Raw genomic sequence first — 288,358 nt, 5'->3', positions numbered from 1 at the left:
TTAATTGCACTGGCACCCGCAGCAGTACTAACAAGGAAACATGTTGCAGTGAGTGCTCATGTTAAGGTTGCCGCTTCAAAGGGAACAATGTTTTTGTACTCTGAAGATAGATTTAACCTTGTAGTTATTACCGTGATTAGAAGTTAGACCACTACAAGTTTCAAAAGAGCAAGAAAATTTGTCAACACTTCTAAACGCACACGGTACGATGATATGCAGGGCTGGACGGCGAATCGTACTTGGAAGACCACTCTCTCGCTTGAGCATGCTAAACATGAAACAGGACAGAATCTTTACAACTATGCAAACACATCGCTTATTACTCACCCTGCAATCAGATATTCACCCTTACTTGAACCCCATTCTTGACTCTGTCACTATAACGACATGCGTGAAAGTGCCCAAGACACTCATTGCCTTTCCTTCGGCGCGTTCGCATCAGGCTTTAACTTGACCAACTCAAGCATGGGCTTCCATTTAAGGCATATCTTTAATTGGGAGGGTAAGAGATACAAATTAGTTTAAGATGCTTAAAGTAACCGGACTCCACCTTCTCTAAATTCAGTGACTAGGTTGAAATCCCAGAGTAGAAATCTGCAGCTATAGCATCTCCTTTATCATGGAAGCAGATCTGAGACATCTGGTTAAACAGTACCACTGAATAAAATTTCTCCTTGCAAGCAGTAGAGCACAGTGAAGCTTTAAATAATGGGAAAAAGATTGACTGTTCAAGAACACGTGACACTACATGGCTTGTGCCTAAAAATGATAAGTGCGCAATAGACCACGCTATACACAGGAGCTATGTAAACGTACAGAGGAGCAACAAAGCACGCAAAATATCACCTAGCGCAGGCAGCGCTTTTTACAAAAGACCTGCATCGGCAGACAGAACAAAAGCAATGCATGAATGGTGACTACCTCACCATATCGAGCACTACAATCGAAAACATGTGCCAGAGCCACGAAAAACATTGTGCCGTTGTGCACAAAAGATGCAGACCGCGAGAAGCACAGTACAAGAAAGAACAAGACGAGTATGAGAAGGCTGAACTGAAACACGGGACAAAGGGAGACAGACAAGAACGTCGCTTGTCTGTCGCCATTTTTTTCGGGTTGCAGTTCAGCTGTTCAATCTAGTTTTAGCTATGCACCAATTGACTCAGTTTATTACTCTTCCGAGAAGAAACACCACCGACATGCCTTGAACGGTACTGCCGAAACCACTGGGCGTTTGTGTTGTGCATCAGCCCCTGCGGCCCATGCTAAGCCCTTATTACCGGCATAAAAAAGAAGCAAGTACAAAAATAAACCACCGACATACCTTGAAAACCATGTGCGTGCTGACGACCGGACACCACTGCTGACATGGCCAGAATAAGAAATGAAGTGTCACAGCATCAGGCACCGCAACCTAAAAGTGATTCGTTGTGAGAACGGAAAGGTTGGCTCTATCTTGCTATATTCTGCAGCCCTTCAGGGAGCACAGCATAGAGCAGCACGGCTCAGCCACAGAACACCTGCTCAGCGCCAGAACTGGAACACAAGCTCCCACATGCCCGCATGTGCTTGCTTGCTGCGTCATTGCAATGGCTGTGCTTATGGTGGCGTATGACAGGCACGCGACCGTTAGAATAATTCATAATTGGACAATAATGCTGCATAAAATCTCTTTGAATCATTGAACTTTTCTGACGTCTTTAAACACCATTCTTCATTTAGTTCAAAATTTGTGGCGTCCTTGCGGCTCCTTGCTTTCGACGCACGTGGCCTCCAAGATGGAGTGTCAAGTGTCAGAGGCCACGCAATCACTTCCACACGGGAGGTTTGCCACTGTTTAAAAAAGTTTGGTGGTGCTCAACAAAAGTAGAGTGCCTTGGTATAATTTGCATGCAGTTCTTTCTATTATATATATATATATATATATATATATATATATATATATATATATATATATATATATATATATATATATATATATATCATTTCTTTCCCAAACATACTGTACCATGTTTTTTCAATTACTTTTCTAATGTCAGAAAAAAATGGGACGTCTATGGACATCCATTACATGTTCACTGATGATACCGCCCGATCGTCGCACCAAACTATGGGCTCCAACTGCGCAGCATCGTCCACGTCAAAATCATAGAAGTTCACGGAGACAATGCGAAAGCTATCGGGGGCCTACAATGCACGTCTAAAGTACAAACTTTATGGACGTTCCATGGACATCTAAAGCTTTGTGGAATGTACGTCTGAAGTACTGTTTTTACAGACATTCCATGGACATTCAATATTTTGTCTGCCGTATGAAAAAACTAAATGGATGTTCAATGAACATCCAAAACTTTGATGCCATGTACGTCCCTCGGATATATGGGCATTTTAAAGGATGCCCTCAGGACATTCCTATCTTTGCTGGATGTTTGGATCAATCCGGCAAATCTATTGGATGATTGTGGCTATCTGGGTAGGCATTCGTCTTTCGGTGCGTGGTTTAACTCAGTTAAAAAAAGTTCGCGCAGACTTGCCGTAAACGCCACCCCTAGGTCTGTGCTGACACAGGTTGGGGCGCCATGACGTTGTACGGTGTTCCGTACGAAAAACTGTGCAACCTCAGAAGCTGTGCCTTTAGGGAGAGCCTTTGTTTCAGCAGGTCGAGGTGAATTTATAGGAAACACCGGAGTCCAAGGTGGTGGCACTGGCACTTTTGGTAGACATGACCCGGCTCACCACAGTGGTAATGGAGCGTTCGTCGATCGGGCATGCGCAAATGTTCGTTTTACGCACGGCTGGTCGAGCCTCTCCGAAATAAAGAACCGCCTGCGCTGACCGAAGCATGACATACGGGGTGACGGAAAGTAGTGGCGCTGGTGCACTGATAGGATGCCCGAATGCGTCAGCGTATGTCGCACGCTGGTATTTGCTCACGGTAGGAGGTGTCGCCGGCGTCGGGATGGTGCCTCTTACAAGGCCAGCGTAAGTTGTGCGTCGAGCTTCACTTTAAGTTGTGAATGCCTGTAGGGTTAGAGCGGCCTCAAGTGGTGCTTCGTAACGTGGTGCGCCGAGCGCACGTTGCACTCCGTCATGCACGACGCTAGCTATGAAGTTGGCTGAAGATTTCTGCACCTAATACAGCTGTCACAGCTCGTCGCATTCGAATAATCTCGCAAAGCGACTCGAGCTCAGTCGTGCAAGCTCTTAGGCCACTGGTAGCAGAGGAAATATTCACTCGCCGAGCGTACTGGTGCGAGCGCTGGCACAAGACCTTCTCTAGTACGATGGCTCCAGTGAGAAACTCCGTAAGCGTTTTCGACAGAATACGAACCAGTCAACCAAAAAGCTGCTTTTTCACGCTTCGCATCAAGTGACGCAGCTTCTTGTCTTCCGGCATGGTACCATATCGTCCATGTACATAACCACAATATCATTAGGTTTCTGAAGGTCAAACTGGAGGGTCCTACCTGCTTGTTGCCGGTGATCAGAGCTGGCGTAAGTGTCCAATAGGCTACGACAAAACGCACGCCATGGTGTCAGTACGTCTTCGCCATTCTGGAAGCGCGTGCGAGCACCGTCCAAAAGGCAGAAGTAGACGTTTCCGCGCTTCGCTTCGTCGTGCCATTCATTGAACGCCGTCACGCGCTCGAAGTCCGCCAGCCATTTCTCTACATATGCAAGAAGTTCGCAATCACATGGACTTAGCGCGCGCAATTTTTGCAGCCCGTAATTAGGAGGTACGGTAGCAGCCGTCGCTGGGTTAGTCGTGGTAGTACCGGATGTAGCATCCATACCTGCCGACATTATCTTTCTTCTCCCAGAGAGAGAGAGAAGGGAAGAAGGAAAGGCAGGGAGGTTAACCAGACTGAGTCCAGTTTGCTACCCTACACGTAGGGAGGGGAATGGGGAGTGCAAGAGAGAGAGAGAGAGAACTTAGGTGTCAGACGTCTATATATAGTAGGGCACTCAAGTGTGTTGCCCTCAGGTAGTGAAAAAGCGCTCGTTCTTCTCCCAGGTAAAGCTCAGTTTGAGCCTTCTTCTCCCAGGTAAAGCCCAGTTTGAGCCTTCTTCTCCCAGGTAAAGGCTCAACTTAGGAGCCGATCCCTGGTTTCTCCGGCTGGTGTGGTGTACTGTCAGTCTAGCGTTCCTGCTGCTGAGAGGAGTCTGATGCATAGGTCGAGAATACCCCACATCTCCGCCAGAAAAATGCCACGTTCAATAGACAGGAGACTTCTAAAAGAGGCCGCTAAATTTGTAGTCGCCAAAGGGGCAGCGCAGCACCAACGAAAGACCAAAGCGCGAGCTCGTGAGCCTGCGCGTCCTCGTCGTTTTCTGCGAGAAAATGGCCCAAGCGCGTGGCAATATTAACGTTGGATGTTATTAATGAGAACGCTGAAGTGACGATTTGTTTGTAAGAATACCGCTATTTATTTTATTAACACGCAAAAGAACTATATGTATCTTCATTGTGAATGAAATATTGCCAAAAACAAATTTATAGTACATATTCTTCACGTTTCTATGCAATGGCATGCATAAATTCAGGTGAATGAATTTTTTAAATGTGAATTTAACGCAGTGTGGTATTCAAACTTAAACTACTCGCATTCATCTAGTTTAAGAGTCCTTGAATGTAGTTCCTTGGGCTATTAAGATCATCATTTCCCCTTTCAAAGGAAACAAAATATGTGTCCTTGTTCTTTAAAACGTGCTCTAATTCACTACATTTAGATGGCACGGTCAGAAAGACATGCCATTTTTATATTTTAAAGGGCATTCGTACTTACAGAACACGGTAAAGTTGTAAAGATTCGGGTATTGCAAATTATGTTACGTTAATTAGAGGTTACGTATCGGCGTATTATAAGGAGGATTCGCAATACGCCGAGATTCTGTTGTTCCTAACGAAAATAATGCCCTGATATTGAGATAAACTGGTTTCCCAAACTAGCAAAGGATGTTTTACTTATGTAGTTGTTTACAGACACAAGAGAAGGGGCGACATGGCGGCTATGTAGCTCTTTATAAAGTACCGAACACGCATCGCTTTTGTTGGTTTATATATTTATTAAAAACAGTACAAAGCAAAGTGCTCGATTAGCCTCAACAAATGCAATCTCTATTTTTCGTACATGTCACATCATTAGGAGCCCACAAGTGCAGCTAGCGATGTGATGGCGTGCTCACAAGGTCACTAAAATAGTCGTCATTAATGTACTAGCGGTGTACTCGGCACGGAGGTACACTACATGAGCTACAGTGAATGGTACGTGGTCATAAGGTTCTACATTCGTACATACGTTAAACAAATTTATGTGTTATCAAGATTCACAGGCCAACGGGGCTGCACATGTCGCCGGTGGCGAGTGCGAGATTGTCGAGCATGTTATCATAAACCTATTGAGGTTTTCCCGATCGGATATTCACTGGTCTTGCTTTAAGATGCGATATAATGGTGGACAATGTGGAGACTATTTTTTTTTTATTTAGCTTCCATTGCTTAGTGAATTTTAATAGAAGCATTGCTTTCATTTCACGATGCTAAAAATCATTTTTTAATCGTAATTTTATATCCTAATATTTGCAGGTACTCACTCTAGCATCAGCCGTCGCCTACACTCTCAGAACATCTGTCTACTGCGATGAAGCACATTGCGTTTGCGTCGACGCTATCGTAGACCTCGTCATGTGCATCACACTTGTAAGTTAAGCACCCATTTCGGGCTTTAGTAGCTACCTCTTTTTCTTCAGTTATCAAATGTGGTTCAAAGCTGTCGGTAGGTGTTGCGCCGCTGTCCCAAAAATGTGGGATGCGAGTAATGACAACCAGTTACATTGTTCCTACAATATGCTTCTTTTGAGGAAGTATTGTTCAGTGGAGGTAGGCGTGGGATGGAATTAAATATATTTCATAAGGAATAACTGCTGCTTGGCTCTAAGATCGATCAGAGAAACAATATCCGGTGGTTGACCAGCTGTAGATACATTGGTAGCAAAAGGAGAGAAGGTCAGTAAAGGGACAAGCATAAGGAAACCTTCGACACATTGTATGTATGGTTCCTTTTGCACAAAGCTTATTGAGAATATTTCATAACCATCATAATCAGCCTATTTTGTGCCCACTACAGGAAAAAGGCCTCTCCCTGACGTAGTAGGGACCAGGACGAATTTTTCTTCAACTTTGAGGCTTTTCTTTCGAGGAACCCGTATGGGTTTCCTTTGTAGCAATTGCTACGAACGGGTGGATGTCTAATTTTCCCTTTATTCAAGGCCTCTCCCTGCAATCTCCAGTTATCCCTGTCCTGCGCCAACCGCGTCCAACTAGCTCTTGCGAACTTAAGTGAGGCCATTTTCTTGCACTGGCCTTTATTCAGCTCCAAACGCGGACAATTAGACTGGGGAGAATATTTTGTAATACGGTGGTAATGATAATGGGACATGTAAATGTGTATTTTAGGTAGATGTGATGTGTCTGTATACTCTATATTATTGGGGTATGTCAATAAGATACTGTTCATAAATTTAGACATATTTCCATAAGTGTTTCAACTATTCAAACTGCAACTTTTCTCACCATATTAGCTTATTTGCAATTCACTTGTGACAGAACCAATGGGCACGCGAGGAATCAAGGAAGAAAGCGGCAGATGCTGCGCTCAGAAAAATGTTACGTTAAAGCTTTCAGTTTCATTTATAAAACTGGTCAAGTCGAAGACAACAGGAAACTATTAACAGCAGTAGGTTATGAAAGCCGCTACTCTGTACTGCATCATGCATGCCACATCCTCAGATTTCAGTGCCCTGTGTGCTGTACTATTGCACATAACTTTTGTTACAGATATTTTTAGACTACAATGGCTAAATTTAAATTCCTGAAACAGTCTTATTGGTTTTCTAGTATACGATTGTCTTCCATAATATAGGTCTCTCATGGCCTTCAATTTTCTGAACACGTGAAAATCAATTTCATCATAAAAATGATAAAACAGGTTCACTTCTTTGCTTGTGTCTTCCTCCATGTAGTAACAATCATAATCTGATAAATGCGCTTGAGCAGAGCTACGTCGAACGGTGATTGCGACTGTCATCCTTGTGCATTTTTAAAGTTATGCTTCTGCTGTGCGTTTAGACATACAGAGGCCTGTTTGGTGTTTTTGTTGAATGTGCGCGATAGGTAACTTCATTTAGGTATGTCATGGTTATATCATTCAAATTAGGCTTCCTGTCCTGTCCTTTTTCCTCATTGTGCCCAGCTCCCTACTTGTGCTGCTGTATTGTCACACGACATAGCCCCAAGTAGTCGCTCTAATTCAAGATTAACATATCGTAGTAACCGTCAAATTATTACGCTTGCATTAGCCGAGTGTTATTTAAAGACGTGTTGTTCGTCACCATTTAGGCTAACAGCAAGTGATATCTAGTGTACCTGTGCAATGACCAAAACGCCGTTTCAAAATGTTTGTGACTATATCACGATGTGTCTTGTATATCTTGTATTAGCCGCTAAAAATAAGTATTTTTTGCCGGGACAAAAAAGGCAGTTAACAGTAAATCTGGTTACATGAATTCTAAGCTCCCATCTGCGTACATCCACCGAATAACACTCACCAATACTACACTTCTTTTATGGGTCTTTACGTGCCAAAACCACTTTCCCATTATTATGCACGCAGTAGTGGGGTACTCCGGACCACCTGAGGTTCTTTAACATGCACCTAAATCTAAGTACACCGGTGTTTTCGCATTTCACCCGCATCGAAAGGCGGCTGCCATGGCCAGGATTCGAGCCAGCGACCTCGTGCTTAGCAGCCCAACTCCATAGCCACGAAGAAACCACGGCGGGTAATACTACACTTGCGGCTAAACTTCACGCACCCGTCAGTACAGCGTTCTAATGCCCAGGTTTTGTTCCTTTGCGACCGTATTTTATGTGTCCTTTTTTTTCCTATTAAGTTGTTATCTTTTGTTGCACCGAGTGTTTATTATTAGAGATACCAGATGTGCGACTTCTTGCGAAGCTATTATTAATTCCGAAATAATGGAAAATATACAATACCATTGCAATACAGAACTGTGGTGTTCTCGTGTGGGCACGCATGCTTGCGCTAAGTTACACAGAGGAAATGTGTCAGGCAAACACTACCCGCGCATTGTGACCGCAAGTAGGGCAGTACGCAAAATTTTGTTTTGTCCCAATGGGTCCCATTGGTCTTATTCCGTGTGAAAGTGAACAGAATCAAATCTTTCCGGCTTCATTTTGGTTCTAAATACCATTACTGAGCAAGAAGGTGCAAAAGAAGATCTAGGTCATGCATTAAAGTACAAGTAATCAACCCTTGAGAATACGTCGCAGGGTAATGTCCTGCTGTCTTTGGTTCGGTCGAGCAAGATTTCTATTGCAGGACATCTTTATTGATGGACAATAGTCGTAAATAACAAACGCGAAATCATTCTGGTAGTCGTAGGTCAAACAATCTGCAACAACCAACCCCAGTAAAGTGATAACAATGCTGGTTCCATGTAGTTATTATTAACAAAGCGCACTTGTTTATCTATTACCAGTGACATTCGCTACACCGGCTAATAATTGTTAAGCGTTTTCATTCTGCGCAACGCGCCTTTCTGTTTGCAAACTTTCTCCAATATTATCGCGGGTTCTATCCTTTGTCGGTTGTAAACGAGCTTCATGTAATCACTTTTTCTGCATGACATCAATTGCGTGGTACGTTCTGTAAGGCATACGTCAACGAGCGACTTCGCTGGAACATTCAACGAGTCATGTGTATTGGAGTTTGTCCTCCATCAGATTTAATGGTACATTGCATCTCCCGCCGTGGTAGCTCGCTGGCTATGGTGTTAGGCTGCTCAGCAAAAGGTCGCGGGATCGAATCCCGCCCAAGGCGGCCGCATTTCGATGGGGGCGAAATGCGAAAACACCCGTGTACTTAGATTTAGGTGCACGTTAAAGAATCCCAGGTGGTCGAAATTTCCGGAGTCCTCCACTATTGCGGGCTTCAAAATCAGAAAGTGGTTTTGGCACGTAAAACCCCCTAATTTTTTTACACTGCATCTCGAGATACCCGGCACAGTTCCCCAACCACAGGACACTACACGCGATTCAATGCAAGCGAGCACCGCTAATCCAACTGCTTTTATGAAACAGCTTGCTGTTGTTGCTCAGAAGGCTAGATAGAACAACGGCAAAGGGATTGAGTCAGCAACTTGTGGAGCATTTTTTGGCACACCCTGTACAATAGCGGACAAAATAATCTGGAATCTGCGAGCACGTGCCGAACTGCATTCTTGCGACCTTTAAAGAAACAAGCGCCTTCTTTAGTGACATGGCATTGCGCATGCGCAGCCTTTCATGCTGGTTTGCCTGCCATTAGGCCCATTTCTTGCCAGCATGCCGTCTTGCCGTTGGTATTGCGCTGATTGCAGGAGATTACGCTAGGAGGAGCGGTGTTGTGCTCGGGCACCAGGGTGGGCAGTGCATTGTTGCACACCCCAATCTGCCGAAACAGACCCTCCCAGCGTAATCTTCTGGAATCACCGCAATTCCAATAGCAGGCTGGCAAGAAATGGGCCTAAGGGCAGGCAAACCAGCATAAAAGGCTGCGCATGCGCAATGCCATCTCTTGAAGAAGGCGCTTCTTTCGTTAAAGGGCCCAAGAATGCAGTTCAGCACGTGCTTGCGGATCGCGTAATATGTTGTACGTGACTGTAAAGTGTCAAGGACTGTGCAAGCAGTTAAAGAAAGTACAACATCTTGTTTGGCATACATGATCATGTGTCCATAATGTTTTCTTCATGTTTTTTTTTAATGTTTTGCCACCACACCCATCTTTTCTTGTTTTGTTTTTGTTCATGTAAGAGCTTGCCATTGCTATTGCCTGTGCTTTCTATTTTTCGGTTGCAGTACCATGGCTTTGCTTGTCCCCATAAAGAAAAAGAAAGAAAAATAAAGTGGGAAGCCCGCACCACCAACTAGGTATGGCAGGCGTAAGGCAATCAAAATAAATGAATAGGGGAAGGCTATGCCTTCCCAAAGGAAATTTATAGAAAAGCCAATTATTAAAAGAATAATACGGAGGCAAGCCTGTAGATATTTAGAAGAAAATATTTAGTACGATGAAGAAGAGAAGTAGTCAGGCGCATGTTGGAAATTGTGCTCCTGATGAGAATCCAACAAACCCCCCCAACCACCCACCCACCGCTCCGGCTGCCATGCGCAGCACGGGCGAGATTTATTGAATACAGCGAATAAGCTTCAGCATGTCGACTGCCCAGTTGGCCCAGTTGTCGATGTGGCATGGCGGTGATGCTGCAGGTAGTAGCGGTTGGTACTCGGGGAGGCCGGAGTCAAACAGGTGTGCATCTGGAGTCAGCAAGATGGCCACACGATGGGGCAGGAGCAGTAGGTCTCGCAGATGGCAGAACAGGAACATCAGGCACCCAGAAATGCAAAGGCCGTCGCCTGGGGTTCAGGTATGTTGGTGAGGACAGCAGGGGACGAACAGCCCAGACGTCCAGGAATGAAGGCCAGGCAGGTGGAGCTGATGCCATATTCTGCACATGTGGCTAATGATAGAGAGTGAGACAGGGGAAAGGGCATACAAGGAACCAGAGATGATTATGTAGGCAGGGAAAGGACAAGGCGGTGCCACGAAATGTTGAAATAAAAGTATACAAAAAGAATGATGACGCATGTAGCTAGAGCCAGCTGGCACGGGGAAGCCCCGCCAATAGTAGGCTTAAGGAGTGCATTTGGCAGAAGCAAACATGCAAAAGCAACATGATTGAAAAGAAGAAATAGAGTGAAGAAATGAAGTAGTGGAGTTATGAACCGTCAGGAGTACGAGGAGGAGGAGGAGAGGAAGGGGAAACCGAAAGAACTGCTAGGCGCGCGAGACGCAGAAGTAAAGCTCGTGAGCGTCGAGAGAGTAATAAGCCAGCATAAGTGGCTGGAGTCAACGAGTCCACGTGAGCGTCGTCGCACAATGCCCGAACGATGTGCGCAGTGTTCGGGCAGGAGGTAAAGTAATGGGATACGTCGGCGCACACAGCGCCACACGTACACACGTTGGAAGCGTGGAGATTGAATCGATATAGGTACGAGACGAAATGACCATGGCCAGTAAATAAATGGCTCAGAAGTTTATTTGGTGGAAACCAACGAGGTATATCGGCTATATCCGGAACCCAGGGGTATAGTGGAGTGTCAGTACCCTCGCGGTGCCAGTAGGAATTCCATTGGGACCACGCGATGCGGCGAAAGCGCGCGCGCACCGTATTAATGGACGCCGCCGCAACGCGGAGGAGTCCCGTGCGAGCCACTGACGTTGCAGCGGTATCTGCCAACTCGTTGCCTACGACGCCCCTGTGTCCAGGGACATGGTGCAGGTATGTCCGCCGGCCCTGACGATCGAGCAAGGTGAGGGTCTGTTTGCATGCCCATATGCAAGTGTTGGTGTCTCGAAGATGCGCTAGGGCGGACAATAAGGAGAGGCAGTCGGTATAAAGATGGACTGGAGCGCAGGTTGGTAATGAGACTATGTACGCTAGCGCCTCGGCTAAGGCGACAGCCTCAACGCTATACGCACATGTTGCGTTGATGACTCTGAATTTACGGACGGCTGACAAGCGACCGGTCGGGTTAAATACAACAAATGCCGCCCCCGCCGAAATACTCGTGTACGCGCCATCAGTATAGACGTAGAAAGCAGAGCGGGTGGCGATGCGAGCAGCTCCTGCGGGGGAGAGCCGCGTGAACATGAAACGGCAAACGTCGCGCGGATGGTGGGTCCAACGAGTAAACGAAGAGTCGACCTCGCTAGGGTGAAACGTGACACACCCATAATGCGTGACCTGGCGGCGCGTGAATAAAGAGAACTCCGCGTTAAGGCGTTCTAGGTCAATTGTAAGAGGCGGACAGCGGGCTAATATCTGTAGGGCGGAGGTCCTGGTGGTATGGTAGGCGCCGGTTAATGCAATTAACAACGAGCGTTGCACCGATAGGACACGCGTTTGCAGATGTGTTGTCGGGAAAGGCGGCCACCATACAGGGGACGCGTATGCAATCGCAGGCAGCAGAACCTGTCTATATAAACGGTGTAAAAGTACAGGGCGCAGCATAAAATGCATGCGAACAAAAGTTAGTAATCGAGTAACCAATATCTCGGCTTTTGTCTTAAGAAAATCAACGTGGGCGTGAAAGTTTAGTTTGTTATCAAAGACCACGCCGAGGAGTTTAATGTGGTCCTGATGTTTTAGAAAAGCGCCATCCAATCGGATAGACGGACGGCGCTTTGATGTACCAATGTGCCCGTTGTTGAAGAAGACAAAGAAAGATTTTGACTCGCTAATTTTGACCTTGTTTTGCCGGGCCCAATCGCAAATCAAGGTTAAGACAGATTCCGCTAAAGCCTGCAATTGCAAGCGCGACGAGCCAGAGAGCAATACAACTGTATCATCAGCGTAAGCCTGTATGTGGACGCCCTGTGGTAACGGGAGACTGAGTAGTGAATGAATTATTAAGTTCCAGAGTAGAGGGCTTAGTGGCGAACCCTGTGGACTGCCGATGGAAGGGCGAGCCGTTATGTCCCCAGTCTTACAGCGGAGTACGACCGTCCGATCCGTAAGAAAGGACTGGAGGAGGCGATATAGGTTCGTTGGGCAACGGTGCTTACGAAGAAAAAACAATACGCCATCATGCCATACACTGTCAAAGGCGCCTGTAAAATCCAAGGAAATCAGTACTGCAGGCGTCTTGGCGGCCTTTAGGGTACTAAGTCGGTGCTTGAGGGCGTATAGGGCCAGCGGGGCACTTCGGGCATGAGTGAAGCCAAACTGGTTTTCGTGAATGAGGTTGCAAGAATGAAGAAAATAATAAAGGCGAGAATAAAGAAGACGTTCCAGTACTTTACCGAATAATGAATTCATTACGAGTGGACGATAGGATGACGGAAGACGGGCGGGGCGGCCAGGCTTAAGAATAAAAATAATTCGGCCTTTGTTCCAGTGAGAGGGAAAGTGCCCCAGTCGAAGAGCGGCGTTGAAGATGTGGAAAAAGAAGGAAGGATGTATCCGAAAGAGATTGTGGACAAACATGCCCGTCAGCCCATCTAGCCCCGGCGCCGCGCGCATGTTGCCTAGAAGAAGGGAGTGCTCAATCTCTGGGAGTGTAAAAGGGTGATCGTTGGGCACCTCGGGATAAGGAGATCCCGTGATCGCGCGAATGCGGCTATGGTATGCGCTGTCCGCTGCTAAATCATCAACAGCAACATGCGTACTGAGTAAAAGGGTAGCTGACGCTTGGACCGAGGTGGTAAGGGCGCCGTCTGAGGTCTCAAGCGGGGGAATGCAAGTTGTAGGGCGGAGCTTCGCAAACGCCGACTGGAAAGGCCGGCCGAAGAGGGTGCGCGATGTGATGTCCGAGCACAGGGCGCGATCGGCGGCAGCCCTTGCGGAACGAAGGCTGCGCTTATACGCCGCGAACGCCTGTGCGTACTGTGAACGAAACACCTCGCGCAAGGCGGGGTCACGTACGCGCTGATATCTCCTGCGCATCGCGCGCACCCGCGACCGTTCGGCAGTCAACTGAGGCGTCCACCACGTCTTGGCACCCCCACTATGTGGCCGTGGCCTGCGCGCATACCGCTGGCATAAGGTGGTGTATGTGCTATAAAAACGCTCAATCGCGGCATCGAGCGCCCAAGCTGACGAAAAGCGGTAGCCACATATGCGATGGAACCAAGACTCGCGGCTAAGAAGCTCCAAGATCTGCGCCCGAGCGTAGTTAGTGAGGCGCTTCTCAGGCGCACACGCGGCAGCGGTGAACGTGAACTCAATGTAGCGGTGGTCGGATAGTGTGTCCGTGTCCAAGACGGACCAGCTGTACCCACCGCCCACCAGCGAGACAGACGCCAAGGTCACGTCTATCCAGGAACGGGCATAGGGCGTCTCAAAAGTCGGGAGTGTGCCGGGAAGATTTAGAATGTGCAGGTGGTTGGCGCACGCAAATTGAGCAAGTTGCGCGCCACGCTCATCTCCTGCGACTGGTCCCCATAACGCGTGCTTCGCATTGAAATCGCCACCTAAGACAAAACTATAGGATTGATATTTCACGAATATTTGGTTTAGTTCATCTAGTACGGGCTCAAGGGGACGATGAGGCGGCGCATATACAGCAACGACAATAAAAGAAACTCCCACACCCTCGCAGTGTATAGCCACAACCAGTTGTGATACGTAGATTGGGAAGAACTGGAGTCGCGAATCGCGTGCCAGCAGGACCACACGGGGATGGTCGTTGGCATGAAAAGTGTAGAGAGTGTGGGACACATTGGTTACTCTGTTGCCGTGCGTGTGAGGGTCCGAGATCAAAGCAAACGTGATGTCATGCTCGAGCATGCGGTGAATTAATAACTTGTTGGCGTCGCAGCTGCTGGCAAGGTTAGCTTGGATGAATTTGAATGGCTGCAAATCAGCCATGTTCAATAAAAGTATTGCGGAGCAAGAGCCCCAGTGTAGCCTGACGGAAGCAAGGTCTGAGATACGGTAAGTGCAAACCGCAAAGCGTGCGTGCAACCAGAGGCCTGCGCACGCCAAAGACTCCAGGACATGGTTTCCCAATGGCACAATTCAGAGGCAGACGCCAAACACACAACAGGTCCCCGCCCATCTCCGCAATAATACCCGCGCAAGCGGACACATGGAGAACAGGAATAAAGGATAAGATAAAGAGGCTCCCAAAAAACAGTGAATATGGAGAATGAAAAGCAAAACAAAAAACGAAGAAGGTAGTCGAAAGCCACATGGCGATCCCACGCCAGCCCGCGACGCCGAAGGCCGCACGCTCGAAGAGGGCGCACAGCAGCAAACGCCGTAGGCGAGTGCGAGCGACAGGGGACCGCCAAGCAGTGACGCAAAGATGGATATAGCGCGCTCAGCCATAGTCGGTACGAGCCCTCAAACGGCCTATCCTGTCCTGAAGAAGCGGGCAGGCCTGAGAGCCTGTAGGGTGAGCGCTCGGTCTGCCTCCACGCTTGCACTCGCTGCAGCAGACGGCCGCATCCCCCAAGCGAACGGTGCACCGCTCGCCGAGGTGCGGCCCCGCGCAGCGCGTGCACACCGCGCGCTCAGGCTGTGAACGTATGGGACACGGGCGCCGGGGGTGACCATAAGTGGAGCAAAAAGTGCACGTAGGCACGTGGAGGTCTTCCACCACGGTCGCTGAGGTCCACCCCACAGCGACACGCCCGCGGCTCATAGGCGTCCGAAACGTCGGAGGATCGACTGCAATTACATGGGAGAAATTTCCCGAACGCTCCCGGAACGAGACGCGCACCTCACATGACGAAGGGTCAAGCTTCAGTTCTGTGTTGCGCAGGTTGATCTGATCAATGAGCGCATGAGCCGGAATGTCAGGGTCGACCCCCGTAAATTTGACCTGAGGTTTACGACGATTTATCAGGCGAACAGACATAGCTATCTTGGTTGTGATGTTACTTTCGATAGCCTGTTGTAGACGTTGCATGGTATCGAGGTCGTCTGATAAAACCGTGACACCGCGAGGTGTTCGACGGAGCGTTAAATCAGTTAACTTCGCCTGGATAGGGTCAATGTTGCTCTTAAGGAGACGGAATACGTCCTGCGCAGCAGTAGGCGATGGAACCAGCGGGGTTAAAAACATTATGTGAGCATGCTCACGTTTGGGCGCCGGAGCCTGCGAAGGAGCCAGTGCAGAAGCGATCGCCTGAGCAGGCGCCAGCCCCGCATGGACGAGGCCTGAAGCACCGGCAGCTGGCGTCATGGTACTAGGCGGCACCCCGGTCCGAGCAACGGCCGCATAAGTCAACCCCGGAGGTACCAAGGAGGCTGCCTCCTGGCGCAGCACCGGGCCGGCACCGCGCATACGTCCCAACAGGTCGCCGAGCTCATCAGCGCGGCCACACTGCCGCGCCGCCACCGCTCTCAAATCAGCACATTCCTGCATCAGCTGCCTCAGCAGCCCCAGGATTTGCGACCTGTGGCAGTTGGTCACCTTGCAATTACTGTCGAACAGGACGTCTGTAATTTCCTGCTGGAAGCCCAGCGCGCGGTGGTAGGCAGCAGTGAGCGCAGCATCGACGGAGCCACGCTCCGAACCAGGCGCCGCCGCGCCGAGTGACCCATCAGATCCAGCTGCAGGACCGCGCCCCACTGCCGCAGGAGCACCTGCTTCCTGCGAGCTGATTTGGATATCTGCGATTAAGTGATCGCCGTCAACATCAAAGACAGAACCATCCGATCGCGTCGAGTCTCCTGTAGAGGATGCATTACTGCCGTTGCCAGGCGGTACGCCCGCGGCAGGCACCTTCGTATCAGCCATACCCTGCTAGTGGGTATGAGCCATGATCCGAAGGGCCCGATCCGCTAGCCGCTACGAAGGGCGAAAAAATCTAAATAAAGGGCTCTCTCGCCCAGCTGTCGTGCCTAGCGAAGGCACGAGGCCTTTAAGCAGTGCCTGAATAGCGAAAACGGCAAAAAGAAGCGAAGGAACCGACCTTTCAGCGGGATTTCCGAGGAGCGATGCAGCCAGCGGAATGGCAGTGTCACGAGAAGCACAATGCCTAATGTCGCTTCTGTCACAACGACGCCCGAGTGGCAGTGGAACTCGACCGTGCGGTCGCCGAGGAAAGTCTCTCTTGCCTAGGTGTACATTCAAATGACTTGATAGAGCTGTCATTGACAATCTAATCACAATACATTGAATATCGAGCATATGAAAATTAAGGGAGTTGTAGGAACGCCTGTAAACATGTGTGATAAAATTTCACTTTTGTACCAATCAACTGATCATTCTTGACAAGCTGTTGGCAATTCTGTTAGCAACTTCCGTTTGGTTTCTGGGCCCAAATCGAAATTCATAATAGGTCAAGTTCGTTTTCTGCTTGTAGAACTCTTCAAACTTAGCAATTAAGACGTCTACGTTATTTTTGTCCTCTTCTGCCTCAAACGTAGAGGTGCTGCGTAAATGTCCTTGCCTGTTCACAAATAATCACCAGCAACTTGGCTGCTTGCACTTCTTTTGCTTGTTTTGTGAACTGGGTAGCAGTGGAAAATAGCGTGAAATCACTCTTCTCAGTTTTGCCAGGTGTTGCTCGATGGGTCGAGGTGGTTTGGTGGCGGCAAAATTGTTGACAGCAAAATGGCTGGCCGCGTGCCCATTTCCGGTAGGCACCACTCTCACCATGTAAGCGGCCCGTAGTCAGGTGATGAACGACCTTTATTGCGGTTGAAACGAAGTAGATGTAGAAAAGAATGGTGGCGCAACAAATCATGTGCTTTTAACGAAATGGCCGGCAGCGTCAGAGTAACTCATACATGCTACATCTTCCCTTTCTGAGGGAAGCAAATAATTACAATTGCCTTTCTGGTTGTGGGTAGCGGCAGGGCTCCCGGCATGGCCCTGTGCTTCTGCGTAGCTCTTGAGCGGGCTGGGTGTTGTCTAGTCGCTCGTACCCGGCACGAGGACACTCTTCGGCATGTGTAGGTGCGTCGCGCAGATGCTCGCGAGTGCGTCTAGTTTCCTGGCCCTCTTGAGTCTTCGCCACCACGGATCGCGGCGTGAAAAGCAGGCCTCAGAGAGACCGTAGATGTCCAGTACTTTTCGTGGGTATCGTATTCGGTCACTCTCTGGCAAGGTGACAGGGGAGGGAGGTTCCTGGAGTGGTGATTGTAGTAGATCCTCTGTCATTTTCGGATTTCCTGGAGATGGTTATGGACGGCTCGGTTGGGCAGAATCTCCGGCACCAGGTTGCTTGCAGGTACGGGCAGCAGGGTCCTTGTCTGCCTTCCCATCAATTTCTGCACAGGGGACTTCAAAACAGCATCTCGCGAAGTATTACGCCATTCAAGCAGAGCCATGTGTAAGTCACGCGATCTAACAGATCCACGGAAAACACGGGGAAGGCAGGAGATGGAAATTCAAGACGATGAGCAAAACGAGAACGAGGTGAAAGCAGGAGCCAACATTTCGAGCAGATTGCTCGAAACGTTGGCTCCTTCTTTCACCTTGTTCTCGCTTTGCTCAGCGTTCAAGAGATAACTTCTTTAGTAGTTTTATTACTTCTTACGTGGCCCTCGCCGTCATACCATTTGAGCATAAATGATATGGGCTTGACATTAGGTGGGTAATGCCGAGCCCTTATAAAAGTCTTTGAATTCCGTGTCGTTGAGTGGCGGCCCGTCATCGCTGCAACGTTTGAGCGGTAATCCATGAACCAAAAAAATCTCAGCGCACCAAGACTTCTGCTGCTTAGCAGCGGTATGGCAAAATTTCTTTATTTCAGAAAAGAAGGAATAGAAGTCGACAATAATGGCAAACTGTCAGCCCCCGTAAAAGAATAGGTCAATTCCTACAGCTTCCCAGGGCAAGTTTCGAGCCTCATTGCTCAAAAGGGGAACCTTTACGTTTCGTGGCTGATGCTTTTGGCACATTATGCAGTTTCGGCAAATTGCTCCATGTCGCTTGCCATGCAGGGCCAGAACATGACGCTTCGTGCCCGCGCCTTCATCTTATCGGTTCTGGGAAGTGCGACGTGCAAAAGAGCAAATATTTCGGCTTTCACTTGGTACGATCACCTTGTTGCTTGCTGCGAAACAGAAGACCGTCTTGTGCGTGTATCTCCTCCTGATAAGACCAGTAGGGGCAGATGGCTTCTGGAATCTCGTGCTTATTGTCAGGCCAACTGGCCAGCGCATATTTCCGCAACTTGGAGAGAACGGTATCTTTGTTTCTTGCTGCGAGAAAACTTTTTAGACAAGGTCCCAAGGCTGAAATAAATTCCAGCCCATTGACTTGAAACTGCTCAGATTCCTCGCGCATGCTCACTTTGTTCGGAAAACGCGACAAACCATCCGTAAGAAAAAGTTCTTTGCCTGGCTTATACACCAGTTTGATCAGATAGCGCTGCAAGCTCAGCCTCATAGGCTGCAAGCGGAGGGGCCATTGATGCAGCGGCTTGTTAAGTATCTGTACCAAATGCCTGTGCTCGGTCTCTACAATCACTTTTGCCTGACCAAAAACGTAGTCATGAAACTTCGTGCGACAATGCACTATCGCCAGCATTTCCTTCTCGATTTGTGCATAGTTTTGTTCCGCCTCTGTGAGCGACTGGGACGAAAAAGCGATGGGGCGGCCGTCTTGCATCAGAACGACGCCGACTACTAATTGACTTGAGTTGACCGTGAAAATGAAAGGCTTTTTAGGGTTGAAGAAAGCCAAAACGGGTGCTTTAGGATTGACGCAAGGTGTCAAAACTCTTTTGTGGCGCCTCCGTTCAAACCCATGCGTTATCTTTGCGCAACAGTGTTCAAAACGGCGCAGTTACCACTGACATCTTGGAAATGAATGACTCCATGAAATACATCTTACCAATAAATGCTTGCAGTTTTACTTGTTCGTCGGTTCAGGCATTCCAGGTTTGTCTTGTTCTCTCTCAGAATCCTGGCGTAGGCCCTCTGTAGTGAGAATGTGTCCCAGATACCGGACATCCGGCTGCTGAAACACACTATTCTTGGGGTTAAGTACGTGGTTGTGCTGCTGACAACGGGACAGCATAAGTTTTAAGCTGCAGCCATGTTCGTCTTTAGTTCTGCCCCATACTAATACGTCGTCCATCACAACCGCCACACAGAACAAGCCTTCGAAAACATGGTGCATTGCTGCTTAGAAAATTTCTAGGACCGAAGCTATTCCAAACGGCATGCGAAGAAACCGATAGCGACCATACCGAGTGCTCATTGTGCAAAAAATGGAGCTCGACTCGCTAAGGTGAATTTGCCAAAGCCCTGAAGCTGCATCGAGCGTGGAAAGGAATTGTGCCCCAGCAAGCCTAGGAGTGACATCCTCTATCGTTGGCGTGGGATAGTTCTCACGGAGTATGGCTTGATTGAGCTATGTTGGATCCAGGCAAATTAGAACTTTGTCTCCTTTAACAACGGTAACTGTGTGGCTGGATCAGTCTGTATGCTCAGTTACCTTTGTTATGACGCACTTATCCTCCATACGCTGAAGGTGCGCTCTAGTGTTGTCCTCCAGGGCCACGGGGGCTCTCTGAGCCAGTAGGATGACACCCATGGCGCCGTGCTTGAGTGCTATTTCGTACTCGTAGCCCTTGAGCTCACCAAGTCCTGTAAAGACCTCTGCAAAAGGTTGTGCTGGCGGGTAAAGTTGATCGACCTCTATGTGCTGTACCCGGCAGATAAATCCAAGGCGTTCAGCCACTCTTAGATGCCCTTAGCGCCACCCGGCAAGCCTGCCCTGCGTTGATCCGGTAGGTTTGCAACGTCCCTCCTTGAAATGACGCAGCAGTTCGCCCCCGAGTCTAATTTGCATGTCATTGGTCAGCCTTCGATGTCCACCATCGGGCTCCAATGGTCCGTGTTGACCGTGCTCACCGTTAATGTTTGCAGAAAAAAGTCATCGTTGTCCGCACATAGTTCCCGCAGTTCTTTCTTCTTGTGGGGAAAGCTTCACGAAGGCGGTGCCGATTTGAATGCTCGGGCGAAATGGTTAAACCGTCCGGGCTTATTGCATGTTCTAGAATTGGCGGGGCCTCTTTCGCCGCGGTGTGGGCAATACCCGCAGCTGCCGCAGGCATCGCCTGTCTCTGCGACTGCGTTAACTGCCGTGTCTTGCGCTGTCCCCGCGCCTTCCCCGATTTCACGAAACTGCTCTTTCCCTTGCTCTTGCGAGCGACAAATATCTATAGTTTCCTTCTACGAAGGGTTTTCCGCAATGAGTTTCTGCTGCAGGCTCTTGTATCGAATCCCCAGAATAATGCGACTGTGCTGCATCCGCTCTTCCATTACCCAAAATACACAGTTTGTGGCCAACTTTCGTACTGCCATCAGCCACTCATTGAAAGGTATGCCTTCCCTTTGGTTTTTGGACCCAAATCGAAATTCATGATAGGTTAAGTTCGCTTGCGGCTTGTAGAACTCTTTAAACTTAGCAATTAAGACGTCTAGGTTATTTTTGTCCTCTTCTGCCTCCCGCGTAAAGGTGTTGTTTACCGTCCTTGCTCTCTTCGCCAATAATCACTAGCAACGTGGCTGCTTGCACTTCTTTTGTTTGTTTTGTCCACTGGGTAGCAGTGCGAATCAGCGTGAACCCACTCTTCCAAGTTTTCCATCCAAACCAGGCGTTGCCCGGTGTGTCCAGGTGCTTTGGTGGCGGCAAAATCGTTGACGGCAAAATGGCTGGCTGCATCCCCATTTCGGGTCGGCACCGCTACCACCATGTAAGCGGGCCGGTAGTCGGATGATGGACGACTGTTATTGTGGTTGAAACGAAGTAGATATAGAAAAGAGTGGTGACGTAACAGGTCACGTGCTTTTAACTAAATGGCCGGCGACGTCACAGTGACTCAGCCATGCTACAGCAATGACTACATTTTTTGTACGTTGAAAGTTCACAAAGTTGCCAAGTTCCAAAGTGCATATATGCCTCAAAGAACTTCACAGCTTTATAGGTCTTGCTTCATACTTTCGCCACTTGATTTGGCATTTATGCCCGTTGTTGTTCGTGTTGAATTGGAAGCTTTCTGGCAATACCGATGTTAAGACTTAGTACTCAGCATGAAACAATGCTTTAAAACCATTCCACTGTGTCATTTTGATGTGACTTCTCTATGGGAAGTACAGTGTTCACCCAGTAACCGCACACACAAGCCATGCAAAGTTCATACCTCAATCACTTGATCAAAAGAACTGCTTCCGCCTCCAGCTTTTTCTAACACTTCTTTTTTTTTCTAAGGCCTCACCAAAGACTGTGGTTGCTAACATGACGGAAAATGTTCGCTGTCAGATGAACTGAAGTGTTGATCTTTGACAGCATAAGTAAAAGACAGCGCACTAGCTTGAAATTGCTACAGTGGTGTAGTCTTAACTGCTTGACTAGCCATTATAGCCGATTTTCCTGGAAACCGTACCAATAGTCAGAGTGATGCTGCTGACATCATGTGCCTACGTCACATCTAGGTGATTATGTACTTAAAAAACGAGCAGTAAATAGATTGTTCAGTTTCACATGTCGCCCCGTCGTCTAGTTTAATTCGTCACTTTCACGCAGCGTAGCTCGCGTAGTCTGCGTGTTTTACTGCATATCATGGTAACTGCAAATAAAGACGGGTATGGTTTATTCGCGGTCGGTATTATATGCAGTAAACAACAACTAGGCCAAACTGACGTTCTTCTGAGTATTTTATATTTCTGGCGTCATTCCCTGCTAGACAAAGCACAGTTTGCAATGAACGCTTCACCAGCGATGGACGCTATTTCAGTGGCAGCGTGTTAAAATGCTGCAAACTTATGCGAAAAATAATTGCGGTTTTTGTTTTCTGCTGCTCGTAGCACCACCTGATTCCTGCATAAAAGCTGTCACGACGGCTTCCTGTCTGACTTACAAAGTTGAAATAGCTGAGCCTCAAAATCGGGTGAGCTACGCCATCCAATTTCGCTCAACAAGCCAATCAGTGCGTGCCTGACGGCAAATTATCAGCGAGGCGATTGTATCGTCTAAGTGGATCGCTTCAGAATACGGCCTCAGTTCTCATTTGATTCCGTTTCGCATCGTTGCTTATTTACTAAGCATGTTTACTTTGCCTGATTAGCACATAAAAATGTTATCACCGTCTAACGCACACCTCGTTATTAGAGAAGCTTGCCGGTACGAGTGCTGCTTTCGCTGCCTGTAGAAAGTCTGCGTGAACAGCGCAGATAACGGCGCCAAGTGCGTTTAGCTCAATAAGGGGGAGTAACAGATGCAGTATTGCTGCGAAATCTTAGTGAAAACAAATGAGAGGTACGCGCAAAATGTTCTTCAGCAAACTATTCATGCACATGCGCTTGGACTTAGTAGCGTCGATGTAGTTTCTTCCATAATATTGTCACCACTATTCGTTGGACAGTACAAGCTTCATCAGAAGCACTATAAGATGCCCAGTTATTTTATGGCACAGTAAAGTTGCAGGTACAGTTGTGTTGTCGGTTGCAGTCGGCAGAAGGTTCTGGTTTTTAAAGTGAAATTTTATTTGCGCAGGTAAAATCAGTGGTGACACGGCTACAAAAGCAGGGGCTGACATATCAGAATATAGCAGGTTGGTGTAAGGTAAACGATGTCTGAAAAGCCGGAGCTCGTGCTAGCGCCTAGAACAACCATCGGCTTCTAGGTGGTGTTAGTAAGATGTATGTAGCGATACTCTCGACCACTAATTGTGCAATGATGGTACATGCAGACAAAATATCTGTACTATATCGGCATCGGTACTCAGTCTTGCTCATGTTTCTAGCTATAAGGGCCGGGACAGTTAACAACCACTATTTCCCTATTCCCTAGAATTTCTAGAAGGGTGTACATGTGTGAGCACAATTCATTGTCAGAAATGATCACTCAATGGCTAGTGTCTCTGGGCTCCCATGTCAGCTGTAGTATCTATCATTGCCGAACCCACATCAGAAGGAAGACAGCCACAGGCAAGATCAAGTAATCTATTCTGTGAGAGAGTTTTTTTTTTTTTTCTTCTCAGACGTAAACACCGGAAAGCTCTCTTATAAAGCTAGGAAACATAACTACATATTTTTCTTTTCCAACTGCCTGCTCTATGAGCTCGCATGAAGCTCAATTTTCTTTTATTTTTTTTACATTGTATAAACCACAAAGTGTGAGGAACAATTGTTTATTTTGCTAGGATTGCCCAAATTTATCAGTAGATTGCCAGCAGCGATGCAAAACAGCGAGAAGGGTAGTTCCCAAGCGTGTAAATTTGTTATAGAGAGGTAACTCTGGTAAGCCGCCTACTACATGTAATTTCCTTCTAACCTTCCAAATACAGTATTAAAAAGCTTGCACATTTTGTTTGCACATACAGATTTTATGGCGGAAGAGCCACGAGTCACGAATTCAATTTTAAATTATAGAGACTGTGCACTGTGCTTACTTAGTAGCTCTGGGTTTCCTAGGACTGGTACATGCTTTGCTGGCTGAATAAAGCTAGTGAGTGTACATGGCAACGTATGGTGCAGCACTGTTTGGGACAGCTGACCGCTCCGCTCAGTGTGGGCTTGACTTTCTTCACAGATCGTAACTGCACTAAAGTTTCTCTATATCAGTGGCTAATGTTTAAGGCAGCGGGGCACACAGTGCAACAGTGATCTCTTGTTTTGGACTTTGCACCAGCAAGCCTAAATTCTCATTCCCATATAAGCGGACTTGTACATAAGAAATTACATGTAATTCATTATTGTAATTGTCACGGCTTGTTACCTGTTTACCGTTGGCGCGAAGTCGTCGACGGGATATACAAGCCGGTTGGTCGTTCCGTACTCAAGAGAACACAGCGAAGGAGTCAGAGTAAGGAGAAAGAGACAAAAAATATTTATTGGCTGACAATGACACAATGTTAGAAAAAAAACAAAATACACAAGAGCACTAACACATGTGAACTTAATGTAGATCAATAATGAATACAGAAGAAATGCAACGAATAATTAACAGTGGATATAAAAACTGACGCTACACAAGTATACACTTAACGGTTGTCCACTAAACAGAGTTCAAAAGAACACAAATGGTTGCATACGCATGGCTGGTCAGCAGCAGCAAGTCCATCAAGCTTGGAGTCGACGGCAGAGCTTTCCCAAAGAACACTGGCAAGCCGATCTCGTGGCGGTGGATGTGACTGCTGGGCCGGGTTTCCCGGGAGTCTAGGTTTGACGTCTTCCCTCGACCAGGTTGACCTAACTTGAGGGGAACTAGCGTGAGCTTCGTAGCAGACGCTGGTTTGTCGTCTCTTACACCAACAGCTAACTTGCAATTCAGAGGCACCAAGGCGGACCAGGCGATACTGGATGCCCCTAGCTCCTTGACGTTTCTCAGCAGACTGTAGGCTCAGATTCTATACTCCAGACTCTAGACTGCAAAGCTCGGATTAAAACCTGCGCTTAAATAACATCTCCTCTCTTTGGTGCCCTGTGTGGGAGGACGGCAGATATTGGTGACGATCCAATCAAGTTCACCCAATTGTATACTGGTTCCTCCCAAGGCCTTGGCCACACCCCTTTAAATTAGGGGCGAAGGAACGGGTGCTTCCCTCCTGCTCATAGCGTTCGAGCACTCGTATTGCACCACCCACGCACACGCTTGAGTCCGTGCCGGGCCTCCATCGTCCGTTCATAAGCATGGGAGAAACCACGGCAGCTGGCAAATACTGCGCTGTCGGCACACACACAGTGGCAGCAATTCGTGGACAAGGCACAGCACAGAGATACCACATACACTGTCAGCACTTGGTGGAAACATAGGGTGCTATAACGTAAAACTCTTCCAAACTTTTCTATTCGAATTCTGCTGTCAGCCCTCCACAGTTAGTCAAAAACTTTTTTCGACCACCCCCACTTCACCTGTCTCTCACGCGACGTCACGAAAACCGCTATAGCTCCTCATCTGATATGATGTGTACACACTGATTATGCATGGTTTGACAGAGAATAGAAAAAAGTTATTCCTGATTCGACGCCTTTTCGCCATTAGCCTCCGGCTATTGGTCAAATGTTTTCGGACTGCACCCACTTCACCTGCCTGTCACGCGACGTCGCAACACCAGGAAAACTCACCACGTCAAACTGATGTGTACGCATTAAAGATGCATTAATATGCCGAACAAAATTGAATTTTCTTCTGAATAGCTGCAGGCTGCCCCATTCCGAAAGGAATAAAAGATGGCTGCCGCCGATCGCTCAGGCACTGGCTCCTCGCACCTGCCGGAGAGCATGGGTGTATTTGCGCATAATAAAGCTTCTTGCGTGGCCGTGTAAGGTTTTCGAGCACTTTCGGCACGTTTACCAGCGCATTCTGCCAACTCTTCTTTGCTGAATGTCCATTTTAGCGTCATTCTTAAGCTTCCGTTGCATGCCGCCGCGATTTTCGACTAGCCACAGCAAGCTAAATAAGGGAAAGCCCAACAATCGCAGACCCCGGCCCCACCCTCTTCATAAGGTTATCGATTTTCTGTGCACTGGCTCTGCCCCATCAAATCCCTCTCTACTTGAGCGTTCTCCTCGCCTCTTGTCAGCCAATTAGATACGACAAGCTGCTCCTTGTAGGCAATGTTATTCGTTTTTGAAGCAAACAAAAGCGACCTCCTATGAACGAGGAGAGCGTTTTATTGGTGTGTTCAGACAACCCTGCGGGTGACCGCCCGGTGCTTGCGTCGGTGGTTACGCAAATTTGACGTCAGGAGATTGGAATAGAATCACATTGGAATATTTTTACGTTATAGGCCCAATGATCGCACAGACGCACCATACTTCTTAGTATTCGCACCCCGCCCCCTTTATAGTAAGCTTCTCAATGCACGCGCGGGGCTGAGAATACACAGGGGCTCCTACAAAAAGCTGTCGGGTCCTCACGGTCTCGCTGACGAAGAAAAAGACAAAAATCCATAAACCTGCTTTCGACCCATTTCGGCCGCTTTACTGAGTGGCCGGTAATAACTGTCTTGCTCTTCGGTTCCTATTAGTACGTCCCTTTTGGACCCGTTGATCGGTGCTTCGCCGAATCAAATTATGCCGCATCGTGACAGTAATCTATTAAGCAGTTTGGTAATATGAAAATTTAACGAATGAATTTTTGCTCTGTAACCCTCCTTGTAATTCAATTATTTTTTTCAGTAAGTGTTTACATGTAATTTGTCACTTTATTGGCGAGACAAGCTGTAGCATTTGCCGCAGTTTTGGAGGCCTCAGTTTACCGGGTACTACAGTAGAACATCCGAGATCTTGGATGGTAGCGCGAATGGACACGGACACAGACTAGAAGCAAACAGGACGAGTGCTTCTAGTCTGTGTCCATGTCCCTTAACGGTAGAGTCAAGGACCATTTTACAGTACAAACACGGCCAACTCTGGGCCGTCCGGCAAGCCGAAGATGCCGCTCGAGTCCAAGAACTTCGAGCCGTCACCTGAGGCCACCACATCAAGAACTGCCGGACTATTCTTTACTAAAGTTTCTTCTTCTTCTTCTTCTTCTTCTTCTTCTACCCTTTTGCAGAACATCCAAGATTGTGCCACGCAGTAGGTAGTTCAGAGGTAACTCCCGAGCGCAGTATTTGTTTACTTAAGTTAATGATCCACCAGATATTGGCCGGGGAATTAAACTGGTGCTGGTATGTGTCGGCAGCGACGGCTACTTGACCCGCCATGGTTGCTCAGTGGCTATGTGTTTGACTGCTGAGAACGAGGACGCGGAATTGAATCCCGGCCACTGCGGCCGCATCTCGATGGGGGCGAAATGCGAAGACGCCCGTGTATTTAAATTTAGGCGCATGTTAACGAAGCCCATGTGGTCCAAATTACCGGAGTCCCCCACTACGGCGTGCCTTATAATGAGATCGTGGCTTTGGCATGTTAAACTCCGTAATTTTAATTTAGTGATGGTCGTTTGGGACGTTAACGCCAGGATGTCACCTACGGACGATTTTTATATGTTTTCATTGGCCGAACCATGAGCGTCTTCAAGCCCTAGCAACAGTAAAGCACTGCGCTTCACAGAGGACCCAGATGCTGATTAATCCCAATCTTGTGCGCAAGGTGTGCGTACGCTACTACACTGCCTTGCTCCCCAAAGCCCACATAGAGCATGTTTTCAGTGTTACTACTGATGCCCTAAGGACAAAAAATATAGGGAATATGACTGCTGAAGTTTTTCAAAAGCAATTGTTAGTAAAGATAAGCGATGTATGAAGGGCTGCAGAGGACGCAATAAATGTGCCATTGCATTGGATTGCAGACAACTTTATTTATGCCTGCCGTTGGGCGCTCGCGCGCCCCGACGAGGGCCTACGTCATCCTCGAAGTTGCCGTTACTCGCCACGGGTCTTCGCTCGCCATTGCCGGCTCGCTGGGTCCGTGCCTTTCGAGCGCCTCGAGGACCTGCTGGACGGCCCAGAGCTGATCGTCTCGGTCGTAGCTCTTCGCGGCTGCCTCGAACCGCGGTGAGAGTGTTCTTGATTTTGCGTCTTCTGGATATTTAACGCAGTACCACAAGATGTGCGTGTAGTCTGCGGTTTCCCTCCGGCAGACTCTGCACATATCTGTCGGATATGTCTCGAGGTACATGCGATTCATCAGTCTCGGGCTCGGTAGCGATCCGGTCTGGAGCTGTCTCAGTACTACTGCCTCCGCTCGACTCAGTCTCGGGTGCGGGGGTGGGAGAGTCCTGCGAGCCAGGCGGTAGGCCTTCGTGATTTCATTGCAATCCGTCATGCGGTCCTTCGTTCCGAACCACGTCGGACGGTCTGTCGCCGGGGCGTGGTTGGTTAGCGCTCGCGCCACTGCGTGTGCCGCCTCATTATGGTTCTCATTGCGTTCCGACGCGTCACCCGCATGCGCCGGGAACCACTTGAGTCGTACTCTTCGTTCTTATAGTCTGACCGCTCGCAGTACGCGCTCAGCCTCCCTGCAGATTTGGCCTTTGGCGAAGTTTCGCACCGCCTGTCTTGAGTCACTCAGCACCGTGTGGCAGTCTGCGTCGGCGATGGCCAGGGCGATGGCTACCTCCTCCGCTTGTTCCGCTCCGGCGCTTGTCACGCTCACTGCCTTCCTCGTGGCGCCGGTTGACGCCTCTATGACGACCGCTGCGAAGGCGTTCCATTGGTATTCGGCCGCGTCCACGTACCGTGCGTGTTTGTCGTTGGCATGCTGGTCGATGAGAGCCTTGGCCCTCGCCGCTCTTCTTCCCTTGTTGAATTCGGGATTCATGTTCTTCGGTATGGGGTCGATTCTGGTCTGGCGTCGGACCTCTTCGGTGGGGGGAGCTTCATCTCCACCTCGTTCGAGCTTCTAATTCCCAGATCGTCCATTATCTTCCTCCCGGCTTTGGTCATGGACCGCCGCTCCAGTTGAGAGGGCCGTTGCGCTTCGGCTATTTCTTCGAGCGTATTGTGTATCCCGAGTTGTAACAAGCGGGTCGTGCTTGTGGACTCGAACAGGCCCAGCGCCGTCTTGTACACTCTTCTGATGAGCACGTTGATTTTGTTTCGTTCGCGTTGCAGCCATCTGTGGTAGGATGCAACGTACGCGACGTGGCTGATGACGAAGGATTGGACGAGCCTAATTAGGCTCTCCTCTCTCATGCCAGCCTTTCAGGAAGTGACTCATTTGAGGAGTCGAATCGCTTTGGCTGCTTTTGCCTTGGGACGGGTGATGGCTTCGCCGTTCCTTCCGTGCTTTTCGATTACCATGCCTAGGATCCTAATTTTGCCGACCTCGGGGATCACGTTGCCGGATTTGGTGACGATTCTGATTTATTCGTTTTCGCGTTGTCTGGTCTTGCCTGTGCTATTTTTGGTAGGTGAGAGTATGAGAAGCTCCGATTTGCTCGGCGAACATCTCAGTCCGGTGCCTTCTAGCTGGTCTTCTACTGCGTCGACGGCGGCTTGCAGCGCGCCCTCGATGTGGGCGTCGCTGCCACCGGTCACGCATTTCGTGATATCATCCGCGCAGATGGTGTGCCTGACGTCTTCGATGTGCCCGAGCTTTTCGGCGACTCTGATCATTACCAGGTTGAACAGCATCGGCGAAATGACCGATCCCTGCGGTGTGCCGGTGCTCCCGAGCTTCTTCACTTGCGTCTGTAGGTCGCCTGCTCGTAGCTCGACGGTCCTGTCCGTGAGGAAGTCCTTGGTGTAGTTGTAGGATCTTTCGCCCATGTTGAGCTTGGAGACTTGGGACAGAATAGCCGAGTGTTTCACCTTATCGAAGGTGCTCTGCAGGTCGAGCCCCATGATTGTATGTTGTCGCGGGCGCTGCCTCCATCATCGATGATTTGGTATTTGAGCTGCAGCATCGCGTCCAGCGTGCTGAGGTGCTGTCTGAAGCCGATCAAAATGGCCGGGTACAGCCCTTCTCGTTCCAGGTAGTCTTGCCACCTGTTGAGCAGGACGTGCTCCAGCACCTTGCCCACGCAGGACGTGAGCGAGATGGGCCGGAGGTTATCCGTGTCCGGCGGCTTCCCCGGCTTGGGGATCAGGATGGTCTTGGCTGTCTTCCACAGCTTTGGCAGCGCGCCCGCTCTCCAGCACTTGTAGTATTTTGCGAGCTTTTCAATCAAGCCGGCATCGAGGTTCTTAAGCGCCTTGTTCATGACGAGGTCCGGGCCGGCTGCCGACTGGCTGTTGAGGTCGTGCAGGGTCGCGCGTACCTCTTCGACGTCGATGTCACGATCGAGCTTCGCGTTAGGCAGGCCGCTGTACGGCGCGTGTTGTTCGGTAGGTGTAGTCGGCAGGTATTTGTCGTTAATGCGCCTGGTGACTTCGTCGACGCCGTGTGCTGAGGCCGCCGGATGTATGAGCCTGGCGAGTCTGTCCCTTTGGTGCGACTTGGTCTTGGTTTCGTCGAACAGGTGCCGCAGCAGGTTCCACGTCTTGCCGCTGTGCATCTGCCCGTCTGCCGCGTTGCAGATCTCATTCCGCTGTTGCGTGCGGAGAGCGCGGCAGTGATCCTCGGTCGCTCGGTTCAGCTCCACCACCTTCTTTCTCAGTCTGCGGTTTAGCCGTTGTTTCTTCCAGCGATTGAGTATCGACTGTTTGGCTTCGATGGGATGAGCAAGCCGGCTGCCTACTTTGTCGATCTCCGCGCCCGTTTTAATTTCTTTAGTCGCGTCGCGTACTCTCTCGGTGATTCCGGCCGTCCACGAGTCGATGTCTTCGATCTCGTCGTCACCGTCGCTCTTCTGGCTTCTGGCGTCCCGAAAGGCATCCAAGTCTATCCATCTGTGTGTTTTGATGCTGGTGTCGTTGTGCTCCGGTATGCCGCTTTCCACGATGGTGTGGTCGCTGCCTAGGTCGGTCCCCGTGTTTCTCCAAGTAATCGCGCCCCGGATGTCGTTCTTGACGAACGTGAGGTCCGGAGTGGTGTCCCGGGACACGGAGTTACCAATTCTCGTCGCATGTGTCGGGTCCGTGATGAGGGTGAAGTCGAGTTCCGTGGCGTCTCGGTACAGGTCGCGGCCCTTTGCTGTGTACTTGTTGTAGCCCCAGGCAGAGTCCATCGCGTTTAAGTCTCCGCACGCGATCAGCGTGTTGCAGCCCGCTGTGGTGCAGGCTCTGTGCAGTAATGTCTTCCACCTCTTTTCTGTGAGATGGGTTGCTGTAGACGTTGAGCAGAAATATGCTTCCTTTTCTCTTCTTGCCCGGGATGATTTCGGTGAGTGTGTGCTCGATCTTGATATTGCTTTGCAGCTCATGTTCGACGAACGTGAGTACCTTCCTGACCAGGGTGCACAGGCCTCTGCTCTCAGGCGGTCCCTTGTGCACTCTGTAGCCGGGGAGGGACGGTGCGTCGGTTAGTGTTTCTTGTAGTAGTATAACGTCTGGCTTGCGCGCGGCATGTACGATGTGCTGTTGGATGACGGCCTTCTTCCTTCCGAAGCCGCGACATTTCCACTGCCACGCGGGGACACCTGCTGCTGCTGGTGTTGCGTTGGCGGCCATGATTGCGTAGGCGTGTACCCGGCCCCCTGGTTGGGTGGATGCTGCACGAAGAGGGGCGCAAACGTCGGGTGGCTTACCATCGACTGTAGGGTCCTTTCGATGCAGGCGAATCTGTTCCTATTCTCGGCTTGGCAGGTCTCCATTGTTTGTTTCAGTGCTGTCACTGCTGCGATGTTTGTCGTGGTTAGCTGTTCGAGTTTGCTGAATGTCCCTTGAATTTCGCTTCGAGGCTGTCGATGCGATCGTTTTCTGTTTGCGTGCGCGTGGCCTCGACGGCTCGCTTCTTCGGTGCCGCTTCCTCTATGGCTTTCTCCTGGATGTTCATTTTCGTTTCCTCGGTCTGGCTTGTGCTTGGCGTGGGTCTCTGTAGAGGCTCGTTGCTGCATATCAGCAACTGACGGATCTCAGCGATCTCTTTCTTGAGGTTGTTACTGGTCGCTCGCAACGCCAAGTTTTCTTGTCTTCGCATCTCATTTGCCTCCCGCACCGTATTCATATCTTCTTTCTTCGTGGTTTCGGTGATTTTCTGCGCGTTCCTTATATTATTTCGCTGCGTTGACCCAGCTGACTCGCTCACGTGATGGTGATGTTTTCCTGCTGAGGCTTCTCTTGCAGCAGCTGCTGTCTCTGGATTTGGACGCGCGGTTTTCCGATGGGGTCCTTGACTTTCGCGCATCTGGTGGCTTGTCGAGTGGCGGGAAATCGCTCTCCGACAGCAGCTGGCGTTCGGCATGTCGGCGCTCCCATTGTCACTTGCGCACTACGTAAGGGATCTTGTATTTCGCCTTGCACGTTCGGTCTCCGGTCGGGTGTTCGTCTCCACATAACTTACATTTTGGGGTACAGCGATGGTCTTTTGTAGGGTTCGCGAGTCCGCAGGCCAGGGACGTCTTGATTGTGGGGGTCGGGCACACGTCCTTGCGGTGTCCCACTCGGCCGCACTGCTGGCAGACGTCGATCTGTTTCTTGTAGAGGGGGCAAGGTATCAGGACGACTCCGTATCGGACGAAGTTCGGTACCTCGGGTCCCTGGAACACCACAATCGCAGTGGTCCTTTTTCGGCCACTGCTAGCGGGTTTCTCCCGTTGACGATGTTTCTATCTAACTCTTCGGCGCTTGCGTCGATGGGGATGCCTCTGATGACGCCCTTTACCGTGTCGTGAGGTGCCGTGCGATATGCGCTGACCTCGTAGGGTTTGCCTTGAATAGATATTTCCAGGATTTTAGCGTACCTGGCCGCGTTGTCTTCGTTCGGTGTACTTACGACCATGATGTTCTGTTGCGTGTTGGGAAGATGGTGTCCGCGGCGCTTTCCTCGCTCGTGATCTTGGCCGCAGCGAGTATGGCCGCAGCGACGGTGGTGGTGCCGGTCTTGACAATGTCCAGTCCCCCTCTGGGTCTGACAACTATCTTGCTTTCTTCTAGTGGCATGGCTGGCGCGCCTGCTGCCTTGATGGCCGAGGCTCTGACGTTCTTGTAAAATTTCTACCTCGTGCTTGTTTGACTCCCGCCGGGTCCGTCGGCCTTGCCGCTGGCGGGGGTCCGCTGGCGCAGCCTCGACATGCGTTCCCCCGCGAGCGTCCATCCGGCGTCGCTGTGGTATTCCTCGGGTGAAATCTCTTTTCCTTGAACTTGAACGCACATGTAATTGTCCACGATCATTGTTGTTTGAGAGGGCGCCTCCATCTTGGAGCTGACAAACGGCAGCCGCCGGGATGTACGGCAGGCCGCTGTCGGTGCGACGGTGCTGCGCCGAGTGTCCGCGGAACACGTCTAAGCCTAGCAATCCTTCGCATGGCGGCAGTAGTAGTAGTCACAAAATGTGGCAAAGAAAAACGCACCCCTAGGGTCAGCTGGTATCGGTCGATGCCGCTCGCCTTCACGGACACATTAGTGCAAGCAAAACTTTGGTTCGAGGTAATTACTACTGCGTAATTGGCTAGCAATCACGGAGCCGACCTCTGACTAGGGACGAGCGCTTCTTCTTCGTCGTCCTAAATGTGCCAGGCCAGCTTGTTTTAAATAGGGTATCTGAGCAATCTCATCAAATTTCAGGCAATAATAGCGGCCAAATAATCGATCACTTTTGAGTAATTTCTCAATTACTTCCATGCGCTAGTAATTCTAAACCGTAACCAATTACATTGCTTTGTGAGGTAATTGCAATCGCTGACATTTTTTTCTGTAACGTGTACAAGTCTGCATGTAAGCCTATGACTTAAAGGGGTACTGAAACATTTATTACTGAAACACAATATTATTGCACTGCCTGCAGAAGGGAAGTTACAATTTTGTGTCAAAAATAGTTAAAAAATCACTTGCTCTCACTTCGCATACCTCGTTATGCATTGTCGTCGCAAGCAGCTGCACCCTCGACAGCTGTTGGCTGATTTCGTAATCATGAGAGCATTCTCAGTAATACAATTGTTGCTTATTTGAGTTAAATAAGTGAAAAATATATATGCCTCCAATTGCCAAAAGACAGAAAAGCCAGGTCACCTTTGCACAGTCAATCTACACATGACAGTTGAATCTTTCTATAGCTGCTGCAGCAGGCAGTTGAAATTAAAAGCGTAGCATAGATACCAAAGCCGCCATAAGGAGCCTCGCCACCGCGACGTTCAACCTTTGCGCGCACAATTGCTCTCTTGCATCACCTTGCTGTCTCCGCCGCATAGCTTCCAGCAAACTAGTGTAAATGAAATGATAGGGCAAGCCGCTTATCGATCCGATAACCATTTCTAACTTCACTTGTGCTTGAAGGACACGAAAACATTTTGCGGCACGAGATCCATGCGGTGACGTAACCTATTAATGGCGTCATTCTATGAATAGTCATAAATGTGCTTCAGGGACTCTTTGAACACGATAAGATAACTGGTTTGTGGACAATGTTATCAACGTACAAGCCAGGTATTATTACATTGCTTGCAGCAGGAAACCTGCAATCTCGCATGAGCGCTTTCTCTGTCCCGCAGCTTTGGAAGCCCTTGCTTTGTTTCAATTCCATTGAGGTAGTTGACAATTTTTGCTTACATGAGTCTTCTGTCGCCTTGCGGCCTTCTGCAGAACTGATTTGCCATATTGTACGTGCCTGAACTTCAAGTTGTCAATTCATTCGGCCGTACTCTATAATTTGCTAGCCCCTTCCTTGGTTCAGATGGTAGAGTGACCACCCCAGGAAAGCGTTGGATCCAAGTTCGAACCTAGGACCAGAATGTATTCTTTAACTACGAAGCATTCTTTTTAGAGAAAACTACGAGTTTCCTCTTGCGCTAGATGTTAGTCGACTGCATGGCAATTCCTCCGTTTGATGAATTGCGTGCTAGTACAAGCTCAGGCATATGTGCACAGCCTTCCAGATCATCAATAAACAAACTTTCAATGTAAGTCCCTTTAAAATGTATGAGTCGGCCCTGCTTCAAATGTTATGAAGATGTTTAAATGAACAGATACAATGGATTAAGTTATCACGACTAAAAACAGGATCTCTGCGTTGTTGTCCCTGGCGATCCCTCGGGACAAAGGATACACAGGAAAAGGGCGTGCAGCTATGTAGCGCTATTCACGCTTTGTTGCTTTCTGAGGGCGAGCACGAAAGTAACTAAAGCAGCGTCACCTGAAACTAGTGGTCAAGCAATTATGTTAGTACCTTCGGCTGTTCGACCACCCCGAGCTGACAAGTGGACCGTCGTGGAGAGCCCACTAATTAATGGAAAAGACCAACATCCTGGACTTCCGTGGAAATTCCGTCGACTTGAGGTTCCCAAATTGAAACGTGGTTGCCAGCGTGCAGAGGCGATTGCGCAACGTTGGAGGCGGAGTCCGGCGGAATGATGCCACATCGTGGGCGGGATTTAGCAAAAAGCTCGGTTATTGTGATTGTTCAAAAAGAATAGTGAATGCCCTCGACAAGCGAAAGGGGGAAATGAAACGGATAAAAAGCGGAGCTGGAGTGTTGTGGGAGAGGCGCGGACATGAAAAGACAAAAGCCGTTCTTGTGATTCATGTAAATTTGTATATAAACTCTTGCTTCTCACCTCTTGGGCGCCACTCTGGACCTCACTTTCTCCTGACATCTGGCACGGCACCAATCATGGTACCTTTGTGGCGGCTCGGACTTCCCGACTTCTCAACAGTGTACAACAGTGACATCGTCCCGATTCTTCAAAATCATACTTCCTCCAACAATCTCCTCATTTTGTAGATTTTTCTCATGTACCAAAAACTTCGTCCTTTTTTCTTTGGAGACTTACGCACTGAAAGGCTAGCTCTCTGTAAGACCATGATTTTAACAGTTGAGCAGGCCCTACAAATTCTTATTTGAAGAGACAAAGCTTCCCAAACTTCAAAGGTCCATGAAATGGATTTTGTCCTACCTAAGAGTGTTGCCTACACATAGAGAGTATATCGCCTGGAGTGCTTTCTCAAAAACATTTTGTGGCAAGGTATTATAATAAAACGGCTGCGAAACGCTTTGGCCTCCCCTCAAGCCACTGCATTCCCCGCCAGTTTTGTACCTTGAGACCAACGCAATGTCCCGCCTCGTTAGACACGTCAGGTGGTTGATTTGAACTTTGTCCCCGCATCTCTCTCTCACACGCATTTGATCTCGTTAGTGGGAAGATAGCGGCCTAACAAGTTTTCATAGATGCATTCACGTTTCCCCATAGCGTGCAGTCGCTGCAGCTTACTCCCTGCACACGTCTGTAATGCATGAAGATGAGCATAGCACAGTTCTGCTACCATTCATGTTTCCGCTACCAAAAAGTATATTACTCTGTGTATTTTTAAAGGGCGAACCCCTTCACAACCCATAAGCTGCTGTCACCATAGTACTATTGTTAACATTTGTGGCATTCTTTGTCCTCCTCACGTGCTGCTTCACACTTCTATAACACAGCAAACGTTTTTAAAGAAACTCGTTACTTTCATCCTTCCATCGCATGCAGGCGCAAGCACACATGTACAGACAGCCGCAGATTTAGCAGATGATTTGGATCCCCAGGCGGAAGTGTGCCATTGGTCTCAAGCAACATCTACATGTCTAACTTATTTATTTTTATTTATTTTTACTATATATTGTTACGGTGAAGAGAAGGAAGAAGTTGAATTGGACTAGAGGAAGACGAAGTCGGGCAGTTGCCTGAACGCCATATACCTCTGTTGTAAATATACATTAATTTATACTCGTGGGCCTGCTTTCTTCCTGCAACATTTTGGTGGAAGGTGTGAGGTACAATCACGGAACTTCGCAGCGGACGTCATCTCCCTGCCGCCACAATGGCAAATCAACCGACAAAAGCGACAGCGCCTCAGCAGGCAGTGCCAACGCTCATCCTCACTCATCCGCGGGACCCAGGGACATTTTGTGGCACGGACAACGCCGACGTCGAGGACTGACTTACGATGTACGAACGAGTGTGCGACAACAGGTGGGATCCAACAATGATGCTAGCAGACGTGACATTTTATCTAAGAGGAACTGCAAAGCAATGCTACGACAGACAAGAAGCTGACCTAACGAGCTGGGATGTCTGCAAGGAAAAAATGCGAGACCTGTTTCGCAGACCTGTCGCTCGTCAGCTAGCAGCAAAAAAAGAACTTTCGTGCTGCGCTCAGACGTCCATAGAATCCTATGTCATGTACATACAGGATATGCAGGCCCTCTGTCGCAAGGCTGATAACAACGTGACCGAGGCACACAAGATTGGTCACATACTGAAAGGTATTGCAGACGATGCCTTCTGTCTCCTGATGTGCAAGGATTGTGCCACTGTGGATGCAATTATAAAGGAGTGCCGGCGCTTAGAACAAGCGAAGGGCCGCCGCCTCGCTCAAACTTTCGACCGAGTGCCCAATACCGCCGTGGCATCGTCTTCCGAAGACCCACCGCGGTTCGTTCAGCCCACAGGACTGGAAGATATCACGCGCATCGTTCTTCGTGAGCTTGAGGTCATGGCTCTGGCTCCAGTTCGTTCCGACTGTCGGCAAACCGTGCCCGCTATCTCCCTTTTACAAGCGGTCGTTCGGGAGGAAATAGCAAGTTTGGGCATTCCATCTCTCTGCTCGGTCCGCCATACAAACGCCTACCAGATTTCTCTGGCCGCTCGCTCCCAGACGCAAAGCTTTCAGCGACTCCGTCGCAACCCAGACAACTGGCGCACAGCGGATGATAAACCCATCTGTTTTAATTGCTCCGGTATTGGACACATCGCCCGTCATTGCCGCAATCACTGGTCGACGCCTCCTCGGTGGTCGCCTCCGAGTGACTACCGCCAAGTACCAGTCAATCGTACTTTCTCGCACTACACGCCGACTAGGAGCATCAACGCCGACAGTGCTCCACCAAGATCCAGCCGCTCCCTGTCTCCGCAAGATCGTAGGTCCTGTTCGCCTCTCGTTCACCGCTCTTCGTCCCCTTCTGCAACCGATCGCTTCGCTTCGGAAAACTAGGCGGTGCAGCTCCCGGAGGTGAAGCTGCAACTCCGACCTGGCCCACAAATCCTCTGTTGACCCTGCCTACATGTGGAAACCTAGTGGACATTGAATATGATGGCCTTCCTGTTAGATCTCTCGTTGAAAGAGGAGCGCAGCTTTCAGTTATGAGCGCTGCTCTCCGCCGAAGGCTCAGAAAGGTTGTGACACCCACTGTGCGAGTCACCGATGGGAGTACTTCACCTGTCCTTGGAATGTGCACAGCACGTGTGACCATTGGGGGCCATTATACCGTTGTTGTATTTATCGTCCTTGAACACTGTCCACACGACCTAATCCTTGGCCTCAACTTCCTTTCGAAACACTATGCCGAAATTAACCGCTCCGCAGGTGTTGTAACGTTGGATCTGACGCTTCCTGCCGACACAACAACTTGTGCTTCACACCGCTTATGTTCTTCTGAGTTTGCAAGGCTGTCTCCAAAAGCGGCTACAAATGTCCTCCTGACGCCCTGTCCTCCCGTTCCTGATGGCGAAGATGTCGTGTCGCCGCTTACTGACGTGGTTTTGTGGCACAATATTGCCCTGCCGAGCACCTTAATCCGGATCCGCGAAAACTGCCCTCGCATACCCATCCTCAATTTTGGATTTCATCCTGCAGCACGGCGCCCCTCGCCAGTTGCTGACGGATCGCGACCGCTACTTCCTATCGAAGGTCGCCGATGATCTGCTCCGCTCCTGTTCTACAGAACACCAGATTGCTACCACGTACCACCCTCAAACGAACGCCCTAACCGATCGACTCAACCGCACGCTAACTGAAATGCTGGCCATGTACGTTTCCGACGATCACTGCGACTGGGACGCCACTTTACCATACATCACTTCCGCATACAACTCGTCCCGTCATGACACTGCCGGATTTTCACTATTTTACCTGTTGTAAGGCCGCTACCCCACCTTGCCCTTCGACACGTTGCTACCTTCCGCAGTACAATCACCCAGCACTGGTTACGCTCGCGATGCTATTGATTTAGCCGCCCAGGCCCGCGAAGTCACCCATCATCGCCTCACAGTCTCGCAAGCTGCTCAAATCGACGCTACGACCTTCCGCACCGAGACTCCCATTTTTCACCTGGTTCCCTTGTCCTTCTCTGGACGCCTTCACGTCGCGTCGGCTTGTCGGAAAAACTACTTTCGCATTATTCTGGTCTGTACCAGATCTTACGCCAACTGTCCGACGTGACATACGAATCGCCCCAGTCGGTCAGCCTTCAATGCCTCCCAACGTCACTAGCGATGTTGTTCACGTCGGCAGGCTCAAGCCCTATGTCCCCCCATTAAGTGAGGCTCTATAACTTGCACCGGCACGGAGCTCCTCTGCCGGAGGGTGATGTTGTGGTGAAGAGAAGGAAGAAGTTGAATTGGACTAGAGGAAGACGAAGTCTGGCAGTTGCCTGAACGCCATATACCTCTGTTGTAAATATGCATTATTTTATACTCGTCGGCCTGCTTTCTTCCTGCAACAATATTTTTTGTATTTATTTCTACAATTGAGAAACTGTGTATGTGCAAGTATGCTATTAAATATACGCTTAGTGGGGCTGCTTGTTTAAAGCATTACTGATAATGTCGTGTGGGGAGGCAACCTGATTACTCACTTGAGTGACATCACTCACCCGTTCTACTTAAAACGAGCAATGGCTCCTGAAAATACAGGAAGAGGTGATGCTGTGATCTCTAACAATGCAAATTTTCAAAACCCAATAATAAGTTATCCACTTTAGCCAGAGCGGTATATGCGTCTCTTAATCTGAATGAATCAAAAAAGGAGATAATACTTTAGCAGTGGGTCCTTCTTTAAATAAATTTATATCAATAATTGTCATTAAATCGATAATGGCCAAGAATCTAGGACATGCTCCTTCCCCAAAGTTCACCTCTATCGCTCCCTTAAAAAAATAAGGGGAGAGGCAATGTTGGCGAGCAGGCACCATCACATCTGCAATTCAGACACCTCAAAAACTATTGTGAGGGTTACTGTATTCCTTTACCTAAGGCATGCCCGAATGCGCTGTTGGGAGGATAACATATCTTTTCGTTGGGAATAAATTGAAAGTAGACAATGAACAGCTCCATACTTCAAGGTTTCACAATCCTTGCACAAAAGGAAGAATAATCGCAGATGTATGTCCATTTGAGCAACTTGCACATCAAGGACATCGATGCTAATAAAAGTGTTATCACATCCTCTGGAAGTCCTAGGGAGCATCTCTTGCAACTGTTTGAAATCTACCCAAGACTGCAAATGATTTGCTCTATCTAGTGCAATACATCCGCTATACCTTATCCTTTTCATATGCTTCAAGCTATCCTAACTTTGTACACATACCTGTGTTTTGCCTTAAAGCCTTTAAGATCAGAGAAACCTTAGCTATTTCCTTGCCAATACTTTCTTCAACGCTATCTATGATTTTATGAATAGAATTCTGGCAGATTCAGCGTAAAGTGGTGCTTCTTACGGGGCAACAGCAGCAGAGGTCTCAACACCATTCTCGCATGACCCTGGGAGGGTTGGCAATGATGGGCTGAGGCCCCCTAGATTAGCACCGACAGAGTTCCCCTGCAGGCTCATGGACGCCGAAGCCATCGCTGATGAGACGGTAGTTGCGCGTGGAGGCTAGTAGTGCAATTTTAGTCAAAACTAAAATTGATTTCGGCCAAAAGGCCTACATTTGATGTGTGCAATACGTTCGTCGAGGGCCTCCTAGCTGACCATCAAACTGAAGCTTTTTATATAGGACGTGAGAAACGAGCCAAGATAAATGGTCACATAAGTCTCTTCGAGTGAGGCATATGCAAGGTCACTTTTATTCTATCTCTTCAAAATTGCATTTCAAAGTACATTCAGAGATTCTAAGGCAAATTGCATTGCTCATTCTTTAATTTAAATGCGATACCGTGCTCGCCACCACATGCTGTCTGCCTTCAGCACGGTCAAGTGCCCCTTAACAAACTTGTTGTCAAATACTAAGAGGCTGCAAAGATGGCGTAGCTGCAAAAGAAAAAAGTGTGCACGCTCTAGGAGAAAGGACTGACTGTGATTGGCAGGCATGTAAGAAAGCAACGCAGACATGAGATATAAGTGAACCAGTAGGCAACAGCAATACTTTGAAGCCAATGCTTCATCTTGTCTCTCGTCGTCCTTTTGTTTGTGCTGATTCATTCGAAGTAACTGGCTCTAGCCTGTTGAAAGATCTACCAAGCACTGTCTGCACATTCATGCTACAACTGGACTTGAGGTGGCATGGTTGCTTCGCTTAAACTGGCAAAACAGCTTTTTACATAACTAGGCAATGCTGCAACAGGAAAATTTGGCCTAGTTGGTGAATGTTCATTGCACACAAGACCACACTAAATGATACAAGATTTAAATAAGGTATACACTCTTACTAAGAGGATTCTACTTAAATTGAGGGTGATGCAACGAGTTATGGAAAGAAGAATGATAGGTGTAACGTTAAGGAATAAGATAAGAGCAGATTGGGTGAGGAAACAAACGCGAGTTAATGACATCCTAGTTGAAATGAAGGAAAATAAATTGGCAATGGGCAGGACATGTAATGAGGAGGGAAGATAACCGATGGTCATTAAGGGTTACGAAATGGATTCCAAGGGAAGGGAAGCGTAGCAGGGGACGGCAGAAAGTGAGGTGGGCGGATGAGATTAAGAAGTTTGCAGGGACAACATGGCCACAATTGGTACACGACCGGGGTAGTTGGAGAAGTATGGGAGAGGCCTTTGCCCTGCAGTGGGCGTAACCATGCTGATGATGATAATACACGCAAGCACTAAGTCATAAATACAATCTTACTATGAAAGAACAAGAAGATATGTACAGAGAACAAATTTAGAAACAGAACCGGTGATAAGAAAAATTGTATCTGCATGATGGCCACTTCCTGGTAGGTCAAAGAAGAGAGGCAATAACTTTCAACTTCAAAAGTAGAAAACCCACACATGCTGTTAAGAACTAGTAGTAGCATTAACTTTATTTACCTTGGTGGTTTTGGGCCGTGGGAGGATCCCTCACTCCAGGGCTCCACTAGTCTCTGCGTTTCGCTGGGCTTGATTGAGAGGAGCTCTCTGGCACTCTAGATCTTCGCTAGCGAGCCAAAGCTCCCATTGCCTATTTACTTGGCACTTTCATCATAAGGGGCGAAGTGGAATTTGGAGGCCGAAGTTTGCACGTCAACGTTAGGCGGGCAAGAGGTGGCCGCTCCCCGTACCAAGGACATGGTACTTCACAGACTGCAGGATGTATCTTACTGAGTCTTTGGAGGTGTGGATGCGTGGATATGTGTTAGTCTGTAGACGCTGCCAATCCCTGGCCTATTCATCCGTAAGCTCAGGGTGTGGGCAGCTGTATTTTTATTTCTATTTTCTTTTGTTTTTGATGACATTGTGGAGGTGGACGAGGGCTCCTCAAAAAGGCTGGCTGATGCCTGTATGCTTATCCTTCGAGCGATTCGGGCCACCTTTGAGCCCAAAGTGCGTCAGGCACGAACTTATCGTATGGTGCAATGCTAGGGCGGTGCCTAGCATTCTGTGAATCAATCCCAGGCAACCCTGATCATGAGAAGGAAATTCACGGAAGAATAAAATTGGTTGGAGCGCATACGAGAGACGTTGTCAGCTCCTCACTGGAAGCTTACCATTTTCATTAAAAAGCAAGCTGTACAATCTGTGCATTCTACCGGTGCAGACATATGGCGCAGAAACTTAGAGACTGACAAAGACGCTTGAGAACAAGTTAAAGACCACGCATAGAGAGATGGAACAAAGAATGCTAGCCATAACGTTAAGAGACAAAAACACAGCGGTTTCGATCAGACAGCAAACAGGGATTGCCGATATTATAATTGCAATTAAGAGAAAGAAATAGAGCTGGGCAGGTCATGTAAGGCACAGGTAAGATAGCCGGTGGACCATTAGAGTTTCAGAATGGGTGCCAACTCACGAGTACTACTTGGAATCGGTTCGCGCAGGAGAGCGATAATTGGAGATCGCAGGGAGAGGCCTTCGTCCTGCAGTGGACACAAAGTAGGCTGATTATTATTATTATTATTATAACGTATTTCAACTTCAGCGATCTCGTTCAACTTCATCAAGCAGCAAGCTTGATATAGCTATTAAAAATATGGCTGCAAGTTTCTACTAGCAATATTTCGTGCAAACCCGGAGGCTCCTTGCTCGGTGCACAGCTGACTTCGTGTGACAGTGACTCCGTGTCTCGATTAGGTTGCTGACCCTTAATTTTTTTGCCCGAGTATTTACCGTGTTATTGTTGTTGCATATAGTGACATTTACGTCCTTTTGAGCACGTAGTGACAGTTCTCTCTCTCCTTTTACTCACAGATTCTTCTGTTCACGTTGTCGCTGTACAGATTTCTGTGTGCTCAGTACACTTCTGGATTTGTGTTTATTATCCTTGTCGTGATTTGCCTAGCAACTGCTACTGAATTCCTGGCAATGAAGCTGCGAGTGTTCCAGGTACGGTGATTCAATGTTCTTGATTTTATTTGTTACTAGCGCATTTCATCACCGGAGCTTTCAAATATTTCGTCGCAACATTGGGAGCGAGAATTTTCCACCTAGAAAAGTTGCAAGCGCTATATATATTGTGCGCGGAAGAGTGTTATTGACATAAAATTCTTGAAAATGCGGGAAAGAAAAACAAGGGCTTTTATTCGACCTTCTTGGTGCGACATAGCATAAGTTAAGCACGAAAGACAGAGCATGCAACATGTGCACTAACTTCAACAAATGATTTCTTTGTAACAGGAGCGCTAGTATACCAGGCGTTTCACCGTAAGCTTTCAAATTCTTTTGTTAATATTGCCAGTAGGAGAAGACACAATTCTAGTCCATGAGCAGGTCTGCTCGAAGAGGCAGCATCACTTGCACAAAAAAGTTGTTAACTTTTACAAATTCTAGCTAGGCAGTCTCGATCAGAAGCGCATCCACTTGGACCTAATTCTTAGGAGGACACCACTTTCGACATATTACTTTCCATACATTGCGGAGAAATACACTGGCATTCGATTTATTTTTCTGCTTCAATATAACCCATGTTTGCTTAAGGAAGTAAGTGGAATGATAGTGCATTTGTCCCGCAAGTCTGACAGCGCATATCTCGTAAATAGTGTCGCCCACAAACTTATTTTCAAGTGAATATGCCTTGCAGTCTCTCCCGCTTTGTAAATTGCAATACGTGCCACAACATAATTAGTCGTAAACGTAGTGAATGTTTGCTAATTATTGGATTATGCATTTTAACTTCTTTTACAAGTAATGTCCGCCTCCTCGAGTGGACTGTCAATCAATCAATTTTATTATTACATAAAAATATTATACAGAGAGAAGTATACAGAAGGAGGTCCCATAGTTAAAACTGAATTGGGACCTCCTGTTTATAGTTAACATAAAAGTTGATTTAGCAAGCAACAACAGGTCAATTGGTACAATTCCAGTAATAATAAATAATGACATACAAATCTAAGTAGATGAAGTAATTAATAGACAATATGATGGCAGTAAGCAATATTTCGCAACTAGATAAAACGAAAGTAAAAGAGGAAGAAAGAGAAAAAAAATTAAAGAAAAAGAAATTAATAACTTGGAGTACATAACAATGGCAGGTCTAAAACTAAAATCGGATTATACAATGCATAGTGTCAATTACATATCACATAACAGAAAATGTTTCAGTTCATCATAAAATCGATGGCGTTTCAGGAGTTTCATTATAAATGGTCATGTATTCCATGATGATATGGCTACAAAGTTAATTGTCTGTTTCCCATAATTAGTGTGCACTTTGGGCAGAATGAAGTTATTATGCAGCGCAAAACGAGTTGAGTTAGTGTTTGTTAGAGATGATATAGGAATTAGCGATAATGATATTTTGTCATTTATTATTTTGAAAAGAAGAGTGGCAAGGCTGTACTTGACAAGGGCTGCAACGTCTAGAATGTTATTTGCTTGTAGTAACTGTTTAGCATTGGCGGCGAGTGGATTCGACGTGATTATTCTAATTGCCTGGTTTTGGATGGTTTGTATCTGTTTTAGGTGAGTAGTGTACGTGTTACTCCAGGAGGTTATGCAGTAGGTAATGTGAGAGTGTGCAAACGCGAAATAGAGTGAGAGCAACAGAGGTCGTGAAAAAAATGGACGCGCCCTCATGAGAATGCGTATTGCATGTGATAACTGCTTCTTAATATGTGTTATATGGCGATGAAATTTTAGGTTACAGTCAATAATAACACCTAAGTACGTGCATTCTTCACTTGCTTGTAATAAACGGTCACCAATGGAAATGGGCGGAATGCATAGTGATGATTTATTCTATGATGAGAATAAAATAAATGTAGTTTTAGTAGGATTAATGGCAAGTCTATTCATTTTGCACCATTGTAACAAGTTTTAAAGATCACTATTAAGCTTGGTTATTACCGTTGATAGACACTCGCCAAAATTAGTAATTGTTGTATCATCGGCATATAGTATACATTTAGAAGATGTGAGGCAGTCAGGTAGATCATTAATATAAAGTAAAAAGAGTAACGGGCCCAAAATGGATCCTTGTGGAACACCTAAATTAGTCATTTTACGTTTAGAATGAGCATCGGAAACACTAACAACCTCGTATCTGTCTCGTAAGTAGCTGGGTAATAGTAGTAAAAGAGGACCTGTGATACCAATTGAATCTAGTTTAAGATAAAGAATTTCGTGGTCAATGCTGTCAAATTAGTATACCTTAGTAAACTCATTGAGAAATTATTTGTTAAACGTCATAATAACTACTTAACAAAGTTTAAATTGCTAAAGAACAATCAATTTGGTTTCCGCCCAGGAAGTTCCACGAATCTAGCTGTTCTATCTCTAACTGATTACATAAAAAAATGTATTGATTCGGGAAACTTAGTCGGATCTGCATTTTTAGACTTCAGTAAAGCTTATGACACGGTTAACCATCAAGTCCTGTTTAATAAACTTGACTCTTATGGTATAACCGGTCCTGCGCTAACATTCTTAAAAAACTATTTACTTCACCGGCCATACACAGTACATGCAGCAAATACTTTCTCAGTAACAAAATGTGTTAACCAAGGTGTACCACAGGGATCAGTTCTGGGCCCTTTGCTTTTCCTTTTATATATTAATGATCGTCCGGATTCTCTTAACTCCACCAACTACGTTCATTGCATTTTATACGCAGATGACAACCATATCTTCATCTGACAAATCTGTTACTACTCTTACTTCTAAATTAAATATTGCATTAAGTAACATTATAAAATGGTGTAGCAACAATTACTTAGTTCTTAATCCTTTAAAAACTAAATTTATGTTATTCAAAAGTGCTCAAAGGGCCTTAACTTCTATTCCTGAAGTAAAGCTTGGAATTCATTCAATTCCCGTTAGCACCGATGTCACTTTTCTTGGCATACATCTTGACCCTAAACTTACATTTCGCTCTCACTTCCAACATCTCAAGCACAAGACTGCGTTTGGTATATGTGCATTAATCAAAGCTCGCCCTTTTTTTCTCGTGAGGCTCTGCTAGCGTTGTATTATGCATTCATTCATAGTCACATTAATTACGGCATTGTTTCATGGGGCAACACGTACGCTTGTCACTTATCAATTCAACATATCCAAAATCAGTCAATACGCATTATCACTTCTAGCTCCATGCAATCCAATGCCTCTTTGTTACTTCGCGGGTATAATATCTTGCCTATTAATAATTTGTTCCAGTTTAACATACTCGTCTTACTCCACAAGTTACTTCATAATAACCTTACGTTTACCTTCATTGCAACTGACCTTTTGCAGAATAAAAATATGACCAGATTTGCGGCTAACAACAATTTCTTGCTACCCATGGTTCATACGAATTACGGCAAAAAAAAGCATCTTCCTTCGCTGCAATTTCTCTTTTGAATGAATTACGATCAACCATAAAATTCTGTACTTCTCTTGCAATTTTGAAAAATCACCTTAAGCATCATTTCCTGCGATAACTTAACTACGATCTGGCGGTGTACCTTCGACTTTTATATCCCATGTCATTTCTTGTATTTCATCCATGCTTTCTTCCGACTTTCTTGTATAACGTGCTTTTTCGTGTTTGATTGTAAATGACATGCCTAATGATGTATTTAATTTGTAGATGTTTATAATACGCTAATTTGCCGGCTATTTATATGACCATCAATGTTATTATTAACCGAGGGTCCCACTACAGTTCTTTCACTTTGGGACCATCGTATGTATATTTGTCATGTAATTACTTCTTTATTTGGGAACCAATAAATCTGAATCTGAAAAAAATGCCTTTGAAAAGTCTACAATTAAGGATGCTGCTAATTTACCGTTGTCAATGGCTTTCTTTAATTGATCAGTAAGAGATGCAAGTGCTAGGTCAGTAAAATAACCGGATCTAATTCCAAATTGGTCATGTGAAGGAATATTAAATTTGGTTATGTATTTGATCAATCGCTTTTCGATTATATTCTCGATGACCTTGCTAAAGAAAGGGTAAAACACAGATTGGCCTGTAGTTAGATAGTGATGAGCGAGATAGTGATAACCCTACCACATTTAAGCTCGCGAGGATATGTGGCTGTTTTAAATATAGGGTAATAATTTTAGACATTACAAATGATAATGATTTAGAAATTGTTTTAACATGACCAGAATGAATGTTGTCCAGTCCATCACTAGTTATTTTTAAATTGTTCATTACGGAAACCACCTCATCAGGAGTGGTTGGAAACATATAAAATGAAGGTGGAAGGCGCTTTGATGCGTATAAGTTGTGTTGAGTTTGAGTGGAGTTATTAGCAAAAAAGAAATTACTGAAAGCATCTGCAATCTTAAGAGGTTCGAAATAAGTATTACCATCGTGGGATATTTTAGTTATGCTATCCGCTCCTTGTTTCCTATTCAAAAACGAGTTCACTATTTGCCATTTTTTCTTTACGTCCGAACCACATCTAAGTATTTTTTCTTCATAATATTTGGTTTTAGCTTTTTTTAAGCCGTGAAGAAAGTGTGTTGCAAATTTCTTTGTACCGCGCATATAGGTTTAAATTGAATGGTTGCATTTTAGTTTTTTATATAGGTTTTCTTGTGTGCGCATGGCCTTCAGCAAACTATCGGTGACCCAGGGATTTTGAGGTGAAGCCACTTTCTTTCTGCATTTACTTATCTGAGAGTAGGTAGGATAGCATGATATCAACTTTGTTATAAATCGCGAGAAGGCTACCTGCGGATCATTTGTGTCAAGAGCGAAAGACCAGTCAGTGTGAGATACTGCTGCTGAGAACAAGTTTTTATCAAAACCAAGTTTGCTGTAAGAGTTCTATAGGAACAATGTGCAGATGTAGTGCACAGAAAAAGGGGAAAATGGTCAGTAATGTCACTTTCAAGTACTCCTGCATCAGGTGGATTCAAAAGATTAGACAATGCATGATCGATTAGAGTGTTATAATCCCCAAGAACTGAACGAGTAGGGATATAAATCAGACATTCGTAGCCAATACTTTCGAAACAAGAATAATTGACAGAGCTCGGGGATGACTCCATTAAATTTATGTTCATATCACCCATAATTATGACATTTTTGTCTCAGCGGATAACTTTGCCATTATTTTTTCGAGAGAAATACAAAAGTCTGGAATTGAAGAGGAAGGTGAACGGTAAACGCAACCAAAGATGAAGTTTTGATCATCGGTGTTAAGAAAGTTAGGATCGAATTCCAACCATACTGATTCGCAGTTTTGAATATTTAACGTGAGGTCGAGTCTTCTTTTGTACGGGATTCCGGACAAGATATAGACAGCCGCACCGCCGTAGTTGCTGGACTGTCTGTGTGTATACTCTGATTTATAAGAAGGGAAACAGTACAAGTTTTTAGTATCTTCGCTAAGCCAGGTCTCTGATACTGCGATGATTGAAAACGTGAAAGAAAGTGTTGAAAGCAGATTCTGGAAGTCATCGAGATGTTTACGGAGGCTGCGCGCATTGAAATGAATAAGAGAGCGATTACTATTCTGAAGGAAGTAATTTAACTCGCTCGTTGTGTAATATGACGCCATGATGGAAGATAAGGGGTTAAGGGAGGCATAAATTTTATGCCGATTAGTTAATGGCCATTAGGTCTGAATCATCAGCAATGCGGTACACTCCGGTTCTCTCGGCTTTTCTAGCCTTGATTTGGCAGTTGCTGAACCCGAGAAATTGCCATTTGGATTGTTTTTTCAAAGCCCGCGCCTTTGAAAAGAGCGCTTTATTTCGTGCTGTCAAGTGCTCATTGACGTAGACCGCACTGTCAACAGAAGCTTTCACCCCGATGTCACTTAGGTGAAGCTTAGCCTTATGTGCCTTGCTGACAAATTCATCCTTCTTTGTGCGGCAACAGAATCTAGCCACGATGTTTTTCTTGTCTTGCACTTTTGTAGGGACCCGATAAGTGACATCGATGTCAGCAGCCATTACCGGGCACCAAATTTTAGTGCCAATGATTTGCATGACTGCGATGCAGTCTTCCCCTTGGGTGCAGGGGACGCCCCTGACCTCAACATTGTTCATTCTACAGTATTGTTGCATCTCAGCCACCCATTCAGACAGTGCTTTCTTCTCTGAGATGAGCTTTTTATTGTCAGCTGTAAGCTTGAGTTTTTCGTCCCGCATTTTTTCAACGATGTTATTAAAGACACCGATACTTGCTTCCAGGCTTTTAACCTGCTTTTTTTGTTCAACAGCATCAAGCCCAGTGGACTGCAACTTTAACAGAAATTTACCGAGAATGTCGTCAGTGAATTGGGTGCATTCAGTTCCCAGTTTAGTCTCAATTGCTTCAATCCTCTTGGCAAGCTCTGAATTTGTCGGCATTTTGGTTTCGCAACATAGCACTAACCGAACAGCTTCACACACAAGAGCACAAAAGGAAAAAAAAATAAATGTGGCAGCAGCGATAGCGAACAGGTCGCACACAAAAATTAGGCAAGATTCAACACAACTAACCTGAACATTCAGAGAAAAATACGTCAGGCAGTGCTTGCTACGCCATCGCTGCCACCAGTGAAGCCTCGGTGATGGTCCTGCTTCTTATGAGTGGTGCTCAACGAAGCCGACGACACCTGTTGGGCTTGCAGGAAGCTGTCGTCCACGGATGCGAGTGCTTGATTTCCACGTGCGGTGCGAAGGTTGATAGGAAGCTGTCCAAGATAATCGCACATTCAGAGAAAAATATGTGAGGCAGTGCTCGCTGCACCGTCGCTGCCACCAGTGAAGCCTCGGTGATGGTCCTGCTTCTTATGAGCGGTGCTCAACGAAGCCGACGACACCTGTTGGCCTTGCAGGAAGCTGTCGTCCACGGATGCGAGTGCTTGATTTCCACGTGCGGTGCGAAGGTTGATAGGAAGCTGTCCAAGATAATCGCACATTCAGAGAAAAATATGTGAGGCAGTGCTTGCTGCACCGTCGCTGCCACCAGTGAAGCCTCGGTGATGGTCCTGCTTCTTATGAGCGGTGCTCAACGAAGCCGACGACACCTGTTGGGCTTGCAGGAAGCTGTCGTCCACGGATGCGAGTGCTTGATTTCCACGTGCGGTGCGAAGGTTGATAGGAAGCTGGCCAAGATAACCGCACATTCAGAGAAAAATACGTGAGGCAGTGCTTGCTTCGCCGTCGCTGCCACCAATGAAGCCTCGGTGATGGTCCTGCTTCTTATGAGCGGTGCTCAACGAAGCCGACACCTGTTGGGCTCGCAGGAAGCTGTCGTCCACGGATCCGAGTGCTTGATTTCCACGTGCGGTGCGAAGGTTGATAGAAAGCTGGCCAAGATAACTGCACATTCAGAGAAAAATACGTCAGGCAGTGCTTGCTACGCCATCGCTGCCACCAGTGAAGCCTCGGTGATGGTCCTGCTTCTTATGAGCGGTGCTCAACGAAGCCGACGACACCTGTTGGGCTTGCAGGAAGCTGTCGTCCACGGATGCGAGTGCTTGATTTCCACGTGCGGTGCGAAGGTTGATAGGAAGCTGTCCAAGATAATCGCACATTCAGAGAAAAATATGTGAGGCAGTGCTTGCTGCGCCGTCGCTGCCACCAGTGAAGCCTCGGCGTTGGTCGTGCTTTTTATGAGCGGTGCTCAACGAAGCCGACGACACCTGTTGGGCTTGCAGGAAGCTGTCGTCCACGGATGCGAGTGCTTGATTTCCACGTGCGGTGCGAAGGTTGATAGAAAGCTGGCCAAGATAACTGCACATTCAGAGAAAAATACGTGAGGCAGTGCTTGCTTCGCCGTCGCTGCCACCAGTGAAGCCTCGGTGATGGTCCTGCTTCTTATGAGCGGTGCTCAACGAAGCCGACACCTGTTGGGCTCGCAGGAAGCTGTCGTCCACGGATCCGAGTGCTTGATTTCCACGTGCGGTGCGAAGCTTGATAGGAAGCTGGCCAAGATAACCGCACATTCAGAGAAAAATACGTCAGGCAGTGCTTGCTGCGCCGTCGCTGCCACCAGTGAAGCCTCGGCGTTGGTGCTGCTTTTTATGAGCGGTGCTCAACGAAGCCGACGACACATGTTGGGCTTGCAGGAAGCTGTCGTCCACGGATGCGAGTGCTTGATTTCCACGTGCGGTGCGAAGGTTGATAGAAAGCTGGCCAAGATAACTGCACATTCAGAAAAAAATACGTGAGGCAGTGCTTGCTTCGCCGTCGCTGCCACCAGTGAAGCCTCGGTGATGGTCCTGCTTCTTATGAGCGGTGCTCAACGAAGCCGACACCTGTTGGGCTCGCAGGAAGCTGTCGTCCACGGATCCGAGTGCTTGATTTCCACGTGCGGTGCGAAGCTTGATAGGAAGCTGGCCAAGATAACCGCACATTCAGAGAAAAATACGTCAGGCAGTGCTTGCTGCGCTGTCGCTGCCACCAGTGAAGCCTCGGCGTTGGTGCTGCTTTTTATGAGCGGTGCTCAACGAAGCCGACGACACATGTTGGGCTTGCAGGAAGCTGTCGTCCACGGATGCGAGTGCTTGATTTCCACGTGCGGTGCGAAGGTTGATAGAAAGCTGGCCAAGATAACTGCACATTCAGAGAAAAATACGTGAGGCAGTGCTTGCTTCGCCGTCGCTGCCACCAGTGAAGCCTCGGTGATGGTCCTGCTTCTTATGAGCGGTGCTCAACGAAGCCGACACCTGTTGGGCTCGCAGGAAGCTGTCGTCCACGGATCCGAGTGCTTGATTTCCACGTGCGGTGCGAAGCTTGATAGGAAGCTGGCCAAGATAACCGCACATTCAGAGAAAAATACGTCAGGCAGTGCTTGCTGCGCCGTCGCTGCCACCACTGAAGCCTCGGCGTTGGTCCTGCTTTTTATGAGCGGTGCTCAACGAAGCCGACGACACATGTTGGGCTTGCAGGAAGCTGTCGTCCACGGATGCGAGTGCTTGATTTCCACGTGCGGTGCGAAGGTTGATAGAAAGCTGGCCAAGATAACTGCACATTCAGAGAAAAATACGTGAGGCAGTGCTTGCTTCGCCGTCGCTGCCACCAGTGAAGCCTCGGTGATGGTCCTGCTTCTTATGAGCTGTGCTCAACGAAGCCGACACCTGTTGGGCTCGCAGGAAGCTGTCGTCCACGGATCCGAGTGCCTGATTTCCACGTGCGGTGCGAAGGTTGATAGGAAGCTGGCCAAGATAACCGCACATTCAGAGAAAAATACGTCAGGCAGTGCTTGCTGCGCCGTCGCTGCCACCAGTGAAGCCTCAGCGTTGGTCCTGCTTTTTATGAGCGGTGCTCAACGAAGCCGACGACACCTGTTGTGCTTGCAGGAAGCTGTCGTCCACGGATCCGAGTGCTTGATTTCCACGTGTGGTGCGAAGCTTGATAGGAAGCTGGCCAAGATAACCGCACATTCAGAGAAAAATACGTCAGGCAGTGCTTGCTGCGCCGTCGCTGCCACCAGTGAAGCCTCGGCGTTGGTGCTGCTTTTTATGAGCGGTGCTCAACGAAGCCGACGACACATGTTGGGCTTGCAGGAAGCTGTCGTCCACGGATGCGAGTGCTTGATTTCCACGTGCGGTGCGAAGGTTGATAGAAAGCTGGCCAAGATAACCGCACATTCAGAGAAAAATACGTGAGGCAGTGCTTGCTGCGCCGTCGCTGCCACCAGTGAAGCCTCGGCGTTGGTGCTGCTTTTTATGAGCGGTGCTCAACGAAGCCGACGACACATGTTGGGCTTGCAGGAAGCTGTCGTCCACGGATGCGAGTGCCTGATTTCCACGTGCGGTGCGAAGGTTGATAGGAAGCTGGCCAAGATAACCGCACATTCAGAGAAAAATACGTCAGGCAGTGCTTGCTGCGCCGTCGCTGCCACCAGTGAAGCCTCGGCGTTGGTGCTGCTTTTTATGAGCGGTGCTCAACGAAGCCGACGACACATGTTGGGCTTGCAGGAAGCTGTCGTCCACGGATGCGAGTGCCTGATTTCCACGTGCGGTGCGAAGGTTGATAGGAAGCTGGCCAAGATAACCGCACATTCAGAGAAAAATACGTCAGGCAGTGCTTGCTGCGCCGTCGCTGCCACCAGTGAAGCCTCGGTGATGGTCCTGCTTCTTATGAGCGGTGCTCAACGAAGCCGACACCTGTTGGGCTCGCAGGAAGCTGTCGTCCACGGATCCGAGTGCCTGATTTCCACGTGCGGTGCGAAGGTTGATAGGAAGCTGGCCAAGATAACCGCACATTCAGAGAAAAATACGTCAGGCAGTGCTTGCTGCGCCGTCGCTGCCACCAGTGAAGCCTCGGCGTTGGTGCTGCTTTTTATGAGCGGTGCTCAACGAAGCCGACGACACATGTTGGGCTTGCAGGAAGCTGTCGTCCACGGATGCGAGTGCTTGATTTCCACGTGCGGTGCGAAGGTTGATAGAAAGCTGGCCAAGATAACTGCACATTCAGAGAAAAATACGTGAGGCAGTGCTTGCTTCGCCGTCGCTGCCACCAGTGAAGCCTCGGTGATGGTCCTGCTTCTTATGAGCGGTGCTCAACGAAGCCGACACCTGTTGGGCTCGCAGGAAGCTGTCGTCCACGGATCCGAGTGCTTGATTTCCACGTGCGGTGCGAAGGTTGATAGAAAGCTGGCCAAGATAACTGCACATTCAGAGAAAAATACGTGAGGCAGTGCTTGCTTCGCCGTCGCTGCCACCAGTGAAGCCTCGGTGATGGTCCTGCTTCTTATGAGCGGTGCTCAACGAAGCCGACACCTGTTGGGCTCGCAGGAAGCTGTCGTCCACGGATCCGAGTGCTTGATTTCCACGTGCGGTGCGAAGCTTGATAGGAAGCTGGCCAAGATAACCGCACATTCAGAGAAAAATACGTCAGGCAGTGCTTGCTGCGCCGTCGCTGCCACCAGTGAAGCCTCGGCGTTGGTGCTGCTTTTTATGAGCGGTGCTCAACGAAGCCGACGACACATGTTGGGCTTGCAGGAAGCTGTCGTCCACGGATGCGAGTGCTTGATTTCCACGTGCGGTGCGAAGGTTGATAGAAAGCTGGCCAAGATAACTGCACATTCAGAAAAAAATACGTGAGGCAGTGCTTGCTTCGCCGTCGCTGCCACCAGTGAAGCCTCGGTGATGGTCCTGCTTCTTATGAGCGGTGCTCAACGAAGCCGACACCTGTTGGGCTCGCAGGAAGCTGTCGTCCACGGATCCGAGTGCTTGATTTCCACGTGCGGTGCGAAGCTTGATAGGAAGCTGGCCAAGATAACCGCACATTCAGAGAAAAATACGTCAGGCAGTGCTTGCTGCGCTGTCGCTGCCACCAGTGAAGCCTCGGCGTTGGTGCTGCTTTTTATGAGCGGTGCTCAACGAAGCCGACGACACATGTTGGGCTTGCAGGAAGCTGTCGTCCACGGATGCGAGTGCTTGATTTCCACGTGCGGTGCGAAGGTTGATAGAAAGCTGGCCAAGATAACTGCACATTCAGAGAAAAATACGTGAGGCAGTGCTTGCTTCGCCGTCGCTGCCACCAGTGAAGCCTCGGTGATGGTCCTGCTTCTTATGAGCGGTGCTCAACGAAGCCGACACCTGTTGGGCTCGCAGGAAGCTGTCGTCCACGGATCCGAGTGCTTGATTTCCACGTGCGGTGCGAAGCTTGATAGGAAGCTGGCCAAGATAACCGCACATTCAGAGAAAAATACGTCAGGCAGTGCTTGCTGCGCCGTCGCTGCCACCACTGAGGCCTCGGCGTTGGTCCTGCTTTTTATGAGCGGTGCTCAACGAAGCCGACGACACATGTTGGGCTTGCAGGAAGCTGTCGTCCACGGATGCGAGTGCTTGATTTCCACGTGCGGTGCGAAGGTTGATAGAAAGCTGGCCAAGATAACTGCACATTCAGAGAAAAATACGTGAGGCAGTGCTTGCTTCGCCGTCGCTGCCACCAGTGAAGCCTCGGTGATGGTCCTGCTTCTTATGAGCTGTGCTCAACGAAGCCGACACCTGTTGGGCTCGCAGGAAGCTGTCGTCCACGGATCCGAGTGCCTGATTTCCACGTGCGGTGCGAAGGTTGATAGGAAGCTGGCCAAGATAACCGCACATTCAGAGAAAAATACGTCAGGCAGTGCTTGCTGCGCCGTCGCTGCCACCAGTGAAGCCTCAGCGTTGGTCCTGCTTTTTATGAGCGGTGCTCAACGAAGCCGACGACACCTGTTGTGCTTGCAGGAAGCTGTCGTCCACGGATCCGAGTGCTTGATTTCCACGTGTGGTGCGAAGCTTGATAGGAAGCTGGCCAAGATAACCGCACATTCAGAGAAAAATACGTCAGGCAGTGCTTGCTGCGCCGTCGCTGCCACCAGTGAAGCCTCGGCGTTGGTGCTGCTTTTTATGAGCGGTGCTCAACGAAGCCGACGACACATGTTGGGCTTGCAGGAAGCTGTCGTCCACGGATGCGAGTGCTTGATTTCCACGTGCGGTGCGAAGGTTGATAGAAAGCTGGCCAAGATAACCGCACATTCAGAGAAAAATACGTGAGGCAGTGCTTGCTGCGCCGTCGCTGCCACCAGTGAAGCCTCGGCGTTGGTGCTGCTTTTTATGAGCGGTGCTCAACGAAGCCGACGACACATGTTGGGCTTGCAGGAAGCTGTCGTCCACGGATGCGAGTGCCTGATTTCCACGTGCGGTGCGAAGGTTGATAGGAAGCTGGCCAAGATAACCGCACATTCAGAGAAAAATACGTCAGGCAGTGCTTGCTGCGCCGTCGCTGCCACCAGTGAAGCCTCGGCGTTGGTGCTGCTTTTTATGAGCGGTGCTCAACGAAGCCGACGACACATGTTGGGCTTGCAGGAAGCTGTCGTCCACGGATGCGAGTGCCTGATTTCCACGTGCGGTGCGAAGGTTGATAGGAAGCTGGCCAAGATAACCGCACATTCAGAGAAAAATACGTCAGGCAGTGCTTGCTGCGCCGTCGCTGCCACCAGTGAAGCCTCGGTGATGGTCCTGCTTCTTATGAGCGGTGCTCAACGAAGCCGACACCTGTTGGGCTCGCAGGAAGCTGTCGTCCACGGATCCGAGTGCCTGATTTCCACGTGCGGTGCGAAGGTTGATAGGAAGCTGGCCAAGATAACCGCACATTCAGAGAAAAATACGTCAGGCAGTGCTTGCTGCGCCGTCGCTGCCACCAGTGAAGCCTCGGCGTTGGTGCTGCTTTTTATGAGCGGTGCTCAACGAAGCCGACGACACATGTTGGGCTTGCAGGAAGCTGTCGTCCACGGATGCGAGTGCATGATTTCCACGTGCGGTGCGAAGGTTGATAGAAAGCTGGCCAAGATAACTGCACATTCAGAGAAAAATACGTGAGGCAGTGCTTGCTTCGCCGTCGCTGCCACCAGTGAAGCCTCGGTGATGGTCCTGCTTCTTATGAGCGGTGCTCAACGAAGCCGACACCTGTTGGGCTCGCAGGAAGCTGTCGTCCACGGATGCGAGTGCTTGATTTCCACGTGCGGTGCGAAGGTTGATAGAAAGCTGGCCAAGATAACTGCACATTCAGAGAAAAATACGTGAGGCAGTGCTTGCTGCGCCGTCGCTGCCACCAGTAAAGCCTCAGCGTTGGTCCTGCTTTTTATGAGCGGTGCTCAACGAAGCCGACGACACCTGTTGGGCTTGCAGGAAGCTGTCGTCCACGGATGCGAGTGCCTGATTTCCACGTGCGGTGCGAAGCTTGATAGGAAGCTGGCCAAGATAACCGCACATTCAAAGAAAAATACGTCAGGCAGTGCTTGCTGCGCCGTCGCTGCCACCAGTGAAGCCTCGGCGTTGGTGCTGCTTTTTATGAGCGGTGCTCAACGAAGCCGACGACACATGTTGGGCTTGCAGGAAGCTGTCGTCCACGGATGCGAGTGCTTGATTTCCACGTGCGGTGCGAAGGTTGATAGAAAGCTGGCCAAGATAACTGCACATTCAGAGAAAAATACGTGAGGCAGTGCTTGCTTCGCCGTCGCTGCCACCAGTGAAGCCTCGGTGATGGTCCTGCTTCTTATGAGCGGTGCTCAACGAAGCCGACACCTGTTGGGCTCGCAGGAAGCTGTCGTCCACGGATCCGAGTGCTTGATTTCCACGTGCGGTGCGAAGCTTGATAGGAAGCTGGCCAAGATAACCGCACATTCAGAGAAAAATACGTCAGGCAGTGCTTGCTGCGCCGTCGCTGCCACCAGTGAAGCCTCGGCGTTGGTCCTGCTTTTTATGAGCGGTGCTCAACGAAGCCGACGACACATGTTGGGCTTGCAGGAAGCTGTCGTCCACGGATGCGAGTGCTTGATTTCCACGTGCGGTGCGAAGGTTGATAGAAAGCTGGCCAAGATAACTGCACATTCAGAGAAAAATACGTGAGGCAGTGCTTGCTTCGCCGTCGCTGCCACCAGTGAAGCCTCGGTGATGGTCCTGCTTCTTATGAGCGGTGCTCAACGAAGCCGACACCTGTTGGGCTCGCAAGAAGCTGTCGTCCACGGATCCGAGTGCCTGATTTCCACGTGCGGTTCGAAGGTTGATAGGAAGCTGGCCAAGATAACCGCACATTCAGAGAAAAATACGTCAGGCAGTGCTTGCTGCGCCGTCGCTGCCACCAGTGAAGCCTCAGCGTTGGTCCTGCTTTTTATGAGCGGTGCTCAACGAAGCCGACGACACCTGTTGGGCTTGCAGGAAGCTGTCGTCCACGGATCCGAGTGCTTGATTTCCACGTGTGGTGCGAAGGTTGATAGGAAGCTGGCCAAGATAACTGCACATTCAGAGAAAAATACGTAAGGCAGTGCTTGCTGCGCCGTCGCTGCCACCAGCTCATAGCCTACAATTGTGCTAGCTGCCACGGCCAATTTCAAGGATATTTTCAGTGTTCACTGAAACACCCTGTATATAAACACACGCGTTACTTTGTGGTCACATTTAATAAATACTAACTCCTGTTTCGGCGCCTTATGCGCTCACACAAAGCTTTGCTATATCCAGATTTGAACTCATTGGATGAACTGTACATTTTTTTGTTCTATAAACTAATAATTTCGCAGCGTTACTTGTTAAGAGGGAAAATGTAAACAAGCCGATCCCTTGAACGTTGCAGTCGATGCCAGCTAAGGTGCAATTAGCCGGCAGTATGAAATGGTGCATATCAAAAAGAGTTATGTAACGGACTAGGTGACTAACGCGGCAGTGATGATGACAATTAATATTAGCTTTATTGGCATCCTCTTCAAAACGTGATGGTGGCGTTCCCTGGCCTCCTAGAAGTCTAAATACGTATTAAATTTATCGCTGTTAATCATTCCATCCATATCTCCTTGATGAAATTCTTCAGGACAATCGTCAGCACACGCGACACGTTGCAGCTTCACTTTAGTGTCTTTACTTTAGTGACCCGGAAAATTATTAACATAAAATACACCCGATCTCTTCTTGACTGAGAGTGCAGACTATGTAGTTGACATTCTTTGGCACAGTGAGGCGAGTTTTTCTGTCGACGTTGTATGCCTATTTTACTTGATTCTGCAAAGCAATCCGTTTGTCACCGTCACTGCATGCTTCGAAGCAGTTGGCATTATGTCCTTACACAACGGAGCTAGTGCCTCGTTGGAAGACTTTTTGACGCTTCAGAAACTTGTCGGAATAGCACTTTTATTAGTTTCGACAAGCCCCTCCTTTTGCAAGGACTGTTGCAACGCCTGTTTCTCGAACCTCGACCGGTGTTACTATCGGGAAGCGTGGCGTTGTCGGCGGGCAGCGGACGTCCGGTAGACCGTGGCGACCAAGCCAGGATGAGATAAATTCTAGTGTGAAACTTGCACTGTTTCTTCAATGGCTGGTAAAGGATAAGAATGAGATAATGAATGAAGGGAAAAAGTGCATTGGCGGGGCCCCTTAAATAGGCCCACAAAAATTGTAGGCGGTATCTCGCTCATGTCAACGTCACGTGACAGGCACTGAGTCTGGCTGAGGATTTGCGGCTGCTCCCACTTTCACAGGTGACTTTTCACCAGCTTGCCTCCGCTGGTGGTAACCCGCGGGTCCGGGATCGTAGGTGGCAGATCCTTTCTTTTAGGCGACGTTAGTTTGCGGAAAGCGTTCTTGCCTAGAGTTTGACAGTTCGTGGAAAAGGTTCTCCCCTTGGTCGCACACACAGAGGCCTGTCACTACAGCGAGACGCCTGCCACACCGGCAACCACACGAGACAACCATAGCAAATTACGAATCCATCTTCCGTTTCGGTTGAGTAGCGTCTTTCGAGCATCCTTTTTGCCCGGGGCCTTACACGTCAACCGTAACACCATCTCCGGCGGGGGAGGTAGATACCGACGCGCAGGGGCCGGCAGCCACTGGGCGAGTGATTGGCGTTTCAGCAACACAATATCCCTCAGGGGTGGCGAACCCTTCGTTCGTAGTCGGTAGATTCCTGGGAGTCGTTCATCAGTCCTCATGGCGCTGTTGTGCCTGTTCTCCCTGGTCCGGTCCTGTGAAACTGGACTTGCAAACCGGCCTCGCCACTTTTCGTCTCCAGTTTGGGCAAGCAATCACTCCAGAGCAGTGCCGGGCTGGCAACTACAATGTAAGCGAGCACATGACCACCCCCCTCACCCAAGGTGCACCAGGCTTTACAAAAAAAAAAGCAAGACGGCTACTGCTTTCCCATCCCTTTTGCGCGTCCTCCCCCTGAGCTCCTAAAAACAGCCATTTCTTGAAAGCGTTAAGACGTGGTTATCAAACTCAGCTAACAATCAACTACAACTTCGTGATAATAAAGAAAAACGTATGAAAAAAAATACAAATTTGAAAATACTACAGAAACCAGAGCGAGCATGAGGCTTCCGCTACTCTAGGGGCAACGACTCAGACTGTCGGCATTGCCATTAAATTTACCCGTCTTGTAGCGAATATCGAAGGTGTACTGTTGAACAGCCAAACTCTAGCGCAAAAGACGGCCGTTTTTCGTAGACATGGACTGCTGCCATGTGAAGGGAGAGTAGTCAGTCTCTATGGTGAACCTTGAACCAGCGATATAGCAAGCTAGCTTTTGCACCGCCCATACCACGCAGGCGCATTCCTTTTCTGATGCTCTGTATGCTTCCTCATGAACTGAAAGCTTTTTACTGGCGTAGAGTACGGGGTGTTGCATTTCATTATCTCTCTTTTGACAAAGCACCACCCCCATACCCCTGTCGCTGGCATCACACTGAAGAATGAATGGCTTAGAGTAGTCGGGCAAGTTCAACACTGGTTGACTCGTTAGTGTGTTTTTCAGCATCCTAAAAGCCTTTTCTTTTGCGTCATCCCAATTTACCGTTTGCGGTTATGCTTTTCTGAGTGCATCTGTTGAGGAACTTTCAACCTCGGAATAACGCGGATATATCTTTGGTAATAATCTGCCAAACCAAGTAAGGACTTGATGTCCCGCTTGGTGCGTGGTTGCGGGAAGTTGCCTATTGAGGTCAGTTTAAAATGGGGTTGCCCTACTCCGTGACCTAGATAAGCTACCTCCGCGTGCCCTAATTGGCATCTGGGAGCCTTGACAGTTAAGTTGGCCTCTCGTAGATGACACAACATATGTTGCATATGTGTTGCATATGGTCCGCCCATGATGAAGAAAAGATTGCTATGTCATCGAGATACGCAAGTGCAAAGTCCTCTCTTCCCCGTAGCATCTGGTCCATAAGGCTAGAGAAACAATAGGGGACATTCTTCAATCCAAAGCTCAGTACTTCCGTCTGAAAGGCTCCCATCGGGGAAATAAACGCCGCAACTCTGCTTGCCAACTCGGTCAACGGAACCTACCAGGACCATCTGACTAAATCGAGTGTAGAGAGAGAGAAACAACTTTATTTAGTCGCCTGCTGAGCGACACCATGCCTAAATGGCGCCGCGACGCAGGCCCTGACGTCTTCTCAGCGAGTGGTCTCTACTCAACTCCAGCGTGTGTTACTCCAGCGGTCAGTCACCCTGAGAGGCAACGTTCCCTCGGTTTCGCTCGGCCTTTGTCTTTCAAGAGCCGCCAAGACCTGCTGGATGACCCAGGTTTGGATATCGTGGTCGTAGCATTCCGCCGTAGCCGGGAGTCACGGCGGAATCGTTGTCCTTGTCGAAGCTTCGTAGGGGAACTTGGCACAATCCCATAGGATGTGCGTCAGGGTGGCCGTCTCCCGCTGGCACACGCGGCACATATTTACGTATACGTATACGTATAACGTATACTTTCGGGTAGAGATGATTCATTAACACTGGTGTGGGTAAGGAACCAGTCTGTAATTGTCTGAACAGCACCGCCTCCACTCGGCTCAGCCCCGGGTGCGTGGGTGGGAAAGTCCTTCTAGCAAGGCGGTGAAACTGTGTAAGTTCGTTCAACGTCGTCATGCGGTCCTTGCCACTACACCACGTTGGACGGTCGTTTGCAGCGTCGCGGTTGGTTAGCCCTCGCGCCACTGCATGTGCCTGTTCGTTGTGGTTATCTAGCTTCTTCGACGCACCGTTTCCGCGTGCGCCGGGAACCACTTAAATTACCATACCTATTCTCTCGTTGCAGCAAAGTCGAGAACAAAACGCGCACAGCCTCACCACACATTTTGCCCTTGGCATAATTTCGTACTGCACTTCGCGAATCACAAAACACCGTTTGGCACCCGGGGTCGGCAATGGTCAGGGCAATGGCCGCCTCCTCCGCCTGACACGCCTCTCGGACCCGTAAGCTCGCCGCTGCCCTCGTCGCGCCGGACGACGCGTCGATGACGGCAGCTACGAATGCCATGCTGTCTAGCTCGTATTCTGCCGCATCCACAAACCTTGCGTGCTCGTCCTTGGCGTGAAAATCGATGAGGGCCTTGGCCCTCGCCGCTTTTCTCTCCTTGTAGCGTAGAGATGAAATTAGCACTGCTCAGTCTCTCAAGCCTTTCCTCGATATGCGGTGTTAGGTAGGTCTGGTCCTTCGGGATTTAGTTGAGCCGGCGGTAGTCGATACATGGTCGCGGCTCCTTTCCTGACACCTCAACGAAGATAAGACGCGACGCATAATCACTCTCTGCCGGCTCGATTACACGTAGCTCTAACATCGTGTTTACTTCAGTGGTCATGACTTGACGTTGATGAGGTGAAACGCAATAAGCTTTCGAACGAACTGGGTACGATGAGGTTAACTCGATATCCAAACAATCGCAGGGGTCCTGCCAGGTGTGTCTGAATATATGTCTAATTTAAAGCACGAGTTGCCTCAGTTCACCCTTTGATTAGGATTCAACTCTGCCTGCTCTACTATAGCTTGTCAATGGTCTCGTGAATGCCTTTGCCCCCGTAACTGATGGTAACTCCGAAACGAAAAGTCAACAGGCCTCTCCTCAGGCTGGTTAAGGAATATGTTCACAATGACCTCCCTCTGCCGGAGGGTTTAAGTAGATTGCTGTGGTACACTTGAAGTGTCCTTCGTTTTCGCGGTACCGTGATTACGTAGTTTCTTTTTCAATTAGGGTTTCAGGATCATTACCTTTTCCTCAACTTCAAGGCGTCGCGTTCGAGCCGTCCTGTGATAGCAATGCTTGACATTGCTTTGTGCCTTACGCATTTCCTGCCCCGCTAATTCTTCAGAACTGTGCAGTCGGTGTAACAGCTCTAGCACGTATGCCACAATCTAAGGTTCGTCCGCCCGGCCTTCCTATGCTTCTCGAACAATGCGAAGAGAGGACTGAAGGCAGCGACCGTAAACGAGCTCTGAAGGTGGAAAGCTTGTTGGCTCGTGCGGTGCAGTTCGAAGCGCGAACACTGCTGCAGGCAAGCAAACCTCCCAATCGGTTTTGTGCTCATAACAAAAGGCTCGAAAAAAGCCGTTTCATGACCGAGTGTACTTTCTCTACCGCGTTTGCCTGCGGGTGGTACACTGAGCTACAAAAGATTTTAATACCGCACGTTTTCAGAAACATCGAGGTCAGTGCGCTCGTAAAGACGTCTCCTTGATCTGACTGGATTTCTGCGGGAAACCCCACTCGCGAGAAAATAGACCAAAGCGGGTTGACGATCTCCACCGAGCTTAGTTCTTAGAAGGACATCGCCTCTGGGAATTTTTTTTCAGGGAATACAATGAGAAGTGAGAGTGAGTACAGTGAGAATATTCCGATAGCCAGACTGTGTTGCAGGAAGTGGTCCGACTGCGTCTATTATGAGCAGGCGAAACGGCTCCTAGATAATGGGAACAAGTTTCATTGGCGCTTTAGCCTTATCTCCGGGCTTGCCTATGCGTTGACTTGTGTCGCAGCTTCTCACGAATGCTTCCACTTCCGGAAAGCAGCCGGGATAGTAAAATTTCTGCAGTAAGTGGTCCTATTTTCTCAATGCCCAGATACCCTGTCCAAAAGCCCCCGTGGACCAGGTGCGGGAGCTGCTCACGATAAGGCTGCGGCACCACGAGTTGGTCGAATTGCTCTCTCTTTCGATTGGCTTACTTCCTATAGAGGACGCCTGCCCTCTTGAGGAACTTTACGTTCTATTTGGCCACACCTTCTTTCGCGTCCGGCCTTAAGTTACGCAGGGTAGAATCTTTTTCCTGTTCAGCAGTCAATGTGGCAGAGCTTACATTCAACAACTTGCTTCTCCATTTTGCCTCCCGAGATATTTCAGGCTCCGGTGCATTCCTGACCTCTTCATTAGCTAGTGTACTTTCCGCAATATCCCCTAGAGGGCTGTCCTGTTTGGTGCTGGTTGATGAATCCTCCGTCAAACCTGTTTCCTCCACCACTGGACATTCGCATACGGCCTTGGCCGCGAGCTCCCGTTCCTTGGAAGGACTTAGGGCTTGCCCTACTCCTTCACTAAACAAAATTCCCCTGAGTCGCAGTGAATCCTCAGATTTGTTATAAAACAATTAGGAATACTGTGGCGGGAGATGTGCCGAGACGGCGGCTTCAGTGTCCAGTAGTGCAAAAGGGCCTTCGATAGGAATCTTTGCCACAGGGAAAAAAACACTGCAGGCCTCTACGGCTTGCCTTACCCAAGCTCATTCTCCCGTGAACTGGCCTTCCTACACGTACTACGGGTGCACCACGTCCATTGTGGCGGCCGAGTCGCGAGTCACCCAACACGGCTTGCCGTTTACCACGAAGTCTCCAATGTACCGTTCAAGCTATTTCAGGTTTTCCTCGTCATTAGTTAGTGACATCAAAACTAGTTTGGGATTTTCGCACCCCATGGAGACATGCCCTGTTTGCTGGCTACTGAACTACTGGTTTCTTTGCCTCGAAAGCTTGTTTCTTTTGCCTTTCTGGCCTCTGTTCGGGTGATTCCTTGTTTATCTTGCTGTTATAATCACTAACTTTCACCGAATGTGACCTTTCCTTGGATTTATGCTGACTTGACTTTGACCATCGCTCTGGCTTGTCGGGTCTGTGTATTCATCTTCTTCTTAGGAGCTTCGTTGCCTTCGAACGGACGGCGAGTTACGTACTCCTCAGCGAGATGGGCCGCTATCGTGATAGCGTCCACGCCTAGCCTATCCTAAACCCAATACTTCATGCTTTTTGGCAGCCGGCGGCAGAACTGTTTTAAAGCAACGCACTGCATTGTCTTTTCGGCGTCGCCGAGTGCACCCTCTTCTCTGAGCCATTCCTTCAGGTTTACCTCCAGGTGTATGGGAAATCTGAGTATTACTCACTTTTAGTCTTCCCGACCTCCTTGAATTTTCGCCTGAATGCTTCTGTTGATAATCTATACTTTTTAAGAAGATTAGCTTTGACATTATCGACGCCCTGGGCTTCTTCTTTCCCCATGCGGCAATGATATCAGCTACCTCACGTGGCAGCAACGTAAGCAAGCGTTGCGGCCACGTGTTGCTCACGAATTTTGCATTCTCTGACGTGCGCTCAAACTGTACCAGAAAAATACCTATGTCCCCTCCTACTACGGAGGGTGCCATCAAGTCTGTCTTCCTGTGCTCTCTTTCTCGTGCCTCTGTGCTAGATCTCTCAGTAGTTTCAGTCTTCAGAAACTCAATATCTGAGCACCTCATTTCGAGATCGCGCCCTTTTTTGACCTGACATGCTGCCCACTCGCGCAATTCTTTTTCTTCTAGGCGCTTACGCTCTTCCTTTTCTTCTAGGCGCTTACACTCTTCCTTTTCTTCTAGGCGCTTACGCTCTTCCTTTTCTTCTAGGCGCTTACGCTCTTCCTCCCTATCCGCAATGCCCTCTAGGCATTCCTTCAATTCATCGTCGTCTGCCCCGCTTGCTTCGATCGCCTCAATAATCTTCGGCTTTCTCTTTGATTCGGCAATTTCAAGGCCAAAATCCCTGGCCAAGTTAAAAAAATTGCGGCTTCCTTAGCGCCTTCAAGTTCATGGCTGCCCTTATTGCTGCTAACTCTTCATCCTGTAACACCCTCGACGTACTCAAAATGTCCGTCCAGGGTTAAAGGAAAATCACTGCTCTGTATGTCCCCCAAAAATACATAAATCCAAGTGATATCTTAGTGAAGAAAAGCCGTGCACTCTCCATATGCAGTCAGGAATCCAGACACCTTCCTTCCGAACGTTGTCACCAGTACGAAAATCAGACGATCTCTTAGATGTCGTCCAAAGTTGGGATCTCCAGGGTAGCGTATCCCTCCGCTGCTAAGCAGTTGTTGCGACGCCTATTGTTGCGGCGTTACTATTGGGAAGAGTGGCGTTGTCGGCGGGCTGTGGGCATCCGGTAGACCGTGGTGACCAGGCAAGGACGAGATGATTTCTAGTGCGAAACTTGCACTGTTTTTTTCAATGGTTGGTGAAGGATAAGAATAAGATAATGAACGAAGTGAAAAAGTACATTGGTGGTGCCCCTTAAATAGGCCCACAAAAATTGTAGGCGGGATCTTGTTCATGTCAACATCACGTGACAGGCACTAAGTCTGGTTGAGGATTTGCAGCTGCTCCCACTTTCCCAGGTGATGTTGCATGTCCCCGTCGTTGCTTCGCGGCTGCTCCCACTTTCCCATGTAACTTTTCACGAGCTTGCCTCCACTGGTGGCAACCCTCGGGTCCGGGATTCTAGGCCGCTCATCCTTTCTTCTAGGCGACGTTAGTTCGCGGAAAGCGTTCTCCCCTAGAGATGGACAGTTCGTGGAAAGGGTTGTCGCCTAGGTTCCGCAAACAAACAGGCCTGTCACTACAGCGGGACGCCTGCCAGACCGGCAACCACTTGAGACAACCATAGCAAATTAGGAATCCATCTTCCGTTTCGGTTGAGCAGGGTGTTACACGTCAACCGTAACAGGGCGTAACACCGCTTTTGAAGGACATATGTTTAGCTGGAATCAATCGCAGGATTGATGAGGCGTCTAAGTTTCATGGGTTTAAACATATAGACGTTTGTAGATTTACGCTCATTTTTCTTATAGCTTTGAGCAGACAAAGTGCCTGAACGTCTTGCGAGGGCATCTTGACCATATTTCACAGCATGGCAACGACTCTCTTTTGGTCACGAACTTCCACTCGAGAACAGTCTGCGATTAGAGTTGAGCGCTTTTACCGAAGGACGTGCCTGCCGGCACCATATTCCTCGGGCCAAAAGGGGTTGTAGGCATCGACTCTTACACCCGCAGATTTCAAAACGGCGCATTGGTATCCTTTCGCTGGAGTCGACTCTTCTAAAGCTGCTTATTCCCGGAATGTAAGTTGCATTTCATAATCAGGCTTAGGACAGCAGGCTTACCTGACTCGCTAGTAGCGTCGGTAGCGGAGACCCTCTTATGGAAGGTAAAAGGGTCAAGGCGCGCCGGAAGGGTGAGGACAACCACAAAGACCGTAAGGCCTGAAGTAGTGCCATATTGACACGCGCTTTTTTGCCTTTCTCTGTTGACCACTGTTCACCGGCTAAACATGTTAAACGTTATCGTTCAGCTCAAGACGCGCCTGCATGATTTGCAGCTTAAGCGAATGTTAGCGTTCGTTCTACCTGTTGTGTATGTCCTCCCTAAACCATGTATTATCAGATGGCGTGCACAACACTAATTGTGTAGTAGTCTCTTGAAACCACACGGACACTAGTGATTGCAGTAGAATCTTCGGCGAGTTATGAGTAAAAACCGTCGCGCTTGATCCGCTGATCAGATTTTCGACAATAGCCGAGTTTGTTCTCCGCTAGCGTTGTGCTATTAGTGTAAGCCGTTTTTCTGGGCACAGATTCGCCCCATAGAGGGCCAGTTTCGCCATTCGACAGCAGCCTCAAGGCTTACCCATGTCCTCTCGATCCTCTGCCTTAACATGAAACAAAAAAATAGAAAGAAACCAAATTGTCATTATGAAGCAGCGCAAAAAAAGACCACGAGTGAGCAGCTCTGTTCACTTCAGAAAATGCAACTAATGGATAGGAACAAAACGAAGTGTCGGAATTCCGGAGAGCCAGATCAATAATGATGGCGAAGCACCAATAAGGATTTCCCGAATAGCGCAAACGTTCAGTGAAATCCTCCACCTAATTCGAAAATGTCGGGAAACAAACTCATGTGTTAAAGAACGCGCACGATTAAGCTACACGCACTTGCACTTCTAGTCCCTGTTCTTCGGTTGTGCTAATTCGTCCTCGCTCTGCTATCTACCTGGTTAGCTGCGTTGCCAGAGCCTTACAAAATCAGGATTTGTTTTGCGTACCGAGATAAGCGTTTCTCCAACGGCGAAGCTCTCCTATTGAGAAACCAGCTTGTGTTTCCTGCGTTCTGAACTCGGGTCGATGACAATTTTTTTTCGTGAAACTTCCTCGATGTTGTAGATTTCCTCAAAATGTTATGCCATTTTTTTACTTTTTAAGCGAAGCTTTCCTTGCCTCTTCCCTCGAGTTTTCTACTGCTGCTGCTGCTGTCTGGCACGCTGCGTCAGGGGGTGGTTGAGCATGGGTACAATGTACATAGTATATAAGGACGAAGACTTGTCTGTGAGACGTTTGCAGCGAGAACTTCGCGGGCGTCGCCCCAGTGCCCTCTTGACAATTGCAATTACGAGTTAGCCTTCGCGAAAGCATTGGTTAAGTGACAGTGCTTATTTTGTGCTCACGATGCTAGTCAAATTCACTGCCTCATATATATACAACCAAATGGAAAACGAACGCAAATTGCGATGTAAATGCACCCCACAAGCAGAGCTTACCGTGGCAAGCTAAGACGTGGAACACCAGTTATCTTCCATATGTTAGTTTGCTGGCACGTTAACAATGTCACGGATTAAATAATGTAAATTGTCGAAGCAGCACAAAAATTAGGGACAGAAAAACGGAGACGTGCTATCGCGCTCCATATGGGCTTCAAGGGAGCCGCGGCCCCAGCTAAGCTCTCGAGAAAAGGGATTCGCCACTCCAGAAATGCGCATAGCCCTGTGCACAACACTGTCTGGTTTCTTCGCGGTGTGATAACACCGTCACCTGCACAGCAGCCCTGAAGGCAGCCTTTAGCGTAGCGCTCTTCGTCATGGCACACACTGCCCTAGCTTCGTAACTAGTGTCGCTTTTACATTTATTTCATATTGTTCGACATTGGAGCAATAGCTGCTCCTTGGTGCAGTGTATTATCGCTACTTGAATAACGCAGACGACGCAGAGCCGCTGGCATGCACATTGCTTAAACGGCGACCCGAATTCCACTTTATTCTAGAGGGCGTTGCTTCAGCCACGGCTCACGTATTGCAGCTCATGTTCAACGCTATAGTGGGTCCCCCTTTTTACAGCGTAAGCCGTCATGGGCTCATTCCAATATCCGTTTCGGTTGGTGATGTTGTCCACCACCGCCGCCGGTGTTCGTCGCAGTTATCACCAGGCTCCGGACCACTATGCAGGATTGGCCAAGAAATGGATGGATTGTCTTGAGTAAGAAAAAAGAATAAGATGTATAAAAAATGCAAGAATGAAAAAGACGTATGGCATAAAGGGGGTGCGAGTAAATCATAACAATAATAGTAAACATTACTGTCGTATTGTGCCACTTGCCACGCTACGTGAGATGCGCGCCGCGTGGCATCGATACGTGCGCACATTGCATTGCCGTTGCATATATTGCACCAGGTGACACACCATGTAGCCGTTGCATAGGTAAGCGTACAAGGTAGCTTGTGTTTCCTATCAAGTATGTGCCTCCTACCAACTATGAGGGATTGGCCAATAAATGGATTGTTTACCTTGAGGAAGAAGAAGAGGCTTAAGCAGGTGTATGCAAGAATGCTATAGTGAAAAACATTGTGGTCACCGCCTCGTTTCAAAGGGCATGCTGTGGAGAGAGCTGCGCAAGCCGCAGGTCGCTGTCGACGCGCGGCAGACAGTTCAGTTCGTGTTAGTGAAAACGACTCAAAGATACTTCGCCGCAAAACATTCTCGTGCGTCCTGCCAGAAATTGAGCTCATATGAAGCCGCTCCTTAAGCTTACGCTGTGCCTATGCTGCGTGTGCCGCGCAGGCCTGCGGCTTTTTGCTTCTTGCGCTGCTTCACCGATTGCGCATGTGTCGCTATGTCCCAGTTCTCTATCCTTCTTAATCCTTTTCTTCTTTGCGATGTTTGGCCGCTCTTAATGTCTTAAAAGCTATAACCCAAAGAGAGAGAGAGAGAGAGAAACATTTATTATACGAAACAGTGTCCCGAGCTAGGCCCGCTATCACCCTAAGGTGGGAAGGCTCCTTATTCCAGGAACCCGCTGTCTTCGACTGCCCTCTTGGCCCTGGCGACGAGTTGTCGTTGGTCTTCCAGGTTCACAAGGGTTAGCTTGGCCTCCGTCGTTTCGAATAGGTGCTTTGCTTCTTGTGCTTGTTATGCGTCCGTTTCGTGTTGCATTTCGCTGCCTTCCTGCCACGGGCATTCCAGGAGCCAGTGTGGCAGAATGTCGGGTACGTTGCAGAGTGGGCAGAGGTAGCCGTGGAGCGCCGGGTAGAGGCAACGCCTTATCGTTCCGTGAGTGTACGTGTTATTTTGCAGGCATCTAAGGATCAGGCTTTCTTCTCTGCCGAGTTTAGGGTGTGGTAGAGGGTACACCGACGCTGTTGCCTGTAATGTTGCAATATGGCCGAATAGTTAGTGAGTACGGCCACCGCCTTTTCTGTCGTGGGTTGGAGAACGCATGGGTAGAGGGGAACCCGGCTGACATGTTCGCGGGCAGTGGCGTGGGCCGCTTCGTTCCCCTCTAGTCCCTCGTGTCCGGGTACCCACGTTACGCAGGTGTACGGGACCGGAGTGCTTCGTCTTGAGTGCATCGGCCGAGATGCGGCCCCTCAAGAAGTTTCCATAGGTGGCCAGAGTTTCGGTGAATATAACCCCTTCATCTGTGCATGTGGTGGTGGCGAGAGCGATTGCTACTTCTTCAGCCGTTTCCGGGTTGCGTGCCTTGATGATTACCGATTCTAGCTCGCAGCCTCGGGAGTCTACGACGCTGAGAGCGTACGCGTTTCGATGCGGATACTTGGCCGCGTCGGTGTAGTGGGCATTCTGGTCGTGCTTGAAACTTCGTTTGATGGCGTTGGCTCTAGCCATTCATCTACTCGTGTGGTATATGGGCTGCATGTTGCGCGGGGCACGTGCGACACAAATGCACTCTCGAACGTGTGGTGGGATTCGCTCTTGTCCGTGTCTGAGACGTACGCCTCGCTGTAGTTCAGGTTTCTGAGTACTGATCTCCCTGTGGGCGTGAGCTGGGTCTTTCCAATTGGCTGTCCTTGTGCGCTTCTGCGAGCTCTTGCCACGTGTTGTGAACGCCCATCTTAAGGAGACGTGAAGTAGGGGCCATGGCGGGGAGTCCCAGGGCGACTTTGATTGCCTTCCTTATCATGATGTTGAGGTTTTCCAATTCAGCGTTCTTCAAAGCCAGGTACGGCGTGCCGTATATGATGCGGCTGGTGAGCAGTGCTTGTTTTATTTTAGGGCGTCTTGCTCCTGGAGCCCGCTTCTTTGGCTTGAGATCCTCTTGACGAGGTGTGGTAGTTGCGAAAAGGTGCGTTCTAGGCTCGGTAAGCTGGCGGCTCCCGATCCGTCCTTGTGCATGTGGAGCCCAAGCATTCGCATGCTCTCGACTTTCGGGATTGTTGTCCCTTTGAGGGCGACACTAGGGTCGGGCTCTTCGTAATTGGGAGGCCAGCCTCCCATTCCTGCCTTTAGGACAAGGTGCTCAGACTTATCTGGGGCGCAGCGGAGGCCGTAGTCTCAGAGATAGCTTTCGATCGTGTTTACGGCTTCTTGCAAGCTACATTCTTGTCTTCCAGCCTTCGTAGCTCTGGTCCACAGCGTGATGTCATCAGCAAACATCGCGTGACGCAGATCCGGTATGGTGTCGAGGAGTGGAAGTAGCTTCATGATAACTACGTTAAAGAGTAGCGGTGAAATGACCGATCCTGGCGGGGTGCCTATGTTTCGAAGTAGTAAGCTTTCACTGCGGATGTTGCAGATTCCGACTGTTGCCGTGTGGTCCGTCAGAACGTTTCTGACGTATGCGTAGGTTCTAGTGCCGCAGCCGGTGCCTTCAAGATTGTTGAGGATCACGTCGTGGCTAACCTTATCAAATGCTCCCTTGGCATCTACTGCCACTATGGAGTATTTGGTTCGATCGTTTAGGCGACCTAGAAGGCTTTCCTTTAGTTGTAAGATTACGTCCTGCGTTGAGAGTGCTGCCTGAAGTCGAACACGGTGTCTGGTAGTGGGCCGCTGTCTTCCAGGCACTGGGTAATGCGGTCGTGCACCATATGTTCGAAAAGCTTTCCCGCGCACGACGCGAAGCAGATCGGGTGTCGGTTCTTCAAGCTCAGAGCTTTGTTGGGCTTGGGGATCATGGTGATGTCCGAGTGCTTCCATACAACAGGCAATTATCCACTCTCCGAGCACTCGTTGTAGTAACGGAGGAGAGCCTTCGTGGCCTGCTGCGGTAGGTTGCGTAGGTGTTAACGATCCGCTCTGGACCAGGGCTCATATTTCTATCTTATTTTGTTATAGCGCAAGCTTGACAAGGACAACAGAAGGCACATCTGGCACACACAGCGCTTCGGTTGTCCTTGTCAAGCTTGCGCTATAACAAAATAAGATATGCTATACCAAGAAGCCCCTATTGCTATCTTCATTGTATGTCTAGTTAGCCTGGATAGGGCTAAATGGATTTCGGACTGCATAAAAGGTCGTTCGAGTTCTGGGTTCGGTTTTCCACAGTATTCTTTGTTGCGAGTTGACGCGGGAGTCTCCGCATAGTTTCTTTTGTATTTATCACAGGAGATGTTCTTCTGATCCGCTTGGTTGTGGATAGGACTGTGGCGATGTTACTTCTGTTTCGTTTTGGTCGGTTAAGTGGCCAGAAGTGCATGTAGGAGGTGTGAGGTCCTCTTCGTGCTCAGAGTTCTCTGTAGTTTGTCACAGAAAGCGTGCCAGTTCTGCTTGACAAGGTGGTCCGAATAGTCTTGAGGTGGTCCTGCTTGGTAAGGAGAGCGATACGTGTCTTTACCTTTCTTTTAAGCTTTTGTCGCTTCAATCTCTTCAGGAGGACACTTTTGGCCTCCCAAATATAGAGGAGGTGCGCGCCGACCGCGGGTGTACCCGCATCGAGTTGTATGATCTTGGTAGGACGTTCTGCAGTGTCTAATACATTTTTGAGCCACTCGTCAAAGTCAGTTATGTTTGCTTCGGAATATAGCCTATCACTAAAGGGTTTACATTCGGGTAGCCGTGCAATTACGGTCTTGGTCGTTCTACGGGTGTGTGCTACATCTAATTGGAGGATAGGGTGATCGCTACCTAAGGTTTCCTTGAGTCGACTCCACTCTGCCGAATGGACGTCCGCAGTAACGGTAAGATCGGGGTTTGTGTCCCTGCAGACTCTCTTTCCTATTCTCATGGCCTGGAGAGGATCATTCCCGGCGGCGAGTCTGTGTTACTGCGCGGCATCGTACACTCGAGCACCTTCTTTGTCGCGGTATAATAGCCCCATGCCGTGTGCGAGGTATTGAAGTCTTCCACTATGACGAGTTGGTGTCGATTCGTGGATTTCCTGACTTCTCGTACAAAGTGATCGAAGTCCGGTAGCTGGTCGTGAGGTGGTATGTACACGCTGGACGCGAATAGGCTTTTCTGCGTCTTTCGTTCCGGTAAAACATCGATTAAGGTGTGTTCTGTCTGGGTGTTCTCTACGTCGTGTTTTCGGGTTGTGAGAGTTTTCTTCACCAGTATTCCAGTTCGTCGGGTTTGTGCATATGTGGCTTATCCTTGCAGTCGGACGTTCTGCGTGTTAGTTTCCTATAGTGTTATGACGTTGGGTTGATTCAGCTTCACGAATTCTTGTAGGTTGGCGTGTCGAGGGTGGTATGATCGACAGTTCCAATGTCATATGCGTATAGTTGAATGCTGGTGCTTTGCCTTGTGGTTAGGGGTCACCATCGTCGTAGGATTCGAATTCGCGTCGGCGAACGCGAGTGGGCGAGACCGAGTGGGAGTCGCGGTGGCTGTTCGTCCGTGCCTTCTTCCAAGTCGTGGGGTGCGAATTGTCGAGCTGTGCTTTAGTGATGTAGTTGTTCTTTACATGCGCGATAAAATTGCTGAGCTGTGGTGCGATCCCATCAATTTTGGCGTTTAACGTGGCGATCTTGTTTTCGAAGGTAGCAGCTGTTTTTTCGACTGCTGATTGGACAACTTTTTTCCATTGTGGCATGAATGTTCTTCATAAAGGCTTCTTGAAATATCAGGCACCTTGCATCTACCATGGCTTCAACCTCGGCCTTGGTCAAGGTCGTTCCCGACTGTCTGTTTATGTTTTCGATCTTCTGGCATTTTTCATGCAGCTTGTCTGTGAGTTCTTGTTGTTCTTTGCATTTTTGAAGCAGTTTTTCGGTGAGCTCTTGGTGTTTCTGTTGACTGCGGAGTAGCTTGTCTATGAGGTTTTGCTGGCTTTGCAATTGGCTGTGCGATTCTGCGGTTTGCTCTGTTGGTTCTGCTGTTTGTTTTCTAGGACCCGTATGACTGCGGCTTCGGCCGATGCATCCAAGCTGCTCGTACCCCCCCCCCCCCCCGCCCCTCCCGAGTCGTTCGAGCTGCTTACCGAGTCGGCGTAGCTCTCGCGCTTGACTGAGCGAGAGCGAGAGCGGGAAGGAGAGCACGAAGCACTGCGCAGTATTAGCTTGGACCTGCTGCGTCTGGAGGAGCTGCTCGCACTGACACTGCTCGAGCTGATGGCTGAGGTGCCCAGCTCTTGGAACTCTTCACTGCTGGAGTTCCAGCGGTTGTCTCTTTCTTGTACTCTGTTAAGGCACTGTTGCCGTATATCGTAGGATGGAGGTCTTGGCTTCAGTCTCTTGCTCCTCACTGTACTTGCAGTTTTGTGCGCTTGTCCGCAGGGCTTGCAGGTCGGTTCGCAGTCATGGTCTTGTGGTTGTCCAGTCTTGCCCATTTGTAGCAAAAATCTGGGATCGGTTTTGGACAGGCGTCTTGGCGGTGTCCCGTGTTGCCACAGGTGTGGCAGTACTGGACTGACTTGCGATATCGTCTGCAGCGGAAGTCTACGCCCTGGAAGATATTGTAGCAGAGAACGTGCGGTCCTTCGGAGAATACGACTTCCAGGGTTCATTTACCCAACATTCGGGCGTAAAGGCCGGTGTATCGTGCCGGTGCTCGGATTCCTGCCATAAGTTCTGGAGTACTTGTTCCTGGTATGGGGCTATTGATGACGCCTCGGGAGACGTCGTCCGGTGTTCGTGTGTTGCCTTTGACGTTGTGGTAAGCGCTTCTGTTGAGGCTGACCAGCATTCTGGCGTCTTCCTTGTCCGCCGTGCTTGCGATGATTAAATTTTCGATTCTCTGTACTTGTACGCGTACTTTGTCATTGAAGTCCAGCTGCCATCGTCCATTCGCTCAACCGATGGCATGCGCGACTGCGACGATATTCCATTTGGCGAGGTCGGGACCTGCTTGCGGGCGGTAGATGATCTTGAAGTCGTCAAGTGGCAGGGGCGGCATCCTGGGTCTGTGTTGTTGCTGTGAAAGTGCTGGGCTGGACGTTTGCTCATCGGTTGGTTTTCTTGCCGGCGTCTTTAAATTCGAAGTGCCCTTCTTGGCTGTCTTGTTTCTTGTGATCCACGCGCTTTCCGCTTCGAACGATCGGCCGCTTTCTGCGTCGTAGTTCCAGGTCTCTTTCCCGGTGTTTTCTTCAGTCTTAAAAAGAAAAAGACTAAGCCACTGAGAGGACATCAGAATGACGACTGCAACTCAGTGTTCCCAATCGGTGCCCAAGCTTCTGAGCCGTTAAACCTTCGGAGGCGAAGACACGCAATTCGCACGAAGCTCTGCTCCTTTGTTGATGTTACAACAAGCAGACGAAAGCAAAGCCGCGTCACAAACGTACAGCGCTCAGCGACTGAAATGCGATACTCGGAGTGCGCGGCTCCTGCTGCTTGCTTTTATTGCTCCACCGGTGAGCGCCGAGAGAGCGAGAGGGAGAGAGAAAAAACATTTATTCGGACCATCGAGGTGGTTGCTCTTGAGGTCGAGTGGGTGCTGTCCTCATTCCAGGACTCCACTGGCCATGGCTGCTCGACGTTCTTGCTGGACGAGAGCTTCTTGTCCTGCCAGGGTATCTCCGGTCAGCTGTACCTCCCACCGCTCAAATGTCGTGCTAGCCGTCTAAGTGTTGAGGTTTGCCCCAGCACCCCCACGAGATGTGAAAGAGTGTAGGGCGTGTGTCGCTACACCAGAGGTAGATGCCGCGATATGTATGTGGGAACATTGTACTGTATCTGTGTAGGTTTGGAAATGTGTTCGTCTGAATATGTCTGAGAGCTACTGCTTCTTCAGTGCTGAGCTTTCTGTGAGGGGGACAATAAAACCTGTGGTTGAGTCACTGGATCTCGAGTCGGTCGCAGTAATTGGAGGGCAGGGGCACGAAGGTAAAGGGTGGGGATTGATGAGACGATTCGTCTTACCCCGCTCGGTTGATTAGCGCTCGAGCAAGGGATTATTGCAGCCTCGGGCCTAGAATCTGAGCCCCCAGCAGCGGTGTTCGTCCGTTGGTAAAGTTACGCCACGCCTGTTGCGAGTCGGTAACGACATAAACTTCCCTGCCTACCCTGTCTTCTTGCTTTATTACCAGCGCCACGGCTATGGTCTCAGCCGCAGCTGGGGTCTCTGCCCTTACGGAGGCCGCGAGGGTCAAGGACTTGTCTCTCCCGTTCACGGCGGCTACCGCGAAGAGGCCTCCTACAGTGTACGCCGCCACGTCCACCTACGTTACGTACGGGTCACCCTTGAATTGTCGGCGCTGTCGACGCGAGCCTTGCGTCGTCCTTCATGGAGTTCATGACTCATGTGCTTCGGTATCGGGTTCGCCTTGATCTTGCCTCTGACCTCAAGCGGGAGTGATCGCTGCCCATCGAGGGCACGGAGCTCCGTTGCCGTTCCGGTCCGGTCCGGTAGTGGATGGCTCGGCGCGCCGCCCTGTTCCGTAGTCTGGCCTTTTGCGAAGCTATAACCACGTACGGCAGCTTAGCGAAGGTGTTGTGGATCCCGAGGGCCGGTAACTTCTCGTTTGAGGTGGTGACAGGGAGACCCAGGGCCGTTTTGTACACGCCTCTGATGATGGCGTCGATTTGTTCTTGGTCGCGTTTGTTTCGCGAATGGTAGGGATACGGCATGCTATACGTTATTCTGCTGATCACCAGAGCCTGGACGAGGCGAAGCGTGTCCTCTTCTCGCATGCCCTCGCGGCTTCTTGTAATTCGTTTAATAATCCTCGAGATCTGGTTGGTGGCAGACCTTAGGGTTGGGATGCTGTGGGGGAGGCTTCTAGGTTGCTCTGGATCCAAAAACCCAGAATCCTAGTCTTATTGCCTTCCGTGATCTTCTGACCCTCAAGATAGAGGTCGATGGGGCCGGGGGACTTGCAGATTCCTCCTCCGTGCACCCGGATCTCCTCGCACTTCTCGGGCGCTGGTAAGCAATAGAAACGCGATACTTCGAGCGGGTGGCTGCCGGCGCTTGTTGCGCCTACTGCAGGTGCTGGAGACACCGAGCTGCTGCATCGTGGCATACGATAAAAGCAACTGACATTCGGGCGCATTTTGACTGCGTTTCATGTCACGACAACAATCTCTCGGCGCGAAACTCTGGAGCAAGGGCCGCGTACCGGAAGAGTGGAAACACGCGGAAATCATGACCATTCCCAAACCAGGCAAGAAGCCCGCGATCGACGCCCTGCGTCCCATCTCGATGACTTCCGGCCTCGGCAAGATTTGCGGCAGCGAGCGCATACCACTCGCTGCCGCAAATCTCTCCACAGCCATCGCGGCCTCTTGAAGGGTCGCTCTCTTTTCGCGCTAGGGAGCCCTTGGTGGCCTAGAGCGTGATGGTGTCTGCATTCAGGGCGTAACCTAGGTCCGGGATCTTCCGCAGTTCTTTAGTCAGCGCTAGCATCGCGACGTTGAAGAGAATCGGGGAGACTATCGCCCTTGCGGTGCTCCTTTGTTTCGCACGTCAGTCGTATCCGATCGAGTCTGGCCTATTCCGTAGGTTGCCGTCCGGCCCGTCAGGAACGATTTAACGTAATAAAAGATGCGCTCCCCACAAGTGATGTCGTTTAGTCCCTTGAGAATGGCCTCGTGAGAGATGTTATCGAAGGCCCCTTTCAGGCCGAGTGCGAGCAGGAGGTGTTCTCCTCCCTTTGGAATGCCCTTGAGAAGTTCTTCCCTTAGGATTAGGAACGCATCTTGCGTAGAAAGTTCCATCCTGAAGCCAAGCATGATGTGCGGGAAGAGGTCACCGTCCTCTCTGTAATGTTGGAGGCGGGTTTCGATGACCCTCTCGTACAGCTTGCCGAGGCGCGAAGTCAGCGAGATGGGACGCAGGGCGTCGATTGCGGGCTTCTTGCCGGGTTTGGGAATGGTCACAATTTCCGCATGTTTCCACTCTTTCGGTACGTGGCCTTTGCTCCAGAGTTTCACGCCGAGACATTGTTGTCGTGGCATGAAACGCAGTCACAATGCGTCACAATGTCAGTCGCTTTTATCGTACGCCACGATGCATCAGCTCGGTGTCTCCAGCACTTGCAGTTGGCGCAACAAGCTCCGGCAGCCATCTGCTCGAATTATTGCGTTTCTATTGCTTGCCACTGTGCAGGCTCCCCAGAAATTAAACGGAGCAGTCGAGCGGTGGCTGAACTGGATCCCCCTGTACTAGGGGCGGCAGTGCGCAATACAAAGCATGCGCAAAAGGAATCCGTCGTAGTCGTGCAATGCGCTTTTTACGGTTGCCTCATGTACATACTGCTCAGGCGAAGGAAACCTTATGGACGCCGCTAGGGGAGCTCTTTGCGCTTGCAGCAATCACTTATCGTTTGCAAGCAGCTCTTGCCAATGGCATTACCTTCCTGCATGCGTGCTGCAGTGTAACTGGCCGATGTTTGTATTTAGGACGAATTAATGGCGCTGTCAGCTTCTTTTTTTTGCACAAATCTATTGTGGCACTTCTTAAATTAAGCGTCCTAATTTGCCGCAGGCTTTGGTAGTCTATCGCGCTCAGAAATCGCCAAAGCGTGGCATGACCACTAAGTTTGTTCTCGGCGACTTGGAGACAAAGGCGATCCTCGAGTAACAATGCTCGGCCAGTGACGCTAATCGCGCGTGCAGGAGGCAAACAATTTTGGCAATTGCTGCATCATCGAGAAATGGTTGCTACAAGTGTCAAAACTTCACACAGCGTAGAGTGTTGGTAGCACAGCACTTGCGACGGAGCCGTAGCTGAGGCAATGGTCAAATTTGTATCGAATGGCGGCCACTGTTTAGTTTTGCGCAAGCTCTTTAGCACGTTCAGTCGACGATAGCGCACGGAGATGTGGTTCAGCCGCCGCCCGTGTGCACGGTTTACTTTCTGGGGCACCTGTACGTACCTTTCCTTATACAGACAGCGCCATATCCAGGCTGGTATTGCATATGGTATTCGGCAGCGCAAAAGATATATAATCATCTGCAGCTACATCGAACAGCGCGACTTTCGGCAGCACCTACAGCGCCCGGGGGCGGTCATATATCCGCGCCGCCGCCGCCGACGCCACACGAAGGCATGGCGCCGCACCAAACTCGTCCCGCTCTAGATGCCTATAAAAGAAACGCCACCACTAGACATGGCAGCGGTGGCGGACACATTGAAAAAAATTACTTCAAGGTATGATATCGCATTTTTCTGCTATTAGAGCTCAGCTGTTAGGCACCCGTACCTGCGGCGAGCGTCGGCGTCCCTCGTAACCGAGCCAACAAGCGCACCGAAGGGTGGAAGAGTGGACGCGGAGCACAGCGGGGGAGGAAAGCCGGCGATAGCGAAGAGAGCGCGAGGAGGACAACGTATGAGGAAGGTACGGCGAAAACGTGAAAAGATAAGCGTATTGCCGTGCAAGACGGGACTCTGGGCGACGATGGCAACGTGATGACACCAGAGTAGCGCGAGTCGTCTATTCACCGATGACTACACCAATACTGTATATGGAAACAAAGCGCTGCATGAGCGGAGGTACGGCGGCTTCTATGAATCGCGCCCACGCGCTGCCTCTCGCGATCGCCCGATAAGCGAGGCCGTTGTGCCATACTTTTCTCCGTTTGCAACGCGCCAGCTAATATGTTGCGAAATAAAAAGAAACATATACACCTCCATTAAAATTTGGCATTACGGAGTATCCTAATCTTTGATGCATTTTTTTTTCTCAAATATAAACACCGTGCATATTTGTACAAGTGGACAGCTGACGCAGGGCGTGCAGACGCAAAGCCGCACAGAAGATCCGCAGCATCAAGACGGCATCACGCAAGCGGGCGCCCAGAAAATCGACAAAACCAAACTTGTGTCGCTTTTTCTCCTCTGTACTACGTAGACAAACACCAGTGCTGCACGCAAGGTAACGTTTGCCATCACATCCCGGCTTTCGTAGGCCGTCAAGATCACCGCGAAATATCGTCAATGATGGTAAACAGCACGAGAAGCTTCGCTTACATCGATTCGCACAGTGTGTGTGATCTGCATAATATTTCTGTCAAATTTCGCTGGTCACTTTTATTCACACGCACTTTCTTTCAGGATCTTCAGATTGCTGCCGGATTTTCATCAATCGCGACCACACTGCACATCACTGCGTTCTTATTGTGTGCATCAACGGGAAATATGGTAATCTACGCTTTGAGAGACACCGTGGTCGTTTGTCCGTCATTGCCCAAGGCAAGTATGTCACGCTTGAATGTCTAATACGAGAAAGGTGTTTTTCAACCTACTAAAGGACCACTCACTGATGTACTTAAACACCTTATTACCTGTACACGCCATGCCTAAGGCGACATAGGGCAAAGGTTTGGTGAGCTAACAATAATGCTGATTTGAAAGCGCAAACACACACAACGAAGAGGAAAGAGATAAATGAGCGTTCTTCTTCTTGCATGTGTTTCCGCTCGAAAACAATCATGAATCCATGCCAACTGGATCCGTTGTCCACACTCCTGCAACGAAAGTGTATTTGTACGTCTCAAATAACCGAGCGTTTGGAGGTGCTTTGTTCCCTCTTGTATATATATATATATATATATATATATATATATATATATATATATATATATATATATATATATATATATATATATATATATATATATATATATATATATATATATATATATATGTGTGTATGTGTGTGTGTGTGTGTGTGTGTGTGTGTGTGTGTGTGTGTAGCGTTCCTAACTAGAACGGCAACAGAAATGACATAATCTAAGTGAGACGGGTGCCGTCCGCCATTTTATTCCCACTTCTTCCTTCTCACTTCTCCACTAGCCCCATAGAGTTTCTCACTACATTACCTAGAGGGAAATCTGGCGCTGCTGCGCTGTGGTATGCATGGGAATGCCGGTATATTGTGGATTCGGATTGGCATCGTTCTCGTAGAGACAGGGCACCTTGAAGACGCGCTTGGCAAGTACCGTTCAGTCTGTCACAACGATTCATTTTCTACTAGAACAGCATGTGAAAAGCTGTTTTAGCTTTATTATTACTCGAAAATATGTTTTGTTTAACTATGAGAACTTGTTATTGTGTGTACGACTACATGTTACGTAAAAAGCATCAGCGGGCCGCTATAGTTGGAGGACAGACGACAAGGTTCGCGCTCGCTTTGAAACAGTTGGTCATCGGTTCTTGCGTTTCTTCGCTTGGCCTTGCATCGTGGGTGAATAAAGATGTCATATGCGTGAATGGAAACATTTTATGAAGATTTTACTTTGGGAACGCTTTATTTGCGTAGCCATATCCACGTTTTAGACGAAGCCTCTTACAACACCAGCCAACACGAGCATCGCAGACACATGTACCGTCATTCCCATGATGGCACGGTGCCCCCTTAAGAAACTCCCATAGACGGTGGCGCCAGATTACCCTCGAGGTGTTATAGTGAGAAACTGTATGCCTAGCCTATTCCTTCGTCTTCTGTCATGCGTCTAGCGCAGACCGCTTCACTCTTCCGGATTTCTTTTAATTACACCTCCTGGGGTAATACTTGAATATGTTTCCAATAGCGGCTCACTCTGTTTGGTCCGAGGCTCCGGCGTACCAGACATTCTTCAATATTCCATGCTGGCACGCAGTCTTAATAACTTGAAATGGTCCACCAAATTTTGAATTTGAAGGCACAGCTCCTTTCCTTACAAGGACATAGTCTCCAGGCTGTATGTCAGGTATCTCGCTACTGTGCCTTTTATCAAAGTGTCGCTTCATGCGGCGCTTGTAGACCTCTTGCTCTTTGACAGTGTTCCTTACTTCAGCGAGTTCGACGTTCTCTAGGAGACCTAGCTCACGATCTGCAGGAATTATGGGCGCTGTACCCGAAGTTACAAAATGAGGGCCTCGAGACAGCACTTCCAGCCACCGGCAAAGTCTGGATACAGCTTCAGATACTGTTTGTTGTCTCGTATGGCACGTTCCGCTAGGCTGTTTGCTGCCGGGTGGTATGGAGAAGATTACTTTATCATTATGCCGTGCTCCTGTGTCCACTTTGATAATTTGGCACTCCGGAAAGCCGGCCCGTTGTCGCAGACGAGCGTTTTTGTGTGTTTAAAACATTCAGCTTTGAGGAGATCTATTACGCTGTTTGCGTCTTCTTTGCCAGCTTTAGCCGCAATTGTCTTTGTACACTCATCTATAGTGAGCAAGAAAGCTTGCGTTCGCTTGACTCCTTCCCCCTTCTTTTTGAGCTCCGCGAAGTCCAAATGAATTACTTCGAACGGGACGCTTGAATATTCAGGGTTTGTCATAACGTCTGTCGATAGCTTGAATTTAACTTTGTTCACCTGGCAGAGGTGGCATGCGCGGATGTAATGGCTGATGTCGTTTTTCATGCCCGGCCATGTGAATCTCATGAGCAATTTCTTATAAGTGCGCCAGAAGCCATCATGTCCACACGATCCAGGGGTGTCGTGGTATAGATGAAGAATCCTTGCAATCATAGTTGGTGGCACGTGATACCTTCCATTGATAAACTGGAGCTCTTTTGTACCTTCCCATAGCTTAATATGATTGATTGTCTGGATTATTGCTTGATTCCTGTACAAGTAATCTTGATAGTGCGTGAGCGTCAGTCAGGAGTGGGCCTGGACGGTGCGAAATTACGAAATAAAATTGTTGCAGATAGTTCACCCATCTAGCAATGCGGCCTCTTGGCTGGGCCATGCTCAGAAGTTGAGTCAGTGTTTGATGGTCCGTGAAAAGTATGAATTGGGCACCTTCCAGGTAAGTATGAAAGTACTGCACAGCTTTTAAGACGGCCAGAGCTTCCTTTTCTGTGGTAGAGTAATTGATTTCGGCGGGTTTCAGGGTATAGCTGTAGTACCCCACAACGTAGTGTTTGGTCTGATCAGCTTTTTTGGATGGCTTCTGGTATAGAACTGCACCGGTAGCATAATGTGATGTGTCCGTGTTCAGCACGAAAGGCAGAGAAAAATCCGGTATTCGCAAGATGAGCTCTGACGATATTAGTTTTGTAAGCTCACGATAGACAGCTTCGCACTTCTCGCCCCAATGAAAAGGCACGTCTTTCTGGGATAAACGTGTGAGGCACCTTGTTCTCAGTGCATAGTCTTTGATAAACGCCTGGAAGTGTCCTGCAAGGCCAAGAAAAACGCGCAGGGAGTGCACATCATAAGGCTTTACCAGCTTGGAGATTCTCTCTACCGATTCTTGCTTAGTGCTTTGTGTCTGTCCATCAAACACCCTGCCAAGAAATACTACGGTATCTTGAAAGAACGCACTTTTCTTGAAGTTGACTGAGTTGGGCAAGTCTGAGGGCATGAAGAACTTTTGAAAGATGACTACGGTGTTCTTTCTTTGTCTTTGAGTAAATGATGATGTCGTCGATGTACACATTGCAATATATGCCCAGGTAAGGTTTCAGAATGTCCGTCATAATCTTTTGAAACCACGCAGGGGAATTTTTCCAACCAAATGGTAGGCGGTTGTACTCAAAGAAGTCAAATGGGGTTATGGACGCGGTGTACTTCTTCGTTTCTTCACTTAGTGGAATCTGCCAAAAGCCCTTGCAGAGATCTATTCGCGAAAAAAAATTGCAACCACCAGTTTCGTCAGTGATGTCGTCGATTCTCGGCATTGGATAAGGTATCAATTCAGTTTGACGATTGAGAGCCCGGTGGTCTGTGCAGAGGCGGAATGTCCCGTCTTCTTTAGGTGCAATAGTTATAGGAGAAGCAAATGGGGATACAGAAGGCCGAATGATAACTGCGTCTAACATTTCTTGCAACTCCTTCTTCAGCCACACCTTTTTATCTCTGGACATATTATAGGGGGTTCTACGAACCACTGTTTTATCTGCGGGCTCGAAAGGAACATGTGATTTCATTGCTGGAGGGTAGCTTCCCATGCATACAAGCTCTGGGTACTTAGTCTTGATGTCTTCCTGGTGAAAAATTAGCCTTCATAGACTAGGTTCTTCACCAGGATCTTCTGTTCTTATCATGTCTTCGGCCATTACCTTGTCATCCCAATAGAGGTTTATCTTAAGTTTTCTCATGTCTGGACGGGACAAAAGAAAATCGTAGGTGACATTGGCAATTGCCAATACGTCACTGGTAATAGCATTTCCTTGAAATTCAATAGCCAGGGTTACCCATTCGCTATGCATGGTCACTGACCCATCGTAGGCTTGGACACGCAATGTTCTGCCAGCGTGCAGGCGACCAGCTTCCACTTGAGTCTTGTTGATAATTGAAAATGAAGCTCCACTGTCAACGAGAACCTTCACTTCAATGCCATCTACCTCAATGGGGGTGTACAATAAGCTTGACGACACCAAATGCACTGTCTCACTGAAGCTTTTTTTCTGGGGCTTGTGATGCATGGTAGACAGATTATGTGGAAGTAGGTTGCCATGAACTGCGGTAATTGGTTCTTCACCATCCTCCCAGTCATTATTTACGCTTCCCAGAGATTTGTTTATGAAGCTGTGTTCACATTCAGTTGACGGCAACGACTCTAGATGCTCACTCAGCTTACGAGAATCAAGTTGCTCAAGCAGAGAGCCACCTGTATAATTGAACCGCAGTGCCGCATCCCATCTGTCTACTGCGTTGCCTTCGAAAGCCGCTAAAAAGTTGCTTTTCCACAGTTCGCAACATGTTGTTCCGTGATCCATGAGTTGCACGTCATAACATTTTCTGGTTATACCGCCCAAATAGCGGCGCATATTCAAAATCTTTGTGTCGTCGGAGTGCCACATATTCTTGTCACAGGCGTACTCGAAAAACAACAGCCAGTAGTGTGCACTTTGCGAGTTTCCTTCAAAAACATCGGTTTCAACAATGCCTCGTGCTGACTGCTCTTGACTAAGCGCTTGGGCGAAAGTTCTCATTATTTCGATCTGTTGTATAATGTTCCTTTGCAGTTCCATAAGACTCAAGTCTACGCTCACCTTCCCGGCAGGCGTTTCCTCTTTGAGGGTGCCACGTCGTATGGGTTACAGAACGAGTTCGCTCAGTGTCTGCAGTTGTAGATTCACTGTCACCGATCCTGTTTGCACGAGGGCTTGGCGGCTGATTGCAGCTAGTTGCAGCACCACGTTGATCAGCGCGGTACAACTAACTTCAAGAGGAAGGTCCGTCGCTGGCTCACCGTGCACTTGGTATCGGTTGAACACAACAGATTCCGATGACGCCTGGTCGACGAAAAACGTCACCCGCATGGCTGGTCTTCGAAAACTGTCGGCTGCGCCAAAATATAGCGTTCCTAACTAGAACGGCAACAGAAATGACATAATCTAAGTGAGACGGGTGTCGTCCGCCATTTTATTCCCACTTCTTTCTTCTCACTTCTCCCCTAGCCCATTTTTTCGTCTTCTCTCATGCGTCCAGCGCAGACCGCTTCAATATAGAGTCATATCATAAGAAGCCAACAAACACTGGCACCAAGGACAACATAGGGGAAATTAGTTTGTGCTTAATAAATGAAATAAACGATAAATTAACGGAAAAATAAGTGGATGAAAAAAGATCTTGCCGCAGGTAGGAACCGAACCCACAACCTTCGCATTTCGCGTGCGATGCTCTACCAATTGAGCTACCGCGGCGCTGTTCCCACATCCACTTTCTTCGGTATTCATGTGTCCTAGTAGATCCCTGGGAGTGTTAGCCAGCGCCATATATATATAGATATGTGTGTGCGTGCGTGTGTGCGTGTGTGTGTGTGTGTGTGTGTGTGTGCGTGTGTGCGTGTGTGCGTGTGTGTGTGTGCGTGTGTGTGTGTGTGTGTGTGTGTGTGTGTGTGTGTGTGTGTGTGTGTGTGTGTGTGTGTGTGTGTGTGTGTGTGTGTGTGTGTGTGTGTGTGTGTGTGTGTGTGTGTGTGTGTGTGTGTGTGTGTGTGTGTGTGTGTGTGTGTGTGTGTGTGTGTGTGTGTGTGTGTGTGCGTGCGCGCGCGTGTGTGCGTGTGTGTGCTTCTGACCATGCTGAGATTACAACCCCAGTGAAAGATATGTTATAGCGTGGCATCTTAAGTCGCTCGTTCAGTCGTAGGTCGTCCCCAGTAGTTCCAGTGAGATAGAAGGACGGCGCTATGCGATTTTGTGTAGACTATCGCCACCTGAACAGCATTACCAAGCCCCATGTGTACCCTCCTCCCCGTCTCGATGACACCTAAAATTGGCTTGATGGGACCACATGTTTCATTACACTCGACCTCCTCTCCGGCTATAGCAATGTTGCACTGCGCTGGCTCCAAACAAAAAAAGAACGGCATGAAAAGCAAACTCACCCGGTGGGCCCTGAAACTTCAAGACTGCAGCTTCACGATCGTTCATCAAATTGGTTCTTGTAACCAAGACGCAGACTACCTTTCACGCAACCCTATCGTTGCAAATTACTCTGCGCCGGCTTTTGTCGTACTCGATCTCCGAGCTGCACAATCAAAGGATGCCGTAAGGATACTTCTCTTCTCTTGTGTCCTGTCTGCACGCCTCACCTTTATTGAATAATGATATCGTATTCTGCTGCTTCGTCCGGCGCCACTCTGGTGATACCAGTACACCTAAGCGACGCCTGGAGATACTTTCATCAGCTTATACGTACAGTCCGAGATGGTATCTTTTATCGTCGACGTACAGGAACTCAGTCGTATCTACCTGGGGTTCCTGTGGGCATGCGTCCATCCATGCTTTTTATGTGCCATGACGCCCCTTCTGCTGGCCACCTGGCTCAGCAGAAAACTCTGGCTCGCATTAAGGAAAACTTTTGGTGGTTTGGCATACACGTCGATGGCTACCTGCACGTGTCATCCTGCACAATTTGTCAAGTTCGTAAGGTCGTCACCGACCCACAACCTGTGCCCTTACAACCAATCGCCCCACCCAACGAACCGTTCAATATCATGGAAAAGGATCACATGGGCCCGTTTCCTCGCAGCAACCATGGCCCAAATTTCGTATTGTGGCCACGGACTGCCGGACGAAGTGGGTAGAACTCCAAGCAGTTCGTGATTCTGCAGCCGCTCATATCAAGACCTTTATTAAATAGTGACTCATATTGCGGCATGGCACGCCGAAGTTGCTCATTTCAGGCAGTTGCACGGTATTTATGTCACATGCCTTTAAAACATTCTCGCCTAAACATGGAATACAACACGATGCAGCCTCCACTCAATAGTCACAAACAAATGGACCGGCTGAGCGCACCAACCGCGCAGTCAAAGACGCTTCCTACGTCTGTCCCACACACGACGACTGGTATGACTACGTCACTGCTACGATTTTCGCTCTAAACACCTTCCAACATCAAGTCACGGGAGGACGCCAACGTTACCGCTTGAAATCCTTCTTAGTTTCGACACGTTTCTGGAAGAACGCCCCGCAAAAGTTGACTCTGGTGAGACCCGACACCATGCTTTCCTCCGAGCTCAGCTATCACTACTGCACCACCTAAGCGCAGTTCAATACAACTTCTCAGCTACGTCCTGATCGCTCTTTCCAATTTGGTGATTCACTCACGGTTCAATGGGCACTGCGTTTGCCTCGGCGCTGGGAAAAGTTCTTACCTCGGTTTTCTGGCCCTTTCCATGTTGTGGAACCTCTAGGTCCAGTGGCGTTATGTTTGGCCGCGATTCCCAAACTTGATGAGAATCGTCGCAAGCGCATTTTTCCTACTCATGCTAGCGAGGTGAATCTTTACGTCCCTCGTGAAACCTGTCCTGATCTCCTGTCTTACCCCTGTGCGAACTCGAGGGGACAGGGGGTGGTGAGTGCAACAGTAACGAAGAATGCCGCAAGTCAAAGAAAAGGAAGAGAAGGGCAAGCAGAAGTACTGCGTAGCAGTGGGTCCGGGGGTAGTTAGTTTTCGGAACAGCTAAGATTTGGGTGTGTCTTGTGCCGCATGGAAACCGCTCAAGGCGCCGGACTCCCGTTTCAATATATAAAGGCCAAGAGACATTCGCGCTTGACGCAGACTAGAATATACAAAATAATTCAGTTATCAAGGCTGTTGAAAACATTTTTCTTTTGAACATCATTCATTATCCTCTTACTTATGTGCACTACAGTAGACATGCACTGGAGTTACCGAGGCAGCGACTGGTTTGGCATCACGTAGTCGGTGTGCCATCCCCAATGAGCCGCAATTCTACTGCGCCTATGTACTATAGCGTTCAGTATACGAGTTGCAACATGCCAGCTGTCGACATATTGTTCTCCGGATCGAGCTGCAGGCACTAATCTTAGACGGGTCAACAAAAGGATGGCAAAGGTTCGATATATATAATGTTTCAGCAATGCCCATCAACGCCTGTTCTTTCTCTAAAAAAATTTTACACACACGCACATTCACGCCTACACATTTATGCATGCAGGAATATTTATGCTCAACGAAACTAATTTTTTAAAAGATCCGCAGTGGCACACAGTGCAATTGTGTCTCATCAGCTGGATTAGTTGAAGAGAGTGACAATGCGCAATAGATAAATTACACAGTGGAGTTAAAAAATTAATGGAATATTGTTCACTAACTGCAAATTATTAATAAAGAGCAAGTCGGAAAATGCGAAATCGCAGACAAGAGGTATCAAAGTAATATTCATTTATATAAACTATATGCTTAGCACCAGTTTTGACAACACGTCCTCAAAAGTTGCGCGAAAGGTACTGTTGTTTCAGGTAATGCGCACAGTGCAATATAGATTCATGATATCTCTTATCTGGAGCATAAGTGCAGTTAACTGCAGATTTTGAGGTTGTATTTTTATAAACTACTGCTAAGCACAGGCGTGCCGCACCTGCTACTGACCCATAGTTTTGGTATTGCGGGCGAAACTGTATAGAATTCTTGGTGCAAGCATGCTTTAAGTTAGAGGTTGTATCCATTTCGAATGTTTCCTTGTGAAACATTTGCCAATGATTACCAACTGCCATTTCATTACACGCTTCTCATTAAAAATTTAAAATTAGCTAATGTTGCTTATTTCGTCTAGTAAAATATCCAGGGAGTGCTTACATGTCCACCCCTGCTATAAATTACCACCTTTCTTGCAGGAAGAAAGTATTGTATTGTATTGTATTGGGTTTTATGGCACATAAGCAACTAAAGCTATCATGCGCCAAACACATGGTATAATTCATTTCAAAAATTGGGTATCCTCAGCGAAGGTCCTTGTCCGGACAAGGACTCTGAGAAGCCCAACAAACCAAATGAAGACCTCAGCCTTCTTCTCAGGACTGAGAAAATGGGTGAGGTGCATCATAAGATGCGTGAGAAAACTGGGAAATAATTTTTAGAATTAGTAGTTCTGTGATATAATATATTTTGTTTAGGATCGCTTCGTCTTTCAAAAAACTAAAAACAGATGAAGTTCCTACAAGTGGGTTATGTCCTAAAAGTAGACTGTGATGGAAGGGAATGCGCTCATTGTAAAATACAGTAAAATATTTTTTTCCTTCACCGTTCGAGTTGTGTGCACGAGAATAAAATGTGATTTACAGTGAGTTCACTCCACATTTCTCACATAAGGGTTTGCCTTGTTTTGTAAGTAGAAAGTTATGTGTTAGGTGTGTGTGTCCGATGCGCAGGCGGCATAAGATTACTTCTATAAAACCTTCCTTATGCCTGCATGATCTCCATTCTTCTAGAATAGGTTTTACTAAATGTAGTTTGTTATTTTCTTCGCGATTCCATGTACACTGCCATTTTTCTTTAAGCTTGTTTTTTACTAACTTCATGCAATCTGCATAGGGTATATTTACAGTACTGACATCCTTATGGCAGGCTTGAGCGGCGCACGCGTCAGCTCTCTCGTTGCCTCTAATTCCCTGATGGCTTGGTATCCAACAGAGCTTAATTTCGTGCCCTTGTGTTTGAGCAGTTATTATGTTATGAATTATATTTCCTATTAAAGGCTCCCTTACGTTTCTGGCTTTCAGTGCTGTGATTGCACTCAGCGAGTCCATGTAGATAATGCTATTTTGAATGTTCATCTCGACTATTTTTGATACAGCCACCGAAATGGCATGACATTCGGCTGGGGATATTGACGCGCACAGAGGCAACCTGACTACCTTTTCCCATTTATCTTGCACTACAGCACTTCCGACGTAAAGTGATGTTTTAGAACCGTCAGTATAAAATGCTGTGTGCTCATTGTGCTTTTTGTCTAGCGCCAAAAATTCTTTTATTATATGTTGACGTGGAGTTTGCTTTTTATGAAATTGTGTCATTGTGTAGTCACCTACACTAGGAAAGGTGTAACAAGGTGGCAGTGGTTCGGGCCTCGGGGCAACATCAAGCAGTGTGTCTAGAATACCTAATTCCTGGCAAATTTCTTCAAATTGGAGAATAAGGGGTCTCGTCACATTCGGTTTGTTGTTAAAAAGCTGCTTAGACGGGCACTTCGTAGCTATGGAGTAGCAGAGATGTTTTGGTAGCGAACGGGTTTTTAGTACATATGCACATGTGAGCATGGCTCTTCTATCTGCGAGGGCTGGTTCGTTACATTCGACATATAGGCTGTTTATGGGTGATGTCCTGTATGCCCCACTTGCAAGGCGCAGACCTGAGTTATGAACTGGATCTAATTGCTTCAGGTAGGACGGTCGAGCTGAGTTGTATACTATGCACCCATAATCGAGGCAAGAGCGAACTATACTGCGGTAGCTGTCTAAAAGGCAGGTCCTATCAGCCCCCCAGCGTTTATGTGAAAGCATATTTAATATGTTTAATGATTGGGAGGTTTTCTTCTTCAGGTTCTTTATGTGTGGCAAGAAGGTCAGTTTTCTGTCAAAAGTTCTGCCCAGAAATTCGTGTTCGCTTTTTACCAGCAATTCCGCTTCGTTCAGGGATAGTATAGGATCTGTCTGTAGGCCACGTTTGAGTGAGAAAAGGATGGCCACTGTTTTCTGTGGGGAGAACCGGAAACCATTTCGGTCAGCCCACGTTGAAAGTTTATTTATTGTTAACTGCACTTGTCTTTCGCATGTTGCTATGTTTGAGGACGTGCAAGCTATCTGAAGATTGTCGACATAGATTGAATACATAATTGACCTTGGAATTGTTTTACTGATTGAATTCATTTTAACAACAAAGAGGGTCGTGCTTAAAAACTCCCTTGGGGCACTCTATTTTCTTGAATGAAAGTTCTCGACAGGGTTGAACCGAGGCGTACATGGAATGAACGGTTTGACAGGAAGTCTCTTAGGCAGTTCAGCATCCTGCCACGAATGCCAAGTTCAGCCAAATCATGAAGAATTCCGTACCTCCAGGTTGTGTCATAAGCTTTCTCTAAATCGAAAAAAATAGCAAGACATTGTTGTTTGTGTATAAAGGCTTCATGGACAGTATTTTCAAGATGAACGAGGTGGTCTGTTGTGGAGCATGCCTTTTTGAAACCGCACTGATGGACATCGAGAGTCTCACGGGCTTCTAGCACGAATGTTAATCTCATATTCACGATACTTTCAAAGGATTTTGCGAGGCAGCTGGTGAGCGCTATGGGCCTGTAACTACTGGGAGATGTTGGTGGTATTTCGGGCTTTAAAAATGGAACGATGATGGCCTTCTTCCAGGCTTCGGGTAGTTTACCCGATACCCAAACCTTATTAAAAAAACTTAAGAGTGCCTTCACGGCAGGTTCAGAGAGGTGGGACAGCATTTGATAGTGTATTCCGTCACGGCCGAGTGCAGTCCGTTTACCAGCGGACAAGACTGTGTTGATTTCTTGAACTGTGAATAATTTATTATATGGTTCATTTGTATATCCACTTGTAGGGAGTCTTCTTTTCTCGGATGTGTTTTTGTACGTAAGAAATGATTCTGCGTAGTTTGATGAGCTGGTAACTGCCGAAAAATATTCACCTAATATTCACCAGGGGCTGTTAGAAGGGGATGTGTGAAAGGGGAGTATTTACCATCTAGCTTTCGTACCTTCTCCCACATTATTTTTGATGTGGTTGAGCTATTTATGGAAGTCACGTAATTTTGCCACGAAGTCTTTTCGGTTCCACGGCGGATATATCGGGCTTGTGCTCTTGCCTTTTTGAAGATTTTTCTGCGTGGAGTACCTTCGAAAGTTTCCCCATGCTTTGTTTTGTTTCTTTTTTGCTAATCTACATTCTTTTGTATACCAGGTTTTGTGGTTTTGTTTCACCACTCCAGAAGATTGAGGTATGGCCAGGAGCGCGGCAGAAATAATGTAGTTTGTGACAATTTCATTACGTTCATCTATACCTAAATTATGTGGATCTATTTTTTCTAAGCTGGCATTTTCTTGAACAGCGCCCAGTCGGCTAAATGGAGCTTCCAATGGCGTGGTTTTGTAGGAATGATTTGCGGAGATGATATTAGGTTGATAAGAACAGGTAAATGATCGCTACCATACGGGTTGTCCAAGACATCCCGTTTAAAAGCATTAAAAACAGAAGGCGATGTAAGAGACAAATCTATGCAGCTCCATTTTCCGGAGCTTGGAGAGCAGTATGTGTGTTTGCCCCTGTTGAGCAGGCATATATAATTGGAGAGAATAAAGTCTTCTAAAATACGGCCTCTAGTGTCCGTTTGTTCGCTTCGCCACAAATTGGAGTGAGCATTAAAATCGCCGACTAACAGATACGGCTCTGGTAATTGTTTTAAAAGGTCTTCTGAGTCATGGAGTGTTACTGTCAGGTGTGGTTGGATATATACGGAGCATACTGTAATTGTTTTAAAGTGTACTACAGATACTGCAACGGCTTCAAATGTAGTCTGAAGCTTGACTTCACGAGTAGCCTCACTACCTTGAACAACTATGGCAATACCTCCGGAGAGCCTATTTGCTTGCTCTCGGTCGTGGCGAAAGACTTTATATTTACTTAAAATATTTCTATGTTTTGATCCCAAGTTTGTCTCCTGGAGACACAAAACAACCGGGGAATATACAGCAAGAATATCTTTTGTGTCACCGTTGTTTTTAAATATTCCTCGACAGTTCCAGTGAATTAGGAACGCCATATCTAATGACTTAGACGGATGTGTTTCAAAACCTATGCTCCCGGTTTTGTGGGGCCCGTTATTGGAGTTTTTCCTCCCTTTTTGTAATCAAGGGCGTTGCGCCGCCGCTGCTGCGGAGACGAGCTACTGCTTATATCCATCGCCTCCAGCGAGGTGATGGGTTTCCGCGGGGAACCCGGAGGGGTACGGATTTTTGGCTTCTGCCGATGTAGGGAAGCCCTGCGGCCTACCGGCTCAGGGTCCAGCGAGCCTTTTTTGCTTGATAGTATGGCAGCCTTGGCTGCACCTGTCATAGTTGTGGATGGCCCTGCCTAGGCAGTGGCCTGAAGTTGGAGTGGTGTGTCTCCCCTCCCACTAACTTTGGTTGTGCCAGAGGCCGCCGTCAGGTGCACCTCCGGGATGTCAATGGTGCCGACACCTGAGTGCCGTTCAGGTGGGGGAGGGGGCAGGCACACATTAACAATGGTGTACTGTGTGCCCACTGTCACCAGAAGCCGCTTGGCCCCCCGGCGCACGGCGTCAACACATGACCTGGATGTCTCTTGAGTGAACTTTTTCCTTGTCTCAGGGTAAGATATGTGTGGACGTTACTTTTTCAACTGTTAGCAATGTTTACAAATGTCACTTGGGTTTTTTTAACAGTAGCCAAAGCCACAAAGCGTGTTCATCAATTGTTGCTTACGGGACTTGCTGACAGTTTTCTCTTTGTCACGTTCCTTACACGCCAGTTTGACAATGTTAGACAAAGGTTGCCGTGTGGCGTATAGGTGATACAAGTTTTTCTATAAGATGATTGGCCTTCCCAAAAACTGAAGCCTTTACGTATTGTTTGGTTTCAGTGCATTGTACCAGAAGACGAAGAAGCCAAGTCTCCGGTGGGCGTGTTTTTCGTCGTCAGTATGTACAGGTAACTCAGTTCCTTCGATTCTATCAGCCCCAATTTTTTCTCAATACCACTTTATTTATTACAGAAAACATTCCTCTTAACATATGCCAGATACACTGGATCAGAGAGTTTCAGGAGTTTGCATGGTAAAGTGTACGCGAGTATGAAAAGTAATGTGAAATGTAACGGAGTGCGTAGCACGAGCCGGATTTCTAGATCCCAGCTAAAGTATGTGACATGATACGGTATGAAATATGATGGCAAATACAGTGTACATATCATGCCCCGCTGACCAGCCCTCGTCACTAATCAGAGCAAACTTGAATAGCTGATTGTTGGGCTAGTTGGTTTTCTATAATTGAACTAGTAACTTAGCGCGATAAAAAAAACCACAAGGACAAGAAAGGTTGCTTGTCTTTGTCCACCTTTCTTGTCCCTGTGGATTTAACCGCGCTAAGTTACAAGTTGAGAACCAACTTGACCAACTTTGGTTCACTCTGCCGGAAGAGTTTCGTTTGTAGAAAGTTGCACAGAGGCGCACTTGCATTCTCTTTTCTGCGCTGAAGAGCAACAAAAGAGGGGCGTGACAAGAACAAGCCCATGAGCTATGCAGCACACACAACAAGCCATGCAGCATAAATATAAGATGGTATTTCGCGAGTGGATTCTCAGTGAGTAATGATTGCAGGTTATTAGGCGGCAGAACTGTAATCTTATTGCTTAACACAGCTGGTATTATCGTTCTAGATTCTTCATTCATATTACCCGCGCAATATAAATTTTCAACAAAGAGAAACGCTGTTTCAACATATTGTTACGGAAGGGTTAAAGAAGAGAGAGAAGAAGAAGAAGATCGCGAGACGCTGGCTGCTGCGTGTTGTTACTAGTCAGCCATTTTAACCCAATTGACTCTCCTTGACATTGTCAATACAGTCTTATACTCTAAACATCCCCGTAAGATATTGGTGGGAGGTGCAGGATACCACGGCTGGAAACGGAGCTCCGCAGTGGACGTCGCATCATCGTCCTCGCCATGAATGACGGTGAGCACTCGGCATCAACGTCGTTGTCGTTTCCAACGTCACCTTCGCACGCTACATCGCTGTCCCCTTCGGTTGTAGTTGTGCAACCCAAGGATCCCCGAACTTTCTTTGGGACTGATGGCGCCAACGTTGTAGAGTGGGTGACTATGTACGAACGTGTGAGTGGAATCAACAGATCTGACCCTACGCTTATGCTTCTAGCTAACTTGACGTTCTACCTAAGAGGCACGGCAAAGGTGTGGTTCGAAAACCATGAAGGGAAGCTGACCAGCTGGGACCAATGCAAAGAGAAGTTAACAGAGTTGTTTGGCAAACCAGCCGGCCTTAAAATTGCCGCAAAGCAGGAATTGGCCTGTCGTGCCCAATACCCCATAGAGTCCATTGTTTCGTATATCCAGGACGTGCTCGCGCTTTGTCGTAAAGCCGAGCACGACATGACAGAAACTGAGTAGGTAGGGCATGTGCACAAGGGAATTGCTGACGACACCGTTAATCTGCTCGTGTGCAAAAGCTGCTCTGCAGTTGACGCTATTATCAAATAGTGCCGACAATTCGAGCAGACCAAAAGCCGACGCCTCCTGCGCCCATTCACCAGACTTCCCAATACTGCCGCTACTTCGACGTGTGAAGATCAGCTCGCACAGTAGCATGCGTCGCCATCAGAGGACGTGGTGCGAATTGTTCGAAGGGAACTGGACGCGATGGCACCCGCATCTTTCTTTTCGCGTTGCCCTGATGTTACCCCTTTTTCAGTTCTGCTCATGCAAGCCATGGTTGGACAGGAACTTGAAAACTTTGACCTACATTCTGTCTGTGCTGTCACCAACCCCAGAGCCAACGAACGCCTTCCTACAATTTTCACTCCACCCCGACGCTTCGCTCCGCGTTATAGCTACCTGATTGAGGGGAGAACCGCGGATGACCAGCCGATATGTTTCACCTGTCGCCGCATCGGTCATGTCGCCAGATAGCGTCGCTACTCGTGGCCCTCAACACCTCACACGCCGACCAACCTGAGACGTTTTAATGGAAATGCCGGCAAACTTTCGCCCCCCGCCGAGTCTAACAGCGCCGAGAACTCTGCTAGGAACACCGGGTACAGTCGCTCACCATCGCCGCGAAGACACCAGTTTCGTTCACCGCAAACACGTCACCCATCTTCCGGTTCGCCGCAGCCACGTCGCCTTTCGTCCACTGTGGCTTTTGGCCGCACCGTTTCGGCAAACTAAGAAATGCAGCCCTCGGAAGTGGTGCTGCATTGCCCACTACTGCAGCAAATCCTCTGTCTGTGCCCACAAAGAGAAGTGTAATTGACGTCCAAATGGACGGCGTGCCTGTCCAATCACTCGTCGGCACTGGAGCCCACGTATCTGTGATGAGTACAAGCCTGCATAGACGTTTCAAGAAGGTGCTCACCCCAGCAACTACCCGAGTGCTTCGTGTGGGCGACGGCGGCGTGCTGGTTATACATGGAATGCGTACTGCGCGTATAAGTATAGCCGGCCGCCCAAGTTATGTTCTCTTTGCGGTGATCGACAACTACCATCACGACATTATCCTTGGAATGGACTTTTTGTTCCATCATTCCACTCTCATCGACTGCGCAACCGGCGTTCTTCAGTTGACACTGCCTCAAGTCGTCGATGCTCCAAGCATCGCTCCACCACACTTCTGTTTGCTTCAAGATGCGTATTTGTCACCTGAGGCAGTGAGTTACATCGCTTTGACTGCACAGCCACAGATTCCCGACGGCGAATATGTCCTTCGCCCCATCATCGACGTGCATTTGAACCAGAATGTTGCTCTTCCGCATACGCTGGTGACGATTACTAATAACAACGTCGTTCTTCCGCTTCTGAATATCAGCCTGTGCCATCAATTGCTTCCAGCCGACATGTTCTAGGCCAGCGTTTCTAATACTTCTGAATTTTACGTCGAAAGTCTGAATGCCGAGAGCGGTTTCTTAGCACCAATAGAATCTCACAGCTCTGCTTCCCTAACGGATGACTTCGCGAAGATGATTGCGCCTGACCTGACTTCTGCACAGGCCACAGACATTCGTCTCCTCCTCGAATCGTACCGTGATATCTTTTATTTCGGCGACAGGCCTTTAGGTCAAACATCTGGTGGTCACCACCGTATCAGCACTGGAGACGCAAATCCTATTCGTCGGCGTCCCTATTGTGTATAGCACGCTGAACGTAGAGTCATCCAATCAGAAGTAGACAAAATGCTCCGCGAAAGGTCCATAAAACCATCAGCCAGTCCTTGGGCTTCGCCTGTGGTCCTTGTGATAAAAATATGGCACCTGGCGTTTCTGCGTCAATTACCGCCATTTAAGCAAGATCACCCGAAAAGGCGTCTACCCACTACCACGCATCGAAGACGCCTTGGACTCCTTGCACGCAACTAAGCACTTTTCCTCCATCGATCTTCGATCCGGCTACTGGCACATTTCAGTTGATGAAACGGCCCGTGAGAAGACGGCCTTCATCACGCCGGATGGCTTAAATCAGTTCAATCTCATGCCCGTTGCAATCCTGCGACATTTCAACGTATGATGGACTCTCTTCTGCGACGCTACAAATGGACCACCTGTCTCTGTTACCTTGACGACGTTATTGTTTTTTCCCCCACGTTAGGCAGCCGCCTTACGCGACTCGCTGCCATTCTTGCTGTCTTCCGAAAACCCGGCCTCCAACTGAATTCCATGAAGTGTCAATTCGGGCACCGTCAGATTACCGTGTTGGGACACCTCGTTGACGCATCCGGTTTCCAACCAGATCCAGAAAAAGTTCGCGCCGTACGCAGTTTCCCTGTGCCACGTTCTGCTTCTGACGTGCGCTGCTTCGACGGCCTGTGTTCGTACATTCGCCGTTTCGACAAAAACTTCGCCGACGTTACTCGGCCTTTGCCTTATCTTCTAAAGAAGAACACGCCGTTCTCATAGGGCGCTGAGCAAGCTCACGCGTTCGCCGCTCTGATTGCGTTTCTGACTACCCCTCCCATACTTGCCCACTTTGATCCATCTTCACCGACCTAAGTCCACACTGACGCAAGCTGCCATGACATTAGCGCTGTTCTCGCCCAACAGCAGAATGGTACCGAGTGCGTGATATCTTATGCCGGCGCTGTCGCCAAAGTTGCGGCCATATTTGTGCGGCTGCACGTTTTCGTCGTTATAGACCACCACGCCCTCTGCTGACTGTCTTCCCTCCGGGACCCCAAAGGACGGCTTGGTCGCTGGGCACTGCGGCTCCAGGAATTTTCATTTGTTGCCGACTATAAGTCTGGACGTCTGCACAAGGACGCTGACTGCCTCTCGCTTTGCCCCGTGGATCCGCTGATCCTGTTGCGTGTGATCCGGTGACCTGCGTGATGGCGTTGAGTGACATGACCGACATGCGTGCTGAACAACAACGCGACGCAATCTTGCAGTCCATCATCGCCGGAGAGCAATCTGGCCGCACCGACGTCGTACGTATTTGTAGTGCACTTTATTCCTAACAGGAAATATTATTGACGTTGCCACGACGCAAGCGATTGCAATTCAGCTATAGCTTGAGCAGGTGGCCTTGATTTCTCTGCGGCAGCAGCTGCGGGCAACCCATTCAATTGTTTCCTCCCATTAGCTCGCTGGATAATATAGTGCCTAAAACGTTACTACATGAAAATGTCACGTAACAACAAAAACAGTGGAATCCAAAGTGAAAGGAACAAGGACTGAAGTGTGCACGCAACACTCCCACGCACGTGTTGTTCCACTCATGCATGTTGTCCACTACAGTGGTCATTTTAGTACATGCGTTCCGCAGAAAGAACCTGGTTTCACTCAACCACAATATCTACAGGGCTTGCCTCCAAAGACTTCTATCCCATGTAGGCAATTATATGTATGAAACCACAGCGTAACGTGAGGTAAAGTGTGCGGACGCGCATGACTTAGCCGCCGGAACAACAAGGCGCTATCTTTGAAGCAGAGCTGGGGGTACAACGGTGGTTGCTGCTGGCACTTTTCAAGGCAGCTATAGGAACCTACATTGTCCACTGGAGTTGGCGCTATGCACGAGAGCTCTCGGAAGCAAAAAACTTGCTTCAAATCTAGCAGAAGTTTGTTCACTGTAGTGGTTAGCGTGTAATGAAGGTCAACTACGCGGACGCACAAGAATAACAGGACGAAAACACAGCGCTGACTAAAAAAAAAAGAAGACGCAAGCTAGAGCTTCGCAAAAAAATGGCACTGCGAAGTATTCAGCGCTCAAAGCAAATGCCGGCCTCCGGTATGTTTCTCGGCATCATCTCAGTCAGACTCTGCCTACTGGCTGAACTGCGGTGCGATGAAGAATGACCGAGACGCAACCAAGCGTGACCGCTACGCAACCCGTATTCATTGTTATCTGCTGTGTGCGGGCTGTTTCCTTGCTAATACTCGATCTCATCACACGGACGACTGGCGACGTAACTTAGCTTTTGCTAACGAGATCGCTATTCTCCTCGGGGGCCACCACTGGTGAAATCAGCGCTACTATCGCTATGACGTAGAAAGTGGCATCACGTGACTCGCCTTCGCACCTTGGCCGCAGCCAACGCAGCTCCCTGGAAGTGCGATAGAAGCTTTCATTGTGGGGTTGTAGATAGCGTGTTTCATTCCCAAGGGAGCAATTTAGTCGCCCACTTGGTTTACTGCATGGTGTCCCTGGGCCGGATGTATTCGACTGAGCCCGGTGTGAATTTTCAAGCGTACACCAAAACGAAGCTGCAGCGAGGTGCTGAGCTATTAAAGTCACTGCAAGCAAAAAATTATGGCGATCGTAAGAGTCGAGAAAACTATGCATACAAGGCTTGTTGATTGCTCGCTTATGTGACATGACTCGAATGGTCCCTTGCATGCGGGACACGCTGGAAGCTCGGATGGAGGGGAAAAATACATAAGCGGTTGATGTGGCACGCATTTTGAAGGAGCGGTGATAAATCATCGCGCCGCGATAATTCATGCGAAAATGGCAAGCGGGACTCCTCGCGACAAATGATGTGATAGTAGTGTTATTGCGGCAAACGTGCATACAACTGTTTTTATGAAAGAACATGCGAACTCAAAAACAATATGAAAGCATGAGGTGGCTTGCTCGCTAAATATCTTTGCTGCCCTAAACACCAGACCGCAGTGTATGAAGGCGAAACACTTTGCTTTTCGTTTGAGAGCTTTGACTGTCGTCAGCTTTCGCTGCCATTACATCATCACATAGCGGAATGGTTGTCAATTTTTTCGCTGTTTCTGGATGGCGGTAGTTACCGGCATCTCCTAGAGTGTGGAGGCCACTTTTCTCATCGATTCGGTGCCCGCGCGATTAACTCAAAATCAATTCAGTTCTGACCACCTGTTGCAGCAGGCAGGGAGTAGTTTACTGTTTTAATTATAATATTTTATTTTATTTATAATACGCAACAGAGTTTTTATGCCACGATCTATTCAATTATCACGCGCATCCCTGTTGCTTCTTTAGTTCAACCATCTTTGTTTAGACTGATCCAGGGGCCAGTGAAGGGATTCATTTCATGGTCGGCTGTCTGTATGCTCGTGGAAGGAGTTGTGGCCGGAGAAAACGTCAATTGCGTTTAACTTTCCCTTTTGCTTCATAATTTCCTCAAGTGACGGCTTGCCGTGACGCTGGCAGATTCTCGGAACCATATATCTTCCTGGTGTTAACAGCGCAAAACGTAGACGAGACACGAGACGAGAGGACGACACCACAAGCGCTGACATTCAACAACCTGAATGTCAACCTGAATGATGAACCTCATGAACAACCTGAATGTCAGCGCTTGTGGTGTCGTCCTCTCGTCTCGTGTCTCATCTGCGTTTTGCGCTGTTAGCACCAGGATGAAAAACCAACAAGCCCAAGCTGATATTCTAGCATATATCCTCGATACGGGTTAGATAAGGTGGAAAATAAAATATTTCGAAACAGCGTCCATCATCAGACCCTGCAATAACAGTTCAACCCATCAGCAATGTGACTGTCACCCGCTCCCTCGCCTGATTTTTCCCTTATTGTACAGCACTTTTCGTGCGAAATTGGCAACTGGAAACAAGAGTCGCAAGGAGATGAGAAATTAAGCGATGTACTAAGGGAGAAAGCCAAGGCAACAGCCGAGCAGGGAGGAAAAAGGAAAATTGTTTGGGAAAAGATTTATGAATCAACATCGTTTGTTTAAAAAGGAAGCAGAGAAAACGCCGGCGGAAGTGGAGAATAATTCCGTGTGTTTTGAATGACGCTTCTACAGTTATCAATTGAGCCGCGACACGTAGCCACTTCCCTGTTGTGCTAAGGGGGGCGTTTTTCTAACCTTCCACGGTGGGCGCAGTACGTCTAGAACCGCAGCGTCCTGCGCTCTACGCGCTTGTCCGGGACTGGTGACCACGCATCGTTACGCAACTTCTCAAATAACAACACGAGTCGGTTTTGCTACTTGATAAAGAAACAAACGAGGGACCCAAAAGAAATGTGCTTGTTCCGCAGATATACATTTCTCTACAATCCTTCCAGAGCTAATTGAAAAAACGCTACAAGAAATCTCTATTTTGCGCTTTCGCTTGTTAACTTCTTCTTGGCAAGGTACTTCCTGCGCACCTTTCATGCGCGAGTCCATTGATGTGGTTCTTTGTTTGTCAAGTAAAGAATAAGTATATGTCGCAGGTATACCTGTGAGGTACACGTTATTTCAATTTTCTTTTGCGGCTTTGCGCGTCTTGATGGTAAATGGTGGGTATTATTCAAATTTGTACTAGTAAAAGTACCCTCCCCCTCATTTGCATAGAAAAGTTACCTTGGGCTGCCCCCCCCCCCCTGAAAAAATATCCTGCGTACGTGCCTGCTTGCCAATCGGAACACACTGGCGCGTATAACCAATAACAATAAAAGCCACTGCTGCGGACATGGACGCTTACCTTCAGTTGCCTAAGCACTCCACTGCATGGCAAAACTTAAAAATTCCACGCAAATCCTGTGGTGTGCGGGACCACGAGGCCTTCCAGTTAACGTTAGGACAGCCAAACGAGGCGTTGACCAGTTTTGCTATGACTGACGGCCACGATTGTGCAATGGCCACCGTTTTCACTGGCCTGCAGCACTAGACTGCAGTTTTATTTTTAGAGCACAGCTTTCAGGCGTCCATTCCTTCGTTCGGCGTCGGCGTCCCTCAGCGTAACCGAGTGAACAAGCGCAGCGAAGGATGAAAAAGCGAAAGCGGAGGGCAGTGGTGGATGAAAGACGGCGAGAGCGAAGAGAGCTGGCGGAGGAAAGCGGAGGAGTAGCGTACAGCGGAAGCATGAAGAGGAAAGCGGAGGAGTAGAGCATGGCGAAAGGGTGACGAGGAAAGCGGAGTGCCGCACGAGACGTGCTCCATGGTGGCGGCCATGCATGCGTTGAGGGCGTCCGCAGATACCATATATGGAAACAAAGCGCTGGCGTGGGCTGCCGACCCACTGCGCTACTTCTCCTGCGCCGCCACCGCTAGAAAATGAACCACGCGTTGCCATGTTCACGCTTTCTTTCTGGACAGTGAGCGATGCAACCGGTCGAAACCTGGCGCTGCTGCTAAACGAGATTCAGCGCCGCCGGCGTGAGGACCCTGTCATTCAGAACAAAATCATTTATCCCAATATATCGCGAATTCAAAACACCTTAACAGCTGCGCTCAAAATTAGCATCAGGGAGAACCGTAATATTCGGTGAATATTATTTTAAAAATCTGTCGTGGCACATTCTATTAATGGACTCTGCAGTTTTTGGTCAAATACTACCAACCTATTCGACTTTCGACACCAATCTGGAATATAGAAGCCTATCTGGGCTCCAAAAGAGTAATCGTAAATACTTTTTTTTCTTTCGAAGCACTGTATTTACTCGTTTCTTAGGCGGTTAATAAAGGCTTGACATTAGGCGGAAAGATCAGGTAAATATATGAACGACCCCTCGATTTTTGTTTGTGGCTATTCTCAGTTCTTTAGGAGTGACCTTTAGCTGAATACCGATATTAGTAATAGTAATATCAGTAATATGCGGATAGTTTAAGTGACTTAAAGTCATTTAAACTAGTCGCACTCTGGCACAGAGATGTCCTTGCAGAAGCGCTGCGGGGTAGGGGGAGGGTGTCTGGAAATGTCCACCTAGTGGACACGTTATTTCGTCTTCTGAGAAAGTCATGATTCGCTGCGCTGTGGTACGCGTGAGAAAGAGACAGGCGCCTCCAGCCAATCAGCACTTCAGCAGCAGACGAAATTGACATTTACAGACTACCCACCCCGCATCCTGTTGTCCTGTTTAAATGTCAACCTAAATCTTATAACGGTTGTTGTTGGTGTCATTGTATCTATCAAAGGAAATTTTGCTCTTTCACAACAGGAGCTTGAGGACTCTAATCATTTCGAAGACGGTGGATCTAAGCGAAATACCTAAACTCAGTAAAAGCATGATCTGCACGCCTGCTATTAAAGAAGCTTACCGCTGGTCGGTAAAAGGGTAAGAAACTGCCTTTTTTGTGTCGTTTCCCTTGATATAGGAGCAGCGGGCATAACCGCCATTAGAAAAATGTTGTACGTGGCATCATTGGCCAACCAGTCTCTCGGATAGCGGCATTATTTTAACTATGTTAACATCGGCAGGGGTTATCACCAAGTTAAGCATTGAGGAAGTCGAAAAAGGCCTTGTGCTTTCTTACATTAACAAATTGGCCTTACCAAATTCGGGTCTCTCGTGTATGTCGTAGAGCAGTATTTCTGGACGAGTCAAGTTTAGGATAAAACTTTAAAATATTATCTGTAGGATTTTAAATATAGAAGAATTCCCTGTGCATAATATGTCATCAAATTCTTTTCTAATAGGTGCATATTTCAGTCTGTCATGCATCCTGTGTTCAAAGACGTAATATCGGTAAATGAGTACAAGTACAATGACCTGCTACCGCAACGTGGCACTTGTATTTCCTCCAAGTGACGCGCAGCGGATTTCCCCTACTGTCATCAATCAACGCTTACGCACGTTCGATGGGCACATGTCCCACAATGCCTTTTCTTTAAGCATGCGGCACGCAGTATCTTCCAATTTTGCCGCCCGCATTCATGTGCCGGTGTTACGAGATGATATAAGGCCATGGCACTTCTCATTTTGTGCCAGTTGGCAGCATCAGGGGTTTCACAAGAAGACGACCAAACACTGAATGATGAAATAACTAGAGGACAAAAATACACAATTCATGGAACAGGAATACCACAAGTCCTAAAAGCCTTGGAGATGAAATTGCACACTGTTCCACCTATGGCACTTGCATTCCATCAAAAATTCTTGCAGAGTGCGCTTAAAACGCGGAAATGCTCCACGTTCCGATATTTATAATCTGTGTTGCCACAGCTGCCCACTGTTGACTTTTTTTGTTTCATTTCTTCAACCGAAAAGCCGACGTCGTCAATGCCGTTCTTTTCAGGTCCTGTTTCCCTTCCCCCCTAGCGTAATATAGCGAAGCACACCCTTTTCTGGTTAACAACACTGCTTTCTCAGATTATTTTCTCATCTCTTTCGTTGTGGCATTGTTACCACCACAAATAGTAAACGTCGGCTCCAGTAAGCGCGTCATTAGCATATTTTCACAGCCTCTTATCAGCCTGTCAGTCACTGCTGGAGGAAGGCCTCTCCCAGCGATTGAGTCCTAACGGGGTTTCGAAAATAAATCTCTGCTCACCTTTGACGCAGGGGACGCACCAAGAAGGAGAGCAGTTTCATCCATTCGGTCTGCGGGGCAGTGTGGCTGGACGCCTTCTGGGTGGTGATCACTCACCTGGGCTACTACGCGTGCCTCACGGCAAGGAGCGTCGTTTTAGAGTAAGGACCGTACAGACGGACGCTTACTCTTATTTGGGGAAAACAAATGGAAACTTCGCCCGCAAGGCAACAGGAGGGCATAATCCTCCTGACTACGGCGTTTACCTAGCTGGAGCCACAGAAGTCGCAGTTTACAAGTATCGATATAATCAAATCATCCAAATCATCATCATCACCATAAATCAAATCAAAATCACTTTATTTCTGGGCACTTCCGTGGAGGCAGAGACCAAAGGCTAAAACAGCCTGACTGGGCGCCTGCCCCCTTTCAGATTATACAGCATTTAAGCGCGCAATAACGTATAGACTGAGGTGCGCATTATATGAAAATTGCACTTCCACTCAATTTACAGCCGAAGAAGGAAAGAAAGTGAGTTCTAATAAATCAGATAAGTATGAGATGCATACATATGCACACAGATTCCGCAGATAGATATACATATACAAGAAGGTCACACAGGATTCATCTGTTAGATAGCTAGTAGGTCTTTTTATCATGTTACAGATATGTAGAGAGCCATTATGTACCAGTACACTGTGCGTACAAAGGAGAAAAAACTAAAATTCAGAAATGCTATGAATAAAGTAGAAACTAATGTAAAACAGTCTACAGTACACATGCTGTTGTGACAAGAAACGTTTTGTACATTCTTTTAAGTTTACCAGGGCTATCTGTCCAAATTATATTGACTTTCTGTTTATAAGGAATCCCTGTAGCTTGATATGTCAACGATTGTTTCCCGTAATTTGCCCTAATCTAAGGAAGCCTCCTCCTATGCTGCTTAAACCCGTACTGTGTTCAACTACCATAGCAATGTCCTTATACATGTTTGTGGCGAGTATATGTTGCACTAATTTATAAAGATAAACTTGATTAGCCATAAGCATTTGTGTTTCACAAATAACTCCCAGGTACGTAAGTCACGGATATCTCCTGCATAATTTTAAAAATACGTAGCACGCGCTTTTGTAGTACCGTTATTCTATTATAGTTGCGCTGTGTAGTGGTACCCCATACTAGCGAACAGTAGGCAATCTTAGAATATAGTAAATTGTAACAAAGAGCTTTTTTTAGCCGAAGAGGTATTAATGAAGAGATGTTTCTAATGCATCATATTGATCGAGCTATACCAACTACCAAATGGTCCACATGACATGACCATGCCAAAGACTCTTCGAACAAACGCATGGGAATTTTCGCTCAAGTGTTTGCTAAATACTCTCGGCTTCATACGTTATATGTATGGCATGTTGGTCGCATTTATTTGGAGGAGAAAAAATGATGTATTTGGTTTTAGAGGAGTTTAATTCTAGACAGTTATCAGTTAGCCATTCGGATAGGTATTGTAGATAATGATTAGTATTTTCTTGAAGTTCACGTTTCGTCCGTGAAGTAAAAAAATACGTTTGTATCGTCCGCAAACATTACTATATCAAGGGTGTTGTCAATCTGAGTTATGTCATCGATGTATAACAAAAACAGAGTAAGACCTAATACTGATCTTTGGGGTACTCCATTTGTTACATTTAGCGATGCAGTGGAATAATTATGACCAATACAAGAAATACTACTATACCACAGAAATCATCAAAACTATTCGAAGCACAATTTAAAACACAATGCAAAGTATCAGCTGTTTGCAACAGATCAAGTAAATAAATTATTAAAGCACTTCAAGAAGACAGAAAGAACGCATTCTGTTACAAGCATACGTTACACGTTTTAGAATGCAATATTGATCAACACTAACATCGAACAATTTAGAACTCCTTTAACATTCATTAAACATATCGTGATCCGAAAAAAGAAACATGTTTTGTATTGCGTATTTAAATTTGCGAATTGTTCTACAAGTTTTAGCTTAGTCTCCCATATTAGTGCATGAACACATACTTTCATATCCGGTAGTTCTCGTGTCATAGTTTGTCCTTGAATTCTTCCTTACTATTGAAGTGTCACGTGAGCTGTATTCTGCGTGTTTACTCAGCGAGCGATCTGAAAATTCTTCGAAGCTGTGGAGACCTTTTTAAATAGCCATATGCAGATCTTTCTTCTGTAACACTTTGTGATATTAAGAATGTTGAAACGCATCAATAATATAGAAGATCCATGTATTGTTTGAAGAGTTAAATAACCGAACAGCTCACCAGGGGGGAGGGGGTCGCAATACTGCCAGTTTATCCACATAATTTATATTACCATTTCCCCATAGTATAAGGCAGTAGCTAAGACGCGTGTGTACAAACGAAAAGTACAGTCGCCTGAGAAACCTACCTGGCACAGAGTATCGGATCCGTTGTAATAAGCCAACAGAACGGTCAACCTTAGTGCGTAGATCATTTATGTGCTTTGTCCAGATTAGGTTTTTATGAAATGAAACGCCCCGAAGCGAATGGTTTGATACATGTTGAAGTTGTGATTGACAATAGAAAAATATGGTTCGTAATTTATCTCCTTATTCTTGGATTAAAAAACCGTAAACTTAGTTATTTTTTCGTGTTTAAGTGAAGCCTCTTTAGATATAGCCACTTGCTAATATTCCTTATCAGTGATTTGCGGTAACTTCTAGTTCCTTATGGCATCCTCCGGAAAACAAAAGACATTAATATCATCAACGTACATTATTATTTCATCAATTAGCGGGAATATTATTGCTGTTGTCTCCGTGATTAGGTTCTGGTTTCGGTCTTCGGATGCGGATGGGTGCAGCCACATAGCGGGAGTGTCTGAAACTACACGCGAATGTTCCACAGTTTGTCAATGGGTGGCGCAAGGTGCCCGTCAGGCCCTAGAGGGGCTAGACGAGGTACCCGCTAGGCTGAATAATGAACTCGGGCCAAAAAGTAAGGAAGATCTCAAGAAAGCAGGGACAATAACTTTGAAAGATAGACGAATACCAGACAGTTGGCGACAAAGTAGATTGAATTTATTTATAAAGGTAAGGGAGAGAAAGATAGAATTCACTCGTACAGGCCGTTGACCATTACATCGGTAATATACAGGTTCGCAATGCAGGCAATCAAATTAAAGCTTCAAGTATGGGCAGAGAATAATGGCATTTTGGGAGAACTTCAGAATGGCTTCAGAATAGGTAGGCGTTTAGTTGATAACTTATTTGCTCTTACTCAGCGCATTGAAATATCAAAAGTAGAAAGCACACCGTTATATGTGGCCTTTTTAGGCATTACAGGAGGCTATGACAACGTAGACAACCCCATTTTCTGGAATATTCTGGAAGGGGAAGGCTTAGGTGATGATTGTCTACAGCTTTTGAGAGAGATTTACCTAGAAAATACCATTTGCGTTGAATGGGAAGGGATGAGGAGCGAGGAGAAAGTTCATATCAACAAGGGACTTAGGCAGGGGTGCCCTTTATCCCCACTGCTGTTTATGATGTACATTGTGAGGATGCAGGGGGCGCTAGAAGGAAGTAATATCGGGTTTAATCTCTCATACAAACAGGCGGGTGCAGTAGTAGAGCAGCAGCTCGCAGGTTTATTTTATGCGGAAGACATTGTGTTGCTAGCTAATAAGCAAAGTGATTTGCAACGTCTGGCTAAACTCTGTGGACAAGAAGGCAACAATTTAGGTTTGAAATTTAGCGTTGGAAAATCAGGTGTTATGGTATTGTGTAAAAACAGTGAACAGACAGTGGAGATACAGCACCAAGAAATACCTCGGGTAACAGAATATAAATACCTTGATATATGGTTTAAGGAAGGCAATAGATATATGGAAATACAGGAAAAAGCAATAACAGTAAAGGGGAAGAGAAATGCAGCATTAATGAAGCACAGAGCGCTATGGCGATCCTCCGAGGTATGTGTAAAGGTGTAATGGTTCCAGGACCTAATTTTGGAAATGCGGTTGTTTGCTTTAAATCAGGGTTACAATCAGGACTCGACGGGAACCAAAGGTCAGTGGGTCGCCTCGCATTGGGCGTACACGGGAAGACTACAAATGAAGCTGTGCAGGGTGATAGGGGCTGGACTAGTTTTTAAGTAAGCAAAGCTCGCAGTAAAATTGAGTATGAAGAATGGCTGAGGCATATGGAAGAAAGTAAATGGGCTGGGAGAGTGTTCAGGCATTTGTACAGGAAAAACATTGATTCACAGTTGAGGAAAAGAACTAGGAAGCTTACCAGCAAGTATGCGGCTTGTAGGGTGAGCAACACAGCAACGAAGAAGGTGAAGCGGAAAGTCAGAGAGGCTGAAATAATCCCATGGGTGGCGGCAATGGAAAAGAAACCTGCAAAGAGTAACTACTTAAGAGGAAAAAACGAAATCAGGAAAGAAACAATTTATGATAACTAGAAGGGAAGCTCATTACTTTTCGAAGCGAGATCTGGATGCCTTAGAACATGCACCTATAAAGCGAGATATAGGACTGAAGAAGAAGCATGTGCTTGCTGCGGTAAAGCTAGGGAAACGATGGAGCATGTTTTATTAGAATGTGAAGACATCTGCCCAGCGGTCGATTTAGGCACCACTGGCCTCCTTGAAGCCCTTAGATTCAGCAGGAGCAGTGGAAAAGCAAGCATGCCCGGAATAGGCATTAGTAAGAGGCAATTGGAGGATTGGTGGACGAAAAGTAGGGAAACGACAAAATACGGAGCCCTACAAAAGCACATTTTGATATAGCGGATCAGAAAATTTGGGTGTGGTAGTTCATAGGGTTTTTATTCTTTTTTTATGGTTTACCCTAGGTAGGACATTAGGCACTAGAATAGCAAGAGCTTGGTGGCGCAGCCCACTGCCCCGTTCCAAAGGGGACGCTCATAACATCCATCCATCCATCCAGCCCCTGGTGCGAGAAAGTCACGCGGACAATGTTTTCGCGCCAAGCAAGTGATACTGAGTGGTCGCCATCTCTGGCAAGGCTGCCTGCATTATATTGTTACGGGGTGTTACGAGTATAGAAAGACTATATTTACAATATATTCACAGTATGAGTCAGACTAGTTAAGATGGCTGACCATCAACAACACGAAGCAGCCAGCGTCTTCGATCTTCTTCTGCATCTCTCTTCTCTCATCCTTCCATAACAGGAGCCCCGGGTGTCGAAGCGCCGTCTCGGCGCATGGCAGGCGAAGAATTGCGAGCGAAGCATGGCTTCAGCCGCGAAATGTGCACGACGTCGCCAGGTGTCTGACTTGAGGATGAGTGAAAGTGTAGCGGCAAAATCGGCGAAAGTGCGTCACAAGCTCGGGTGCGGGGAACATGCCTCAAGTACCCCCAAAAAGTCACCAAGTGAATTACAATGATGTTGGGAGTCAGAGAAATCGTCCCGAACTTGTCCCAGTAAGATTCAGTACACGGGAAACTAAATGCATCACACGGCCGAGGTCATAATCATCATCACCCTGGTTACGCTCACTGCAGGGCAAAAGCCTCTCCCATACTTCTCCAACTACTCCTGTCATGTAACAATTGTGGCCATGTTGTCCCTGCAAACTTCTTAATCTCATCCGCCCACCTAACTTTCTGCCGCCCCCTGCTACACTTCCCTTCCCTTGGAATCTATCCGTAACCCTTAATGACCATTGGTTATCTTCCCTCCTAATTACATGTTCTGCCCATGCCCATTTCTTTTTCTTGATATCAACTAAGATGTCATTAACTCGCGTTTGTTCCCTCACCCTATCTGCTCTTTTCTTATTCCTTAACGTTATACCCATCATTCGTCTTTGCATAACTCGTTGCGTGGTCCTCAATTTACGCAGAACCCTTTCCGTAAGCCTCCAGTTTTCTGCCCCGTAGGTGAGTACTGCTAAGACACAGCTGTTATACACTTTTCTCTTGAGAATAATGGCAACCTACTGTTCATGATCTGAGTATGCCTGCCGAACGCACCCCAGCCCATTCTTATTCTTCTGATTATTTCAGTCTCGTGATCCGGATCCGCGGTCACTACCTGCCCTAAGTAAACGTATTCCCTTAGCACTTCCAGTGCCTCGCTACATATCGTAAACTGTTGTTCTCTTCCGAGACTGTTAAACATTACTTTAGCTATCTGCAATATTTTTACATAGGGCTCGTCTACACCCTGACTCCGTAATGCATCCATGAATGCTGAGGTTTCGACTGAATCAAACGCTTTCTCGTAATCAATGAAAGCTATATATAAGGGTTGGTTATATTCCGCACATTTCTCTATCACCTGATTGATAGTGTGAATATAGTCTGTTGTTGAGTAGCCTTTACGGAATCCTGCCTGGTCCATTGGTTGACAGAAGTCTAAGGTGTTGCTGATTCTATTCGCGATTGCCTTAGTAAATATTTTGTAGGCAACGGACAATAAGCTGATTGGTCTATGGTTTTTCAAGTCTTTGGCGTCCCGTTTCTTATGGATTAGGATTATGTTAGCGTTCTTCCAAGATTCCGGTACGCGCGAGGTCATGAGGCATTGCGTATACAGGGTGGCCAGTTTCTCTAGAACAATCTGCTCACCATCCTTCAACAAATCTGCTGTTACCTGATCCTCCCCAGTTGCCTTCCCCCTTTACATAGCTCCCAAGGCGTTCTTTACCTCTTCCGGTGTTACTTGGGGGATTTCGAATTCCTCTAGACTATTCTCTACTTGATTATCGTCGTGGGTGCCACTGGTACTGTATAAATCTCTATAGAACTCCTCAGGCACTTGAAGTATCTCATCCGTATTTGTAATGATATTGCCGGCTTTGTCTTTTAACGCATACATCTGATTCTTGCCTATTCCTAGTTTCTTTTTCACTGCTTTTATACCGCCTCCGTTCCTGAGAGTATGTTCACTTCTATCCATATTATACTTATGTCAGCTGTCTTACGATTGTTGATTAACTTAGAAAATTCTTGCAGTTCTATTTTAGCTGTAGGGTTCGAGGCTTTCATACTTTGGCGTTTCTTCTTCAGATCTTTCGTCTCCTGCGATAGCTTACTGGTATCCTGTCTAACGTAGTTGCCACCGACTTTTATCGCACCATCCTTAATAATGCCCATAATATTGTCATTCATTGCTTCAACACTAAGGTCCCCTTCCTGAGTTAAAGCCGTATACCTGATCGGTAACTTGATCTGGAATTTCTCTATTTTTCCTCTTACCGCTAGTTCATTGATCGGCTTCTTATTTACCAGTTTCTTCCGTTCCCTAGTCAAGTCTAGGCTAATTCGAGTTCTTACCATCCTATGGTCAGATCAGCGCATCTTATCGAGCACGTTCACATCTTGTATGATGCCAGGGTTAGCGCAGAGTATAAGGTCTATTTCATTTCTAGTCTCCCCATTCGGGCTCCTCCACGTCCACTTTCTGCTATCCCGCTTGCAGAAGAAGGTATTCATTATCCACATATTATTTTGTTCTGCAAATTCTACTAATAACTCTCCCCTGCTATTCCTAGAGTCTATGCCATATTGCCCCACTGAATTGTCTCCAGCCCGCTTCTTGCCTACCCTGGCATTGAAGTCGCCCATGAGTATAGTGTATTTTGTTTTGACTTTACTCATCGCCGATTCCACATCTTCATAGAAGCTTTCGACTTCCTGGTAATCATGATTGGATGTAGGGGCGTAGACCCTACATCTAGGTCTACGCTGAGGTGCTTTACGTTAAATGCGTCACAAGCTCCGGTGGGGCTAACATGCGTCAAATATCCCAAAAAGCATTGAAATTAATTACAATCATGTTGGGAGTCCGAGAAATCCTCACGAACGTGTCCCAGTAAGATTAAGTACGCGGGAAACTAAATGCGTCACGCGGCCGTGGTGCTTTACGTTAAATGCGTCAGAAGCTCGGGTGCGGCGAAAATGCCTCAAATATCCCGAATATTAACGAAATGAATTACAATCATGTTGGGAGCCAGAGAAATCCTCACGAACTTGTCCCAGTAAGATTCAGTACACGGGAAACTAAATGCGTCACACGGCCGACCTGCTTTACGCTAACTGCGTCACAAAGCCAGGTGCGGCGTGCATGCCTCAAAAGTATCCCAAAAGATAACTAAATAATTACGATAATGTTGCGGCTAACAGAAAGCGTGATGAACTTGTTCCAGTACACGTAAGATTCAGTGCACGCGAGACTAACAGCGTCACACGGCGGAACTGCTTTGTGCTAACTGCGTGACAAAGCCGGGTACGGCGAGCATGCCCCAGAACTTTCCCGAAAAGTAACACAATTAATTACCATAACGTTATGGCTCAGAGAAAGCGTGACGAACTTGTTCAAGTAAGATTCAGCGCACGCGAAACTAACTGCGTCGCACGGCCGAGCAGCTTTACGCTAACTGCTTCACAAAGCCGGATGCGGTGACCGTGCCCGAAAACTACCTAAATAAGTTACAATAATGTTGAAGCCCATAGAACGTGTCACAAACATCTCGCAGTACGAGTCATTACCTCAATTTAACTGCGCCAGGCTGGCCGAGCTGTTTTTCGTTAACTGCGTCAAAAGTCTCGGTTCCGTGCCGCATAAGCCTAAATTGCTAGAAACACGTCCCAAACTGTGAAACAAAATTTCTAATCTTGGCGTATTTTAGTAGCGCAATGGTGACGTGTAGAAGAGCAGGATGAGCGCAAGGATACGCGAGAGCCTAACAAAGCGAGCTTCATCCAAGAAAAAAGAAAAGGGAGAAAGATAAACGGGTCGCCGTATAGGCGAACGGGACATGCGCAGCCGGCCTTGTTCGCTTCGGTGGCGTGTCTGACTCATGACCCATGAATCTGGAGCGTCTGGCGTGCCGTAAGCTTGTTGGTAGGTAAGACAAGAAATATAAGTCCCAATGTATTAGTTCATTTATACGGAAAACATTGTAGTTCTACTGGGAAAGAAATAAAAAAAATAAAACATTGGCTTTATTTCATTTCACATTCTTCTTTTCCGATGCTCGCGTCAGCTGGCGAATGGGGCGAACACTAAGCGAAAGTGTTGCCTGTTTTTAGTTCTCCCGGAGTGTCTCCTTTTGTTGAATGTCTTTCTCTAGGGTTTTGCCGGTGTAATATTCACCGTCATTACTACGTGACATCTGGTGGAGGTGCTGGGTAGAACTCGTGCCCACAAAAGCCAGTTACACTCAAAGCAGATAGCGGCGAAGACGGCCGGCGACAGTCGAAATATGATTCAAGGATGTCGGCTTTTTTACATGAGTCATCGAAGTTTCCAGAGTAATCACTGGTGTCCCCGTGTTTTCCAGAAAGCACTACGCAAATCCATTCACGTACTCAATCAGATTACACAAGCTGTGGGGATATCAGACAACGTATAGAACTTTTGATAACATTCCTGTAAATTCCAATCATACATGCGCGTCTTGCGCTTAGCAATCATTTTAAGTTGTTTGTGGGCGAAACGCAGTCCCCGTGAAAATGGTAAACAAGTACAAGTGCCAATATGGGCGGTGTGGCATCAACAAAAAGCGATATCACGAGCGCACGTGTGCACATATGTCACAGTCTTTAATGTAGGTTGCGAGGATTCCTCCAGAGTCCTCCTACGGCATGTCTCATAACCGGATGAATGTTTTGACAAGTTGAACCCCAGAAATTAATTTAATAATGTCACTGATTACGCCTTGGCCATCTCAAAGACTATATTTTCCTTTTGCAGTGTTTTTAGTAGCAGCGCAATAGCGTCCGCCAGTGCAACTGCTTTTATTTCAGCTCACTTTACCTTTATTGTCAAATTTTTGAAGATCTTTTGTGCTGAGAGCCACAATCTGCAGTTTTACGATAGCCAGGAACAATATCAATGACAGCTTTGTAGCACTCATGGCACTTGACTAATATGAATGATAAGCCATTCCACTCTGTGAAAGTGGATGACCTGAAAAGCTGTGTTGTACACGACAAAGAGGTGAGACAGGATTTCATGCAAAGGTATGAACACATTTATTGTTTTGATCGGTGGTCGTCGTAACGAAAAGTTTCCACACACATTTATTTTTGTACACCCATGAGCAAAAGTATACGGACCACAGCGTCGCCCCAAAAAAAAACAAAAAAAAAACACGGGATTTCTTCGTAATTATTACGCCTGAGGGGAAACTGACGAGTGCACTAGAAACATTGTAATGCGAAGTTTGGACTGCAGCCTTTGACTGCAAGTTGTATTCACAAACAGAGGAGAAAATGAGTTTTAGCGTGCAATCCCTCGACCGTATACGTTTTCTCATGGGTGTACATACGCGTTCATTCGTGTTATACTTTCGTGATACACATTCATGTTTTCATTCCGCGATATATTGAGGCAAAGAATTTGAGATCGATATAACCACACCGGCTGGCAGAGGGCCAGTGCCATCACCACCTTCGCAGAGGTATGGGCAGTGTGTGAACGCGGGCATGATGAGCAGCAACGAAGCCACGTTCGTGTTGTCCACTTCTCTTCTCTTCCCTTGTGTCCTGTCTGCACGCCTCACCGTTTTTTGCATAACGAAGCCACCTGCGGGAGACGGCGACGATGAACGCGCGAGCAGTGATACGAGCCATGGCTAATGATGATAGTTTTTTGTTTCACAGAGTTCATGACCCATAAACAGCTTCGCAGTAATACACGATAGTTTGTTAATCGTAGCCACAGTATTATACATTATAAGGACAGCTCCGAACTTTTTAACAACATAAAAATTGAGGTCACGCCCCTTGAATGCCCATATATATAATCGTAATATAAGTGTAACTTGGAAGGAACGGACCTGTAAAATATTTTTAAATAAAGATACTGCCTAATAAAGTGCGTTCTTAAAGACGATTTGATAATGTTCGAAACATGTGTTTACGGGTATACTGCATAAATTTTGCGACCGCAAAGCTATCGTAGTCTGAGGCGGCTCGCGTGGTTTGGTGTTCATTGCCGACGATAATGAGAGCAAACTATATAATATTATAAATCAACTGTTAAAGCACTGGCTGGATTTATTGCAAAGCGGGGTCCGATACACTTTCGTACCCAAGAATTGACCAAGCTGCTGCGGAGACTAATTTGGTGAGCACAAGTGCCGCGCTGACGGGCCGCTGATTGCACAGCCAAAACGAGAAGTCTTTCGCAGGAGCCTCATCGCTGGCACGGGGAGCCTGCCGTCCATGGCGCTGCTGTTCGTGGCCACCTGTGTCGGAGAGGCTTCGCTCACGTGCTGCATGAACCACCTGTGCTCTGCGTTCAGTGAGCGCTTTCAGCTGCTCATGCAGGGAGCCGTCTTCGCCAGGGTAACCGTTCACTTCTTGCGCACGCTGGCGACCTCGCATTCTGGAAGAACACGACGTCACCTGTTCGCGTCGACGCCGCACCTTCCTCATTTATGCTGTTATTGAACAATGTGTAGCATGTGAATTCGTCCTGGAGTGGAAATATATATGCTCACTAACATTATCATTATTATTATTACTAGTAGTAGTATAGTAGTAATAGATATTTAGGTCAAATATTATTATTGTTATTATTCTTGTTTTGTATATTGCTTTTCAATGTATGCGTGAGCCAGCATTCAAAGCTTACGATTGGTCATGTTCACATTAGATAAATTAGTTTTTATTTATTTAGGTATTTATTTATTTACTTAATTAAAATATCCTCACAGGCCTCGTATGAGAGATTGAGTAAGGGGTCGTCACAAAAGGACTAAAAGAGTATATAGAATGGGCATATAACAAAACATGATATATATATATATTAATAATAGACAGCATAAAAATGGATACACAAAATTTTGTACAAACATTAAAGCATTGCGCAAATACAATAGGATGCGGTAATGTACATATTAGAGAAAAGACGAAATGTGCAGTTCTTTCAGCAAACAATGTAAAAAAATAGCCACTCTAATTTTTCATAGGGCCGAAAATAAAAGAATAATCAGTAAAATAATGAGCTCATAAAAATGAGAGTACACAGAACCCATATAACTGGAAAACAAGAGAAAATGCATCATGCATTTTGTTTAAGTTAGGCAGTATATGAACTTATGAGCTAACGTAATTTATTGAGATTTGCTTCGGAGAGGATGAAATCAAGAAGAGCGTTCCGAATGACACGAGGAAGCGCCGACGCATGCATATGCATGAACGCACGTGAAGCTGAGGTGATTATATAATCTGCGGCATCTAGAAGATACGACTTCAAGCCGTAAACATTTCCTAGCCTTGTGAAATAATGATATGACTGCAAAATCACGTCGAGTACCTAGGGACGGAACTGAAATATCAAGTTTTATTTGTGATATGCTTGAATTGTAAGTATAGTTACGTGAAATAGACCTAGAGGCCCTATTTTGAACTGTCTAATAAGCTGATCAGGTTGTTATGATGGGGTGCCCAGATTGGAGTGTCAAATTCGAGCTGGGGGTGAACAAACGTCTGATAAGCTGGCTTGCGGTTGTTTGGAGGGCGAATTACGCAAGTTTCGGCGCAAGCACCCCAGCGATTTTGAAGCATTAACACATATTGTAGTAACGTGAGGGATCCAGGAAAGGCTTGGTGCGAGAATAATGCCTAAGTATTTGTATGAAGAAGTTGGGAAAATGGGGTTATTTATATCATATGGGAAATTAGAGATTTAGTCTTTACGAGTGAAGAACATTACTTTGCATTTAGATAAATTCAGAGTCATTAACCAAGTATTACACCAATCCAAAATAAGCTGAAGGTCGTTTTAAAGAATTAGGTGGTCATTGTGATTGTCATGCGGGCTCGTTATACGGCGGTAAATAATGCAGTCGTCGGCGAACATTCGCACTCGAGATGCTAAGGTATAGGGATGATCGTGAATGCAATCGTTAATGAATCTTTAAAATCGTAGCGGACCAAGAACGCTATCTTGTGGCACGCCAAAAGTGTCATAGGAAAGGGGCGAAGAAAGCCAAGTCAGTGTCAGTGAATAATCTTAGTGCGTGTAACTTTTACATCAGGCGCCAGTGTGCTACGCGATCAAACGCCTTGGAAACGTCGAGGAGTATGCTATCAATCTGTACGTTATGGTCTATATCTAAATGAAGATCAGTTGTGAATTCAAAAAGCTGTGTCTCACATGACGAACCCCTTCTCAACCCATGCTGATTAGTGAAAAAAATGTTGTATGATTTCAGATGGTTCTACGTGTGAGAAGCAATTATATGCTCGAGCATTTATATGCTGTCGCCGTTTTTGCATATCGGATCTACTTTCGCAATGTTTCAATCTGACGAGAGTGCTCCTGAAATTAGTGACTGTCTGAGGATGGGATATCATATTTTGCTAGAAGCTACAACGGTGTTCTGTAGTATTTTGGAATCAATTGCATCGACGCCACAAGAATTAGATAACTTAAGATTATTTAGAAGAGATACAATGCCGTGGACAGTAATGTCGATGGGCGTCATGTACTCATAGTTCAAATCAGGAACATCACGTAGGGTGGAATGATTTTCGGTACTAAATATTGATGAGAAATATGTGTTGAAGCATGAAGGACACTGATTGTCTGGAAGGGACACGTGGTCGCTATCATGTAAAGAAATGTGAGTAGTGTCGCGGTTCGGAGAGGTAATTTGCCAAAACTTTTTAGCGATGAATTTGAGAAGGGATGGAAGGTCATGTGAAAAATATTTATCTTTACCAGCGCATAAAGTTGAGCTGTAGTTTTTTAAACACTGATTGTATTCTTCCCAAGCCGATGGGGTCTCCAATCGTTTAGCATTCCTGTATAAGCTTTTCATTTTGTTTCGAAGTCGCCGAAGGAAACGGGTGAACCAACGGTTCGATTTACAATTGGGTATTTTGATTACTGAGATGTGCTGGTTTACTCATGAACGTAATTTGTTTCGAAAGTGTACCCAGTTTTCCTCGACCTTTCTACTGTAAAGGGAAGGAAGAAACAGATCGTTGAAAAAAATTCTATCGCAGCATTATTAGTAGTATAGTCACCCTTGTTATAGTTTCGAAATTTCTTTTTATTATACCTGTATATGGTAACCGAACATTAAGGGTCAATTGGAATAGATTATTGTCGCTAAAACCATCCAATTATGTTATTTGCTGAACTGCTTCCGGGTAGGTTGTCAATACTAAATCCTAGATCTTGGGACCGCGCGTGGGTTGGCTGATCGTGTGAGTGAACTTGAAATGTAGGGTTAAAAGAATGAATTCTAATGACACAGGTTAGCTTTGCCCAGTCGATGTGCGGAAAACTAAAATTCCTTAAAAGTTAAATTATATCTGCTGTGCAGCCCTTAATAGCAGTAGCAATACTGTCGCGAAGGTCGGTGACAAAGGTTTGGTTTGAATCAGGAGGACGGTAACAGGCATCAATGAGTACTTTCGTAGAACTTGTTACACAGGCGGCCCAAACGACGTTGAGATTTAAGTATGAATTAACGTAACAAGCTGTAATGACTTTTTTAACCGCAAGGATGACGCCACCCGCTCGCCTGTCAAAGCGGTCATGCCGGCATATATTGTAAGTGCTGGCGATGGAAAACATTGTATTATCAGAAATATCTGGATGCCGTCAAGTTCAGGTGAGAATGGCGTCTTGGCGGAACCAAGAAACCTTTTCATGCTTTGCTGTTAGGCTTCGCAAATGATACTGGTGTCCTAATGTGATCTTGACGGCCATCAGTGCACGTGCGCCTCTCGTACTATTCCACTGCACAACAGTTTGCGTGGCACTGTCATATGTCATTGTACCCATGTGCAGCCTATCCAAAGATTACCTATACTGTTTTTTTCCTGCCTTAGCAAACTCTATCAGTTCTCTTCTGGTTTGGCGAGTGGTAAACGAGAAGTCTTCACGTATGGAAAATTAAGCTCACGTGCAGCGGCAAGAACCTGTCCTTCTTCTTTAAAAATGGAAACTGCTATAAGAAGCCGGTGCTTGTCTGCACTGTATTTGCCTAGTCGATGTACACGTTCACACTGTGCACCAGTTGTGTTTATTTCCAGCTTTTCTGCGCAAAACATTATTATTTTAACCTCTGATGCTGTCCAGTCTTCTGATGAGCCATCTTGAATACCAAAGAAAAGCAAGTTAGATCGTCGCAGCCTGTTCTCCATGTCGTCGTACCTAGAGGTGATTGTCACGAGCTAATTAGAAACGCCATGCTGAACATCGGCTCCCATGGCTGAATCGGCCGAGCGCTCGGACGGAGCGCTTACTTCTAATGGCGTTACCCTTGCGTTAAGAAGTTCGATTTCGCTCATAGCAAAATGTTGCTATTGCTGGTAATTATACAACAAAATTTACCGCGCCATCGTTGCGGAAGGCAGAAGGAATTGCACTAAAAGGAAGCGTATCCTTTTCTTTAGAAAGCAAGCAACACTTAGGCGTAACAGCAAAAAATAATAAGCGCAATAATCGTTCGTTGCTAAGACCACAGACGAGGGTCATGCGATGATAAACCCGCGGCGCTAAACCGTGTATTGTTAGTGTGGTGGGCATCCGCTTTAATCAGCAAGCGAGCTCTTTGTTCTTTTAAATTTAGTCACTACTCTTATCGCAGACTTAAATGTCAAAGCGTCTCGCGTATAGTAATGGTATATTGAATCCATTATGGCTTGTTCCGGCAACCGAGGGCTTACATTTTTAATGAAGGAATAAATGGATTGAGCAAACTGCCACGCATTTGTTACCCATTGGCACATCTGACACAGGCGCCAGGTGCACTTCCACTAAAGTATCTATGAATAAATGTAGCACAGCCTAATTCGTTACAGTGAGAAGGCATCAGCCCATGTGCAGCCCTCCATCAGCTGCGGGGGCACGAGACCGATCGTTACGCCGAGCCAAATGCACATGCGTGAGCACTGCCCGGCTCGGCAGACTCTTCCGTCTCTGCGGTTATAGAGTGGTAGGTGGATTGAGTTGCGTCAAATGGTCGTTTGAAAAGGGGGCCTTACGGTTGTTAAGCCAGCCGGATGGCTCACTTCTGTATCCAAGGACAGCATCCGCGACACGCATGCGAAATAATTTAAATAGAATCAGGTTATTGCCACAGTGCGCCTCTTGTGAAATACGGCGTCCACGACTAGACCGAAACTACAGGAGTCATTGAAAGACACGATAGGAGGGCCCTTGCTTTTGCAGACGGCCACCGGGGCAGTTCGAAGCCATCGTTGTGCGAGGCGGCTTGCCTGGTTTGCTGTTCGTCGCCGATGGTAACGAGAGAACGAACTTTATGTTCATTTAGGCACAGCATAATTGGCCACACCCTGACGCTCTGACGAAAGTAGCCAATTTATGACTAGCGGTATTTTCATCGGATATGTCGGCGGCTTCTCCGGCGAACAAGGACTAGCTAAGGAAACCAACGAACTAACGAAGCCTAGAGCTTCGACTAACGGCTCTTAGTGCTCGGCAGACCATGGGCGAAATAGTATTTAGGAAACTTTGCAGCTTTGATATGATTTACCTGCAAGAAAGGGTATTTGTGCACAGATGTATCTGTTGTAGCGACAGTCATTCTTTATGTGTGATCAGTACGCGAAACTTTCACAAACGGCGCACCGTTCTCTCAATTCTGCTGCAGCCGCCGGTGGCACCGGTGGCGCCTTCAGGCCCAGCTCGCTGCCCGTTTGCCTCGCTGCCCTGTAGCTCGCTTGCCCTAGGTCCTACATTAGAGCGCAGCTCTTAGGCACCCGTTCCTGCGTTGAGCGCCGGCGGCCACCCTCTCCATAACGTAGCGAACGAGCATAGCGAAGGATGAAAGAGCGAATGCGGAGAGCAGCGGCGGATGAAAGACGGGGAGAGCGAAGACAGCGCGAGAAGTGGAGGCTGAGGATACAGCGGAAGTATGAGGAGGAAAGTTGAGGAAAGCATCCATGAAATACCAACAGATGGCGCTCACGTCCGCACCGTGATAGGCAGCCTCCATGTACCGCGTTTTTCGGGTGGTAACATCTCTGATGAAATCGCCGCAGGCCACAGCCAAATCTGGCCGAAGAACCGCCGAGAGGTAAAAGCGGCCGATAAATTTGGCGGGCAGCCATCTTGATTTTCTGCGAAGGTTCAGGAGTGCTTAAACCACTTCTGCGTCCTTTTTCATGCAGAACTCCCGCTAATTTGCCCACTCGGAAACGTTCTGAGCTGGTACTGCTGTTACCGGAGTCCGATTTTCAGCGCGTGGCTCCAATTTACCTTCAAAACGGCGACGATGGAAGGTAGGAAGGCTGCGTTCTCGGCGAAATCTGGCCGCAGCTCATTTGTTCGGCAGCCACATAGGTATTCAATGGGATCGGCAGAGTCCATTTAGCTTTCATGTCGTTGCTACTGCTAACAGTGACAGTCCCACACACACAATGCAAACTAATGCGAAGCCTCAGAGAGTGTGTCCCGTGATCTAGCCCCTTCAGCTCTTTTTGCATGCGCTTAGCACCTAATCGCCAGCAGCAGACAGTCCTGCGGAGCGCAAACCACGCACTCTAGCGTTCACGCTAAAACGTGAATGGCCCTTACGTCGCATTTGCTTTTACCTAGCGCGATGAGCAAGCAAAACCGACCATAAAAGAAACCTTTCACCGCTGTCTGGACCCAATTGCTCAGTTTCACGATAGCTAGCTCATGCTGTCTATTTAAGCGGACATGATGAGATGCAGTTTCCGAAGTCTATGTTTTGTTTCTGCTCCACAGTGGCATGAAATTGAGCACAGGAAAGAAGAAAAAAGATATCCGTGCTATACAGTGTCTTAAATCTTAAACGTACATGTTACTGGGCTAATAGGTTACTTAATGTTGTAAAAGGGCACAAAGAAACGGTGGGTGACCCTAATCTTTGACTTTGGTGTCTCTTAGTAACACTCGCACCTCGGCGTTGCTGTTATATGCATTAGTGTGTGGTAATCAGTTATGTTTAATTATTCCAGACACTTCAGTAACTCAACTTGTAACTAAACTTATGCTCTGATATAGTATCTATAATGAAGCTCATGAATTTTGTACTGCACTATTTCTTTTCTGTTTTTGTGATTGATTTAGAATTTTGTCTCAGCTAATTAAGTCTAATTATTCCAGACACTTCAGTAACTCAACTTCTAACTATATAAACTTATGCTCTGATGATATATCTGTAAAGAAGCCCATGCATTTTGTACTGTACTATCTTTTTTATATTTGTCTAATTTATCTTGAATTTCATCTAAGCTAATTCTATTTACTCCAGGCACTTCAGTAACTCAACTTTCAACTAAACTTATGCTCTGATATCATATCTATAATGAAAGCCGTGAATTTTGCGCTGTACCATTTATTTTTTATTTTTTTTATTTATTTGAAATTTCGTCTCAGGTAATTAAGTCTAATTATTCCAGACACTTCCGTAGCTCAACTTGTAACTATATGAACTTATGTGCTGATATATATATTATTACGATATCATCGAGCGATGCTCAAGGGACGAGCCGCCGCGAGAACGACGACGAAGTGGGTCTGTGCCTTTGGCGCGAGCGAGTGTCGGCCTGGCGATCTGGCTCTAGTGTAAATAGCCTGTATATAGCCTCTTTAATCCGTGTCTTTCCACACGTAACAATATAATGGGACTCATGAATTTTGTGCTCTACTACTTTTCTCTGAATTTCGTCCCCGGTCATCTCAGAAGGTGGTTGAACCGTAAGTGCTGCTCAAGAAATAAGAGTGTCACTCGATGCTCGTGCCACCAATAAAAAGGACACAGGACGTGCGTTAGGTCCTCACGCGCGTGCACCAACCCCATTTGTTTGAACGTTGCCAACGCTCGTGCTTAACTAATTATGCATTAACTGAAGCGAGTGCCGATGGGAATTTGTCACACGCCCATAAAAGTGGGAACTGCCGTTTCTTCGGCCTCAATTACATCACGTTACGTGCGACAGTTTTTTTTAGCAGCAAGATTGAAGTAATGCCGGGAAAATGGTTGCCATAACTGAGGAAGCATTGAAAATGCATAGATCATTGGAATCTACAGCCCTTGAGTCGTGCACATTGTCATAATCTCTCGTCTATGATTCCTGCAGAAAGGCTGGTTTACGATATGAACCCCCACCAACCCCCGCCATGCACAAGAAACAAACAAACCAACATAGGAAGGCTAATTAAAAACGAATTAGAAAGTAGCAAGTTCATACTGTAAAAGACGCCGATTGAAAATGTCTGTCAAACAGAACAAAACGTCATAAAAAATTAGCCAAGCAATCTTCATCCTCCGCACACTGGGCTGCTCAAAGGTCTGTGCATGATGGTTATGTAGCAGCACATTGAATTCCTGTAGCAGTTTCTTGGCCGGCTACACAAGCAGACAAAAAAGTTCCAAGAATAATTTGACATTGTTGCAGTCCATACTGATTTATTTAGGTAGAAATCTGTTACATGTGATGTCAATTATGACATAATAGAGAAAACCTGAGTAACAGTAACTGGACTGAACTTTGGGAAAGTGCACGCGGTAACAAGAGTTGATGACCCTTAATCAAACTTGCTTGTGCCTAATACGACGCTGCACAGGTCTTATTTTACAGAAAACAAAATCGTAGACAGAAAACTTTCACTGTGACTTGCTAACTTTATGTCATGATGCTAACGAATGCTATTTACAAACATTTACCGTTTGCAGTTTCAGAAGCGCATGTTTTATTTTTCTCCACAGTCATGCTTGCTTGGTTGCAACTCCAGCAAGAAACAAAGCGAACACAATCGAATGTGTGCTAAATCTGCCTGCATTTGTGCACCAACCCCCGTTTGTGTGGACGTTGGTAATAACTGCAGCTGACTAGATAACTTGCAATGCAGGAACTGAAGCAAGTGCAGGTGCGTGTTCTTCCCCCCATGCCTGTAATAGAGGAAACACCATGTTTTTTTAGCCCTTGACTGCGATAATGCAAATGTTCTTCGTGTATTCAAGAACCAAAGCATGCATCATTTTATGGCCAGGTGAGCTTATTTTTAAACCAGCAAGATGAAATTCTAGACAAATGGTTCACGTTCTGAGGAATAATTCATAAGTATTTGTCATTTGAAGGTACTTCACTTTACTTGTGCACATCCCCATCTACAGTTGTTGCCGGAAGGGCTGCACACGCGCGTGCGCGCGCACACACACACACACACACACAGAACTGGGCACTTACTGCCCAACAAAAGAATGCAAAACGTGAATGAAATCAAGGGAAATGTGAATATATACAGCGAATAGACACAATTACTGAAAACAAGTAGAAATACATGAAAATATTTGAAACAGACAGTAATTAACAATGAAGGTGCAGCTTCGCACATTATAATTGTGGTCTGTAATCCTTGCAGCAGGAATGCCTTTTTTACCAACTACACCATTAACACAAGATGTGCCGAATAAAGCAAATTAGCAAGGACAGTTATAATTGTATTAGCAAGCAGCATGAAAAGATGTGGAAACGCGTATATACAATTAATGTAACGATATCCTATGTAGAATAAGTACAGCAGATAGGTGTGCAGTGTGTTGCACATTGAAGTCGTCTAACAGGAGGACTCTACTTATGAAGTGACCTGTTTGGCCTACTATTTGGCTTACGGCTTTACATATCAGGCAAAACATGCATATACCATACAGTTGTCCCCCCCCCCAGGTGCCTACTTTACGATGTTTTATTTTATTAACCAATCCCATGCAAAGCAGAAAAAAGAGAAATCAATCCGCTGCATCCAGCAGATAATCTACAGTCTGTATCCACATTATGCCACTTGGTTCAGAATTGAAAACAGCAGGCTACAAGGAGGTCCTTTCTTGATCATTTTGCTTGACCTATGAAATATTTACTCCAGCACACATCTTGCTCGAATGTGCATCAACACACTGCGCCATTTGTAGGCGAAGATGCATTCGCAAGCATGAGCTAACATACTTCTCCAAATAACACTTTTCAACCTTTTCTTTGTGAGAGCTACACACTCCTTCAAGATTAACCTCCACATTTTCAGCCCGCAACCTTGATATGGTCCTGAGCGGAGCCTTGATGTCCAAGATGGTATCATCTGAGACAAATGCCTTGAAATGTTCCTCAAAGTAAACCAGGACAGCCATCACTTCATTGCTGGTCCTGATTAGGTTGCGAGCCCCCTTTACGTACTCCTTTGTGTTGAGGAGTGAATTGTAGCTTTCATTTTCTGCAACTAATACGGTCCTGCATGGCTCACAATTCCCTGTTGCCTTCGTTACAGCCCTGAGAAGAAATCCTCCAAAGTAGGCGAGAATGTCGTGTTCAGTTGATGAAGCTTTCTCAATAACAAGGTCCTCTAGGTGCTCCTCGGCATCCGTAAACTCCACAAGCTGCTTTTGCAGAGTTGGACCAAGAAGGTCGGCGGGGTACAGGCTCTCATCAATGTCGTAGCTTGTTGACTGCCCTATACAAACCAGCTTCAAAGCGCATTTGACATTGTATGCACTTGGTGTGGGCTTTTTCATCCGCAAGATTGAGATGTTTTCCCGGCAGTCTTGGACTAATCGACTGGTGAGGACATACATGTACCCACTGTGGCATAGAAGTTCTTCTGTGAGGCTAATTACAAGAGATGTTGAAATTAGAAGGCCTGCCTGGGACGGCTTCCAGTGCGCTGTTCCCATCTTCACATGTCGCAGCGTATGCTGGGCAAGGTGAAGCATTGTTATCGCCTCTTTATACTTGGTGACATCTATCATGCTTAGAGCAAGCACAGGATGACGTGATGACATTAAACAATACCATGTCCAAAATAGCTCAAAAAACCTAGCCGTTGCTCCGGCTTCGGCTGGAAGTTTTCCTTTCGGGATTATGTAGCGAATTCCAGCAGGGGCTTCACGAAAAAGCGGTACAGCAATGCTAACCTTCATTTTGGTAAGATATCTAGTGCTCACGTGGAAAGCATACAAGCCGTTTGCCATCTTAAGAACATTATCGGAGTCATGCTGGAGTACTTCCTCTACATGTTTGATGTCGACTTTGTTGCCAGGAAGACCCTGCTGGTTCACTGTCTCATTGCTCAAGTAGAAACAGCATACCCGCAGATGCTGAGCGCTAATATTTTTGTAACATGTGCTGGGTCCGCCATAAAATGCCGCAGCCTACCTTCAAGGTGAGGGTGAGGGATACTGCTAACTGTTTCAGAGTATCGATAGCTAGAAAGCCCTAGCAACCACCACACAGCTCGGTTTGCTGACCCCATATCACTTGTTACGGCAAGAACTCTTAGCAATATACTGTGAAGCGTTTCTATGAGGCTGAAAACAACGTCTTTCAGCAATCACCCATCAACATATCTGCCCGTGAAGTATTGTGCAATCATTTGTTTATAGCGCTTGTTTAGACCGCCCACCATCAACACCAAGGCGTGGTTTGCTACATTGTCTGGCGTGTCAGGCAGGGTCGTGCTGCCAAAAAGGTAATCCAGTGAGTGGTCATGCTAGTAGCCTTGAGCGATTGCTATTTCATCCATGAATAGGGCACAATCCTTTTCAATATCCTGCATTGCCTCCGCTTTGCGTTTGAGCACATCGAAAACTTCATGGAGGATACCTGAAAGGAAGTGCATGTATTGTAACCTCCTCATCAAGGTTCTGTTTGAGAGCAGGGGATACGATAATGATTGCACACGTTCATAACCAGCTGCACCATATGCATGCGTGACTTGCAGCGATGTTCTGATTGCTTTTTTATGCCAAATTCATCCATTCCTATTTTTTTTCTGCTTAGCACTTTCTCTTGGTCTTCATTTAGGATTTTCATCTTGGACATGAAGTCAAGTTTTTGGCGCCCAGATTTAACTTGTTGCTTGAGGCTTCGAATGGAGGCATTTACCTGGTTGTGCAGCATTTCCAGCCTCTTGCGCTTCGCGTTCGGTCACTATACTTTTTTAAGCTCTGCAGTGCTATTTCATGTCGATTCTAGCTTTTCATTGGTGTCATTTCCAGTGAAAGTGAACAAGACCAGATTGGTAGTTCCGAGGTTATACCAGGACCCAGCTACTTCTCCTAGTGACAATTCTGAAACGATTGTGCCGATGGGTTCAGAATGGATCTCTGTCCGCTGTAGTGAAGGGAGCATGTTCCGAGATGTGCTACCACTGAGGTTAACTGATGTGTGGCTAGACGACTCTGTGGATACATGGGGGAGTAATAAGGAACACTTCTTTCCATTATCAATGTCAATTGACTGAAACTTGCTACATGTTGCAGCAGCAGTCCTCTGTTGTGAAGGCTCGTCGTCGTCATCACTGTCAACACTGCAGCTGACAACGAAACACCTGGGTAGGCAAGCGTTTGGCTCATACGGTAATGAAGTTGATGAACGTAAACCTGTAAAGCATGGAGAGCTGTTTGTTAAAGAGCTGCCTAGGGTATGGCACACGTTCCGGCTGTCATACTGGCGTGGTGAGTGGATCACATTACTGTCACAGTTCTCGGTAAGCTGATCTTGCACATCTTCAGCTGCCATTACATCAAGGCACAGGCTGTTTGATATGCTACCACACTGGTTTGCAGATCCATCACTAGCTGCCCAGTTGTCGCCGTGTTAGCAGAGGCTGTGTCTTGGAAGAGACACTTTGGTGTCTTGCGGCGTTTCGGCATAGCTGTAAAAAAATGTTTAGAAGCAAGAGTTAACAACCAAAGCAAACACAGGCAGCCCTTGTGCTTTACTTTTACAGGCGATAGCAGGCCATAGGCATATTATATTGACTGATCACAGCGTCACCATCATCTGGATTTCAGTCTGAATGATCGCAGCGTTGCCATCGTTTGTGGCATGAAACACTAGTGACAAGGCAGGCGATGCCACTTGTTTTGTAGAGGACAGTGTTGTGTAACTGCCACTCAGGAGTTGAAATTACTTCGGAACCGTCATGTTTGAGGGGGTGCTGCTTCATGGAATGTATCTTTTAATTCCTCATTTTCTTTTTGTTACTGTTGCATAAGTGAGTCATATCACTGCAGGGTAGGGCCTGAGAGTGTGCATAAGCATTTTTAGGCTGCAGTGAGATTGAATTAAAATTACATAGGGCGCAAGCTTGTGTTTGCCGAAAGTAGTCCTAATTGCCATCTGCCAGAAATGTTCACTTCTGTGGTCTAAACCTGTAGTACATCACTCATTCTCTACCCCCTTCCCCACACACACCATACCTCCCGAAAACCCAAGTCATGCCTCGGGTAAAATTCTACACATAAGATTTCTTTCTTGCGGAGGCTTGCTAAAGCTCAGCCACAATAAGTACCGACAAGCATGAATTTTCGAAAGAACTGAGAACCCCCAATCCTACATTGATACTGTTGCGAATATTTTGCTGAAGCACCGAGCCATTTAAAATTATTACTATATCAAATGCTAATTAGGCTTAAACTCGAGTATGCGTCTGCTATCAGGCAACTAGGCTTAAGTAACCTTGAAGATGCAATAGTCTCTTCAGAATCGCTCAGCTCGCTTTATCGCATCAAACTAACCCCGTACTGCCAATGTTTCGCTGATGAAATCTAATCTTGGCCTACCAAACTTGCTCTTAAGAAGAAAAATTTCACGTCTTTGTCTCTTTCATAAATTTTTTTTCTTGAACCAGTCACTCAAACACAAACTTTTATCACAACCATCATATTGATCACCAGCATAAGGTCGCCATTCCTTCTTGCCATACTAACCTGTTTCACGATTCAGTTATACCTTATACCAAGGACTAGCTCAGAATGGAACCACCTTCCCAGTGCCATCGCCAGTGTTGAAGATGTACAGTCATTCAAGGCCGCAGTTGTTGACCACTTCACAGAATAACCTGCGCAGCTATTTCTGAATAAGTGTTGTATTTTACATGTGCAATAATGTTGCTAACGGTATTGTCATTCAAGGCCTTTAGTATTGACTTGTTAGAATAACCTGCTCTGTTAATCATGTTGTTTTGGTTGTTTTGGTTTGGTTTTTCTTACCTAGCTCTGTTGTCACTCACATTATTGCGCTTGTATAATCAGAACGTACCCCCCCCCCCCTCTGTAAAGCCGCTTGGGCCCTGAGGGTATTGCAATCAATAATATATATATATATATATATATATATATATATATAAAGAACTTGAGTGGTGCTACAAGGTAAACAGAACAAGTATTTAATTTCCACAGTTTCGATCGGTGGACCGATCTTCATCAGGGTTTACAAAAAATGGCAGTTCGGCCCTGGTAGTGAAGACACCAGACCGGGTGCCCGGTCGTTCTTACATACATCAAACCGAGAGGAACAGTTGTGACAGTGATTGATTTTCGGCGCCTTGGCAGATTTACAGCGGCCTTTGGCAGCTATGCAGGGCAAGAGGAAGGCGGAGTCACATGTGTGTAGAGCAAGGAGGTCAGTGAGGAAAAAAAAAGGGAAAAATAAAGAAAAAGGAAAGAAAAAGAAAAAAGCACGCAGGAGGAGGGAAGCGTAAGTCGGAGAGTGAGGGGGGCGGGAAGTAGCGGCAGCTAGGTGAGAGTCCGGGGCGGCTGACGTGCCTCCGGGATATGCCGTGAAAGTGCATGGGAAACGCGAATACACGTGCTGTACTCTAAAATTGAGACGCTGGCTATTCACTGCTTGCTCACCCCTCCGCATGCGCCTCAAGGGCGCGAGCGGAAAACCAATAAATTCAGTTTCCTGGACCCTGCCACTGAAGTGGTCATTCTGAGTGACCTATTGCCCTTCTTGAAATACGCACGTGCTGACTTGAGGGCAGTTGTCTGTTAAACGTTCAAAAATTGGACCACAAGGAGGCTATTTAACTCGGCTCCCTAAATCTAAGCACATGGGCGCACTTGCTTTGCGAATCCCACGCGTATATTCTTTTTTGGAACTCTTTTTCTTTTTTCGCACCGTAGCTGGACCACAGAGTTGCCGGAACGGACCGTGCTTTGTATATGTGTACTGTGACACTGTGTTTCTTTCCACAAGTTGCCGCTCTTCTGTCTTCCTTCTGGGCCCCTTCTCTATTGTGCCCCCCGCCACCCGATTCAATTTGCCCTCTCTCCCGCTACAACGGCAGCCCACGCACTGGTGCTGCGGAGCGACCGTTTTCTCCCTCCTTGCCTCGGGTGCACGGGAACCTAGCTGCCGCTACTTCCCGCCCCCCTCACTCTCCGACTTACGTCTCCCTCCTCCTGTGTGCTTTTTTCTTTTTCTTTCCTTTTTCTTTCTTTTTCCCTTTTTTTTCCTCACTGACCTCCTTGCTCTACATACATGTGACTCCGCCTTCCTCTTGCCCTGCATAGCTGCCAAAGGCCGCTGTAAATCTGCCAAGGCGCCGAAAATCAATCGCTGTCACAACTGTTCCTCTCGGTTTGATGTATGTAAGAACGACCGGGCACCGGGTCTGTTGTCTTCACTACCAGGGCCGAACTGCCATTTTTTGTAAACCCTGATGAAGATCGGTCCACCGATCGAAACTGTCGAAATTAAATACTTGTTCTGTTTACCTTGTAGCACCACTCAAGTTCTTTACGTTTGAAAGGTAGCCTGAAGAATCCCTCTTTGCCTATATATATATATATATATATATATATATATATATATATATATATATTTATGACGAAAGGTAAGCAGTGTCTGGATTGCATGTCTTGTTAGCTTCTTCCAATTATACTTTCTGTTTTGCTCGAAGCTGCAGTCTTCAAAGTGGGCCTGCAAGGCATAGAAATTTATTCAATAATAGCGAGGTATTGTCATTGCTTCGAATGTTATTGCGCATCATGCCACGGAAGGCACGGGTTTGAGCTTGTAGCGTTTGAAGATGTATCAAGTTATGCATCAATTATGCACTTAAGTATCATGAAGTGGGAAGCTGCTTCTTATGAGAATCATTTCTATGCAGGAATGGTAGTGTGTATAACAGCTCTCTACAAGAGCACATGACGTGTTAAATAGTAACTCCAAAATAGGTTAGCTGTCAGGATTGCTCGTAACCATGCTGGCATTAGCAAGCAAATTGAAATTGCTTAACAGTCTTGAAATATACTCACGCGATGTAAGTGCAAATGGATGCACTGCTCAGCATCTACACCCTGCTGTAGCCCCTGCCTATTCCATTCCCCACTGCTTCATCAGAATTTCTTGTTCTTTGCATGGGAGCACAGCCATCTTCAGAATAACAGCAAGCAAGCTACATAACTAAGAAAAGATGTAGCAGCGGCAGCTGCTGCAGGCAGTTACTGAGCTAGGCAGTCCAGCTTACGAAAACATTACGTGCGCGAAATGCAGTTTGCTCTACCACGAATCATAGCACACATTCGCTAGTCAGTCAATTGTTCACGTTCTTGATGCAAGCCCATTTAGCCTTACTAACTGACATTGTGTGTGAGCATGCCGCAAAACTTTATATTGTACGCCAAAAAACACTATCGCCCGCATAAGGATTGGAGCAATACTTACACAGCATACGTATGACGAGGCGGACGGTGTACATCGGTCTCGTTTAATTTGCGGCAGCCAGCGCTTCCTTCGGGTAGGGCTGGCCGGAAAACAAAACACCCGCACGCTGTTGCGGTTGTTGTTAGAGCACTGCGGTACGCAGCAGCCGGTCATGATTCTCGTCGTCGAGGTCGGGGCGAGTAGGATTACCGTCCGCGGCCGTGCGGACGCAACAGCTGACTTCGTTCGCAGTTGCGAGAGCATCCGATGCCTTTCACACCAACCAGATGTCGCTTGTTAGTGAAACATGAAATCAGACTGGCCGCCGGCTTCTTCGGGTCGTTGTAGTGCCTACCGAACCACAGAATAGGGACCATCGAATATAGCTACCGCACTGTAGCGCAACGCCGTGTTAGAGTGAGAATCGAAATGGCGGAGGAGGGGGTTGGCAGTAGCGCCATCCGCGACACTCAGCGGAAATCTGGCGAGCGCTACTCGGGCGCTTACAAAGGCTGGCACCACCTTAAAAACGCGGTACATGGAGGCTGCCTACATTGTGACGACTACGCGTTTTGATACGCCACCCGATATAAATTGTTCATCCTTATCTGTCCATACATCTATCGCGGCAGCGGCTGTGTCCACTGTGCGGTGGCAGGAAAAAAAAGGGAACCAGAAAGATCGCCTTCGAGCAGAGCGTTCGCCGCAAGCATTCCGCGGTAAAGATTACGGTTGCTTAAGCTTCAGTTGTCGGGATGTGGCAACTGCGTGGCTGGCCTACATATAGCGCCACACGTCCTGGCTATGCCAGTCAGTTCGGTTATCGATGCGATGTCTTAATATATCTCGAAATGAATACACCTATATAGCTGCGCTCAAATTTCTCATTACGGAGTACCATAATCGTCGGGGAACTTTTTAACCAATGCTTCACATATGCATCGTAGGCGCTCTGTGCCGTCTCCTTTCTTGTTTCTGTGTGTGTTCGCACCTAGTACCCAAGATAAACTATGCATTTAATTATGATAAGTTAAGATACAGTTGTTACCGCATATTGACAGGTACATTCGGTGCATTTCCATGTGTTGTGCAGTAATAATTCGAGCTTTATATGGCGTGCCGCGAGAAATTCGGTGAAGAGAGATGAGGACGACGAAGCAGACGTTCTGCTTTAAAGAGCGATATTGTATCCTATCATATCGGAGCTGTCCTGCTGGGTGGCCGGCATTTGTTTGCCATGTTTATACCGTGACAATACTGGTGAATCTGCTGGATACCATCCTCTGCATTAATCTCACCTCCAGACACGTCAAGATCCTGCCACCATTTCCACAGTTCCGGAGGAATGCCGGGCACTTCACCACAGCCGCCGCCTGCATGGACTACCTCCTGAATAAGGCCTATTGAACCCGGTAGGAATGCCCACCACAGAAGTACGCCAGACGCAAGAGCGACGCAGTCCAATCCACTTCTATCCGGAGTGTCGTCTACGCGGCATTCGTTCCGAAGTCATTTCCTAGTGGTGTCTTCAAGGATGATTGGTTTGAACATTTCAACCGAGTCGCCGCAGTCAGTGAAGGGGATGACTCTTGGAAACTGCGCTATGTGTACCTTTGAAGATGATGCTCGCACGTGGCTCCAGAATCATGAGGGCTCCATCACTAGCTGGCAGGAATTCCGACGATAGCTCCGTGAGACATACAGCAGACCCGAAAGGATTGAAAAGGCCGAGCTAGTTCTGCAGAGTCAGTTTTAGAAGCTAAATGAAAGTGTGGCCGTGTTTCTCAAGGACATGTCGCCCTTGTTGCTACGTGCTAATCCAGGTATGGCCGACACAAAGAAAGCTCGTCTCCTAATGCGACGGGTGAAAGAACAACTCTTCGCTGGACTCATACGCAACCCTCCAGCTACCGTGCCGAGGCCCATAACTGAAACAACGGCAATGGAGCCAGCGCTGCATCAACGCTGCCAACGCTGCAACCACCAAAGCACCGTCGCCGCCATGTCAAGTACCACCTGCAGTCATGATTTAGCAGCACTCCGAGAGCTTGTGCGAAGCGTAGTGCGCGAAAAGCTGGAAGATGCTCGAAAACTGCTAGTCAGCGGACTGTTACTGCGCTTGGTGACACCATTCCTGACGAAATCAGGACCCTGAACCAACCACTGGCATCAATAAGAGTGGAAGCACCAGTCTTGTCATAAGCCCAAACCTTACGGAGTGCCCAGCCATCTAAGGGACGACGCTTGCCTACCACTGTTTCAGCTCTACCACGTCAATGTTCCGCTACAAACGTAAACACGCATTAGTACGTAGGACAGCGAAAGATCACACGCAAATAACACGTGTGGCGCACCTCGGATAACAGGCCAATGTGCTACCACTGCGGCGAAAAGGGCCATATGTATCGTCAGTGCCCTTATCGGAGGATGGGTCTTCAGGAATTTCACCTAACGGACACCGACCAAGCAGTGGTCAGCACCCACGGGAGATTGAACAATGCGTGGCCTCTCGAACGCCGTGTTCTCCTGCACAATCACGCCAATCACGTTCACCACCACCTGGGCGCATCATTTCGCCTAGCAGTCGGTGAACTTTCATCGGTGAGCTTTGAGGATCTGGGAGAACTGATGTTCGCACCAGATCCTCAAGTCCACGCCCACGTCAGGAAAACTGAGGACAGCGATGATCGTCCTGACAAACATACTCTGACACGACAAGTTAACGACGACGATTTGTCTGCGACGCCATCGTCTGATAACGACACAGGACGTTCCGTCGCTATTAACATAACCGTAGAAAATTACCAGTCACCGTCCTCGGTGATACCCACGCCGACTCCTCCGTTATGAGTGGTGGATTGGTGGCTATTCTCCGAAAGTTTACAACACCGTAGAATGGTCCCCAGCTCCGTACTGCGGGTGGTCAAGTGATTTCCCTATACACCCCCTAGGGGGTGTGTAGACCCCCTCTTTTTGTTTTTGTAGACACCCCCCTTGAAGCTCTAAATTTTACTCATGTCGATTCTTGTATTATACTTCTGGGCAATTTGTTCAAGCGCCAATAAAAGGAGGAGGGAAATGCCTCGTTACCATCTAGAGTGAGACAGAAAGAGAAAATGGGCATCCGTCTATTTTAAGCTAAGTGGCTTTACTTCCAACCAAGGACCAAATTTCTCTGAATATATGAAGCCTCATAGGATGCTTTAGCTACACTTGGCGTCAGGTGAAAAGAAAAAGGAAGGGATGCGGTTCGAGACATGAAACTATAAATGGAGAATGTTTTTAAATACAAACACTGCTATTCAATATTGGAAAACCGCTCAGTTAGCTCAGGACAAAATGCTCACAGAAATTAGCAACCGGCTAGCCGCACTGGAAACCACATAACCGAAAACCAATCCCGACCAGGCGTGACATCGTGGTTCTGAAAGCGGCTAGCCTCGACACTAACAACCGAATGCGCTGGAGCAATCTTCTGTTTCTTGGTTTTGATGACACAGAAAAGGAAACTTGGCAAGAGTCTGAAAAAGAAATCATAAAACTTTGCGCTGACACTTTGAAACTAAAAATGGATAGAAACGCCATTGACCGTGCGCACCGCTTAGGCAAATATGGTAACAAAAAGAAGAGAACAATTATTGCAAAGCTAAATCATTTCAAGACTAAAGAAAACATTCATGCTTGCGGCCGCCAGCTGTCAGAGAAGATTTCGCTCCCTCTACTCGCAACGCGCGCTCCAAATTAATCCAGTTCACACGTCCTCAAAAATGGGTCTTTAAACTTTCCGTTGACAAACTTCACGTAGGCAATAAGTCATATATTTATGACACTGCAACCGGTGCTGTCCTAGAATGCGCAAACCCCCTTGCATTAGTACCTCCCGCTCATTGGTCGCGTGACAAGGCTGATACGTACACCGAATGACACAGACTAAACAAGAAAGGTCGTTCAAGCAACCGTTCATCTTTGTCAGTAGATGTAAACATTGGTTTCACGAACATCACACGTGTAATTCCGAAACGTGAGGAGCTACACGGTTTTATCACAGACATCGACGCAGACCTAATTCTTCTCACCGAGACATGGCTGACTGACAACATAAAAGATTGTGAAGTTTTCCCCTTGAATCAGAATTTCACGCTATACCGTCATTGCCGAAAGGATAGGAGAGGAGGCGGCGTCCTTGTAGCAGTGAATAACAACCTATCGTCCTCACCCATCTGCCATGACTCGAATTTGGAACTAACATGGGTTTGTGTACAGAATTCCTTGGTTAAATCAGTATACGGCATTCTCTATAGACCACCAGACAGTCATCCGCTTTTTTGTGACCCCCTTCGAAGTTCCCTTACAAACATAAAAGATAAATTCCCCGATGCGCCTACTTTTTTTTTTTTTTCTTTTCGGTGATTTCAACTACCCTCACATCAATTGAGCCTGCCTTTCAGTAACTAATCAATCGCCATTGAATGAATCCAAACTCCTAGACTTGGCGCTTGACTTCAACCTCCATCAAACAATAACCAATCCCACTAGAGGAGATAACACAATTGACCTTTTACTCACCATCTGCCCGGATGACATATCAAGTGTGACAATACTGCCCGGAATTAACAACCACCTACTTCTTGATATATCCCTCTCTATACCACTAAAAAGAAGGTCACCTACCAAGAAATTATTCACGGCCTATAATAGAGGAAACTTTGAACTAATCAATGATGAACTCACTCGCTTTCATGAACACTTTGAAAAATACTACGCCACCCATTGTGTGAATGCTAATTGGTAACTCTATAAAAACAGGTTGCTGAGCCTAAAAAACAAGTATATCCCTACAATCATTATAAATACCGACTCAAATAACCTGTGGTTTAACAAACACCTAAAATCACTGCTTAACCGGGAAAAAACGCCTCTAGAGATCCCCCAACAGTAAAAATAGCCCAGAAGCATGGGAGTGACAGCGCCTCTGGGAGACTGAATATATTAAAACATTAAACGAGGCCAAGGACAAATTCTTCTCTGTTGACCTGATTGCAATGCTTCGCTCGAACCCAAACAAATTCTGGTTTGTTATCTCCAGGAAACAACAAACTAATCCCTGCACTATGGAACCTTTACCTAGCGTTTCGGCAAAAGCAATGCCTAATGTGCAAATAAACCCGGATGGCATACCTAATCTAATTCGCTCTCTTAAAATATCATCCTCAGCTGGCTGCGACCAAATTACTTAAAAGCGCTATAACTATCTCTACAAAAATTTTGTACCTTATATTTCATCAATCCTTAAACACAGGAAACGTGCCCGACGATTGAAAAATAGCCAAGGTAGTTCCCATTTTTAAAGCAGGAAGGGGCGATAACCCTACTAGTCACTGTCCGATCTCTCTAAGCAGTGCCCCATCTAAGCTCCTTGAGCACATTATTCCATCTAACCTAATGGTTTACCTAGAATGAATCAATTCTTTTTGCCCTTTACAATGCGGTTTTCGTAAATGTCTGTCTTGCGAAACTTAACTAACCGAATTTACGCACGACCTACCACTACACATGGACGATGACCTTCAAATAGACGTAATATTCCTAGATTTTTCAAAGGCCTTTGATTGCGTTTCTCACAACCACCTCCTTGCAAAATTATCGTCCTTCGGTATCCGCCCCGAGATTATCAAATGGATTGAAAGTTTTTTTTAACAGGACACGTTCAGTTTAACTATGCTAACAATTTTCACTCAACCCTTACCAGTGTAACTTCCGGTGTTCCCAAAGGCGCAGGTTTATCTCCTCTATTGTTTTTGATTTACATAAATGACATTCCCACTAACACATCAACGATGCTGCGGCTTTTCGCAGATCATTGAGTTCTTTATAACCCCCTTCGTACATCTAACGACACAATCGCCCTACAACATGACCTTGACACTATCCCTTCTTGGTGCGAAAAATGGCATATGCCTTTAAACGTCACTAAATGCAAAGTAATATCCTTCACGCACAAACGCACCACCATACACCACAGTTATCGCATTAACTCTGTTCCTATTGACCATACGTGTACTTACAGATATCTAGGAGTGCATATGACGCCATCACTTTCATGGCTCAAACACATTCAAACAATTCGGTGTGAAGCTTCACGCACACTAGGGTATTTGCGACGTAACTTAATGTCCGCATCGTCTGAAACAAAAAAAAACTTGCATATTTAACGTATGTGCGACCCAAACTAGAGTACGCATCATCCATATGGCATCCCTCGCAAGCTTATCTCACCGATCACTGAGAAGCCGTTCAAAACCGCGCTGTGACGCTGCTTCACATTACGTCACAATATTCGAGACATATCAGCGTAACCACCTTAAAACAAACTTTGTCTCTTCCATTACTTGCTTCACGGCGTGTAGCTTCTCGTCTTCACACTTTCTTTTACTTCACCCAATCAGGACACTCCCTCTTAAAACGCCCGTTCAGGAAATCATCCCGTTTATCTCATGCTAGCCCCTTGGCGGCGATAAAGTGCCGGACGACGGCGATGAACAGCTCATTCTTCCCGGTTGCCGTAGCACTTTGGAACGCACTCCCGGATAACATTGTTTCGTGCAGCGACCGCAAAACATTTCGCGACAAACTAAACGATTTTGATAATGCTAACATAAGCACCTAAATACCACACTTGTCGTATTATTATTTATTTATCGCCTCGTTGGTACAGTGTATATGTTCTGTTTTCTTCTTTTTTTGTAATTCTCTCTCCTTTTTTTTTGCCTATTACAATCAATGTGCACTTTCTAGGTTACTTTCTTATTAAGCTGTACAACATTGATGCACGCCCCCCCCCCCCATGTCGTGCCTTCGGACCCTTAAAGTAGAATAAATGAAATGAAATAAAATGGAAACAAGTGATACAACCTAAAGCAAATTTTATAAATAAATTAATTTTTTAAAGAAGAACGTGCTGCCGTGACGCATTCTTTATACGTGCAGAAGCGAACATGGGTGGTGTAGTAACATGTCAAAAACAAATAGGGACGCCTACAAGAATAGACATTTTCCGTTAAAAATTGGAGCGTTGTTTCCGCTTTTCCTGTTGTTCACGATTTCCACTTTTTCGTGCTGCTATATGACAGTCGGGGAAAATGCAAAAGATCTGAAGACAAGCGTCTGAATGGTACAGAGGGCATAACGAAGATGTCCTTCATGTCGACACAAGTAACTTTAGTCACTAGACACAAACTAGCGTATTCTCTCGCTCTCTTCCCCCCATTTAACGGTGATAGCATGTATAGAATTTACGTGAGCCGTGAGAACGGCCCGCCGTACCTTAAGTTCGGCCCCGCTACAAGCGTGGACGCCAGGGATTATATAAAGCACATGACCCGATGATATATAAGGACGACGAAAAGTGATGACCGGTGTCATATATCCGTACACTTATTATAGCCTACGAGAAACGTAAAGAGTGATTGCCTCCGGAACAATTTAAAACCCCGTGAACTTCCTGTGAAGCCTGTGAACTTCCTGAAACTCCGTGAAGCCTGTAGCGTCACCCCACAGGTGACGCCACGTGTTTAAACTACCGGCAGACGTCCCAGAAAACATCCGGTCTTTGATGTTTACCTGTGTTTAGGCTCGATTTACGTGGCCGCGTCTCAGCTTTTCTGGGTAGGCTACCGCAGTTTTCTCGCTAAAATGTTTTCCTGTGGCGGTCCTCTTTCCTGTGCCCACTTTGTAAGTGCTGCATAATTCGTGCACTCCCTAAAGATTGTTTCAAAATCTATCGTCATTGGCGCTGGGAACAAGTTTGAAATGTCCTTATACACTGAAAAATGGTCAGACATTTCAAAACTGAAAACTGAACATTTTCGGTAAAAACTTAATTTCTAAAAAAATAATTGTTTTTTCAGATAAGTAGAAACCACCGCTTCCCAGGTGTATATAAAAGAAAGGGGAAGCATACGTCACGGGGATGAGCATTTGGGTAATAGACGTCTATTTTTTGACTAACGAACTGAAAAAGAAACAGTTTGTATAGTTTATCTGGCCTCCCGGCTTCCACGCCCCTAGCCATTGAGACACCCTCGTTTGATTCGATTCCTGGGAGAACCCCTGGGGCGGTCATCTCGTGACGCCGGCTGGGAGGTGCACTCACCGAGTGCTTATTTGTGGCGGTGCCTTCATCGGATCTTTCGACATGCTACGGGAATGCTCCGGCAAGCTTAGCTTAGGAATTAACTTTCTTAAAGAATACGGGGCCACCATGAATCTTCGAGAGCTGCTTTTCACCATTTAACGTAACGCAACCTCGCAGTACTGCAAATCGCAAAAGATGGCGGTGTGTGTGTCTGACTATTCTGTGACCGTACCGCCATCTTTCAGTGTATTGGTTACCCTAGTGAGCGACAAGTACCGATGGACCCTTGCAGATGCAGAAACCGTGGTGCCCGTCCTCTTCTCTCGTCAAGTTTGTGTCGCCCGCGGCCTCCTGACACTGACCAAACAGCCTGATGAAATCCTGATCACGAACTTTAATCACGATAACAGCACTTCACGAGACACGCCGTTGTCCCTTACATCGAAAGAATCGGTGACCGGGCTACCAGCCTATCACTCGCAGAGCTTTACTCCATCCCGCACGATGACAAACAGCCTACAATTCAACTCGATGGGAATTCCGAACTATCGGCTCAACAGCAGGATAGTATTCGCTCTCTTTTCCTTTCCTTTAGCGACTGCTTTGCCACGGTGTCAAAAACCAAGAAGACACTTGTTGCGAAGCATACGAATACAGCCGAACCCACCGAAAGACCCATCCGACGTCATGTCTAGCGAGTGTCTCGCCAAGAACAAGACGCCATTCGTGAACAAGTCAAGCAAACGCTTGCTGACGACATCATTCAGCCGTCTACAAACCCATGGGCGTCGCCATTGGGGCTAGTGAAAAAGAAAGACGGCACACCGTGCTTATGCATTGATTATCAAAAACTCATTAACATCACAAAGACGTCTATCCACTTGCTTGCATGGACGACTCGCTGGGCCTACTTCCCCACTCCAGATGTTTTTCATCGATGCATCTGTGTAGTGGATATTGGCCAGTCGAGGTGGATGACCGTAACCAGGAAAGACCGCATTTATTCCTCCTGACGAACTCTTTGAATTCAATCTTCTTTCTTTTGGCCTGTGCTCAGCTCCTGCAACTTTTCAAAGAATCATGCACACTGTTTTGTCCGGCCTCCAGTGGCAAACGTGTCTTGTTTATTTGGAGGACGTCGTCATTTTTTTGTGACTTTCGAGCAGCATCTCCAATGACATCGTGCAGTACCTGATGCGCTCAGAATTGTTGGCCTTTCCCTTTCGTCCAAAAAAATGCCACTTTGGTTACGAGGGGCTGAAATTTTTTAGTCATGCCATCAGCCGTGATGCAATTCGTCTAGATCCTGAAAAAGTGCGAGCAGTTGCAGCCTTCCCGACACCTACGAAAAAATGCTAGGTTCACGGTTTTTTATTAGGACTTTGCGCGAACTACCGTCGCTTCGTACCGAACTTTTCCAAAATAGCGGAGCTCTTGCATTATCTCACAAGAGACAATGTTGCTTTTCGTTAGGTACCCAGAACAATATCGCACTTTTTTGCATCCTACAACGACTTCAATTTCCTCAATCCTATATTAAAGTGGAAAGTTGGGCGACTTGGTATACATTCATATAGGTAACAGCGCGAACAAAACGACAACAGAGTGAAAGGAGTCAGGACACACTCACAATTTACTTGCGAGTCAGCGCTCGTCCAGTGCCCTTTCACTCCTCGTCATTTTGATCGCGCTATTAGCATTATGAATCCTCAATCCTAGGTCACTTCGACGAAGATGCCGACACTGAAGCGCACACTGACGTCAGCAGTGTCGGACTCGGAGCTGTCCTTTCGCAGCGGCATGACGGTCTCAAAGAGGGATCATCTACGCTAGTCGTAGCTTGTAATCAGCGGAACAGAACTACTCAACTACAGAAAGAGAATCTCTGTCTGTCGTGTATGCCGTGGCCAAGTTCCGACCATATCTGTACGGCCGACGTTCCAAAGTAGTCAGTCACCACCATTCGTTGTGCTGGCTTGCCTTTCTCAAAGACCCCTCAGGCCGCCTCGCTCGATGGAGTCTTCGCCTTCAGGAGTTCGACGTTACGGTTGCCTATAAGTCGGGTGCAACTACACAGATGCCGACTCTGTGTCCCACGGTCCTGTAGAAACGGCTCCGTCTAAACTAACTGACCAACACAATTTCCTCTACGCCGTCACCACGTCCGATAATCTGGAGCTTCGCCCGCTCATCAACTATCTTGAGGGCCAACTTACTCTGCCACCACAAGATTTCAGACGCATAATTTCGTCGTTTCTTTTGCTGCAACAAGGTCTTGTACGAGCAAAACTTTGTCTCCGGCTCTCCGACCGCTGTTCTGGCGGTGCCATCTGCGATGCGAGAAGATATCCTGCATGCTTGTGACGACGAGCCCTCTTGAGGACATTTGGGGTTCACGCGCACTTTTGCACGTATCCGCCACAATACTGGCATAAACTGTCCCGTGCCGTCAAGCACTACATTAAGACATGCTGTGACTGCAAGCGGCGCAAGACACCGCCCATGAAACCAGCTGGCTTGTTACAACATGTCAAACCACTTAGGGCACTCTTTCAACAAGTGGGAATAGACTTCCTTGGACCATTTCCCACATCTTCGGATGGCAAATGTTGCATAAAAGTAGCAACAGATTATCTCAATCGTTACTTTACAACAAGACCCTTTCAACGAGGCACTGCTACCAACATTTCCAATTTCTTGATCCAGGCTATCGTCCTTCGCCATGGTGCGCCAGCACTGGTTATTCCCGGTAGAGGGACCGCTTTGACAACCCAACTCCTGGAAGAAATTGTGACCCTCAGTGGCACTGTTCACGGTCTGGCAACTGCGTATTATTCACAGATGTACGAAATAATGAAACGGCTCAACAAGACCATAGCCGACATTATTTCTGTAATTCGATGCGGATCACAAAAGCTGGGACAGGGTCCTTCCTTTCTTAACCTTCACCTATAATACCACCGTTCAAGAAACCATGGGATTTACTTCGTTCTGCTTGCTTCACGGCCGCGAGGTTAACCCAATGTTAGAGGTGATGCCTCTACCGGACGCCTTCGCACCTACCACAGTCAGTGCTGCCTAATATGCACAGCATGCCGAGTAAGCTGGTAAGTTAGCTCGCCTGAGCATTTGCTCTCAGCAACACTACGACACTCAGAGGTACAACTTCTGCCACAGAGAAGTCACTTACCGCCCCGGAGACAAAGTATGGATCTCGAGGCCCGTTGGAGAAACTTCCCCGTCGTTATTTTTGGCCATACCGGGTCCTTTAACGCCTCAGTGACGTCAACTACAACGTTGTTCCAAACAGCCCCACGTGATGCTGCCGCCGTACACCACAACCGGACATAGTCCACGTGTCTACGATGAAACCCTACTACGCACGCCGATCACCCTCTCCTACCCTACCTACTTCCGAACCATCGGGGCGATGATATTGAAGGGAGAGAGGGGATAATGATATATAAAGTCAACAGCAAAAGTTCATGGGACGCAGGACCTGCCAAGATGCCGAATTTTTGCAAAGCGTGGTCACACAGCCTCGAATTAAATGTTCCAGCATGTAGCAGCCTTCACCACCTACACAGTGAGTCATTAAATACGTAGGGCCCCCCCCCCAAACAATGAAATCTTCCTTACCTCAGTAAGGAAGCCTTCATTGCGGTGATGCTACCTTATGTCACTCTGAAAGCTTCCTTACTGAGGGGCCCTCGGTGAAGGCTTCCTTGGTGCTTCCTCAGCATAAGGTAGCTCCAAAGCGTCCTTACGCCACGCCTGGCCCTGAACGAGCGCTTCACCTCACTGCTTAACCACGCGACTTTTGCTTGCGCATGCGCGCAGTCACCCACCTGCGGAGAAACGCGAGCACGGTACGTCTTGCCAGGCATGTTCGTTTAAGTCACGCCTGCGGCATGAAAGCGTTGCTAGGCGTTGCACGACGCCGGCGTGCCAGCGTTGATGGAGTACATCAAGTTTTGCACTGTAATGCACTACTTTTTTAACTTTAGTAAACAAAACTAGAAGAAAGCGTCCACGCTTCTCTATATTAGCTCTTCAATTTAAAGAGCGTGCGACGATACAACATTTTTTTATAGAATAATGGTGTTCGCGGAAAGATTTTAAGAGATAATCTCGAACCCAAGCATGCGGCAACCGCTTCTCACGCGAGGACGGGTGAAGGGAGCTTTCAGAGTACACTTGCTTCCTCCATCGGTCCTTCGCTGTATGGAAGCTTCACGTAAGGTTAGGAAGCGCTCGAAGGAAAGGAACCTTTCATTGTTTGGGCCGTAGTGTCATGCATTAACAGAGCAGGAATTCACATTTAAAGGGGAAACCGCATCCCGTAAACTTTTGCTGTTGGCTGTACATTCAGTGCATTTCCATGTGTTATGCGGTTACAGTTTAATTGAACTTGATTTTTTGCGCGCCACAGAGGATTCGGTGAACAGAGATGCGGACGACAAAGAAGATGTTCTGCTCGATCGGGGCTGTTCTGCTGGGTGGCCGGGTGTTGCTTGTCGTGTGAATGCATAGCTGCACACTCATACACAACTGCATAAACATGCACTTGATCCTCGCAACACTGGCGGCAACGGACAGCGAACCAGGCGGGCCGCCTCGCACCATGCCGCTGCAGGCTGCCCGTCTGCGATACCAAATGCAATACTGGGGCCATGTAACGTAAAACTATTCCAATCTGAATATTTTGGATATTCCAGTTTGTTTTTATTCCAATCTCCTGACGAGAAATTTACGTAACCACCGACGCAAGCATCGGGCGGTGACCTGCAGCGTTGCCTGAAGAGCCCAATCAAACGCTCTCCTCGTTCATAGGAGCTCACCTTTGTTTTGTTTTGTTTCAAAACGAATAACATTGCCTACACTGAGCGGTTTTTCTTATCTAATTGGCTGTCAAGAGGCGAGAAGAATGCTCAAGTGGAGAGCGTTCCGATGGAGCCGAGCCTGCGCAATGAAAATAGATAACCGATAACCGTATGAAGAGGGTGGGGACGGCGTCTACGATTGGTCCTCTCACCCTTACTTAGCTTGCGGTGGTTGGTCGAAAATCGCAGCGGCGTGCAACATAGGGTTAAGAATACCACTTAAACGGATCCTCAGCAAGGAAGAGATGGCAAAGCGATGTCGTATACGTGCCGAAAGGGCCCGATAACATTTTATCGCCAGGCAAAAAGGTTTATTAAACGGAAATAAATCGTGCTCACCGACTGGTGCGAGTAGTGAGTGCCTGAGCGATCGGCAGGCAGCCGTCTTCGATTGCTTTCGGAACGGTGCAGTCTCTGGCTAATAAAAAGAAAGAAACTTTTGTTCGGCATAATAATACATCCTTAACGCGTGCACGTCACTGTGACGTGGTTACACGTGAGTGTGACGCGGTAAGTATTCGTGGTTTTGTGACATCGCGTGAATCACAGGCAGAGTTCAGAATACAGGCCCCCAGCCAGTATTCATCCTTCCCCTCTCTTAGCTACAGGCATCAATTGTGGCTTCAATAAACACCAGGGGTTCACGGTTTTGTTGACACTCGATCAAGTCCTTCAGCTCTTTCGACCGAAGCACGACCGACGCGCCAGTCTTACGCTCAAGAAGAAGAGGAACCGTGGGAGAATGACCGAGATGTTAGCTATTCATAAACCGGCTAGCTACTCTTTGTGTAGGTAAGGGGTTGTGGGAATGAAAGATGATAGAAAGCCACAAAACTTAAACAAGGACAGAGAAAATGCCGTCGCATTGATTCTTTCTGCCATTCCGGTGGTTTATTATTGATCGCCGCATCTCAGCCGAGGCCGACTTTCGACATCACCTCATTCTGTTCATTATTAGTTCGCCAAAGGCACAAAAATGTTGCCGAGTTTTGCCGTACTGCCACCGGTGGCAGAACAGCATCTCTACTCTGCTCCTTCATGCACGCGTCAACCTGGCCGCGACGGTAGATCCCGGCCGAGCTCCTGCACGCACAGCTGGCTCGACATGTCGGCCCTGTAGCAGCCCCAGAGGAAGGCTCGCGCACATGCAAATGCCTTCCCTAACGTGATTGCGGTAAATCAAGGCTGAATTTCTATTGTTTCCATTTTGTGCGTAAACGTTTAGCAGGAGCTGAATACGAGAAAACAAAGGGTCTTGTAGAACATGTGCCCTTCCTGCTTTCGTAGCTCATCTTGCTGCAGACGTCATGATGTGTTCATTTACCAATATGAATTTCATCAGTTACCGCGTCACCCGCTTCTCCAGATGCTGCATCATTCGGCGACCACCTGCCGGTTGAATCCTCCGGGCTACATTATGTCTGTGTTCAGCGTGGACTGCACAACGTTGTCTTTCAGCGTCTCACTGATCCCGATGCCGGCAGCTGGTCTGCTCGTCATGCCGCTGATATTCTACATGCTTGTCCGACGGGTCGGCATAGAAGCCGCCATGGCTTGTGCCGTGTGGCTTCTGCTCACCATCGCAGCACTCGGATTCCTCCTCGCAAGACTGCGTGCTGTCGAGGTACGCTTTCTGTAGAACATTTGTCAGCACGAGATCTGATATTAATTTCATTCATTTATTTACATCTTAAAGGCCCGGAGGCGCTAAATAAGGGAGAGCTTTAATCCTTGCGACAATGTTAGCACAAATGTACAGGGCAGTAAAGAAACAACACTAAACAAAAGCAAGCCAGGAGCAATCGCGATAAAAAGGGGAGCATCGTGTTGGGGTAAGGGTAGGTAGGATCGGTAATTAGGCATTGTTGGTATTTAACATTTCGGGGAACGATTTCCGGTTAGTGCATTATACAATATCTTCAGGGAGAGTGCTCCAATGGGTTATTGCGTCAGCGAAGAATGAAGTGTTCATGGCAGATAATCGGGTGATAATGTGTGCTATGCGACGACTGTGGCTTAAGCGGAAGGATGTACGTAAATGTGGAATTAACAGCGAATGTCTGGGGTGTGGTGGTAATAAAAGGTGTGAAGCAAGCAGAGACCACAGATGATCCGGCGGGAAGCAAGTGATTGTAGTTCAAGTGTACCTTTTAGTGCGGTTATGCTGGTTTCTCGAAAGTAAGTGGAAGTTATAAACCAAGCAGCGCGATTTTGTATTGCTTCTATGCCATAGGTGAGATGTGATTCTAAAGGGTGCCAGATGAATTAAGCATTTTCTAACTGCGGACCTACGAATGTTAGATATGCTAGTTTTTTTTTAGTTCTGGTGATTAGGGTTTCATGTTACGTTTTAAATATCCAAGGGTACGTGAAGCAGTAGAATAGATAGGGTCAATATGGGTTGACCATGATAGTGCCAATGTCATGTAAACGCCGAGGTATTTGCAAAGCGGGACATGATTGATACGAACTGAATTAATTGTGTAGGTTTGACTGGTTGAGGTGTGGTTGCGGGTGAATAACACAGCCTTACATTTAGTAAGGTTAAGCGGCATGAACCATTTCTCCCACCATACTGCGATGGAATCGAGATCCTGTTGTAGTGCGGTGATGTCATTCGAGCCTTTAGTAGGCGAATATATGACACAGTCGTCCGCGAAAAGACGTAATTTATTCTTAACGTTAGCAGGTAAGTCAATGACGTAGATAAGAAGTAGGGGCGATAAACCGGCGCCTTGTGACACACCCGATGTTAGGCTGCTGTAGGACGAATTATGGTTATTTGTAGAGGTCCACTGCGTACGCCTGTTTAGATGTGTTCAAGCCAGTAAAGCAAACTACTTGGGATTCCCATAGACGCGAAGTTTTGAAGTAGGTGATTGGGGCAAACGCGGTCGAATGCTTTCTAGTAATCCAAGAAAATTGCATAAATCAATGTCATGGGTGAACTCCGCGAGTTGGGTCTAGCATGAAAATAGCTTTCTGAAGACGTGCTGGTGAGGGTAGAAGAAGTTGATAGATTCCAAGTGAGTCACTAGGCTGGATGAGATTATATGTTCTTGCAGTTTGGAAGGTATGCTGGTCAGAAAGATAGGGCGATAACTTATAGCGCGAGAGCTGTCGCGAATCTTGAAGATTCGTTCAACATGGGCCTTTTTCCAGTCGTCGGGCAAGTTCTCCGTCATTAAGCATTGCGTAAATATTAGGTATATACCTGGCTAGAATGGTTACTGGTGTTAACAAGTATTTTGGCGTTACTGCCATCACAACCCGCTTAGGTGGTTAGTTTCAGAGACTTCAGCCTACATACGCCTACAATGTTGATCTTGATGACTGGTGTTAATTTTACTGAAAGTGGTGGTATTGGTTCAATGGGAATGTCACTTGTGTTGGATAAAACTGAGGTGAAGTAGTCATTAAGAGCTTACGCGCATTTCTCAGAGTTAATGAGATTACCATTCGAATCTGTTAGTTTAATCTGTGTAGCATGTGTCCTTACTGAAAGTAAGCGCCAAATTTATTGGCATTTTATCGTAGAATAGTCAGAATGACATGATTAAATAAGTTATCTTTGGCTATCGTTAGCTCCTCAGTACATTCGTTAGCCCACAGTTCGTATTTTTCCTCGTGTTTCTGAGTTATTTGTAAGTTTGGCTTTTCTGTAAAGCCTTTTCTTTATACTAAGGAGAGCTTTAAGCAGTTTATTAAACCATTGATTGTTCGAATCGGATATTGCGACAACTTTTGGTATGTATTTAACTCCTAAGTTGAGCAACACGTTCTTATAAAACATCCAGTTGCTATCAACAGTTCTTGTTAAGTAAGACTGCTGAAAATCATATAGAACATTTGCCGTTCGTTATTCACGGTGTCAAAATCTGTCCTTTTGTAATCTTTTAATATTTTAGTTGTAGGTTACTTTTTATTGCGCGGTATTGTCATGCAGATATGGATGAGGTTATGATCGCTAAAACCGGGTAATGTGGTAACGCTCTTTAAGCTATCAAGGCAAGATGTGATCATAAGGTCAAGGTTGTTATCCGCTTTTGTAGGACATATCACTTGATGCAGGTTGAAGTCTAGAATAAAATCGGTAAATTGTTTAGCTTCGCATAACGGTCACCTGGGGTGCTATAACGTAAAGCTCTTCCAACTTTTTCCATTCGAATTCTGCAATCAGCCCTGCGCAATTGGTCAAAAACGTTTCGGACCCCCCCCCCCTCTTCACCTGTCAGCCACGCGACGCCACGAAAACCGTGATAGCTTCCCATCTGATATGACGTGTACACGGCGATTATGCGTGATTTGACAGAAGAAAAAAATGTTATTTTTGATTCGACGCCTTTCCGCCATTAGCCCTCGGCTATTGGTCAAAAGTTTTCGAGCTGCACCCACTTCACCTGCCTCTCACACGACGTCACAAAACCGCAAGAACTCACCACGTCAAAGTGACGTGTACGCGTTAAAGATGCATTAATATGCCGAACCAAAACCGAATTTTCTTCGGAATAGCCGCAGGCTGCCCCGTTCCGAAAGGAATAAAAGATGGCTGCCGCCGATCGCTCAGGCACTGGGTAATTGCACCTGCCGAAGAGCATGGGTTTGTTTGCGTGTAATGAAACTTTTTGCGTGGCCCTGTAACGTTTTCAAGCACTTTCGGCACGTTTACGACCTCGTTCTGCCAACTTTTCTTCGCTGAGGATTCCTTTAGCGTCATTTTTAAGCTTCCGTTGCATAGTGCCGCGATGTTTGACCAGCCATCGCAAGCTAAGTAAATGAAAGCGGACCAATCACAGACGCAAGCACCACCCTCTTCATCCGGTTATTGATTTTCAGTGCTGTGGCTTCACCCCATCGAGTCCCTATCCACTTGAGCGTGCTCTTCGCCTCTTCTGAGCCGATCAGATAAGACAAGCCGCTCAGTGTGGGCAATGCTATTTGTTTTTCAAGCAAACGAAAGAGACCTCCTATGAACGAGGAGAGCGTTTGATTGATCTGTTCTGACAAGCCTACAGGTGACCGCCCGATGCTTGCGTCGGCGGTTACACGAATTTGACGTCAGGAGATTGGAATAAAAACATATTGGAATAGTTTTACGCTATACAACCCCTGTTATTTACAGAAAGCAGAGGCCAGTTAATGTTAGCACAATATTAGCACAAGGTTAGCACAATATTATAACACATTGAAAGAAGTATTTTTACTGTTAAGCGAAGAATGCCTAAATACATAATGAAGCTGTCAAACTACACGTGCACCGAACAGCTTGCCTAAACGTATACGCGTGTTTTCTCACTATCTAAAGAAAAAACATTCACTAAATTGGGAACGATTACAATAACGCTACATTAAGACAATGAGTAGAGTGTTCACACTCACCAACATTTCATTACACGAAATAGAATTACATACAAAAAAGGTGAATGCTGGCAATTCACTACGACAAGCTATTGCACGCAGTTTGGGTTTTGCGCTGCAAGTAATGGTGAAGTCATGGAAGTAGTAATCCAGAACACTCCTCAAATGCAAATGGTAAAATAAAACGCTCCTAGATAAGTGAAAACAGATAGCATGCAGCCATGACATACATTCCTGACATTTGATATTTAAATCATAATGTGAAAAGGAAACTATCAATATTCACGAATGCTGTGCTGCATCCTGTGTTCTTAAGACGTTGCCCTTTCCGTAACTTCTTTTCTCTCTTACAGCGAGTGAGCCTGCAAAAGCGTGACGAGCGACTAAAGCGCGTGCTCGAGCTCCTAAACTCCATTCGCACCGTGAAGATGTACGCATGGGAGCGAAACCACGCCAAAGTCCTGCATGCACTCAGGTCGGAGGAGCTGCGCTGCGTTCTCAAGGTAGACATCATCAGCGGAGTACTCGAGGCATTCACTGGCGCTGCTGGTTCCCTGGTAGGTTCAACTGGTTCAGCAGAGGCTGATACATTACAAAACTACAGGAACACTACTGTTTATCCTAGATTTCACTCGAAAGCATTATCATACTCTGCCTTTCAGGTAACCGACTGATATCGGCGTTTCAGGCATTATAGCCAGCTTCCTTTCCAACCACGGGGATTTCTATTACAGAACATAAAAGAGAAGAAAGGACGTTAACCCAGCGCCCGATTTTTATTGGCCATATCATAAGAAGCCAACAAACACTGACACCAAACCACATAGGGGAAATGACTTGTGCCTAATAAATGAAATAAAAAAAACGATAAATAATGGAAATGAAAGTGGATGAAAAAACAACTTGCCGCAGGTGGGGAACGATCCCACAACCTTCGCACTACGCGTGCGATGCTCTACCAGTTGAGCTACCACGGTGCTATTTGCCCATCCTCTTTCATGGACATTTATGCTTAATAGTAGAACCCTGGGAGTGTTAGCCAGCGCCACCACTTACAAACCTTGGGGGCGGATGTGGAACATCCTTTCTGCCACAAACCCCACGAGAACCTTTTTGGGTGAAGGCAACTGGTCAATATACCCACACATGCTATCTTAATGCATCAATGCTGCCGGATTCAAGACCCACGTTGCATAATAAACGAGAAGAAAGTGGGTTAACCAGAGGGCCTATTTTTATTAGTAATATCATAAGAAGCCAATTAACGCTGAAACCAAGGACCTAATAGTGGAAATTATTTGTGCCTAATAAATCAAATAAAGAAACGATAAATAATTGAAATTAATTGAGGCATGCGGAGTGTGCTCTTCCAAAACAAGTGCGGCACAAGTGTAGACAGGTTTCCCGACTTGCTTGTGCTGTAGCTGCACTCCACGGTGCTCCAGTTCGCAAGGAAGATGTTCCTCGAAAACGAAGGAGTGTGCATTGGCTCATGCCTTGCACCTCTACTGAGTGACCTGTTGCTATCCAGCGGTGACCGTGACATTGAAAGGAACCTCCCAACGGCCCACGCCAAAAAGGTGCTCAGGTACGTAGACGATTACGTCACCTTCATTGATGCGACTGAAGACGACCTTGCTTAAATGGTACAAGTCGTCTACAAAAGCTTTGTAGAGAATATCAATGGTATTACGTTCACAAAGGAGCTACCGGAGGACAACACCTTGCGCTTCCTGTACTTTGTCCTGTTGTTCAAGAAAGAACATGTATGCTCGAGGTATGCACCTCGCTAAGCCAAACGCCGCTTGCCTTTTTCGTTGGCTCGCTCAAGGTCAGTGAAGAGGAGAATCGCAAAGGCCGTTTTCCGTAATGCACTGCAAAGATCATGCTTACACGAGATTGAAATAGCCTTTGAAGGCCAGGTGCAGCGGCTTTTGCTGGCTGGTTTTACAGGAGCGTCGTCCTGCTACAGCTAGCGAAAAACATGTTAGAGGAAATCCACCAGAAAAAGAAGATACGCCAAACGGAAATCAATAATTCGAAGACGGCTGCCATTCCCTGTGTGCACGGGGTGTCCCACAGATTGAAAAAGACCGCGGGAAGGGTGGGTGTTTCGGTTGTTTTTGGAGAAAGCTGAACACTTCATGCAGGAGGGTCAACCGAGACACAAAAAATGTTGTGACAAGAAGCATCAGGAGCCCCTCACCAGCTGCATCACAGCAGTCCTTTACGGAATGCCCTTGAAGTGCGGGCGCTCCTACGTAGGACAACGAGCACGCTGCCTCAATGTTCGCCTCCGGGAGCACGCCCCCCCCCCCCCCCCCCAACAACATAAAACAAAATTACAGCAGCAATCTTGATCTGCATTGCAGGTCGTGGGAATGCATCCCCTATTTTAGAAAGGTCACTGTCATTCAAAATCACGCGGACCAGTGCACGCGTGAAATTATTGAAGCATTTGCCATCACCCAACGTGGTCCTTCATGCATTAGTTCACCATCCATCCAGATATCAGACAGGAAAATCGCGTATCTGCAACCTTAACCGATCTACACCCACATGCATTCTGTTTAAGCGATCTCCACCGACATTCTGTTCGTGTTTTCATGCCAATGATGTCTTTACTGTTACTTCTCTGCCTATATATTCTGCGCTCGCGCAATACGCATACTTGTTGCGCCTGTGCCGTGTGCCTCTTTTCTGTATCCCGGTATTGCCACTGTTTGCTAAAGAATGTGTTCTTACGAACAAGTCCGGCTAGATACTATCCTTTGTATCTATATGCGTCACTCCATGAGCGAAAAAAGAAACTCAGTCGTTAGTTCAACGTTCGTAGCATCAATTTCGCACATTTTTGTGTCGTTCTCTTTCCTGCATTGCTGCCTTGGCAATTGAACCTCAGGTGGCAACAATTAATCCGAAGCTTTCCACTCTGGCGTGCTTCATGATGATATCGTGGTTTTGGCTCGTAAAGCCTCAGAAATATATACACCTGGTCTATGGCTCAAGTACAGAGTAGAAAAAAACGCTGTCTATTTCTAAATGCGGTTCATGTAATCTCTGCAATGGTTGCTGGGCATACATACTCGCCCTTCAGCTTTACTACCACACAGGCAGGATGAATAATGTATAGTGTTGGAGCACTCTTATACGCCCGTAAGCGTCATCTTTTGCGTGTGCCCTTTTTGATTTCTTTAAAACCGTTTCAAGGATGAGGGGACGGGGGGGTCCCTTTTTTATGGCTTAGTTATAGCTGTCTCATACTTGCCCGGAATATTGAAATCATTTATTCTGACAATAGGCATGGAAGACAGACTATCGCTGAACAATCCTTAATTTATTGTGTGCCGAAGACGCAAACAAGAAGATAAGCTCAAGAGACCAGAAAGATGCTGTAAAGTGGTTGTCACCAAACTAATTTTGCTTATACTATACGGGATTACAGTCGAATAAGGTTATATTTAAATAATGTGTCATCCTTCTTTGCTTTGGGCTGTAAAAAAGGAAGAAAGAAAATGTCTTTGGTTTTTGCAGAACATATAACTCAATATGAGGCACACGGAATCGGTGTGGCTGTTGTTGTTTGGTCCAGTTTATGCTAGTACTGCCGAGCGCACGAGCATTTCACACGCTGCTCTATCGGCTACTCACCCCAAACGAAGGATTCCGCGAAGAGGGAACACTGCAGGAACGGAAAGAGATGCGCCGTAGAAGAGCCTCCAAGTGCGCGCCCTCGCTCGGAACAAAAGGGAAGACGGTTCGAGCTGAATGGGAAGCGTTCAGGGAGACGGGCCCAAAGAGGAGGAAGGGGGTGTGCTTGAAGCCACTGCTAGACGTCCCCGGGCTACCCAGATGTCCCGCTGACATTCTCAGCCACCACTGTGCTTTGTTTTTGGGCCTCACTTCCAGATGGGGTAGCGCACTCACGAAAATTGGCGACGCGATGCTCGGCCACCCGATTTAAGTGCCACTGTTTGACATCCGCGCGTGCCTTGTCAGAATGCTTTGACAAAACCAAGATATTTTCACGGCCACGTAGCGACCGATGATGAGCTTTTGTGCGCGACCACCATCGAGTCACAGTTACGATGTTCTAGCGACCCGGTTTACAGCTCGCACAACCAAGTTTTCTTGGGACTGGCACGGCAGACCACTGTCGTACACACATGTTATCAATACGCGTAGTCACGGCTTCGTGGGAACATTCATCGAAGCTGACGCAGAGGCTTCCTGAAGGAAATGTTTAACCTGCGGGTTGGGGCGTAGAGAAAACAAAACAACAGGGGCGATTTTTGATTACAAGTGCGAGATGGAGCCTGCCGGAGGACATCAAGGCGGATAAGGGGGGTGTTACGTAGGGGAGAGTGAGATCATACGTGTCTTTCGGGAACCTATCTCCTTGCATGTTGTAGATTGTGCCATTGTTTTCACCAGTCCTGTGTCCATCACGAAAAGTTTGTTGCTATTCGTTGATATGGTGTGAACCCCATGTGTGCATGCGTGGTTGGTTGGTTGGTTTGTGACTCTTTGTGAAAATGAGAGTTTGAAGAATCATATTTGGGTTCTGTGAGGGAGAGCGGTAGTTTGGTCAGACGCCCACGCGTTCGAAAAGAGCATCTCTGTAAAGAACAAAGGCTTCACGCGTCCACTCGAGTCATCGAGGTGCTCCGACTTCGGACCAAAAACATTTTCCCTCCTTAACTAGTTTTGAAGCTAGCAAAGAATAAATATTAGCTCAGTATTACTCAGTATTATATTAGCTGAGTCATGACATCTTCGGTGAGACAGAATTTCAGTAAAATGCTATGAAGATAATAATAATATTAATAATAATAATAATAATAACAATACTTTATTGCGCCAAGTAATAAAATAATGTACAAAAATCCGGCCTGCCAAAGCCTTATTGGGCTTGAGTGGCAGAGCCCGACAGGCAGCAGAACCGCGCAGATATACACACAGGCATAAACGCACATTAAAAATTACGGAACATCAAATTAGTACAGTGCCAAAAAATAGAAACAAAGCCCAAGTTACAGAAATGAAATCACGTCAGAATAAATAGAGAGGAAGAAAAACCAAAATGGCGTGACAATACTCAGATCAGTGCAAAAAATGCTGCAGTAACCAGTGAAACCACAGGATTTACTTGACAAGTGGTGGGGCATATGTGTAAAACGTCGTAAACCCACTAATTAGTGTATCGCAACATCATTTTTTTATATTTAGTTTTTGCTCGGCGAACACTTGGAGGTAACCTGTTAAAGTGAAAGGGAACGTAAAAGTCTCTTACTCGCTTTCAGTATCTTGTAAACCGTCGGGAAATACAAAAAGGTTCCTTCGATCGGAGAGATCGTGTGGGAACATATGGAATATTATAGACACTAAACTAAATTGTTTCAGGACAATCGTTTCCATCAAAAGGCGATCAAAATCAGGTAGCGAAAATGCCTTAAAAACATCAGAATTGGAGTGCAAGCCTAAATCATAGCCAATATTTTTTAACAAAGATCGTAGGAGAGATTTGATCCTGTTTTTCCAACGAAATGCACAGTGACCATAAATCGTTATGCCACGATGCAGTACGCTATAAGCGAGAGCGTTTACAATAACTTTGCCTAATGAAAGCGCCATGTAGTACCTAATGTTGTAAAGCACACAGGAGATGGTTTGGAGCTTTTTACAAACGTGGGATCAGTGATAATTCCAAGAAAGAGCACTGTCAAAGTATACTCCCAGGTATTTCACTGTAGTTTTACAGCTCAGGGGTAGACAATGACATTGAGAGCAATCAGATGCGTGCAAGAACAGCTGATGGTTTAAATCTACCTTCTTCATCGGGCTGTGAAAGCATATTATTTGAGTATTAGAGCTGTTAACTCTGATTAGGTTGCGTGAGAACCAGTCCATAGCAATAGTTGCTGCAGCTTGAAGAGAAGAAAGGGAGTCAGAGTAGTTCGGCGACTGGGATGAGTATCGTAAGCGTATTGATACAGGCCTACAGGCACAGGGTTTGAAAGGTCATTCACGTAGACGTTAAATAACAGCGGACAAACTATGGAACCTTGAGGAACGCCAGCTTTTATTAGCACAGAAGCACTTTTTGTCCGCCAAATCGAGATCTATTGCGTTCTCTGCTGTAAAAAAATTTCCAAAAGCGAAAGACACACTCCACGGAAGCCTAACCTGGACAATTTATAAAATACCGCAGTGTGACAGACGCTGTCAAAAGCCTTGCTGACATCCAGAAACAGTGCACACACCACTTGGTTACATTCAAAAGATCGGTTTAACATGTCCGAAAAGTCCTCCAAACGCATTTTCGTCCCGTTACTTTGTACAAAACCATACTGATGTGGTGACAGGATTTTATGCTTATCTAAGAAACTTGTCCTTGTAAACAGCAGATGTTTTTTCTAATATTTGAGCCAAGCAGGGCAAGACTGAAATAGGACGATAATTCTCATATCTATTATCGGCACCACCTTTATGAATTGGGGTAATAATAGCCGCTTTCCTGTTCACCAGAATCATGCCACTTGAGATAATGCTGTTGAACAGCGACAGAAACACGCCTTTAAGTATGTCGAACAAGGTTCGCAGATCATCAACTGAAATGTCGTCTATTCCCACAGATCTATTGCGTTTGAGACCAAAAATAATTGAACTTAGCTCATCCTCACTTAGCAAAGGTAGGTGTGCAGATACGACTGTGTTGTTCTTAAGAGTACAAAATAAGGGATGCTGTTGCGCACTACCTTAAACTTGCGAGAAAAACTTGTTGAATTCATTAGCTATGATTTCTTCATCAGTGGCAAAATACGACACAAAATCTTTTCCATCATTGCCACGCCTTTTGACACCTCTTAGATTATTAATCAAAGACCACGTTTTTATAGTATTTTAGCCTGCATTCTTAAACTTGTTGCGGAAGTGTACTCGTTTAGCCTGACAAATCATTGCATTTACTATATTTCTTGCAACCTTGAACTTTGACCGTAGCAGGATAGATGCAGGTGCCCTTTTCGACTGGGCCCAGAGCAAATGTTTTTCTTTTATAGCTGATAGTATTTTGGAGGTCATCCAGGAGGTTTCTTTATTGCGCTGCCTCATTTCAACCACGCGAGTAGTCGCTTTCTTAAACTCATGTACTAGTTCAACCAGTTTATCATAAATCTCTATCGGGGACACTTTTTCCAAGAACACTTCCCAATCTTATTCCGATTCCAGTCTGTAGAAGATTTTGGGATCACAGATGGATATTTCTTTTTTGCCGTGATCCGCTGTTGGAGGGTTTGATTTCCGTGCTAAACAGCAACAAACGAAGTAGTGGTCTAACAGTTTTGCTTCCACGATAACAGATTGTAGGGGGAAATTTGTAGCTCTTATATTTATATGGTCGATGCAAGAGACGACCAGTTGGCCCACCAGAAATTTTTCTCGCGTTGCTTTTTGGACAGTTGATTGCAGTCCCCATTTTGATAACAGCTCAAAATAAGCTGCGACCAGAGCCATAGAAAGGCGATAGGTATCTATGTTAATATCGCCTATTACACAGATATATTCTTCATGCAAGTGAGCTGAGAGGGCGATGTCAAGTTCGGCCAAAAAGAGCCTGCCATTGAACCAGGGGGGTCAATATACTGCAAAGAGTATCAAAGAGATAGCTGGCGTGCTCATACGCAATGCTACAACTTCTGCTTGCTGGAAGTCAAAATCTTGCTCTTTAATAGTCCAACTGTCACTCACAAAAACTGTGCGCCGCCTCCTTTTTTTTGCAGGTCGTGTACATGAAATTGCTTGGTAACCCGATATTGCGTAGGGATTGAAAGTATCAGCTGAAATATTAATTTGCGTCAGTACAAATGTCAGACGTAGAACGAAAAGGTGAAGTTAGGGCCATGAATTCATCCCAGTGCTTTCGGTACTGCGGATATTAACGTGCGTTGCGCGAAATGCAAGTTGGTCGTCACTTGTGAAAAATCTTGTTACTTCAGAAAGTTTACACTCAAGGAATTCAAGATTACTCATGCTTAGCAGATCTTATCCAGGTCAGACATCCTCTCAATGCGGATGACAGACTTCACTTCTAATTTCTTGGCCAGAACGCTGCCGTTACGTGTCCAAACAAATTTGTACTGCTTTTCTTTTCCCTTAGCCCTGGCCAGCCGGAAAAGCTCCTTGTTTGTCTTTGTCAAATTTTCATTGAAATACAATCGAGGATGAGACTCATCCGTAGGCAAATCGCGAAGCTTTGTTCGTAGAGCAAGCCATTTTTCTTTAGACGCTACGTCACACATCTGCACAAGGATAGCGGGAGTCGAACTGCCCTTCTTCGGTATTCGATGTATTGAAGCAATTGTATTCACTTCAAACTCTCGAAACGCTAGTTTCTTAGCTAGATCACCCATAGAAGAAACAAAATTTTCATTAAGGTTGGTTCAGAGGCCATGTATTTCGAAGTTGCATCGCCTGCTGTACTGTTCAAGATCATTAACTGCGCACCTTGATTTATCCAGTAGCTCAGTTTGAGCGTCAACAGCCTCAGAAAGTGATTCCATTCGGGCATGTAGCTGAGTTAATTCTGTTTGGTTAGCTTCCAGGCTGGACATAACAGAGTCATATTTATTAGAAAGGAACTCAATTGACGTTTGAATTTCAGTAACAGTTTCAGCCATCTTTTCAACTGTTGCCTTAAATTAAAGTAGTTCCTCCACTTTAGTTGCGAGTGCTTCAACCGTAACTCTCAGTTGGTCGAGGTTGCTGTTAACAGCAGAGAATTTATGCCCAAAAGGAGCATCACTATCGTCTGAGTCGGAATTATTTCTTGTACTGGATTCGCATGATGGACATGTCCAGGTCGCACGCTTAGCAGTCAATTTTTTGAAAATGCATTTTTCGTGATAGTAGAACAGTTCTTTCCAAAGTGGTAATTACTTTTGCAACGAGAACAAGTCAAACACTTCCCGTCCACGGGTTTGGTGCAAGCACAGCATGTACCAGGCATTATTGCAGTTAGCGGCGAACAAAAATGCAATATAACCAGTTACAGCAATTGGCAAATCAAACTGACCTGCCAAGAGCGAAAATCAGGGTTAGACAAAGAAGCGAATTGACGCTGACTGAAGTGGTGCCTGGGTGTTGAACGGTTTATATAGCTGCTGGCAGACACGAATGCAAATTCTTCAACGAATGCAAATTTCCAGATCTCATTTTACCCGAAAGGGATCCGAGTGAACGATTTACTCTCTAGGGTCTCCATTCGTTATTTTTTGCCTCATGTACCTCGTCAGAAGCGCCGCACTCATTATCGTAGAATTTAGACATTGTTATAGATTTTATAGTATTTTGTTCGGTTCCTATATGTACGAATTTATAGGGCGCCAGAAGTCGTACCCTGGGATCTGAAGCATTTGGGCATAAATCGCACGTTTTCCTACCTACTGTTCATAATGTTATTAAGTTGCTGGTAAAGTTTTTCTCTGCAATAGTCAGAGCGCATTACGGTGACATTTTGTGAACTCTCGTAGGCCAATTTATTGGTATGTGAGTGTAATCAAAGCGCTTATTAAATTGTGTAGTTTTTTCGTTTATTGCGCTCGCGCAGTGTATTCGTTTATTTTTGGTCTATGATATGTCTTCCAGCTGCTGAATATCTATAACATTTATGCAAGTTACCAAACTTTCCAATCGGCATTCCCAAAATAAAAATTTAGAATGTGTCTTTACGACAACAGATCGATTCGTTTGTATAGCATTTCTGCATCTCGCCGGCTGCATTCTGACTGGTTCTCTCGTGCTGTCCCTTTGCCTGACATGTAGTGGCAGTGTGGTGAATACAGCCATTGCGTCTGAGGCACACGGGCTGTGGCAGCACAGTTCTCGTCAACGCATGGCAGTGCAACCATAACCTGCATGGTTCCAGACCTTGAAAGAACATTTTTGAAGCGAATCCACAAGCTATATTTAAAACCATCCACGGAGCGGCTTCCGTGAAGCGTCAATTATGTACAACTTTTTATAGAAGCTCTATCCATACATGAAAACTTGCAACGAGTTGTGACAAAAAGTTATCAACGCTTTCACTATCGTAAGTCGCAGAATAATCTCGCTTGCTCTGCACTGTGTCAGTGCTTTGCAATGGCCGCAGCGATTCTGCAGAATTCGCGCGTTGGGCAACCGGCTACCGTTCCTGTGGATAACACTTGATGGATAGCCGGACTATAGACTTGAGCTTTACCAAGAACAATATATTAGGGTGAACGTGCCTTACCAGCATGTAGGTACGCTTTTGCAGCGCTTAGTTCACCTTACCTTGTTATTTTTTATCTGCTTATAAGCCATGGTGAACGCTCCGTTTGCTAGCAGTGACAGCTTTTCCATGCATGAAGTGGAGTATCCGAAACAATGCCGCTTCTAACATTTTCTATGCGGTCTGCGGTCAAGTGAGGATCGAAGAAAGGAAGACAGGAAGCGCCTTCTCCTGTCTTTGTTCCGTCTTAGTGTGCTGTCACTGTTGACGCTTCATCTTTTCAAAGCTATGCACCAAGCAGCCCGACAACGTGTTTTACTGGAAGAAAGCCCAGTCTCCTTTGGATGAAAGCCATTTTAAAGAAATGTTAACGCAGTAAGAACGATACTTCTATGACAGGAAATAATGGCCTTCCGAAATTTTTCTTAGTGATTTCGAGCGACAATTTGCTACGCTTCAAGGGCTGCCTCAAATGTCAAGGATATCACGGCACCAACTTTTTCATTCGTAGAAAGCCCGTACCAGCAGCAAGCACAATATGTTCTGGCGAATGTGCACTATCGCGAGGCAGGCTGTGCGAAAGAGCTCAGCAGCAGCAGCCGGGCAGCTTTTGCGCACAAATAGCTGGACGCGCAAACCTTGCAGTTTGGCCGAAGAGAGAATGCAAGCGCCGCCACCGAGATCTAACGCACAACCACGCAGTCAGCGCCATAACTACCGAACCATCCTGCTGTGCCACCGGTCAGATAATTACGCCTTAATATGAATAGCCAAGCGTGATTGATAAGATTGTAGTCCTGCGACATTTCAGTAATTCAAAAAATATTAACCAATTTGTTTCGCACTTGTCATTTCAGCTCACAATAATCATGTACACCACGCTGTGGCTGCTGCAACCCGCACGGACGCTGAGTGCTTCAGAATCCTTCTCCAGCGTCTACCTTCTCTCCCTCGTTGAAGCGTTCCTGAACAGCCTGCCTCTTCTCATGATCATGACGAACAGGGTGCGTACTGCAAGAAGCGTAATTTTCTGCGTTGCTGCCACACACGATATTACAGATTTTGTAGGCCGTAGTAATACACAGCGAAGAGTTTTCACTGAAATTCCCATGACTGTTTCTCAAAGGTTGATGAGATGAATAGTTCGTCTAAATTAAAAAAAAACGATTAGGCGAGAAGTCGCGAGCATCACATTTATGCACGAAGAAAGGAGCACGCCAACAATTGCCATACGTCAACGATAATTACTGCGCATAACTTATTTCAGTCACTTAGGAAGCTTTGCAGCATTAAATAAAACAAAACGCAATCTAGGAAGAATTGTAAGGTGTTCTAGCTCAAAAATGGAGCTATTTGACCAAATGTAACAAAAAATGTGACCTGCCACGCCAGTGTCAAGGCTACTGCGGTTTGAGCAAGGAATGAGCAAGATTCAAGCTTGAAATTGTGAAGTTGATCGGCGTTTCTTTTATGGCAGCAGCAGAGGGAACAACGGTGCATGTGGGAATCATAACAATAAAGCAGAATAAGAAGAATAAAATAACGCAAACGAAACAAACACTAAAATTGATAAACCAAAGCAAGTTATTTAGCTTGCATATTAAGAAATCAGCAGTATGGAGAGAAAAGAAAGAAAACGACAATCAGATCAGTCATGCGTACTAACAACATATGTTGCAAAAGTAATATTGCGATCTGCAAGTACAAAGTATTAAGCATAAAACCACCTCTAGCAGCAATAATAATTATACAGACTAAATAACGAAGACTGTAAAACATCGATATCATCTGCGATCAGTGTGTTAAGGAGGACAGGCCACGTATAAGCAATCATTTACTTTCCATAATTAGTGCGCGGGTGCATTACGTACCAATATTCTGGAGATCGTGTTTGATAATGGCGTATGTTCTGTTTAAGGTTAGCTATGGAACGGATATAATAATTATTCGATTTACATTACCTAACGTATGCACGCACTAACCTGTAAATGTATAAATTATGCGCTTTGTATATTTTCAGTTCTCGGAAAAGAGGTTCACTTGGGGAGCCCCATGGTACATCACATATCACACGGAGAGTTTTTTTCTGAATGATGAATAATCTACCTATATTTGGGACAGATGTGGTACCACGCTTGAATAACGGGATTACTTTAGCGACTTGCATTTTATGCGGGAAGACTCCGGTATCAAGACATAAATTGTATATGTATACCAGCAATGGGACAACAATGTCTAGGGCATACTTAATTGGCTTTGTCTGCAGATTATCTAAATCCAGGCTACGGCTGTTGCTCAGCTCAGAAAAGAGGCATATTAACTCTGATTCATTGGTCGGGTGCAGGAAGATTGTGTCTGCAACACTTGTTCTTATGAAATTGCAGGCACTCATGCATACGAGAATATTATTATTAGTGACTAGAAAATCATTGAATGCATCAGGTAGTGACTAACCGGTTATTTTAACACCATTACTGACAATGTGCATAAGTGACTGGGAAATAGGTGCATGGTTGAGCAGAAGATTCCGCTCTTTCCACATCCACTGGCTGTCACATTCACAAGAGTTCAACAAGTCAGTACGATAACGGTATTTCGTGTTGCGCAGCTCGTTCGTGAGACGAACGTCTCAATTTTTTTTTTGTCAAGCGCTGTCCACTTTTCACATGCTTTTGTAAAGCATATTAGAAACGACGAACGAAACTTTATCTCTTCTTGCTGGGACGAGTAAAAATTATTTAGTCATAAATAAGAATAAACCCAAACCACTACTTTACCGCCCAGAAAACAATACCGCTGAGTTGCGAAACATAATACCAGGCGTGTACAATATAGACGTATTGGAGACATTCCAAGTATTGGGTGTACATTTTTGCAGTAATTTAACTTGGGATTTTCATATATATACTTTTAAGCCCCTTATCTCTAAAATATGCCGAGTAGGCGGCATGACGCACCAAGTATGCAAGCAATTTCTCCGCTCTCTCTCTCTCTGTCGGTAATTGAGCCTGCGTGAAGCGCTTGAATGAAACCCATGAATGGAGGAGCATTGACACCGTCACCAAAGGGGGGGGGGGACGATGATGTCGCGCGCACTTTTGTCAGGTATAAATGCCACCCACAAAGCACCCGCTATGGCAAGCACCTTTTCTGCGATCTATGACCTATGCGGAGAAGATCCTGAGAATTCGGCTATTGAAGAACAGCCAAGTCGTCGAAACCTCACATAGGCCAGCGGAGTGACAGCGTGGGATTCGACAAAAATGCTCCTTTGACGGAGTGCTCGCTAAATGCCGCTGCGCGTGTCACTCCTGGCATTCTATGAGAGCGAGCCTGCCGAAAAATTACGCGGAAACCTGATGACAGAAATTAGAAGCACCCATGAAGCGAAGAATGGCTGAGATCGTGGGACTGGGAGAAAGATAACCGTGATGCGAATGAGTGCCAAACGCTTTACTAAAGTCCAACAACCGCTAATGAGATTAGGCACAGCCCAGTACGTGGTTCAAATTCTATTGTAGCCCTATTGGTCAGGGTAATGTTAAGGCAGGCCAGCAGTTTCCACGTCCCCTTTTTGTTGTTTACTGAAGCGGATTCAAAGTCTGTCTGGAACCTGTTCCTTTCAGTCTAGGCTGTCATGACTAACCTTATAAAAGAGTAAGACTCCGTACGATGCAACACTAGTCTGAGCCGTAGCCACCAGGTGGTCAAACATTGAGGCTCGGTTGGTAGTATGTCGAAACAGTTGTCCAAAGCTCTCACTTAGGAAAAAGCAGAAGAGTAAGGGGCTGTTTATTTGTGCGTTTTTAATCGGTGTTCTTCTGTAAGCACCGCATTTGAATGTATTGTAATGAAGCAGACGCGCCCCTGTGTATGTGCCGACTGCAGACGAAGACCAAGGACTGTGCCGTGATCGCGAGCGAGCGCGTGCTACGGACAGCACTTGCAGTGCCTATATATACCTAGCGTTCCACAACGTTGAGAACGACAATAAAACTCGCCGCATTTGGTGGAGGTTGCTGCGATCCTTCGCCTCGTCCTGGAACTCCGCACTCGAACCCTACGAACAAGATCGCCCTGCACTATGCCTGATCCCGCCACCTCGTTGCTTGCACCACCGGCTGCCACTGTCATCTGCGCCGCCATCCCTCGTCAACGCGACCCACCCACCTTCAGTGTGACCACCGAACACGACGTGGAACAGTGGCTGCCATAGCACGAACGTGTAAGTGCCCGTTGGATGACCAGTCTAAGCTGGCCCACGTGCTTTCTACATCGCCGACGTAGCCAAACTTTGCTTCTTCAACTACAAATCTGGCTTTACAAGATGGTCCGCGTTTAAGACTCTTTTTGCCGAAGTGTTTGATTGACAGCGTCTACGCCAGCGCGCACAGAAGCCTGGAGAGACATTCCCCATCTACATCGAGGACGTTCTCGATTTGTGCAAGCGCGTAAATCCCAGCATGTCAGAGGATGACAACATCAAGCGTATCCTCAAGAGCATCGAGGATAGCGCATTCCAGATGTTGCTGGCAAAAAGCCCAACTAGCGTATCCGTCCTCATTAACCTCTTCCAGAGCTTTGACGAGCTGCGCCGCCAACGTTCCATCGCCCACCAGAACATTCAGGAAGCCGATTCCGTCTCGAGCATCGCGGTTTCTACCGACATGACCAACGCGATCCTCTCGCAGCATATCAAAGATTTTATTCGTGAAGAGGTGGCCAGGCAGCTTTCGCTGCTGCCTCACAGCGACGCACCTACGGCAGCATTGCCTCCAACGCTGCAGGAAGCCATCCGGACTCAGATATCTGAAGCACTTCCTGCAGCTTCTACAATTCTCCCCCCCCCCCAATAATCCTATGAATGTGCCACTATCCCATACCGACTTTGCCACTCACCCTACATCGCTGCCGCTCAGTTACGCAGCCGTAGTTGCACGCCCACCTGCGCCGACAGCTTCCTTTTCATCACCCATGCATCCGGCTTCGTTTCCAGTTGCCCGAACGCCACCACAATTTTTTCGTCCCACCCAGATGTGGCGCACTCAAGACAACCGGCCTATCTGCTTCGCCGGCGGCATCGTTGCCCATGTGGCGCGCTTTCTTCTTCTTGCTTTCAACTAAGATGCCATTAACTAGCGTTTGTTCCCTCACCAACTCTGCTCTTTTCTTATCTCTTAACGTTACACCTATCATTCTTCTTTCCATAGCTCCTTGCGTCGTCCTCAATTTAAGTAAAACCCTCTTCGTAAGCCTCCAGGTTTCTGCTCCGTACGTGAGTATTGGTAAGAGACAGCTGTTATACACTTTCCTCTTGAGGGATAATGGCAACCTGCTGTTCATGATCTGAGAATGCCTGCCAAACGCACCCCAGCCCATCCTTATTCATCTGATTATTTCAGTGCCATGATCCGGATGCGCGGTCACTGCCTGCTCTAAGTAGATGTATTCCCTTACCACGTCCAGTGCCTCACTGCCTATCGTAAACTGCTGTTCTCTTCCGAGACTGTTAAACATTACTTTAGTTTCCTGCAGATTAATTTTGAGACCCACCCTTCTGCTTTGCCTGTCCAGGTCAGTGAGCATGCATTGCAGTTGGTCCCCTGAGTTACTAAGCAAGGAAATATCATCAGCAAATCGCAAGTTACTAAGGTACTTTCCATTAACTCTTATCCCTAATTCTTCCCAATCCAGGTCTCTGAATACCTCCTGTAAACACGCTGTGAACAGCATTTGAGAGATCATATCTGCCTGACCGACGCCTTTCTTGCAGGATAATCCACCGCAAATCGACCGCGCACCATCCCCAAACCAACGGTCTGACCGAGCCGTTCAATCGCACACTAGGCGACATGTTGCGGATATATATTTCATCCGACCACTCCAACTGGGACACCGTACTCCCCTTTGTTACGTTCGCATACAACGCCACTACGCAAGCGACCACCGGCTTTTCCCCCTTTTTCCTTGTGTATGGTCATGAGCCTTCATGCCCACTGGACACCATACTGCCATACGAACCTGACGCTCAGAGTATACTCCGCTTTCCGAAGTCGCCAAATATGCTGAAGGTTGCCGCCCTGACTAGTGAGACTCAGGAACGTCAAAAGACAAGACATGGCCGTACTCATCAACCACCGCACTACTTTACTCCTGGTTCGCTTGTGTGGCTTTGGATACCAGCCCACATTCCTGGCCTTTCTTCCGAACTCCTGGCGCGTTATCACGGTCCGTAGGCCACTTCACCGGTAAACTACATCGTCGAGCCGCTCACCGCTCACCGTGTCACCAGACCTGCGTCGTCGCGGGCGAGAGAAAGTAAAAGTCAACCGCCTGAAAACATATTACGACACGGTCATCTCCGCGTCTTGAGTCACCAGGATGGCTACGCTTCGCTCCCGGAGCATTGTAATGAAGCAGACGCGCCCGTGTGCATGTACCCACTGAAGAGGAAGACGAAGGGCCGTGCTGTGATCCCGAGCAAACACCGTGCTACTAAAAACTACCCTGTTCCTCGTCGTCTCTCAGGCCACCATCACAGTCCTCTTCACACATTACCGACTGTGACATCATCCCCGTCGGAAAAAGCACCTTATTGGTGCGGCTCATCTGTCCGAGAAAGGTAAGGTTTGAGACGGCTGACGTGGATGATGTCAGAGAGAGGTAAAGGCACCGTGGCATCCAGCGGAGACACTTCATATGTAACAGGGGTCACCTGGCGAAGTATGCGATTAGGGCCATAGTATCGCGAGAGGAATTTCTCCGACAGACCAACCGACTTGGATACCAGACTAGCACAAGAGCACCGGGTTCGTAATGCACGTCGTGATGGCGCTGGTCGTAACGGCACTTCTGGCGTGTCTGTGAAGCAGAAAGACGAATGCGGGCAATCTGGCGTGCTTGGGTCACTGTGGTTATGACACCCCGAGTGTACTCTGTCGGCGAGTCGAGCGTGGTCGAGAGGAGTGTCTCGAAAGGCAATGTTGGCTCACGGCCGAAGAGGAGATAGAAGGGGGAATAGCCAGCTGTGTCGTGGCGCGAGGAATTGTAGGCGAACGTGACAAATGGTAGAGCAATGTCCAAGTCGCGATGATCGGAGGAAACATACATTGCTAGCATGTCAGTTGATGTGCGGTTCAGGCGTTCGCTAAGACCGTTAGTTTGAGGATGGTAAGCGGTAGTAAATTTGTGTTTAGTAGCACATGATCGAAGTAGGTCGTCTATGACTTTGGAAAGAAAGTATCTGCCGCGATCGGTGAGAAGTTGACGAGGTGCACCGTGGTGCAAGATAACGTCGTGAAGCAAGAAATCAGCGACGTCTGTAGCGCAGCTGGTCGGTAGGGCTCTAGTAATGGCATAGCGAGTAGTATAGTCCGTAGCGACAGCAATCCACATATTTCCGTCATTCGATATAGGGAATGGTCCGAGAAGATCAACGCCAACGCGAAAAAAAGGGTCAGCCGGTATATCCAAAGGCTGCAGCAGTCCGGCAGGAGGCACAGCTGGTCTTTTCCGGCGTTGACACGACTCACACGCGGCAACATAGCGCCGAACGGAGTGGTTGAGATGGGGCCAGAAAAACCGTCACCGAATTCGGTCATAAGTCCGCGTAGCGCCAAGGTGTCCAGCGGTGGCAACGTCGTGCAGTTGCTGCAGTACAATCTGTCGCAGATGAGACGGAATGACGGTTAGGAGCTCGGGCCCGTCTGGGTGCATGTTTCGGCGATAAAGGATGCCATTTTGTAGTACGAACATGCGAAGGGATGGGTCAGACGGATCAGAGAGCAGGCGTTCGATAATGGGCCGTAACGACTCATCGCGTCGTTGTTCAGCGCCAATGTCTTGCAAGGCAGAGAGCGAAAGAACGCAGATCGCTGCGACATCCACTAAGCGGTCCGGTACACCGACGGGATGACGAGACAGGCAGTCGGCGTCCTGATGTAGATGACCCGACTTGTAGACCACAGTGTATGTGTATTCCTGCAGCCGTAGGGCCCAGCGACCGAGGCGTCCAGTGGGATCCTTGAGGGAGAAAAGCCAACAAAGGGCGTGGTGGTCGGTTCTAACTGTAAATGGCCGACCATATTTATAGGGTCTGAACTTGCCCACCGCCCAAATGAGGGCGAGACACTCGCGCTCAGTAATCGAGTAATTGCGCTCTGCGGGAGAGAGGAGGCGGCTGGCGTAGGCGATGACGCGGTCGTGCCCACATTGGCGTTGAGCTAAAACTGCGCCGATGCCGTACCCACTAGTGTCAGTGCGGATTTCTGTCGGAGCGGAGGCGTCAAAATGGGCGAAAACAGGAGGTGTGGTGAGCAGCGTGATCAGCTGCGAGAAAGCAGACACTTGTTCAGAGCCCCAACAGAAAGGAACGTCTTTCTTCAGGAGGTCAGTCAGGGGACGGGCAACATGGGCGAAATTTTCCACAAACCTGCGGAAGTATGAGCAAAGGCCAATAAAGCTGCGAACATTTTTGGCACAAGTTGGTACGGAGAAATTCTGCACAGCATGAACTTTAGCGGGGTCGGGGCGAATGCCTGACGAATCGACGAGGTGTCCGAGCATGATTATTTGGCGGTGACCGAAGTGGCACTTGGATGAGTTGAGCTGCAAGCCAGTGGTGCGAAAAACAGAAAGAACACATGAAAGTCTTTCAAGATGAGTCGCAAAAGTTGAAGAGAATACGATGACGTCATCCAAGTAGCACAAACAGATGGACCATTTCAAACCAGGCAAGAGCATGTCCATCATCCGTTCAAAGGTCGCCGGGGCATTGCACAAGCCAAAAGGCATTACCCGGAACTAATATAGGCCGTCTGGTGTGACGAATGTGGTCTTTTCACTGTCCATTTCATCCACGGCAATTTGCCAATATCCAGAGCGAAGGTCTATAGATGAAAAATAAGTGGCACCGTGGAGACAATCCAGAGCATCGTCAATGCGGGGAAGTGGATATACATCTTTCTTGGTGATCGCGTTTAGATGACGATAGTCAACGCAGAATCGCAAGCTGTTATCCTTCTTTTTGACGAGAACAACAGGGAACGCCCACGGGCTGGAAAAGTGTTCAATAATCTCTTCGGCAAGCATCTTGTCAACCTCGCTCTGGATAACGTGTCGCTCAGAAGGCGACACCCGGTATGGGCGTCGGCGAACAGGTGCTGCATCGCCGGTATTTATACGATGCTTCACGACCGTAGTTTGACACAAAGGGCGATCGTTCAGGTCGAAAATGTCGGAGTAGGACTCGAGAAGGCAATGGAGCTCTGCGGCTTGTTGAGTTGAGAGATCCGGTGCAATCATCTTTGTAAAGTCGTCGGTCGGGGCTGATGTAGAAGGCGCAGAATGAGCATTGGTCGAAGACGGCTCAACAGATAGAGCGGAAATGTGGCATTCGTGCGTCGGTGACAATGTGGCAAGAGACATGCCTCGAGGAACTACTTGTGGGCACTGTCCGAAATTTAGGATGGGAAGACATGTCTGATTGTCCGCAACAGAAACGATTGTGTGCGGAAAGGAGACATTGTGAGAAAGCAGGACTGAAGTCGCGGGAGTAAGGACGTAGTCTCCGTCAGGTGCAGGTGGGCAGGCTAAGACAGGGATGCAGGTTGCTGCAAGAGATGGCAGGCGTATAAAATCCGCGGAACAAAGCTGAGTTGGAGCTTGAGCAGGAAGGTCAACGCGAACAGGTAGGGGTAGGTCAAGTTGTACAACGCCGGCGGAACAGTCAATCAGAGCAGAATGGGCGACCAGAAAGTCAAGTCCGAGGATCACATTGTGAGGGCAACGTTCGAGCACACTAGACAAAACGGACGTGTGGCGACCGGCGACACTGACACGAGCAGTACACATTCCAAGCACAACCGGAGTTCCACCATCGGCGACTTGGAGCAGTCGAGTCGGGACAGGAGTCAGTACTTTCTTCAAACGCGTTCGGAGCTCCGCACTCATGATGGAAATTTGGGCTCCAGTGTCGATGAGTTCTGTAACGGGCAAACCATCCACGTCTACGTCCAGAAGGTTCCGATTAGTAGGCAGGGTGAACAGAGGAATTTCAGGCCAGGGTTCTAGAGCAGCGTCACCTCCAGGAGCTGCCCCAGTTAGTTTCTCGTCGAAGAGAGGCAACGGTAAGCTGGAGATGGAGAGCGACGATGCTGGGGCGAACGGGAGCGGCGACTATGTGGTGATGGCGAGCGGCTGGTCACGGTGGCTCGAGCGTTGTCAGGTGCGTCTTCAACCTCGGTGGAGAGGGATGGCGGGCGGGGATTCAGTGGGGAGCGGCGATAGGCGGGAAAGCTTGGTCGAGAGTGGGCTGGCCAGGAGCTTCGACAGTGGCGAGAGATGTGTCCCACACGTCCACAGTAAAAGCAGATGGGTCTATCGTCATGTGTACGCCATTCGTCCGGGTTGCGATAGCCCGGATATAGACCGTATTGGCTCCGGTGAACAGGGGCAGAGGCAGCAGACGAAGCAAAGTCAGGACGGCTAGCGGAGCATATGGACGGAAGACCCACATTGGCCAGTTCTTGGCGAATTACCGACTGAATGAGAGACACAAGCGGCCTGGAATCGTCAAAGCTGTGCGTCACTGGCGTGGCAGGAGACGCTGCTTCGATTTCTCGCCGAACGATACGTACGACGTTCTCGCAGGAGGTGGGCTCACGCGGTGGACAAATGTCTTCGCACGTCGATGAAGCTGCGGTATTGGGTAGCCGCGTAAACTGTTGAACTATGCGGCGACTCTTCGCGTCTTCAAAGCGGCGATATTCGTTAATGATCTCATTGACCGTTGTTACGTTCTTGTAAACAAGCAGGTTAAACGCGTCGTCCACGATGCCTTTTAAAACGTGGCTGACCTTGTCTGCCCCTGCCATATTGTTATCCACTTTGCGGCAAAGGGTGAGGACGTCCTGGATATACGCAACGTAAGATTCAGTGGACGTCTGTACACGGGTCCCAAGGTCCTTCTTCGCAGCACGCTGGCGGCCGACGGCCTCGCCGAACAAATCTCTAAGCTTCTGCTTGCACTGGTCCCAACTCGTAATCTCTTCTTCGTGTGTTTCGAACCAGACCCGTGCCGTTTTCTTCAGGTAGAATATTATATTGGCCAGCATAAGCGTGTTGTCCCACCTGTTGTGTGCGCTGACCCGTTCGTAATTCTGCAACCAGTCATCGACGTCAACGTTGTCGATCCCGGAAAACATGCCAGGGTTGCGAGGCTGGGCCAGGATGACCGTCGGTGGCGACGACGGGGCCGTGGTTGAACTCTCTCCTTCGGATGACATGGTGGCCAGGTTACGTCCGCTGCGGAGCTCCGTCTTGTGCAAGTGATTACCCCGCACGTCCACCAATGATGTTACGGGAAGGACGAAGCGTGCGTCTATTTACAGATGGCTTTTAATGGCTGGGCCAACAAGCGTAGAGCAGCGATAAAAACTACCCTCTTCCTCGTCGTCTCTCAGGCCACCATCATAGTCCTCTTCACACATTACCGACTGTGACTTCGCTACAATCACGCTCCGCACATTGAGACGCCATCCTGATGGCTTAACGCGAAGGAACACCAAGTTAATCATAGTACGGCTTGATGCGATGGTCGTTGGCAAGTGATGGCGCTGTTCTGACGGTGGCGTGACTGGCTCCGCGAGGTGATTAATAGAAGACGTCTTCTCCAGAAAGCGGTAGGGCCCAGGATATTTGCCGACAAGTTTAGTGGAGAGGCCACATGTGGTCGCGGGCCCTCTAAGCCAGACCAAAGAAGCAGGAGAAAAGTGCATGGAGAATGGTCGTCAGGTAGACGGGATTGCTGCTGCCACTGGTCGTCGGTAGACAAAGAGCGGGCAAGCTGGCAGCATTCCTTGGTAGGTCGAGCAGCTCCGAACAGCCTGGTACTTTCGGATGCATCAGTAGAGGGAAAATGTAGTAGTAGCTTGTGGCGCGGTACTGGAGGCATTTGTAACCAATGGAGGAATCTGGTCTCAGTTGGGATGGTCAGACGCGACTCACATTGACAGCATATCACCGAAAGTGGGGTTCAAGTGCTCTGTCATGCCGTTAGTTTGTGCATCGTATGCTGTACTGGTACGGGGGAAGATTCTGCATTTATTGAGCAGGTCTTTCAACGCACAGGAATGGAAGGCACGGCCTCTACCACTCAGGAGTTCGGGAGGGGCACCACTGTGGAGAATGAAATGCCGTAAGATGAGCGATGCAACATCACGGGAGGCGGCAGACGGTGGAGCGTCTGTTTGGGCATTACCGGTCCAGTGATTCAAGGCGACGATAATCCATGATGTGGAGCTGATCGATGCGCGCCGTATATGTCGATGCCAACACGATAAATGGGGTCGACTAGGGCAGCGGTAGGGGCGGTGACGAATAAAATTGCCCGTGAGGTGATTTCTGGCGTTGGTGTTGCGCATAGGAGTGAATTGATTTTCGCACGTGGTTATACGTGGTGCGCCAGTAAAATCGCAGGCGCAGCTGAGTGTAGGTCTTGAAGAGTCTGGCGTGAGCGCACTGTGAGTCAGCGGTGACAAGTGGCGCTTATATGAACAAGAAAACAGCGGGGTACGACAAGCAGCCACTTGTGACCGTCAGAGTCGTAGTTCGGATGGTAAAGAAGGCCACCAGGAATAACGAAGTGGGCAGCCCGGCGGCGAAGAGCCTGGGACGGGGAAGCGGTGGAAGGGTGAGAAATTAGGCTATCCATAGCACTAACCCAAGGATCATTGCTCAGTTCCGAAGCCAATTGTTGCGTACTGCAGATGTGAACTCATGCACGGAAAGGCAAGCACTTTCAGCTGATAACGCTGAGCGTGAAAGCGAGCCGGCATCTGTCTGTTTGCAACCGAAACGGTAGCAAACGTGAATGTCTTACTCATGTGGCTTCATGGCCCACCGGTCAAGGCCGCCGGATGGATCTTTCAAGGTGGACAGCCAACAAAAGTCCTGATGGTCAGTGATGACGTTGAAAGGGTTACCGTGCAAGTAAGGGCGAAATTTTACTAGAGCTCAGATAATGGCGAAACGATCTTTCTGTGTAACCGAGCAATTAAACTCTGCTTTTGTGAGACTTTGGCTCGCGTAGGCGACGATATATTCATCCAGCCCCGATTTCTGTTGCACGAGCACAGCGATGAGTCCAACGCCATTGGCATCAGTATAGATCTAGGAGGGGGCTGCAGGAAAGAAATAGAGTAGGATGGGTGGCGAGCTTAGCAGGCGACGCAGTGTTGTGGAGGCATAGTCCAAGCTGGCGGCCAAGCAAATATATCTGTGTCGCCGCCAAGGAGGTCCGTCAAAGGACTACTTACAAAGGCACAATTTAAAAAGAAAGGCAGAAATGTGAGCGCAGTCCGACGATGCTTCAAAGTTCCGTCAGATTCATTGGTTTTCGAGAGTCGACGATTCAACGAAGTTTGGCTGCATCAGGAAGAATGCCTTCATCTCGCGAAACACCAAGAATGGTGAGCTGTCGGGCACCGAAACGACATTTCTTTTTTTCAAGTTGAGTTGAGTTGTGCTTCAACGAGGCATTGCAAAATGCGCTCGAAATGGCTGACATGCGTTTGAATCAGCGGGAAACACACCTACGTCACTGAGGTACCAGAAACACGTGTTTCATATGAGGCCTCCTAGAATATTCTCCCTCATCCTCTCGAAAGCCGCAGGCGCAAATGCGTATAAAATGCGTCGGGAGTAAGGAGTACTGTTTTCCGCCGATCGGACGGGGCCATAGTAACTTGGCATATCCGGAGCTTAAATCTATGGCATAAAATAGCTTCGCACCCTGCAAACAGTACAGGGCTTCATGGATGCGTGGCAACCGATAAACTTTCTTGCGTGTGATCTTGTTCAGATGTCGGTAGTCCACGCAGAAACAAATCTAACCATGTTCTTTGGTAACAGCATGGCTGGTGACGCCCAAGGAATGTTTGAAAGCTGAAGAAAGGCCGCACTTCACATCTCAGCAACCTGGTCATCAGTCGCACGTCGTTATGAGGCTGAGACACGATAAGGTTGCTGTCGTAGAGGTTGATGGCTTCCTGTGTTCATTTGATGAGAAACGGTCGTTGTACGACCGAAACAAGAAGTATGGCTGTCGAAGGAAGCGCGAAACGTAGGAAGGAGAACTCCGTTCTGAAGAACACGCTTGGTCGTCGTTTCAGTGATGAAAAGCGTCGAGAAGTGGCGGCGCTACGGCGACGTCACAAGCAAGTGCGCCAATGTCCACCGAAGGAGAAGGGGGAGGACCGTCAAAGGTGCAAAGGCTTTCGACAGGCTGAACGCGACCGATGCGTTCGCGATGAAATGAAGTTAAGCGGCAAGCAAATACGTTACTTACAAGCACTTTCATGACTCCAGTGTGAGCAGTGAGGAATCCAGAAGGCAGTACAGAATATCTGCGAGTAAACACATCGGAGGGCGTAAAAAGGACAGACTTCCATCAGAAATAGTGGCACATGACAAAGACACAAGGGTTAAAGAGCACGAAGGAGCGGTGGTGTCGCCAGATACTAGCTGTTTATGACAAAGTGGTCGGGTGCTGACGGCCTGAACATTGCAAAGCACAGAAAGTTTGAGTTAGACGAGACATCAGTCAATCCTGGCGTTGTGCTTGGCAAGGATGTCCAAGCCTAAAATGATATCATCAAAGCATGAGTGGAGCACGACAAAATAAATGGTGCATAAGAGTCCTTGAATAGCGAGTCGAGCAGTACAGACAGCCATAGCGTTAAGTTTTGTACGTTCGCTGTTGGAAGAAACATGTCCGATGAAGGCTTGAGAACTATGCGAAGTAAACGGCACCGTTTCGTGCTCATGAAAAAGACGGTGGCTCCTGTATCGACAAGTGCAAGGATCGACACATCCGCACTCCTTAGGCAGACATTTCAGTCCCGTTGGCTGGAGAGGGACGAGGACTTGTGCTTTGCGACAGGGGCCGAACTACGTGTTCGTGCCTCGGAAACTGCGGCGATAAATTTTCCTGTTTAGTTGACTCGGTACGGCGACCATCGGAGAAAGCGAGCATCAACACAGAGATGGCAATGGACGGGTAGGTACAGGTAGGCGATCAGAGTTAAATGAAGGAGCAGGCGCGCACGGAGGTGCATAAGAAAAATGAGCATTGTAGCGTGGTGCTCGCCGGTCGTTCGACAAAGAAAGCATGCAACGACGGCTGTGGCGCGCGACTGACCAGCACCACCACAAGCAAAACATATCCGACGATCATCTGAGGTGCGCCCCTGCTGAGACCACGCTCCGAGTTGCATATAGAAGGTATGAAGATGCAGCCGTTCTGGTAGAGGCATCTGTGGAGGAGAGAAACGCGGCCATCAAGGCCGGGCAACTGTTTCTGAGTTTGTGAGAGGTGCGGTCGCTGACGGTAGATCACGGGCTCGAGGAATGAGTCAAGAGACTTTATCTTGGATGATGTTGCGGAGCATAGGTGTGAATAGAGGTGGCGGTGGCGGTGGTGGTGGTGAAAGCTTTTATGACAATGACAATGATGACAATGATGTTTATTTGCATCAGTACATCAGTACATGACGCAAGGGGCATGCGGAAAAAGCTGCCACATGGACAGCTTGACGAAGCCGCAGGACCCCGCGTAGGCGTTTGCGTGGCGGTAGCAAACACAAAGGCATCATTGTTTAGAAATGCCACTTGCACAAAATTGAGCATAACAAATTATTGCACAATAAAGTGATGTGTGGACACTGTAGTGGAGATATACATACCAGGTGGTGTCCCTAGTTTTGGACTTTTTGGTAGAAACCGCCGTCCTGGCTCTCTGGACCTAGGCCATTTGGGTTTGACGGTTTGTGCAGCCAAGCAAGCCCGCCTCCGTGTACTTAGATTTAGGTGCACGTTAAAGAACCCCAGGTGGTCGAAATTTCCGGAGACCTCCACTACGGCGCGCCTCATAATTAGAAAGTGGTTTTGGCACGTAAACCCCCTTAATTTAATTAATTTTTATTTAGCTTTGTGTTTCTGAAAAGCCCCGGAGCAGGCGTTCTAATGAATACATTGTTGCGCTAGCGGAAAAATAAAGACTTAGGAGGGAAAGTAAGAAGCGATAGGTCGAGCTCCGAGACCACGCTCTCCGACCAGGTTCAGCGCTTGACCTATCGTTTCTTACTTGCCCTCCTAAGTATTTATTTTCTTGCTAGCGCAACAATGTATTCATTAAATCTCAACCAACTCGCCCAGCAACAAGTTCTACTCAACAGGCGTTCGTTCGCCCTCCCGAGATCTTTAGCGGGCACAGGGCATTGGCGATTACTATCTCTATAAAAATCTAGAATTTCTACGAAGTTGTTGAAATATTGTCGTTCACTCTAGTCCATGGAAGCAACGCGAGCTACCTGGGTGATGAGTGCTCGGCCAGCCGCATTCGCGGCATCATTTCTCCCTAGGCGACCTGGAGCCCAGCGATGTTTTTATGCGGATTTGATTTCTTCATGCTCCAGCGCAATGTTTCTTCCAGAACTGTGACCTACGAGGCTACTACGCAACTACAGACGTCCCGCAACTACGAGGCTGGCCTCGTAGTTGCGGCACGTCCTTCACGAGTCCGTAATGATATGTTCTGAAGAATGGTTGCAAGCAGCCAGGCCCACGGCCACTTTCTCCGCCTCTGTAGGTCCAGGATTTCTGAAGGAGCTCCACCTGTCGTTGTTGGTGAACTACTACAGCCGTGTACCACCCCCTTCGGCTTGGGTCAGCGATGTCAACGTACTATATACCACCCTGTCCGGCATAATGGCGCTCGAGCGCACGCATCCCAGCCGCTCTTCGGCCCTCATGTTCTTCTCTATCTATTTTCGTGTGGAGAAGGTGTACTAATGTGGTGCCGTGCCATATTCCCGGTGCCCGCACCCTCTCCGGTATATGTACGTCGTGTTGTATATGTAGCCTGTCAAGCAGTGCCTGGCCAGAGCATGCTTGGGCTAACCCTGTGTGCTGATTTGTGAGGTGAGCTTCCTTGAGTTCCTGGTAAGTGTTGACTACCCCTAGTGCCATAAGGCGAGTACTCGGAGTAGGTAATGAAAGGTCAAGGGCGCTCTTTATCAGTGTTTGTATGGTGACGTCTAACGTGTCCTTTACGTGCCTGCGCGGAAGAAGGCAGGGCACCGAGTAAAGTATTCTAGTAATGACCAAAGCATGTGCCAATCGTAAGGCATCTTTGCTCCGTTAGCTCCCCTTGTTGGAGACGCGGCGCACCATACGGCCCACCTGGTCTCCATTCTTACGGAGTTTGTCCAGTTTTGTGTCCACCCGAAGTCGCTGATGGATGTATCATCCTAGAATTCGTGTCTGTAGTGCCTCTTTTTTAGGTCCGGCTGAATGGGATAAGAAAATCATGGTGTTATGTTTAGGCGAGGTCCTAATGTGGACAAACTCCGCTTTGGTAGGTGCACATTGAAGGCCACAGGGTGCAGCGTGTGCGTCCACCACGCTAGCCGCTGCAAGCAGGCTTCCCTCCTCCATATGGCCCGAAGTTCCCTCCGTTGCCCAGATTGTGACGTCGTCGGCGTACAACGCGTGCTGCACCCCTCTGATATTCCCCAATTGAGCACTATGTTAACTTTGTTAAATAGCAGGGGCGACTGTACAATGCCTTGTGCGGCGCCCTTTGTGCACATCTGATAGGGTCTATATTCTTCAGTTTGCAAACGAATCAATGGGACTCTGTCCGTAAGCAAGTCTGATGTTTTGAAGGCATTGGGGCTACAGTTTGTGGCACTGAGGTGGCAGAAACACAGACACTGAGGTGGCATGGCACTGTGTTTCACATTGTCAAAAGCTTCTTTGAGATAGCAAGTATTACTGGGTCATTGTGAGGCAGGGCTTGGATTAGAGGGCCTCCCTGCGCAACTGCAATAGGACATGTTGTGGCTATTTGTGTGGTCTGAAGCCAAACATGGTGGCCACGACGGCCTCCTTCATTTTCCAGGTACTCCGGTAGGCGATCCCATACCCCTAGCTCCATGAATCTGCCCGCGCATAAAGACAACGATATAGGCCTGAAATGGTCCGTGTTGATTGGTTTGCCTGATTTTGGAATGAAGGTGACAAAAGCCCGTTTCCCGCTCTATTGGAAGGGGAGTTTCCCCTTGCCAGATGGAGGTGGTGTAATAGCGGAGGTGTATGTATATGGCGACGGCTCCGGCACGCACGAGACCATAGACAGCTTGCTGAAGACGTCTGCGTGAATAAGCTCCTAGGATCAGCAAAAGCAGAGGGCTGTGGTCGTCTGCGATGGCGAGGCTTGATATGGTATTGTCTGGAGCAGGAGAGTGTCTGGCTTGGAAGCGTTGCCTGCGCAACTCGTGGTAACTTTGGCGAAGGTCAATTACTTTCGCGACGGTGCGAGGATTCTTCGATAGCAACATTTACAACGCGCCGCATTCAATACCCTTCATGATACGCTTGATTTTATTTTCTTCGGGAATAGCCGCTTGCACAAGCCGCCGATGTCTTCTATAGAACTTCTCAAAGTTTCACCCACCTGCTGGGATCTTGTGGGCAAGCGATGCTCTTCGTGAAGCTTTCGTACCACTAAGCGACCGAACACTTGGATGAGGCCGGTTTTAAACACGCGCCATGTAGTAAGGTCGGCATCATGGTGAAGAAACCATGTCTTGGTTACATCCAATAGCTAAAGAATAGCGTTCCTCAGCTTGGTATTGTCGTCCCATTTATTATGGGCACTCACTCCCTCGTAGGAGGAGATCCAATCTTCAACCTTTTTGTCGTCTGTGCTGGTGAAGATGGAGAGATCTCACAAGGCACCAGAGTGGGTGAGGCCGCCAGAGGAGCAGCACTTGCGTCGTAAGGCATGAAGCAGGGACTTCGGAGTTTCAGAATTGACGACGACCAGCACATGTACCACTTGAAATGAGCTTTATTGCAGTAGGACGCGGGCGAACGGGTATCAGTCGATGTTCAGCCAAGCACAGCAGCGACGAGCTCACGCATATGGCCATATTACTAAGGCACTGGTCACTCTTCTTCGCTAAACCCCTTACAGTCACCAACATGCACTCTTTTACTGCTTTTAAATATTTTATAAAATGTTTGCCTCCACCCCCTAGAAATTTTTAAAGGTCTACTCTCTGTAAGCCTGTGCTGCTTGAAAAAGTGTACTGATTTAAATGCTTTATTTTCATTTTGAAAGGCAAAACAGTAACCGTTTCCTTATGGGTTGCGCTTGTGAAAGGTTTTCGCGAAACTGTACATTGTCTGTACTATATGTCGGTTGTTCTCATGCGTCGGGGCTGCCACATTGTCGATCTGGTGAAATCCGCAGCTTTCCGCGGCAACTCTCTCCTTATGCAAAGAAAATAAACTGATTTGATTTGATTTGATTTGAAGCGGCGCATGAAAAAACATACTCATACGAGCATAGATTGTTTTCGGTGAACGTTTTCCCGAGCCAACCTCTAATATAATTTTATCGCTGTGTGTAAGAGGCGTTTTTTTTTTTTGCATCCGAAGCTTGTGGAACATTTATTTTTTTCATTTAGTTAAGATATACTACATTCCGAGGACAAAGGAGGGACTCCTACAAGATACTAACATGTTGCGCCGCAAAATGCAAAGGCGTGCGAAAAAAAGAAAGAGTGATAACCTTAGGGAAAACACAACTTTAGTACGATGTTTAAATACAGCATCAATATTGCTGCGTCCAAGCGCGTAAAAAAGACGCGGGGATCAAGAAGAAAAGGAAACATGAGAACAAAGAGTGTGCAGCTGCAATTCCTGCTGTTCGTAGCCTGTTGGTCTTGCTCTCGCATGTCTAAATCAACCCCTTTTCCCCGTGCTGGTAACAAATTGGTGGACGGTGCGGCGTACACCTCGCAACCACGGAGCCTACGCTGCTACAACTTCGCCGAAGCCGTCGTCTCGCCGGACTTCAGCCACCCTCACCTGAAATGTCTGAATACGCCTGCCAGATTCCCGACGGACCTGACGAGGGCTTCCAGGCCAGCACCTGGTGTTTCATGGCAATACTACCGGGTGCCACTCACTTTCGCAGGAAAAGCCGCAGAAGATGTCGACGAGTGTAACATGAACTAGCGAAGGGTGAGCCGGTCTAGCCGTTGGAACTTGACCGCACAATTGTTCAATGTCGTGTTTTCCCTTACCGGCACAGCGCTCGTCTCGTATGAGCATCACGAAGACAAGCTCCCTTCATGGGAGCGTTTCGTTGAGGAGCTCAGAGCGTGTTATGGAAACTCTAGTGCAAGAAAGAAACGCGCTGAACAGACGCTTTCGCAAAGAGCTCAGGTTCCCGGCGAGACCTGTACGACTTATATTGACAAAGTGCTGAGACTGTGTAAAATAGTCAACTCTCATATGTCTGAAGATCACAAAGCTGGACATTTGTTGAAAGGAGTAGCCGAAGACGTCTACAACTTTTTGATCGGCAAGGAAAACTTGGATTCCGTGTCTGACGTCATTCGCCACTGCAGGACCTTTGAGACGCTGAAGATGTGGCGGATAATACCGATGTTTGGGCGCCTGGCTAATGTTAGAACGGTGGCAAGTGTAGACCCGAGCTCGTGTGTTGATCGTCACTTACAGTGCATACATAGGCGAGGGACAAAAAAGGACGCCGAAGACAAGCGCTGTTTTAGCGATGCCCGACGAACTAGAAATATACTGAAGTGTTGACCTTCCATCAACAATACGGCAGATTTTTCGCGAAGAGTTGCTCCATTGGGAAGAGATGCACTATTGCACACCCGGCATCACTAGTGCGTACTCAACACACGAGATGAGAAACATGGCCGTTTCGACCCCATGGCAACCGGCGGTTCACTCAGCGACCATTGAGTATAGGTCTACCCCACAAACCAGAGGGACCATGAGCTATCAAGATCATGACTACGACCAACGCCCTCGCCGCACGCACACCTCCCGGCGGCTGATGCCTAGCCATGAGGAATGTGACCCACCTGCTGGCTGTGCAGTCGACAGCAACATGCGTGACGACATGGAGAAACATAGAAATTTGCGGCATCTGCCAGTCTGTTTCTAATGCGGTGTCGTGGGCCAAATAGCGAGGTTTTGCAATCGTCGCCCAACAACGTGGAATAGTCGATTCGGGTTTTCAACAAGGACCACACTTCCTATGAGGACAGCTCAACAGCCGTACACCACCTCTTGGTTAGCTGGCGTCCCTCCCGGCAACGATTACTGGCAGAGAAGCTTTCGGAGCCGCTCGCCGGAACCTGACAGGAGTTTGATGCCACCGCCATCTTCTCGTGCACCGCGTTTACATCATTCTCCATCGCCAGTGCGCCGCTCCGCCTCTCCTTTACAACCGGAAAACTAGCTAGCGCGGCCCATGGGGGTGAGCTCGCTCGACACGTGCTATCGACAGAAATGTCCCATGCAGTTGCTATTATTAATTACAAAGTGCATGCACTTGTTGATGATGTTTCTACAATGGCTTTAGTGGACACCGCAGCAATTGTATCCGTAATGAGTCTCGGTTTTAAAGGTCGGTTAGGGCGAAAAGTTGTATTTGGGTGGGACCAGGCTGCAACGTTTTGTGGAATGAGCGACGAGTCGTTGCGCCCTGTTTGTGTGTGCACGGATGAAGTATCCTTGGCTGGTGGAGTTTTCCCAGCGGAATTTGCAGTTATTCCCCAATCGACGCACCAAGAGATTTTGGGCATTGACTTTTTGCGACAGTGTGGCGCGACCGTCGATTGTCGCATGGGGGAAGTTTGCGTCGATGGACATGTTTCGTCCGGGCTCTAAGAGGAAACTTTCAGTCAAGGTGAACTTTGTGGCCTGCGTCCACCACTGTGTGCGTGGCGGTTGTATGTCGCGGTGAACTTCCAGACAGTTTCAATGCCTCCGCAGAGCCAATGCATCTAAATTGTGTGAAGAAGAACGTTTTTGTCCCTCATTGTGTGGTATCCATCGGCAAAGGGCGTGCTGGCTTGTGGACGGCCAACTCTTCGGCAGAACCCGTCCTGCTTCCAGACGGCTTGAAACTCGCGTACTTTACAGAGTACAAGTCTTCGTCCGTAGCCGTACTAATAGACCCGCCGTGTGAGGCCTGCTAACCTTGACCACGTCGCTGACAAAAAGCTTCTGTCTATGATGAACAAGTCGGCCAGCACAAGGGAGCGCCATACCTTGGTGGATACGCTTTCTAAGCATCTGTCATCGTTTGACTTTGCGCGGCCAGACAAAGCGCTCTCTATTCCCGAGTCTCGAACACGCCATACAATCGATCAGGAAAAAGCCTTTCAATAGGTGAAGCGCCAATAGTGACGGCACACAAGAAGAAATACAGACAGGACAAGGCGCTACTTGCAACTGTTTATTGAAGTCACAGGTGGCTGATTAAATAGCCATCAGGAGAGGGGAACGAAAAAAGAGGGACACTGAATATGTGAATGCGCACGTGCGAGAACACTGAAGATATATATGAAGGGAATCACGCTTAACCTACATCTAAAACTTATCTAAAAACATGCTTTCATCCGTGTATATATTCAAAGGCGTGGTACTGACACAGTTGTCCCCTCTTTTTTTAATCTTGTTGGCCTCCAACAATTCACGCGCAACAGAATCTTTACTTTTATACATGATTTTCGTATCATGAAGCCTTGCTTTACATACTTGTTCATTCTCATTCCCGCAGACCTTGCAATGAACCGGCAAGTTTGATCCATATCCATTTTTCAATGAAAGCTTATGCTCCCGCAGGCATTCATTAATACATCGGCCAGTTTGGCCGATATACTCTTTTCCACAGTTCAGTGGTATGTGGTATACTACCCCTTCTTCACATTTAACAAAAGGGTTCGTATGTTTAATAGAACACCCTACTTTTTTAGAGTCATCCGGACCAATCAGGCAGCACAAAGTAGCAAGTTTTCGCGGCGCGGCAAAAACCACAGGAATTTTGTATTTCACGGCGACGTGTTTCAGATTATGCTCACTTTATGAGAATATGGTATCACCACCGCTTTAGCTTTCTTTTCGACTATTTGACCTTCTTCACTTCTTTTTCTTTCTTTTTTAAATTTTTTCAATAACGCCTCCGAAACAGCGCGAAACTTGAAAAAGCCTCATCGCGTGTCGCCTAACGAGCGCAAGATAGTCGGGGAACAAGTGAGTGAAGTGATGAAAAATGGGATAATAAAAGAGTCCTCGAGTTCTTGGGCAGCTCTGGTCATACTTGTCCGAAAGATAAGACGGTGACTGGAGATCTTGCGTCTATTATCGAAGATTAAATGCCGTGACTAAGAAGTATGTCTATCCGCTGCCCCGGTGTATGATGCAATTGATTGCCTTCATTAGGCCTCTTATTTTTCAGTGGACCCACGCTCAGGATATTGGCAAATCCCGATACACCCGGCAGACAAGGAGAAAACGGCCTTCATAACCCCGGATGGATTATTCAGATTCAATGTGATGCCATTTGGGTTCTGCAACGCTCCAGCAACCTTTGAAAGGTTCATGGACACCATTTTACGTGGGTTAAAGTGGAACATCTGTATGTGCTACCTTCACGACGTTGTTATATTCGGGTGCACATTCCATGAGCACAATACGCGCCTGGGTATTTTCCTAGACTGCATCAAAAACGCTCACCTGGTTCTGAACTCCAAGAAATGTAACTTTGGTGACCGTCAAACCCTTGTGCTGGGTCATCTTATTGACAAAGCTGGTATCTGGCCTGATCCCCTCAAGACGACAGCTGTTGAGGCATTCAGTGCACCGCTGACAGTGAAGCAACTTCGTAGTTTTCTGGGTCTTTGCTCTTAATTTCGCCGATTCATTCTTGGTTTTGCTGGAGTCACTTATCCTCTGACAAATCTGCTACGTAAAGACGCACGGTTTGAGTGGACACCCGAGTGTGATTCTGCATTTCGTCAGTTGAAGTTCCTGCTGACCTCCCGACCTATCCTTCGCCACTTCAATCCTACTGCGCCGACAGAAATCCACACAGATGCTAGTGGCGTGCGTCTGGGTGCCGCCTTGGTCCAACGCTATGACGACCGTCAGCACATGATTGCTTATGCAAGCCGCTCATTAAGCAAACCTGAACGCAATTGCACGGTGACAGAGCAAGAATGCCTCGCTGGAATCTTTGCGGTTCAGCGATTTCGCTGATACTTGTACGGACGCTCATTCCTAGTCGTCACAGACCACCATTCCCTGTGCTGGCTCGTGAACCTTCGCGACCCTTGTGGTCGCCTTGCGCGCTGGGCTCTGAGGTTGCAGGAATATAACTTCACTGTTTCCTACAAGAGTGGCCGAAAACATGCTGACGCCGACTGCCGTTCCCTTATGCCGCTTACCACGGCGAAATGCGACGCAGACTATTTTGATCATCTCGTCGCTTCTGTGACATCCACTTTTCCAGATATTGATGCGTTCAAAGCAGAACAATGGACAGACACCAAATCGGAGCCACTCTTGACTTCTGCCCATTTAAGTGCAACAAGCAGCTACTGTGTACGTGACGGGTCCTGTACAAAAGGAAGTACTCAAGCACGGGTGCACGCTTCCTTCTAGTGGTGCCGGAGCGTCTCCGGCCAGCAATCCTTCAGGCTATGCACGATGACCCTACCTCCGGTCACTTAGGCACTGTGCGCACCCTTTATCGCATTCAACAACGCCTTTACTGGCCCCGGATGCGACATTGGGTTGAGTTGTACGTCGCCACCTGCATACAGTGCCCACGTCGGAAACGCCCAACCACTGCCCCATCTGGTCTCCTTTAACCTGTGCCGCCTCCCAGCTCACCCTTTCGGCAAGTTGGAATTGATCTGTTAGGCCCCTTTCCTCAGTCATCTAAGGGGAACCGCCGACTATTTCACATGCTATTGCGAGACGGCGGCTATACCATCAGCCACTGGCACCGAAGTGTCGCTCTTCTTACTTCACGTTATTTTCTGCGACATGGACCGCCCGGTGTTACTATAAGCGACCGGGGACGTCAATTCAAGGCGGATATCGTGGAAGAGCTTGTGCGTTTATGTAACTTGCACCTCAGGCACTCGACGCCGACGCCGTATCATCCGCAAACGAACGGCCTCACTGAGCGCACTAATCACCAATAATCACCAATATGCTTTCCATCTATGTTGCGTCCAGTCATAAGAATTAGGATGAAGTTCTACCGTTTATTACTTACGCCTACAACACCGCCAAACACGAGACAATCGGCTACAGCCCCTTCTTCCTTCTATATGATCGGCCGCCCTGTTATACGCTCGACACTGTCCTCCCTTTTTACCACAACGACAATCCCACGGTCGCCGATAAGCTATGCCTCGCTGGAGAGGCTCGGAGACTTGCGCGTCTGCGGACTTTGACATCGCAAGAAAACTCCAAAGCCCGCTACGACGCACGACATCGGCCTGTTACATATCACCCTGGTGATATTGTTTGGCTTTGGACTCCCACAAGGAAGCGCGGTTTGTGCCAAAAGCTGCTGCAAAACTACGATGGACCGTATGTTGTCATCGAAAAAGTCACCGAAGTGAACTATACTCTCGTGCGCCTCACGAACACTGGTAGACGTTCTGCTAGGACACAAGTCGCGCATGTCGCAAGGTTGAAATAATGCATGCCGCGACAAGCAAGTTGACTCGCGCAGTGGGCTTTGTCTGCGAGGAGAGGTATGTTGCGTCCAAGCGCGTAAAAGGGACGCGGGGATCAAGAAGAGAAGGGAAGAGGAGAACGAAGACTGTGCAGCGGCCAGTTCTACTGTTCGTAGCCTGCTGTTCCTGCTCTCGCATGGCTAAATAAACCCCTTTTCCCTGTGCTTGTAACAATATCGCAGATGGTTCAATAAGACACTTTCAAAAATGTTTTCACATTATCAATCATTAGCATATTTTCAAGCAACGCGTTCCAATGGGCCATAGTGCGAGGGAAAAGCGAATGCTGGGCTGCGCTTTTTCGTTGTGTTCTTATCTAGCTCTACATTAGCAGTGGTTGTACCTGTTGTATATGTTTTCGTTGTATCTATTGTATATGTTTTCGTTGAACCCTCAGTAACCAAGCTGCATGCACGACGCGAGTAACGTTTTACATTCGGGAAGGCACGCGAGCACCAGCGCTGAAATGTTCCCTGAGCCACGTGTAAATATCCGTCGCGCTTGATATCAGAATTTCGAACGTTACCGACTCTGCTCGCCGATCTGGCGTGCTTTGGTGTTTTTTGTTTTGATGGGCATTAGTTCAGCCAATAAGAAGTTGAATTCGTAACTCAGCTTTGTTACTACGTCGTTTTCCCTCGTCACTACAACGTGACAATAAGCACTTGAAAGTACATTTCGAAATACCATGAACAGCAACGGAATTTATTTTCTCGCCATTCGCAGATGTCTTTTGCCATGAGTCGTGTGGTAAAGCTGTGCTGCGCTGAAGAATCTGGATTGGAAGAGGAAGCAATGCCCGCCGAAAAATATCCTGAAGCAGGTACTTAGCTGTTTCACTTAAACTTATCTTGGAACTTTCGTGGAATATAGCGAATATGTCACATTTAAACTAAATACTTATGACACCGACCTTCGAATCAAATACTGATAAGCCAGGATTCGCGCAATAAGAGACACAGTTAGCCACATCTAAGAAAGTCTGTTTTTTTTTAAAGCAGGGTATAATAGCTGCGACAAAGTTCGGGTGCACAAAAAAAAAAGTAACAACGCCAACTGTAACAGCAGCATGGCCATATATTTCCTGCACCTTAAAACTCTTCGCCTAGTTCCTCCTTCAAGCGTATGTCTATCATTCAATATCTTTCGCTGGAAAAAGAAGCATAAAGTCGTATTTCGGGACGTTCTGTTGCCTGTAGTGTGACGTCCTGTAGTCGGACGTTCTGTAGTTCTTGATCAATATTTAATTAAAAATTGGCACGGAACTCTTCATGGCTATGTAAATTTGTTAGTGCAAAAATAAGTAAAAAAAATACTCTTCCGCCAGGTATTCCAACTTGCCACCTGGCGATCCCAAACTTAGTACCTTACCAGTGGACCACGCCGATTTCTCTTTTCTTTCATGATATTTATTACAGTAGCATTTAACCGGACGTCAACCAGTTTCGCATAGTCAGAGAATGGAGGGCACAACGAAAGTCACACAGAAAAGGCAGCGTTCACACTGTGCGTGCGAACGTTGGTTCCACGGGACTGGGCATGTATATTTTCCCCATGTCAACAGTAAGAACCTCTGCCCGCGTTCGTGTTTACATTTGTATGTTGACAGCCAAGGTGCGCTTTCGTTCCGCCGCGTCAACTGGTGCCTCTCTAGAAGAGCAAAAGTGTTCTTACCATCGACAAGTAGCATCGTAGAGTGCTAGAAGATCAATTTTGCTTTACCATATCCATATCAGTTTAGAAATTCATAAATAGACAACGATGACCAGGGACACTGTTAGGGTAAATTGCTACTGCTAATTTCTACAGCTGTCCCTCACTCTTTACGCTTTTGAGCGAGCATAGATTTCGTGTCTTCAATACAAAATAGCTACATGAACATTGGCGGATGAGTGCTCATTTGGGCGGCTTACCGGTTTCAACGGCAGCGCTGTGCTAGAATACTGACACCTGAGCGAGACAGTTTTTCACGCAACTTTGTGGAGCAGCCCAAAACTTCTTTACCGCTTCGCAAAAGCTTATGCAATATTTCGGGGAAATTAACTAATGTGTCAGCGTAATGGCACGTGTAATTCCACAGGCCCGTGTGCCACATCTTACCAAATAAAACAACATGGATACGCATACAGATGCTATGATATTGTTTAGTGGCCAATTTTGAGGAGGCCTGTAGGGCGTTGCTGGTGCCTCGTCGTCGCGGCGCAATTACGACAATTGGCCACGTCGACTTTAATACTAGTGTCGGTGTTAACAGCATTGCCGGTATCAGAGAACGCACCATTCAATACCGCGCAGGAGAAAATATCAGTGTACACCGCCGATGCGAAACTGACACAATTTTAAAGCGTCGTGACGGAACGCGCTTCTGTAGGGGGCACCATAACAGTTGTTGCAATATAAAGTGGTACATTTCTAACGCCACGACAGAAAGTGTGTGTCATCGCGACAGAGAGTCGCTGTTCAATGGTTTTTAGAGACATTGTGCTTTATAGAGAAACCAACTACAACTGATACCACATCAAAAATTTAAAAATCACTACCATGTGCATTACTCCTCAATTTGTAATCCTTTAGAGACGCCTTTTAGAGTCTCCCCCTCCTTAAGCTGTTTGAGCTACAAATAATTCCAAATTATTTTTGTAAAATGAGCAGTAAAGCTTGAAATAGGCGCCGTTGGTGTCTGAAAGCATGATAGACTTAAAATTCTTTATATGTTCAGCTTGTGCTTGTTCGTTTTATTATATTTCTTGTCTGGTTTTGATAGCGTGGCCCATTGTCTATATTTTTCTTTTTTATTTGTTTTTAGTTTTTTATTGTGGCGTCCGCAGAGGCTCATTGGTGACTTTTGTAATATACGCTGCTGGTGAATTCTGAAGAAACCTGCCATTGTGCAGACGCCAGGCCCTACTCCGACATCCTTAGTATGCCTTGTGTGCTTCCACTGCAATTTCTGAAATTAAAGAAAAAAGCTGAGCTAGAAGTTTCAGAAGAGTTAACTGCTGGGTTAGTTGGTGATCTTGCATACTGAAAAAATGTTGCGCCAAGAAACAACACACACAAGAAAGACGACGACACCACGGGCGCTACTTCAACTGTTTAATGAGGGTGAAAGCATTCGTCATATATAGCCCTTCACAACACCGCGCATGCGTACAAGGCAACATGGAGTACAAGGTTTTTATCAGAGTAGGCGCGATAGAAACTTCAGCTCAGCATCGTAAAGAAAAACCGACGTATCACTAACACAGTTCGGACCCGCTTTCTTGATGTACAAGGTAAGCAGGGTAAGAAGGCTTCCAATGTTTCACGTGATGTCTGATGATTGCCTCTACCCAAAATCCTCGCATCGCGGAACCGTGGAAAACAATCGGTGCGAGCCCTGCAGTGATCCACAAGTCGCTCACCTTCATTATTCTTAATACCTTTTGCATGTTCCCTAAGGCGGTCGTTGACACAACGCCCCGTCTGTCCAATGTAGGATTTCCCGCAGGACAGAAGAATTTCATATACCACGTTTGTGGCACACTTTACGAAACGCTGGCCATGCTTCTTCTGACAGCCAGGCATTTGGCTTTCGCAAGTTATGCGACGGCTTAGCTGGGCAAGCTTTTGGGGAGCGGAGAACACCACCGGTACATCATACCGGTTAGCCACTTTTTTGAGGCTGTGCGTGACTTTATGGATGTATGGAACCACTATAGGCCACTCTTATTTCTTCGGCTCTACCCTGCTTACCTCATTAAACAGTTGAAGTAGCGCCCGTGGGGTCGTCGTCTTTCTTGTGTGTGTTGTTTTTTGGCGCAAAATCTTTTCAGTATGCTAGAAATTTCAGAAACTGAAATTACGGCATTCAAGTGCCTAATGTCAATTCTTATCATTGAAGCCATCAATGAAAAACTTGAGGTGTTGAAGTTCAAGTTGAAGCATTCAGTCCTTTCTTGGACAAGAATATGAGCAGTCTGCATTAACGCAGGTCACTCTATGTGTCATTCACCTTCTTTAAACCGTCAATAGCAAGCATTCAAATGTGCTTGCACCTATTGACTACCAGTAGCTTCGGCTCCTTTGGAGCCACGTGCATGTGCAGTGGAGTCGAAGCACAGAATTGGAAGCACCTTAAACATACTGGCCTGCTTCACTCTTCAAAAGCTGTCTCCATTATCTGTGACAAAAATACCATAGCAGTTTCTAAATATGTCGTCAGTGATATGAGCTACTGTTCTTGAATATCGTGCGCGCACTTTGTGAGTGTTTCTTTGTTGAAAATCTAAACATGTTTTCGGTATTCCTAAAGCTTTAATAGTTACCTGAAGTTAATTTCACATTAGCTAAAAAATAGTATAGGCTGCATAAATTTAGTGTCAGACAATGAACCCTGAGAAAGCATTCGGGTAGGTATTTGTTATCTTTATGAGTAATCTATAAAGTCGAGGCCCATGACAGTGCTCTGAAATGCCACACGTGGGAGACGACCGACATCATACGCACTCGCGTGCAGTGCTTCACCAATTACTACACCACTTTCATCCATGTTCTTGTGGATTTATGTTTGTGTGCACAAGATAGCCCTGGGAGCACTAGCCAGTGTCTTTCAGAGGCAAAAAGGCCGAAGCACAGCATTCCTTTAACCTCAGGCATCATGTAGTACATGGCTTTAGGAGCAGCTAGCTCGCAACGTGCAAGTGCTTGCTGTGTAATATGCGATGTAAAAACAGGTTACGAGGATATCTGTAACGTATTTTTCCTATGCGTTACATGAGCAAAAAGATCACAAGCCAATCCACTCTGTATAGGTGGATGACCCGCGAGTTGTTTAGGGCATGACATAGACGTGACATGGAATTTTGAGCAAAGGTACGAACTGATTGAATGCCTTGATCGGGGGTCATCGTGGTGAAAGGTACGCACACACATGTATTGTTAATCGCGTGGAGGACGGGCCTACAGCCCCCCGAGGCCGGAGGAAACTAGTCACGTGGACGCCTCGACGAGACCGCCACCATGGGAGAGCGGAAGGAAACTAGACACGCAATCGCGTGGAACTCCGACAAAGAGAGCGCGGTGTGAACGTAGACATGGCCGACGTGGTCGGCCTTTTGGTCTAGGATCCAATCGCAGTGTCCTTACCTTGTGCATAGGACCTGTTTAGGTCCCAGCTGTGACAGGGGTAGAGCAAGGCAGGTTGCCGGTTCCGCAGCCAAGGCTGTTGCCGGTCCCGCAGTTCACATGGTGTTGCGGCTCGAGGTGGCGTTTCGGCCAGGAATCCATCAAGCCCATCGACGAGTACGTCCGGTAGTATGAATGAAGGAAAAAAGGCTCATTTTACGTTATTTACACTGGCTCCCGATACGTAAACCCCCTCCATGTAAGAGCATATTGACACGTGTACTTATCTTTATCGGGCAACCACGTTTCGCCGCCTAACAAATGTAATCGCACAGCATGGGACGCGCCTGCATGTATCCGAAGTTTCTGGAAAGTTATCGATGCTTCTATCCGCTGTCTGTTGTCGTCGAGACTTATGTTATCTGATTTTATCACCTGACGCGAATGGTGTAGAACTTTGTGGAAGGCACGCGGGTCCGAACGATTAGTCTGGAACATTCGACGACTGCTCTATAAAAGCCGACCCGCTTGACCCGCAGATCAGATTTCCGACGATCGCCGACTGTGTTCGCCGCTTTCGTTGTGCTAGAAGTGTAGCCTGTTTTGTGGGCACAAGTTCGCCCAATAAAAGTTAGTTTTCTCGTTCACAGTATTGCTACTGTGTTCTTCTACGTCACCACCACGTGACATCTGGTGGAGGTGCTTTTCGTCCATGTACAGGACGCCGCCGACAAGCCGTGATCCCAGCCCAGACCACAAACAGAACACCATCGTAGTCCCGGACCACCGAGCAAGCCGCCGTCTTCAACAGCTGCCCCCGGAGCACGGACCTCTACCTGAGAAGACCAAGAAGATTGTGGCCAAGGCAACCGCAATGGCAGCCCCAGCGTCCCCCATCGTGCTGCAGCAGCCCAGGGAACCATCAACGTTCCGCGGTTCCACATTTGAGGACCCGGAAACATGGCTGGAAACGTATGAGAGGGTCGCTACGTTTAACAACTGGGCAAGCGACGACAAGCTACGACATGTCTATTTCGCATTGGAGGACGCCGCCAAGACGTGGTTCGAGAATCGAGAAGCCACCTTGACGACGTGGGACCTCTTCCGAAGAGGCTTCCTGCAAACATTTCAAAGCGTCGTGCGCAAAGAGCGAACCCAAGCTCTACTGGAGACAAGAGCGCAGCTGCCGAATGAGACGATAGCGATTTTCACTGAGGAAATGAGCCGTCTGTTCCGCCACGCCGACCCAGAAATGTCAGAGGAGAAGAAAGTACGTCTACTGATGCGTGGTGTAAAGGAGGAACTTTTCGCCGGTATGGTAAGAAGCCCACCGAAGACCGTCGACGAGTTTCTCCGTGAGGCGACGAGCATCGAGAAGACACTGGAATTGCGGAACCGGCAATTTGACCGACGCACCAAGCCAACATGCTACTCCGGAATTCAATCACTGGCCACGGACGATTTATGCGAGACCATCAGGGCAGTCGTGCACGAAGAACTGCGCAAGGTCTTGCCATCGTCGCAGCCTCAAGTGGCCTCGATCGCCGGCATCGTGAAAGAAGAGGTGCACCGATCGCTAGGAGTTCCTGAGGTGCAACCACAATTACCACAGCCCCAGCCAGAAGCGATGACTTACGCCGCCGTCGCACGCCGTCAAGCTCCCCCTCCGCGACAACGCCAGGGCCCTGTAACGCCACAATTCCGTCGTCCACCGCCGCCGCCGCCAGCACGCCCACCCGTCGCCCAGCGCACCTACGCGAGGAAGACGGATATTTGGCGCGCCCCCGATCACCGCCCGCTCTGCTACCACTGCGGCGAAGCCGGCCACGTGTACCGCCGATGCCCATACCGCGACCTGGGATTGCGAGGCTTCGCCGTGAACGCACAGCGCCCGAGGGAAGGTGAACGCCCTCGTGACATCGACGACTACCTCGCCGCTACTCAGTTGAGCCCTCGACGACCGTCCCGTTCGCCGTCACCAGGCCGCTACCTGTCGCCGCAGCGCCGTCCATACACTGGCCCAGCCCGGGGCCGCTCTGCGAGCCCATACCCGGAAAACTAAAAGCAGCAACCGATGGAGGTGCGGTTGCTGTTCGTCGAACTGACGAAGATCCTCCGCCGCCGACGAAGACGACGCAGAGACCATCTCGACGACATAACGACACGCCGCCGTCCCGACGAAGTATGGAAGCCAAAACTACACCGACGAAAGACGACTTGACGACGAGACGTTCCAACTTCAGTTCAACACGACGCAGCCGTGATCCAACGCCAAGACCTAACTGCAATGCCAGACAAAGAACAACCGACCTCGACGTGCTTCTCGACGGCCACGCAGTCACTGCCTTAGTCGACACAGGGGCCGATTACTCCGTAATGAGTGGACACATCGCCGCCCAGTTGAAGAAAGTTAAGACCGCATGGGAAGGCCCTCAGATTCGCACCGCTGGAGGACACCTCATCACGCCGACTGGGATCTGCACGGCAAGAATAACCATTCATGACCGGACTTACCCTGCCACCTTCGTTATCCTCCAACAGTGTTCACGAGACGTCATTCTCGGTATGGACTTCCTGGACCAACACGGCGCAATCATCAACCTGAAGTCGAAGTCAGTAACGCTGTCGGAAGATAAAGCAATGCCGCCGGAGAGCCCTCGTAGCCATCACGCCTTGAGTGTGCTAGAAGATCAAGTGAGCATCCCGCCTCGCTGCAGCATTGTTATTTCGGTCAGCACCGAAACACCCGCTGACGTAGAAGGCGTCATCGAAGGCGACCAACGTCTACTGCTAGACCGTGAAATTTGCGTCGCAAGAGGGATCGCTCGACTGCATGGAGGGAAAACTGAAGTGTTGCTGACAAACTTCAGCCAGGAGTTCAAGCACATCAACAAGGGCACGACGATCGCGTACATCGAGGAAATTCTGGAAACAAGTAATGCGTTTGTCCTCTCGGATTCCGCCGCATCTACCCCGACGACCATGGTTCCCGAACCAGACTACGACATTAATCCAAATCTCCCTATGATTAAGCAACAGCAGCTCAGAAGTCTGCTCCGACGATACAAAGGCTGCTTTTCGACGTCATCGAGGATTCGACAAACACCAGTCTCCAAGCATCGCATAATCACCGAGGAATGCGCTCGACCACTCCATCAGAGCCCTTACCGAGTTTCGGCGCGAGAACGTGAAGCTATAAGAGAACAAGTCGATGAAATGTTGCGCGACGACATCATCCAGCCGTCGAAAAGCCCGTGGGCATCCCCTGTTGTTCTGGTAAAGAAAAAGGACGGAACCCTACGTTTCTGCGTCGATTATCGTCGTCTGAACAAGATCACGAAGAAGGACGTATACCCCCTCCCACGGATAGACGACGCATTGGATCGGCTCTGCAACGCTAAATACTTCTCGTCCATGGACCTCAAGTCTGGCTATTGGCAAATAGAAGTCGACGAAAGAGATCGCGAAAAGACCGCCTTCATCACCCCAGACGGCCTCTACGAGTTCAAGGTTATGCCATTCGGACTGTGCTCGGCGCCTGCAACGTTCCAGCGCGTGATGGACACGGTTTTAGCAGGATTGAAGTGGCAGACCTGTCTCGTTTACTTGGATGACGTCGTCGCCTTCGCCGGAAATTTCGACGTTCACCTTAGGCGGCTGGCAACAGTACTAGAGGCCATCAGGTCATCAGGACTTACTCTGAAGCCGGAAAAGTGCCGCTTCGCTTACGAGGAGCTTCTATTTTTAGGCCACGTCATCGGCAAATCTGGAGTCCGCCCCGACCCGCAGAAGACAGCTGCCATAGCAAAGTTCCCACAGCCCATCGACAAGAAGGCAGTGCGTAGATTTCTTGGCATGTGTGCCTACTACAGGCGATTTGTCAAGAACTTTTCACGCATCGCTGAGCCGCTGACGCAGCTAACTAAATGTGACGTCGAGTTCAAGTGGGAAACGCCGCAGGCCGACGCATTTCAAGAACTCAAACGACGCATGCAGTCGCCGCCTGTACTTGCGCACTTCGACGAGCACGCCGATACCGAAATCCACACTGACGCCAGCAGCCTAGGCCTCGGCGCCGTCCTGGTCCAGAGAAAAGATGGACATGAACACGTGATAGCTTACGCTAGCCGGTCGTTGTCAAAAGCGGAAGGCAATTATTCTACAACCGAAAAGGAATGCCTCGCCATCGTTTGGGCTACAGCGAAATTTCGCCCTTACCTATATGGCAGGCCATTCAAAGTCGTCAGCGACCATCACGCCTTGTGTTGGCTAGCGAATTTAAAGGATCCCTCAGGACGGTTGGCACGGTGGAGCCTGAGACTACAAGAATACATCACTGTAACATACAAGTCCGGACGAAAACACTCAGACGCCGATTGCCTATCACGCGCCCCCATTGACCCGCCGCCGCCAGATGACGAGGATGACGACGCCTTCCTTGGAATAATAAGCGCGGAAGACTTCGCCGAACAACAACGAGCGGACCCGGAACTTAAAGGCCTCGTCGATTATTTGGAAGGGCACACCGACGTTGTTCCCAGGGCATTTAAGCGCGGATTATCTTCCTTCACACTTCAAGACAGTCTACTCGTGAAGAAGAACTTCTCACCAGTCCGCGCCAATTACCTTCTTGTTGTCCCGTCAGGACTTCGTCCAGAAGTATTGCACGCCCTACATGACGATCCGACCGCTGGACACCTCGGATTTTCCCGGACACTATCGAGGATACAAGAAAAGTATTATTGGCCGCGCCTGACCGCCGACGTCACCCGTTATGTTAGAACATGCCGAGACTGTCAGCGACGCAAGACACCGCCGACAAGGCCAGCCGGATTACTACAGCCAATCGAGCCTCCTTGCCGACCATTCCAGCAGATCGGGATGGACTTGTTGGGACCCTTTCCGACGTCAATAACCGGAAATAAGTGGATAGTCGTGGCGACGGACTACCTCACCCGCTTCGCTGAAACAAAAGCACTGCCGAAAGGTAGCGCAGCCGAAGTGGCGAAATTCTTTGTCGAAAACATTCTGCTGCGACATGGCGCCCCAGAAGTCCTCATCACCGACCGAGGAACGGCCTTTACAGCGGAGCTCACCCAAGCCATTCTGAAATACAGTCAGACAAGGCACAGGAGGACAACGGCTTACCACCCGCAGACGAATGGTCTTACGGAGCGGCTGAATAAGACCCTCGCCGACATGCTAGCGATGTACGTGGACGTCGAACACAAGACCTGGGATGCCGTCCTGCCGTATGTAACATTCGCTTATAACACGGCGCTACAAGAAACAACACAGATCACGCCGTTCAAGCTGGTCTACGGCAGGAACCCGACGACGACGCTCGACGCCATGCTGCCTCACGTCACGGACGAGGAGAACCTTGACGTCCGTACCTACCTCCAGTGCGCCGAAGAAGCCCGACAGCTCGCCCGCCTGCGAATCAAGAACCAGCAGAGGACCGACAGCCGACACTACAACCTCCGACGACGCTTCGTGGAGTACCAGCCCGGTGACCGTGTTTGGGTTTGGACCCCTATACGCCGACGAGGACTGAGCGAGAAGCTTTTGCGTCGCTATTTCGGACCGTACAAGATCATCCGACGCATTGGCGCACTGGACTATGAGGTCGTGCCAGACGGTATTTCGCTATCCCAGCGGCGCCGCTCACGACCTGAAATAGTCCACGTTGTGCGACTCAAGCCCTACTACCAGCGTTAACGAACTTTGTGGCTTCGCGTAACTGACCTTTGGACTTTATTTCTTTTTTGTTACTTATGTTTAAGAAGTGTCCTTTTGTGTTTCGCTCTCTTATATTTGTAGCATCGGGACGATGCTTTCTTAAGAGGGGGGTATTGACACGTGTACTTATCTTTATCGGGCAACCACGTTTCGCCGCCTAACAAATGTAATCGCACAGCATGGGACGCGCCTGCATGTATCCGAAGTTTCTGGAAAGTTATCGATGCTTCTATCCGCTGTCTGTTGTCGTCGAGACTTATGTTATCTGATTTTATCACCTGACGCGAATGGTGTAGAATTTTGTGGAAGGCACGCGGGTCCGAACGATTAGTCTGGAACATTCGACGACTGCTCTATAAAAGCCGACCCGCTTGACCCGCAGATCAGATTTCCGACGATCGCCGACTGTGTTCGCCGCTTTCGTTGTGCTAGAAGTGTAGCCTGTTTTGTGGGCACAAGTTCGCCCAATAAAAGTTAGTTTTCTCGTTCACAGTATTGCTACTGTGTTCTTCTACGTCACCACCACGTGACAATATTGGATTTATGAGTTTACAACGGGACATGTGAGCCTTTCACTGGAAGAAAGGTATCCGTTTTTAATACGGTCGTCTTCCCTAGGTAACTAGACTAGGGGGCCAATTACAACCATCGAATCGGTAGCGGAATCCCGCCCATGATGTCGCCTGGTTCAGCTGAACTCCTATGTCGCTCCTTCGTCCCCGCAGATAGCGTAAGCACGTAGCAGTCTGGCAACCCGGTGTCGAAGCCGTTCCCACGGTAGCATTCGACGTTGGCCGTTTTCATCGTTAGTTCAGGTTGTCAAATTTAGTTAGAGGGGTCTTTTGCTTACCCGTGAGCAGTCGGCGTCAGCGCTGCGTCGAGTTCTGGATAAGCACTGATGAGGGGGGGTGGGGGGCTGGTTGCCTCAACGTCTAATTAGGCCCCTTTGCCGTGTTGAGACGTTACAGACCCCTCCACCACCAGGAGATTCGACCTGTACGTGACCAGCTGTCAGGTTGCCCGAAGCATCGAAGTTCCCTGCTGAAGTGATGGCTCAGGTCCGGTCCACTGCTGCGGGGCGTCGCAGTACTCACGTCCTTGCGGCTTTATTCCTAGAAGCACACACACACACACATTCTGGTCGGCGTGCCCAAGCTACACGCTTACCGGACGCTGTGATCCCCACATCGCCATGCGAAGTTGTACCCCCTCTCTCTCTTTTCTTTCGACGTCAGCCCTCGGGAAGGCAAAACTTAGTTGCCTATCTCAATAACATCGATAAAAAGTTGTTTTCAAAAAATACCTTGTGTTAGTTGATTAAAATCCGCGGCTCAGACTGTCTGCATTCGTATTACGGTTCCCTTTCCTATACATAACCTCGATGTTGCATTCCTGCCAAATGAGACTCCATCTGAGTAGTCCCCCGTTTTTTTTTTCGACATTTGCTTCAGCAATGCAAGATGGCAATGGTCGCTCTCGACCTTGAATTTTGTGCCTTGAACGTATATTGCTACTTTTTGAATGGCTCCTACTATGCACAAACACTCTTTCTCCGAGGTGCTAAACACCTCTTCTAGCGGTGTCAGTTTTCGACTGTGGTAAAGCACGGGATGTTCTTCACCGCCTTCGTTAAGTTGGGCGAGGATGACAGCTAGACCGCGGTTGCTGGCGTCACACAAGAGAATTAAGTCTCTGCAAAAGTCTGGTGAGACAAGTACACGTCGTGAAGTTAAAGCTTTCTTTCAAGACAATCCACAAATTCCGAATAACGCTCCCCAAATATTCCACTCTGGCGTGACTCACGCACTAACAATTTCTTTCTCGTCCACAAGGGACCCGCACAAAATAAATAACCAAAAGTTTTGCGTCAATTAAGCGCTTGAAGCTACACGAAGATTCGAGTTTATTTCTTAATACTTCCACGCACGCTCTATGCGATGCTCAAAACGCTGTCGTCTTATGAATTCACGTGCGAGAGGCAACAACGCTTTGCTTCTTTGTGTTCGAGCAAGATACACCTTAAAAGAACAGTACAAACACTTTTTTTTCAAATTGTGTAGTCAAAGAACGGCTCCTCCAAATAACGCGTCTTACTTTCAAAGAAAAATTCTCTCGAACATTTCCCATAAGTGAACTAATACTGAAACGCGCCACTACAGGCTTTTAACAAATAACCTAGGTTTGGCGGTGCAAGCGTATCTCACAAGAAAAGACGAACGACAAATCTAGAAAACAAAATTTGCAAAGTTTATGCGCGCGCAAACCCAATCTTTCAGAATATTGACGAGCATCTAAAATAAACAATCTAATCAAATCTAAAAACTTACAATCGAAATGAGCTCAAGTGTCGGAGATTTCAGAACGTTTAACCACGCTCTAAGAATAAAAAAAACTTTGTTTCTACAAAACCTGTACCGCGCTATTCATTCCAAATAGCCGACGGTTGCGTAATCTGTTTAAGCCGTATTTTCGGCGGGCGTGGTCTAATAGCTCTTCCTGTCAACCTTGTCAAACAGCGAATACAAACGGTACGTAGGCCATTTGTCTCACTGAAGACTCCCGACACTTTACGTATAGGGAACATGCCTTCTAGGCATGGCACAACGAATCCACTTCCTAGTATGATCACTTCGCGTCGCCTTACAGCCGCGATCTTCTGTGTCATACAGGCTACACCTCAAGAAGAACTCAACGAGGGGAACAAAATTGCCGCCTGGCTTTTGTTCTCCTTCGCGCTGAACTTCGCTTTCTTTTCTTCGTTTGGCCGCTGGGACGCACTCTGAGTGGAAACATTACAAAGGAAGAACGCGCCTTTCTAATTCCTTCACTGCGCTCCGCACATGGTTTTGTAGCTTTCGCTTAATTGGGCCACGTTGGCGATTCTGCCACATTTCTGACTCTGCGACGCGTCTTACTCTTAGCACGCTTTGTGGTGCTCTTTTTCAACTGCCTTTTGTATCTTCCCGTTGGCGGCTTCTCAGCCTCATCCCCTTCCTGATTTGCTGTAGGGGAAATCGGAAAGATTTCCTCCTGCAGCTTAACTATGTCTCTGGTGCTAGCTGTTTCATCCTCTTTTTTATATTTGGTTCAGCGTTGTAACTCATCTACTGAGCTAGTTCATGTTCTTTGGACCTCGTCAAAGCCATAGCCTGGGCTTCAGCAAATGTGCAGCCACTTTTATTCAGTCGTGACACGGAGTTGTTCAAGAAAAGGTAAGGGCATTCATACGGTAGCCCACTGCTGCTACTGTCTCGGTATCACCGAAAGGTCCCTCAATCTGCCCACTGAGTCTGAGGCACACTGAGTCTTCGCAGGCCTTGTCCACGTGCATTCGGACACGTGGTCTTCTCTTTTCATATACTTCGGATGGGTGACGTCTACGGCGGCCGCGGAGTCCCTGAGTACCTGACACTTTTTGCCATTTACCATTAGTTCCGTCGTGTACGTCTTCAGGAGATCGATGTTACTCTGATCATCGCTTATGCAAGCGAATACTGGCCTTTTATTTAGGCAGCTTCAGGCGAAATGACCGGCTTACTTACTGTTATAGCATGCCAGCTGAACTCTCAATTCGAGCTCTTCCGAGTGATTCCCGGGTGCCTTTCTACCACTTTCAGGCTGTTTCGATATGCCTTTCTCCCGTGTCATTAGCTCGAGAGGCACGTGGACCGGTATCCCGACTCAAGAGGGGTATCCGAAGCATAAGCACCTCCACCCGATGTCATTATAGGTGGCGGCGGGCTGCCTAGCACGTAGGCATTCATCTAGGCAGGCAGACAGACAGAAAAAGAGACTACGTGGGCAATAAACTTAAAGGCAATTTATTGGGCGAACTCGTGCCCGATGGCAAGCGAAAGGACAATCGGCGGCGGCAGAAAGAGAAGGCGTGCATGGCGGTCGTCAGACTCTGCGACAGCGTAATGGGCGGCCCGTTATATATACCTTGCGTCGCGGAACAGTCAGGACTGAGGGGTGGCGAGCAGCTACATTCCGGCACATGCAATGCAGATCTGCAAGCAACACCCGCCGTGGTTGCTCAGTGGCTACGGTGCTGGGCTGCTGAGCAGTGTAAATACTTCTTTTTTACTATCAACAAACTTTCGCACGTGATTTGAACGGCAAGTCTTGTTCTTGCAGCGTTATCGGTTGCAACAATTCAATTTTAAAGTTTGATTAACAGCGCAAGGGCACCAAAGGGCACAGAACAGACTCCCCTCTGGTGTCTTTGCACTTTCACTCAAACTTTGAAGCTTGTTTAACCAACAAGCCCAATCTAAGTTCCGTTCTTAAGCATTCAAGCGTTTTGCATATTACAATCAGCTTATCCGAGTCAAACAGCACGGCTTCTACTTCATGCATAGTAGATATCCTTTAGAGCTACGACACTCGTTAGTTCGTGCACATGAGGAAATAATATAGTCACGTTGCCGTGACGGTGACGAACACAGTAGCAAAACAGTGAATCACGAAACTAACTTTTTATTCGGTGAACACGTACCCACAACGGCAAGTGACACTCAAACTAGAACGACAGCGGCCAGTACATTCGTCAACAATCGTCGAAAATGTGGGTCAAGTGCTTCAGCTTTTATACAAGACTCGTCAGAGGTTCCTGCGTAATCGCTGGTCCACGCATACCTTCCAGAAAACACAGCGGTGTGCACGTCGCGCATACAGTCTTATTACAGAAGGTCCATCGTTAACATGCACTACAGACGGAGACAACATGAAGATTAGAATAAGTTCCAGTTCGGACAGGTGCGTCTTGCTCCGAACGATTACTTGAAGCTGTTAGCGGGATAAATGCAGTCCCCCAAAATTGGATATTAAGAACACCTATCAACACACGTAGCTCTCTATATTTCTCTGAATATACATCCTCACTGTTTTCTTGCCATTCATTGCCCTTAATCGTTTTTCAGCAGTTCACGCAATCAGACTGTCGGGAAAATTTTTATTTCTAGGTCTCTTCCCCTAAGCGTGTGAAATTTGCGCAGCTTGACAGGAGCAACAGTAAAGAGTACTTTGCATTAGGGCCAGAGATCGCCGTGCCTCTTTTCAACAAGCTTTGAATCCCTGCTATCATACTTCATGATTAACTTTTCTTTTTGCAAATACGTTCAACCCGGAAGTGCTAAATATATGCAGACCTCATTGTCTAAAATATCATCTATTATTGCATATCATAATATATAAAACCTTTATAGACGACCCAATTTGGCAAGCCATACTTGAAGTCTAATCCGGCGAAAGCTTTCCTGAACTACTAAAACATTTTGCTTACGTTAACAAACTTAGCTTTTTTAAAACAGCCCTCCTAAGGCCACATCTCGTACAAATACGCAGGAGGATGGAAAAAATAGACACAACCCGGGCAATTAGATAGTATGAGTACCGGCTGGCTGCCCTGTGATCAGGGCTGGGCAAACATACTTTGACATTTTAGCATGATACGATACAACGTACTCGGGCAACAAGTATTTGACATACACATGTATGCAAGATACTACCGCAATTATTGTATCCGATACGATACTTTCCATTAGTATCATAAGATGCTTCGATACATTCGCTAATTTCTTATTGTAGATCTAAAGAGCGCCGTAGTAAATGCGTATGCCCAAAAATGTTTCCTTGTAGATTTCTTAACTCCAACCAACCGTGTTTCATTTCAATGAAGATTCTGTATCTCAATATGTTTGTCTTTCTTGCTAAAAGTATAACATTTTCATTCCGAAACAATGTGCGAAAGGCACTGGACACCACGCAACCTCATTCTTGCATTCTTCAGAATTCGTAACAAAGAACCACGCAAGAGAAATTTCGATAACCACAATGTAGCGGCATCAGAATTTGCGCGAAAGACGATGCACGCGGCACGGTACGGTACCGACGCAACTAAAACAAAAAAAGAATTATCGAGAAAACAAAAGCTCGGTTGCGCGCGGACATTCATGAACTTTTTGAAGAAACCGTGCGAGCGCCACCACGTGACCTTGTTCTACCAATAGGGAGGTGCAGACCTCATCGCCTGCTCTTGCCGGAGGGCTGTAGCGGAATGATAATAGAATGTCGCTGTCTTTAGTTTTGTTCAGGTGGCTTAGTGACAGCACTATCGGCTTTAGAAGTAGAGTTCAGCCAACGTTTCTGGTTTCGCACAGTGACGTAGCGGTAGCAGTATATTGTACTTTCAGATGTTTCATGTATCCGAGATACAGATACTCATACAAGTCTTGCCAGACGTATAATACAGATACAATAGATCCCAAGGATATCTAAGATGGTATCTAAGATACATGTATCTTCGATATGGTCCAGCACTGTGTGGTCTGAAAGGAGCAAAAGGAATGACCGGAATAAAACACCCACTATGGCAGGAAGGCCGCCACGGCAGCTAAACCGCAGATAATCGTAAGCGTCTTGTAGAATATGGATGTTTGGTGGCACTTGTCAGAAGTTGTCTTTTCTTCCAGTTGGATTTCTCTTTTCATTAATCCTGCGCCCGTATTCAAAAAACATGGTTACGTTAGAATGGTTCATATGAGCAAATTGCAGGCAACCCTGATGTTTGGGAAGACGCCCGATCAATGACATGTATCACTTACGATATTTGGCCCTGATTTTAAATCAAAATGTTTAATTTGCGTTTTCTACACTGGTTTAATTGTCTGCTTTTTAATGTGGTTGCTATGCTGTCCGAAGTGTACCAAGATAAACGAGATACGATGCAATTTGGCAAAAATCTGCTCAATTTTGTCGAATTGCAAGGGCGGAAAGGGGAATGCACACCATAATATAACCGTAAGTGCGCTGTAATGGCGAGCAAGGGACATTATTCTGAAGTTTGCAGCCTCATAGCAACAATGGGCCCGGGAATTCGCAGGACGGGTAATAAGAGGCATATTCGCAATACCAAACCAGGTTTCTCGCAAGTGCGAGCATTGTCTTTGTAGCTCAGCGAGTTAGTGCAGCGTGCAACGATTCAATAAAGAAAAACGAACGGCGCCTCGTGCACTCATGTGTTTTTTGTTATGCGTGCTTCTCCGGCTTTGTATCGTGCTTCCATATCAAAGCAAGCAGCTACGGATCGATTACCATTGCGCGTCAAGGCAGACATGTTGATGAAGAGGCATCCCAATCGAGAGTATCGGCTTTCTGATCGCTTTACACCGGCATAAGGCAAAAGCTTAAAAACCCCGTTTTCAGTAATTGCCCGTCGTTGCCGTTATGCCTATTACAACCGTCATGATACACTCTTAGCGCGGTAACGTTTAAGCTTACCTTTAGTTGCAAGTAAGCTATAACGTAAAGGTTACTAGGTAACTAACCCAACTTGATATTTGTGTTTTTGTTAATTTCCCTTGCGGCTAAAGGTTACATGTGTTGAACTATACTATTTTAAATGTTACTGCAACGACAAATGTCTCGTAATCTTTTGATAGTAATTTATTAAAAAAAACTATTGTAATTCATGGCTCAGGGGACATATTGTAGATTCCTAGCACGGCGATGTTTATTAAAGGAGTATATTCTCACAAATTTGGGCACCTTTATTTATAAATTAAGCATCAACCTTTACAAAGTTAATTTCTATTAAAAAGTAGGCGTGCACTTAAACTAGAGGTTACAATAACCTTTAACATTTTAACCTTTCGTGTAGGCATAGAGGATTAAGCGCCTTTGCCTTAATATAGAGGTTAATGTCTACAGTATACCGATTGAACCATTAACACGTTTACACAAAGCGGCATCCAGGAGGTCCCAGATGGACATCCCGCTGCGCATGCTCTGTACAGCCGGTGTCGCCTAGCAACGCGGACGCGGCTCTTTCTTTCGGGCTTATTTCTGCGCTATGTTCCTTAAAAGTCTGTTGATCTGCGCATGCTCCGCCCAGGCAGTTGCCGCCTAGCAACAGAGGTGCGTCCTTTCCTTCTTTTGCGCTTCTCTCTGCTGGCGCCTCTTCTTTCTTACGCGCTTCTTTCTGCGGCCGTATTTAGGTAGCTTACAACCATGCGCGGAGAAATGTGAGCCCTCGCGGAGGACGCCACTCGGCCAGTCCTTTTCGGTTTTCGGACGCTGTCTTTGCACGCGTGTGCGCTTCGAAATAGTTCACGTGTCCACCTCGTGCGGTTTCCAGGTCAAAGGGTGTCCCTGTGCCTCTCTCATCATCATAAAAAAATATTGCATTTTGCAGGCAACTTAGACCTTACGCACACCGCAACACTTCCTGTTCGATCTCAAGGATATGAAGACATAAAATGCCACCTATTCCCCAATGAAGCACAACAAAGTTGAGCGCGGGAGCCACAGAAATTTCTTTACTTTCGAATAGTATATTGCAAGTGTAAGACTCATATTCGTTTAGGTTACAGCTGCATAGCTGCTAAGCAATAAATGAGGGAAAGTTTCGCTTTGCCAACGCCAAGTGTTCAGACCCATGCCCCGTGCGGTTGCGGTTTTTCTCCTCCTGCACATGCATTCGTGTTTACTCGGTGGATTGCTTCCAAGGTATGATTTAGCATGCGAAAATGAAAAACGAATGTTGCTGACTGATTTTCTTTTTTAATTTTTGCTTGCGGAATACCTTTGGAACAATTCACACAGCAAACGTAAATACATGCGCAGATGGAGAAAAACTGCAAAAGCACGGGGCAAGGGTCTGAACACTTGGCGTTGTTCATGGGCAAAGGAAAAATTACCTTCACTTATTGCTTAACAGCTGCACAATTGCATCCAAAAATAGTATGAGTCTGTCACTTCCGATAACTATTCGAAAGTAAAGAAATTTCTGTGGGTCCCGCGCTCACCTTTGATGTGCTTATTCGGGGAGTAGTTGGCATTTTATATCTTCATATCCTTGCAGTAGAAGAGGAGATGCTATGGCTTGTGTAAGTTCTGAGTTGTCAGCAAAACGCAGTTCTTTATTTTTTTGCTTAGGCTCAGAGACACAGGGACACCCTTTGCTGTGGAAACCACACGAGGTGGACAGGTTAACTATTTGGAAGCGCAAGTGCGTGAAGAGAGTGTCCAAAAAGGAATGGGCGAGAGGCGTCCTCCGCGAGGGCTCACATTTCTCCGCGCATGGTTGTAAGCTACCTAAATACGGCCGCAGAAAGAAGCGCGTAAGAAAGAAGAGGCGCAAGCAGAGAGAAGCGCGAAAGAATGAAATGACGCACCTATACTGTTTAACGACAGCTGGCTGGGTGTACCATACGCGGATTTGGCTTTTCTGGTACAAAACCTAAGAGGTGACGCGTCCCCGTTGCTAAGCCGCACCCGGCTCGGCGGACCATGTAGAGAGCGAGGCCCATATAAAATTCCCTGCAAAAGAACCACTCAGCTCAATGGAGCAACAAAAGCTTACTTCCATTTAAATTACTTTAATCATTGTATTTCGGCCGGCAAAGGGCTACTACTAGTATCCCTTCGGATTTCTGACGAAATGGGACTCTCCGTGAGATTATTATTATTACTCAACATTATTCCTCTATTACTCAACATTTGAGCAAACATATAACGGTAATGTTCCCAACAATATAGTTCAAAACACAATATGAAGGCCTGAGGAAGAGGCACCGTTAGCTTGTATAAATAATTCGAGTATAAACCAACAGTTCCACAGCTAGTATAAGGTTCTTTAGAGTGCAATATATTTATTTGAAAATACAACATAGTATATACCACAAATACAGCAGGCCTTGCTGGCACATGACTAGATTTAAAACTACAAAAGAATAGTATCACTTGCATATCACAGGACATCACTTGTATCATATCACGGTGTTTTAGCCATGCGTGTCATCATTAAATCCGTGTTAACTGTCCATGTAAGAATTTCTACTGCAGGCAGGAAGCAAGAAAACAAGACAAAGGTTAAGTATATGAGATTGCAGGCACTAAAACATGAATTGGACGCTTGTGTTCAGATCCACCTTGGACACTACAGTAAAAAGAACTTTACGCATCCTGTGCAGCTTTAGAGCAGGACAGTAAAGACGCTCCCAATGCAAAGTAGTAATTGCAAAAAATATACAAAGTTTCGGCTATAGGTGACACCTAAAAACGAAAACTGGACCATAAGGCCATGCATACTTTAAAGACAATATAAATGTAAATTCCCATCAAGACTAAAAACATGTCTTTCAAACTACGACTGAACGAAGATAAGATTAAAAACAAATCATGAAATTAAAGCTCTGTACATGTCCATCTAAGCACTAGAGCAAGCACTTTCTCTGTTCATGTGAGCAATAAGTATGTATCAAAAGTAGCAACATTTGCATCATATCACACTATGAGCTATACATGACATCAGTGAAATGCTGTTAACTGTTTATGCAAGTTTGCACCGTGGTAAGCAAACAAGAAAACCAGGAAAATTTGAACTGCACCATGACATTACAGACAATCCAACAGGAATGGGGCAATTGTTATTATATCACCTTTGAAGAAAACATAAGTATTCTTGCACACCCTGGTGTACATTAAGAATATGGTTCCAAAGACACTCCCAATGCAATATAGCAAATGTAAAAATACAAGATTATAAATGCTTGATTATGAGTAACATAAAAAAAACGACTATATAGATCCATGTGCAGCGCTTCCGAGCCAGTATTATAGGGACATTGGCAGGGAGAGAGAAAAGCAGCCTTTCAGACTGTAGTTGAGCAAGATTAAAATTAAGAACAAATGTTGAAATTGCACGCCTATACGTGTTCATGAAAGTAGTAGAAGCAATGCTTGCATACATGTGAGCTAATACTAAAATCTTAGCAAATATCCCAAACGAATACTTCAAACATACTGACTAATGTGTAGCAATGTAAAATAGTAAGATCATAACACTTCAATTGTCGCACTTGTATGAACACACACATTCCACCACAAATATCAGGTATTGCCTTAAATAAAGTATAGCTCACTAGTTAACGTTTGTAGGTATTTAAATTCAACGCTCATATTGCGAATAGAAAATCAAGGCTGCTGAGTTTGATCACGCTGTTACATGCATTTCCTATTGCTGGCACCACAAGTATTGACTCTCAAAGTATACTTTCAAGCACGCTGATCTTGTTAAACAAGCTATCGCCTAAGCATGATAGAAGTTTTCTGCTGTGCTTTACTGTGATAATGTGTGACAAGGCGCATGATAAGTTTGACAAGGCGCATCTTCTTGCGCACTGTAAAGCCTGTCGTTGTACGCCATGCTTTGAACAAGCATTGATTCTTTGGAAAAGTAGGGACCAAACTGCAAGGGAGTTGTTGGAAGCGTTTTGTATTAAATAGAAAGGGCCTGATTGCGTCAGCGATACATCTATCGTATTATATTGCGCAGAAATGTGCTTCATCCAAAGTATGTTATCATGACCATGTTGTTCTGTCACACCTTGCCTCCCTGCGCTTCACTGTCTTCCTTTCTTTTGTCCCTTTTCAAGAAATGTATTTTGCGCCAGAAAGTATACCTAGGAAATCCAGACAGAGACGTCGTCACTTTACGAAGCGAACGGCAAAACCTGGCATCTATAACTGAAACAGCGGCACTGATATTGATGAGGGCGACTGTAGCGACATCTTCGACAAATACATCAATGACCTTGGTAGGCAAAGAAGGACTTCGGCATGTCGACACTTCACACTTCTTGCCACAGGAACTGCGTCGTCTAGTTTCCCTCTTCGTTATAGACGGGTCGTCGACGCATAGGGGAAAGCGATCGGAGACGTGGGGAGGGTGATCGGAGGCGTTCGAAGTGAGGACGGCGATCAGTCTGGGAGCGAGCTGGTGATGGGTCGAAGGGTCCGTAAGGCGCATTTGAATCAGGCGGCACATAGGGCGCTCGGCGATCGTCATCGAACGCCTGCGATCGGCGGCGGCAGAACTTAGCGACATGACCGGGATACCTACATGCGAAGCATATTGGGCGATTGTCCGGCGTACACCACGGGTTAGCGACAGCAGTGGTGGTCGAGGGGACGGGAGGGGGAGGGCGGTGCACAGGCTGCTGGAAGCGACGCACGGGCACAGTGCGAGGGGCCATTGCAGTAACCGTAGCGTACGTGACTAGTGTAGTAACGACATCCTGCTGGTGAAGAGCCGGCAGCACTTCCGCGACCTTTTCATGGATCACATAACTGAGATGAGACGGCAAAGTGCTGGCAGACTCCTGAGTGACGGACACCAAAGATAGCTGTCGTGCGACTTCTTCGCGGACGAAATCCTTGATTTGGGTCATCAGGGAGGCTTGTTCTGGCCCGGTGGTCAGGCTGCAAAGTGACGCGGCATTCGATGTGGGATGTCGCCTTGTCAGAGCTCGCTGCTTACGTAATTCATCATAGCTCTGGCACAAGCTGATGACGTCACCAACAGTGCGCGGGTCCTTGGCCAGAAGCATCTGGAACGCGTCATCATCGATTCCCTTAATGACGTGCTTGATCTTTCCCGCTTCCGTCATGGCAGCGTTCACGTGCCTGCACAAATCTAGAAGGTCTTCTATATAGATGGTGAATGTCTCACCCGTGTCCTGTGCACGTGCACGAAACGCTGCTGATCTCGGAGTTTCCGGACGGCGGGTCGGTCAAATACTTCTGTAATCGACGTCTTGAACGCCGACCAGGTTCGGATATCCCTCTCGTGAATTCTGAACCAGATACTGGCCACGCCGGCGAGGTAGAATGATACGTAAGCCAGTTTGTCCGAGTCATTCCATTTGTTGTGCACGCTCACCCGTTCGTAGGACGAAAGCCACTCTTCAACGTCGTTGTCGTCGGTTCCGCTGAAGATAGGCTCCCGCTTTTGCTCCGCGTGCGCCCTTCAGTATGCGTCCTGGTGTCAAAGGGTGTCGTGTTTCAGGAGAAGATATACAAACGCGACTAAAGGAAGCACTGATGCAGAAAGAAATCAAAAAAAATATTGGGTACAAATGTATATTCAATCACCATAATGCACCTGCGTTTAGTTTTTGTGCAGGTAGGTTTTATACCACAGCATAATATGCCTACAGTGATAGTGGGGGGCTTTCCACCACAATGAACCGTAGTTATATTTTATGCCACAGCATCGTTCGCCAGAATCTTCCCCGATGTAGGTTTAATGTTTCTGGGGCTTGCTTTTACATTATAATGGCACGTATGCAGCATACATAAGTGACCACTGAATTGCTGTTGGTTGAGTTGAGTCTGCACTCGTGCATAAATTTAAACTTCTTCTTATATTGCGAAAACAAACATTCCGTCCGGCACCAATAACATCTTAATTTAATCCAGCCTACCTGAGTCCTGCGGCCGCACACCATATTGTTATTATTAACAGACTCACGGAAGTTACCTATAACATAGCTCGCCTCACGGCGAGTGGTAGAACAGCTGCCAAGACACAAGTGGTCTATACTCGTCGCCAGAGGATACGTGTGCTGACCACGGGGCACCATGTGGCCGTTCGGAGAAGGGGGCCGAGAAAACTCTGAGGGCTGGCCATACCACGTGGTCATACGCTGGTTGCAAAACCGCGATATATGACCCGGGACACCGCAGGAATAACACACCGGGAGAGGTCGAAACCTTGGTTGTTCGTCGATGAAGCGGATATTATCATTTTCCCGCGTGTAGTGGGTTGGTTCGTGGCGTGTGTCACGAGGATACATCGGACGTCGAGAAGGCGTGCGGTGAGCGCGTTGGTCATAGCGCGGAGTCGGAGGGCGTGTTGTCATCCTCGACTGTGGGGCTGCGCTGTACTCTACGGCCGCTGCGGGAACCATCGGTTGCCAAGGGGCCGAATGTGGCGCCGTCGTAGCCTCGCGTGACGTGTACACGCCATGGTGGTCAGCAGTTGAATGCAGCAAATCTTCGCGGCGGGAAAGTTCCTCGCCGACAATCTGTCGAATGGTCGAAGGAAGGTCGTGGCAAGGACTGGTGTCCACACTATCAACCGTCGTAACGTTCGCCAAACGACCAAACTTTGGCGCAATCCGACGCATCTTGAGCGCTTCAAAAGTGCTGCAGTGCCGAATGACGTCGGACACAGAACTGAGGCTATCCTTTCTAATTAGAAAAATTGTACAGATCCTCAGCCACTCCTTTCAGCAAATGCCCCATTTGTCTTCTTCCGACATTTGAGCACTGACCACCTTGCACAGCTTTAACACTTCTTCGATATATGTTGTGCATGTCTCACCTGGTAGCTGCGCCCGTTGCGGCTGTGTCTGCTCCGCACGCTCCTTCTTGGCGACTGAGTCCCCAAAACACGTCTTTAACTCATCAGCAAAATGTTCCCACGTCGTAAACGCCTCCTCGTGGTTCTCATACCACACGAGGGCGGTATCGGTCAGGGAGAACACCACATTGGTGAGCTGAGCGGTTGCATCCCACCCGTTGGACTTGCTCACTCGTTTGTAGTGGATGAGCCACTCGTCGGCATCTTCCCCCGCTTTGCTTCCGAAGGTGGGTGGAACTCGGTAGTATGGCAGTGGACTGCTAGGCGCTGCCCTCGGAGCGGCTACTTCTTCTGGCATGTCGAAGACGGTCACGGCTGATGACGGGACGCCGGCAAGTCGACAGTTTCGACGAAGCTGCGGCAGGGATGGTTCCGTTGTTGTGAGCGGTACCCAGCACCTCCACCACTTTGTTACGCGTGAAGGAGACCGTTTATCGCCCTTACGGATGAAGGGGACCGTTTACTTTAGGTCGCGAAGGTGAGCGCAAGAGCGGCCAGCTGGTTAATCAACTCAGCGCCGTTCTCTTGTTGTTGTTGTTGTTGTTGTAGCCTGCGATGCGTGTGGCTCCTACCCACGTTGGGGGATTGGCCAAGAAATGGGTGGATTATTCGAAATTATTATGGAGCATAAATTTCCTAATAGCTATTGAAATAGCATTGAATAGCGCTTAATTGCCTGCTAAATAAAATCAGGAAGGTCATATTGAATGGGTAATAATTAATTTAAAAGTAAAAACAATAAGAAAGGAATTTAGCAGGGCAGTCGTTTAGATTCCGTAAGAAATGATCGGACAGCGAAGCATGCATCCCTGTGGCTGAATCCCAAAGTGGACGCTCCGAACGAAAGAATTGAAGGTTCTGTCAAGTCCAGGCCAATTCTTCGAAAAGGTATTTCCAACCATCTTTTTCTAACCGCAGTAAAGCGGCGACAAGATAGAAGAAAGTGGTGTATCGACTCTTCCTCATTACAAAAAGAGCAGAGGGGGGAGGGAACCAAACCCGACCTGTGTAAATACAAATTCAGCGAGGGTACGCGGCAGCGTAATTTGGTGAGGCAGACCTCAAGCATCTTTGTGTCACAGGATTCGCTATGCCAGGGAAATGCCAGGTGCTTATACTCTGGAGAAGCAGTCAAATGTGGGTTTGATAAAGCTAATCTTATTGATCGCATCCGAAATCTTGCCGCCGTGATCTGTGCTGTCACTGGTAGAATAGGAAGAACAGGGCCGGATAGTGATGCATTTGCCAGTGAATCAGCAGTTTCATTAAAAAACAAACCTTTATGCCCTGGCACCCAAATCAAATGAACACATTGCACATGGGCTGGAACTAGTAAGTGGAATAGTTTTAGCATGGGTGACTCATTAGTAGCGGTAAGGCAAGAGCATACTGAAAGGGAATCAGTCAGAATGGCAGCCGTTGTAATAATTGGGTCTAATTTGCGTAAAGCTAGGATTACTGCTAACAACTCGGCCAGAAAAATAGGCACAAAATCAGGCAACCTTAAAGAAAAAGACCAGTCGAGTGCAGGACAAAATATTCCAATGCCAGCTTTTTCCTCGCACTGTGAGGCATCTGTTGCAATGATAACGTTTGTTTCTAGGCTGCTTAGGTGGTCTTGCAACATGGCGTTTAAGATGCCGTAAGGGAGTAGTTTCGCGTGGTTTGGGAAAATGTCATCGAACCTGATCTCTGGGTAATTTGAATGCGTATTATCATGAAGCACCTCGCGAATTTGCACATTTAGTGGTTCAAGTAATGTTTGCACAAATATAATCTGTGGTCTATGAAACCTGGGCCAATGAATAGGAAAAAATAATTCTGGATCAGAGAGGAAAATAATTTGAAGGCGGTTTATTGGGGATTCATATAGCCTTAGGAAAGTCTGAACTGTCAGAAGGCGAAATCGGCATATTATGGGTGGGATTCTTGCCTCCAGGTATAATACGGCATTAGAAACGTATTTTGGGAGGCCTAAGCACAGACGTAGCGCCTCTCGTTCCAACAAAACTAGCGGCCGAAGCTTGTATGCTGGATCACCGGAGAATAAAACGCATCCAAATTCTAACACCGGACGAACATACATTTTATATACCATCAAGAGGGATTTTCTTCGCATACCTGTTCTCCGGTTGCTCAACTTGCGCAAAATGCCCATTGAACGAGCTCCTTTTGTCGCAATATATTCAATATGCGGCCGCCAGTTAAGAATTCCGTTGTAAATAACTCCAACGTATTTTAGTGACTCTACTTGTGGGATATCTTCGAGATGATAGTTAAGCGATATGTATACTGGGTCTTTAACGGGAAACACAAGGATAGCACACTTATTAGCATTCAGGTTTAAGTGTAAGCTATCCAGCCAGCTTTCCAGTTCCCTGAGATACGACTGCAGTATTTCGTAAAGAGAGTATATGTCGCTAGCCATACCAAAAAAGGCAATGTCATCAGCATAAACGTATGTACTGACAGCTGGGTGAACGGGGATTCTGCTCAGTAAAATATTAAATAATACTGGTGAAAGTACCGATCCCTGAGGCACACCTCTTGTTTGCTTATATTTACTGGAAGAATAGCCGCTTCGAAAACAATAGAACTCCCTGTCTTTTAAAAATTCATGCACCCATGCTACAATATAGCCTGGAAAGCAATGGCTCTGTAACCGATTCGTTAAAATTGTATGTTCAATGCTGTCATAGGCTTTACATATATCTAAGGTAACTAGAGCCGCATATTGTTTTTTCTGTCTGGCGATGTTAATGCGACTTTCAAGGTCTACATGCGCGTGCCATATTGAATAGCCAGATCGAAATCCAATTTGACACGAACTCAACAATCGATTGTCGTCAATAAACTCTAATATATGTCCGAGAAGCACTCTTTCAATAAGTTTCACTATGTTTGATGTCAAAGCAATTGGTCTGATGTTGTCGATAGTATAGCCTGCCCCTTGTTTTTTAAGTAACGGAATAATTTTGGCGATCTTCCAATCTTGTGGAATCCATGCGTTACCAACAGAGTAGTTTAGCAACTTCAGAAGCTCACGTGGAGCTTCTTGAAAGAAAATCTTTAACATTGCATTTGTTATGCCGTCCGGGCCAGGCGCTGTAGTTGGCAACTGTAACATGACCTTTGCTACTTCCGAATAGGATATCTCCTTGTAGCCCGAGAATGCAGGAGAAAAAGCAGGAGTTTGGAGGCGCGTTGCGAACCGACTCTCCAGTCCTTTAGCCAGTAGTTCTAAGGACTCCTGCATTTCCTGTGAGGTATAGACGATTGAGTCTACATTAATGCTCATTGAGAGTTTGTGTCTAAAACGAAGGTAATTAAATAAAGCACGTTTGTTTTTGGATTTAGATAGATAATCAAAATGGTTTTTATCGTACTCATCTTTCGCATGTTTAATAGTACGTTTGAAGGTTGCCGAAATAAATTGATAATCTTTCCAATTTTGTGGGCTCTGATTATGTAGAAGTTTTTTCCAAGCAGCTTTCCTTCTTCTATAAACTCGTGTGCACTCGCTGTTCCACCAGGGACTAGATGAGAAACGCTTAGCTGTCTGAATTACAAATTCAGACTTTTGTCGGGACGTCTGTAATGCTGAACAAATATTCAAGCCAATGTCTTCGTCATTACTATTACTTAGTGACGCAATGGTGGACCGCAAGCAGTCTTTAAATTTTTTACAATTCACAAATATTCTGCCTTGTCGTTCAACTGATGTTAAAGGGCATGCAATTTCAAAGTATACCGGGAGATGATCACTGTTTGTACAGAAATCAATCGTTGTCCACGATGTCACAGTGACACTTGTGCTAGAAAACGTCAAATCTAACACTGAGCGAGATTGTCCGCGGACAAATGTAGGTCCACTGGTATTAAGGCATGTAAGGTTTTTATCTATGGTCCAGTTCCACAGACGTGTCCCGCCTGAATCTGTTTTGTAACCCCAAGACACGTGATGCGAGTTGAAGTCACCAGTAAGAATGACTTCATTTTTGCAGCTGGCAAGCGCACTATCCAATTGGTATGTACTGTGTACGCCCGTAGGGAAATAAGCATTTATAATTGAAAATGTACGGTAGCCCGGGATACTAAGGTGCACTGCCAAAATTTCACATTCCGGAGACATTAACTTGAAAGCTATTTTCGCCTTATGACAGAATTTAGATGACAACAAAATCATTAAGCCACCTCCTTGTGAAAGGCGATCTAATCGAAAAGATCGAAAATCTTTAAATAGAAAATTTATCTCAGGAGTAAGCCAAGTTTCTTGTAAGATTATGACGTCAGGATTAAGCTGAGTTGTTAAGCAATGTAAGTCTGTTGAAGCAGAAAACAGGGAACGACAGTTCCACTGTAGCACTTTTAAAGAAGCTATGGTGATGATCTAATTGATATAGTTACTTCAGCGACTACCGTCGCAATGAACTTTCTTGGACGCCAGAATGAGAAATTGGATTACCCTTTTTGTTTTTGGTATATGGACAAGAAGCAGTTACTGGAGACCCAGTTCGTTTTTGCGGCCTGGTATCATGACCTGTTTCCATGTCGACCTGCGAGTCTGACTGACGCGAAGAACAAGGATCGGATCCTACAAATGTTGGGTCCGATGTGGTACTCGGCGCTAGGACTGAACTGGCTACCTGTTCTGCAGCACAAGCAATCGATTTGGTGATTGGTGTTGCAGCTGTTTGCAATAGGTGTGTCATCTGCGCAGTAAACACTTGGGAAAGACAGTCGGTAACACTTGTGACAATATGTTGCATAGCCTTTGTCATTGCTTTTTCTACGGCCGATTCAATGAGTTTCGACAAGTTGTCTTCCTGTAAAGTAGATTGCCTCGCAGTGACGCCAGCGTATCCAAAGGCTCTTTCCTTGACGACTGCAATAGCTTCTCGCCGCGAACATCGTCGCCTGTCAATTACTTTGAGTACCTGTATTTCGTTAGCTCTAGCCGAGCAGTTTGCATAGTCAGCCGCATGGTTTCCTCCACATAGGCAGCAAGTTTCGGCTTCAGCTGTGCACTCATTGGGAGAATGATCGGCACCACAGGCGCGACAGCGTCCATTTGATTTGGAGCCTCCTGCACTATGGCCAAAACGCCAACAGTTCCGACACTGAAGTGGACGGGAAGCGAGAGGTTCCACTCTAAAAATAAGTGGCCACACTTTCAGTTCAGAAGGGCAGGACATGCCAGCAAACGTAGCAATAACTGATTCTGTGGCAACTTTTTCTCCATTTACCAGTCGGTTACACCGGTATACAGCTATGACGCCAGCATCAGGCAGTTTCTCCAGAGTCTCAGTTGGGCTCAATAGAGAATCTACGCCCCGGACAATGCCTTTAGTGCATGCTAGATGAGGAGGAATAAACGCACTCACCGGGACAGATGCGAAAGTCTTACACGTTAGGAGGTCTGCGACACAGGTCGAATCTGATGACCTACAGACTATCCCACCTCTTCCAAATTGTCGGACATTGCTTATCATCTGGAAATGACACGTCATGGCCTGGAGCTCGGCCTGAACAGCTTGTGGGTTGTTCAGCCGGATGAATCCACCGTTCGAGGGCACCAGCGCGACAGGGATGCTGCTAACACCGCTGCGGAAGAAAGATTGCAAAGGTAAATCATCAGGGGAAAGGGAGGCTGACCAAGGGCTGTGCCCTTGCCCAGGAGAGTTTTTAGACATCAGCGTTGTTTCAATCACGGATAAGTCCTACAAAAATAAGATAAGTAAGATAACTAGGTCAAATGATAACTAGGTCAAACAGACATGTTTGCAAAGTACGTCTCGTCCGACCATACTGATTGGGACCTAGCCCTACCCTATGTAACTCTTGCGTATAATTCTTCGCATCACCACATTGCCGGTTATTCCCCTTTTGTTTCTGCTCTTCGGTCGAGAACCTATATTGCTACTGTACGCATCCTTCCCATCCGCCGCAGTAGAGACCAGCGAGTATGCACCTGACGTCATCACCAGAGCAGCCCAAGCACGCGAAATTGCACGCGCTCGCCTCCTGACCTCGCAAGAGAAGCAACGGCATTTGTACGATTGCCAACACAGAGACGTCCCCTTTTCGCCTGGATCTCTGGTATTCATGTGGTCCCCAACTCGTCACGTTGGCCTGTCAGAAAAACTCCTGTCTCGGTACACAGCCCCATATCGAGTGCTACGTGCCGTGATTCCAGTTACGTACGAAATCGCCCCAGTCAGTGCCAGTGCCTCATCTGCCCTGAATTCCACTGACGTTGTGCATGTCGCACGCCCCAAACCATATTACCCTCCTGATATCACCGATGTTTAGACGCACCGGGACGGTGCTTCTACCGCCGGGGATAATGATACATGCATTGTTGAGAATTGGTAGCGACCGTCGCGCGTTTCCTGCAACCGTGGTTGGGGACCCGGCGACGCACCAAGAGGGAGCCGCACCAAGAGGGAGCCGGCGAACGGACGAGGGGGCGCCCCGCTGGGCTGGTGTCCCGACCGGCGCCTCGACCCGCAACCTCATCCGTGCCCGTGTTTTCGGCGGACCGCCTGCTGGGCGCGAATGGCCGGCGCTTCCGAGAAGGACGAAGGCGTCGGTGCGGCCAACGGACAACTCGTATTTTGTATTTTCTTTTCTCTTCCTTTTCTAGTCACTGCTATGTCTTTTGTAAAATAAACGTTCAGTCTTGAAGCGAACCCCGACGAGTGAGAATCGTTCCTTCGAGGCTCCTGCGTGCGCGGCCGCTGTATACGCCGCCGCCCGAGAGAGTTTCACGCAGCAGTTTTTGTTGTAGTCGCACTCGCGAAGTGACCTCCACAGAGCGTTGGTCGTAGCCTTTAATTATTCTACATTTTCTGGTGCCGAAACCCGGGAGTGCTACATCTGGAATAACTTCGCCTGCTGCATCATGGAGCGACTACAAAGGAAGCAAGCGGCCCTGCGACAAGCCATCGACACTACCATCGCAGCGGCCAGCACCTTACTTCAAGCGACAGAAGCATCAACCGGTGAGCTTGAAGAACATTTCGACATCCTTCTTGAACAAGCTGAAGAGCTTAAAGCAGTCAACGACGCTATAGAAAAGAAAGTGGACCTACAGGAGCTCGACACCGTAATAACAGAGTGCGCTGCCTACAGCTTGAGAATTTGCACCTTGAAAACAAGGATAAAAAGGGCTCTGAGAAATGGAGCTGCGAGCGAAACGAGTTCAAGTACACCATCAGAAACAGGAAATAACTCTGACCACGTCGCACAGTCAGGTTCCGTCCAGCATGCAGTTACGACGACTCTTCAGCTACCGTCGACAACAACAAGACTTCCGAAGCTAGAGATCGCCAAATTCGACGGAAACCTGCGCTCATGGCACAGATTCTGGAATCAGTTCGAGTCTACCATCCACAAGAATCCAGCTCTACATCCAATTGACAAGTTTCAGTACTTGACGAGCTATCTCACCGGCAAAGCAGCAGCCGCTATCGACGGGCTACCACTCAGTGACCGAAATTATGAAATTGCAGTGAAGACATTGGTCGAAAGATTCGGAAAGGACGACGTTATCATTGAAGAACATATGTCGAGATTGCTCAACATCCGACCTGTCCATAACATCCTCGACACCGAGAGGCTGCGCACCCTTTATGATGAGGTACAGACGGGGGTTCGGAGTCTCGAGGCATTGGGTGTGGCGTCGAGCACTTATGGAGTGCTTTTATTGACAGTCTTACGGAAGAACATCCCGAATGAGCTTTGCCTCGGTTACTGCAGACAAAAGACAACATCTGCAGTTGCGCCAGGAGACGATCTTCAAAATTTCCTCAGTTTCCTCAAGACCGAAGTAGAAAGTCGAGAGAGGGCCGAATGTGGAATCCGCCAACAGCTGAGCACCGACAGGCTGAGTCGCCCCATCCACAAGGATATTCCTGAAAAGAAGGCGTCCGCGTCGGTTTTAACTGCCGTCATGAAAGCTGAAACACTGTGCAAATTTTGCGAAGCGAGCAGCCACTTAACCGCCGACTGTGATGTTGATTTGACTGCGGATCAGAAGAGGACAATTGTGCAGCGGGAAAGACTCTGCTTTAGGTGCGCCAAGGCAGGTCATCGAGCATACGAATGCCGCACCTCAAGATGGCTTAAATGTAAGAGATGTTCCGGCCGGCACGTTGCAGCCCTGTGTAACCTGAATCGACCACCAGCAAGAGGAAAGTCGGTAGAGAAGACTGTACTCACTGAGACAATCGTACAGTCTTCGCTGCAAATCGAAGGCACCAAGAAGAGAACCCGTGTCCTTCTGCAGACGGCTCAAGCGTGGGTTCAGGGTAGGGAGAAGCGAGCGACGGTCAGGCTGATGATTGACGGCGGAAGTCAGCGTACCTTTGTCAAGAAAGAGGTTTCACAGAAGATGGGACTGCGTGTGATGGGAGAGGAGACCCTGAAAATAATGACATTTGGAAACGACAAGCCGTCTTCGGGAATGAAGTGCCGCCGAGTGGAGTTATGGCTGTGCAGTCGACACAACGAAAGAAAGATCCGCGTTGAAGCGCTCGAGATCCCACAAATCTGCTGCGACATCGTGCCAGCACCTGAAGCGTCCACCGTCAACTACCTCGAAGAGCAAGGCCTCGAACTCGCCGACAGTACGCAAGATGGAGCAGAGATAGGGCTGCTGCTGGGATCCGATTTCTACTGGGAGGTCACAACCGGTAGTGTCAGGCGCCTGGACAGCGGTCTCGTAGCCGTGGAGACCATTTTTAGCTGGACCCTGCAGGGGACAACGCACAGCACAGAATCAACAGCAACGTACGTGTCCACTGTGGGAGTGTTGCGCGTGGCTGTCATCGGCGAGGAAGACCAAGACGACACTGCTGCTCAACTGAAATCGTTTTGGCAGCTCGAGCACATTGGCATTGTCGACGAAGGAGAGGCGGACGTGGAAGACAACCAAGTTTTGCGGGAATTTAGGGAGAACGTCTCCAGGAACAACTGCCGATATCAAGTTTCCCTTCCCTGGAAAGAGAATGCTGGCGATTTGGCAGACAACAAAGCCACGGCTTTCAGTAGGCTCCGGTCGTTGACGACAAAATTTGTGAGCAACAGAGTACAGGAGGTACAAGCACTAACTGATCCCGCTGTTTGGAAACATTGCCCGGGGAGAGAAAATCCAGCAGATCGGTTCACACGGGGCATGCTGCCCTCCCCTTTGGTTATCAGCGAGAGCTGGTGGACGGGACCGAAATGGCTAAAAGGTGTTCAAGCGTACGACGCGATGCCTTCACACGTCCCTGAAGCTGAATGTAGCACCGAAGAGCTCCGTCAAGTTCACGTGCTGAACACCGTGACGCTGGTAGACAAAATGCCTCTCATGGATCTTGAGCACAATAGCTCAATGACACGGGTACTCCGTGTCACCGCATGGGTTATGCGCTTTCTTCATAACGCACGGAACGCGTCAGAGAAGCGAAGGGGAAGCCTGTCAGCGGAAGAGTTAGCACAGGCCGAGAGTTACTGGCTGAAAGTATCACAAAGAGAAAGAAACCTTTGGGAAGGACATCCATTCTCTAATCTCTACCGGGACACTTAATCGTAAGTCCACCATCGCGGGTCTGACTCCATTCATTGACAGCGACGGCCTATTGAGAGTTGGAGGCAGGCTACAGAACAGCGCGCATAAAGAAGAGACGCGGCACCCAGTTATTTTGTCCGCTGTGCATCCGTTTACACGCTTATTGGTGGCCTGGGAGCATATGCGGCTTTTACACGCTGGAGTAAGAGACACTCTGACTCAACTTCGCGAAAGATATTGGGTCCTGCGAGCAAGACAGGCTGTGAAGAAAATCATTCGTCATTGTGTTCCGTGTCAAAGACAAAGCAGCCGCCCCGCGGATGAGCCGTTTGCACCGCTCCCATACGACCGTATCCGCGAATCAGAGCCATTTGAAATTACTGGAGTGGACTTCGCAGGGCCGATATTTTATACCGAGCTTGGAAATTCTTACAAGGCCTATATAGCCCTGTTCACATGTGCCACCACGCGAGCTGTGCATTTGGAACTCGTCAGGGACTTGACAACACAATCTTTCCTTATGTCTTTCAAGAGGTTCGTGGCCCGGCGGGGAATGCCCAGGAAAATTTATTCAGACAACGCTCTAACGTTCAAGCGAGCGTCGAGAGACTTGGAAAAGCTATTCTACGCTATAAAAGGAGGCGAGATGCAGGCTTACTTGGGCGACAACCGCATAGCCTGGAAGTTCATCGTAGAAGGAGCACCGTGGTGGGGCGGTTTTTGGGAACGCATGGTGCGAACTGTTAAGACAGGGCTGCGAAAGGTCCTCGGAAGAAGTGCCTTACATTATGACAGCTTGACCACCGTCCTCACTCAGATCGAGGCGGTTGTGAACTCCCGCCCGCTCACGTACTTTCACTCGGACGCGGGGGAGCTTCTGCCCCTGACGCCATCGCATTTCTTAATAGGGCGCCGAATGACAAGTTTGCCTAGCACTGGAGAAACGGTCTCCAGCGAATCTACGAAGTCTGCGCTCACAAGACGCTGGCAACACCGCATGAGACTTGTCGATTCATTCTGGAAACGATGGAGGCAGGAATACCTACTAGAACTTCGCTCTGCTCATGTTACCTCTCAGCGAAAAGAGAGAAACATAAGGGAAGGGGACATTGTCCTACTCGGGGAGGAGAAGGTCCCGCGACAGATGTGGAAGCTGTGCCGGGTTGTCGAAACGTTTCCTGGAAGGGATGGCCGAGTTCGAGCATGCAAGATTTCTCTGCCGGACCGAAAGCTGCTGAGACGACCGGTCCAAGCCCTCTACCCGCTTGAACTAGGGGAGGAATGAGCCGACGCTCATTGCGGGGGAGGTTGTTGAGAATTGGTAGCGACCGTCGCGCGTTTCCTGCAACCGTGGTTGGGGACCCGGCGACGCACCAAGAGGGAGCCGCACCAAGAGGGAGCCGGCGAACGGACGAGGGGGCGCCCCGCTGGGCTGGTGTCCCGACCGGCGCCTCGACCCGCAACCTCATCCGTGCCCGTGTTTTCGGCGGACCGCCTGCTGGGCGCGAATGGCCGGCGCTTCCGAGAAGGACGAAGGCGTCGGTGCGGCCAACGGACAACTCGTATTTTGTATTTTCTTTTCTCTTCCTTTTCTAGTCACTGCTATGTCTTTTGTAAAATAAACGTTCAGTCTTGAAGCGAACCCCGACGAGTGAGAATCGTTCCTTCGAGGCTCCTGCGTGCGCGGCCGCTGTATACGCCGCCGCCCGAGAGAGTTTCACGCAGCAGTTTTTGTTGTAGTCGCACTCGCGAAGTGACCTCCACAGAGCGTTGGTCGTAGCCTTTAATTATTCTACATGCATACTGCGCGTTTCTTGTGAATGATGCGCGCGGGCGCCCCGACGAAGACGACGAACGCTATCAGGCTCTCGAGCTATCGGCTGAATTGGCCAGCGCTGCATTATCCTTTGTAATTACACTCTGTAAATAGTCTCCAGTTCTTATTCCTTCGTTCGCGTAACAATATTTTACATGTTAGTCCTGGCTGCACATATCATATCAGGATCACATGCGACACAATAATCAGCAAACTTGCAATCCATACACTCTTATCGCCGGTAACGTTCAAGCTTAATTTAGTTGCACGTAACCTACAACATAAAGGTCACTAGGTTACTATACCGACTTGATATTTCTGTTTTTGTACATTTTGTCCCGGCTAGATGTTACATGTGTCGAACTATACTATTTTAAATGTTACTGCAATGCCAACCAAATCTCTCGTAATCTTTAGATCGTAACTTATAAATAGAAAATTGTAATTCCTGCCTCAGGAGACCTATGTATGGATTGGAAGTTTGCTGATTATTGTGTCGCATTGCGATCCTGTTATGATACTTTCAACCAGGACTAACGTGCAAAATTTGGTGTGCGGCCGCAGGATGCAGGCAGGTTCGACTGAATTAAGATGCTATTGGTTCCAGTCAAAATGCCTGTTTTCGCTATATAAAAAAATAAGTTTAAATATTGCACGTGCGCATGCTCAAGTCAACCAGCAGCAATTTAGTGGTCAATTATATATACTGCATACATGGCATTATAATGTAAAAGCAAGCCGCAGAAACATTAAACATACATCGGAGAATATTGCGGTGAACGACGTTGTGGCATAAATTATAACTACGGTTCAGTGTGGTGGAAAGCCCCCCGCTCCAGGCAATGTTCTTTCTTTTTTTTTGCTTATGCTGAAAGAGACTCAGGGACACTCTTTGCCATGGAAACCACACGAGGTGGATACGTGAACTATTTCGAAGCGCACGCGCGTGCAAAGACAGCGTCCGAAAAGGACTGCCGAGTGGCGTCCTCCGCGAGGGCTCACATTTCTCCGCGCATGGTTGTAGGCTACCCAAATACGACCGCAGAAAGAAGCGCGTAAGAAAGAAGAGGTGCTAGCAGAAAGAAACGCAAAAGAAGGAAGAGACGCACCTCTGTTGCTAGGCGGCAACTGCCTGAGCGGACTACGCGTAGAGCACCGACCTTTATAGAACATACCGCAGAAAGAAGCCTAAAGAAAGAGCCGCGTCCGCGTTGCTAGGCGACACCGGCTCTACGCAGCATGCGCAGCGCGGTGTCCACCTGGGACCCCTTGCAAGCCACTTTGCGTAAACATTTTAGTGGTTCAACCGGTACACTGTAGAAAGTAACCTCTATATTAAGGCAAAGGCCTTCAATACTGTATGCCTACACTAAACTGTAAAGTGTTAAATGGTATTGTAACCTGTAGTTTAAGTGCACGCCGACTTACCTTTAATAGAAGTTAATTTTGTAAAGGGTCATGTTTAAGTTATAAATTTAATGTGCACAAATTTGTGAGAATATACTCCTTTAATAAACATCACCGTGCTAATTGTGCACAGGCTACCTCATCATCCTGAGCTTGACTTCTGCCAGAGAAGCAACAAACGTCGCGTAGCACTGCGAATAAAAGTCATGCCCTGCGGAAAGATGGTCTGGAGCTGGACTCAGTACCCACTGCGCTAGCGCGCAACTCTCGTCCTTGGTGATTTGAGCGCAGTTTTCTGCCCCGCATCGACACTGAGAGGGGTGGTGTGCGTGCATGCAATTTGGCGCGCAATACACTGTAGCCCACCAATTATGTCGTTGCGCGCATTTTGGTGGCACGTTTGGCAGCATTCGCTATGACAGTGTGCTGCTGTGACGGCGAAAAGTGTCACTAGCACACAATATGATGACCTTGCGGGTTGTACTCACGACCGCGGCAGCCACTAATGCACCGCACGAGTGTTGTTTTCAGACGCTACGCGCTACGAGTCAAGAACTTAAAACAATAATACACCACTCAGTCGCCGATGTATGTCGCCGGACGTCGACGTTTCGAACTTGCAGGTGAAGTGATCCTGGAGAAGTGTTCGTTCGCGAGGTCAAAGGAGCGATGCGGCTCTCTCTGCCTGCGGGACATCAGCCTGCGGGCGGCCCCAGGTTCCCTGGTGGGCATCGCGGGGCCTGTGGGCAGCGGCAAGTCCACCTTGCTCCAGGCTATCCTGGGAGAACTGCACGCGGTGCACGGTACCGTAACGGTAAAAGTACGTCAGCGGGAAGCAGCGCGTACGGAAGTCATCCTTTACCACTCGCACAGTGCTGGACGCGCAAGCTCAGTGGGAAATTATTGTACGCAGGTGCACAATTACAAATTTCTAAAACAGAGTCGAGTGGTGCCGAATGTAATAAATGCTTGTATCATTCCAATGCTTCCCGATAACCGTGGAATAATGAAACAGCCAGTATATTTTCGCTGAGACTACAAATAACACGATAAAATTAGAAAGAAACATAATCCAAGAGCGCATCCGTGTATCTAGCTACAGCATTTGCAATTCTATCTGCGAGAAGCGCTTAAATTCTAATTCCATCTGATAAAACATACATAATGTTTGACATGTACAGGAGCAAGTACAAGTTTACGGCGTCGACACTATAGATTTATATATTGTGGAAAAGCTTCAGTAATCGTTTCGTTAATATATTGCAACTCTGGCTCGCTGTTTCTCCGAAATCGGCCAGCAACAGCGTATTGGTAACGTCCTACGGAAACATTGGCCAAAGTGCAAAGTACGCGGTAGTCTGTGCAGTTTTTGCCTTCATACACAGCACGGGGCTCGTGGTTTGTCTGTCTGAGAGACTATTTGTTCACTCCTCCGTAGTAACAACGCACGCAGACAGAAAAAGAAAAAAGGGCCAGACAAGTTCCTTTTGAACTCCCCCTATTTGCTGTCCTTGTGCTTTTCCCTCCCACTCACACCAACATGACAAACGATAAACCTCTTTCTCCTCCATTTAATAAATGCCTACACAGAGTAGCACGCGAAAAGCTAAAGTTCAGGCCGAATCCTCTGCCATTTCTTATGCTCTACCTTTCTCTTTCGCACATGGCGGCTAGCAGAAGTAAACTACACTCCATCACTTGTTCTTCTCTGCAGCAGGGTCATCTTTCTTTATATTTGGAAGGCTTAGAGGCAATGAATCCTTGTTGCTGCTATTACCAGGAAGCAGTATTTCTTTTTTTTTTTTTTTTGCCGTTGCCACAACGTCTGTGGCACGCGCATTTCTTGGCAGATTGGCGACACCTATCTAAGCAACCAGAAAAATAAACCCCCTGTGGGCACGGTTCTCAGCTACCCTACGAACGGGGGCTTTCGTTAATCTTGGGGCTCACCGTCTCGGAGCATTTCATTCCTCGGGAGAGGGGGAATACTTGGCACTGTTGCTTCAATGGACAAAATAATCGCTGGCCCTAAATACCTTTCCGCTGTTACTGAACCTCCAAAGCATACTACAGTGAGGGAACTCCGATGATTTGTCGATTTGTGTTCATACGCATGTCGCCCTGCGCCGAATTTAGCCACAATCATCGCTTCACTTGCGAAGCTGTTGTCCTGTTCACGCGATTTTTCCTACTAGGTGCCAGACTGCGAAAAAGACTTCACAAAACTACGACATCTGCCTAATTGAGCACAAGTGCCATTATGAACCGACTTCTCTGACCTAATTTCATAAGGCCCTTCGCGACGTCATTACAGTTTTCTTACAGCGCAAGGCAGACTTTCTTTATTATGTCGTATTTTATGCAAGCGGTGCCTCACCAAGGCGGAAGCCATCTTTGTCACCGGAACAAATGGCCTCGCCGCTGTATGAGCTGGAAGCAAGGTGCGCACATGTTTTCAATACCAATAATCATACATTTCATCATGAAAACAAGTGCAGAAATTGTTGTTACACAGTTACTTGCGCACAAACAAAAAGACAGGGGAAATCACGACGACACTTCGCTGTAGTCGCAACTATATTTCACTTAAAACGCCACAATATACACACATGAAAACTTGAAGGGTGCACCCTGAGGCGTAGCGCAGATAACCACATCCAGGAAAACCAAGTCAGGATAACACTGGTAGCAAAACTAAAAGCATGCAATCACTTTTCATCATGCTATCATACCAATTCGCCCAGCCGACCATGTTTCTACGATTAAGACATTGTGAAAGACTTCCATGAAGTCCGTAAGTTAGATTCCTGTGATTATTAAATCACAGGAATCAGGGCGTAGACGAGCCGTATGTAAAAATACTGAAATATATCTATCGCGGCTCCACAGCCACCATTGGCCGCCATAAAGAAAATCCCAATAAAGAAAGGCGTCAGGCAGGGAGATACGATCTCTCGAATGCTATTCATAGCGTGTTTACAGGAGGTATTCAGAGACCTGGATTGGGAAGAATTGGGGATAAGAGTTAATGAAGAATACCTTAATAACTTGCGATTCGCTGATGACATTGCCTTGCTTAGTAACTCACGGGACCAATTGCAATGCATGCTCACTGACCTGGAGAGGCAAATCAGGAGGGTGGGTCTAAAAATTAATCTGCAGAAAACTAAAGTAATGTTCAACAGTCTCGGAAGAGAACGGCAGTTTACGATAGGTAGCGAGGCACTGGAAGTGGTAAGGGAATACATCTACTTAGGGCAGGTACTCACCGAGAATCCGGATCATGAGACTGAAATAATCAGAAGAATAAGAATGGGCTGGGGTGCGCTTGGCAGGCATTCTGAGATCATGAACAGCAGGTTGCCATTATCCCTCAAGAGAAAAGTGTATAACAGCTGTGTCTTACCAGTACTCACGTACGGGGCAGAAACGTGGAGGCTTAAGAAAAAGGTTCTACTTAAGTTGAGGACGACGCAACGAGCTATGGAAAGAAGAATGATAGGTGTAACGTTAAGGGATAAGAAAAGAGCAGATTAAGTGAGGGAACAAACTGGAGTTAGTGACATCTTAGTTGAAATCAAGAAAAAGAAATGGGCATGGGCATGGGCAGGACATGTAATGAGGAGGGAAGATAACCGATGGTCACTAAGGGTTACGGACTGGATCCCAAGGGAAGGGAAGAGTAGCAGGGGGAGGCATTCGCAGAGGCTGTCGTGTAACCCTATCGCCAATAATTTTTCAGTCAATGTACTCATCGACAGGCGGAGAGCGGTCTTGAAAGCCATCCTCAAGAGCGTGTCGGCCAGCTTCGTCTCGGAATGTGTGAGGTGGTAATAGGGCAGGCTGTATGTGATTCTGCTCGTCTTGATCTTGATCTTTTTCTCTTGATGTCAATTAGAATATCGTCTATACCCGTTTGCTCTCTGATCCAAACTCCTCTCTTTCTGTCTCGTAACGTTGTCCCTAGCATTATTCGTTCCATCGCTCTTTGCGTGGTCCTTAACTTGGTCTCAAGCCTCTTAGCCAATCTCCAAGTCTCTGCCCCATATGTAAGCACCGGTAAAATGCACTTTTGTACGCTTTCCTTCTCAATGATAATGGTAAGCTTCCAGTCAGGAGCTGAGAATATCTGCCGCATGCGATCTAACCCATGTTTATTCGTGTATGAATTTCCTTCTCATAATCCGGCTTCCCTGTTGTAGTGTTGGTCAGCAGAAGAACGAGACAGATGTCAACCCATATCACACCAGACGCAAGACCCTTTATTCATGCGAGCACCCATATATATATACCCGGGCAACAGTGGTGCCATCTCTCTATGGCTTTGATAGTTATGCAATTAAGGGCACCTAGTGTCGCCCTACGACACTACGTCTACCCCTTCCTTAATACAGACATATTCACAAGCCAGTCAATGTTTATATCCAAGCACAGAGTCCTGAAACCTTGCCGGTGGTCTTCTGTCTCTTGTGGACCGACGAAACGCTGGCAGCTCGCCAGCAGTTTCGATGACAACGGAAGCACTGTCACCATCTTCTGAAGCAAGGCTTGCATGTACTGGACCCTGTGGCTGTGAAAGATCTGAAGAGATTGACGGGGATAGCTCCAACTGCCCAGAGGTTCTGCCAGGTGACGGTGGACTTGGCAGCGAAGAGGCTTGTGCTCCGTGTAGCGGCGCAGCTTGGTAGTCGTCATCCCACCGTACCGCATGTTGTGGCGATGCTCCCGTTGGGACTGCAGTCAGCTGTGAGGCATTCCAAGTTCGACCGTCTTCCAGGCAGAAGGACCAACGCCCGATGCGCTTAAGGATCTTCATTGGAGGTCCAAAGCTGGGAGTACCTTTCGGACCAGGAGTTGATTTCTTAACGCGCACATAGTTCCCAACTTGGAACTGCGGTACTCGGGCTGGTCTTCGTCGGTCAGCGTACACTTTGTTTTTGCGCTGGTGCTCTTTCACACTCTTCCGAAGTGACGATATCTCCGGAGCGGGGTGCGTGAAGAAGCTAGAGGTGGGATGTCCGATGACGTCCAAGGATGTCCTGATGTGCCGGCCATGCAGAAGCACTGCAGGAGAAAGGCCAGTGGTACTGTGAGGAGTAACTCTGAAGATCCCCAAGTACTCTGTAACAGTGTTCTTCACTGGTCGCTGCTCTAGCAAGGCCAACTGAATATAAGATTTGAGCACACGGTTGAACCTTTCCACCTGTCCATTTGCCTGTGGGTGATACACAGCCGAGAAGCTGTGCTTGATGCCCCTGTCTTGAAAAAAGGACTCGAATTCTCGGGATGCAAATTGTGGTCCATGATCCGAGACCAGTTCGTCGGGGTAGCCTTCTCGTGCAAATATTGACAGGAGGAAGTCCGTCACTTTAGTGGAAGACACATCCCTGCTGAAAGCAACTTCTGGCCATTTGGAAAAATAATCAACAACCGATATAACGAAACGGCAGTCGGCTGGTGCACGCTCAAATGGGCGCACAATATCAATAGCTATCTTGCTCCAAGGTTTATCTGGAAGGGCCACTGGCTGTAGGGGAGTGGGATAGCTCTTAGCACTTTTGTCTGCCGACTGACAGACCGTGCAGTTTCGGATGGCAGTCTCTACTTGTTTGTCCAGACCTGGCCACCAGTACTTTTCACGAAGACGTTGCTTGGTCTTCACAATTCCCGGGTGCGATTCATGGGCAAGCTGAATAAACGTAGCAGTGAGCTTGGCTGGAACCACAATACGCTCCGAGCGCATAAGCAGACCATCTGCTACTGAAAATTCCTCCCGGACCTCATAGTAAGGAGTCAGTTCAGCAGTCAAAGATTTCTTCGCTGGCCATGATGTCTGAACAAAATGAACAACCTCCTGGAGTTTGCAATCCTCGGCTTCAGCAAGTCGAAGGTCATTGACATGAACTGAAGACGTGACCAGCGACACAACTTCCTCTTCAATCTGAAGACCATCTTCTGTGTCTGGAACAGGCAGCCGGGACAAAGCGTCTGCTACCCTGTATTCTCCACGTCTGTACTGAACTGTGAAATTGTAACGAAGCAAACGAGCGGTCCACCTTGTGATGCGAAGTGGTCGCTGTCCTGTGCTTTGTGTCGAAAGTAGAGATACTAGGGCTTGATGGTCCGTTACCAACGTGAATGGTCGTCCCCAGAGATAAATGTGCCATTTCTCGCATGCCCACAGACACGTCAGGGCCTCCCGCTCTCCCGCTGAGTACTTCCGCTCCGTTTCTGTCAGAGTTCGGGATGCGAATGCAACAGTCCGAGTGTGTGGGCCGTGAGCCTGTTGTAGTACTGCTCCCAGGCCATAAGCAGACGCATCTGTGGCCACAATAACAGCGAGCGTCGGATCGAACATTTGCAGTATCTTGTGCGAGGATAGGAGCTTCTTTACCCTTGCAAAGCTCTTTTCGGCAGCGTCATCCCATTCAAAATGTACATCCTTACAAAGCAACCTACGCATAGGTTCTACCTCTTCAGCCAGGTGAGGAATAAACTTAGCATTGTACTCAACCAAGCCCAAAAATGAACGCAGCGTGCTTGTGTCTGTGGGGGTGGCAGCGTGGACAATGGCATCAACCTTAGCTTGAAGGGGAGCTATTTCTTCCGAGCTGACGCGATGCCCAAGAAATGGTATCTCCGAGGCATTAAACACGCATTTCTCATTGAGCTTAAGTCCAGCTTCAGAGATTCGTTGAAGAACTTGCTCCAGATTTCTCAAGTGCTCTTTTTCAGTCTTGCCAAAGATAATGATGTCGTCTAGGTAGCACAGTACCCTTTTGCAGCCTTGCAGGACCGTTGTCATGAGATGTTGAAACGCAGCTGGGGCTGATGCCAGTCCGAAGCACACCCTTTTGAAACGAAAAAGGCCATCGGGCGTAATGAAAGCAGTGAGGTCTCTGCTATCTGGGTGAAGCAGCACCTGGTAATAGGCAGAAGCTAAATCGAGCTTTGAAAAGTGGCGTGCTCCATTCAGAGAGTGTAGCAGCTCTTCCGTATGGGGCAAGGGAAAGCTGTCAACTACAATCACTTTGTTAGGCTCTCTTAAGTCAACGCAGAGGCGGATACTGTCGTCCTTCTTGCGGACTACAACGATAGGAGAAACCCACTCGGAAGCGTTAACCCTTTCAATGACATCATCAGAAAGAAGATGCTCAAGCTGGTCGCTAACCGGCTTGCGCAGAGAAAGTGGCAAACGTCTGAGCTTCTGCGCGACTGGAAAGGCTGACGACTTTATCTTGACCTTGTGCTGAATGCCCTTGGCAAGTCCAAGGCCTGGTGAGAACAAATGGCAAACTTTTGCCCATAGCAACGCTGGCATACTGAACTTTGGTAGACTTAGTGGGCTGTGCTGTTCCTGTGCCGTTTTAGCTGCTCCTTCCAGCGTGGCATCTGAACCTTCTTCGGCAGCCGTGTGCAGGCAACGTAGTTGTGCACCCACAATATGTAGTTCTAGAGCTTGCACAGCGTCCAGACCAAGAAGAGAAGTTCCTCCGGGTGCGACATGAGTTTCTATAACGGCCGTTTTTTCCTTGTACGAGATTCCGGCTTTAAATTGTCCCAGCACAGGAATCTTCCGGCGTTGGAAGTCCAACAAAGTAAGTTTAGAGCTAGTCAATTGTGTGCTGTCTTCGAACACGCTTCGGAATTCTTGTTCACGTATAATTGACACAGCGGATCCAGTGTCGACCAAGAACTTCACAACGCGCGGTTGCGATTAGGAGTTGATTGGCGTGACTGCCACTATAGTGTAGACACCTGTGGGCTTATCTTCGTAAACAGTGAGAATGCTGATGGCGTCTGACATGTCCTGTTCAGAAACTACTTCGCGGACGCGAGCCGGGCGTCGTCCTCGTGCGCTGCGGCCGCTACGGCAGACTTGCATGAAGTGACCACGGCGGCCGCATGCGAAGCAGGTCTTACCGCGAGCGGGGCACACAGACGGCTCGCAACCTGCTGTGCCGCAATTACCGCAGACACCTGAAATTCCTCTGTACGGAACAACGGCGGTGGCCGTGTCTGAAGTTGGCGGGAGAGCATGACGAACGCGGGCTTGACTTGGGACGCGCGTGTCATTGTCGCTGAAACGCCGGTTATCTTGTCTGGCCATTCCAAAAGCGTCACGTTGGCGTGGCTGTTGTATGATGCGCTGAATGGGATTAGCAAAGGCTTCAGACTCGAGCTGAGCTCGCTCACGAAGTAGCGCAATTTCGACGGCACGGTCGAAAGTCAGTGCGTCTCCTTCCAATAACAATCGTGAACGTAACTGCAGAGATGCAACGCCAGTGATGAACTGCTCGCACATGTTTTCGTTTGCTTGCTCACCGAAATTGCAAGAGGCAGCCAGTTCTCGAAGCGCGAGGGCGAAGTCAGATATGGACTCACCGTGTAGCTGACGGCGTTCGCGGAAGTGGTGGCGTTCCAGCCGAACGTTATGCGTGTCGGCGAAATGTCGAGCCAGCGTCTCGCGGGCCACGTCGTATGCGTCTGGGGAACTAGTCGCTGTGGCGTCTTGCTCGGAGAGCGCGGCTGAAGTAGCTTCGTTCGGCGCAGTTGGCGATGGGAGTGCATCGAAAATGCGTTCTCCTTCCGGCCCCAAGCAGTGTAGCAAAAGAGCTCGGCGGCAGGGCGCAGGCAGGTCGGCAGCTCCAGACGCGAGAAGAAAATTCTCGAAGAGGCGTATCCAGTGGGGCCATGTAATGGCTGGAGTTCCCGGGTTGGCGAGGAATAGCGGCGGCGGCGAAAGTGCAACGGACCCCATCCTCGTCGCCAAATTGTAGTGTTGGTCAGCAGAAGAACGAGACAGATGTCAACCCATATCACACCAGACGCAAGACCCTTTATTCATGCGAGCACCGATATATATACCCGGTACCCGGGCAACAGTGGTGCCATCTCTCTATGGCTTTGATAGTTATGCAACTAAGGGCATCTAGTGTCGCCCTACGACACTACACCTGTGGTTAGTTAATCTAGGTAAACGTACTCCTTCACAGACTCTAGAGGCTGACTAGCGATCCTGAACTCTCGTTCACTTGCCCGGCTATTCAGCATTACCTTTGTCTTCTGCATATTAATCTTCAACCCCACTGCTACACTCTCTCTGTTAAGGTCCTCAATAGTTTGTTGTAACTCGTCCGCAGTGTTGCTGAATAGAACAATGTCATCGGCAAACCGAAGGTTGCTGAGGTATTCGCCGTCGATCCTTATCCCAAGCCTTCCCAGTATAATAGCTTGAATACTTCTTCCAAACTCGCAGTAAATAGCATTGGAGAGATTATGTCTCCCTTTCTGAGCCATTTCTTCATAGAATTAGAACTCGTGCGTGAATTAGAATTCGAATTCGATACGTGAATAAGAATTCTTAGAATTAAGTTAGCTGTGGAATCTCTGTAGATATTTTCTGAGGTATTTACGTAAGCGGTCTGTACGCCTTGATTGCGTAACGCCTCTAAGACTGCTGGTATCTCTTTTGAATCAAATGCCTTTTCGTAATCTATGAAAGCCATATAGAGCGGCTCATTGTACTCTGCGGATTTCTCGATTGCCTGTGTAATGCCATGAATGTGATCCATTGTAGAGTATCCTTTTTTGAAGGCAGCCTGTTCTCTTGGTTTACGAAAGTCTAGTGTTGCCTTTGTTCTACTGGAGATTATTTTTGTTAATATTTTATATAATACATAGAGTAAGATAATGGGCCCATTATTTTTCAATTCTTTAACGTCTCGCTGTTTGTGAATTAGTATAATTCTTGCATTCTTCCAGTTTTCTAGGGCCCTTACAGTCGATAGACATCTGTATAAAGAGCCGCCAGTTTTCCAAGCATTATGCGTCGTCCATCTTTGACTAAATCGACTCTTATTCCATCTTCTCCTGCCGATCTTCCTCGTTTCATGTCTTGCAAGGCCTATCTGAAATCATCGCTAGCTATAGGAGCAATTTCTGTATCGTGTTCATTACTGTTTATAATGGAGGTATCCTGACTCCTCTGGGTACTGTACAGGTCAGTATAAAGCTCTTACGCTGCGTTTACTATACCTTCGGGATTGCTGATGGTATTACCCTGCTTATCTTTCAGTGCATACATCTTCGCTTGTCCTATGCCAAGCTTGCTTCTCACTGATTTCACGCTGCGTCCGTTTTTTTACGGCTCCTTCAGTCTTTCTCACGTTGTAGTTTCGAATATCACTTATTTTCGCCTTGTTGATCACTTGTGACAGTTCCGCGAATTCTATCCTTTCTCTTGAGTTCGACGCTTTCATTCTCTGTCGTTTCTTCATGGGGTCCATTGTTGCTTGGGAGAGGTTGCCTACTGATTGCTTTGGTGCCTTGCCTCCAACTTCAATTGCTGCCTTTGAAGCAAGCCTAGTTAGTTTCATTCATTCCCTCTATGTAATCATCATCACTTCGCTCTAAGACTGTATATTGGTTTGCAGGATACCAGCCTGAATTTGCCTGCTTTTACCCTTACTGCCCCTAGGTTGACCTGTTTCTTCTTGACCAATTTTGCTGTTTCTCTCTTCAACTTGAGGTAAATTCTACCACTGACTAACCTATGATCACTACACTTTACCCTACCTATCACTTCTACATCCTGCGCTGTGCTAGGGTCGGCAGAATGTGTGCAATCAATTTCATTTCTTGTTCCACCATTAGGGCTTTTCCAAATCCACTTTCTGTTGCTACGTTTCCTGAAAAAAGGTGTTCATTATTCGAAGCTTATTCCTTTTATCGAATTCTACCATAATCTCTCCTCTAGCATTCCTAGAATCGACGCCGTAGTTCCCTATTCCTTGTTCCCCAACCTGCTTTTTCCCCACTTTTGCATTGAATCCACCCATTGCTAGAGTATTTTGCGATATTAGGTAGGGGCAAAGACAAGACACCACGAGAGCTACTGGAAGCCTTCCATATAATGACAATCGGTAGTAATTGCATTAGTGATACGTCTATTGTGTTATATGGTTCGGAATGCGACCTTTTCTCGGCAAGAAGATGTACTTTGTGGGGTGTTGTGGCACGCGTTCTTTCTCTCCGAACGCGCATGCGCGAAGTGGCCTTTATATTCATCTTCTTTTCATGGAATACACTCAGTTGGGATTGCAGCGATTGTTCCTGTCTGCCTGTGTTCCTTTCTTGTGTGTGTGTGCTTTTTGGTGCTGCTGTTATTCCTGCAGTCAACGCGCTCGCTTCCCGGCGAACTGTTCATGATTCAAACGACCACTCAGCCGCGTTTATTTTGACATTAATGCTTTCCCATTCCCAACACATAGTAAATGCTGAGATGTCCTCGGATACATTATTTATGTTATGTGAAGTATGGTACTGACGTTTTGTTTAGGTTCTTGTAATTTTTCTCAGTTGTGAATATTTTTCTAACGTCGACTAGCTTGCATTACGGAAGATGCTATTTGATAGTTATTTATTTATTTATTTATTTATGTATTTATTTATTTATTTATGTATTTATTTATTTACTTATTTATACAAAATACCCCCTAAGGCCCTCGCAACCGAGTGTATTACATAGGGGGGTGGCACAAATACAACGACAAAAAGCACACATGTGACACTATGCTAACACGTTAGAATTTCGCTATACAGTCATAACACTATGTAGCACTATACCAATTAATAACAGATATACAACACACAAACAAATATGTTGAAATAAACAACGAGAATCATCATAGAACTATAAGGAATAAAACAAAAAAGCACAATGAACATATAGGTGACAGTTAACACAGGATTATGCTGTAGTACAGGCAAGCTGTAGATTTATAAATTTATCGTGATCTGCGTTGGTAGCAACATGTGGAGGCAAAGCGTTACAGTAAGTTATAGTGCGTGGAATGAATGTATGTGCGTAGTTAAATGAACGACATGACAAGCGTTTGACTTTGAAGGGATAGTCGCGCCTATCGAAAATAGCAGATGGCAAACAAAAAAGTCATTATGAAGAGTTGAGTTTTGAGGCAATTTGTAATAAAGTGAAAAACCTGCAATTTTTAGTCATATTTAGTTTAGTTATAGTTAAGTTAGTTTAGTTATAAATGTTTAATACAGATGCTCTTGACTGTAAAAGGAGGCCGGACACTCGTCAATGTGTTTCGTCCTCTCGTCCCGTCTCCTTATCTAGCGTTAAAAAGAAAGCAAAAGTCATTGATTGGTTGAATCAGAACGAGAAGTTTTTCTAGAGCGTCACTTTAGTTGCCGAACCTGCCTGCTTTCCTCGCTCTCTGAGCTCACCTCTTACGGCTCGCCAAAATGTAAAACGCGGTCCGAAATTCGCGATAAAATGAGAAATGTTAATCCACAGGGGCTGAAACAGTTATAGAGCAATTCCCTCAAACATCACCAAACTTGTTCGACCTATTATGAGCCTTCTGTGTCGTTCGTGTTCGGCCATGTGCGCTTCTTGAGAACGTTGAACACAGATGTTCTGCTAGGCTGGTTCATTGGCGAGCCGCATTATTTTCAGGGTTGAAAATTTCTTCCAGCAGATACTAGGGCTACGACGGCTGAGCAAACATATTTAGATGCTTGAGTTGCGCGAACTCCTGCTACTATAGTTCTGATATACGCGTAATATTTATATGAAGGTTCTATCACGTAGAACAATTTTCCATTGTGTGCTCGGCTGAAATCGTGTGCTATGGCGATGACACCAGACAGCACTGGATTCCGCAAAGCGCAGGTGTTGCTATGAGTGCTCCTTGGCTTGCAGGGTAGAGTGGCGTACGCGCCGCAAGTTGCCTGCGTGTTCAACATGACTCTCAGGGATAACGTGCTGTTCGGAGAAGCGTATGAGCCCGACCGCTACCGGGAGGTACTCGAAGCCTGCGCCCTCACGAGAGATATATCGTCGTTTCCTGCCGGAGATCTGACTGAACTTGGAGAAAAGGTGCTTTTAATATTTCCAGTCTGCACGCTGATAATATAACTAAATCTATGCCCTTTAAAGGCAAGATTTGGTGCTGCAGCACCGAATCGCAACTTGGGTCTTTATTGCGTCTTTTTTAACGCCTGAAAAGACATACGGAGCTGCATTGTCACCGATATTGGCGTCGCCATACCTCATGACTAGCAGCGAATATTTTTCATAGCGAGGTGGCTGCATCATCAACTCGTCAAGTTGGTTCAAGCGACACTACATGTGCCGAGCGTATGTTCTGCCGACACCTAAACCTCACAAACGATATAACATACACCGCTCTGAAGCACATCCCTAATTTGAGAGTAGGATCTGCGTAAAACCATCCTAAGCAATTTAAGAATTTTACCTCAGCGGTAAACTTAGTTATAACATGTGTGTGCTTTAGCTGCTCTCACAGATTCTTTTCACAAAACTGTGGTAGTGGTTTGCTGCATAATTATGCACTTGTTAGCCATGTTTCTTGCTTTTTTAATTTTTTCGATGTCTTTGTAATTTTGGTAGGACATATGACGCCCAAATCTAAATCTTATGTCATACAATCGGCACAAGTAGACTTTTAAATGCGACAAATTTCATTCGAATTAGGCGGCTGTCTACTAGGAGTTTTCTAGAGCTTTACATTTCCTTAAATCCGTAAATTGGAATTTACTCTGAGGCAAAGGGGGTTCAGGTTAAGGTGGTTCAACGTGTCGGAATTTGTAGTGCCGTTAACATGTAGCGTTATGCATAAAGGATGGCTGTCATCCAAGAAAGCCTTGACACTAGCTTCTTGTGATGCTTCTCTTGGCCGCAGGGCTAGACTAGTGCACTACACAGGCGGGCTGAGCTCATAGGGAGCACTTGCATGATCTGCGTGCACCAAGTGGCACCGCCAACGTCAGCTGGACCCAATAATTATTGTTTCTGAAGCATTTTGCTAAGTTTTGTACTGCACACTGCGAATATGACTTGCAAGTTATTAACTGCGTGTAATTAGTTACGCACAATCCGGGCCCATATTGATGCGGCATACTGCGTGCTCACCCAACGACTGGTTCCCATAATAATCAGGCAGCGCGCACGAGCATAAGGAAGTCACGGGCGACATAAAGCCAGCTCACGTGATAATGCGCTGCTTGTCATTGCTCTGATTTGTGAGCGGTTGTATTATGTGTCAGAATTTGTGAAGAACTCCCGGGAGCTCGTTATTGATTGCTTTTGTATTGCTATGGCAGTGTTTTCGCCGCAGTGTTCCTTTTCTAATAGCACGTCGCTGCAAAGAAGTAGCTGGCACCTCGCTTCCTTCCATACATTTATTTAAAAAAAGGTAACCTTGTGTAACTGTTGAACGAAACTCTGAAGTATCGACATGAATATAGTTCATATTTTACGTGAACATAGCTACGTATATATCGTTAAGTATTTTACAAAGCAAGATGCCCATCAGAAAGGCGTTGTTAAACGTCCGCTACCTCGACAATTTATTTCACAGGGGTTCTTGAATTGAGGTGGTGAAAGGCTTATAAGTATGGAATAAAGTTTGTCGTTTTGCTTCTGAGTACCGGTTAATCGATCGTCGCCGCAGCTTAGCACAGGAGGATGCCATTTGGACTCCATGAAGCAGTGTATGCCCGAGGGTGCTTCACGAAAAGGCTTCGGAACGCTAAGCAGGACCAACCAATCCACTCACGAGAAGTCAAAATTTGTGCTTTTAACTCAAGGGATCCTTTCTACGCAAAAAAAATCTACGCTATGGCTTATTTGCCTAGTTAAAATGTCAGGCATTTGCGATAGCTTTAAGGAAGGCAGTGACGGTGCAATCACGCATGCAGGGTTACAACCTGAGCGGCGGACAGAAGCAGAGGATCTCCCTGGCAAGGGCGGCATACCATGACAGCAGTGTGTACATACTGGATGACCCGCTCAGCGCACTCGATGCTAACGTCTCGACAGCGGTGTTCAATGGATTGCTGGGCAGGAAAGGGCTTCTTAGCAACAAGGTATGTGCGCGCGCGCGTTTGCGCTTGCGTGTCCCTAGCATAGCTCCCGTCAGCGCTCATTACGTGCGTGTTGCGGTACAACGAGCTTGAGTCGAGCCAACCCATGCCGTGTCCATTACTCCTGCAGCAACTGCCGCATCTGCTTCCATAGTCCGGAAGAAATTCGCGATATATCTTAACGTGAAACACGCCCAATCCAAAGAGATACGCCAGACGCACTTTCAAAGAACAACTGCCTAATATGTCTAATGCCGAAAAGTCGAAAGTACACGTTGGAAGAACCTTGAGTCACAAACCCACAAAAAAATCAAATTCAAAGATCGTTATAAACATACAAAAACCGCTAAATATGAGTCATCATGGTACATTTAATTGAACAGTTTGCAGGCACCATTAGGCATTGAGGTTCCTCAAAGCATATTAAAGTGGAAAGTTGGGCGAGTTGGTATACATTCATAATGATAACAGTGTGAACAAAACGGTGACAGGGTGAAAGGACACAGGATGAGCGCTGACTTACAACTACAACATGGCCAACCGAAAAACGCACAACCGGGCCACGTGGATAGAGGGCATATGTTTCTGTATCGAGCTATCTAGGTAAATTAATTCCTGCTGAGAAAGTGCGATCGAAGGCAGGCTAATGCACCGCGTGCCCTATCGCTCAATGTGGGCTGCTTCTACGACTAACCTGGTAGATGTACCAGTATGCTTAAACAAATTTGTTGTGTCTTTGAACAGAGGCTTACACTTCCATTGCAAGTGTGGGCGAGTGCACATGGGCAAACCAGCCGGTGCATCAATGTAACACTTAGGGAGTATCAATTGTCCTCGGACAAGAACGCTTATGCGCATGTGTCTGCCCATTGCCGGCAATGTAAGTGTAAGCCTCTGCTCAAAGACACAACAATTTTGTTTAAGCATAGTGGCGAATCCACCAGATTAGTCGTGGAATCAGCCTACACTAAGCGAAAGGGCACGTGGTGCATTGGTCAGCGTTCGATGGCGCTTTCTCAGCAGGAATTAATTTACCTAGATAGCTCGATACGGAAACAGATGCCCTGTATCCACGTGGCCCGGTAGTGCGTTCTTCTGTTGGCCATGTGACCATCTGAGTCGCTTATATTTCTAATGTGTGTTTCAGTAAACTTAGTTGTAAGTCAGCGCTCGTCCTGTGTCCTTTCACTCCGTCACAGTTCGACATGCTCCTGTCTATTAATGAGAATGTAATAATAAGATTAATAGGAATATAGGAATATAGCTGGTAACATACAGGAATTCTATATCATTAACGAGAGGGTGGCAGGTCTTGTCCTGAAACTTCATAAGATGTACAAAATGAAGGTCGTGCAGGTCTACGCCCCTACATCCAGTCATGATGACCAGCAAGTCGAAAGCTTCTATGAAGACGCGGAATCGGCGATGGGTAGAGGGAAAACAAAATACAGTATACTGATGGGCGACTTCAATGCCAAGGTAGGCAAGAAGTAGGCTACAGACAAGTCAGTGGGGGAATATCGAATAGGCACTAGGAATAGCAGGGGAGAGTTATTAGCAGAGTTTGCGGAACAGAATAATATGCGTATAATGAATACTTTCTTCCGCAAGCGGGATAGCCGAACGTGGACGTGGAGGAGCCCGAATGGCGAGACCAGAAATGAAATAGACTTTCTACTCTGCGCTAACCCTGGCATCATACAATATGTGGACGTGCTCGGCAAGGTACGCTGCAGTGAACATAGAATGGTAAGAACTCGAATTAGCCCAGACCTGAGGAGGGAACTGAAGAAACTGGTGCATCAGAAGCCGATCAATGAGTTAGCGGTAAGAGGTAAAATAGAGGAATTCCTGATCAAGCTACAGAACAGGTATTCGGCTTTAACTCAGGAAGAGGACTTTAGTGTTGAAGCAATAAACGACAATCATGTGGGCATCATTAAGGAGTGTGCAATAGAAGCCGGTGGCAACTCCGTTAGACAGGATGTCAGTAAGCTATGGCAATAGACGAAATATCTGATCAAGAAACGCCAATGTATGAAAGCCTCTAACCCTACAGCTAGAATAGAGCTGGCAGAACTTTCTAAGTTAATCAACAAGCGTAAGACAGCTGACATAAGTATGACGTGGATAGAATTGAACATACTCTCAGGAACGGAGGAGGTATAAAAGCAGTGAAAAAGAAACTAGAAATAGGCAAGAATCAGATGTATGCGTTAAAAGACAAAGCCGGCAATATTATTACAAATATGGACGAGATAGTTCAAGTGGCTGAGGAGTTCTATAGAGATTTATACAGTACCAGTGGCACCCACGACGGTAATCAAATAGAGAATAAATAGTCTAGAGGAATTCGAAATCCGACAATGAACGCCGGAAGAAGTAAAGAAAGCCTTGGGAGCTATGCAAAGGAGGAAAGGCAGCTGGGAAGGATCAGGCAACAGCAGATTTGTTAAAGGATGGTGGGCAGATTGTTCTAGAGAAACTGGCCACCCTGTATACGCAATGCCTCATGACCTCGTGCGTACCGGAATCTTGGAAGAACGCTAACGTAATCCTAATCCATACGAAAGCGGACGCCAAAGACTTGAAAAATTATAGACCGATCTGCTTACTGTCAGTTGCCTACAAACTATTTACTAAGGTAATCGCAAATGGAATCAGGAACACCTTAGACTCCTGTCAAGCAAAGGACCAGGCAGGATTCCGCGAAAGATACTGAACAATGGACCATATTCACACTATCAATCAGGTGATAGAGAAATGTGTGGAATATAACCAACCCTTATATAAAGCTTTCATAGATTAGGAGAAGGCGTTTCGTTCTGTGGAAACCTCAGCAGTCATGGAGGTATTGCGGAATCAAGGTGTAGACGAGCCGTATGTAAAAATACTGAAAGATATCTATAGCGGCTCCACAGCCACCATAGTCGTTCATAAAGAAAGCAACAAAACCACAATAAAGAAAGGCGTCCGGCAGGGAGATACGATCACTCCAATGCTATTCACACCGTGTTTACAGGAGGTATTCAGAGACGTGGATTGCGGAGAATTGGGGATAAGAGTTAATGGAGAATACCTTAGTAACTTGCGATTCACTGATGATATTGCCTTGCTTAGTAACACAGGGGACCAACTGCAATGCATGCTCACTGACCTGGAGAGGCAAAGCAGAAGTGTGGGTCTAAAATTTATCTGCAGAAAACTAAAGTAATGTTTAACAGTCTCGAAAGAGAACAGCAGTTTACGATAGGTAGCGAGGTGCTGGAAGTGGTGAGGGAATACATCTACTTAGGACACGTAGTGACCGCGGATCCGGATCATGAGACAGAAATAATCAGAATAAGAATGGGCTGGGGTGCGTTTGGCAGGCATGCTCAGATCATGACCAGCAGCTTCCCATTATCCCTCAAGAGAAAAGTGTTGTATAACAGCTGCGGCTTACCGGCACTCACATACGGGGCAGAAACCTAAAGTGCAAATAAACCCTGATGGCACATCTAATCTAATTCGCTCTCTTAAAATATCATCCTCGGCTGGCTGCGACGACATAAATGTCAAATTACTTAAAAACACTATAACTCTCTCTATAAAATTTTTGTGCTTTACATTTAATCAATCTCTAAACACAGGAAACCGGCCCGACGATTGGAAAAAACGAAGGTAGTTCCCATCTTTAAAGCAGGAAGGCGCGATAACCCTACTAATTACCGTGCGATCTCTCTAACCACTGTCCCTTCTAAGCTCCTTGAACACATTATAGCATCTAACCTAATGGATTAGCTAGAATCAATGTTTTTTTTTTTACCGTTGAGAACACGGTTTTCGTAAATCTGTCATATGAAACTCAACTAGCCGAATTTACGCATGACCTACTACTACACATGGACGATGCCCTTGAAATAGATGCTAGATTCCTAGACCTTTCAAGGGCCTTTGATTGCGTGTCTCACAGCAATATCCTTGCAAAATTATCCTCTTTTGGTATTCATCCCGAGAATATGAAATGGATCGAATGTTTTTTTTTAACAGGACATGTTCAGTTTTCCTATGCTGACAATTTTCGTTGAACCCTTACCAGTGTAACTTCCGGTGTTCCCCTGGGCGCAGGTTTATGTCCTCTGTTTGTTTTGATTTACATAAATGGCCTTCCCACTAACATACTATTACGAGAAGTTATGGAGAAATGGCTTTGTTTACAGGAGATGGACGATGATCGTAGCGTGATCGTAGCGCAGTCCGGCCTCTCAAAACTCTTCGTTCTCCTCGTCTACTCTTCTTTGTTCTTCTACCTCCCTTTCGTATCCGTTACATTTCCACGCAAACAGACGAAGCCCATGGGGGCGAGTCAGGATGGCCAAGCAGGGTAGAAAGGCTTCAGGCGGACAATATGAGTCAGATGAGTTCTGCTTGATCGCCGACGATTGCACAGGAAGGTGAGCTTTTATGTAAGTGAGTTAGCTCAGGTGGGCCACAACTACAAATGGGCCTGAATATTGCGAAAAGTTTTGGCACATTCCACGTTTGCGTTGCGGTGTCCAAAGAAGAACCAATTCACCTTTTTCGAACGACACTTGTACGTGCCGGTCGTCGTATCGTTCTTTCGAACGACTTTTCCGAGGCGAGAGTACGAAGACGAGTTATTCGACGGGCTTCTTCGGCGACACACAAAGTCTTCGATACAGAATCGCCATTGTGCAGAACGAAGGGTAAGAAAGTGTCCAGAGGGCTTCACGGTGACCTTGAATACAGGAGGTAAAACGAGCTATATTTTGTGCTTTCGTGTTTCGCCGTGTTGTATGCGTAAGTGATGAAGGGTAGCACGTCGTCCCAGTTCTTTTGATTGGAGGAGATGTACATGCTGAGTGTGTTGGTCAGCTTTCTGTTTGTCCTTTCAACGAGGGCATTGGTCGGTCGATGATACAGCGTGGAATGACGGAACTCTTCAATGGCATCAGCAGTAAACTGACGACCGCGGTCGCTGATGATGGCATGTGGTGGGCCGTGACGAAGGACCACAGAACGCAGCAGGAAGACCGCCACGCAAGCGGCGGTGGAAGAGGGTATGCCTGCAGTTTCTGCATACTGTATAAGATAATCTAAACATACCATTACCCAACGGTTCTTGTGTTTAGATAACGGGAACGGACCCAGAAGGTCAATGCCTACTTACTCGAACGGTGTACTGGCGGTGTGAATGGTCAGATGGGATCCGGGGCTGCGGTGGCCGGTCGCTTGTGACGTTGGCACGTTTCACAACTAGCGACACAGCACTTGGTTGTTTCGTATATCTTGGGGGCCAGTAAAAGCGCTCCTGCGTGCGGTGTAGCGTTCGTACGAAGCCGAAATGGCCGTATGTGGCATCGTCATGAATGGCGCGCAGAATGTCGGAGCGGAGACTCTCGGGGACAACAAGCAGAACACGTGCTCCATGCGCGGAGTAATTAGCTTTGGAAAGCAACTTATCATGGACAGTAAAGCAACCGCTGCCTTGAGAAGTACGGGCGGCGACAAAAAGAAGATCGAGGGTAAGATCATTCCATTGTTCTCGCTGAAAGTCCGCCGCGTTAGGGAACGTCGAAGTAACAGCAGCGAGACAGTCGTCAAAATTCTCAGCATCGCAGTGGGTAGTCGCAAGAGCAATCCGAGAGAGGCAGTCTGCGTCAGCGTGACCATAGCCACTCTTGTGCGATACCACAAAGTCGTATTCCTGGAGGCGCAGCGCCCAAAGTGTGAGGCGACCAGAGGCATCACGCAAACCAACCAGCCAGCATAAAGACTGATGGTCAGTGATAACCTTGAATGGTCTACCGTTAAGATAACACCGAAACTTCTGTACGGCGAAAACCGCTGCCAGGCATTCCTGTTCCTTAACCATATGGTTGCGTTCAGATTTGCTCAGGCAACGGCTGGAATATGCGACATGTTCTGCGCCACTGTGACGTTGTACAAGCACCGCTCCTCTCCCGATTCCATTAGCATAAGTGTGAACTTCAGTCGGGCAAAATGGATCGGAGTGACGCAAGATGGGTGCTGACGTTAATATAAACATGTTCAGAGAATGACGAGTCACACTTTGGTGTCTAATTGAAGGCCGCATCTGGTAGCGAAATACTTGTCAGCGGGTAACCGATGTCGGCAAACCGGGGAACAAAAAGACAAAAATACGAACATAGGCTAATGTATAACCGAAGTTCTCGTGTAGACTGCGGTGGCTTGAAGAAGCTCACCGCTTCAGTCTTACGACGATTGGATCTGACGCCATCTTTGTCGACTAAGTGTCCCAGGATCAGTGTTTAATGTTCGCCAAAGTGACATTCTTTTCAGTTTAGGACCAGTCCAGCTTTTTTGATGCAGTCGAGAACAAGGCTGAGGCGTATGTTATCTTCTTCAAACGTGCGACCAAAGACTACAGCATCATCGAGGTAACACATGCATATCTCCCACTTTAGACGGCATAGTACTGTGCCCATGAATGTTTCGATGGTGGCAGTAGCATTGCAATGGCCAAAATGCATAAAAATTTGAATAGGCCATCTGGAGTCATGAAAGCGGTATTTTCCTTGTCAGCAGGGCCCAGAGGTATTTCCCAATACCCCGATCGCAAAACAAGTGTTGAGCACTAAGAAGCAGCGTGTAAGCAATCAATGACATCATAAATTTTTGGTAGCGGATAGACATCCTTCCTCGTCACTGCGTTTAGACGTCTGTAATCCACGGAGAATCTCCAGGAGCTATCTTCTTTTGGGACTAGGATTACTGGGGCTGCCCGTGAACTACACGACCCTTGAACGACACCTTTCTTCATTATCTCCTTGACTTACTCTGCAATAACGTTGCGCTTGGAGGATGACACTCGGTAGGGCTTCTGGCGGATGGGGCGTGCTGAGCCGGTATCTATTCTGTGGCGAGCGCGGAACGATGGTAAATGAAGGTGTGCATCTCCATGCCTGAAGTCAAATGCAGCCTCCTGCATTGCAAGGACCTGTACGAGTGCTTGCCGTTCCGATGTACAGAGGGCCTTGCTGATCATGCCAAGCATTAGCTCATCAGAATGGCGATTATCGCAAAGAGAGCAAGCTGTAGAGACGTCCGCAGTTAGTGCTGTTATTGAGCTACATGCGGCTTCATCGAAGAGAGCGATTTTCATACCGCGAGGAAGGACAGCCGGCGTGGCGGAACAGTTCAGCGCCTACAATGTGGTGACTCCTTTCGTTATACACACGCCAGAGAAGCGCAAGTATAATTTCTAGCACAGTTTATGCGGAGAGGCCTAACTACAAGGTCAACACAATCAGAGTCAACAGTAGTCGCAGGAACACGAATGGATGTCAGGCACCACGATGGAGCAATCACTTCACCAAGAAAACTGAGTGTGTCTGTGTCGCTGTCTCCGCCACGCGAGCTTTGTTCGGAATGTGCTGATATAAATAACTTGTTCAACTATATTTCGTCACAACCATAGTCCACGGAAGCACCGCATTGTTCAAGAAAATCGATACCGAGAATAACATCGTGTGAACAACAAGAAAGAACAAGGAATTCCGACACAAAGACTTCCCCAGCCAACAAAACACTCACAACACAAACACCAAGGGGATGAAGCGAAAGGTAATACCGTCGTTCTAAGAAACCATAACTTTGTGGCCTAGATGGTTCTTGAGAGCAAAGCTCGTCACATACTTAGTCGCCCCAGTATCAACTAACGTTATGGTCGGTATAACGTCAATCGACAAATTCGCTTTCTTTTTGAGCATCACAACCGGCACGGGTATTTCTTGCAAAGACCGTCCGGCGACCTCACCTCTATTGACCACGAATGCTAGTTTGCCGGAGACGGTGGGGAAGAACGGCGCCGAGGGGACAGAGAGCGACGGTTTATTGGTAGCGTAAAACTCCGCTCAGATGCTGGCGAATCGCTTCGTCTGGTCTCGTGCGAGAAGCGGTCCATTGAAAGCAAATCGGTCGTCCGCAAGTCATATGAAGTACGGATTCCGGGGGACGAGAATATCGGTGGTGTCCTTCATGATTGACGGCCTTGGCGACAATATTTGGCCTGTAGAACCACAGTTGTAGCACACGGGAGGGTCGCGGTTCACAGCATTTTCCTCGAAACGATTGCTAGGCTGCTGCGGGCGGCGAGAAAGTTCGTGGTCATGTGCATAACGTGCCTCTGCTGCTCGCTGAAATCAGTTATAATGGTCATAAGTCCCGTCATTGTAGTAGGGTTGGTGCAGTTCTTGTCGCGGCCTGACAGAAGTCACCGGGCCTAGGGGGGAAAAACATGGATGTTTTATTTGTGGCTGGGTGTCATAAGTAGGGCCTCTGTCGTAGAGACGTGGCTGCTGTCGGGGCGCGAGTTCTAATCCTCAGTGCCCCTTGCCGCAGGATACGGGGAGAAGGATGCCACGTTTGGTTCGAAATCTGGTGGTAGGCGGAAGCTATGAGTGCCGGGGTGTGTCACTTGCGCGTGCGCGCTGGGCTCCTTCCGAACTATTTGTCGGATCATTGATGCAAGATCGAGGGGCTGGATGCTATCTACGCTTGCAACTGTCGTCACACTGGCTAGTCTGCCAAAATTCGCCGTAATGCTCCTCGTCTTCAGTTGCTCGAAAGTTCGACAGTGCTGAATGATGTCGGCAACGGAAGCCTTGGTCTTTTGCGATGAGGAAACTGTAAACATCTTCGGCAATTCCTTTTAGAATGTGCCAGACTTTGTCTTCCTCGGACATTGCAGAGTGCACCATCCTACACAGTTCTAATACTGCCTCAATGCAGGTCGTGTAGATAATATCAATAAGCGATAGGCTTAGAATTCGGGGTCCGTTTTAGCGCGTCTGAGTGACTTCTGGATTGTATGTTCACTCCACAACAGTGCGACAATGGCAACAATTGCCAGTCATATGTTACGTGCGAAATACTAAACAACACAGCGTCCTCTGCGTTTTCGTGGTTTCGTTCAAGAATTTAGCTATCCACCCAGTAAAAAGGGAAAACTCAAAAAACGAGAGTGATCTTCAGTGATCTTCACTGCATGAATAAACAGGGGAACTCACGCACCTTTATTCCAAGCTGCGACACGAAATAGAGTTTTATGACCCCAAGATATAGCGTTATTTACGACAAGACACCAGTATCAAGCGATAAAATTGTATAAAGCGTTTAATATTCAGCAGCGCTGGTCCTTGCGTACAGGAACCAGCGCGGCACAAACACAACCAGCGCAGTTTCAAGTGCGAACCAGCGAACTGCAGCGAAAAGCAGCGCCTGTACCGCACAAACCAGTGCACCCCAGCGTCATGGCAGTGGAACCAACCAGCGTCTCGTCCAGTGTGACCCAGCTCTTATCCAGCCTTCTGACTAGTGTCCAAGCGAGTCCCAGCAAGCGCCAGCGCCCCCAGTGCGATCTATTCTCAAAAAACGTGCTGGTTTCACACTGGAAGGCAGTTGAAGACACCGGTTTTTGCAATAGGGATGGTTTGCTGATACAAGACCCATTGAAGGTGGCGATGTGATATGCTTCAGTGATGAGTCTGGTCATCTCGTTAAGGCTTTCGTAGGATGACAGTGTCTTTAAAGAGAGTCTGGGAGGGGCATCTTTTGCAGTGCTGTGTAAGAAAACCATCGACGTGCTCTTTGTTTAGATTGTTATTATGCTCCCTTAGCCTATCATTACGGAATCTCCCGGTCTTACCGATGTAGCAAGATCCGCAAGTAGTATGTATCTGGTTGACGACACCTGTCATACACCCTACAAACTTAATCCAGTGATCCTTTTCGCAGATCGTCTTCTTCATACCTACTGGTGTGGTCTTTCTACATAGACTGCTCATTTTGTTAGGCGCTGAAGACGCCACAGGAACGTTATTGCGTTGTGCTATTTTCTTGATGCGACAATCCATGCTTGTACGGTATGACTGCTACCCTATTCTTCTCTTGATTTGGGCACACTGGCTAGGATAGTTTCTACTGAAGTTGCTTCAGTAATCTTTCAGCTACCGATGCGAAGATGTGGCTAGGGTATTCAGAGTCACGAAGGTGTTTCACTTGTTGTGTGAAGCTTACATTGATTAGATGCTGGCACGATTTCTTTAGAGCATTGTTCAAGAGGAAGCTTGAGCTCGGGTGCAACTCCGACGCGGCCTATTTAAATACATGTAAAACGCAAAAACGTTTTTCTGAGATAACCCCTGGACCGAATTTAATGAAATTTGTTACATGTAAGGGAGAAAGTTAAATTTTTAAATTCTAGTGACTGTTGAAAGTGGTATGTCTATTTAGGGCCTAAATTTCGTTGAAGGAATTTTCTAACATTTTAAAGTTTGCAATAATAGAAGCATGTAGTTTACAAATTACTATATCTCAACCAGGAACAGATATCGTGGTTCTGTAAACGGTAGCCACTAGATCATTCAAAGCACACAAATTCGATATACAAATTTATATATTACGTGAATTTGTTAGTGTACAAGGGTTCTGCAAGAGCTGTATTTCCATATTACTAAATTTTGTGAGAGTTATGTATAACATATCAGTTTTGTCTGCTTTAGATGTACTAAGAATTATTAAAACTGTGATATCGTTTGTCATTTCTGAGATACGGAGTTGTAAACTTCATAGTTTCGTTTCCTAAAAATTTGCGATTTTCGCCAATTTTCAATAAAAGTTACTACCTCAGTCGAAAATTTGAAACCAACAACGACTAGATTCTACGTTTTTTCTTTTAAATGAAACAAACGTCATCAAGTTTCGTGCAGTGTTTGCCGAGAAAAACGAATTCTCCTTTTACATGCATTTATATAGGAGCACCCGAGCACATCTTTACGACGCCTCTCTTGACAAGCATAGAATGCGAAGAACGAAATGATAAAATTAGTTTGTTAGCGCACGGATGACAACACCAGCAAGTTTGATGGTCATTTACACGAATCTGTAGGTCTAAGAACCATATAGCACCGTCACTAGGTAACTCAAACGTAATCTCGAGCGGCCTAAGACACCCTCGTACAACGCACAGTACGCATGGTTCTAAAATTTTTTTTACTCTGAGTATGAGCGCTGGGTGTAAGGCCAAACCATCTCTTGCTTTGTGCTGTCGACAAATTTGCCGCCCTGCCATCTGCTAGCCGCCTGGTTAGTTCAGATGGTAGAGCGGCTGCCCCGGTAAGGTGGTGGTCCCGGGTTCGAGTCCCGGACGCGGACGAATATTGCTTCAACTGTGAAGCTTTTCTTTCGAGGAACCCGTATGGGTTTCCTTTGTAGCAGTAGCTACAAACGGGTGGATGTCTGATTTTCCCTTTATTACTTCTCTCCACCTTGCGGGTTTCCACAGAACTACTACGTCCAACGCATAGTACACCGTCACATTCAGTGATTTCCCTACCTATCCCCTAGCGGGTGTGTAGACCCCCCTAGTTTATCTTGACACTCCCCCCCCCCCCCCCCTCTTGAAGCTCTAAATTTTACTCGTGTCAATTCGTGTATAAAACGTCTGAGCAGTTTGGTCAAGCGTCTATAAAAGTAGGAGTGAAATATCACGTTAGCGTCTAAAGCGAGACAGAAAGAGAAAATAGGCACCTGTCTACTTTAAGCTAAGGGGCTTCACTTCCAACCAAGCACCAAATTTCTCTTAAATTATGAAGCCTCATAGGAAGCCTTAGCTGCAGTGGGCGTCAGGTGAAGAGGAAAAGGAAGGACTGTGGTTTGAGGCACAAAACTATAAATGAAGAATGTTTTTAAATACAAACAATGCTAATGCTCGAAATATCATTAAAATAGATAAATTAGAAGAGGTAATCGTACTGTATTGTGCAGATATTGTAATAATTAAGGAAACATGGCTACATGCCCATATACATGATACTGAAATTGCGCCTGCCTCTTATTCATTGATACGCACAGATCGTGATGGCCACGGAGGTGGCGTAGCTATTATGATAAAAAGCAGTTTAACATTTCAAGAAGAGCCTGGAAAAGCTAACCATGAAAGGGCTTGGTGCACAATTCAGTTTGATAATACGTCGTTGTTAATAGGTGCTATTTACAGACACCCTGGAGCGCCTGGGGAATACCTTTTGAAAGTGCATGATTACCTACACAGCCAAATGAATAACCGTGCAAAGCTGTTATTAACTGGGGATTTTAATCTAGCTGCGATAGTCTGGGATAACGTAACTATCGGCCACAGAGGTGCAAAAAACTAAGAGCGCCACTTTGATATAATGTTTAGTTTTTCTTTATCACAGATTGTTAAAGAACCTACGCGTGCCCAAGGAAATGCCTGTTCAGTACTTGATCTTGCTTTAGTATCGTAGTCGACAACACCAAATATACGCGTTGTAGATGAGATTTCAGATCATAAGATGCTGGTTCTAACATTTTTTACTTCGAGTATGAGCGCTGGATGTAAAGCCAAACCATCTTTAAGAGCTTTCAAGGATTATAGTCAAGCTAATGATGAGAGTGTTATTAACTACTTAGAACAAACCTTGGATATTTCTCCGCTCAATCCTGCGGAGGCGTTAATGACCTTTGGATAAAACTAAAAGAGGCTATAATGCATTGGGAAAATAATTCCATACCTACAAAATTCAAAAGAGCTGAGCGCAAAACACCGTGGATCCCGCGGAGCCTTCACCTAAAATGAAAACTAAAGAGACGTCGAAAAAAAGGGATAAATACTGCGGGAATAGGAGAGCTCATATGCAAATTGAAATTTGAAATAAAAGCTGGAAAAGAGGATTTGATTTCAAATAAGTTAACAAATTTCATAAGGAATCAACCGCAAAAGCTTTGGCGCTATTTCTCGAAGCCAGAAGGCGCGAGCAGTAAAATAGAAGTGGCAGGTTTGGCCATGGAGGACATGCGCGTTGAAGCAAATACATTTAACACCTATTTCCAATCCGTCTTCACGCACTGGCCAACCTCGAGTGCGCCCGTGGCAGCCGCTGACACCCGGATGGGTGGAGTTGTGATAACAGAGTCGGGCATTTTAAACTTGCTTCTGCAAATAGACACCAAGAAGGCGTCGGGCCCGTTAATATATCAAATGTATTTTTGAAACGATACGCGCAGCAACTGTGTCCCTTCTTGCAGATTATATTTTCGGAATCGCTGAGTACAGCCTCTCTTCCCAAGGATTGGCTATGCGCCAAAGTAATCCCCATTCATAAAGAAGGCAATAAATTACGCGTGGAAACATATAGACCAATATCACCAACAAGTTGTTGCTGCAAATTAATGGAACACATAGTAAGTAAAGCCATCATGACATACTTAGAAGAAAATAACGTATTATATCCTATGCAACACGGTTTTAGAAAAGGCTTGTCTACTATACCGCAATTATTAGAGATAACACATGACTTCGCATCAATTATTACTTCCAAATTCCAAGCTGATGCTATTTTTATTGATTTTTCGAAGGCTTATGATCGCGTCGTGCACTGTAAACTAATCGAGAAAATAAAGTTTATCGGAATTGAACACAATATAGCAGAATAGACAGCTGCCTATTTGTCAAACCGAACTCAGGATGTTACCATAAATAATTATGACTCGGACCAATTCGGAGTTTTTTCAGCAGTACCACAGGGGTCCGTAACATTATTGTTTCCCATATACGTTAATGACATCGCTGGTTGCGCAGACAATGGAGTAAAATTGCGGCTCTTCGCCGATGTCTTGGCAATTTATTTATGCGTGCAAAGCATGCATGACCAGCTTAGACTAAATGCTACACTAAGCAATATAGCCCGCTGGTGTGACATGTGTGGAATGGAGATTAATCTTAAGAAAACAATGTATGACCATAACTCATAGAAAGGCGATCTTGAAGTTCAATTACACATTAATGGGTAACGATTTAATACAAACTGACACAGTAAAATATTTAGGCATAAGCTTTACAAGTACGTTAAAATGGAATACGCATATCCATATTACATGTACGAAGGCCTTCCGAACAACCGGTTGATTGTTATGAAAATTAACTGCAGCACAATCCTTTGTGAAACTAACAGCACATAAAACTTTAGTACGGCCAATTCTTCAGTATGGTAGCATAGTGTGGAACCCGTACCAGAAATTAAAAGGTATTCAAAATAAAGGGTTGCGATTTATTTTCGACACGAAAGCGTAAGTGCTCTTAGAAACCAAGCAGCACTGCCTACCCTTGTTTGTCGGCGTCGTGTGGCTGTCATGAAGTTTCTTTTTCTGCTATGTAATGACAATATGAATATAAATAAGCGAGATTACGTGCAGCCACCACACCGACGCTCCAATATAACCTGTCATAATAAACACATCAGGCAGTATCGGACACAGTGTGACACGTTTAGATATTCATATTTCCCGTGGGCAATTGAAATCTGGAATTCGTTGCCAAAGGAAATTGTAGAATCAGATTTATGTAGATGGATTTGTCGCGAAATTGGAGCCATATTTTCGTTGCTCATGAAAGTATTTGAGCGCGTAGTTTAATGATAATGAGTTTGTTGAATGCTTGGATGGACACTAGTGCACGTGTGATTGTATACTGCCTTATGATTTCAAATGTAAATGGTGCAATGTGCTGAATAGTGGTGTTTTATAGGACCACGATAACTACAATAATGTTATACGACTAATATTGCAATTCTTTTGAGCACCTTTTGTTATTCCTTGATTCATGAGAAACAAAGAAAGTGTCTTGTGTTGAATGCCAGTGTTTTATGGTAGTTTTATATTATTTTCTGTATCTTTGTCCTGCTTTTCCCATGCTCATGGGTAGTTTTACAATCCACTTCCTGTTTCGGCCTGTGCAAAGGCCTACAGTATTGTTAAATAAATAAATAATCAATACTTAAAACAAGTGATAGAACCTAAAGCAAATTTTATAAAGAAATAAAAAAAAACAGCGTGCAGCCTTGGTGCTTCCAATATACTCTTCTAAGAAAAAATCCCTACCGGTGGCGCCACAGGCTTCAGCCACCAGAAGACGCCCCAGAAAACTTCCGGTCTTTGATGTTTAGCTGTGTTTACGCTTGGTTTACATGGGCGCATCTTAACTTTTCTGAGTAGGCGGCCGCAGTTTTATCGCTAAAATATTTTCCTGCAGTGATCTTCTTCCCTGCGCCCTCTTTATAAGTGCCGCATAACTCGTGTACTCCCTAAACATTGTTTCAAAAGCTTAAATATCGTCATTGGCGCTGGCAATAAGTTTTAAAATGTCCTTATAAACTGAAAAATGGTAAGACATTTAAAAAGTGAATACTGACCTTTCTCAGTAAAAACTAAATTTCTAAAAAATAAGTGTTTTTCAGATTAAATAGAAAGCACCGCCTCCCAGGTGTATATAGAGAAAAAGGGAAACGTACGTCACGGGGATGAGTACTTGGGTAAAAGACGTCTATTTTTTAACTAATTGACTAAAGAAGAAACAGTTTGTATAGTTTACCTAGCCTCCCCCCACAGCCATTGACACACCCTCTCTTGATTCGATTCCTAGGGAAACCCCTGGTCACATTCCTGCTCAAGATACTGGTACTTACAATTAAGGACGAGCAGGAAATTATAACATGTGTTTTTATTAAAAATTCGCGAAAATCGCAAAATTTTCAGAAAACGCAACTATCAAGTTTACAACTCCGTAACTGAGCAATGAAAAATTATAGCACAATTCTGGTAATTGCATCTCATAGCACATCTAGAGTGGCAAAATAGAAATGTTATACATGAATCCCAAAAAACTTAATATTATGTAAATACAGCTTTTACAGAATCCTTGTACACAACATAACACGTTCACTTAATATATAAATTGTGATATTTAATTTTTCCGCTTTGAAGGATCTAATGGATGCCGTTTACAGAACCGCGATATCTGTTCCTGATGGAGATATAATAATTTGTAAACATTATGCTGCTAATTCTTGCGAACTTTAACATTTTTGAACATCTTTTCAACAGAATTCAGGCCCTAAATAGACATTCCGCTTCCAACAGTCACTAGAATTTAACTTTCTTACTGACATGTAACAAATGTCGTTAAACTCGGTCCAGGGGTTATCTCAGAAAAACGTTTTTGTGTTTTGCATGTATATAAATAGGTCACGTCGGAGTTGGGCCCCAGCTCAAGCTTCCTCTAGATCAATGCTGTAAAGTAATCGTGCCAGCATCTAATCAATGTAAGCTTCACACAACAAGTGAAACGCCTTCGTGACTCAGAATACCCTAGCCACATTATCGTAGCGTTAACTGAGGGATTGCTGAAGCAACTTCAGTCGAAACTGACCTCGCCAGTGTGCCCCAATACAGAGAATAGGGTAGCAGTCATACCGTACATGCATGGATTGTCGCATCGACTTAACAAAATGTCACAACGCAATAACATTCCTGAGACGTTTTCTGTGCCTACCAAATTAAGCAGTCAATGTAGAAAGACCATACCAGTCGGTACGAAGAAAACGACCTACGAAAAGAATCACCGGATTAAGCTCATAGGGTCTATAACAGGTGTTGTCTACCAGATACCTACAACCTGCAGAGTTGCCACATCGGTCAGACCGGACGATTCCTTAATTAAAGGCTGAGAGAGCATAATAGCAATCTGAACAAAGAGCACGTCGATGGTTTTCTTATACAGAACTGAAAAGTGCCCCTGCCGGCCTCTCTTTACATATACAGTCATCCTAGGAAAAAGCCTTAACGAGATCACCAGGCTCATCATTGAAGCATATTTATTTATTTATTTTCAAAACCCTAAAGGCCCTGAGAGGCATTACACAGGGGGGCATACAATTCACACGTGATATTTCAACGTAATAAAAATAACTGAAGGCAGCAATCAAGCACAGATTTCGGTAAAAGAAACACTTTGTAAAAAAGAAAAAAGAGAATTAAAAAACGAAGAGAAATTGGGGTGAGAGTACATGGTACAATTCACATTTGCTGTACATGGCACTTTTCAACAAGGCACAAGTGGCAGGTGGGTGTGGGAAAAATGTACATTTAAAAATTTATACATATATATAACACAGGCCAGTCAAGAAGTGGCAGCTGAACATATACATTTTATACATTTAAAAGATGTGCGCAGGGCTAATTGGAAGGCAGACGGGTCAGTGATTGTTACAATATCTTGGGGTAGGGCGTTCCATTCATTCACTGATGTCTCCATGGGGGAATTTTGGAATTTTTTGTCCAAGCAAATATTGGAGACACTTTGCATACATGGTCATTGCGGGTGGACAGATAATGGGCGGGTAAGATGGGAGCAGATGAAAAAGATGAACCGCAATAGTAAGAGTGTGAAAAAAATGATGACACACGACGGAAATATTTCCGTTGTATATCATGATCCGAAAGATTAAGGGTCTGCTTTAACGCCGACACACTGATATGGAGAGCAGGAGCGCAAAATAAAGCGGGCAGCCTTATTTTGAATTGACTCGATGCAATCAGGAAGGTTAGCTGTGTGAGGGTTCCAAATAATTGAGGCGTAATCGAGGGTTATTCTGATAAGGGAGATGCATGCACGAAGTCTTGTGTCATTGTTTGCAAGGTACAGACCGCGCTTAAAAAAGCCAAGTTTCTTTATTGCCTTGTTAGTAATATGCTCAACATGCATGGCCCAGCTTAAATCAGGTGTAAGAATAACGCCCAGATATTTAAAGGAAGAGGTTCGTTCGAGTATGCAATTGCGTAGAGTGTGTATTGACACGTGTACTTATCTTTACCGGGCGACCACGTTTCGCCGCCTAACAAATATCGCACAGCGCGGGACGCGCCTACATGTATCCGAAGTTTCTGGAAAGTTATCGATGCTTCTATCCGCTGTCTGTTGTCGCCGAACCTTGTTTTATCTGATTTCATCGCCTGACGCGAATCGTGTAGATCTTTGTGGAAGGCACGCGGGTCCCAACGTTTAGTCTGGAACATTCGACGACTGCTGTATAAATTATGAGAACAAAGAAAAACTGCGCTAAAGAGGACAAGACAGAGAAAGAACCACACGACACAGGCGCAGAAAAGCCAACGCGCTTGACCCGCTGCTCAGATTTTCAACGATCGCCGACCGTGTTCGCCGCTATCGTTGTGCTACAAGTGTAGCCTGTTTTGTGGGCACAGGTTCGCCCAATAAAAGTTAGTTTTGTCGTTCACAGTATAGCCACTGTGTTCTTCAACGTCACCACCACGTGACATCTCGTGGAGGTGCTAGTGCGTTCATGTACCGAACGCCCCCGCAAAACGGCCATCCAAGCCCGAAGCCCAAGGACAAAATATAGAGGGAAGCTTCAAAATACGCTCTGTAGCACTGCAAAGTATAGCATACATTGTACGTGTACACTACATGTTCAAAAAAGCAATGCATCAATGTCCCATTTGCCTTCAAGTTTATTATCCAGTTCAAGTTTAGTGAAGGTTATTATGAGCATATGTACAATAGGAATCTGCTGACACACCCGCTGTCAAGGTGGCTGTTCGAAGTGTGCTGGCTGCCTAAACGTAAGAAAAAATTGGAGGACGCTTAAGAGGAAGCTTTAGCTCGGGTGCTCCTATCTAAATACATGTAAAAGGAGAATTCGTTTTTCTCGGCAACCACTGCACCAAATTTGACGGGGTTTGCTGCATTTAAAAGAAAAACTTAAAATCTAGTGACTGTCGGTTTCGAATTTTTGAGGTAGGTCGTCAATTTTTTATTAAATATTGGCAAAAATTGAAAATATTCAAAAAACGAAACTATCAAGTTTACAACTCTGTAACTCAACCACTAAAAATGATAATACAATTCTGTGAATTGCATCTATAAGTACATCTAAAGCGGACAAAATTGATATGTTACACATGAATATAAAAAAATTTAATCCTAGGGAAATACAACTTTTGCAAAACCGTTGTAACCAACGTAACAAATTCACGTAAGATGTAAAATGACATATTGCATTTGTCCGCTTTGAATGATCTAATGGATGCCGTTTACAGAACCGCGATATCAGTTCTTGATGCAGAGCTATGAATTTGTAAACTTCGTGCTTCTATTTTTTTCAAACGGTCATATATTTGAAAATCGTTTTAAGAAAATTCAAGCCCTAAATCGAAATTCCGCTTCCAACAGTCACTAGAATTTAACTTTCTCTTTCAAATGCAACAAATTTGATCAAAATCGGTCCAGGGGTTATCTCATAAAAACGTTTTTGCGTTTTTACATGTATTTGAATAGGCCGCGTCGGAGTTTGGCCCGAGCTAAAGCTTCCTCTTAAGCTTCGCCTTCAAGAGTGGAACGCGACAGCGTTCCCGTCTACCCGCCAAGGGGTGTAAGACAATGGGCTACGGCGCAGCGATCACTTACGAGGCGCCCCGCATCGGACGCGGTGAGCGTCGAGCAACGGAGCGTTCGGCGTGGCAACGAAACGTGCGCCTGAGCAAGCGGAACGAACCGAAGAACTCGGTGTCTCGGAGCCCCGGGGAAACGATGCACGCCAGCCAAACGTCGGGATCGGCACGGGCAGAGAGATAGACAGATAGTGTGAATTTGTAAACTTCGTGCTTCTATTTTTTTCAAACGGTCATATATTTGAAAATCGTTTTAAGAAAATTCAAGCCCTAAATCGAAATTCCGCTTCCAACAGTCACTAGAATTTAACTTTCTCTTTCAAATGCAACAAATTTGATCAAAATCGGTCCAGGGGTTATCTCATAAAAACGTTTTTGCGTTTTTACATGTATTTGAATAGGCCGCGTCGGAGTTTGGCCCGAGCTAAAGCTTCCTCTTAAGCTTCGCCTTCAAGAGTGGAACGCGACAGCGTTCCCGTCTACCCGCCAAGGGGTGTAAGACAATGGGCTACGGCGCAGCGATCACTTACGAGGCGCCCCGCATCGGACGCGGTGAGCGTCGAGCAACGGAGCCTTCGGCGTGGCAACGAAACGTGCGCCTGAGCAAGCGGAACGAACCGAAGAACTCGGTGTCTCGGAGCCCCGGGGAAACGATGCACGCCAGCCAAACGTCGGGATCGGCACGGGCAGAGAGATAGACAGATAGTGATCTAAACAAACGTCGTCAGGGGAGAGGGAGTCCGGGACGCGACGCGCCTCGCACCTGTCCCCGTACAACCACAATGCGCGCGTGGCGCGCCACCTGTCGGGGCAGCGCCGTACATTGAGAGGAGGGGGTCTTCTGTGTTTGCCGCAAGATGGCTTTGCTTGTGCGGAAAGCGCTGAAGAAATGTAGCGGAAACGCACTTCGCTACTCGTGTAACTGCGACTTCTGTAAGTTACATGTTCATAATTACCGATATACACCGCAGTATAACTTTCTACGGCTCGTTTCTAAGGCAACACCGCATTCACTAGAGGCGCTTTTGCAATATTTGGGGGTGCCGCTTGAGCACTACGAGAGTGCCGCGCATTACTGGGAGGAAGAGACGTCGCGCGTAAAAGAAAAAACCGGAGGATGGCAGGGTCGTGATTTGTCAATGTTTGCAAGGGCAACTGTTTCTAATTTGTTTTTAATTGGCAAAGTGTGGTATGTCCTCCAATTTTTGTCGATGACCCGTGTCAATGTACAGAAAATACACAGAGTATTTGCTGTTTTTATCTGGGGTTCAACTTGGGAAAGGGTCAGCCGTACCAACTTGTTTCGTCCTGTTCGAGATGGTGGTCTTGGATTGTCGCATTTGTTCTTACGACAGATTGTTTCTCGTTTTGTCTTCTTGCGAGATCAAAGTGATTCATTCTTGCGTACGATGATCCAGATCCGTTTGAAAAGCGTTTTGCCTGAATTTATTGTGTCTAGTGCACAGCCTGTACACTATCGGCTTAAAGGCTACTTGCGAGAGGTAGTCGACTCCCTTCGAATATTAAAAGCTCGGTTTTCCCTTCAGTACCTGAGCACAGTAACAAGAAAGAAGCTTTACAAGGATTTAGTTGATGATGCCAGTGCCATTGTACCGAATGAAATACTATGGAGGCCCAGGACAAGATGTTTTAAAAAGAGTTAAAAGGATGCCAGTGAGAGCAAGCGTAAAGTCGTTCTTATTTAAATTGCATACATTTACCCTTCCGGTCAAAACATGGATAGCCGACAAAGGAATATTTGTACCATGGACGACAAACTGTGCGCTATGTAACAAGCCGGAGACCATTGAGCACGCTTTCATTGAGTGCTGGGATGCAATTTTTTATTGGGACGTCTTGCAAAGAACTCTTCAAAAGGAACTGCCGATAACAGCACAGGGTATACGTTTCCTGCCGGTAGACAGCCATCAGGGCTTTCCGTACGACATGATAATGCTCCTGGGCCTCCATAGTCTTTGGAAGACACGGATGGCGGTAACGCACGCCGATGTGAATACGCGCTCAGCACGAGAAAATTTTGTTGAAAGCATTATTTTCATACGTGAGATATATCGTGTACAGGCAGATCCGCCTGAATGGTTGGGTATTCTTGATGAATTAGTGAAATTCAAGAAATTTTAGCTTGTCACGTTGGTCCAAGTAGGCCAACGTGTTTTTATGTATGTATGTCATTTTGTGAATAAAGAAAAAAAAACTCGTGGCTCAGTGGTAACGTCTCCGTCTCGCACTCTGGAGACCCTGGTTCGATTCCCACCCAGCTCATTTTGCAACTTCTTTTTTATTCATGAAGTGCCTGCCAGGATTTATCGCTCACAGCCAACGCCGCGGACACCGACGCCGACGACACCGGCTTTTCTGCGACACGAGCTCCTTAACGCTGTCGCGTTAAAACCAACATCGCCCAAGACCAGCGTGCTAGCCGAGACTGCAAGGACTGCCCCCAGAGCACGGACATCTACCTGAGTCGACAAAGAAAATCCTGGCCAAAACAACACCAATGGCTGCCCCAGCGTCCCCCGTTATCCTACAACAGCCTCGGGACCCACCGACCTTCCATGCACCAGCGACTGAAGACCCAGAATCCTGGCTGGAGACCGACGAACGAATCGCGACTTTTAACAGCTGGGACTCCGACGACAAACTGCGGCATGTATACTTCACCTTAGAAGACACCGCCAGAACGTGGTTTAGAAACGGGAGTCGACCTTGACAACATGGGATCTCTTCCGTAGCGGCTTCATGCGCACCTTTACCAGCGTCGTGCGCAAGGAAAGGGCCGAAGCCATGCTGGACGCCCAAGTGCAGCTACCTAACGTGAACGTTGCCATCTTCACGGAAGAAATGAACCGTCTGTTCCGCCACGCCGACCCAGATATGCCCGAGGAGAAGAAAGTCCGCCTTCTCATGCGTGGTGTGAAGGAAGAACTTTTCGGCGCAATGATATGAAGCCCACCGAAGACCGTAGAAGAGTTCCTTCGCGAGGCCACCAGCATCGAGAAGACACTCGAAATGCGGAACCGGCAATTCAACCACTGTACAAATTCTACCAACTGCGCAGGAATTCAATCACTGGCCAAGGACGATCTGCGCGAGACCATCAGGGCCATTGTGCGCGAAGAACTGCGCACGGTCTTGCCTTCGTCTCAGCCTCAATTGGCCTCGATCGCCGACATCATGAAAAAAGAGGTGCACAGATCACTTGGAGTTCCTGAGGTGCGACCAGAATCACCGCAGCCCCAGCCGGAAGCGATAACCTACGCCGCCGTCGCACGCCGTCAAGGCACCCCTCCGCGACCGCGCCAGGGCCCTGTAACGCCGCAATTCCGTCGTCCGCCGCCGCCAGCACACCCACCCGTCGCCCAGCGCACCTACGCGAGGAAGACGGCCATTTGGCGAGCCCACGACCACCGCCCGCTCTGCTATCACTGTGGAGAAGCCGGCCATGTGTACCGCCGATGCCCATACCGCGACTTGGGAGTGAGAGGGTTCGCCGTCAACGCGCCGCGTCCACAGCTTGGGGAGCGCCCACGTGACATCGCCGACCACCTCGCCGCTACTCAATGGAGCCCTCGACGGCCGTCCCGTTCGCCGTCACCAGGCCGCTACCTGTCGCCGCAGCGCCGTCCATACACTGGCCCAGCCCGGGGCCGGTCTGCGAGCCCCAATCCGGAAAACTAAAAGCAGCAACCGATGGAGGTGCGGTGGCTGTTCGTCGAACTGACGGAGATCCTCCGCCGCCGACGAAGACGCCGAAGAAACTACCTCGACGACATAACGACACGCCGCCATCCCGGCGAAGTGTGGAAGCAAAGAACACGACGACGAAAGACGACCTGACGACGTCCCATACCATCCACAGGTCAACGCGACACAGCCGTGATCCGACGCCAAGATCTAACTGCAACGCAACACAAAAAAAACCGACCTCGATGTGCTTCTCGACGGCCAAGCAGTCGCCGCCTTGGTCGACACAGGGGCCGATTACTCCGTCATGAGTGGACCCATCGCAGCCCAGTTGAAGAAAGTTAACACTGCATGGGAAGGCCCGTTAATTCGGACCGCTGGAGGACCTCGTCACGCTGACTGGAATCTGCACGGCAAGAATTACCATTCATGACAGGACATACCCTGCCACCTTCGTTATCCTGCTACAGTGTTCACGAGACGTCATTCTCGGCATTGACTTCCTGAACCAACACGGCGCAATCATCGACCTGAAGTCGGAGTCAATACCGCTGTCGGAAGATCAAGCGATACCGCCGGAGAGCCCTTGTAGTCACCACGCCTTGAGTGTGCTCGAAGATCAAGTGAGCATCCCCCCTCGCTCCAGCAGTTATTTTGGCCGGCACCGAAACGCCCGCTGACGTAGAAGGTGTCATCGAAGGCGACAAACGTCTACTGCTCGACCGTGAAATTTGCGTGGCAAGAAGGATCGCTCGACTGCATGGAGGAAACACGAAAGTGTTGCTCACAAACTTCAGCCAGGACTTCAAGCACATCAACAAGGGCACGACGATCGCCTACATCGAAGAAATTCTGGAAACCATCAATGCGTTTGTCCTTTCGGATTCTGTCGCATCTACCCCGACGACCGTAGTTTCCGAGCCAGACTTCGACATAAATCCAAGTCTCCCCGTGATTAAGCAGCAACAGCTCAGAAGCCTGCTTCGACGATACAAAGACTGCTTTTCGACGTCATCGAGGATTCGACAAACACCAGTCGCAAAGCATCGCATCATAATCGAAGAGTGCGCTCGACCACTCCGCCAGAGCCCTTACCGAGTTTCGACGCGAGAACGTGACGCTATTAGGCAACAAGTCGACGACATGCTCCGCGACGACATCATCCACCCGTCGATAAGCCTGTGGGCGTCTCCAGTTGTTTTAGTGAAGAAAAAGGAGGGAACCCTATGTTTCTGCGTCGATTATCGTCGACTGAACAAAACCACGATACCCCCTCCCACAGAGAGACGACAAATTGGATCGGCTCTGCAACGCTAAATACTTCTCATCGATGGACCTCAAGTCTGGCTACTGGCAAAAAGTAGTCGACGAAAGGGATTGCGAAAAGACCGCCTTCATCACACCAGACGGCCTCTATGAGTTCAACGTTATGCCATTTGGACTGTGCTCGGCGCCTGCAACGTTCCAGCGCGTGATGGACACAGTTTTAGCAGGATTGAAGTGGCAGACTTGTCTTGTTTACTTGGATGACGTCGTCGTCTTCGCCGGAAATTTCGACGATCACCTTAAGCGGCTTGCGACAGTATTAGAGGCCATCAAGTCATCAAGGCTCACTCTGAAGCCGTAAAAGTGTCTCTTCTCTTACGATGAGCTTCTATTCCTAGGCCACGTCATCGGTGAATCTGGAGTACGACCCGACCCGCAGAAGACAGCTGCCATCGCAAAGTTCCCGCAGCGAATCGACAAGAAGGCAGTGCCCAGATTCCTTAGCATGTGTGCCTAGTATAGGCGGTTGGTCAAGAACTTTCCACGCATCGCGGAGCCGCTAACACATCTAACGAAATGGGATTTCGAGTTCAAGTGGGAAACGCCATTATGGGGTTTTACGTGCCAAAACCACTTTCTGATTATGAGGCACGCCGTAGTGGAGGACTCCGGAAATTTCGGCCACCTGGGGTTCTTTAACGTGCACCTAAATCTAAGTACACGGGTGTTTTCGCATTTCGCCCCCATCGAAATGCGGCCGCCGTGGCCGGGATTCGATCCCGCGACCTCGTGCTCAGCAGCCTAACACCATAGCCACTGAGCAACCACGGCGGGTGTGGGAAACGCCGCAGGCCGACGTATTTCAAGAGCTCAAACGACGCATGCAGTCGCCGCCGGTACTTGCACACTTCGACGAGGACGCCGATACTGAAATCCACACTGACGCCAGTAGCCTAGGCCTCGGTGCCGTCCTAGTCCAGAGGAAAGACGGATTTGAACGGGTGATATCTTATGGTAGCCGGTCGCTGTCAAAAGCGGAAGGCAATTATTCTACGACTGAAAAGGAATGCCTCGCCATCATTTGGGCTACAGCAAAATTCCGCCCTTACCTCTATGGCAGGTCATTCAAAGTCGTCAGCGACCATCACGCGTGTTCTTGGCTAGCTAACTTAAAGGACCCTTCACAACGGCTTGCACAGTGGAGCCTCAGACTGCAAGAATATGACGTCATCGTAATATACAAGTCCGGACGAAAACACTCAGACGCCGACTGCCTATCACGCGCCCCCATCGATCCCCCTCCGCAAGACGATGAGGACGACGACGCCTTCCTTGGAATAATAAGCGCGGAAGACTTCACTAAACAGCCGCGAGCAGACCCGGAGCTAAAAGGCCTCGTCAAGTATTTGGAAGGGAAGACCGACGTTGTCCCTAGAGCATTTAAGCCCGGGTTGTCTTCGTTCTCGCTACAAAACAACCTGCCAATGAAGAACTTCTCACCAGTCGGCGCCAGCTACCTTCTTGTTGTACCGTCAGTGCTGCGTCCAGAAGTACTGCACGCCCTACACGACAATCCGACCGCTGGGGGGATCGACCAGGATCGCCGCACTTCGGATTCTCCCGGACGCTCTCGAGGATACAGGAAAGGTATTATAGGCCGCGTCTGACCGCCGACGTCGCCCGTTACGTCAAGACATGCCGAGACTGTCAGCGACGCAAGACACCACCGACAAGGCGAGCAGGATTACTACAGCCGATCAAACCTCCTCGTCAACCCTTCCTGCAGATTGGGATGGATTTGTTGGGACCGTTTCCGACATCAACTTCCGGTAATAAGTGGATCGTCGTGGCGACGGACTATCTCACCCGCTTCGCTGAAACTAAAGCTCTACCGAAAGGCAGCGCAGCCGAAGTGGCGAAATTTTTCGTCGAGAACTTCCTGCTGCGACATGGTGCTCGAGAAGTCCTCATCACCGACAGAGGAACGGCTTCTACAGCAGAGCTCACGCAAGCCATTCTGCAATATAGCCAGGCAAGTTACAGGAGGACAGCTGCCTACCATCCGCAGACGAATGGTCTCATGGAGCGCCTGAACAAGACCCTCGCCGACATGCTAGCAATGTATGTCGACGTCGAGCACAAGACGTGGGCTGCGGTCCTGCTGTACGTAACATTCGCTTACAACACGACGGTGCAAGAAACAACATAGATCACGCCATTCAAGTTGGTTTACGGCAGGAACCCGACGACGACGCTCGACACCATGCTGCCGCATGTCACTGACGAGGAGAATCTTGACGTCGCTACCTATCTCCAGTGCGCCGAAGAAGCCCGACAGCTCGCCCGCCTGCGGATCAAGAACCAGCAGAGGACAGACAGCCGATACTACAGCCTCCGATGACGCTTCGTCGGGTGCCAGCCCGGCGACCGTGTTTGGGTATGGACCCTGATACGCCGACGAGGACTGAGTAAGAAACTACTGCGACGCTATTTCGGACCCTACAAGGTCATCCGACGTATGGGCGCACTGGACTATGAGGTCGTGCCAGACGGCATTTCGCATTCACAGCGGCGCCGCTCACGATCTGAAGTGGTCCACGTGGTGCGCCTTATACCCTTCTACGGACGCTGACGAACTTCCTTATTTTGTTGTTTTCTTTGCTACGAGTGCTTTTCTGTATTACTTTCGTGTGTTTGCAGCATCGGGTTGATGCTTTTTTAAGAGGGGGGTATTGACACGTATACTTATCTTTATCGGGCGACCACGTTTCGCCGCCTAACAAATATCGCACTGCCCGGGCCACGCCTACATGTATCCGAAGTTTCTGGAAAGTTATCGATGCTTCTATCCGGCTGTCTATTGTCGCCGAACCTTGTGTTATCTGCTTTCATCGCCTGACGCGAGTGGTGTAGAACTTTATGGAAGGCACGCGGGTCCCAACGATTAGTCTGGAACATTCGACGACTGCTGCATAAAAGCCGACGCGCTTGACCCGCTGATCAGATTTTAGACGATCGCCGACCGTGTTCGCCGCTATCGTTGTGCTACAAGTGTAGCCTGTTTTGTGGGCACAGGTTCGCCCAATAAAAGTTAGTTTTGTCGTTCACAGTATTGCCACTGTGTTCTTGAACGTCACCACCACGTGACAATATGTTAGACGGAAAGCTTAACTTGGAAGAGAATGTCATGACCTTAGTTTTATCTGCATTAATTTCCATCTTCCATACGCGACACCACTGAGCTAATATGGGCAAATCTTTTTGTAATATGGCAACGTCATCAGGGGTGTTTATCTGTCTATAAATTACACAATCATCGGCAAACAGCCGTATTGTTGAAGTTATATTCGTAGCTATGTCATTAATATATATTAGAGATAATGGGCCTAATACTGCCCCTTGAGGCACACCTGACCTAACGCGGTAGAAAGTAGATTGGTTATTAATAATTACTGATTGAGAGCGACCAGGTAAAAACTCGTTTATCCACTGGGTAGTTTTCTCATCTAACTTAAGGCTGTTTATTTTTATGATTAGCCGTTTATGGGGAACACGATCGAAGGCTTTCAAACGGTCAAGAAATATTGCGTCAGTATAAAGCAAATTATGCAAAGAGTCATGTAGGTCAGTGGTTACTTTGAACAACTGCGTTTGGCAAGACCGTTTGTATATGAAGCCATGTTGATTTTTGAATAACAGATTATTTGCGTTAAGATGACCCATAATGTGGAAGTAAATTATATGCTCAAGGAATTTACAACAAACTGATGTCAGTGAAATCGGACGTTAATTGCTTGGACATGAGGGCTCACCAGATTTAAATATGAGTATGATAGGGCCACACTTCCAATCATCTGGAACACAGCCGGTATCCAGTGATCGTTGGAAAATTAAGCACAGTAGAAATGATGATACGTGGGAAGTTAGTTTTAGTAGTTTTGAGCTTATGCCATCCGGTCCAGGACTGGAGCTAAGCGGGAGCCTGTCAATAGCCCGTGATACACCTGCTGCAGTAATGGTGAGAGGCTCGCTTGGATGAATAATCGTAGAGAGACGGTACAAAACTGGTCGAGTGGCGGTCCGTCGGTAAAAGCTTGACTGAAAGTGTTGTTCAAGAGGTCACCACATGCTTCATGGGGCACCATGCAGCCATCTGTGTCCTCTAGGGTTATTACAGTTCCTCTATTTTTAGGGTTAATTTCACGCCAAAACTTTTTGGGATCAGACTTTGACAATGTGGGCAGGGTTTAATTGAAATAATGATCCTTAGCTTCTTCAATTGATTTTTGTGATTCACGAGCTAATTCATTATATTTTTTCCACGCATAATCAGTATTGGTTCGTGAGGCCTTATTATACGGTCTTTTCTTTTTATTCAGGCAATGTTTGACTTTTTTTTTAGACCAGGGAGCATTTGTTCGTGATTTGAATGAAATCTCAGGGATGCACGTATTTTTGATTTTTTTAAGGAAGTCACGGAACACTATCTAGTTGTCATTAGTTGTACGATTAACAAATTCGTTTGAGAAGGAGCTTGCAAACTCGGTTAGCATGCTATTCATTTTTACAAAATCTGCCTTTTTTGTAATTAAGTACGCGTTTTAGCTTGGTTGGTTTATTAGGAAGTGGGAGTGGGTGCGAGCAATGCACTACTCTATGGTCACTAATTTCATCAAAGACGTGAACCACAGCATTAGTTGGATTGTTTGTTAGGACTAAATAGAGGGTGTGTTCGCCTCGTGTTGGCTCCTTTACCAACTGAGTTAAATGAAACAAGTTTAATGTTTGAAGGGAGCGAGATATCTCGAGCCGGGCGGGTGTTAATGGCAATGATGGCGTTGACCAGTTAATAGCAGGGTAGTTAAAGTCGCCGCCAAGCAACAAAATACATTGTGGATATTTATTATAAATATATTCAAGGACACTGGTCATGTGGTCAACGAAATCAGGTTTGCTGTCAGGAGGCCGATAACATACGCCGATAATGCATGTGCGGCCTTCAAATCGGGTTTTTACAAAGATCAGCTCAAGACGGGTATCAATAACTACAAGAGAAGGTTGATAAACAGTCCTTATTGCTATGAGGACACCACCTCCTCTAGACACAGTTCTATCTTTGCGAAATATTGAGTAGTCAGGAAGTGATAACTCGTCATTGTGTATTTCACCCCAGAGCCAAGTTTCTGTGCATAGTATAATATCAGCAGAGCACGTGTGAACTATTTAAAGTAATGAATCAAACTTATTTATAATGCTGCGAAAGTTAGCCAGAAGAATGAATCAGTTATGTGCACTTCTTCTAACAGGCTCGATTCGTACGGTTTGTCATCCTGAGGCACGTGGTTGTGGTGTGTCTGCCTGAATTACACGCGCGGAAATCGCATCATAGCAGTAGATGTGCCCTTTAAGCTTCAATTTGTTGTATCGTATCATGTGGCGGTCATCCTTCCCTTTATTTTGTTTAGCGCAGTCACGAAACATTTTCCTTGCAAACTTCATTTTTGGGGAAAAATCTTCCTCAAGCCAGACCTTAGGTTCAACATCTCTGAGTTTATGCGCATTGTGAAGAAGTGTGTCTTTCGTCTTGAAATTTAGGAACTTGATAATTAACGGACGCGTAACATCAGGTCGAAGCTGCCCGATTCGATGTGCGCGTTCAATGTCTTCAGTGTGCAAGGTTATATTTTGGTGAGTGGAACACAAATCTCTTACTAACTTCTCGCTAGCGTTATAGTCTTACTTCGCAACGTCAGCGAAACCTTTGATAATCAGATTGTTTCTTCGTGAACGATTATTCAGGTCATCTACCACATCTTCTACCACAGTCGTCTACCACAGTCGCCATTCGTACGTGACAAAGTCATTTTTACTTCTTCAAGCGAGTCATTAACAGCTCTAACACCAGTGCCGATTTCAGGTACAATAGGTAGATGTTTTTCAACTGCGCTGACTCGGGACCTAATATCGCCAACATCTCGCTGGATTTCTTTCAGAATAGTTGCAGTGGTGTCAATTATTTTTGTTGGCATCCATGAATTCTTTGAGTAGCGCATATACATCATCTACCTTGGGACCAGGGTTGGCTTCAATGTCCCCAGCACAGAGCAACAGCAGCGCTAAGCAAAATGACAAGGCAAGCGAGGGCTTCGGGCAGACGACACAGATTAAGCTGACTACTGCATGTGAGCGCTCAGATCAATCTTGTTCCGGTGGCAGGTACTGACGGCACCGATACGAACCCTGTAGGTAACTATGTCAATTCCCATCACTCAGAGAGGTACAGGAATGTTGGACAAAAAACAGCAATGTGGGGATAAGCAGCCACGGAACTAGTTAAAGAAGAAAAATAAAATAAGGGGTATTAAGTGCTACTACATACCTAAAACACAGCAGTGAAATATTACAACGATGTCGTGCGTGACCGCATATCCCGGAGGGCCAGAGCGAAGCAGTGCCTTTTATGCGGTGTGGTGGCGCTGGACCGAGGAGTCACAGCGCAGGCGCAGTAGCTTGCCCTACCAGGTCAGCGACGTCAGTCGGTCGACACGTGGGCCAGGCCTTATCTTCACAGTCGGGGTAGGTCGACGCACGAGCAGCAGGTGGCTTCGATGGCAGAAATCTAAAACACAGCAGTGAAATGTTACAACGATGTCGTGCGTGACCGCATATCCGCATGACCGCATGAGCATGACCGCATATCACTTCGCCACCTTCAGTGGGTCTTGTATCAGCAGAAAATCCATGTCATTATCACGAAAATTGGTGTAATTTATGCCCCTGGAATGATCCTTTAACATAGGTTTCCTATTCTGCCGCAAGAGGCAGTATCAGGTTGTTCGGAGCACGTGTTCTAATGCATGCGAGATAAGTGTATGTATGTATGCGGTGATGCAGCAATAAATACTCGTTGTTAAAAGTTAGCGCCAAACGTATGTGTCGTATGTGCTCTTCGTTTGTCCTGTTTCTGATGCTTCTCCATCATATCAAGGTCCGCGTCACCCTTCTACAGGTCATTCACGTCCTTGAGGGAAAAAAAAGGGGAAATTGACAAGCCATTTTAATGACGTGATACCACTCTTGTCATTACCACAGCTGACTCACGCCAAGGTACCTGGCTTTGTATTGAAGCTGTGATGGTTGATTCTTTAGTAACGGTATTTACTTTTCTTCCCTGATTTAACTTACTTCATCGTGGCAGATTAAACAATATAATGGTCGTGAATCAGGCGGGGCTACACGGGCAACATGAACTATGCCCGAGAAAGATGGGCTTATACAGTCACTTTCATTTGAAAGCAATGATAACGTTGCAATTTACCACAAAGCAGAACTTCGTACACAGTGTTTTTCCCTATAGCTAAACGGAAGGTTAAGCTATTGGGAAAATAAATCCTGATATTATTAAACTTATACTTTTTTAATAGGAGACATTTTCAGATGACTAACATTACAAAAGGGGGCTCTGTAATTTCCACCGTGACTTCAAATATACACTTTGGTGCACCTCATGTAATAATCCCAGTCAACCTACTGCTCAATACGGCATTACTAATCACATCTACCATAACCTCGGCTACATCCGAAGAAGCAACTGCCTACCTCTTCTCAATAAGACACAGTAGGCATGAGACAGGGTAAAATTCGAATAGGAATACGCACTGTGGGATCAGTATGGAATCGTCAGCGGTATAATACATATGCGGTATACTCGAATCTGTCCAAAATCGGACGGTAAGATTCATTTGTTCGGACTATTTCATTGATGAAATTTATCAACATTGTCCCTAAACAGAAAGCATGCTTTGGTTTTATCGCTAGATTTGCGTCGTGAAATCGCCTGAACTTGCATAAGTTCTACCACTCTACGCTCCAATATTCCATCCTCAAGAGCTCGGTGATTCTCATAACGTATAAGCCAAAGAGCCAGCCTCAGCTTCAGTACTATAACCAGCGTCAAAGGCTTACGGTGAGCGGAATCTGAAAAATGGTAATGTTTCTACACCCTAGGCATGCGGCATGGTATTCGGATTTACAGCATGTACTGGTCTAGCGTAAACAACACTGTAGCATAGTTTTGCTGGCTGCGGCCCTAGCTGAGTTGAAAATGAACTTATTGCCAAACCTCGGCCACGTAAACTTTTGACGGCGACTGTGCTATTGAGCACTTGTATTTTATTTATTATACACAATTTTTTTTATGAATGGGCTTCCAGCCAGCATGATGCAGTGCTTACAACAAATGAATCATAATAAAATCGCCTGTGAAATTTTACTCAAATGTCGCAACTACTTCAAAACTTGGCCTGCTCATCTTATGTACCTCCCTAAGCTGCCTTGAAAATTGAAAGGGCAAAATTTACATGTCTTGCGGCACCATGGTAGAAGAGCGAATGTGTGGCTTAGTGAGGCCATATCAAAGGCTCAGCTGCCATTGTGCTTCACAGGCACAACGAACGACACTTTTATATTTTATTTACAGGCAGTGGAGAAAATGATAAACTGTGCTATGTGAGCCCTGGCATGATCATGACAAAACCACCGTACCGATATGGGTCGTAAACGATAACAAAAAAGAAACATTTCTATCAAACCCTCACAGACATTTCTGATGTTTCTTCAGTTGTTCAAACATTTTTAATTTAGAATAGAATATTCTCACACAACTACGGAATAAGTGCACTAGTAGTTATAGCACGGTGCTGTGGTCTGACTAAGAAATATAGCGAGTCAAGAATTGAGTCAAGAAGCCGAGGACAAGGTTTTCTTGCAAAACAGACGCATAACTCAAAAATTGTCTGCGGCTGAAATTGTTCGCTCTTTTTGCATGACAGGCTACAATAACACGCCCTGTGCTTTTTCGCATAATTTTCAATACTCGTCTACGTGCGTCGTGCTAGACAGACCTTTAGAATTGCCGAAATTTTGTGAAGATATATGGAAACGTTTTATAGCTTACAGGGAGAAGCGACACAGACGAAGTCTAGAAGCAGACAGGACGAGTGCTCCTGTCTGGACGTCCTCTCTTCTTCTAATCTTCGTGTGTGTCCCTCCACGCGATAATCCAAAGATGTGTTACCGTACCAAGTCGCCCAACTTTCCATCACATTGCATTGTATGGGAATGGTTCAAATGATAACACACATACGCTGCATATTCGGGATAGAATTTTTAGATTGTGTGGTGCCGGCTTGTACTAAGCAAGCTTGTGCAATAATTCGGAGATCCTTAGTTCCTTTGCACCCAAGATCAGGTACGCAAGAATCCTACTCCAATGTGATGCAAGTTGACTTAGTTAAATAGCTTCAACTATATTCCTTCGTACGAATTCTACGTCTGTGGCTGCTGGTGATTTTTCTACTTTTGTGTCTGACTTCTGCACACTGGACGGCAATATTTTTCTCGCGCGTTTCAAGCAGCACAACAGTTGCAAAAACGCGCTTTTCTTATGGCGTAGCTGCAGAGGCAAGAATATTTCTATTATTATCTTCAAAAATCTTAACGTTAAGAAAGAAATGAACGTTGAAAACACTTTATCTGAATTTGTTGTCTAAAATACATCATGCCAAAAAAAAAACAAAAGCAGTTTCGAAGTACGTTCGCATGTCCACAAACCCGGTCAGCTATTTTTTGTACGAGAACGTCAATGCATATCGAACGGAAGAAAACAAGAGCCGAAAATAAATGACCTGCATTTCGTAATATGCCATCTGGAGGAAAACTGCCAGATTTAGCAGAGACGAAGGAATCGAAAATAAGCAAGGCGCAGCCGGCTTCCAAGATGCTGACACGCGCTCGTGGTATCAGTGGTTTTGATCTGTCGTTGATGAGAGTACTCGGCTGTCGCTTCGATGCGTTACTGGAGCAGAAACAAACTTCATATATCTACCACAATAAATTCCGCGACCTTGTTTGACAACTGCAATTTTGTAACAATTCTTCTGCCAGTTGAAGAGCCGCTGCTGCAACAGGTTGGAAGCAGAGTAACTGAACTTGCTAAATTCCTGGGAATATATCAATCGATGCAATGGCTTCATCACAAATCGCTTTTTACTGGCCAAAAAAAGCCTTCGAAATTTTAACACCTCCTTAGACTGCCATACTTAAACTTCGGCCGCAATTTGAAACGGGATTTCGGCCGTAAGTAGTGGCACCCTGTGCATGAAGTGTCAGGCTAGGCGTCTAGAGCCTAGTTGCACAGGAATCTTTTGAAAGATTGCTTATATGATTAGTTCGCGAAAAACGGCGCTCTCTCATATAAAACGTGCATGTTTCCACGGACGGCTCCTAGAGGCGCTGGTCGGCGATGCCAATTAAAGTCCCTCAATAATTTAAAGTAACGAAAGGCTTTGATCCAGCCGACGACGCCAGCGATAGGCGATCGGTGACATGTGACCTTGCTCCGCCCCTTTGCCGCCATGAAAGTTCCTGCGCGCCGGGCGAAGTGCACGCATTTTTCCTGTTGTGCTATGCAATAGCTGCGATTATTTCGTTCCGGGAGGGCCGAAATGCCTTGTTTCTGTGCGGTTGGGTGCCGAAACCGGACGAAGGATGGCAAGAAGTTATTTTGTATCCCGCGCGGCAACGAGAACCTAGCCAGAAGAAAAGTATGGTTGCACAGAATTGGGACGGAAGGACTTTGAACCGTCGGTAACTGCACGACTATGCGAGGCAAGTAACATACAACGATACAAAGGTGCGATAGAAAGTATACAAGTGCGTGTGTTGAGCTGTGATAGTATTTCACTCGCGCGCATGAATCTTGATGGCCTACGTTTGTGGAGATTGCTTATTTTAGTTCGTTATTAGCCCGCTGAATAGCTCAGTATGACCTAAGATGCAAGTAAATAGTGGGGCAGAAGCGCATTAACTCGCTGACAAATATCTGCATTGCGTTACGTGCAATCAGAAATTACAAATTCCAGCAGCGAATTCTACTTTTACACTTTCCTGTGTTTGTGCGCGCATTGTCGACTGCGCTTCACAGTATGCCCAAAAAGTCATTTCCAACTTTGCACATCCTAATCGTATTTTGTGCATTGCATATGTGAATAAATGTATTCCTAAGTGCCTGCATTACTCTGCTTTTAAAACAAATACAGCATGGCCACTGCTACTGGCCATCAAATAATAAAGTACAATACAATATATTACATTACATACCACTGCGAGCTGGTTCCTTCTAAGTTGCCGTTACACTAGAAGATGTTTCAGTAATCGGTGATTCCATTTTACTGATGAAAAACGCATTACTGCAAATTACCATAAGAAAACCGCCAGAAGCGATACACGGATTGCCAGCAAAACACAGTACAGTAATAGCTAGGCCAATCTGCGTGCGTTTCGTATAAGGGCCCTCTAATTCTTACGGGGCTCTAGCGGTGCACGGGGGCGAAAAGGCATAAACACAACAATGCGCGTCATGATTCAAGTTTACGTGGCGACGTCACACTGTTCACGAGAACAGTCAACCGCATTACCACACACGCACACACTACGCTCGATGTTGGTGTGCCGCGAGATTAGATCGCGCTGGCAGCCCGAACACAATCGAGGAGACTCGCTGACACGATGCATACCACCGCTTCAGAATGTCACGAAAGTTGCACTGGCTTGTAGCACAGAAGCACGAAACACAACAGCCGTCGTGTAATTGCTACACGACAGACACACTCAGCAGCAAGAAGACTGTTGGCGCACTCGTTTGCACTCACACATAGGAGGTTGTTTAGTTGCCGTGAGGGTCACACGTTTCAGCGACGCTATGTCGAAAGTTTTTCGATCTAAGCGACTGTCAGCCTTTTTTACATGAATTCTTGGTTCAAAGTAACCGCTATGTGTACACAGCACACTTACAATCAAACGAATTCACAGAGCAAATGGGATTAAGCGCAAGCAATCACTAAGGCTAGCGCAGTGATTGAGCGCAAACGAACGAATTGTAAACATACGGAATCGAGGCGATGAAGCCCTCATTCCACTCTCTTGACCGTTTTTCTTTCAGCGTTCATTTCAAATTAAAGGAATAGATTCAGCAGTTCGGGCCCTTCTTTCGTTTCTCATCACAGTTAGGCACACCAGCAGGTTTTTTTTTCCGCGCGTGTGCAGATATTTTTTCACCTGCCGAATGCCGCGGCGCCGCGGTTTAGCGTGGGCGTCGTCTGCTACAGTAACTTCCTAGGTGGCGCGCGCGGCAAATGTCGCTACCTTGAAAATTATAGAGGGACCTTAATGTCAATAGGGTAACGAGAGCTTGCTGGTGCAACCCACCACTCATCATAGCATCCATCCATCCTAATTTCTGGCTGTGAGGGTTGCATATCTTACCTGTTTTAGATATTTCGTTTCGGACACTACTTATAAACGCAGAAGAGAATGTAATTTTTATTCTCGATTTTTTTTTTTGTGAAGACGAGGCTTATCGTCACAAGCCAGACCCATTTGTTGCAACACATGGACTACGTGTTCTTCATGTGCGGGAAGACGGGAGTGATGGTGACAAAGCCGGCAGGCCTGTACAACAATGGAGGGACGTGCAACCTGCATGACGTAAAGGTCCCCGGCATGAACGGCTTTCACAGGCAAGTCCTTGCTTTCCACGGTGAAAGTATCTCGTTTTCGCAGGCAAACGCTCTGGTGGAGCCTTTCTTCCAATGCGCAGATATATTGGCCACCGAAGTGGGCAGATTTTGCAGTTATGTTGTCTCTAGTTATAGCGAGCAGTAATCCAGTAATCTAAAATTCACACACAGTGGCTTGGTTCACCTCAGAAACTAGAACAAGGTGAGGAAAAATAACGAAACAAAGCTGAACTAATTGGTAAGAATTCATGATGCAGAGGAAGTGGTAAGGCGTGAAGACACGAACGCAAGAGATGTGGACAACACGAACGCCGACTATCAACTGAAGGAAGCACTTAGGCGAAAAAGAAAGAAGACACAAAACTCATCTGCGCATGCTCGGGGAAAGTAGCACCACGTGTCAATCGGGTACACGTGCTGGTCTACGTGAACGTTAGGTAACTGTTAAGGCATTTCATCTCTTCTTTATGTAAGGTAATGGAATGCTGACTCACGCACGCTCTTCCGCCATTATCGATATGCCATGCCTCGACCATAAGAAGCGTATCTTCATTCATATGCCTGTACAATATCGCGCATTCCTCTAACTTAGGCGTTCAGTTACAATTTTGGCAGTCTTGGCAACGTAAGGAAAGATTAGAAGGTAATCCACCGGTTAACCACCTTTTATGTTCCATTAACCTCTGATTTATACACCACCCCGTTTGCCCTACGTAGAAATGGCCACAGCTAAAGGGAACCTTATATACAACACCCATACGACAATCATCAAAATTGTTGTCCTTCATGTGCTTCACTGGACAAATATCTGTTCTTTTTTCGCCTGTCACCTGCTCAAAAATAGTCTTGCCACGTTCTAGGTAAGATATGCGCCGCGGTGCAGGAAAAAAAGGAGCATGTCAATAATGGCGGAAGAACGTGCGTGAGTGAGCTTTCGATTACCTTGCACGAGGAAGAGATCAAATGTCTTAAAAGTTACCTCTCAGGTAGATCTGCACGTGTGCCTGATTGACACGTGGTGCTACCATTCCAGAGCATGCGCAGATGAGTTTTGTGTCTTCTTTCTTTTTTCGCCTCAGTGCTTCCTTCAGTTGATAGTCGGCGTTCGTATTGTCCGCTTCTCTTCTCTTGTGTCTGAGTCTGCACGCCTTACCCCATCTTTGCATTGGGAGGGAAAAGTTAACGGTACGTGTCCTCTTCACTGACACTGCCGTGGGATTGCGAAACTCAGCCGTGTTTCACATGTACGCAATACTCGCACACCACGAACAAAACTGTTCCCTAACTCAAAAAAAAAAAACGGTTTCAAATTTTTCCAAACAGTCAGTACAAACCGCCAGCTGGCACTAGTTGGACCTCTTCCTTCTTTTTCTTTTTTTATTGTTTAACCTAGGTAGAACATTAGGCAGTATAATAGCAAGAGCTTGGTGGCGCAACCCACCACTCCGTTCCAAAGGGGACGCTCATAACACCCATCCATCCATCCATCCATCCATCCATCCATCCATCCATCCATCCATCCATCCATCCATCCATCCATCCATCCATCCATCCATCCATCGATCCTTCATCCGCAGCAGGTACTACGTTTGAGAGAAATTACATTGCATCGCGAAAGCTGGCAATCTGGTCTCCCTTTCATACTCCGTGGGTCGTGGGAAAAATATGTTTCAGTCTGAGTTCTGAACTCCCTTTCGTCGGCAGCGTCATTCTCCCGCAGCGAAGTTCACGCTATCTTCAAGAACTTCTTTTCTCCAATGAAGTTATCATCTATGCGATGCACACAACCGGCAGAAGTATACCCGGTTGGGGGCCGCGGCATGCACAAAAAGATAGATTCCTTCTTTGTGACTCTGTGGAGAGATTTTTTACTCTTTTATATAAAAGCTGATACACAAATGAACAAAGAACAACGGGAAGCGAATGCTGTCAAATGTTTGCCTGTACTGTTTCGAGAGGAAGAGATAATATTAAGGAAGATAGCAAGAATCACAGAAAACAGTGCTGAAAGAACAAGATGGCACTCGAGAAAGAAAGAGTAATAAAACAACGACTAGGAAAGGTAGGCATAGGCACAAGAAAAAAATTAGTGGTATTACACTTGTGGAGCAAACTAGGTTACCGCAGAATTTGCGGTCTCTGAATTATACAGGAACAGTGAAAGTAATCAGAAATAGGCTTGCCATGTGCGCTACGCATCAAAATCTCCCGGACAGTTCAGCATGAAGTACTCAATTGTCTCACAGAAAGCACAGGAAACAATCTACAGCTTGTCCGCACATTCTCGGCGATGTAAAATTCAGGCGCCAGGAGAAACCCAACTCTCACTTTCGGTATTAGAGCGTGCTGAGTCATTCTGTACTTATGACACGCTGTGCAGGGCCAGTTTAACCAGCTGAGAAGGTGCTGGTGGAATAGCAGACGAACGTCACCAAACTTACCAGGAATGTCGACGCACTCACAGCACCTGCGGGCATAAGGACAGGCCACTGTGTCAGCCGCTACCCGCAATAGCTACGTTCACTGACCAACGAGAGATACCGAATGGGATGTAATGATGCTGGTCCATCGGTTTTACTTGTATGTTACCCACAGAGGGCACTGGAGTAGTCAATCTTAGATGCAGTAAACACCTCTTGCGCCTATTTCAGGGTAACATCAACAGGTGCCAGCTCCACAGTTGCGGTATGAGGAAGACTCGTTCTCCTTATCCTGTTTAACCTTTATAATTACAAGTTAAGTGAAGCTTTCAAACGGGAGTTAAAAGAGAATTTAAAGTTTCTTCATTAGTTATCTTATCTCACCAGGAACACACATTCTTACATCACAAGGTGTACGGAACAGTGGAAGGTAGTCACTCCGCGAGCCAATTATTCTACACAAACTATATCATACACACTACCAACACTTTTAGATTTGTTTCTGAAATCAAGTCTTGATATTTCTATAGCTGATGTACGATCTTTACGTGAACATTTTGGCGCTGAATCTTAAATAATTGAAGAGCGTTTTTCAGAAAATTGGTGTTATTGCGTTTACTTTTTGTGCATATTTCACATGCAGACAATTGCTTCATATATATATATATATATATATATATATATATATATATATATATATATAAATATATCCGGTTCAATCGCTGTTTGCCTTGCAAAGGAGGCTGCGGGCTCTAGTCAAGTCTCTTGGCTCTAAAGCGACTTTTACCCGCAGTCTCCTCCATCACGGTTGGAAATAAAGTCATTATTATTATTATTATTATTATTATTATTATTAAACTTATGGAATCGCTGCAAAAGAAATCCCAGAAACCAAAGACTGCGATTAGAATACAAGTGGGCAAGAAATAGAGTTGTTGCTCTTCTGCGTGCCGCCAAACGCCATTACTTTTTTTATAAATTCCGACAATCTTCAAATAATGTTAGCAAAACTTCCTCTTTGGTAAATTATCTCAGAGGAGTGAGTTCCAATAACCGGTCTATTTTCGGTGCTTTTCAACAGCCTCCCACAGAAGTGGCTGATGCTTTCAACAGGCACTTGTTAAAGCGTCCCAAAGGGCCGTCTCTCCGTATACAAGCACTTCGCCGTTAGGGCATTCCGTATCTGCGTCGGCTTTTCTTCCGAAAATTTTGAGGGGTGATCTGGAAGAAATTATTTTCAGTTTCCGTCCTAACAAGCCCACTGGATATGATGAAATTTCTTTACACACCATCAGAAGGAATTTCAATGCGCTGTGAGATATTATCCTGCATATACTGAATGGTCTTTTGAAAGGCGACGAAATTCCAGAATATTAAAAACTGCACTTGTTGTACCACTACACAAGTCAGGGAAGAAGGAGAGTATTGAAAACTATCAGCCAATTTCTATATTGCCGATTATTGCTCAGGTCTTAGAAAAATTTCTTTTCCACACTATGTCTTCTTTTCTTAACAAATTTTCTATCCTGACCAATCGACAGTTTGGCTCTATTTCAGGGCGTGGTACTGTGGCACTGCTTGAGGAATTTTCAGATGAACTGTTCTCGGCATTCGATCAGAATCTTTTCACATGTGCGCTGTTCTTAGATGTAGCGAAAGCGTTTGACACCCTGAATCATCAAATCTTGTTAATTAAACTGCATTTCTGGGGATTTCGTGGGCCTTTTTACAAAATTCTCGAAAATTACTTGAGCAACAGATTTCAGGTTGTCTCTACCGATGATAAGGGCGTATTTAGTTCCAAGCTGTCGGTAAAAGCTGGAGTTCCTCAGTGGTCCATTTTGTCGCCATTGTTGTTTAATGTTTTATGCGTTGCATATTGCAATCACTCAGTTCAGCCCTTGGGCGCGGCCGCGCAGCCACCATTGGGGGTATGAGCCATCATAGTGGCTCATACCCCTACACTAGAGTTTTATGCGTTGCATATTGCAATCACTCAGTTCAGCCCTTGGGCGCGGCCGGGCAGCCACCATTTACCTTTAGCGCAACCACGTTACGTGACGTCACGACAGCCGGAGGAAACGCAGGGCCCCAACTCACGCGGTCGCGCGCGGCCGCAGCCACCACCTGACTCCCGCTCCTCCCGCTAGGGGCGTGCTTTTCGGGGCTCCGTGGCGAAGACGAAATCATAAGTTCTGTGCATACTTTGAGCTTGCTTCTGTTTTTTATTTTCTGGTTTTTTGCATTTAAATAGTAATTGGGGAGTTTTCCTTTTCTTTCCCTTTTTTTGTCTCTCGTATTTCGGGTGCGCGGGTGTGCTTCGTGTAAATTTGCTTTGCAGGATGATTAGAGCGTCCTTTCGTGCCACGTGTTCCAACACGTGCAGTCGGGTGGGACGTTGAGTGTTTGTAGTCTTTAACTAGTAGCTTGGAAGTGGCAAGACAAATAGCTATTAGCGGTTTTACTGTGCGTGTTTGGTAGAAAAGTGAGAGCGTGGCCGCGTGGTTGAGCGCGTGCGAGAGCGTGTCATACCTTCGGTCTCCGCGAAATTGTTTATTTTTGAAACAGTGGTGACAGTTGCTTTGCGGCATTTTGAGGATTTGGATCCTGTGCGTATCGTTTTTTCTAAAAGGCACGTGCTCTGCATTGATATAGTATTATAGTATTTGCAAAAAGCCGTGCAATACATGGCGAGAAAGCCGGTAAAGCAGGCAGTACGGGGGGTGTCCCTCAAGGCAGATGAGGAGACGGGTGAGAATGGAGAGGGGGTCGAAACAACCGGCACACAATGTGATGTCGATACTAGGCTACAGAAAATGGAGGCTTTCCAGGAAGAGCTTCTTAAACAAGTGCAAGAGCTCAAAAATGAGCTAAACAGTGAGCGTGAGGCACAGAAGGTAGTTGAAAAAAGGCTTGAAGCAGCCGAGGAAAAGCTGAACAGGGCCGCCATTGTGAACGACAATGTGCGTGACAATGGAACGCAGACCCCCGACGCGACACGCGGGGGAGGGTCAGAGAAATACGTCGAACGCAGGCAGGGTGATGAAGGGTTAGCTGGAAAGAGCAGCACCTACCTTGAGGCCGCTATGCGGGAAAAGCAGGAGCCCAGGGGACAATCCCCCTTGTCGAATCCGAATCACGCGGAAAATGACAAAGGGAAGCAGGGAGAGGTAGGAGAAAGTGAAATGGTCTTTATCGCTGGCGATTCAAACCTGGCTAGATGCTCAAAAGCAATTGTGGAGAGGGTGAAAGGCGACAGAAGAGTGGCGGTAGGGACATTTCCAGGGCGCACACTTGGTTCTATCATGGAGCGAGCAAAAGAAAAGCTCGCGGAAAATGCCCACGTGCGCAACCTCGTCATAGTAGCAGGTGGGCTAAATGACGTCCTAAACAAGAAAGGGCCAGGACTAGCCCAGCGCTTGGCGAAGGGGGTGGACGACTTGCGTGAGCTAGGCCCTCAGGTGCAGATCGTGGTGTGCACGGTACCGGAGGTGCCTGTGCGTGACAGTCACGTACAAAGAGCCGTAGTGGCTGCTAATGAGGCAATCTGGAAAATGAGCCGAGAGAAAGGCTTCGAGGTTGTCGAAGTAAACAGGGAAGTGAGAAGTTGTGGTGGTTTTAAACGAGACGGGGTCCACTTCAATTACAGGTTAGCACGAGAAGTGGGCTGGCGACTTCGTGGTCGCGCTGTTGCTTTTTTAGGGGGCCCGCAGGCGCTCAGGAGGTCAGAGTAGATAGTAATGAAGAAGGTCCCCTAGGGGGACATCAGAAGAGCATCGCCGTCGATAATAGAAAAAGGAGGAAAACAAGAAAAAGAGCTCTCCATGCAATAGGCTACATAAACATGCAGGGCGGCAGAAGAAAGGAAAAGTGGGCAGAGATTGAGGAGCAGTTACACAGAGAACAAATAGGTGTGTGTGCAGTTACAGAAACGCACCTTAGAGACTCAGAAGAGCCGCCAGTTATTGAGAATTATGTTTGGGAAAGGTGCAACAGAACTAAGTCGGAAAGAAAGGGAGGGGGAGTCGGAACGCTCATCCATCAGGGAGCCAAATGGAAAAGAGTAAATTCACAATGTCAAGAGCATCTTTGGTTATCAGGTACAATGAGTGGGAAAGAAACTTGGCGGGGTGTTACGTATTTGTGGACCGGAAAAAATTGCACAGAGAAGAATAGAGAGTTAGTGGAATGCATAAGCGCTGATATTAAGGGTTTCGGGAGTGGTGCTGAAATTGTCCTATGAGGTGACATGAATGCCCACATACAGGATTTAGATGGCTATACCGACAATAACGGGAAGTCAATGCTGGACCTTTGTGAGCAACATAACCTCGTGATCGTGAATACAGGGCCTAAGTGTGAAGGACAGGTCACGTGGGCAGTGGGAAACCGGCAATCAACCATTGATTACTGTCTGATGACAGAAGGAATTCATGATAAGTTGAGAGAAATGGTCATCGATGAGGAAGGGTTTAACAGCATAGGGAGTGACCATAAACGCATCATATTGAAAATGGGATATGTAGTTGGGAAAGAGAGCAAGGAGAGCAAAATGGCAAGTCCAAATTTGAACGCTGAACAAATAGCAAATACAATCACTAGAGTTGAGGAAGAACTTGGCAAATGGCCAAGTAAAGAGTGGGAATATGGTGAGCTTCTAAGTGTAATAACGACAGACATACGGAAAGAGAAACAACATGTTCGTTGGAAAGGAAAAAAGAAACCAGAAAGCTGGTGGAACAAGGAGATACGAGAAGCGATCGCCGAACGACGGAAAGCATCTCGAGAGCACAGACAGGCAAAGAAGGCGCAGTTGTCACAGGATGAAGTAACTAGTAAATGGGAAATATACCGGGAGAAAAAGTCTATGGTTCAAATACTGGTGCAAGCAAAATTAAAAGGTGAAAGTGAACGTTGGTTGTCAGAAATACGTGAGAAAAAGAAGGCCGCACCTAGAATATTTCGGAAACACATAAAATTATTAGGCAGGAAGTCAACAATACAACAACATATCCTAGACGAAGATGAAAGCAGACTGGAAGGAGAAGCAGCAATAAATTACATCCGAAAAATAACAGCCGAATCTTTCCAAGGCAATGACGAGGTTGTATTTGAGGAAAAAAAGAACATGAAAGAGACCCACGAAAAGGAGCTGGTTCTGACAAATTTAAACTGGAAGAAAGCGGAAGAGAAAATTCCTAAGCGCACAGCCACAGGGCTAGACGAGGTTCCCGTTAAGCTGATAAATGAACTAGGACCAAAAAGTAAGGAAGCTCTGGTGAAAGCAGTGGAAAAAACTTTAAAAGATAGACGGATACCAGACAGTTGGCGACAAAGTAGAATGAATTTAATTTATAAAGGTAAGGGGGAGAAAGACAGAATTCACTCGTATAGACCGTTGACCATTACATCGGTAATATACAGGCTAGCAATGCAGGCAATCAAATTAAAGCTTCAAGCATGGACAGAGAATAATGGCATTTTGGGAGAGCTTCAGAATGGCTTCAGAATAGGTAGGCGTTTGGACGATAACTTGTTTGTTATTACTCAGTGTATTGAAATATCAAAAGCAGAAAGCAGACCGTTGTATGTGGCCTTTTTAGACATTACAGGAGCCTACGACAACGTAGACCGCAACATTTTGTGGGATATTCTGGAACGGGAAGGCTTAGGTAACGATTGTATACAGCTTTTGAGAGAGATTTACCTAGAAAATACCGTTTGCGTTGAATAGGAAGGGATGAGGAGCGCGGAGAAAGTTCATATCAACAAGGAACTGAGGCAAGGGTACCCTTTATCCCCGCTGCTGTTTATGATGTACATGGTGAGGATGGAGAGGGCGCTGGAAGGAAGTAATATCGGGTTTAATCTCTCATACAAACAGGCAGGTACAGTAATAGAGCAGCAACTCCCAGGTTTATTTTATGCGGACGACATCGTGTTGCTCGCTAACAAGCAAAGCGATTTGCAACGTCTGGCTAATATCTGTGGACAGAAAGGCAACAATTTAGGTTTGAAATTTAGTGTTAGAAAATCAGGTGTTATGGTATTCAATGAAAACAGTGAACAGACAGTGGAGATACAGGGCCAAGAAATACCTCGGGTAACAGAATATAAATACCTTGGTATATGGATAAACGAAGGCAATGGATATATGGAAACACAGGAAGAAACCACAACAGTCAAGGGGAAGAGAAATGCAGCCATAATGAAGCACAGAGCGCTATGGGGATACAATAGGTACGAGGTCCTCCGAGGTATGTGGAAAGGGGTAATGGTTCCAGGACTTACTTTTGGAAATGCGGTTGTTTGCTTTAAATCAGGGGTACAATCAGGACTCGACGGGAACCAAAGGTCAGTGGGTCGCCTCGCATTGGGCGCTCACGGGAAGACTACAAATGAAGCTGTGCAGGGGGATATGGGCTGGACTAGTTTTGAAGTGAGGGAAGCTCGCAGTAAAATTGAGTATGAAGAACGGCTGAGGAATATGGAGGAATGTAAATGGGCTGGGAGAGTATTCAGGTATCTGTACAGGCAAAACATTGATTCACAGTGGAGGAAAAGAACTAGGAAGCTTACCAGCAAGTATGCGGCCTGTGGGGTGGGCAACACAGCATCAAGGAAGGTCAAGCGGAAAGTCAGGCTGAATTAATCTCATGGGTGGCGGCAATGGAAAAGAAACCTGCCATGAGTAACTACTTAAGAGGAAAAAACGAAATCAGGAAAGAAACCATTTATGATAACTCAAAGGGAAGCTCATTACTTTTCGAAGCGAGATCGGGATGCCTTAGAACACGCACCTATAAAGCGAGATATAAGAAGGAAGAAGAAGCATGTGCTTGCTGCGGTAAAGCTAGGGAAACGACGGAGCATATATTATTAGAATGTGAAGACGTCTGTCCAGCGGTCGATTTAGGCACCACTGGCCTCCTTGAAGCCCTTGGGTTCAGCGGGAGCAGTGGTAAAGCAAACAGGTCCGCAATAGACATTAGTAAGAGGCGATTGGAGGATTGGTGGAAGAAAAGTAGGGAAACGACAAAAGACGGAGACGTACAAAAGCACAATTCGCAATTGGGGATCAGAAAGTTTGGACGCGGTAGTTCATAGTGTTTTTTTTTTCTTTTTTCATTGGTTAACCCAGGTAGGATATTAGGCAGCATAGTAGCAAGAGCTTGGTGGCGCAACCCACCGCCCCGTTCCAAAGGGGACGCTCATAACATCCATCCATCCATCCATCCAACGTCACGGAAGAAAAGTTGAGCCCCAACTCGCGCGGTCGCGCGCGGCCGCAGCCACCACCTGACTCCCGCTCCTCCCGCTAGGGGCGCTGCGCCGGGGCGTGACGTCACGGACCGCGCAATATGCAACGCATTCTTGGCTTAACCAAGCTAAGCCTGGCCATTTTTTCTTTAACGACTTCTCTTTGGCAATTTCGAGATGTTCAGTATTCCAGTATGCTGACGACACTGTATTACTAGCGAAACACCTTTCTTATAAAACGTCCGCTGAAATGTTGCAACATGACGTGTACAAAGCAATGCTTTGGTTCGCTAATAATGGAATTGTTGTAAATGCCCAAAAAACAAAACTTGTTTGTTTTCGCTCCCCACTTAAGACTACAGTTATTAACATGCCTCTATACTTGCATGAGTCAGACTGTGTTCATTGTAAATGTGCGGCTATTCCATACGTGGATTGTGTGAAATATCTCGGAATCTATTTCGATAGTAATTTATCGTGGCAACATCACTTATCACTTATTTGTTCTAAACTGAGGTCAGTAGCGTGGCTGTTGTTTAATATCAAAAGTATTGTACCCTTGTCTGAAAAAAAGATTATAGCACATGCACTAGGTTACAGTGTGTTGAGGTATGGCATTACAGTCTTTGGCTTTTGTTCTGATCGTTGGAGATGCAGGGTAGACCGGATTATAAAAAACATTCTTAAAAATGTTGCATACAGTTCCCCAATAGTAACATCGGCAAATATCTTCCGTGAACTTGGTCTACAGAACTTCCATTCATTACTTATAGAAACAGCTGTCGTTAAACATTTCTGGAATTCCGCTTTCAAACAAAAACGTGCCGCCGCAAGGGAGCTTAGAAAACATGTCCGTTATGTAGTTCCGCGTTCAGCCACAAGGTATGGCGCGGCCAGACGCTGTGCTAATGTGCCTGACATATTTAACAAATTAACAGAAGAAATTTTTAACGCGACATCAAAAAGCACGCTCAAACACTTCTTAAAGCAGCTACAGTAACATTAACCTCTTGTGCATTTTCTTGCATCGCAATATTTACCTCTTCAACTTTTGTTATATGTAGATAACCAAATGTTATCTTGTTCTTTTCAATTTTTTGCCAGTCGTTTTATTTTTTTATTCTTTTTTATTTTTTTTCATGTTTCATCAATTTATGTATATTGTTTTGCCTTGCCTATTATATTCATTGGCACGGTCCTACAAGGCACCTAAGGCTTAGGCCGGCCTGCTTGTGTTCTTTTGTATATTTTGTGGCAATAGATATTATTATTTTTTTTAATTTCTAGACCAAAAGAAGCAGCGGGGTCACTTTGGCACTGGTTGTGTTGTATTCAGACGCGGATTTAGCACCATAACACAATGCGCTTGTGAAGACTCGAAGAGTCATAGCGGTATAGCTCACTGGTTATAGCGTTGTGCTGTAGGGCATGAGATCGCGAGTTCGCTTCCTTAAGTGAAGTCCACATGGTGCGATTTTACACTGCGCTTTTCGCAGCTGCGATTTCCGCAAGTGGGAACTTCACCTTTTGCCGTTTCACAGGCACTGAGCGCGCGGACTCTGTTGTTCATGGTGTTAGTTCCTTCTTCGGCATAACAACAAAATATAGCAACTTAGGAACTGCTTTCGGGAAAGTTCTTTGTGTTTGAGTGTGTTACTTCATGAAAACAAAAACTAAGTAGGAAGGTCACAATGACGTGTATACGATGGATGTTGCGATTGGTTGCCCCTCCCTGCCGCATGTACGTTCTCGCAGAGAAGTTCAGCACTCCGAACACGGAACAGCGGCACGCACGAAGGGTCCGACGGCACATCTGCCGCAACTGCGAATTCGCAAGTCCGAAAACGCAGTCAAATTCGCACCATGGGAAACGCGCTTGACGGCCGCGCTCCAATTGAGGCGCAATGTGAAAACAAAAAAGAAAAATACTAAAATGCCTTGGATGAACAGAGACATGCCACATCTTTCACGTCGTGTTCGCAGGCTTAGACGATCGAAAGAGTTCCATAACCCCGCACCCACTGCTAGGGTCGCTTAGGCGAAGCAGGATCTTCGTACAAACGCCAAATCAGCTAAAGACTTTCTATAACGTGCAGCTGGCGCTTCTGTTGAAAAGTGACCCGGATAAGTTCCAAAGACCCATTTTTCCTCGTGACTGCTCTTGTATATCTTTATGTGTGAATAACAAAACCGACTAGTGATTCGTTATTAATCTCCAAC

At 47.1% G+C, this 288,358-nt stretch overlaps 2 protein-coding genes and 1 long non-coding RNA gene across 3 annotated transcripts; all 3 read left to right on the top strand.

Annotated features, from left to right (window-relative positions):
- Nucleotides 1-5,592: 5,592 nt before the first annotated feature.
- LOC140213262 (uncharacterized) lies at nt 5,593-80,699 on the top strand. The gene is made up of 3 exons (XR_011890223.1): nt 5,593-5,701; nt 43,394-43,528; nt 80,568-80,699. It is a non-coding gene; the product is annotated as an uncharacterized lncRNA (long non-coding RNA).
- A 7,578-nt stretch (nt 80,700-88,277) lies between these two features.
- Nucleotides 88,278-180,045, top strand: LOC126529703 (multidrug resistance-associated protein 1-like). Its single transcript, XM_072284609.1, has 9 exons — nt 88,278-88,343; nt 94,324-94,391; nt 103,819-103,935; nt 105,163-105,291; nt 116,313-116,469; nt 146,951-147,208; nt 151,296-151,499; nt 162,052-162,198; nt 179,974-180,045. Exons 1-9 carry the CDS (start codon nt 88,278-88,280, stop codon nt 180,043-180,045), a joined length of 1,218 nt encoding a protein of 405 aa, XP_072140710.1.
- Nucleotides 180,046-187,581: 7,536 nt separating this feature from the next.
- On the top strand, nt 187,582-276,603 carry LOC126529702 (ATP-binding cassette sub-family C member 2-like). The gene is made up of 5 exons (XM_072284608.1): nt 187,582-187,666; nt 225,303-225,499; nt 237,410-237,586; nt 239,431-239,598; nt 276,289-276,603. Exons 1-5 carry the CDS (start codon nt 187,582-187,584, stop codon nt 276,601-276,603), a joined length of 942 nt encoding a protein of 313 aa, XP_072140709.1.
- Nucleotides 276,604-288,358: the final 11,755 nt, after the last annotated feature.

This window comes from Dermacentor andersoni, chromosome 9, assembly GCF_023375885.2.
Source record: "Dermacentor andersoni chromosome 9, qqDerAnde1_hic_scaffold, whole genome shotgun sequence".
Taxonomy (NCBI): domain Eukaryota; kingdom Metazoa; phylum Arthropoda; class Arachnida; order Ixodida; family Ixodidae; genus Dermacentor; species Dermacentor andersoni.
This window is presented reverse-complemented; position numbering and strand designations above follow the sequence as displayed.

Excerpts from the sequence above, each read along its gene's own strand:
- LOC126529703 (XM_072284609.1), top strand. The coding sequence starts at position 88,278 with ATGCCGCAAGTCAAAGAAAAGGAAGAGAAGGGCAAGCAGAAGTACTGC. Across the intron at positions 103,936-105,162 it reads TACCGCTGGTCGGTAAAAGG|GGGACGCACCAAGAAGGAGA; the intron begins GTAAGAAACTGC and ends CCTTTGACGCAG. Across the intron at positions 162,199-179,973 it reads TCATGATCATGACGAACAGG|ATGGAGAGATCTCACAAGGC; the intron begins GTGCGTACTGCA and ends GTGCTGGTGAAG.
- LOC126529702 (XM_072284608.1), top strand. The coding sequence starts at position 187,582 with ATGAGTCGTGTGGTAAAGCTGTGCTGCGCTGAAGAATCTGGATTGGAA. Across the intron at positions 225,500-237,409 it reads ACGGTACCGTAACGGTAAAA|GGTAGAGTGGCGTACGCGCC; the intron begins GTACGTCAGCGG and ends CTTGGCTTGCAG. Across the intron at positions 239,599-276,288 it reads AAGGGCTTCTTAGCAACAAG|ACGAGGCTTATCGTCACAAG; the intron begins GTATGTGCGCGC and ends TTTTTTGTGAAG.